The sequence below is a fragment of the Ptychodera flava genome, chromosome 22 (genome assembly GCF_041260155.1).
Source record: "Ptychodera flava strain L36383 chromosome 22, AS_Pfla_20210202, whole genome shotgun sequence".
NCBI lineage: Eukaryota > Metazoa > Hemichordata > Enteropneusta > Ptychoderidae > Ptychodera > Ptychodera flava.
In genome coordinates this window covers 18984737-19231306 of record NC_091949.1, presented here as the reverse complement: position 1 = coordinate 19231306, position 246570 = coordinate 18984737, and the positions used below count along the sequence as shown (strand labels likewise).

At 37.1% G+C, this 246570-nt stretch overlaps 5 protein-coding genes across 10 annotated transcripts in view; 4 read left to right on the top strand and 1 right to left on the bottom strand.

Moving 5' to 3' along the window:
* LOC139122889 (chymotrypsinogen A-like) overlaps window positions 1-9436 on the top strand; it is an 11773-nt gene extending 2337 nt beyond the window's left edge. Inside the window, exons 4-9 of the mRNA XM_070688732.1 lie at window positions 2278-2403; window positions 4129-4247; window positions 4813-4901; window positions 6185-6459; window positions 7129-7268; window positions 9111-9436. Of these exons, the coding sequence (XP_070544833.1) occupies window positions 2278-2403; window positions 4129-4247; window positions 4813-4901; window positions 6185-6459; window positions 7129-7268; window positions 9111-9299 (938 nt within the window). The 3' untranslated portion in view covers window positions 9300-9436. The remainder of the gene's footprint in view (window positions 1-2277; window positions 2404-4128; window positions 4248-4812; window positions 4902-6184; window positions 6460-7128; window positions 7269-9110) is intronic.
* Window positions 9437-11824: 2388 nt separating this feature from the next.
* On the bottom strand, window positions 11825-132139 carry LOC139122888 (extracellular matrix organizing protein FRAS1-like). Its single transcript, XM_070688730.1, has 67 exons — window positions 131263-132139; window positions 129404-129435; window positions 67295-67402; window positions 64725-64814; window positions 64246-64402; window positions 63531-63664; window positions 62646-62729; window positions 57700-57804; window positions 57339-57396; window positions 56618-56751; window positions 55681-55770; window positions 54923-55070; window positions 54176-54316; window positions 53437-53577; window positions 52619-52762; window positions 52120-52260; window positions 51733-51873; window positions 51246-51419; window positions 50625-50765; window positions 50161-50304; window positions 49768-49920; window positions 49222-49365; window positions 48595-48738; window positions 47962-48102; window positions 47231-47371; window positions 46317-46457; window positions 45416-46092; window positions 44992-45151; window positions 44462-44640; window positions 43777-43899; window positions 42718-42976; window positions 41846-42109; window positions 41107-41506; window positions 40607-40769; window positions 39962-40094; window positions 39321-39511; window positions 38124-38360; window positions 37244-37424; window positions 36098-36286; window positions 35489-35608; window positions 34573-34748; window positions 33890-34018; window positions 32714-32854; window positions 32025-32273; window positions 31264-31356; window positions 30343-30493; window positions 28872-29098; window positions 28310-28408; window positions 27367-27532; window positions 27048-27128; window positions 26325-26494; window positions 25858-25981; window positions 24951-25162; window positions 24384-24531; window positions 23743-23948; window positions 23437-23593; window positions 22655-22855; window positions 22226-22413; window positions 21663-21746; window positions 20439-21355; window positions 19899-20026; window positions 19288-19448; window positions 18417-18529; window positions 17565-17731; window positions 16768-16973; window positions 15840-15986; window positions 11825-15059 (listed from the first exon to the last, which is right to left on the bottom strand). The coding sequence occupies exons 1-67, from the start codon at window positions 131327-131329 to the stop codon at window positions 14478-14480; spliced, it is 11937 nt and encodes a 3978-aa protein (XP_070544831.1). The 5' UTR covers window positions 131330-132139; the 3' UTR covers window positions 11825-14477.
* A 4443-nt stretch (window positions 132140-136582) lies between these two features.
* Window positions 136583-142212, top strand: LOC139122887 (ankyrin repeat and SOCS box protein 4-like). Its single transcript, XM_070688729.1, has 2 exons — window positions 136583-136715; window positions 139969-142212. The coding sequence occupies exon 2, from the start codon at window positions 139983-139985 to the stop codon at window positions 141111-141113; it is 1131 nt and encodes a 376-aa protein (XP_070544830.1). The 5' UTR covers window positions 136583-136715; window positions 139969-139982; the 3' UTR covers window positions 141114-142212.
* A 15289-nt stretch (window positions 142213-157501) lies between these two features.
* On the top strand, window positions 157502-205500 carry LOC139122886 (protein phosphatase 3 catalytic subunit alpha-like). Of its 6 annotated transcripts, none has more exons than XM_070688723.1 (14): window positions 157502-157707; window positions 174598-174798; window positions 176421-176545; window positions 182336-182447; window positions 185627-185772; window positions 191149-191288; window positions 192115-192192; window positions 193442-193536; window positions 194493-194618; window positions 195328-195405; window positions 199541-199570; window positions 201664-201748; window positions 203627-203724; window positions 204205-205500. In XM_070688723.1, exons 1-14 carry the CDS (start codon window positions 157659-157661, stop codon window positions 204333-204335), a joined length of 1494 nt encoding a protein of 497 aa, XP_070544824.1. In that variant the 5' UTR covers window positions 157502-157658; the 3' UTR covers window positions 204336-205500. The 6 variants fall into 6 exon arrangements, with proteins under 6 accessions (XP_070544824.1, XP_070544829.1, XP_070544828.1 ...); XM_070688724.1 differs by having other exon boundaries at window positions 157519-157707; window positions 201676-201748; XM_070688726.1 differs by lacking the exon at window positions 199541-199570 and adding an exon at window positions 199937-199948 and having other exon boundaries at window positions 157519-157707; window positions 201676-201748; window positions 204205-204910.
* A 10074-nt stretch (window positions 205501-215574) lies between these two features.
* Window positions 215575-225784, top strand: LOC139122884 (cytochrome c oxidase assembly protein COX18, mitochondrial-like). The gene is made up of 5 exons (XM_070688721.1): window positions 215575-215724; window positions 219058-219462; window positions 222157-222307; window positions 224055-224287; window positions 225113-225784. The coding sequence occupies exons 1-5, from the start codon at window positions 215683-215685 to the stop codon at window positions 225293-225295; spliced, it is 1014 nt and encodes a 337-aa protein (XP_070544822.1). The 5' UTR covers window positions 215575-215682; the 3' UTR covers window positions 225296-225784.
* Window positions 225785-246570: the final 20786 nt, after the last annotated feature.

The window sequence follows — 246570 nt, the reverse complement described above, 5'->3', positions numbered from 1 at the left end:
CAGGATACTTCCATAAATGCCTGACTGGAATCCTTTGTGATGTTCAGAATCTACGCCATATGAGCGCAGATGTAGTATACATTGGAATTGTAGTATGCCAAACCGATGTGCGGCCATAGTATTCCCCTCGCTATACCCAATTAGATTTTGTCCACAGACGGCGAAGACGGCACCGTGCTGTTGTACACATTGTGTACAATGCACAGCTGCACAGATTTTGAGCATCGTTTAGGGGTTCTGTCGCTAAGTAACCGAGCTCAAATTGTACTTCTTGGTCGTTACTGTCTCGCAATTGCTTCGCGAACGCTTCGGTAATTACGCGACTACACTAGTATCAACTTTACAAGAGTCCTACGATTTTTGACAAGTTAAAAGGTATACAGTCACCTGTAATCTAAATATGCCCATATATGGTCAAATGGACGTTCCTTTGTATTCAAAATGTTCATGTGAGGGTGTTGTTTTTTAAAGCGGCCACCCGCTTAAAATCTGTGATTGGTTAGATTTTCTCTTTCAATTGTAACTGTGGCAAAATTGGAACAGGTGACAGTGTACCTTTAAATTGCCCACCTACTTCTGGCGCAATGACTCTGAAGAAATCTTTATGGAAAAATCGAACATTTTTTTTCTACTTTTGACCAAAACTTCCTAGAAATTAACACACTGCTATATACTTTCACCATACTAAAATATTCAGCAGGGGTGCTCTGCCATATATCAGCTCTGTTGCCAGGTAAAAGTTGACGTTGGCGGAGCTCCCATACACGACTAAATCTCTCATTCCATATGGTTTTAGTAACCTGACTTAAGGTAGAACGCGCCTCGGGGACAGAAATTCGGACTTTCAAACTTTTATAAGTCTTTTCTGGTCGATACCGCTTGTGGGGGGTTCACTTTAAAGCTCAAAGCTCTTGGTGTAAGGAAGATTTTGACCTTCTTAGTTTTTTGAAAATCGAAAATTTTATTTCCTCATAGAATTAACACAGGGATGGCGGCCATTTTGAATTTCAAATATCGGTAAATCTTGGGTCATTTGTTTCTCTAGTTCCAAACTTTGCACGGTGACCCCCGATTCTTATTGTTAATTTGGTAAGAGTTTGAAAGATTCATTGAGGGGAAAGTTTGAGCAAAGGTTTATGTCTTTCACATTCGAGGCACAAACTACCTTAAATGACCAAGACGATTATATTTTGACATGAATCAGAAAAAGTTCACATTATTGTTGTTACATAATGCGTAATCTGAGGTACACAAATATACAACGTTGATGATGACTTATTACGATCAGAATTGTATAATTACTTTAAAATGGAAACTGATACATTTTGCATCAACGAATGCTGTTGTGTTTTTTTTAATTGGGAAAAATTAATTTTTCGATTTTCGAAAAACTAAGACGGTGAAAGTTTTTTTTCTCCAAGACTTTTAAAATGAGTCCCCACAAGTGGTAGATCAGAAAAGAATTACAGAAATTTTAGAGTCCGAATATCTGTCCCCGAGGCGTATTCTTGAGTGGTCTGACAGTACAGCTTCAAATTACAAGTTATTATTGTTGGTAGTATCTGAATCCATTTGAAACAATGTGTTTCTCCATACCAAGTTCGTACTCTCGATAGAAATTTCCTTCGTCTGACTTGTAAATGATGTTTAGTATTCATCTTAATTGCATAGAGAAAATCATTTTGCTATGACTGGAGCACTAGCGACTACTCAAAGCTTGATCTCACAAGAAGATTACGAGATTCTCTTTGGAGAAATTATAAAGCACGTCTTAGAAGGTTTCAGAGAATTTACACGAGTGGAATTAATGGCCTTACCTTTCACAATTGCTATTATATTAGTGATTAGTTTTATATGACACGTGTGTGGGGAAAAAACGAAGCGCCGACAAGGTAGTATGCGCCTCGAAAGTGAAAGACTTAAACTTTTGCTCAAACTTTCCTTACGGAATCTTTCAATCATTCTCTTTCAAAATGAAGAATAAAAAATCTCGGGTCACTGTGGTACTAGAGAAACAAAAAAACAAGATTTACAGATATTTAAAATTCAAAAAGGCCACCACCCCTGTCTTAACTCTATGGAGAAAAATAAAAATTTTCGAATTTTGAAAAACCTAAGCTGGTAAAACGTTTTCTTACACGAAGAGCTTTAAAATGAACCCCCGCAAGTGCTAGATCAAAATAAGAATTGTGAAAGTTGGGGAGTCCGAATATCTGTCCCCGAGGCGCATTCTACCTTAAATGTATAATGATTATTTTTCAATGTTCATCGTTCTAGTGGACTGTGAATCTGGTGTGACCTTCAGGTGCGGTGATGACGTGGATGGTTACTGCATTCCGTTTGAGAAACGGTGTGACGGAGTGACGGACTGTCCCGATGGAGCAGATGAGCATGGCTGTCCGCGTAAGTTCTCTGTCCTTCGATCCGTGTCAACGATCGACTTGTCACTGTAATTGTGAGAGCGGCACGTTCATAGGTGCTAGATGTATGTTATTCAGGGGAGCTCACCCTACATAATATGAATGGCTTCGACCTAGGAAAGTACAGATCAGAGGTCTGATTACTCTAAATATGTCGACAGAAATGTCATAAATTTGTCAAATATCCAACAAACGATACACAACGAAATATTTAAGAAATATAGGCATACAAACAAATAAACAATTGTGAATTGGCGATTGTAGAGTTTTTTGGATAGAAAAATAATCCCACTACGGTTACAGCGATATCTCAAATACCTGGACTCATCTATTTTTGGTTTCGCTCATTTAGTTTTTGATGCGTCGGATGTCGTAAAAATGCGATTTAAAAAGAAAACTGATGCGAAATAACGTTGCCATGGTATCTGCAGTTTAGTCAACGGCGGACGTAGCCGTACAGCAGTTTTTTTATCTATTCAAATTTTGACGTAATGACTCAGCAAAAACTAAATGCGCGAAACCCAAAGTAGATGAGCAGATGTTTCAATTCGTTTAATCCTTTGAGTGCTGTAATTTGTCCCACTAAATTTATAGTGCAATATTTTTCAATTTTTTATAAATTTTTCTGTAATTTTTTGGTAATTTTGGACTAAATGGACACCATGTTTCATTGGCTACGATGTTTTAGCAAAATTCTAGCAAAAATCTGAAAAAAATTGACTTGGGTATATTTTGTGAAGGTGACAAAAATTGACTTCGGCGCTCAAAGGGTTAATATTTTTGAGTATCGCGAAATTGAAAATCTTGCTGTAACTTTGATGAATTTTTTTCCTCTTTTTTCGATTTAAAAAAATGCAGTTTCTTATCCTAAATCGTAACGAAATGGCTTGTTTTCAACTTGTCAATAGCAACCTGTATGTGTGCAAAGGCCAATTCTCTGACAAGCCAACAACTATAGACACCAACTGCAACGATGATTTGGCCAATCACAGAGCTCGAGGTGTATGCGCGCGCGTCCCATTGCTGTTATAACCTAGAGATGCTAAGAGTATGGACGATGAAATGCCGTTGAAGTGGACGAACTCCCATAAAATAGTACCGCAGTTCAAATAACCATTTTAGGCTGTGTTTTGCCGCACATTACATATCAATCGTCCCAGGACAATCAATAACGACAACATTTACAAACGTTTCATTCAATTTTCTTAACTACAAAATGCAGTTATTTGTGTTCGTTTTCGAGAGCGTGATTGAGTAACCTCTGGCGCGCGGAATCATAGAAAACGAAAGCATTTGAATTCTCTCTTTTGAGTCTACGCGCAGTTTTTCGGGTGTTTTCGGGGAAGAAAACTAGCACACATTTCTTGCAAAAATCTCCTCTCTTTGCGAGGTGCTATCGCACAAGTACAAAAATACAGAAAGAAATCTAAAGTGCTGACGTAAAAGATTTGCAGATGTGACTGTGAGAGGTTCGACAGTGCGAAAAATCTTTTTTGGAAATGTGGTGTAAAAATGAGTGCGGAGACCTCTGTACATGTCTGAGTACATAAACCCATATTGAAACAATGGTCCCATAAATTATGATAAATCGTAAGGTTTTCCTACGACGAATTAATTTCATTCTTGGGATTTCACAATAAAGCTTCAACTAACTCGCACAGTACTTGCAAGATTTGTTTCAATTAAAATTTCTGTCTCTTCCGACCAGAAAACTCTGACCATTGTGGGCGACAAGCCATTCCTCCGATCCTGGAGCCGGGTAACGGTACAGCTGGTGTTAATGTCATCGGTGGGTACGAAGCGGTCCCTGGCAGTTGGCCGTGGCAAGTACGTGAGAATAACTGCCATTTTTACCACAGCCGTACGACACTAGCAAACGGCTATATTAGCTTCCAAAGGACGCCCTCTTCATTTTGCGCTCAATATAGAATACGATACGTTAAGGATTATAGAGGACGTACTTTATTACATATAAAAGCTTTTGAAAAATTATAATTGTTACAAAAGAAAGTTCCTTCTTTAAAAAGGTAGTCTTCTATATCATTTATGAATCCAAAACTTCGTGTTGTTCTTTAGTTTTTGTTTTATTGATCACTTGAGCATAAAATCCACATTTTATTCCACCAGTGTGAATACACTGTTTCCAAACATTTCAATATCAACTGTTTTAAACGACACGATGCATGATAGTAATCAGTAACCTCCATTAAAGGTAATTTTTCATTCCCTTTAGTAATAGTATATCTCTTTCAACAATTTTTTTCTCCTACAAGGATGACTTATTTTTCACTCGATGACAACGAGAAGTGTAGGAAAATAAAGAAAAGTGTCGGGTAGCACCAGTAAGTTTCTACGTAAAACTAATGTTAATTTTGTACACTTTCTTTATCAGGCCACTATTCAGCAGTCTTATAATCACCAATGTGGAGCAACAATCCTCAACAACCGCTGGGTCATAACAGCTGCAAGTTGCGTCTACCTGTGAGTACAACCATGTTAATCTTACTCGGGTACCGTAGATCTATAGAGGACGCTGTTTCGCGAGAATAATCGACCGGATACGTGCAATTTTACAACAATTTTTTACAGTTTTACAACGCATACACTGCCGGCATTTTTACCACAGGGTCCTCGCCAAAATTACGACTTCTTTAAGATTATGCAGTATCTTCTCATTTCGTTGATTTGAAACGAGCCAAAAGATCACCAAAGAAAATTGAAAGACATCAGAGACATGCTCGAGTGTCATTGTATGCCAACGAGCTTTACACGCAATACTAGCTTATACCCCAGGAGATAAAATATGATAAAGTATCGTCTAGTCTGCAAGACTTGGCCAGGTCAGCGTATCCCTATTCCTGAACAAACTGTCCCCGCTAGAGAAGATGGTACGATATTTTTCATTGAAATGTGGAAACCGAATGTGATTAACGTCGGATCTGGCGATATTTCCGTCTGTGCTTGTGCTGTTTCACGGTGCAGTTCTCGTTAGCTGACAGGCCAGTACCTGGTACGAGAACTGCAAAGAATGAGCGAAGTTGGAAACATCTCCATATCTACATTTGATTTTAATCAGACTGATGGAAACAGTACTGTGATATCTATTCCCTGACACTGTATGTCGGCCAAACAGTCGGGCCGTTCGAACCAGACGGTGTTGAGAAAGGTTTGCTTTGGTTCATTAATCTGGTCCTTCTCTCGGAAAGATTGAGAAGATACCACTTCGTGGTAAACTGTCAATCGTATACAGGCGCCTGTATATGTGTCTCTGTGTACACAGACGTCTGTATATGATTGACAGTTTACAACGAAGTGACATCTTCTCAGATAGTAAAAACGTAAAGCGTGGACAGTTAGTTGACAACACTGTACTGACAAAGTGTGTGAAGAACATACAATTTTAGATGATAAAAACCAAACGATTTAACTGAAATCTAAAATCGTAATGGAGCTGGGAAGAGTATCGATGACAACACCACCTCCCCCCAAAAAATCATTTCAGTGCCTTTAATCTGTAAATCATGTTCTCCGATTCGCCTCTCCTAAATCAATATTCTGTCATGCGTCTATCTCAACCGTGAATGCATTCAGTCAAGTTCAAAATTAAGATGACTTAGAAATCGTTCGCGTGTTTGCAAGTATGTATATGCATGCATGCATGTATGTATGTATGTATGTATGTATGTATGTATGTATGTATGTATGTATGTATGTATGTATTATTTATCCATTTATAGCTACAAAGGTATTTTTGTTCGTTCTAGATTTAGAAACAACCCACAGGTTTTCGATATCGTCACCGGCAAGCACATTTACATACAGCCAGATCCTTATGAGACTGTGCATGATGTTGAGTTAATCTTTGTACATCCCTCATATGGATATTTTAAGGAAGATTTCAATTTTGCTCTTCTGAAAACGAGACACAACATATCCTTCGATAACGACTGGACCTCGGACATATGTCTACCTTCGGCAGATGATCAGTTTGGAAGCGGCACCAAAACATACATCACCGGATGGGGAGACACAACATCTGGTAAATATATAGACCTATTTTTTGACTCTTTTCCTGTCGCCGTGCTGCTGGGAGATGACTAGGAAAAAGTATGTTTAATGGAAAAGAATGAAATATTTGAATTAATCGATTTTTATTTTAAGAGAGATGGACTGTCCTATCCACTTTTTCAAACTGCTTCAAAAATTTGAGTTTAGAAGAACCCTGAATTTTAAAAGACGCATAATTAACAAAATGGTAAGGCTGGAGAACGCATCGCCTATGCTAGGCTACTGTACATCTCAACATTATCCCAGCTACGTTGTAGATTTAATCATCAACTCTAGCACCTTTAGAGAAGTAACAAGATTGTAACTAATTCGGGATGATTGGATCTTCATATTTTTCAAATTTCTCAAGTGTTGGGTGCCGTTTAGCTGAATGTTGCAATATTACAAATTACTCATAAAAACAAATGTATCGCGTCGAAAGACAAGCAGATGAGATTACATTTGCAGATGAAACCGACATTACTTCGCCATCCAATTATCCCAAATAAGTTCCAATCGTGTTAAGTGCTAGTTGATACCGTAAGTCGATACCTGGTGCTCTTACTAAATAAACACTTAATAAAGCTTGTGTAACATTACATATCAAGAAGATCAACTTCGTCGCTTCACGGTTTATGAGAAACTGAATCTCTCATTTCAGTAAATTTTGGCTCTGTGGTACTCCTGCAAGCTAGTGTGGACATCCATGACAGGGCATACTGCAATGACCCAAGCAGATGGGGCGGCGACGTCACAGAAAGCTTGATTTGCGCCGGTGACGAGACAGTGGATGCTTGTAAGGTACGTATTAGATTCACTTTGGCAATATGCAAATAAATTACACGGCGATGTAGACGTTAAAGGTATACGGTCACCTGTAATCTAAATATGCCCATATATGGTTAAAGGGGCGTTCCTTGGTATCAAAATGCCCGTTTGAGGGTGCTGTTTTTTAAAAGCGGCCACCCGCTTAAAATCAGTGATTGGTTAGATTTTCTGTTTCCATGGTAACTGTGGCAAAATTGGAACAGGTGACAGTATACCTTTAAAACAGATAAACGCAAAGAATGCTACCTAAGATGACGTCATTATACCGGACCAATCCGTTGGCGCTCTAGGGGAATCCAACCGGGTTAAAAGAGTAGTGATATTTTCAACCTTTATTACACCCATGTTGTTCCCAGGTGTGGATAAGCCGAGGTTCAAAGTCGTGTTCTTGCCTACAGCATCATGTGTACATATTGTGAAAGATTAGTAATATTATCTTTATTTCGGGTTATCGGTCCATAACAAGTAATTAAAGGATACTGAAATGTAACCTTGAAGGAAGCAAATAGGTTATTTAAATTGAAAAAAAAACACAAAAAACAAACAAAAAACAATGAAGTACCAATCTACGTTGCTTACAAAAGTTGGAGTGGAAATAGTAATCTTAATGTATAGGCTATATGCCTTTGATGTTTAATAATATTTACATGTTTCCTACAAAACACGACACAGCTTAGGATTCAGGCAAGTCTTGCCCACTAGTAATTAATAATTATAAGTAAAAAAAACGATAACAGTTTATGTATTTGCATACAAGTAGACATTAGAAATGGGTATGGTAGTCATTTTCCCCGATCACTGTGACGTCAGCAGATTTTACTCAGTTGTTGGCCCTGCATTAAGTTCTTTTAACCTGCCACCCGCCGACAAATGTTTCTTAAGGTAGTATGCACCTCGAAGGTGAAAGACTTAAACTCTTGCCCTAACTTTCCTAAAGGAATCTTTCAATCATTCTCTTTCAAAATCAAGAATAAAAATAGAGGGTCATCGCGCAAATTTTGGTATTAGAGAAACAAATATAGGCCTACCCAAGATTTACCGATATTAGAAATTCAGAATGGCCGCCATCCCTGCGTTAACTCTATGGCGAAAAATAAAAATTTTCGAATTTCAAAAAACTAAGCCGCTGAAAAGTTTTCTTTCACCAAGAGCTTTAAAATGAACCCCCACATGTGGTATATCAGAACAGAATTGTAAAAGTTTGAGTCCGAATGTCTGTCCCCGAGGTGCGTCCTCCACGTAATCAACAAGAAAATCAGTATGCACTCTTTTTGCAATGACATGCATGCCAATGTCAAGTCGTTGAGGACTTCGACATGACGGTAATTGGAAATAAAATCGCACCTCGGGGATATGTGTTCTGACTCATTTTAACAATACGTGTTTGGTCTTCCCTAGCGGGGGGGGGGGGCTCATTTTAAATCTACTGCGCATTTAACACAATTGGAACTAATTTGGAAGCATTCGATCTTTATATTTTTCAAATTTCTCAAAAGTGTTGGGTACCCTTTAACTTAATGTTGCAATATTAGAAAGTACTCAAAAAACAAGTGCATTGCTTAAAGAGAAAAAGTAGATGAGCTTACATTTGCAGATTATTCCGACATTTTAGTTATCCAATTTTTCCAAATTAGTTCCAATCTTGTTAATCAAAGTTTTTTCACGGTTTTATTTATGTGAAAATCGGAAATTTAACTTTTCCCAATTGAGTCAACATTGGGTTAGCGGCCGCCACTTGGAATTTTAATTCTATGAATTTCAATTCTATAAAAGTTGACAATTGCGTATTGTAACTTGAGTTTTCCTTCCTGCCAGGGCGATGACGGCGGACCAATGATCTGGCACCGGCCACCTGGTCCAAGTCCCTCTGATGACAGATGGTATCTTGTGGGCGTCATTGCCGACAGAAACAACTATGAGTGTGCCATGCCAAATAAACCCGGCTTGTACGGATACGTGCCACATGTCATCGATTGGATTGAAGAGACTATGATCGGAAACTGAATACGGAAAAACATGCCAGTACAAATGGAAAGACAGTGTCACAAACCCGAGTACAAATGGACTGACAGTGTCACAAACACGTCTATAACCTTGCCTCTCAATATGGTTACATTAAATACATTGTAATTGGAACATTACTCTTATGCCTCATTGCATTTTGTTGAATTTGAAAATAAACGTCATTCCACATACAATGCACAAGCTGATCCAGACTCTAAGATTAGCATATATTCGACAAACATACAAAACATTTACAGAAAACGTTTTTATTTGAATTTACTATTACTAATAATGATTTGGATAAGCTATCCACCCATAGTTTTCTCCCTCCGCAATGGTTATTAAATGGAGACCAGGAGACATAGTTGCTAAATTTTATTGTCCGCTTTCTCCTTTTTCCAGTGCTAAAAACTACAGTCAAGACCGCTATTAAATGCCAGAGACTTGAAGTTTGATTTTGATAATATAATAGTGGAACACCCCCCTCCAGCAGGTTGATACCATCTTTTTACGAACAGTTCACGGGTGGTGCTATAATATTATAGAAATAACGGACGACGCGCTGACCATTAACGTTTATTTATGGGCAAGGGCAACAAACCAAAGAAAACAGTCAAAATTTGCGAAAATTTTCGGAGCGAACGACAACTGGGCCCCAGAACTGAGCAATACGCGACGCACTATCACGCGCGCTGTAAAATATTGGCAAATCTGGAAATATTTTCAGGAAAAAGTATCTCAACCTGGCCTACAAGTGATCCATTTTATTTTGTGATTGATTATGATTTACGTTTGAGCTGTAAAGTTACGATACTTTGAGTTGTTAATCTTATTATTCACATTCACGGGCATATAAATATACCATTTTGTGTATTTGTGATCAGTCACTCGGTTCAGCTCGACCAATCAAAATGCCAGAGGCGGGCATGGTAATATATATATTATCGCCCTAACAAGGGACTATGATGAGTCTTTGTTGCTGAGGGAATGTGATCATTTGCACAATGTCTGCATCGTCGCAAACCACAGGCCTCTTTACAACTACAGTTATTTCATTACCGTGATTTTTGCAGACTCGTGGTGTGGGAATTAGCTTCGGCTCATGAGAAAAGATGTCTATGGGCAAATGGTCTCCTGCCTCGAGGGTACATAGTCTCTTGTTGGGGGTGTAATATTTTTATTACATGTCTCGCTTATGTAATTTCCATACACAAATTTTGATTTGATTTGTTGATGATAATCGCGTTTTGATTCCAATGATGGACAAAAATCTGCAAAAAGCTGAAACAATTTTTTGGCGTATCAATATATTTAAATTACTGTCATGTGGTTCGAAAAAAGTTCCAGGTCATGTTCAGTCAAATGATAACTATGGCTGATTGTCATTGCCAAGTTACCATTGAATCCTATGGGGCATGTGAAAGTTTGATACATCGGGCTTGCAATAAATTGCACGCTGTATCAAAATCTCATGTGTACCTGCCTGCAGTTGGGGTCATTGTTTAAGGTAGTATACACCTTGAAAGTGAAAGACTTTCGCTCAACCTTTTCTTTATGAAACTGTCAACCATTCTCTTACAAAATCACAAATTAAAATAGGGGCAAAGTTTGGTACTACAGCAACAAATTACTAATATTTACTGATATTTGAAATTCAAAATTATACTTATCTGTGTTGAATCTATGGGGAAAAATAAAATTTTCGATAATCAAAAAACTGGTACAATAAACATTTTTCTTACTCCAAGAGCTTTAAAATGAGCCCCATCAGTGTTGGACCAAAATGTACTGTAAAGAAATAAATTTGAAAAAGAATACAGAAAATTTATTTTACAGAAAAACTCTAATTTGTAAGACAACTATATTATTATTTACTCTGGTAGCTTTTGTTTTAGTCAGACCATGGCTTCTCATTTAGACTTTCCTATGTTGTGGCCTTACTTGAGAACGGTTTTTTGTTATGCAAATATTTGAATGTTTCTCTTCACACTCCATTTGATGTATTTGTTTATTGTTAACTGCAGCTGTCAAATTCTTCTATGTTATTAAACTAGTTTTCTGATTGGCTAGACTAGATTAGTTCGTTTTGGACTATTTTCTAGCCTTTCACCTAGTTATGAAAACACTGTTTGATTGAATACAATCAAAACACACATTTGTTTGATTTGTAATCATACCTTTTCTAGGTGAAATAAAATCATATCAAATCATATCAAATCAAATCATATCTGCTCTGAAGGCACATTCTTCTTAAACCCTTCGTGTGCTGTAATTTTTCCAGCCAAAATTTTTGTGCAACAATTTACCAATTTTTATGAATTTTTCTGCAATTATCTTGATAATTTTGGACCAAAGGGTCATAACTTTTCATTGGCTACAGTTTTTGATCAAAATCTGAAAAAGAAATTGGAACTGAAAAAAAATTCTCGGTGTTATTTAAAAGGCTACAAAAAATTGACTTTGGCAGTCAAAGGGTTAAACCAGAAATCATCAATGTAACAATGAAGTCTAAGTCTGACCAAGAGTAGTGTATATCATTTTGAAATTTTATTTCACTATCTGAAATCAAAAAAAAACCTGAAAATGTTCAGCTATTTTCTGTGTTACCAATTGACACTGTTGAACTGTCTTCTGTCCCATCACAAATATAAAACCCTTCCCTCCATTCAAATACTTCTCGAAATGAAACTGCCATAGTTTCTGTCGATGCACCATTTACCGAGGCTTTGTTTTTGACCCCAATAGCACTAAAATGTTGAAGAATTACGTTGGGTCACATTGATAATGAATAAAATACAGTGGATATTATACAGGAAGATTAAATAAAACAGCAACGAAGCAAAAATATCAAAACTAAAATGGCTGACGGGTAATCTTACAGCAGGACTGAACATACTGTACAGCAGTGTTCTCAAATATGCAACATTGCTACACTCCAAGATAAAACCAGTGTTGTAAATAGCCAAAGTTTTCATGTGTTTTTTTCAGAAGGCTGTGACAATAAAAGGACTTCACACTGTCTTGGGCTGCCTTAAGGGAGGAGGTAGGTCTTATAATATTTTGAAAAGATCTCTCATGATCAAAAGTTGTACGGAAGATCTTTACAGCTGAAGGAAAATGTCATACAAGATTGTTGCAAGGGTTTCTGTGACCTGCACATGTGATAAAACAACGACTTCAGTAGCAGTTATGGGGGTTCCCCTCCCCCTCTCCATTTTTCTGTTGAAATGGATCGTGCAACTTCTTGCAGAAATAAACAGATGATTTTATTTTCCCTCTTGAACATGTAATTAGGGACAAAAACCTCAGGGTAGCTACCAGCAGCTAAAAAAGCACACAGCAATAAATTATGTCACAAAATCTACAATTTGCTAAATATTTGCCCGAAGCAATTCTACTTGATTACCATAGCTTTGCTGAAAATACTTCTAATATACAAGCTTAAAATTTGCATGCAGTGTTAAAATGACCTTGCGGTCGCAATATCTTGTGGTGACTTCTTGTCTACATGTAACACTGTCATTGAAGTAAAAATATTGTAACCCAACAAACACGTACTGTTTTGACAGAAATTAAAAAGCTGAATTTCTCTGTTAAGTTCAGCTGGTGAATTCCACCAACTTTGCAGATTTAATTAATAGCTATGCACTGAGCTCCAACTATGAGCACATGATTGTGAGATCAATATTTTTTATGAAATAGTAATATATAAGTAGCACCATATTTCCGTGCAAGTTGGCTGAAAATTCAGTCACTGGCACGTTAAGGAACTGACCTCTACATGAATGTACATGGCATTCTAATATGACCAATGAGGACTTAACATCACACAAACACAAGTCTGAAGGTGAACAGAGAATAACAGTTTTTGTCTTTGAGGTAGCTTACGCCTCACATGTAACCATAGTTTGGAAACGTGCTTCCAAAATTATGTGAATTGTTACTTTCTTTATCATATATTTGAAAAAATCATCAATAATAAATGGCTTATCCATCGACTTTTGTATGCCATTGCGAATTTCAATACTTGGAAATTTGACATTCATTTGAAAACTTGCAACCAAATTCGAATCATGACCCCCTTGATCTATGTCAAAAATTTCTCAGAATGGTTTAAAGCTTTCTTGGGCAAGAGAAAGAAGAGCTGAAGATTTTATGACTATTGAGATGCCCTTTGACCTTAAAAATTCAAAATATTCTTGGGTATATTCATTGCTGACAGAGAAGCACTGAAATTTTTGAAAAAAGGCTACACTGTCAGAATAATCAGGTGAGTGATGGACTATGTAAAATACTGTTGGTTAATTAATAAAAATTAGGTTGGAGAGCAAAAAGTGATCAAGTTGTGAAAACGGCTCACCACTCTCTTATTAAAATGCAGCATATACACTTCGTCGAATTTTCAAAACACTTGTATTAATAACTGACGATTGGCTACATACAAGATAACATGTAGGCATTTACAAACACTATAAAAAATACACAGTAGTATTGACAAAAGTCACAAAGCATGCAATATTGCAAACAGGCTTCGTACAAAAGAAGGTAACCACTTTCCATCCATTTTTTCATAACGGAAATCCTTCGACAGTAAATTTTCCAGGCAGACTGAAAAACAACGGGCCCATGCTTCATTATGAAAACAATCAGGTTTCCTAGGAGGGCCTCTTTAGCTTCATGAAGCAACTTGACCCCCTGGAATTGTGGTGATTTGTAAACTTATTTACAGTGGGCCCATTGTTTGTCAGTCTCGCCATTTTCTCACACTTTTTTGCGACAAAATTTTGACTAGAATGACAAAACAATTCTAAGTACTGTGAAACATTGTAAAAAAAATCATAAAATTTTGACAATAGTAATGGCAAATTTTGAATAAATTTGTGTTCAGGTCAGCTTAACATACCATGTATGAAGCGCACCCCATTTCTAAAATCTGCAAGTACTATGGACTCAAACATGTAAATAAATAAAATATACATGAGAAAGTGTTCCAACTTAGTTTTAACAAATGTTGGTTAACAATGCACGACTAAATCTTTATAACTTTAAACTCTTTAAAAATATTTTATATGTTTAAAAATATTTCAGTTGCATAAAAAAGGATAAATGTTGACATAACTTAGGGTTTTTAAATTTTTAGTTTTTTCTTTTTTTTTCTTTTTTCACCTATGTTAACAGTTATACTTCCGTTCCACCATCACCTTTGAGATTATTCCGTACGTTTACATCTACGTTAACTTTTTTCACTCTACTGCTGTGTAAATTATCAAACTTTTGAATATTGATATTGCTAACTGCTACCGTCTTTTTCAGATCTCTCTCGAAACTGTCCTCACACTTTTTGGCAAGTCTTGCGTTCTCCGACTGCCGAGCAACGTCTCGGTTGCTGGGTTTCTGCTCGTTGGTGATGACCTTTTTGTCCCGCGCCCGCCGCCTCATCACCACGATTACAATCACCGCGACGATAACCATGCACACGATACTCCCTACAGTTGCGCTGCTTATGGTAACAACCTGTACCATATTATCAGAGTCTGTTTCCGTTTGGTTGAGTTTCAGACTCCTCATGTTCGTTCCATTGTGTTTGTCGCTGTTGTCCCCGAACACAATAGTCCTGTCTATCAGATTCCCGTTGGAGTCGACGATATTCCTCTTTTTAATGGCAGTATTCATCATGGCAGAGCGGCGGTAGCGAGGCAATGCGTCGGCTGGACCAATCACATAGAGTACTTGTAAATACCACTGATGTCCAGAGTCAATCTAGAAGACAAAAGATAAGTTCCAATCAGAATAGATGTTACATACAGGTACATCACATGGCAAACTTACATTTTTTGTTAGAGTATCACCTGATAATTAGGATGAAGATGATCAAAAACAACATTAGCGATTATTTTATAAGTAATGATTATCATCAATTACTATATTAAGTACATAACCATCATCATCACCATCATCATTATCATCATCATCATTGTTCTACTCATAGCTTTACGATCACCAGGGCTCCCTCTAGTGGTCTAGTAATGTTGTCTGTGATTGGTCCGCTGCAAGACATTACTTTTTTCCACCCCTAATCACTTCATGTCTCCTGACAAGGAGTGCATTAAAACCTGGATAAAACTTTAAAGTTTGATTTCAAGATTTGAAGATGTAGGGAAATAAGCTCTGACTTGTACCATGGCACAACCAATTCAACTGTAGTGTAGAGGTCTAGTTTTACCACCGACAACAACAGTATTGGACAAATCATGGCTGCGAATAGGGTTAAAACCCCATCTGGTTTTCAATCTTTCATCAAATTTCAAGCTGTCAAGCTGTGGGGATGAAAACTAACGATGGGCTGAACCATGGTGGATATAGGGTTAAATCGGCATGTGTAAGAACAAAAAGCTGAACAAATACTTACCAAATGTGACCTTCAATGACGATAATTTTATCATTTAAATACAGTTTTTTTGATATACAATCGTACAGCAACATTCATGTACTGTACGTGATAGTGCAAAATGAACACATCGTGTCTATGACAGCACCTACCTTATATAGTGCATCCACATTCATTGTGAAGCCGTCAACACCAGGCATGTCAGTAAATGCAGCATATTTAGGATTGTCATAAGCAAAATGAGCTTCGAAGGGCACTTCATTGAAAGATCTCTGGACCACTTCCGGTGCACCACGATCCTGTGAATCGGTACAAAAACAAGTACATTGAGTAAACAGAACAATTGAGAGAACATCACTGTTTGTGGTTACAGGTTTGTCATTAAATATGGCTGCATGTGCAACATCAGCCACTGCTCCTTGCAATGTGGACAAATTTTGTCCCAGTCGCATGCATGACTGTTGTTGCAGCTTGCAGTCTGAACCTGTATCTTTTCAGTGTTCAGTGTTACACCAGCAGTTGCCTATTGCATGTAAGTGGTACTTTCTTTATTCTCACATGTAATTTCAAAAGTATAATATACTAATGCTGACAAATATTCATTTTTGCTCATTAACGACAGAATAATCATTGTGTACAGCCCCATTAAACCCGAATATACTTTTATCCTGTTTGGATATCTTCTAATTTCTCAGTCCATTTTTATTAGAGTGCACGAGACAAGAATTTCTCTCAAAAGTTATGATGAAAGCAGCTGATTAACTAGGATTTGTTCGCCTCTGGAAGTTTCACACAAATATTTCTCATAACTTTGCATATGGCATGTGAGTAGTTACAAAAAACAGGAAGTTGTTGATTCCATCTGAAAATTGAAGAGTAATCTATTGTATTGCACACATTGACATTAAAATACATTTGCTCTTCATAGCTAACTTTAATGTCGGACAAAATTTTCTTTCTTTTTCAATAAAATATTTAAGTTGAAATGACAGATAACAGGTAGAACAATATTGTACAGCATCTCATCTGAGAAAGTCACCAAAAGTGACTGAAAAAAGTAAAATTAGAAGACACACTCACCAGGATCAAAAATCTATGTTTCAAAAATTTATTTGGTTGAATGCAGCCATATTGTGGGCCTTCATCGTAGATGGACCCCGTGGGGTCATAGGTCGGTACGTATCCATCAGTACCAGTACAAAGGTACAGCTTCTCTATTTGCAGTCTGTATGCTGTTTCTAAATCCTGATCTGGATTCCACAGAACCCTGCCGAATAAAGTTTGCCCTGACACACAGAAAAACAAGTTTTATACTTTGTAAGTTTTTCCCTTGTGAATTTGGAGTGCAGCAAATATATATTATTTGTATTTGTCTACACCCAGATATTACATAACTTCATGTATGATATATTCTGAAAAGATGAGTTCTGTGTCTGAAGTCTGGGCGTACCAGAGACTGATGAATTCACAAGCCTAGACTGGGGCATACTAATTCACATGTGTAATGTAGAATGTGTATTCACAACCAGAAAACTAGACTGCAGGTCTGCTGGAAGTCTGTTTATACTTGGATCCAGGGACTGCCAACCAGAAGGATATTTGGAATGAATCCATTTGCCATCCTTTTTTGCTATGTCATAGCCTTTTTGTTGAGAAAAAGGAAATTATTTATACTGCAGTATAAGCGTGAAATACCACGACTGGTCGGTTTTGAATGTCTTTTTGGATCCTTATTTCCAGTGCATCTCCAAGATTCAACCAAAAATGAGTGAATAATGTTTATGCTGTTTGTGACAGTTTGTTCACATTTCTTCAAACACATCCTATCATAGTATTAAACTGAAGAGAGTTGCCGCTCTGCGCTGACACAACCTTACCTTTACTGAAAGCCCCGTTGTAATCCATTTCGGACAACTCCATGGAATCCGTGTTGGGATTCAAGAGGAAAACCTTCTCATTGTTCATGAGATGGAACTGGGTGTTGAGGGAATAGACCACAGGTACTGGTCGGTTGGTTTGTTGGAATGCGATGGGCACCACAAACCTGTCAAAAAAAAACGACAGAAAACCCATTGAAGCTTTAGCTCATCATTGACAAAACATGATTAGTATAGAGGTATAGGGGTATCACATCACACAGTAAATTAATCTCGATCAGAGTCAAAACCCTTCAGAGCTAAATCCCCACCCTTAATAAAGAGTAATTCAAGTCAATAACTGTTCTATAAAGGTGTTATAATTTTCTGACCGTGACCTCTCCACACGCCGTAGAGTTCATGAAGCACTTGCACATACATACTTGCAAATGTACATTACACACAAGTTTAATCAAAGCCATGAAGTCATCGTTCATTTGGGCTTCAGATCTTTCTATGAATAATACGTAGTTGGGTGTAAAATACCAGTAATTTGCAAGTGCCTTCAAAAATTAAACTTGGCTCTTGTCTGACAGCAACTTCCCAATATGTGTACCTTAAACATAATACATGTAGCTACGTTGCATAAATATTAATTCTCAAGTTCCATCAGTCAAAGGTTTACAATGTACGGGGTGTATACCATAGTGATTAGGTAAATGAGGTACGCAGTATACTTATGTCAGTTTCATCAGATCTATGACCTTTGACATGGTCTTCAACTCTACCATAGCGATGAGATATATGAGATACACAGTTCACTTATGTCTGTTTCATCAGCTCTATGACCTTTGACTTAGTTTTCAACTCTACCTGTGTGGCCTATGTGCTGTACAGACAATCGGCATGTCTGGCATCACTTGGTAGGACTGTGTGGATGTCACGGTACACGGTATCAATTCTATCGTGTAATCACCGGAATAGTCCTGTGAAAATAGATATTATTCAACACTTGTTAATCACTATTCTTTTGTTTGTTACAGAAATAATCCTAAACACATGCTACACACTCAGGCAATTATCATTATGTGTTCCATAATTATGTGCATTTTATTGCATGAGGTTATCATGGTTTTTTTACATAATTTCTGTCCTGCCAAATGTTTCTTACATTGTAAAGCATTACTGTTGTGTCTTTTTAACATGTCATCTTTCAACTCTGAGCAAAGCAAATGGTAAATTGTATATTCATAATGAATTGTGACATTGTGTATGATGATTCATGGGATTGTATGGGTTTGTTTTCTATTTGTTTTGTAGTCTATATAATGACTTTGTCTCAGGGTAGATAAAATGACACATTTTACAGATTTTCAAACATTTACATGAAAAGGTGACATTGTTACTAAATATGTGAAATGTTGGTCAACTCTTTCACCACCATGGTTTGGCCCAATCCCACTGTAATCAATGGCGATTGTGGACCTGTTTACAGGTGAACAGGTGAAATCCAGATGTACTTACGGTGAACATAAGACTATCAAATATGCAAACACAAATTACCGTAAGTTAGGAATGTTTACCTTGACTCGCAGCGTGTTTGCAAGGTTATATCTGATTGGTCGATTGTCACTATTCACAGCCACTTAGGGAGTCTATTTGTATTGTTTTCATACATTGGTAAGATTCAGCCATCCAATTGGATAACAGCTTCGAAATCGCTGCGAGTCGGCCCGAATTTTACCTTGAGATTGTAGTTACTCGTCGCCCGCCACAGCTGGTGTGGACCATCAAATGTCTGTTCACTCCACAGCAAGTCTATGTCAAAGTTCACGCCGAGACTTCCCGGGGGAACCACTCTGGACTCGAATCCAGGCAGTGTGTGGTGTTTCTCGACAAACAAACCTGGAGTAAAAACACAAATTACAGCATTGAAACATCCATTGGTCTTCTGGGAGCATGACCTTTCAAAGGCACCTCGACCTTCAAAGTGAAACGTGAATGAACTGACTAGCATTAAAGGAGTTATTTTCAATTGACAGCCATACGAGCTACTTTGCAACAACAAGTATAACTATCTAGTATCTTGACAATATATTTTGTATCAAATTCATCCACATAGTATTCCATCCCCCTGGATAATGACTGGCATATTTACTGAAAAACGTTTTTTTCTGATCATGTGTTAAATTTTGAAACTCTTTTCACCCCGTCTATCTTCAGAACAACCCAATGGTCTTCAATGGTAAGGCTTGATTCATGTCCTTCGATATAGAGGTGAAAGAATTAGTTTGTCAGAATCACTGAAAGCGCCCTCAGATTTAGAATGCTCTGTCGGACATGAATTGTTCTCACCTCTGAACTTGGCCTCTGTCTTCATGTCGATGACCAGTCTACCATCGTCATTGATTCTAATGTGAAGAACTTGTAACTTTCCATTTAGTTCACCTTCAGTTTCAAGGCCTGTCCTCCATAATACAGTACTGTCAAGGTCAAAGAATACAAGCCATCATGGTCATGTCACTGTAATGTCATATTTCTTATAGTTTTACTGCAGAGAAACTTGAACTTGAAGCATTTCAGATATTTTCAAGAACGGCATTTCAGATTTTTTCAAGAATGGCATTTATCCAAGTGCCAGATTCCAGAAAACAATGTTTGATTTTGAATTTTTGAACTCTGGGTTAAGTAAAAATTGCATGTGATCTTGTATATTCAAATCAGCATATTTTAAACTTCAACCTTTTCGAAACAAAATACCAAGATCAAAGTTGCTGCCTTCCATATAAAGTCAGACCCATGTATAATGAAATCAGGGTCACTGAAACAGGTCACAGATTGTTGCTTGTAGATCCAGCACACTGGTGTGAAAATGATACCTGAAAGACAACCTACCTGTAGAAGAATGAAAATTCCATCTGAGTCCGGTGATCCAGGGATGCCCATCCGGTGGGAGTTGTGGAATAAATATATGCAGCATAAAGAGGCACTGTGACTGTTAAATAGCTGTCTCCATGTTTGACTTGAAAGTCTGATGCTACCGTACCACCGCACAAGTCAATCAAGTCTGTCATGTGGTACCACGCGTCAAAAGTCCAGGTACATGTTTTCAAGTCAAGATGTTGGTAAAAAAGAAGAGTCTTTTCCTCCCGGATGTTTGGATTGAACTGGTAAGGGAAGTCATATCCAGGTCGCATGATCATCGTGTCGTGGTTCATACCATCCAGAAACCCAATGCGGTCAAATTTATCACCCTCTCTTTGGGTGACAATGTTTGAGCAGACGTGCTGCTGCCGATAAACTGGCTCGGTTAGGAGGAATCTCGTGTTGTGGAGTGGCAGTGTTGAAATCAGAGGTAGCATACCGTCCTGATGCGGTATCTGTACAGACACATGTATTGTGTTGGGATTTTCCTTTGCTTTGCTGTCTACATAGTCAAGCGTCGCGATAAATGACTGGGCTTGAAAATCGCGGGACACTCCCGCTACAATCGGCGTATGGCAGATGCCGTTGTCCGTTCCTATGGTGACAATGTTACTCCGCAATGCTATGCCGAGATTTCCATTGTTGTCCACTGGCTGTGCCACACATCGCACATGGCACCTTCTACTGAAGTAAATACTATCCAAGACTTTGTGGTTGACTGAGGTGAATAGCGTGTTATCGTTTACTGTCGTAAACGGCGGCCGCGATCCATCCAAGTCGGTGGGAGCTGCAAGTTCCCAGCTGTAGTGGATGGTGGATGCATTGATTCCAGATTCTTCACATAAGTCACCTGTCATAGAATACGATGGGTAGTGTGGATCGCATGGCTGCATTGAAGAAAGCAGACAAAAAACATTGGTTACTTCGTAGCAAAAGGTACAAAATAAACATGAAAATTGTACCAAAAAATATTAAAAATTTACCATTACAAAAGTTTCCGGCATTTGACGAAGGGGAAGGTTCATGATTCATGGTTCAAGGTTCATGACAGCAGTAAGTAGATGATTGCTGCTGTACAAACGGTCAAGCATGATTCTCCTGTGAACATATGTCTTGGTAATAACTGGGTACACCTGTCCCATTGAGTGCTTGCTAACTGTTTTGGTTACATGCAACATGTCTGCGATCCCTTACCGTGACACAAATCAGCGGATAGCCTGGCGAAGGATCTTCCTTGCAACCGGCTTCAACATCATCGTAATCCATCAGAGAAACAACCTGAAACAAAACAAAACAAAACAATACAATAAATGCTTTGTTCATGAAATGATAATACTGTTTCATTCAGAACAGATCTCTGTTATCCTGAAGCAAATCTTCTGAATTTCCATTAATCGGTGAACATTCACAAACGTATAGATTGTGTTACAGGTTTGGCCTACATTACTTACCAGTACATACATTCAGTGCATGAAGACATTGGTAGAGCTAGTGATGCTCACTAAATGGGTTTCGATATTAGTGAAACTTATCCAAGAAGTACTTGCTACTTTGGTAACAAACTGCTGTACTAGTAAAACTTATCTTAAATCTTACTTTGGGAAACTACAAGACCTAAATATTGTACCACTTTCACTTGTTGGCACCACTACTCTCACCAAAATAGACACTCTAAACTTTGTGTGTTGAAAGAATGAAAAGAGTCAGAAATTAACTAATGAGGGCGCTGGTCAAATTAAAATGTGAGACAGACTCACCAGTGGGGGCGCTGGTAAAACTAAGCTACCAGCAGCTTCTTGGTCCAAGATAGTAATAGTTGCCATGGAAGTGGGGCCGAAGACTGCATTGATAGGTTCATCTGGTCCAAGTACAACACTGAATGTTTCGTACCATTCCACAGCTTCATTGAACAGGACTTCAACTTGGAACTCTAACTTCTTGACCCCTATTTGCGTAAAACAGTAGCCAATCAGTGTTTATTACACTAGGTTTCAGAAAAAAAAGCCGATTTGGTGACACAGAGGAAAGAAAAATCACAGCAAAAGTAAGATGTTCCCATGTCATGAAAACTGAATTTAGTGATTGACAATCATTTATTCAACAATCATTTTCCATTTCATCAATCAATTAAGACACTTGTCTTCTCATTTACCTTGTAACAGCCAAGGGAGGAAACTTTTTCTCACCTGGTTGAAACTTCATCACCTTTGATTTGGGTTCATAATCCATACCAGACTTTGCCGAGCCATCCCTCGTACTACATCTCACTTTTGATGTTCTGTTCTGGTCACCCGTTCTGATGATCCCAATGGTGACAAAGGACATCGCATCTTCACTGGGTGGCTCACGCACTGTGTAGGCCATTCTCTCAATCTGAACAGTTGGCGCTGGGAGGAGATGTGACAAAATAAATTCAATTCTGGCGCATAAAGTAGTTCAATTTTTGTTCAGTTTTGTTGACCTTTAACCTGTCTTATTTGAACCCCTATTGAACTCTGGGTAATTACTATGATAAGATGCGAAGCCTGGTTGTATGCTCTAAGTGCTGTAACATTCATTGACTTTTCACTAATAACTTTTCTGCACTACAGAGGACAAGTTTACCATTTCAAACAACCACTTCTCACAGAATTTGGACATATCTCACCAAGACATAATCTTTCCTGAAAACATAAAACCAGGAAATTCAATCAAATTGGCAAACATACACCACGTGTAAATATTATTCTACAATATTTATAGACATGGAAAATATGCACTTTGATGGCAAATGTGATAAACCAAAAGGTTTCCAGTGAAACTAGTGACACAAGATGTCACTATGACAGTTTGTTGTATAAACAGTTTGTGCGACTACAAGTGGAAGAGTGCATGAAAATTATTGTACATCGGTGAGTTTTGTGAATTTGTGAAACAAGGTTTTCAAAACCTGTAATCACATTTATTCAACCGTGTGCTCAACACGTACCATCTTCATGATTTGTGATGGTAATCTTGGCTTCATCAGGGGTGCCAATTTTAGCATCACAGTGTTCATTTCCCTGTGGACTCCCTAGTCTCACCAAAAACTGCTCATCGCCCTCATAGACGTCATCCTCCCACACTGTCACTGTGCAATTCTTCACCTGAGGGAAGAAAAAAATCATCCGATACAAAAAATCAGTAAATCTGCCAAAGTCTAAAAAGTTACGTATCAGCATTTTACATTTTTTCCCTCGAAACATAAGAAATCTACAAAATGATAAACATTATGGAATTTCCTTGGAAAACTCACCTTTTCTCCTGGAGCAAACACCACACGGAAGTCATCTGTGTTTCTCCTCTCATCAAAGTCCATCATGACCTGAGCTGACCTTTGCCTCGTGTAGCACCTGACCGATGACTCATAAGATACATCACCGGTTCGAATAATTGGGACGTGTACAACTCCTTCGGACTCCTTAACCAAGACTTCTTCAACTGAGAACTGCATTGATGGCACTGCAAAGTAACAATTGTGGTGCTAAAGATTCAAGAGCTGACAGATTTAGCTACGATAAAATTTGCACAAAGAATCATGTCTGTGATGTGCTTTTAGTGGCCATGATAAAGCAGTGAATGCTGGGAAGGCTTGGCCAGAAAGTGTCACTATGTCTTTTAACTTCTAAGTAAATAATTAAATGAACATTAAAAGAGACAAAAATGACAAGCTTGACATCATATACATTTGACAATTTTAAATCTCAGACAAGGTTCAACTTAATCATTTTCAAGGGAGTTGTCAATCATCAAAATACAGTTAATGATCTGAATTTCATGAATATGCATCATTAATGACTAATCATCACATTTGCATACTGAGACAATACTCATTAACAAGCTCTGCATATTTGGATACTGCTAGCTAGTGCATTGTGAATGCATTTAGGTTCGTACCATCATCATGGGTGTCATTAATGACCACTGTGGCTTCATGGGGCTCCGCCAAAGAGCATTCCATGGCTGAACTCAGGTACACAACGAACGTCTCATTCCCTTCCAGGTGGGGATTAGCGATGTCATCAACGATAGTAAAACTGCACATCTGTGGGAAAAATTTATCAGAGATAATGCCATTATTACCTAAAACATGACACTCATTGGAGGAAAGAATGATTCTTGGTACATTTTTTTTTGGTGATACTAGTACCAGAAATGTGCTCTCAATTAAATTCACTGTATAAATTGATAATACAATATGCACTTCTAAATAAGTCTAATTTCCATCTGGAGTTGAAAACCTAAATAAACAAATAACAAAGAAACAAATACGTAAATAAATAAGACCAGTTATAATCAGATGGAGTTACTGTCACTGCTAAGTCTATACAAGAAGTCGGAGGTTTAGCACAATAGTTGATATATAAATCCTTCAACTTCTACTATTTCCAGTAAGTCAGTAATGAAAGCATTTAAAATCATGATCTAGTGACACCAGTGTATTTCTTTGTGAAATGTTCTCACCTCCACAGTTTGGTGTGGTCCAAAGGTAATCTGGCTTGCCCCAGGGATGAAATCCTCTCCCGGTCTGGCGGAGGGAGGATGGCTCATTCTTGTACCACACCACACCATGGAACTATGGGATAGATCGCTACCATGGCGATGGACTGGCACTTCCACCGTGTGTTCATTCTCCCCGAAGTAGTACTTTGGACTTGACAGGAATACATAGGATTCTGAAATATGAATAAATTATGATGTCAAATCTTTCCTGTATTATAATATTGTTTTGCTGTATTCATCATTTTACTTTTTTGCAAATATTTAAAAGTAGAAGCAAGGATGATAAATTGAATATCTTGGTAACATTTGATAGTTTGCATGACATTAAAAGCAGTGATCCCATAAATTAGGTGTTATTTCAATAAATTAATTATTGAGTAGAGACCGTAATGTATGGAAGTGGTATCAGGGCTCGAAATTAACTTTTTTCCCTAGGAGTCCACTTGGGCTACCATTTTCTGAAGTGTGTAGCCCAGTGACAATGGCTAGTAGTTCATGCATTTTTTAATTACGGGATATTTTTCCCGCTAACAAGGGAAGAAAAGATCTTTTTTCAAGATTCTGTCATAATCTGGCCTTTCTGTGTCCACACGTAGCTAGCTATCTGGGTTTGACTGCATTCAGTTCGTCCCAAAGTGACAGACCTCGCATGCCAAGTTCTAGTAATGAATTTCATGTCCCAGGCTTTGGTAGTCCGTGTGGGCTACCATTTCATGGATTTTGGTAGCCCCAGGGAAAAGTTGGTAGTCTGTGGAAGCGGAACTACCGCTAATTTCGAGCCCTGGGTATCTTGTATCTCAATCTTGATCAAGCGATAGTTTTTGTAACAAAGTCATAATTTTCTTGTATCTGTCTTGATTTCACCTACCATCATTAGGGCCCTCTATCTTCACCATTGCTTTATTGATACCACCTAGTTTAGTCATCATTGAAGGGTCTGCCAAGGCGATTTCAAACTCTTCCTCTTCTTCAAACATAGCATCATCTAGAAGCTGTCAGAAATATTTAAGTATAATTCAGTAAAAAAAATTCTATGCTTTGAATGGCGCACAACTCTCTTTTGGCAGATGCAGGTAAATCATTGAGTTAAAATTTCATACATGAAACACAAACTTGGATGTAAATGAATCTTGTGATCCTTTTTAGGGTTAAACATATGTACTTATTGGATGAACACATCTTTGTATAAGAATGGATGAGTACACATATGTTTGAAATTTAAATGGTTTTTTGTTCATCTATTTCTAAACCTGGTGAACATGACAGAAATGTCACAACCTGGTTAAAATAATCAAATTTCCTTCAGCAGAAATGTTTTGTTTTTTTAAATCATACCTTGATATCACACGTGGCTTTGTTAATATTTGGAGGAAACACAACTCTGTATTCATCTGTCATTCCTCTGGTCTTGAAATCCGAGCCGGACTCGATTCCTTCCAGACTGCTTCCGGTGGCTGTCCTGGGAATGGTGTAACAGACAGCAGACACGGAAGTACTGCTATCACCTGAAATTGAAACAAACATCACCAAATGTACAATCTGTAACTTTTACAGAGGTACAATTTTTTCCATTTAAGTTGTGCTAAAGCACTAATTAAATGGTAATTTACTTGATTTTTGGCAACTATTTTTAATAACACTGTATCTTCACAGTGTACAAGTAGTTACTCTTTGATTGATCAAAATAGCTGAATAGATTAAACACCGTGTACACTGATACTTGGACGTCCTGATGATGAAATTATCACTTTGTATTCAAATTCGTACTCTGTATGCATTTTTTTTTCAAACGCACTATAATTAATGGAGATTGACCAACCTATATTTAATTGTTGTTCTTGCCAGAGCTGTCATGCAATTTGATGAACATTTTCACAAGTATAGAGGTGGTTAAAGTGCAAATAAAATAACCTACATCGACAGCAATTTCATGATTTTTGAAAATTTGATTTTTCACCAATTATAAAAGTTGCACATTCAGAATACAATGAGTTTTTGCCATTCTCCTCAGTAAATCTACCATTTGGAATCACCATGACAACAATTATGGATTCTTACCTTTCCTAATCATTGGAGCAAAGAGATAACCAGCGCTCTCATTAGCCTGGAAGATTTCCGTCTCGAATTCGATACTCGGTTCTACAATAAAAACAAGCAATTCAAGAGTGTTAGCCATCATAACAAACTAAATAGTACTGAAAAAATTATGTAAAGTCACAACTTTTGAAAATTAAAGCAAAAATACCGTCTTCTTGACCTAAATTTTTTAGAAAAGTCATGGTGATGAAATTTTGTTCCTACATGTACAATATGTCACAGGAAATATTGCAAGTCCCAAAGAGGGGAGATTTTGAGGTCATCACTTTAAAAATCTTACCATCTTCATTATCCATGATTGTGACTGTAGCTTCACTCGGTTCTCCAAGCAGGGCGTATGCCGGCATGCTAAGTTCAACCTTGAACATTTCCGGACCTTCAAAGATGGTGTCATCATTGATGATCACGTTGCAGAACTTCCTATCTTCTCTCTCCTCAAACTGGACCTGTGGGACATTCCAAGATGATTTTGATGTGTCAGAGTTTGGAACACAGTTTCTATGGTTTCAATCAGACCAGTCCTATTGATCATCCTACATTGGTCAATTCCAATTGATGTTCATCATTTGAAATTTAAGTAAGTATAAATAAACTTGCTACAGGCCCTTATGCTCATTGTTGATGCACTATTAAGGTAGAGTGCGCCCTCAGGGATAGATATTCAATATTCTTTTGGCCTACCATTTGTGGTGGCTCATTTTGAAGCTTATGGAGTAAAAATTTTCACGGGCTGTAAAGTTTTGTGAAAATCGGGAATTTTATCTTTTGCCACAGAGATACCACTGAAATGGTGGCCATTTTGAATTGCAATATCATTAATTATTGGATAATTTGTTTCTACAGTAGCAGAATTTGTATGGTGATCCCCAATTTTCATTCTTGATCTTGAAAGAGAATGGTGTTTTAGTTTACTTGACAATAATTTGAGCATAAGTACTTATAATTTTCAAGGCAGAAACTACTTAAATCTATAGGCAGGGGCCAAGTGATGCGTATATACATACATTCAAGAAAGGTAACCTAGGGTAAATAAAGAAAGTAATCACATAATTCATTTTAATCTTTAAAACAAAAATTACACAGCAAAGTATAAACAAAATGCACAGACTGAACACTTGTATGACATTATAGTTGTTGTGTTTTTCTTTTGAGGGCATATTTTCTGTCTTTTGCCACGCAGATAAAGGTCATTCTTCATATCTCGTTTGAAAATCCTAGCTTACCTGGCCTGCTTGTTCAACGTAGTCATGTTTGCCTGGTTTAGAACCAACGTCACCAGACTTAGCTGATCCTTCTTCCGTTCGGCACAGAACGATTCCATACTATTCAACAAAATATGGCAGTGATATTGATATTACTTCACACAGTCAAATGTTTCAACACTTTGAAAAATGTTAACATTTGAAAAATTTTTATGTAAAAACAGATAAATTAATATTTAGATAGAGGCATTAAAGACAGCAATACTATAAATACTTGTTCTTGTCAGAAGACTAATTTTATAAGATGTAAGAAGATCAAAGATGTTTTTTGACCAATAACTACTTTCTGCTGGATACTTTTGTATTCTTTTACAATGTTCAAAACATTACATTGTATTTCCTGCTTAAAATCAGCTCAAAGTGTATCAACTGAGTATCTATGTTAATTGTTGTCTAAAATAACAATGAATACTGGTGAAAAAATATTAAAATTTGTGAACTTTTTGACTGAAAATTATCTCTGACTTTTGGCGGGAAAACTTCACTGTGATATGAATGAAGCTACACAAAAAACCAGTCTCACCTGATTTAGATTTCCAGTTCTCTTGACAGTAATGCTGACGACGCCATCTTTCTCACTGACGTTGTAATTTTTGAATTCAAAGCTGACCCTGGCCCACCTAATTCTGAACACATTCTTCGACACGATATTGGGTTTGCTGTCGGCTACGTCGAACACAAAGCTATCGTCAGTTTCTTTTGTGACGTCATCATACATGACATACTGCACAAGGCCGTTGTTAATGTCCTCTGTTGTCATGGTGAAAAGATGGTGAAAACAAGATATAGAGTTAAACTGGAGATTTCAGTGAGTTACAACAATGTTTTCATTGTAATATTTTAGTGTTGTTTTCATGAAATATATTGAAAATGAGATCACAGTGTTCGGTGTTACAAGATTGTCACATATGAAAGAAGTGGGCTAATTTTACAAGTATATCTATGTAATTTTTTTGCAATATACACTACCAGTTATCAGTAACTATTGAGATAAATAATTGCTCTGTTTGTGAATGCTGTCTTAGTTTGAATTTTGCCAAGATTTCCCAAAATATAGAAGAACATTTGAAAAAGTAGTGAATATCCAAACTGCAAAAATGTCAGAAAGAATCATCCTCTATTATTATCACTTGTCAGAAGTATTTCAGGGTCTATGCACTCAGTCGCTTAAAATTCAATAACTATTAAGGACTTTTACGGGAAAGCTCCATTAACTTAGGAATACCCGACTTCCCTATAGGATCAATTTCACAGACCTGCCTTTCCTACAATGGCACTACAATGGCATTAGCTGGATTAGATAAACATAACAATGGAACATTCACACCTTGGGGATTAAAAGTCTTCTGTTTGTCACCCGGTTGGTCAGGCAAGAACTCGGGTTTGAGGTACCATGTAAGTTAATGCAGCCTTCCCCTAATGTTTTTCAGCAATTTTCCAGGACTCTTTGAAGTACGAAATACATTTTTCCCAGTATAACTTTTACAATTTATCATTTTTATATATGATTTTACATGTCATTTTTATGTTGTTTCAATTGGTCACTTTTAAAAATTGTCGGTGAATTATCAATTTTTCAGGACTCAATTAAAGTTCATTTTTCAGGTCTTTTCCAGGATTTTCAAGGAAGTTTTGAAATTCAAGGACTTTCCAAGAATGTAAAAGCTCTGGTATTTGAACATTCTCTGTTTCTTTCAAGCAAGCCATGCTTAACCCTTTGAGTGCTGTGATGCTCCCACCAAAATTTTAGCGCAACAGTTTTACCAATTTTTATGAATTTTTCTGTAATTTTTTGATAATTTAGGACAAAATGGACATCAAATTTCATTTGCTACAGTTTGTTATCAAAATTTTGACAAAAATCTGAATAAAATTGACTGTATTTTAAAATTGAGTGTATTTTCTAAAGGTGACAAAAATTGACTTAGGCTCAAAAGGTTAACCTACTACTCTGTAACAAAGTCAAACAGGAAATATGGTAGATTCTACTTTACCTTGTGTAAAGGTTGTCAGTGGCACTGAGGGAGTACTTGTTGACTCCAAGAATCCAAACTGTGGAGGTGTTGTCAGAGTGTACAGTAACAGGTTATCTTCCGTGTCCATGTCTATCGTGCGCAGGTGACGTTTCGTTATAGCTCCCATGGCCTACCAAAGAAGAAAATTTCCAGAGTTAACAAACTCCCACGAAGTGAACCCCTTTTCACTGCTATCATCATAAAATATTTGGCGCACAGCAATCATTTGTTATGGTAAGGAAGGTTCTATACACAAAGAAATAGGAAAAGAAGGGCCAACCCCTATAGTCAGTTTTCACACTGTCCTATTGCTATCAGTATACATAATGAGATCTCCATTAGGGAAATGAATTAATTCTTGTAACACAAGATAATGTTATCTCTACAACATGCTATCTCTGCATTCATGTTGGTATGAAGATGTTGGTATATTACTTCTGCTAAATGTTCAAATTCATGGTAAACAGATTTCAGAAAATCAACAACATTTCATCTACAGGTCTGGGAAATTAATTCTCTACTCAAGGGATGAGTGACACGACTGTTCTCTTTAGACTTCAACCTTTGGCCATTCTATTACTGTTACAACATCAAGTCAAAATTTATAGCCCGGTAAAAGTTGCAACTTCTTGTGCAAAATCCCTACTTGTAAGCATGACATATGACTTAAAAAACAATTTCAGAAAGGAATTTTCTTCCTGATTACAAACCAGATTGCTTTAACACATGTTCAAGACATAGAGACTACATATACTATCAGCAGTGAGTTTGAACTTGAAGTGGCATATACTGGTAGTATTCGTAATTTCACCTGCAAAATATTTCACGGGCACAAAATAAATCTCTCAGATCTTTCAAAAGTTTGTGAATGTCAGAGAGACACGACTGATAAACACTCACTCTTCCATCTATGTACTCAAGATACTGCAGTCCAAGATTTGTAACCAATCTTGGAGTACCATCATCCACTGGCAGAACCTTGACCATGAATATCTAGAAAAAAAACCAAACACATCAGAAATTTCTTACTATAATGGTGAAAGCTAGTGCAGAGCATTGATTTGTCAAGACGTCAAATTTTCATATTTTCCAAGTACATTTAACAACTGAGCAATTGCTGTTGACTCTTAGGATGTAAATTTTATTTTTGGATGTAACATAAGTATTCTCTGGGTACGTCTGAACGATGGCTTTCAGGTCACAAGATTTATAAGTTATTTACCATGTCAAAGAACATGTTTACAGGTTTTTACTTCATGAACTTTGTGCATTTTCTTAAATCAAAGTTTTATGACATAGGTCTGCTCTTCATTAACATGTGAATCTAGATTGAGATTGTCTTTTGCGGTTGAGATTTACATAACTGGTATCTCAAATACTTAAGAAGTCAACATATCTTTTATCGACCTATCCACACAAGTCAATATATCAATGGTTGACCTATGAGGTAAGATCTTGACCTAATGTCACACTCTACTGTTATTAAAAGATGATATCAGCACAATGAAGTAAGATTATTGATACCATACGACATATACCAGAAGTCAACATATTTGTTGTTGACTTGTTTATGCAGGTCAAAATATCTATTGCTGACCTATGAGATTAGTTGTTGACCTTACATCACAGGTCATGGTCATTCAAAGATTTCAGTACTTTACCTGGGGTTCTTCGGTTGTGATCACATGGTCCCCTTCTTTGACCATAAAAAGTGGATTCACGCCGTCGGTCACACTGAATGTGAAACTGTCCTGCAGTGTGTTACTGCCATCATGGATGTAACTGATGCGGTTTTCATAGATATCCTCCATGGTGAAGGTGTTAACTGTGCTGTGATGCAAGCTATTGAGAGTGTATTGAATCTGCCCGTGCAACGGAGGCTGGACTATTGTAAAGGTTACCAAGTTTTCCTGCACAAAAATATGGAAAATGTATGTTAGAAAACAATTGCAATCCATAGAAAAGAAATTAATCATATCATATTTGTGTTATATTGGTTATATTTTCTTATTTTCAAAAACAATGAGCAAAATATACCATAGGGCCTGCACATTCATGCGGTATTTTTCTTGTGTTTGGATAATTATGTATTAATGCACTGAGTTATGCAGTCTACTTTGTTTGTCTTGTAAACAACCAGATTTGCAAATTGTATTTGACAACTTTCTATCTTCAATATTTCAATTATTGAAGTTCAACTCATGTTCTCTTTGGGTGTAACATGTCAAAATAGTTGAGTGAAACATTTCGGTCCAGTATTGTCTAGAAAATTATTGGGAGGTTCAAATCTTCAGCGTAAAAATGTAAATGAAATAACTGTCAAACATAAGATAGAATGCATTTCATTTACCTTGGTGTCTGCATCAGTGGCTTTCAGTTCAAATTCCGTGATTGTTTTCCTGACTCCCTCCTGCACAGTCATGCCGACATTAGTCAACTGAGGCACGGAGTCATCCACTGGAACAATGGTTATGTAGAAGGTTTGTGTTATCTGGCAATGGAGAGGAAACATAACACTTTTAGAGAAGCAGCTACTACAAAAAAGATAATTTATAAAAGTTTGATAGGAAGATGAAAAAGTTAAAAAAAAAATCTTTTAAAATCAGAGCAGATCTGGGATTTATTCTCTCAGATAACGGGATAAATGACAGCTATACTTATGAGTGAGCTGGGGAGCATTGTTAACAATTTCATCATGCAGGACCGCATTTTCTACGTTTCAAAAAGTCTGGAACCGCCTAATGTTTGATTTCCTGATTTAATGTATTCATTTATGCAAAGTATATAAATGAGAGCTGCATTGCTATGCAAATCAGCTGATGAGTCATTTTCAACAGATACAATTGGCCTGTAATCTTGTACTATCTACACTAATTTGGCAAAAGAGAACACTTTGCTTCAGCATTAATGTGACCAATAGGCATTGTTCGAGGAGTCAGGTCTATTTGGCATAATCTATACATCACCGAGTAGAGTAGACAACAAAACATGTCTTCTGCCCTCCTTACAGAAACAACACATCAAGAAGCCATGATTCATTTTAGGCCAAAAAATAAATAAATTGTGCTGTTCCGATAATATGGTTTTCAAAAACAGGGTAGGTAGGTTGGCAGGATTTTTTCCAAAATATTTTTATTTTTAAATGCATTTTTCAGGGGTTCAGGGCGGTCAAACACTGGCCACAACATTTCCAGAAAAATGTATCATACATATAAAAGGAAAAAAAACATAAAAGACATCCTCGTTCAAGCAAAAATCAATTGCCAAGTAACAAACATGCAATTTTACGGGTTTTTCTTTCATTTTTTTACTTCCTTGTTTACATAGCTCTAAAAAGTTTAGGGTCGGCAGGTAAAAAATAGGGTAGGTCAGGTTATTGGAACAGCACAATTCTTTTGTTCTGCCTTATGGCAACTAATGGATATTGAAATCCACATAGAATCATTACACGGAACACATACTCATATTGAATCAATACTGCCTGGAAAATGAGAGATGAAAGAATGGGACGACAAGCATGCCTTACCTGGTTAGATCCATCATCAACACTGAATGTAAACGTATCCATGTAGACCTCCTCATCGCTTGTGTGTACGTACTGAATTGTCTTTGCGGCAAGATCCGACTGTGTAAAGTGGATTATTGGAACACCAGGCTGTAGACGGAAAACAAGGACAAAGATATCTGTTGATCAACTTTGTGTCGTTTTACAATATCATGGCACAAAAAAATACATGTCAAGAATATTTTGATAATCACAATTCTAATCACTGAAAACATTGTTGATCTGTGTTTAATGTTGACCTTTATAATTCATTTGACTATTCTGTGTCTAAACTTGAACTTTTGATCTACACACACTTGTTTTTGTTACTGAAAGTTTCAGTTGCAATACCACAACCTTCGTTAGCAGATTGAAGAATTTGATAGGGGTCAAAATACCGAAAGTCTACGATCTGATCTTGAGGTCATGCATATGAAAGAATGGCCACAAGAATGATGAATGCTGAAGTGTTGTGACTGAAAATTTTAGGGAAAAAAACGAGTGTTGTGAGATCCAAAAGTTCATTCAAGGTTAGACATTACTTTTTCAAACACAGATGAATTTCCATATTGTATTCTGAAAGATTACATATACATATCCAATAGCCAGGCTGTGGTATTGATGGATACAAAATTTGAAAAAGGCAACAACGATGTACACTGTACCTGTGTAATATCTTCCAAGTATCCTAATTTTGGCAGTGCACTGATGAAATATTTGAGATCGGCGGGATTACTGTCGGCATCCGTAGCAGATAACAGCTGTGTTGTTATACGTTTATTACTACCTTCATTCAAGACTAGACCATTATTTGATAAAATACGGGGAGGTATATGGTCCTCTGAAAAACAAAACATGATAAGATGTTTTGTAGCAAATATTAGCTATGTCTGAGAACTTCTAATCTGACAAAATCTGAAACTGAATTTGAGTACAGTAACACTGACCAGACTATCAAAGTTTGATGACATTGAACCTCTAAGCCATTAGTGATCTGGAGGTAGTCTAAATCTGCCTCTTAAATTTCTGTAAAACCACACATTACCCAGTCTTGGCCTTATTTCATTATAGCTACTGTTTACTTGCATGTACAAGCTCTAAACCACTCTCATTCCTATTATCTCACCAGTATTATTCTTTCCAATAATCATCTCCTTGCATCAAACAAATGGTATAGACTTCAAGTATCTTTCTAATCTTTTCTAACCTACCTGATCATCTAGCATTTAACCCTTTGAGTGCTGTAATTTTCTCCGCCAAAATTTTAGTGCAACATTTTAACACTTTTTATGAATTTTTCTGTAATTTTTTGATAATTTTGGACCAACTGGACATCACATTTCATTGGCTACAATTTTTTCTCAAATTTTGCAAAATCTGAGAAAAATTGACGGGGGTTTATTTTTATAAAGGGGACAAAAATAGACTTTGGTGCTCAAAGGGTTAAAGAATGTCTACCTGTATATTTACTGTAACTGGCTGGCTTGTATAATATATGTAGTGACCCTACAGTTTACGTACACTGAGTTTCTAAGATTCTTCAACCAGACTGATCACATTGACACTTCATAAGTCACTTACCCAATATGGTTATAATAAATGATTGATCAATCAGCTGATTGCCTTCAGGATCTGTAATTGTAAACTTCAGCAACACGGTCCCTGCTGGGTCAGATTCCTCATGTACATAACGTATGCGTCCTGTAACCAAGGAAACCATCTTACTCAATACATTTTGTGACTTGAAGTTTGAAATGAAAAGGTTTTGAGTGAAAAATACTGTACAGCAGCAAAATCATGTAAATGTTTGGCGTAAACTTCACAAATGTAAAAGTACTGTCTTTGTGGAACGCGTGATGATATTGGTCCCGAGTATAAATTATTCATATTGAGAATGCATAATTAGAGTTCAAAGTTCAAAATGAAGTTAGCTTGACACTGTCAGAAGTGTGTACCTGTACTGTACAGAGCACTACAAGCTTTTGGCACTCAATGTCAGCATTAATTCTGCTTGACAGAAGTGAATAGCTGTACTGCGAAGAGTACTACAAGCATGTAGCACTCAGTGTCGCTACAAAGTTGTCACGCTATAAAGGCTGTCAAGTGAAACACAAATACATGAAACATAAAATGTGCAGTTGTTCCTCTACACATTACTTTGAATGAGAATAGATATAGTATTTCCTGTACCATTATTGATGTCGTTCTGTGTCCAGCTATTTGCTGGTCCACCCACAGTCACAGGAATGTACCCAGGTTTTTCCAGCAGCTCAATCTGTCCGATGTCCGGTGCCTTGGTCATGGTGAAGGTCAACTGGCCATTGTCAGAGTCCACATCTGTGGCCCTGAGTATTTCTTCTGTGATGTCAGTTGTTGAACCTGGAATTCAAATTGACGTGAAAATTGATTTAATAAATGAGGGAATTATGATGCTATTGCTGTGTATCTCATCACTTATTAGAAATGATATGATAAATCCACTCTGACTAGAAGCCCTTCAATTGAAGGCAAGGAGCCCTCTATTGATGCTTAGTAATCCCATGTAACCAATGACAAGTGATCCAAAACACTAAATCACAGTGGATCAATGACACATGGTCACTTGCCCACTCTCATTGATAATCAGTCTAGGGCTCTCCCTGCTGATCCAATAATGACAACATGAAATCACTGTATATGATGAAACAAGCACCTGAATACCTAGTCATATCTGAAGTTCTCAAAATATGGCGAGGCCATATGATATATCACTGAGCACACCACTTGGAACACTAAATCAGTGTATGTCAATGAAAGTACCACTTACCGACTCTGATCTGAAGCCCTCTCTTGATGGTCCATCTCAGTGTTTCATCATTGAATAAACCAATTGGAACACTAAATCAGTGTGTATCAATGAAACAATCACTAACCTACTCTGATCTGAAGCCCTCTATTGATGGTCGATCTAGGTGTTTCATCACTGACCAAACCAATTGGAACACTAAATCAGTGTATATCAATCAAACAATCACTTACCCACTCTGATCTGAAGCCCTCTATTGATGGTCAATCTAGGTGTTTCATCACTGACCAAACCAATTGGAACACTAAATCAGTGTATATCAATCAAACAATCACTTACCCACTCTGATCTGAAGCCCTCTATTGATGGTCGATCTAGGTGTTTCATCACTGACCAAACCAATTGGAACACTAAATCAGTGTATATCAATCAAACAATCACTTACCCACTCTGATCTGAAGCCCTCTATTGATGGTCAATCTAGGTGTTTCATCACTGACCAAACCAATTGGAACACTAAATCAGTGTATATCAATCAAACAATCACTTACCCACTCTGATCTGAAGCCCTCTATTGATGGTCAATCTAGGTGTTTCATCACTGACCAAACCAATGATGACATTGATGGTATCGCCGGTCACATGAGTACCATCTGACAAGGTCACAGCAAATGAATCTGATTGCCTGTCACTGTCGTCATGGACATAACCTATCAATTCATCCAAAATATCCTGATGGAATGAAAAAAAAGTGGATTAGTTTTACGCTACAGATCAGTTTGAATGCAATATAGACTTCCATGACTTGAGAGTGAAAATTTGCTCATATTGCAGTTGGGGAAAATATTTGAAAATGTTTGGCGTCATATTTACCTGTTCACCCTAAATTCTCTGTGAACAGGACCGCGCACTCACCATCGATAACAAGGGGTTTGGGCCAAACCCATGGTGCATTGTAACACTCAAAGTTACTTAAAATCAAAGGACTTTCAAAGATGTTTTCAGCAATATTCAAGGACTCTTTTCCAAAGATAATTTTACAAAATATATTGTTTTCATATATCCTTTTACATATCATTTTTAACAATCATGACTGATCATCAAGTTATTTTTGAAAATTATAGGTGGATTATTAATTTTCCAGGACATTCCAGGAATCAGTTTCATTTTTAAGGACTTTTCCAGGAGGCTTTAAAGTTCAAGGACTTTCAAGGACTGTCCAGGACAATGCAAACCATGTTGATGGAAAGGAAAAACATTGAATCACCAAAGAAAGTATAAGGAACTAGACCTGTAAAATGGAACACAAACAAAATTATTGGGGATATAAGTGTTTGCTATATAAATGTCTGCACTTAATCTCTCATAACCATGTTCTGATGTTCAACATTTTCATGAGACGTTATTGATGAAATCACAAATCATAATCACCTGATATGTGAAAGATGAGCCTGGTCCAAGAAGCCGTCCGTTGAACAACGAATCCTCAATGAAGTCTCGTCGGCGAATCTGACCGTGATTGGGAGCGGCACTCAATGTGAATAACAGATCTTCCTCACTCGTATCCAAGTCAGTTACGTACAGTGTTACATTTGTGACAACAGCAGCCCCTCCCTCATCACAGTATAACTGTTCTTTGATGATCAATGGTGGTTCATCATTTACAAGCTATCAAAAAAAAGAACAATACTTGTGCTTGAAAGGTACATGTAAGTTGGATAACCAGAAAAATCTGATCGACCGGTATATTGTTCAAGACATTTCAGAGAGAGTTATAAGGATGACAAGGAAAAATTCTACAACTTGAAGAATTTACTATTCAAGTTCAATGTTCTTTGGTCTGACGCATAGAAAAGTAATGGTAAAATGGTACTCGTAACAGGGATAAAACAAAACTAATGAGTCAGAATGTCATTCGATCTCAATTTTCCTGACATCAATATTAAACCTTAAGGCTGCTAAGAAATTTACCTTGGACAAAGATAAGCTATTTTTCTGGGGAAAAATCAACTGAATCTAAATGATGCCAATACTGTAACATCCGTCAAGCTGACTTGTTGCATCCCTAATGGAACCCATTGAACGTGATCAGCTGCAAGTTAGTTGTTTCCAAAAATTATTTGGACATTTCTATGGAATATATGGGTATTACACTCTTGTGTTTTTATTATTCAGGTTATATCTTTGTAGCGACAATGACTTTGGTGGCTGTGCTCTGACCCGGTTGTAGTAAAACCGCGTCCACAGCATGTGATTCTGAAGTTAAGGCAGTCGGGTCTAGGCACATGAATATGAACATCAACATTGGAGACACAACTAAACACAAGGACTCAAACTTTACAGAGTGGGTGTATTTTGTGAGATTTTAATTTTTTTAACTGACTGTTAACAAAGTATCACAGACAAAAATTTTGATCACAGGAGGCATAACAGCCACCATGTTGTTTGTTTATATTGACAAGCATATTGAGGATTGACACAAAAAAGTTCTGACACACCAAAATTGAATGACATGAATGTTGGATGTTGTGATATGAAATGGCCAGAGGACAATTTCCGGTATTTTTTGTCGAAAGAGGACAATTTTGTCATGAGCATGTGATAAAAATAATTATACAACAAACCCACCTGGATACTGATGTTCATTCTGTAAGTTGGTGATTGGTTGGTTCCATCGGAGACGTGAAACAGAAAGCCATCCTGTACGGGCTCAATGTTTTGATGTTGATTCTGGACGTACTGCACCACGTTATCAATGATGTCTTGAACGCTGAACACGTGCTGCGGAACTCCACTGGCGACATACTCTGAGCCATACACTGAAATGAAATCAACAGGATCATAAATTTATTAAAATGAGACTGCATGATGCATGATATCAAAACTAATATGTAACACAATGTCGCAGATTTACGTACACTGAATTAAAATTCAAGTATAAACTTGAAATTGTAGAAAAATTCTAGCATACAGCATCACTGACTAAAATATAAAAGGGGCTATTTTAAGAATATTTCTATATTTAACATCCAAATATTACATGGAAAATCATATCTTTCCTGCCATTGAAAGTGGGTACGGAACAGGGTTCACTAATGTCAACAATAACAATGCAGTTTACACATGTACAGTCAGAGTGGAGAGTTGAACAAGAAAGAGTCGTTGATATTTAAAACAAAAATAGCATAAATATCAATAAAGGTTACAGCCACTGGATCTTTAAACTGAAAACAATATTTAAAGTAGCTATGCCAGTCTTCTTAACTTACATTTCTTTACACTCTCCACATATCCAAAACTTGGCGGACTTTCCATGACAACAACGAGTTCGTTCAGCGGCGTGTCAATGTCCGTCGCAATGAGATCTTGGATGGTAAGAGGGACAGCACCACCTTCATTGACCTGTGCAGTAAAGAAGGATAAAAACAGTGTTTCACCAACTCATGCTTTGAGGCCAATTTCAATTTCCTACCCCCAATTGTTTAGGGACAAAATAATGTGACAATCTAAATTGCTGCTCAACACCTGAGCACATAACATTTCAGAACACAATTTGATTCACACATGTCCTCTTATTGTTGTCAATGTAAAACTGAATTCTTGTATCAGTGAAAATTAGTAATGTAGAAATTCAATAAAACCAGCAATCTTTATGAATGATATAAAAATCAGATTTAGTTTTTGAAAACTTTGAATTGTAGCCAAAATTTTTTCATAATCATATGCCAACAGTACCATTTACATATCAGCGTCATGTGTTCTTTATTCTCCATGGCAACCCGTCTGTCTCCTCTCTAATGGGCTATATGAAATTTTTAGAATACAGTTTGTTAATTTTTGAGGAAGGTAAGGATGCATTACATCTGAACTGAATGAGTCTTAGAAAAAGTCTGACACAGCATGACAAAACTCACAAGTAATCCATGTCCAACAGTGACAACAGGAGGCTGATTGTTCACGGGTGTAATGGTCACACTCAAGACTTGATTGGGTAAAATGTTACCATTTCCATCGGTGACGTTGAAGGTGATGCGATCAGTGATTGGTTGATAACCAATCTCACTTTCGCTGCCATATCTATGACAAACAATAAACAAATACTTTAAATTAACATATTTTTTCGACTCCTGTTGTATGAATAAAGCTACCACCACTGTACTTCCGATCTACTTGCAATGCAACAATTACTGAATGACGTATCATTACTGAAATCTGAATGTGCAAGGGTTTATTGCCTACGAAATTATATAAGTAAATCTGCCATATTCATTTGTATCCCTGTTCACTGATTGGTTCAATCTCGATATGTAAATGTGATAAAGTCGAAATTCGGACCAATGAGGGAAGAGGATACAGATACGGAAAATAATGTACATATCTACAAGATGGAATGTATTCAGCCATTCTTACTCACCTGATGGTATAGTGATCGATATCTTGTTGTGTGATTGTTGAACCAGTTTGAAGCTCATCTCGTGTGCTTGGACCAGTCCTTCGCTGTAATTTGCCATGTCTTGGTGATGACAACAATGTCAAAAAAATGTTTTCTGGCGCACTTTCATCATCGCTGAATGACAGATGTTCCTTAGTGACTGTCGCCACTGATTTTTCCGGTACCAGCAGAGAAAGTAGGGAGTTTCTATCCAGGACCGGAGCACTCTTATCAACCGGCAGGACAACCATGGTGATGGTAGCAGTGTCAATACTGTTTCCATCGCTCACAGTGATTTCAAAGGTGTCTTCTGGATTCCTCGTTCCACCGTGGACGTAGAAGAAAGTATTCCTGGCAATCTCAACATGGGTGAAGGAATCACCTGCAAGAATAATGTGAAGAAAACGTCTTGTCAAGTATGACAAAATCAAAACAAATCTGCCTGACCAGAACATCAGCACTGAACTCACACCTGACACACAAATGGTACTTAAGTCAATAAGTCTGTCTACCTTTTCAATTGACTAAAATTTAGTTATTGGGTAGAGTATGCCTCAAGTACAGGTACTAGGACTCACAAACTTAAAATTATTATTATTTTAAATGTTCTATGACCTCTTGTAACTGGGGAAATAATACCTTCTGATGTTCATTGTACAAACCATGATAAATCTAGCATTGCTGAAAGGTACTTTTTGAAGAAAATTTTGAACTTTCTTACCAGTTCTGAGAATAACTCTGGTGGTTCCTTCACTTTTGATGAAATCTCCCCTGATAGGAGCAGAGGACAGGGTGTAAATCAGATCTCCACTTTTGGTGTCGGCGTCTGTCACCGTCAGCTGCTCGTCACTGATAGGCACCGTACCCCCCTGACTGACTGTGATCACGGGAGTCTTGTTGATGAAGGACGGAGGCGCTGTATTCGTTGGTAGTAGCCGTATCGTGAATGGCTGAGAGGGTATCTCGTTACCAGCGCCATCGGACACTAGTAGAAAGAAGGCAGAAGAAATTTGTCAGGAAAATCTCAAGAAAGAAATGCATTAAGCTGACAATTTACATTTACACCAAACATTGGTTTACATACACAGCACAGAATACTTTGAGTACTTCTTACATTGAACTTTACTTTTGCTTCTTCTAAAAGGACCAATATAGGGTTTTTTTTGACCAAAACTCAAAGAAAAGTTCATCTGAATATGTGTGCAATGGAAGAAATCTAAAAAATTTTGTGCATTTAGAGTGACTTGTGTTTGTGCCTCACTTGCTTGCATAACCCTCCTATAAGTTAGATCATAGACAAAATCAAGTTGGCTGATTGAATTTTACATGCCCCTACACAGCTATAGTGACACCACAATTGGTTTCCCTGCGTTTCAGTAATGATGTCAAAGCTCACCATTCAAAGGACAGGATCACAGCATTTTGTTTGGGTAGCTGCACATCCGACATCAAACCCTATCACACATTCTATAATTGATATCATTTCAACTCTAAAATCCCCATTTTGCTGTAAAAAGACCCACCTTTGAACAAAAGAAAACAATAGAGCTGAACCAAAATTTTACGAAAGACAGGTAAATTCGCAATACTTACCTGAGAAATAGAATGTGAAGTCATCACTTTCTAGGTCACCGCCATTAAATGGCGGTGGTCTGTAGACAATCCTCTGTGCATTCACATCAGCTTGGGTGAAATATTTGACAGGGGTGAACGGCCTGTCAATATGTTCTATTGTTCCTTGGTTGATCTTCAAAGGCTGCGTGATGTTGTACGTTAAATCAGAATCCGGACTGTCCGGATCGTAGAATGCCAGGTGATTGTGTCCCAATGGAATAACTTCACCCTCAAATACCTGTGATCCGGACAGATTGATTGATCAGGTAAATTGATTGATCAATTGATAATCAAGCTTTGGTTTAATCTTCAGTTCAGATAAAAAGTTTCCACTCTCCTTTCTACGGAACTTGAAATTTTAAAACTGCCAACGTTATGGAATAGAATATACTTACATATACTAACAGAATTGTGTTATGCAATATATATTCCGCTTTCAATTTCATATAATATAGATTGACGGTTCCTTGCGAATAGCCAAACTTCCCATTAGTTATAGATCTGCAGATGTACTACCCTCATATACAAATATTTCATTTCCGGGACTTTAAATTTGAGTGATAGAAAGTGTACATGAGATATACGCTAATATTAGAAAGCAGTTGCATTTACAGTTCATAAACGACCCATCTCTGCATTATTACAGCAAAGGACAGTATAGATAACCACCTGTTGTACTGAGTATAACACATGATTGCAGACGAAGGGTTGAACCCGAAACCTCCATGTTTTTATTCTCTGCGATTTTGTAAGTGTTTTATCTCCCGCTGGTCGGTCAGTATTTTACTGTATCAATTTCCACTTGTTGCAGTTTTTACCCTCTGCCTTTTCAAAAGTGTTTTATCTCCCGCTGGTCAGTCATTTTTTTACTATAACAAATGACTACTTTGGATTTTAACTCAAACATGTGCAACTTGCAAATACACACAGCAGCTATGGAATATACTGTAAGGCAACAAAGCATTACATAAACTCAAGATTGTTTTCATCTATGTAAAGTGCTGATTTTTGAAAAAAAAGAAACACTAGATGACTTACAGTGGCTCCTAGTGGTAACGGCACCCCAGCAGCCAGTTGTGGAGGCTCATCGTCCGTTGACAAAACTGCAATATTGAATGCTTGATCACTCAGAATATTCGGTGGCTGTGCAGTGTCTGAAACCTGCAGAATGAAAACAGTTACAACATTTTCTCATATTATTAATATTAAAATGGTGACATGTACACATCTGACAAAATCTTGTGTTAAGAGCAATATCATGAATGACTAGAATATGAATAATGTGAATACTGAATAGCACTGAACAATGATTTAATTGCATTCTCAGTTGCTGAAGAGCTGCAGATTTTTCATTTCATCTATGGCATTAATGTATAAACGATAAACAGAAGTTTGATCTAGTTCTGTATCAAATCAAATTTAAATAAATTTGTAATGAGAGACACTGCATGTTCAGTGACACAACACAAAGTATGGTAAAAACCAAAAGTATTGTAATTTGAAATGGCCAAAAGTAATTCATCTCTTTCCTGATTGTTTGTTTGAATCAACTGAGTTGATTTGATCGGCTATTACTATGGTCAACTGCTAAAAATGTATGTTCATACACTTTCTTTGAAGCACAAGAACATTGTTTGAGGTTTTGAGGTCCTAATGATTTGGTTAAAGCTATCCACAGAAACAAGATGTAATTTATCAAACAATGCAGAATTTGTAACTATACCTCAAACATGAAATAGTCGTTTTCTTCTTCATCACTATGATGTTGATACCATATACGGCCCTCATCCAAGTCCAGTTGCCGAAACTGTGATACGGTACTTTCCATTAATCCATTCCCCTTGTCACGCCAACCATCATAAATACCGGATGAAGGAACAGGCAACACCATCATAAGAGAACCTGGAAAGAGATACAGTGTTTAGACTGTACAATCAAATGAATTGTGATTACAACAGTCCATGTGATTAAAGCCCAGCATCTCAATCCATGGGGCATGGGAGTAATTATGCATATTCAAAACATACCACCTGGTCTCCAGAGATGCTCAGCATATATTACTAGAAAATACACTCAATATCACCGATACATTTTGCCAAAACTCAATATTTCAGTGAATTCCATGGTGATACTTGTTCCCTTTTGGCAGGAAGGTGTCTTTACAAGTCCAACTTAAAACAAAACTGAACAGGAATGTAATTAATTAGCATAATGACGGAAAGCTAAGTGTTAGATAAAAAGGGCAAATCTTACCATGTTTTGGGTTGTCATTAGGGGGCGTCAGTTTGTAAGACAGTTCCTCATCTGGTGTATCAAGATCAGTGGCTGATAGTAGATTGCTTGTAACCTGTGCCATCCCACCTTCTTCAACTCTGGCCTGGACGTTGTTGACCAAAATAGGGCCTTGGTTGTCCTGTAGCAAACATGTATGGAATTTACTTGGTAAAATTTGAATATAACTCGTGTATTTCACCAACTGACGAAGACTGTGCTATATTTTCCTACTAAGTAAAAATTTGTTCCTGTAACAATTTATATTTATCAGAAAAGGAGACAATTTTACTTATATTCAAAATCATTTGTGACCCACGCATATTGACAGCTTAATGTTCAAAGCCTCTCTGTGATCTTTAACCATATATGACCTGTGACCCTTGACATCATGACCTATACTGACCTGGGGTAAGACTCTGACATCAAACATGATATTGAGGATGTTGTGACCATCAGAAGCTTGCATTAAAATCACATCATGTTCAGTTTCACTTCCATCGTGAGTGTAACGGAGATTCCCTTTCCGTAGATCATCCATAGTGAAGGAATAGACAGGTGTTCCCTGCGGCATAATCACCATATTTCCATGCATGGGTCCACCAATCACAGAGAGGATCAGGGATTCCGGATTGTCGGCATCAAAAATTGCCAAATTGAAGGTGTTGATTTCACCTGATCCTCCCTCTGTTACAACAAGTGGCACGTTGTGCAGCAGTTGGGGCGCGGAATCAGAGATAGCGATGATATCAACAAACTGAGTGGAGGAATCGTATTGCCTGTCGTTGACTTTCAGGCTGACTGTTCCTTTCAGAGGTAAAAGGTCATCGTGAACAAATCTGATGTTGCCATGGATCAGCTCATCGTACTTGAAGGTATCACCTTTGTTGAGTTTAGAGTCCTTCCCCATAGAATTTTTCATCAGATCACCGTTGGTCGGTGGTTCAACGATGTAAAATATAAGATCCAAATAGGCAGTATCGGGGTCATATGCCGTCAGGAAAGACGCATCAAGTACTTTGGATGTACCAATGGGAACAGTTATTGTCCCGTTGATTGACAGGCCTGGTGGATAAATGTTTGCTGAAATGAAAGAGACCAATCAAAAGTGATTATACATACCATGTGATCTGGATTAACCAATAAGATTCAAGCAGATATCAAATAAATGAGATCTATGCTTTGCCAATACTTTTGTGCACATTTACATTCCTAATATCTCTTCTACGATATCAAATGATATTGGATCTTACAGATTTCTCTTGAATGCACTTATCTCAGAAATTCTATATGCAGGGAATTTTTACCTTCACAAGTTCCGATTTCTGTATTTCCATAAAATCCTCGCCCACACTCTGTTACACAAATGCCATTCTTCAGGAAAGTGTTGGCATAACACTTGACACACATCAGAGGACTAGTGCACTCAATACAGAGATCTGGGCAAGCTGTAGGGGAAGAAAAAGTTAATGTCTATGACACAGTGCTCCCATTTGACCAACTTTGACATTAATGCACATATGACACAGATACATGTACATATATGTAAATAAATATACTTGCAACAAAATTAGAAATCAGGCTCCAAGAATTTGAAAATAAAAAACTTTCACTATATCATTTTTATAACAGAATTAAATGAGGCCATCCCTGAGACAACATAAACCTAACTGATTCAAATACTCCAAATTGTAAAATTCTACATATTACGAATTGCACATTATGAATTGCAAATGGGGGCTGAGAGAGAAATATATCACATATGGAGGAGAACCTTCCTTGAGTTGGAAATTGCAATATGAATGGTGATTGGTTGTACAACAGGTGATACCAAAAACCTGACTAAAATAAAGAATGTCTAGCTGAGGTGATAATGTTAAAGGTATTCGGTCACCTGTTTTTTAATAGCCAATCACAGATTTTAAGCGGGTGGCCGCTTTTTAAAAAGGGCGCCCCAAACGACCAGCCATTGCATACTTAGCAGCGTCGTCCGCACATCCTTTGATGTATCAAATACGGAGGACCGACAGCTACAGGTTTTATGGGGTAGTACGCTAAGCCTCGCCCCTTTATCATATATGGAATATGCAAATTTACGGTGACCGTGTACCTTTAACAAACAGTCAAACAATCTATAAGAGAGGTATTTCTCAAATCTGGATTTGAACCTGATCAGCAGGCCTTTATGGTAAATCCCCAACACATATCATTCTCCACTTACAAATGCACTTCCTGTTTTCATTGTCCTTGACCATCTGGGGAATGCAGTCTTCAACACACTGGTTGCCAACCAGCAGGAGAGGCGGGTAGCACTCCGTGCAGCTCATCGGACCGTCACAGGCTTTGCACTTGCTGTCACAGGCTGTGTGATAATGCAGAGCACGAAATGTGGTTATAAGTTACTCTGTGACCCCTGTGAGTAAATATTTATCGTGGCAGTCTGAGGTTCCAATGGGCTTTTGCAATTGTGTGTGTTGTGATCTTCCTATGTAATCAAATATGATTCACTTGATGTACAAAAAATACCGAGTAAATGTGACTGGGTATAACTGCTGTATCTCTTGGATAAATTTTTGCTTAGACATTTGGAAAAACCTGACAATACTTCATAATATGCTGCTACTTTGTGAACAATAAAATTAATGTAATCATTTTATTGATATGTGCATAATTTATTTCCTCAGGCTGATATTTGACCTTGCACTTTACCATGCCAATAATATATGTATTGCCTTCATGTCATCATTCTGACATGAAATACGTATACTGTTACCCTTTGACCTGGAGGAGAAACAGTATCATCTGTCACTTAATAATATTGAGATTCTCTCTGACCTTTGACCTGAAAACAACAAATTACACACTCCAGATATACATGACTGTGTCAATCTGTGACAATTATAGTTTTCTCTCTCAGTTTCAAAACAGACTTAGAGAAATAGGATCATTTACCTCTGCATTGCTGGTCTTTCTGGTAGTACCCAGGAGTACATTCAGCGACACAGGTTCCATTCTGTAATATCATGCCATCCATACACTGAATGCAATCAAAGGATGTCGGACCAACGCAGGAGTTGCAGACCCAGTCACATTCTGAATTCAAAACACAACAAGCATATAGTGAGGGCACTGTTCAATGTAGTTGACCATGGTCAGTGACAATATTGCAGCTTATCAGTATTATGTGAGGAATAAAAACTTAGAATCTGACAAATTCATATTCAAACTGGTATCTATGCTTATGTCCAGCTCTAAGTCTCATGTGACTTTGTCACCCTATCAATTGAAATTAACTACATACATACTTGACTGCAGTTTGTGACTTTTGAACCCAAAAAGAAGAGTAGCAAATAGAGACATTTTTCAAATAGAGAGGAATGAGTATGGTATCATTAAACTGTGTCTACAAATCTGAATCATAACAACTTAATTTTTTTTATACGTAATGAAAAAATAAATTGTAATAAACAAAAAAAACTTCATTTCATTGTTTGAGTTTGTATTATTTAACAGATACATGATCAAACACATGACATTAAAAGCATGCCTTGGAAGGAAACATAATCCAAAAAGTTGTTTAGCTACCTCGACAAATCTTGGTCATAGGGTCTGAGTAGAATTGGTCAGCACACTGGCTCACACATTCACCGAACTGAATGGCATCGGTTGGGTTTCTACATTGGTTGCAGTAATAGGAACTGGTACACACCATACAGTTATCAGCACATGCTGTAAAGAACAAAAAGATCAAATTATCACGGTAAATGTACTTTCATCGTTATCAATTAGATCTATGGATATCAACTTTATCTGAGATTGACTTCCAGACCATAAATTTATGGACAAAAGTCAAAATTAATTACACAAATCATAACATCATATTACACGAATCCTTTATGTTTCATCAAATCAGATCATCATTTCATCATAGAGTTTGGACATATTGAAGTTGGTCACTGACAAAACTGTCTGACAAACAATGGTGTCTGTTAATTGGTGCTTTGCCTTATGATCAAGGGATACTCTGTGTACGACTGGTTCAGCCACTTGTTGAACATGATCATACTCTTGACTGAAAAGAAACACATTTCTGCCACAAAGCTAGGTCAGACATTAGGTCATTTGCAGAGTAATTTGACAGCCCCTATAGACAAATTTGACATATCACTTCTGTAAGTTTTGCAGTAAACTTGATTGATTTTCACTTCTCACCTCTGCAAACACCATTCTCATTATAGAAACCATCATGACAGGTGGAACTGCACACGCCAGTGTGAGCCAGGACTTGATTTCTGGGACAAGATGAACAACCCATGGAGCCGCCACTGGTACAAGTCGCACAGGACTGGTGACATGCTGTGATAAAGAACAGAATCACAAGTCACGGAAATGCATTACTTTGAACCTTACAGCATGCATACATTTTGTATATTCAAAGAAAATGACAAATTATAAACAGTATTCTGTGGAGTCTGATGGCAAGAGTAAAGATGTTTTGAAATAAATGGTTCAGAAACAACCCTGTGGAAAGGCTCTGAGCTAATAATTACACAAGACAACAAAATAAGCATTAATATCATACTGGTAGGTATCAACAACAAAATAGTACATCCACCATTTTTTGTTGCTACAAAAGAAAGCAATTATTGTAAATATTCTCATCAAATAGACTATTTTGAACCACACATTGTATCAATCGGGCAAACAGTGCCAGCAAGTTGGCCAAATTTTCCTTTTTTTTTGCAAATTTTTACTTACCATGACACATTCCATCACTACGGTAATAGCCTCTACCACAGTGCTCCACGCATACATCAACCAGAACGACATGGTTGGGATTGTTGCATGAGGTGCAGATATTGCCTGATCCAGAAGTTGAAGCAACACAGGATGCACAGCTGGAATGACATGCTGAAGACAGAGAAGGAAACATACTGGGATTACTTCGGAAGTAATCTTGACTTACTGCATCAATATCTGTAAATCACTTGTACAAACACACACACAAACACTCCCTTTCTCTTCCCCCCCCCCCCCCAACTCTCTCTCATTTACTCACTCACTTACACGCCCTGGAAAAGTTTACACATTTATAGACAGTGAGCAGAGGAACTTTGTACATCAAAAACTGCAAAGTGACATTAATATTACCTTGGCAATAGCCTGCTGAAGTTGGATACTCCGACACCCGGCAACCAGTCAAACATTCACCATACTGTAGTCTGGCTGGATCATTGCATGATGAACAGTCTGTCGATTGTGGTCCAAAACAACTTGCACAGCTGCTGTGGCAGTCTGACAAAAAAAAGCGAAATTTGTGGTCAGATATTGGACTAATGGACTAAACTTTCTCAAAATTTAGCCAAAAATCTGTCCAGTATTTGATACGTTGTGCCTGTATGTTGAATTGCTGTCTAATAAACAGAATATACATGACACACAAACATATAATGTGTTTATGGCATTGAACTTTGACCCCTGATGACCTATGACATCATGCAGGGATTTACTCCAAAGCAGGATTCAAAGGGTTGAGGTACACCTTCCTTGATATCAATTCAAATTCAAAATATGAATAGATGAATAAATTACAAAAGATGCCCCTTTGCACTTACCATAGCAGACACCCCTGTCTTCATATTGGTTTTGTCCACACTGTCGGATACAGTGTCCATCATTGAGCACCAGAGGTGATGAGCAAGACACACATCCACTGTTTGTAGTGTCGATGCATCTTTTACAGGTAGCATGACAGGCTGGAATGTATGACAGCAAACAATAACTTGTTATACTTCTGTAATTTCTTTTGTGTCAAAGCATGGAGGTGGGAAGGGAAGGAGTCACAAGTTATGCTAATTAGCATCAATTACCTTTGTTGTCTGGCGTCATACCAGGCAAAGCCAAGTATATTATGAAGTGCAAAGTTTGCTTGAGTCCATAATGGGCAGGGAGGTGTACACTTTGGTTATTATTTTATAGTCTTGGCAATGCAAGTGAATTTGTAGACGTATAAAACATCTGGAACCACAATGCTGGATAATCAGAACATTATCAATAATCATGGAAGATGACATCAGAAAAGTCACTGGTATTGACAAAGCTACGATGCAACAATAGTTGAATAAAGTCATTGTCTTTTGGGTAATGTTGATTTGCAAAATGGCTTGCCATAAAGCCAGCATCCTTCAATCTCACTGTTCGACACTACATTTAACCAAATATGTTGAAAGACTCACCAAGGCAAAGTCCATGCTCATTTGAAAAATGTCCTTGTTGACACTGTGCTACACACTGCCCATGGGACGTACTGGAATAATGAGATCTTGACTGTACAACATGGGTGCCATCACGACAGGACAGACAGTCATCGTCGTTTCGACTAATGCAGGTACGACAGGACTGATGACAAGCTGTAACATAGAGAAAAACGTTACATGTCCTGAAGTAAAATTGAAAAGCTGGAAACATACTAAATTGATTTTTAAGCTTAACAGTTCTCCAGTTGTTTGCCATTCAATGAATTACAGTGCTAAATATTAATTGATATGAATTTTATTGGTCATACTGCTTCTGACATGGGATAAGAAAATTATGGGTGAAAAGGTTGTTGTTTTGACAATTGAGAAGTTTCACTGCACATCTGAAGGTGAGCACGTCCAATATTTGAAAAAAAATTTGTGTGAAAGAAAATACTCTCATTGGGATATTTTAATGACATCTTACCAACACAAACACCAGAATCGCTATAGAAACCATCACTGCAGTCAGAGAGGCACATTCCATTCAGTAAGAAATGGCCACTTTTGCAGGATGTACACTCAATTTTCCCTGGACCACTGCATTCTGCACAGGAGGGGTGGCAAGCTGAAAACAAATTTGACAGAACTTACAATTAATCCAAAATGAAAATAGAGAAAATATCATCAAAAGGTACATATACAACTACTGGCCCCTTAATTACCATATCTCTGTTTAGATCAAGAAAATCTTTGTTTGTATGAATTTGAAGCTAATTGCAGTTTTCTTTTGAAAATTTAAACTTCAGTTTTTGTGAAATCTTGCAATGACATGATATTGTTTGAAGACAACAGAAAACACATAATTCAATACCTTCACAATAGCTGTCGTCAAGCTGAAAATATCCTGACTGACAGCGAGACACACAGACACCATTTTGAAGGAGTTCACCATCCAGGCAGCTGACACAGCGTGGACTGTCATACTCACAAGCTGCACAAGATGAATCGCATTCTGTTGAGAATGGAAAGGTTTGAAATTTATCAATAAAAAGACATTACTGATAATTTATTGGGTAAGAAATGTCACAGACAATCAACGCAGTAACTGCTATCTCAAATAAATACAGATGTAAAAGACATCTGAAAAGTGCATAATTTAGATCTTTTCTATTACACACTTCTGCCCCATTTTGAAAACTCGACTAGATGAATTAAATTCACAGATAAGGTATTAAGGAATGGAACACCATGAGTACACATATTGTTCACATTTTTATCAGTGTCGTCATGTGACCAAATTTTCGACATGTAAATATTTGTATATTGACGATAAGACATGCTTTCAAGTAGCATAATTTTCCGGTACTGACCAAGACAGAAACCATCCTTGCTGTAAAAACCCACTCCACAGCTGTCCACACACTTCTGCCTCCTGATGAGGTTGGTCGTATTGGTGCAGGTGAGGCACTGCGATTTCTTGGGTCCCACACATTCAAGACACGACTCATGACACGCTGTGATAAGATTTGAATTATGAATATTAACAGGGTATTCAAAAATTGTTCTATTGTGATTATTACAGAGCTTGGAGAGGGCAAAAATTTACAAAGTTGATTCCCCTTTGTAGATGAAAGAATTTTGGTTAAAAACAGATTGTGTGAATAGCTTGTCAACCTCAACAGTGGCTAGCTTAAAGTTCACCCTTAGTATTCATGTTTGATTATTAGTTTTTCATAAAGCCTAAAATAATCGGTACATACATAGTGTTACATTAAAGTATATCTTAGAAATTAATTTTCGTTTCCATACTTCTGACAAATAAATATCAAATTATCGTTTGAATGGATCATGATTATTAAAATCACAACAGAGTGAAACCATCCCGTTATTTTCTCTGTGATTTTCATCAAAAATTCTTGTCACCCTGGTGAAGTACAGAAAGCTGTCATTTCTCTGTAAGTGATACACAGCTCTCATTGCAAAGCCACTGCTATGACTAATCATGGTCAACATTACAATAAACCCGGTAAATCAGATAAACTGTGTAAGTTGAGGAATTACTGATCACCTCAAATTTCTCATGGTATTGAACAGAAGGGGTTCATACTTCACTTTTGATCACTAACACATTTTTCAAAGCTAAGGTAAATTTTAACATTCTCCACAGATACACATATGTCCAACTCACCTAAACATTGTGTGTCTGTTTGATAGAAACCAGGCCCACAGTCTAGGACACACTGGCCATATTTCAACATGGCGCCGTTGGGACACACTGTGCAGTGATACTCCGTTCCTTCGCTACACTCCGAGCAAGTCCGATGACAAGCTGTGAATTAATACAGTTAATATAAAAAAAAATCAGCCAAAACGTGGCAGAGCGCTGAATTATGGGGATACGGAACATCAAGAAAGTGCATACAACATATGATGATTTGAATATTTACCCATCAATACAACCTAACATTACACTTTGTATTGAATTTACATAATTTTGTGCAATTCACACCCAAAATGCTGCATACGGAAAGCTTCCTTCCCATCTAACTTTGTCTTTAAGTGGTTTATATACCATAAATCTGTGAAAATTATTGATCACCTATCCTGAATTCAGCACAAGGTACAGAGTACAGGGTTTTAACTTTTATCACTCAGATGGACCTAAGCCAACACTGAGACTCCCAGTAATAACAAACTAAAAACACGGGTAGATAAATAAGTGCTAACATTTATCAGTAAGTTAAGTCAAATGCTCATACAACTAAAATGGAGCTTTGTATCAAAACCAGAAGTGTTTTCCAGTCAGATACTCCCGGCAGTGACCATACTCTGTTTTCCCACCCCATGTGTTCTGAACACTGCCCTCAGACAGCCACTTCATGTCAGATGAACACTGCCCTCACACAGCATCCTCTTCAGACACTCACATTGGCATATCTTTTCATCAGCTTGATAGAATCCCGTCCTACACCTGTCTACACATCTTCCATCTTCTAACAGTTTACTGCCATCTCTGCATTGTAGACAACCCTTACTGTCACATCCTACACAATCATTACTACACGTCCCTGTGAAAAGAGTCACAAAAACCATTATCGCTGCATGGAATGTTTCCATTATCTATCCATTGAAACAAACAAATAGAAACTCAAAAAGGCAAATACTTCACTTTATTTGAAGTAAATTGGCAAAAGTGAAGATTGGTAGCCAAATATCACACTTTGTATTAATCATTAGGAACCTAGGGAGTCATTGGGTTATAAAAGAAGAGAGTACACAGCTTGAGACCCCTTGAGAAACCCTTGATGTTCAAATCCAAATGTTCATGCCCACCAATCTTCACATGTAGGTACTTCACTACTGATCATAAAACTAAAGTCCCCTAGCCTCCTCAATATATTCGGCAGTCTGAACAAATCAAAAGAAAGGTAAAACTGATCTTTTCATCAGTTACACTAGGCAATGGGCTGGTGGCCTACAGTGCACAAAATAAATGAGAAAATTATCAATATCATTGCCAAACAACACAAATGTATCATAAATCAACTTGCTATATTCAATTGCTGAAATTACTGGGATGTGACGTTAGGTGATGGTAATAACATTTATGCCTATCTGATCAATCCTCTCATAACCATGAACTTGACATCTAGGAGGAAAGGATTCAAGTTTACCTGGTTTACAAATTGGACAACACTCCCCCTTGACAGTCTGTTCATACGTTCCTGGCTGACACGGCAAACATGTTCTGTGGAAACAATTAACTGCTCCAGACCTACAATGGCAGATTCTGCAGGCGTCAGGTGACCAGTCATCTCCATTCTACAGAAAATGAACAGTAAGAAAACATGATTATTCAGCAAAATTGAGTGTGTTTTAGTTGTATGAGTATACATCTTAGATTTCTATGTTGCTGATATGACCAACAGAAATACTCACAGAGTCAAAGAAATTCAACATCTGAAAACAATAAAGATGAGTTAAAATTTTGAATTGAAAGATCATGAATTAAGTTTTGTTCAAATTTTGCGTGCATGAAAACTTTAAACTGGCTTCATTCTCTGATGATAGGATTCTATAAAAAAATAATTTTATCAAACATCTTAAGAAAATTAGCCATGACCTTCTGAATGTATAAAGTAACACATGTGAAGGAATTTCTTTAGTATTTGGTTGTTCCTGGACCAGCCTCAATGTATAGTCAAGATGTCCTACAGTCTAATTTTTAGATCTCTAATCTAGTTGCTAGTCATACAGTCTGGTTTGCTAGTCCTGTAGTCTTGTCCTGCATACATTATTTATCATACAAGTTCATTTGTATTTACTGGTCTGAGTCTGTTACTGGTTTGTCAGACTAGTAAAATGGCAAAACTACTCAGTGGCCATGCACTAGTGGTCACTGGATTTGCACTCACCAGATATAAACACTTACCCTGTATGTTTTCCTACCATATACACAATAACCTGATGGCGTATGACACTGGGCACAGCACTGGCCTTCTCTTTTTTCTAAAACTTCTCCCTAATGAGCAAAAAAAATTGTCATCAGTATTTTATTATCAATAGAGATCATCATGTTCGATCCTTCAAACATAATGCATTCAGACTTTCATGACATACTTTATGAATTTATTAAGTATGCTAACAGCGAAGGTTCAAAAGGTCAAAGGGTGTATGACCATGAATCTTTACTTGTGCCAAATATATGAAAAATTGAACTACAAACAATATTTTTTGTTGATTGTAGTAGTGCATTTATAATATCACTGTAACAGGAATTTTAGACCTGAAATGTTTAACGATAAATGAAAGGGTTTTAGTTTTTGCAATTTTACAAAAGTTTTCATTTCAACAGATGATATCTAGAAGTAACTTCTACTGTGTAAGCAGCTGCTGTCACCATGGCAATGGGGCATGTCATTGACCTCTGGAAAGTTTGAACCACAGAAGTTAACGCTGGACGGTTACACTTGCTGTTCTGAATGACCTCATCTACCGAGCATTAACCAGACTGTGAAGGTGTGGCTATGTCGTTGCTATTAATGTACAATATCGGAGGAAGGAAACAGGTCTGCTTGGCATCTGTACAAAAAGGAAGCTACAACTAAAAATAAACCAGTATTCTTCAAAATCATTTCTGTTTGTCTGAAATTTTGATAAAAAAGAATATATTTGTCTCAGGTAGCATTATCTCAGTTGCACTTTTCACTCGCCTCTGGCTGGTGAAATTTAACCGAAACCAGCCAGAAGGTAGTTTATTGTTTTCTTACCCTCACAGGAAATCCAGTTTCTAATAAAAAATATGTATTTTTGGAGTTTGTTGAGCCCAAGATAAAGAAAATCAACTGACTGACTGTAAAACTACTTACCTCTCTGCATTCAATCTTGGAACATTCAGCTACGTCACAAGTTATTCTACCAGAGTCACAAAGACAGAACTCACACGCTGAGATATTCCACACGTCGCCATGGTACCAGGTCCTGCCATCGTATTCACAGGATGCTGTGAGAAATGGACAAGGATGAGGACAATGTGAATGTAATCCCAGAAGGGGGCATTAAACTATAAAGTCAAGAATACAATGGCATGTAGAGAAAGGCAGAAAAAAAAAACAGAGAAAGGCACAACATATACTTTATTGCTTGTCGAAAGCATAAAGCTTATTATGACCATACTTTGAAATCTATAGTGTACCTGTTTTCATGGTTTTAAAGAATGTTCTCATGAAAACATAGTCACTGAAGCTAAGCAATTATCTCAATAACAGTACTATGCAAAGACCTTTGAAAAGAAATTGTAAGATTTCTCACCGATGATTTTACAATATTAACTTGACACAATGGTTAAATACAATCATACATGTACATATGTACCTTTACCACAATAAATGCATTTTGATTCACTAAGCCATAAACCTACAGGAAAGTCCATGCCTGTGTGTCACACTTTTTTCCAATTTTATGTATCAAATATTATTCATCAATGTTCATATCTATTTGTGCAAAGTTCCAGTAAATCTTAATCATATACATGTACTTTAAAGTAAGAAGACATTTCCATCAAAACAAATCTGGGTACTGATAGTTTACCTTTTGTGGATACACATTCTGAACAGCACTGGCCTTCTCTCTTCACTTTTCTCTCATCCTGAATAAAGTAACATTCCTCAAATAAGTGTTGCATGATGTAATTATTTTGTGGTGAAATGTCCAAGCGTCTGATGTTATTTTCATTTTGCGGTCCAAAAATACAGAAGTCAAAGTTCATGTGCACTTAATTTTGAGACAACTGTTTCTGATATTTTCAGTTTTTTTATTTGTAATATTTATAAATTCCATACATTTACACAATGACACATTTTATCTTTTTTTGGAAATTTTCTGTTCAAATACTTGAAATCTCTGCATCGTTCTTTTCTGAGTACACTTTCAAGTAACGGCTCACACTTACTGGCTGACACGCAGCAGTGTCATCACATTGTATTGATCTGCAGAAAGTAACACCAGCCTGACATTTGCAGTACGTGCATCCATCCCGTTGCCATTGCCTACCATCCTGAAAGAAAGTAATGTGGTCAGAATGTGAACAATTACTTTCAACAAAAAATCAGTTTTGGGGCTGCTATTCATGTCGTTGTTTATTTTAAGGGTGGAGCGGTTCAAGATATGCAAAGATGATATTTTGATAGTACACAATACGGTGAATTTCAATCCCATCAGACACCAGGATTTGCATATGATCATTCCTTTAACTCAGTGGCATGTACAGAAAGGCAGAGCATATACTCTATTGTTAGTCCAAAGCTATTTACACTGAGTTTTGACCAATATCATCATAAATTGAGGTGTGAGTCAGAACTCGAATGACTGTGTCAAAAAGATATGACTTTGTCATCAAAGGAAATGTCTATTAATTTTTTTTTTACTATTGAACTACTAGCAACCATGTATAGCTTGTGGCATCTGTAAGGCAAATACCACTATAAAACTTTAACCTTCTTACAACCAGAATGAGACACACCCCTGTTGTTTTGAATAGACACAGAAATGGGGTGGAAAGAGATTATCCCTTTCACCAGCATGGATTGGCCCAAACCTATTATTGTCAATGGTAGTTGTGAACCTGTTTACTGGGAATTGGGGTAGACAGGTTACGAGAGCCTAAGTCTCACATGCAAGTGAAAATTACAACAAACCAACAGTTTCAAAGATGTACACAAAAGGACACATTCATCTGAACACAGATCATATGTTACTCTGTTGAAAAACTGCAGATTTTGAAACATTTATATTAATATTTCTGCAAATGCTAATGTAAAGTTGAGTTTTTTTTATCTAAAATACTACAAAATATAGTTTTCTCAAAAAATAAGGTGGTATTCATGCTATGAAATGGACACATTATTTCCCTAAAGTGAAAATAATAAACATGGTCTTCTCTGTTTCTGCAATGCAAATAAACACACAGGAGAGAATAACTGACTATTTTGAAAAGTTCTCTATCTTGAAAGGCGACGTTATCTGCACTGGAACAGAATATTTTCAAAAAGAAATAACATTTCTGCCGTTGGGACTTGACTGCTGCCTGGTGCCTGTGAAATCTCATGAATTGACTCGACTTTCAGCACAGTTTGAAATTCACGCAGTGACAGTAACTATCATATCAAATTGGTGAACAGCACTGTTGTTATGTTTGGAATATACACAAGCAGGACAGACCAAAAACTTTAGATGTGTTGAAACATGATTTCAGCAAACGTTGTATAAATCTTATTTATTTGCTGGGGAGGCAAGTACAATAAGTATGTTCAATTTCATCTTTCATTGTGTTCTTGAGATATACAAACTTGCTGAAGAAAACAATGTGGTTTGGTCACAGTTGCAATACCAAGGTTCAACTTTAACTTTTTATTGCCAAATTTTGGTAAAGCCCTGTTGTTTCCTAGGCACAGTTGGACCATAACAGAAGTAAAGAAGGGGTGTGTGGGGGGGGGGGGGGATGAGATGATTATCACTCATAAAACGATGTAATTGTTGTGTAAATACTGAGATGCCACAAAACCATTAAACACAAATACTGACAGTGAAGCGGGATGCCAACCACTTTTCTCACAGCAGGACATGAACCGAGTTTGTTTTTGTTTTTTTAACAGACAGATAACTTGATGTGTAAACTGTTTAGAGTTCCATGATGTGAAGTGCCATCATTTTCTGTTATTGCTCAAGGAGCAAGGATTGTTTTTACAGTCTGTCAAAAGCCACACAATAATTGACATCTTTTGGATTCAAATTTGTTCTAATTAGCAGCTGAGCTACTGAGGTCTTCTAGGCCATTGGTACAACAAACAAGATGGTATGTATGTTTATTGGTACACTGCCAATGTACATTTAGTTTCTTTATCTAATCAGATGAAGTGGAAAGTTTCTGTTCAAAGTCACACTGAACAGAAATATTACGTTTCAGTCTTCTAGAGTCTGAACAGAGATTTTGCGTACAATTGATGTTTTACAGACAATGATGTCTTTGATGAGAAAGAAATACACGCATCTCAAGTTTCTACATTTTAAATGATTGATGAGTAATTAATCTGAGGTAATATCAATTAATTTGAGTAATTAACTAATTTGAAATTATCGCCAGTATAAATTATCTGAATTATGAAGGTAGAAGTTTATTACAGAGTCAAAGCTCAGTCTGAACATGGCTTCAAAACAAAGGTCAAACAAATTGAAATAACATAGGGCCAAAGTCCCTGAAGCTACTATAGACATGGATACAAAATTAAGTATTTACTGACTGTATGAAATTATCTCACTAAGGTCATCCTAGGGACCTGTAAACCAAATATTAAAGCTGTCTGACCAGCGGTTTTGAAAATCAAGTGACCCAACAGTTGGCAGAGCTCTGCTGTGTTATGTAGAGAATAACTTTTTGTGACACATGATGAAGAAGGTGGATATCTTTGATAGCTCATTAAAGGATGGCCTGAACAAAAATGGCAAATTAGCTGCAAACATACAAAATTGATGATTTCATCATCATTTCAATATATTACATTAAGATAAAGTCTAGGAACCTGTATACCAAATATCAAAGCTATCAGATGAGTAACTTTTGAGAAACACATATTTTGACCAAAAATGGCAAAAATTTACCCAAAAATACAAAAGTTGAAGATTTCATCAAATTTCAATATATCACACTAAGACAACCCCTAGGAACCTGTATACCAAATATCAAAGGCATCAGACAAGCACTTTTTGAGAAACACATTTTTTGACCAAAAATGGCAAAAATTGCACCAAAATACAAAATTGCAGATTTCGTCATATATTCAATATATCACATTTAGTTTATCTGTAGGAACCTGTATACCAAATATCAAAGCTGTCATACAAGCGGTTTTGATGAAATAAAGTTTTGACCAAAAATGACAAAAAAATTCCTTAAAAATACAGATTTGCATATTTCATCACAATTTGAAGAAATCTAAGTTGGGTTATCCCTAGGGACTTGTATACCAAATAACAAAGCTGTCTGACCAGCGGTTATGAAGAAGAAGAATTTTTACCAAAAACGCCTATTTTTGCACTAATTTGCATATTTTCAACAGTATCACAAAATTAAGAAAAATCCGTTTGTCAAAAGCATATTTTTCATCTACACAACAAATATCAAATCAGTAAGTACTACGGTTCTCAAGATATTTGAGTGGACGGACGCCTCACAAACGGACATACATACATACATACATACATACATACAGACTGACGCCGGACGCCGGACGGATACCCATCCCAAAAGCTTCTATAGACTATAGTCTATAGTAGCTAAATCAGTGTGCATATTACACTTTACCTTCGGGAAGAGAGCTTTGACACTTTTTGACAGTTTTGCTCCAGATGTGAGAATCTAATTTGTGAAATTCCATGAATCAAATCAGGGGATTTCCTGATTGCTCCCCTAAGAACCTTGAATTCCATGTCAGTTTGAAGCATAGACATAAATTACCTGATTCTTCCCTTGAGAATCCTTTGAAATCCTCACATACCGGTACACAGACTTGAAAAACTGATCCAAAAGAAAACATGCCCAAAAAAGACTATCTGGGAATCACATCTGTACGTCGGCCACTATCAAGTTCATGGTGTTTATTTTGTCTACAATTTTGTGGTAAACGGCAGCAAAGTAACTACATATTGACCACAGGGCAAATGTTAACATTGCTTTGCTCACTTTTCCATGAATCAACAGAAACTATCAAACTTAGATTGGACAGCATAATGGATATAACTGAAAATATAATCTTCTTCATGGGATGCATTCTAGTGTGGGAAAAAAGTCTCTCTGAAATAATTACATTTACGAAGTCTAAGGTATTTCTTCATCGACTGATATTGCACGCAGAGACCACTTTGGTGTTTCTTGTAAGATTGCTACAATGAAATGTTCACTGTCCCTCAGTCCTATGACCTTGCAGAATTTATTTTAGGGGTGTGTGAAAGTTTCCTTTAAGGTATCAAGATGATGGTTAACCGTTTGTTGTGTTATCAGACACTGTGGCGCGTGCTTGACGCCAGCTTCAAAAATTCAACCGGAACTGTCCGCTCAGCAGCTGTGTACAGTAGATCCCCTGACTATAATTATTTCAATCATTTTGCTTTTTAATTCCAATTGCAACGACAGTAGCTACAAATGGCTGCTGCTGTCCATTTAAATATGTGTAACAATTTGCCATAATGTTAAACACGAGTTTAGTGTAAACTGGCAAATATATAAATACCATGTTAAACTGAAATGAACATAAATTGATTTTAAACTTTTTACACCAGCCTGGACATAGACAAGGATTAGTACATGTAATTCAGTAACTTTACACAGATTTTGAACATAATGCAGCTTTAAATAAAAGCAGGATACCACTCTGTAGTTGCTCATATTCCTGACAAACCTAAAAAGGTACATAGTGCACGAACTGAGGTACATAAACGTGTACCATTGACATAGGCCATTATCATTAGATTGGCATAGTTGAATAAGATGCTTTGCATAAATGAATACTATATATGTGAAACCCTATGCATCTGATGAAGACTTTCATTCAATGGTAGCCGATGAACTTAATTTTCTTGCAAAGGTTTTCACAGACAGACATTGTAGTATCCAGTTTACCTTTAAAGCAAGCATGGTGACATGTCTGTACACATTTATAAATAAGGGTTCTCTTACCAAATTTTTAGCAAAAGTTGCAAGAAACTGACAACATCAGATCGGTATTTTCTTTGATTTCTACATACAAGTTATTGGAACAAGCTGACGCTATGCTTCCCATAGACTAAGTCTACTATGTTAAAGATGAACCAATTGTTTTTTACATTCTCATTGACAAGGCTTACCTCATAAGTTTTGCCATCTTCTGTACATGAATCACCCACACACTCAGGACAACACTTGCCATTTTTGACAACCCGATGCTCATACTATGAAGGCAAATAAATGAAGATTTATGAACTGAAAGGAAATGACTCAGTACATTGGTCAAGGAGCTAGCTGTTTAAAATGATATTTCACTCATATATTAAAATTCGTGTACTGAAAGTTAATGGAAGGAAGTTTTCTCTCCATCCTGTGTTTAGAAACAAACACTACTTAAGACTGCCAGTTATGGTTCTAGGTTTGTGCCCAAATAAAATACTGTATGCCTGACATTGTCTGCTACACACAGAAAGTTGCAAGGAAATTCTGTCTATTGTATATCTTCAGTATAGCTTAGCTCCTGCAGCTTGGGGTCAGAGCTTTGGATGTGTGATATTTAGCATCACAAAATTACACAATTCACATCATAGAATTGGATGCTCACAAAATACTGGCTAAGTCAACTTTGGGTGCAACATTTCCTAAGGTCTTGTCAATTTTTTTAGAAATATTTGTGTGTGCATATTAATGGTACAAATGTGAAACAAATTTAAATTTTTCAATACCTTTATTTAAAGATGTGACAAATATAAGCAGGGTATTGTAAGTTTGTGATTGTAAAGAATCATGAAATATAATCTTCATCATGATAACATGCAAAACTGATGCAGCACAAAATTTGGAGAGACCAGAGTGTACGGAGAATGAATGAATGTTTTACAATTAAGACACGCTAGATAGTACAAGACCAACTGATATAAATGAACAAAGAATGCAATAGCTGGACGATATCTTGAACTTTGGTACTCATCTGTGTGATTGTTTTACATCATAAAATTTCTGGAAAATTGTAAGATGCACTGTACCTGACCACATGGTATAGGTGGGCAGTCAGCCACCGAACACTGTACACTACCATCTACGCATTTACATTCTGTACATGGAACAGGACTCCACTGACTACCGTCTTCATAACTAACACTACCATAGGTGCAAGATCCTGGTTTCACAAAGGAGAAGAAACAATATTTATTACGATTGTGAAGTGTTCAGCATTAAAACAGACAACATCTACAAGGCTGGCTTTGACTAAAAATTGCTATTTCATGCTCTGCTCATTGGGTCAGTTTCAGTAATGTTTGAAGCAACACTTTTATTTCTATACTGGTTGCTTTTTATGATCTATAATCTTCTCTGAATGACTTCTTGGAAGAAATGGTTTTTCAGAAATGTCTATAACAACATAGTACTTTCCTCTTCATATCAAATGTGTAGCAAAAGACCCAGACAACATAACCCTTTGAACAGTTCCCCGAGACAATGTGCCGAAGATGAAGCAGAGGGATAGGTTTTATAATAGTCGAATCACAGTGAGCAGGCCATATTACATTTAAACATCATCCTAGGTGGTATGTTGTTATTCATTTCTCCAGAAATTTGCTTTCTCTGAGTGGTTTTCCTATATAGGTTAAAATAATATGGACTATTTTGGCCAAATATTCTGTACATGTATGAAAATTACTATAATGTGAATGTAAATTAATAAAGAATTCATATAATACTTAAGACAAAGATACTCACTACCAGCAGAAATACATTTGGGACAACAATCTCCCTGAGTTTGGTGGAGAACTTGGCCATTTTCACACCGTTGCCTAAAACAACTTTTATCAGTACATTCTACAACACCATTAAAACAGGTACACGTTTCACAATTCGACTCCCATACTGTATTATGCTGGAATAAAATAAATGAAAAATACACTTATGATGAAATGGAGGGTTCAAGTAAAGTTATTGGTCACATCAAGATACTAGCTGCCACCTTTTCATTCATAAATCTATAGCTCTGAATCGGAATATATTTCCAACTTTGCAGGAAGGAACTGCCTTTGTACATGATCTATCTCTGATCTAATGACGAATCTGGATCTGAATCAGATTCTATTGCTAAGTATACCGTATATGCGCCTTCTAAACAATTTTTATGATGTGTTCTAGCCAAAAATGTTCTCTGTAAGTGTCTTTTTGTCAAAGGGATAAAACTCCGGCACACTTACCCCAAAAATATCATCTTTATATTCACAGGAACCTTGATTATTCACACATTCAGGACAACACTGATTGGGTAAAATTTGAAAGCCTCTACCCTGAAAAAGCAAATGAAAACACAAATAAAAATCATTTCACTTGTTCTGGCCATATTTTAAAGTTCAATTCCTTTTCATAGTGTCACACATCTACACTTCAAAGCTGACATGCACTCACTAATAATCAAGATGGCCGTTCCACTCAATGCAATCCTACATATGTATGATGCCTCATTCACAGCTCACTCTCCAAGAACTGACTGTGTTAAATCTTTAATTCACATTGACAAATTGCCATCATTAGGGTTGTGAATTACACACAGGCTGTTATTGCTATCAATTCCTAAAAATATCCTTCATAAATATTTCTTAAGCTCTTTTACACAAGACATTCAATAAAAGGCAAAATAAATATGATGGCACTGACTCTCCTTTTGTTTCCGTACATACATTTCACAGTACTCAAAAATATTCCAGGCTTCGACCTTACATCATCATTTACGTAAATAAAGTGAAGAACCGTGAACTCTCATAACTGAGCTGATATACCCTGACATGTGTATCTCCCATTCACAAATGGAACTTGTCATCATTTTTAGTTGCTTCTTTTTTTTTTCAATTCACTAAAGAAGTCTTGGCGAGCTGTTGTGCCTTTTCTCCAACTGCTACTCTCGTAACCTTTGCCAGCTGTCAAATTTGTTAGGTTCAACAAGAGTTTACACCATATGTCTGGCTGGTATCATTGTTGGACAGACACGTTTTTATGGTTATGTGTGTGATAGCATAGCAGGCCCCCCCCCCCCCCCCCCCCCCCCCCCCCACACTTAGAAAACCTATGTGGAAAACAGACCTCTTTAAGCTTTTATGGTGAACTAAAATGCTCAAATACCACTTTAAAACAATGTTGCACACATATCAAACGATCATTTTTTACACCTGAATATAGAAAGTTATCAAAAACATGTAGCATACATGTACATGTGAGTTTCTCTGTTATTTTTGTATAAAGTTTGATACAGCTGAGGTAGCTTTTGTTTACATCACTCTAAATGATAACACCGTATGCAAGAGGGGCTGTTGCCATGGTTTGACCAAGTCTTGTCTTTGGTGATAAACTTAGGCCAATCCACTATGACATAGGGTGAGATGCTGACAGTACAGAGTTACTTGGGCAAACCTACTGTCAACGTTTGAGAAGTCCATTGCAGTATTGGTTATAATCTTGGATCACACTGAAAACATGGTCAACATAAAAAAATACATTCAATATTGCTCACAGACAGGACAGTTATACAGAAAGCAAATTGGCATAACTTTCTGTAAGTACTTGAAATACACCCAGTATGCTAATGACATGCTAGCTACCGGAAGAACCTGCAACTCTCAGCATAAAATTCAGCAAGGTTTCATTTATAAATGCACAAGTAGGAACAGCATGGCTTGATTTCATGACATATTTTGGGAAGGTCTTTGTCGACAGAGCAAAAGAGAAATAAAAGCTCTCTTTGGTAGATATACATATATACCAAATATGTGATAAAACAACACTTTGTCATGTGTATTCCTTCATAAATATGCACGGTAACTTTTGAATAACAACAAAATGTCAATCTGTGTAATGTCAGATATTACAGAACAGGAAAAGCGGCAGACATCATAAAGTATGTATTCCATTAGCTTTAATCATTGATGTATTTCCACGTCTCTTTGTTCTGTTTGTGGAATACAATGTATTGTTCTACTCCCCTAATCAAGTTGAAATGCGTAGTGCTCAACTCGTCAAAACAGTGTATGGGTTTAATGTGCATCCAATGTTACTGTTGATGGCTGCATTTCAGACTAATTTCACATATTCACATCTCGCATACTGCACGATGCATAGTCGTTGCAAGACCAGTATTTTTATAGTTCCACATGATACTTTTGGGAGAAAACTAATGAAAGTAATATTTGGCCGTAGGAACAAAAATTATGAAAATATTTTCATATTAAAGCACATGAGCTGCAACTTTTGGCATTATTTTCATTATTTCATATCAACTATAATTAGTTCATAGAAATGTTCTTACTCAGAGATGTTCACTTAAGTATAATTATCCACTGAGTGGGACTGCATTGGGAGGTTTCAGTAAGACAAATAATAAACAGGTGCCGCACCCAAATATGGCTGCCTCCATACAACTACATGATAAACAGCGTAAATGGTGCATGTACACATTTGAATCATTATAAATACAACATGGTGCAACCCACTGAAAGCACGGGAAAGGGATTCACTCCACTATGACAAAAAATCTCTGTTTTACACATAACATGGCAAGATTTTGAAAGTGGCGGGGAATTTAAAACGAACAAAAATCTGTTCAATTTCTTGCCTGTAATGCCACAAGCAAGGCACAGTTCATGACTATATCGTTCAATTTGCAGATTGCAATGAATATCTGAGGAAATTGGAGGTACCTTCAGGGTGGACAAATTTCTCAGAGTTGCAGCTCATGGGCCTTTAAAGCTTTCATCCCTGTACAATCTGATGAGCTTACCTTGTCAAATTGGCAAGAGGGAACTTGGCACTGTATTCTTTCACAAATGGCTACATCGTTTTGACAGCTGCATATGCTACAGGGATCGGTTTGCCAAATTGTACTATTCTGAAATTTCAAAAAAAAGGAAAAGAAGGTCATCAACAAAAGAAATATTTAGAATGTTTGCAAATTTTGAACAACTCACAAGCCACTTAATATAGTTTGTCGCTCATGAAAGTTTGTTAAAATCCTATAATTTGTTGCTCAATAATGTATAGTTATATCCACAATAGAAACTTTTTAACCCTTTGAGTGCCAAAGTCAATTTTTGTCACCTTCATAAAATATAGCTGCAAGCAAAGTAAATTTTTTCAGAGTTTTTACAAAATTTTGATAAAAAACTTTAGCCAATAAAATATGATGTCCTTTTTGTCCAAAATATTCATAAAAATCATAGAATAATTCATAAAATTGGTAAAATGTTGCACTTAAATTTTGGTGAGAAAAATTACAGCACTCAAGGGTTAATTAAAATCAATATTGTGTGATTTCTGCATAGCATCATCATTATGATAACATTTGTATGTAAATGCATAAGTGAGAGTGAGTGACTGAGTGTATGAGTGAGTGTATAATGTGTGTGTGTGTGATTTTGTGTGTATCGATAGATGGATCTATTCATCGATGAATGTATGTTTCTATGGATATATATATTGATGTAAATATGTTTGTATACTACAAGCACATTCATAATCATATACTATTGTATCAATGTTCTCATATGTACATTAATTTGCCAGCAGAGAGGCAACTGATACTTTTCAAACGGTTAAGCATAACTAACTCTCCTTTATGAATTCACTAATTAATGCTGGTAACTTTCAAGAACATTCTTTCAAACGGCACTCACTGCCATGATGTACGTGTTTACACTCAGTTTCAACAGACCCCTCCCGGCTTGGTATAATTTGAAACTGTTTATTTGGGTTTCTCAGCAAAGATCAGCCAAAAATCTGCCTCTTGCACCCGGGAGACTACTGACCAGCAATCCATGACTTAACCTACGGGGCATTTGGTGAAATTTTACCGCTCTGCCTGTGGCACCTACCAGAACAGCATTGTTGCTATTCTGTTCAACAAGAGTATGACTGATGTTTTAGCATGAAGGAAGGAACCCGGAAGCCACTTTTTTCTTTTACAATATTGTGATGGAATAAGGATTTTACTTTAGACCATGGACTAAATGTGTACCTGGAAAACTTTTGCAGCGAAAACATCAATAACTAAACAAACTCATATTTCACAAAATATTCTCAACTTTCAAAAATATTAGGAAATCAAGCGACTCCATTTTCATGGGTGACTGTCTGCGGCTACAGTCTTCTCAAAAATATCAAACAATCTTCACTCACGCATGTCTGGAGACATCACCTGCTGCCAAAAAAAATTGATGTGTCCGAAAGAAAGCGCCTCCTATAATTTATGAAAAAGACCAAATGGCAAATTCTTGGTTTTGACACCTTTGACCATGTAGCAAAATGGACGTTTATTTCAATGTTTACTTGCTGAGGAAACCTGCCCATAAAAACCTTCAAAGTACGCCGTGAAAGATCTAGACAAACTTTGTTTATAGTTCAGGCCAGCTTGCTCAACCAAATGTGCTATACAGATTCAGCTGAGCTTGGAAATGAGAAAATCAGACTCTCCCTTCATGGCTTTATAAACAGTGCATTCTCTGTTACAGATTTGCTGATTTTAATTTGAGGAAGGCCAGTTCTCCTGAATTTTCAATCAAATACCTGATGAAATCAAGGACAGCGCTATACAAAACAGGGTTAATTGCTTTCATGTGAACAAGGAACCTGGTATAAAAATCTTGATGTAGTAAACAGATAGCTGTATAAAAGGCGTTTCTCTGAAACTGTAACCCGCATACGGACCCAGCATGTGGCTTTTTACAGAGTGATCTATCTTTTTACTGGTTCAACAATTTAACCAACAGACTAAATACACCAGTGCACTGAATAAACATCCTCAGATATCCTTTATTCAAGAAAAGGGAGCTGCCAATTTCAACTATTTCTAAAATTCTGCAGTAGACGTGCGGTTCTGGAGCAGAATGTCACACAAGATGCGGCGCTTTATCAAGTTGCCGAACCACCACCAAGTTCTTCGCTCACACAGGATATTGTTCAGTGTAAATCTCACGTCTGCATATTGCAAATACTGATTGACTTGAAAACAGCCAAGCGATACTATTCCAGAGTTCTGTGTATTTGCTATTCCCTGCTGATTGGTATTCAAATATCACTGTTTTCAAAAACAGTTTTCCTGTTGTGGAAACATTCATTTTCAGATACGTAATAAGTCAAATAAATATTCACATGAAACAATGAGTTCTCTAATGACTTTGACCACGTCAATTATATCTATACATTCACTATGACTGGTATTTTCAGTTGGAATGCATATACAATACAAACAATGACCTAGTATTTTTTCGCATCTTTTGATGTTCTTTTCAAATGTGTACTGATACATAAAATATCAATTAAGCACATTAAGGTAATGGGTGTTATCTGATATACTGTTGTCTGACATTGGGCATGAAACAAGGATGTCACACCTACATGTCGATGGCAGCATTATCTGTATTGATTTGAAAAGGAAAGCGTACTTGAAATCTTTCTACTTTTCTCTATTTATAGAGCAGGCAGCATAATAAATTTGGCATATCTGGTTTTGAAATATATTACTATTATCTAAGGCCATACACATTGAGACTATAGACGGCTGGAACTTATCACAGCCTAGTGATTGTCATGTCACTACAGGGATGTAGAAAATAGCCGGCAGCCGGCAAAATCAACCGGCTGATAGCTAAAATTTGCTGGCTGTGAAAATTTAGTTTCAGTAAAAATCAAGACATTTTGCATAAACTTTGTGCAATCACACACCACTTGTAACCGCCTATACTTTTATCTTTGCCATGTGTAACAAAAAATTTTCAACATCCCTACACTATATCTGTTCCATAAAACAAATTTTCTCCATACTTTTCTCCCTGTAGAGTAAGCCAAAAACTAGTAACTATGCCAACACAGTGCATGTTATTCTTTTCAAATGAATTCTAGTTCAGATTAGTTTTCAGTTTTCAACAATAACATTGGGCATTAAACACATTAATTAATGCTGTACTGGCAAGTTGACTGGGGAGAATATTGACATGGATTTTGTATGTAGAACAACAGAAGAAAAAGAATACCGGAAAATGTTCCAAAAGTTAAATTTTTTGAAGGTTGAAACTGTATACTCATATTATGTACAAGAACCATATTTATTTTCTCGCTATTTTTACTCCTTGTGAACTTTGTCACAGTTATTGTCTTCCGTGGCAATTCAAAGTACGCTGTATCTCTGTGGTATGAACTGTTTATACCAACCCACTCTGTCACAGATGGGATTATTAAATATATCAATTTCGTCACGTACTGTATCACACTCCTTTTATAAATATATAGAGGCTAAATCTGACTCAATAACAAGACAGAAAGGAACTTTTATATCAACAGTATTATTAGCTGTGGGGGTGACTGCTACATGATGAGCTTCAAGATGAACTGATGGAGCACCATTCATAATCACTCCTGCTGGAACACAGCGCCCTCTAGAGGAGGACCAATGAAATGTATGACCCTCCTCTTCCACTGTTACACTATGTATGATGTTAAAAGTCAACTCAATGTGTGCAAATACATGTCTTGCAAAATTTGCTTCACTGGTGGGTCATCGCAGTGTGATGTTGAAATAGCTGCAGGCATTTGCTGGTCGGTTGACACTCATTACCGATGTGGTCAGATTGCAACCCAGCTATGAATTTCACAGACTGTTTGTAGACCAAACTAGCTCTGTACAAAACAGAAATCACTCCTTTACAGAGAAGTTACTGAAGTCACTTTGCATTCATTGCCTTTGGGCAAAGACGACACATGTACTCACACGTGGAAGAAGGAAAAGTCAACGGCCTAAAAATTCCTTCAATGCAAGAACGGTTCTCAAAGACCTTGTTTTGACATACTGCCCCCAAACAAAAAAAAATCTAAATAATTAAATTTGTACTGTCTGAATAGCCACTTTGTTTTATTGTAGTAATTTCTTTTTTTGACACAACAGTTTATTTTGAACGAAAAAAAAAGTTCAATGGACAGGAAAAGCGAATTCTCTATTTTTTGACAGCAAAGAACATTTTCAAGTCTGATCTTTGAAAGCAGAGACTAAAATAATTAAGGTTGTCCGACCATGAAGCTGTGCATGCATGCTGAGGGACATTCTGGCTTGGTGAACATTTTTAACATGACAAACACTCATGGTAATTGGCCTCACATCCTACATGCGACAAGCCAACCTTCGATGTTTCAAATATTTGCATCGAATACTTGAACCACACTAACATTTCAAGAGCAAATTCACGGGGGCCCACTCTTCTGCGTCTTTGGTTCCGGATTCCATGACTGACCTTAGAGGAAAATCCTAAAAGATTTATTTCTGATGCACTCCATGTCAAATTTCACTTAATCCAATGAGCCAAACTACCATGGTGATAATTTCTCACGTCTCAACCACCAATTTAAAGATTATGTTGAAATACACACTGCCATGTTGTACAGCATTTTGAGAAAGTGACTTGCAAAGTTTCACTCACCATGTGACAATATCAATATCACACAACCATGGGATACACAGGCAAGTTACTTGCATGTCCTCAGAGCAGGTGATGTTGCCATAAGACAGGAAGTTTATTTACAGTTGTCCTCATAAGGCTACTGTTTTCAAATTTCCTCGATATCATACATCATTAAAAGGAACTCAAGCTGATGGTACGCCTATAAAAAATACTCGGGACTGCTTCATAAATAAATTCACAGAGACAAAACTTCACTGTTGTTAGAATATTTCCAGACACAGGAGAGGCGGAAAATATACCTTTGCATGTGGCAAAATTGATTTGTACAATTACAAGTAATTTTCTTATCAATGCCTCTATCCTTCACTGGTATCTCATGAATTAACAAGCTTCAACCACTAGGGTTTAGTTGATTGCCCTAAAAAGAAAAGCTTGAATCATTTCTTGAGAATTGATGGTCTGTGCTTTGTGTTGATGTTCACTCCTTTGATACAAAACACAGATCTGTGATTCAACAACCTCCAGTCCAACACTGAACAGACACACAGATTAAATTCCCGCACAGTAATCAAAGTTTGTGCCATGGTAAAAGTTCAAATGATTTCTTGAAGCTGGCCATCGGAGACGTCACTCATTTTTCATTTTGCAAAGTTTCACAATATGGCAAAACGGGCAAGGAGCATAAGGTTAATGAAAAGATCTGTATTTGCTTCAGAAGTGCCGAGCTGATGGCCATGGTCCGATGATCAGGTACATGTTAGAATTGCTGATCCGAGAGAACTTTCCCTGAAGGCAGCGGCAATTAGAGCATTCCTCAAAGATGTACATTATGCATGGAGATTTCATAGGCCGTGGTCTCTGAGATGTTTGAAATTAAACAGACCGCGTTAAAATTATCTGCAAAGAGTGCAAAAACTGCCACAGTGGGTAAACAAGGGACGTATGCAACATTGGCATAGACAAATAGGCCAAGTTACGACAGAGTACTATCAGGAATCGTCGTACAGTAAAGCAAAAAAAGTTGTAGACTAGATTCCCATTCTTGCTCGGTCACAAAACTAATGCAGAAAGGTGATTTAGTTAATATTTAAATAATGCAGCTAGATATTTCATATCACAAGACGAGGATCATATCACATTGCAAATTGGGAAGGGATTTTAACAGCTAGAAAAAGTTTTCACCACCACTATCAGTCCCACACACGCATGATTGCCTTGTTTTTTTAAGATGACACCTTGTCTACAGCAGTGACTCTGCAAAAACAATAAATCACCACAAAACTTCACGCAACAATGTCTTCACAGAATGCAGGCCACCAGGCATGAAAACCTGACCAACCATACCATGACATCAAAGTAATCGTATTTCTGAAGTAAACGGGCAGGGCCAAAGTCATGACACTCGTTTAGAGTTTCAAGCCCAAGAATTAAGAGGGTGGGATAGAGTTTTAGAAAAAACACACTTTTTAAAATTTGAGACATGAGCTTGTTCATCCATGACTTCACAAGCAATACTTGGTAAGTAAACCCTCTACTGCTTCCAGAAGACAAGAACAATATGGAAAGGAAGATTGTTTATTACATGTATTAGCTTGCTACAAGTGAATTGAGCTCATACAAATGCGGGTAAAGTTGTAAAAGTTTGAATCTCTTGGCTTATGTCTTGGAGATATTGGTGCCTCCCAACAATGAAAGGCAAAATGACCACCACTCAAAACAAAATTACCACATTCCCTGGAGTTTTCCCACAATGCAAAACAGCCATGCAAGACTCCCATGATTCAACAGTACTACATGATAATCATCAGCTTGCATTACACTGAACACCACTATGTTTACATTGAACCCCTGAGGCCCTGTGTACCATAAATCATCTACAGCTGAAATAATATTACGATTGAATTTATTCTGACCTATGGTAGGTATTGTCTCATACACTAGCTGATCTTGCCTTGTAGGCTCAACATACACATCACTAGTGGTCATGAGATATAGCTATGTTTCAATGATAATGAATCTGTAACAGGTAACTAAAGACACCCTACAAAAGATAGACTGAATGTCACTGTACTTGAACTCTATCCTGACCCTTCCAAAATCAAGCTTTTGGTTGAATCTTATTGTTCTCCATGGCAAGGATGAAACCATGTTTACAAACTGGGGGTGAGAAGGTTATCTCATCTTGCCTGTTTGAGAACTGACAAGTGAAGAAAGTTCTTTGCATGTCTCTTGAAGTGATGATCAAAACATTATTTGGTTTATTTCTATCTCTCTAGAAAATTCTTTAATTTGAAAGCTCCTTGAGAAACATCAAAGCTGTGCTTCAGCAGTTTAGAAAATATTTATCTGCTTTTCTAAACTTCTGGAACACTCTGCCCTCCAAAGTCAATGTCACATCTGACAGCCATTAATGTAACATTGCTTCACATTTGCAGAGTAACCAATACTTGACTATAGCTTTGGTTTCGGTTAGTGCCTGCCGTCATTGGCCAAAAACTCTATGGAAGAGTTAATATGCCTATGGGACGATATCGCCACACATCCTGCACGGCCGTGTGAAACTACATGTGAAACCATGAACAGGAGTAAACTGTTGATGCATGAGGGACACCCTTACACCTATCTGTTTATTTTCATGATCACCGGTGGATATTCATCAGCTTCACTGCTAGAAAAGTATCTCTCCCACCGGGTATGTTGGCCATGTGCTTCATGATTTAATTTCACAGAACAGGCAGGCCTAGTGTATTAAGTTTGAAGCGATATTGTTAAAAAATACAGCAACTCTTTCATTTATCTCTGTTAAGGGAATTTAGGAAAAAACAGGGCTTTACTGGTTTGAAGGCTGTAATATTAGCACTCTGAGATAACTTTGATTGTTCCTAATCCCTGGGTTGCACACTTGGACTGTTGGCAGCCACTTTTGCCATTGTGACCATTGACAGTGAACATTTTGCTGAGCACAACAAGCCTTGTGCTGACAGCACTCACCCTCAAGCCTTCAGCTCTCAGTATTGGGGCAAAAAAGCATATTCCATGGTGACCTAAATTTGGTGTTCATGAAAAGAAGGCATGGGAGACTGCCAACAGACTATCGTACACTATGACAACATCTTGTGGTACTGGGCTCTTATCTTGCTGGTTAAGAGGAAACTATCAATAGACTAGACTTCCTACCGGAAATTGGGTCTGCCAAAACTTGGTGATACATTTACAACATGAACACGTACACCTTTTCAACTGACTTTTTAAGCAAACACAAGTCTTTGCATTGACGCTAAATTTATATTATATAGACCATGAGCTTTTGAGAAAACTCTCTACACTCCGCATCGACATGAAAATTCACTGGTCTTCATCAGAAACTATGCTGGAAAAAATCTCTGTTGGAAAACGAGGGGTCACTTTCATTGATTAGTGTTTTAAACCATGCTGCAGGCGTGGTCCAAACACCACACTATGCCTACAGTAAAGCATACAGATACACACAAGAAAGTGACATCATAGTTTCTGATGTCTTCCAGAAGTACACGCTATCAAGTCAGCTGCTGAAACCTGGTATGTAGAGAGTTTGCACCGGGCATAATTGAGTCTTTGCTGATTTTATTCAAAACAGTTCTTTTCCCTTGAAATAAAACACTAAAAATCTACGCAAATTTGTGCTTTTATGCTGGAATGCCTAACACATTTATCCACATATCAGTTGGAGAGGACACAGAACATGTCTAATTTTTTTATGTCACACAGAGTGATGTATGTATTCCACCTGACTTTTGTTTGCCTTTACTAAATAACAAGGCTTATAAAGTATGAATGAGTAGTGGACAAAGGTCCTATGATGGTGGGGATTTTGAAATTTGCCGGGCAACATCAGAGATGCTATAGAAAATGCCATATGTCACACCTCTAGACCACTACTGGGAACAATTTTATAATACTCTCTTGCTGTCAAGAATGTGACCAGGCAAACACAACTTGCTCTAAACAACAGTGACATATAATCTAGGACTGCAATGTACTCAGGTGAATAAATTGTCATCAGACAGCCATTTGCAGACTATTATCGCAAATTAGCAATTCCCCTGCCTAAAACAAATAATTATTTTGCCAATCTGTATGTCCTTAGCTGTGGGGTCAAATGAGATAATTACCTTAAACAAACAAGCACACAAAAAAGGGGTCATGTGACTCTTTTATCTTATCGCCTTCCTGCCAACATGGCTTCCTGGCACCCACTGCCATGACAACACCTAAGAATGGTCAGTAGAGCTGCCATGTTCATGTTATCTTCATCAACTTTTGACCTTTCTTTGGGTTTCCACACTGCACTTCATGGTTTCAGCTTTTAATAGACCTTAGTACACAACTAGATATGTGACCAGTGTTGAATGCCACGAGAGCCTCTGTATCATCCGACAGTTCATTTTCTGTAAGTTTTGCATTAGTGCCATTGTATAAGCCATCCTATCTGAAATCATTTGAAAAACCTACAGTTTTCTTTGTTAATGGCTGCCTGTATGCATGTCGTTCAATTTTATTGTTGACAACTGAATTTTATTCCGGACTAGAACTCAGTTTATCAACAAGAACATCCTAGTAGGGCTCCTTATATGCCATAACAAAAATTTAATTGCTACTATACAGTTAATTTGGCAATCAAACAGGTTGAACAAAGGCATTATCATTATCTTCAAGATCACAACTGATAGCAGTACTGTATCTTTGTTTATTTTATGTACCTGAGACAAGACAGTCTGCATTCCATTATACACAGAATGTTTCTGTATTCCCCTCATTCAAACAACAATGTCAGAAGTTCAAGAAACGAAGCTTCATGCAATGTGTATTTGGGTTACTTTTTCCTAAACAGGGGGGCACATATGCCTCTGGGATAGATATTTGGACTCTCAAATTTTTATAGATCTTTCTGATCTATCACTTGTTGGGGCTCATGTTAAAGCTCTTGAAGCAAGAAAAATGTTCATCATCTTAGTTTTTTGAAAATCAAAAATCTTTACTTTTTCCCATAGAGTTAACACAGGGATGGCGGCCATTTTGAATTTCACACATTTTTTTCTTGATTTGGTAAGAGACTAGTTGAAAAGTTTAAGCAAAAGTTAAGTCTTCAACTTTCAAGGCGCATACTACGTTACCAGTAAGACAATCATATTACCATTCAAATGCAATCTCCAAAATCTCACATCATTCCTAGTTGCTTGCAGAAATAAATACTCGATAGTGAGGTCAGCCTTGAGACCAAAACAAATTCTCACAATTTGACTAAAAGGCTTTAATCAAGCTTATTTTGTAGTTGAAATGTACTCTTTATACACAATCTTGTAACTGAAAATTTATACTCCACCTCAAGGCTTGTAACTTAGTAGAAAACACGCTGATGCCTCAAGCTATGTCTTGTGTATTACTTTCTTTTGTTGATGCCAATTTCTTCATTTTACAGACAAGCCATTTGATGATAGATGGAAATGCTTTACAAAGAGCCAATTATAAGAAGTAGTTTCTGCCATTGAAAAACAAATGTACAACCCTTTGAAAAAACTTTTTACATAGGCACACCCCATCCTTTACAGTTATATAAACTTTGCATGTTTTCCTTCCACTTGCAAAATATCAAATGGTCATCTGAAGGACCACATGCCACAACTACAAGCTTCAAAAAATTAGTTTTTCAAGATATCAATATATATGCAGAAAATATAGTGATAGCATAGTAGTGTTTTTTAGGATGAAATGTCTTACAAAATTTTGATTGGAAAGTGAAAAGGTTGAGCTGAAAATGCGGCTATGAAAATGCCTGTTTATCAAAAATGAATTAAACAATGCTACAACTATACAGCATATATGATTGGTTGATGCAAACTACTGGTATAGAAATTGGCAGGGTTTGAAATTGTTGTTTAACCTGAAAGCGCTACTCTTCTACAAAATTATTCCATTGGCTGCAGGCTCTGCACAGGTCAGCCAATCAGAAGACAGACTGAAGAAAACCAGAAATGACAAGAGCAGCACACTTGACCTCATTTGGCAATCTTAATTCAACTTGTCGGACAATTATGTTGATATTGCACCTTAAAATTATTAGAAGATCAACACCAAGGGTCAAAGGTCATTGTCAGATTACTAAGTCATGGTGTTGCTGCATCAGAACTAGGTGACTGTGGTTGACCTTGAGCAAAGGTCAATCACTGGTAAGGATCTGCAGAGGCACAATTAAGATAGTTACATCGGGACTGATATATGGATTTGAGGATGGTACAGTTTACATAGCATGTTTTCACAAAAGCTACTAGAACTGTGCAAACTTGAACTTGGCATTACTGTAAACACAACAATAAGTGATCAAGAAACAGTGGCATTCAAATAAATCAAATGACCCATTCTTAATTGTGAATTGCTTCCCTACATGCTAAATTAGTCCATTGTTTCTGATTACAATTCAGCAATTACAGTGGGATTATCACAAAAGTTCACCTTTACAAGCAAGATTACATTGAAAGAGCCTTTCATATGAATGAGAGGCCAACAGGAGTCTCACAACTTCACATCGAGGTAAAACAAAGTAAATGCCAGTCATTTGACATTTCAGATGGGTTATTTTTACAGAAGTGCGTCCGCGACAAAAAAATACCTAGTTGTGATCATTAATTTGCTCATTTCATTTTGATGGTGTTACAGGCAGTTCACAGGTTGATTGCATCAAGATCAACAAAGGTTTAAACTTTGATTTTTTTGAAGGGGAGTGCCAAATTAACCCTCTAAACACGGAAGTTTAAGGTCCATCCCCACTGTTTCCAGTATGTTCAATGAACATCTACAAAGACAAGTAGGGTGACAGGGGCTAACTTCAAGATCTTGGATATCTTCAAACCAGAGAATGGCTGCACGCCAGACTCATAAAATGCCAAATTCTGCCCACTTGATAGGAATCCAGCCCTCTGTGACGTAAGAAACAGCAGTGAAGCCACAGAAGCAAACGAGAAAAGGATGGGGGTTTGTCAGACGGAAGACAGATTCTTTTCATTGTGACAATACACCATTGCACACACAGACACATTAATGGTCATCCCGTCACAGTGTAGTGCACACTCTATCTCACATCAGTGTGTTCACTGAAAGTTGACGCAGCAATTTTGTTCTCAAATCTGATGTTGTCCAGCTTTAACTATCCTCAAACAACAACCACAAAGAAAAAAATGTTTCACATACTGCAAAGATACTGTATACACCATATAAAAAATAGCGCCAATGGCACTTGATCACAACTGGCACATTGTGAAACTACTCTATCTCTGGGTACACCTGTACATGAAATACTGAATGGGTAGGTGCTGCGGGTTTGGAGTTTGTCAGTAAATGCACACAGAAAACAAAGTCCCGAAGTAGCGAATTCCAGCCATTTTCAAACCACACTGTTTGTCAGTGGGGTAAGCAATATTCGCAAAAATCACATTTCCAGGCTAATAGACTATGTTTTACGAAATCACACGTCCTTATTACAAAATAAAACGATCTTTGTCTTTAAATCAATGCGCCAGTTAAAAAAACAGGTCCAGCAGCTAGTTATGTCATCAAGTCTGTAATGTTAAGGGTCATAACAAATGTGAGAAATCTAAAACATTAAATATGTTGTTTTTTATCAATTTTATTACCAAAAGCGCATGAAAATCTCTGATACTTTGAATCAGCCATCCTGCATATTTGTAACATTCATCAAAACCTCATTTCTGTTCCACAACTCATTAAATAGTCCACAATGCAGGATTGGTGTACATTCCAAAACTACATAATATATGAAAGACCCCTAAAATCAATTAGTTAAAAGGGGTTAGAAATTTCCCAAAACTATCTAACGGCTGCTCTGTTTGGCTCCATTTTTCGGAATCGGAACCTTGGAATTAGTCTGAATATCTCTACCAAATATCAATGCAGTCTGTTCAGCAGTAATGACCTATGGTCATTATGTTAAAAAATACCGCCAATGGCGCTTGGACATAATGACCGCCTAGTATTATCGGCATTTATCAACAACCACACTCACTGTGAATTAGACAGACCACGAAGTCAATGAGCAACATATAGCTGACAGACTATTTTCACATTGCGATTTTAAGCTCTTTTCATGAGAAAAGAGACATGTATATGTACATGGAGAAAAAGCAGAAGACATATTTGTAAATTGTTTGTTAAGTGACAATCATATATGCATCTCTTGAAATTTTGTGGTTATAAGGTATAACAGTAGTGTAAGAATAATGAGGTATGAATAAGTTAGTCAAGCTAAGTTGACAGTAATTAAGATTACAAAATTATACACTAAGCTGGGGAAATCTGATTGAAATAAATGTTGAAAAGTAGCAAAGTCATGGTCATCTTTTGTCTAATACCTTGTGTAAGTTCATGAACTTTACATAAATCTTGCTATAGATTTGTTGCTAATGGGCAATAACTGTGTTTCAGATCATTTGAGAGCAATCTATCCATGACAAGTTTAAATTGTAATATACTTCTATTTAAAGGAGAGAAACTTCTCAAATAATTTTTTTCCCTGTAATTTGCTGTGAGAACACATGGACAGATACTCAGGACTCTATGCTGGTGCTACCTTGATAACTAACCTACAACTTGTAACGTCATTGTCTAACCTGTTCACCCCAATTTCCTGTAGACAGGTCCACACTCTCCATTGATAACGACGGGTTTGGGCCATACCATTGTAGTGAAAGACTGTAACATGTGAGGTTGTGGATAATTAATCTCTGGAATGTCAAAGTCTGTATATTGACTCAAGGATGTTTACTTAACAAATGCCTAGGGTCATCTCAAAAGTGAAAATCTAAACTATGAAATATGTTTTTTTAATGCTTTTGATGCCCAAAAGACCATAGAAATCTCTTATACTTCGAATCAGCCATCCTGCATATTTCTAACATTCATCAAAACCTCATTTCTGTTCAACAACTCATAAAACAGTCCACAATGCAGGATTGGTGTACATTCCAAAACTACATATATGAAAGACCCCTAAAATCAATTAGATAAAAAGGGGGGTTAGAAATTTCCCAAAACTATCTAACCGGCGCTCCGTTTGGCTCCATTTTTCAGAATTGGAACCTTGGAACCAGTCTATGTATAGGTATCAAATATCAACGCAGTCCGTTCAGCAGTTTTTGACTTATTGTCGTTTACGGAAATGGACGACATCAAACACCGGTTGAAACCACCTCTATATCACAACTTCCAGTTGTGATAAAAATGAAGCAAATCATGGACATCCTACGTCTTATGAATGTGTATAAATCACTAAAAAGTACTGTTTGATGCAATTTATTTTCAGCATGGGTTAGTGACCTGTGGAGACCGCAATGATCCCTCATACAATTCTGCCACCTCCAGATCCCCAGTCTAACACAATGGCCCTCTTTATTTTCCACTTCCAGGCAAACCTGACAAATTTGCTGGCCAGGAAGCGGAATTTCATGAAGCCTAAGATTAGTGGAATGTAACATTTTCATGTGCTTTTGAGCTATCGTGTACAAAAACTCTAAATCATCATTTTTTGTAACATGTCAACGTATTAAGCTGTAACTTCAGAGAAGTTTTCCAGTATCTTTGTTCTGTTTGTGAAATGCACTTTCTGACTCTGCTCCCAAAGTACCTTAAAATGTCAAGCTTTGAACTTGTCTGTATGGCCTGCATGTGACCAAAAATCCAACATTATTGTTAACATCTCAGAAATATGCGCTAGGATTAGTAGGAGACGCGTCCCTCCATACACCGGTGTGTGGAGGGGCTGTGGTCTGGATGTACACAATGGTCTGTGTTAGCAAGGGTAACAGTTTGTATTTCAACATCATTCACTCAACTGAAGAAGAAAATGAACTTGTCTGAAACAAAAGTAATGAAGACATTATCAGACATTGAAAGCTATTGTAGCTCTGAATTCTAAAACATGGAGGCATGTGTCTGTGGTAAAACTTATTTTTGATATTTGGTTATCCGTGACGGTATAAACACAGGCTTTTCATTTTTTTATTATCTTTGTTTCTAGGCTTGTACCATCTTTATGGCTATAACACAGAAAGAGAAATCTATCCCTAAATGAAGACATCACAACAAGTAAAACAGTGTATATTTGATCACTGTCACCTTGTTTTAGGGAAAAATATGGTAAGTTGAGGATTGAAATCAAAAACATTCTTGCATATTTTGACTTTTATCAATCTCACCAAAACCCTACAAAAATGTCCACTAGTTGACACAAACTGATAACATTATCAAAACATTTTTTTTTGAACACACTTCTTTCATAAGTTCTTGCTAATTGACTTTTGTTTCTGAAATATACCATACAATACCGGTAGCTTAAAATGTTGCAATGCCATGGCCTAGGGGAAGAGGACATGAAAAATATCGGACAATCCTATCAGCGCCTTTCGGACGTTACAGTGTACCCAATCAGATGCAGCGGCCACACGCCTTGAAGGTGTAGTGTGTCAAGTTCTCACAAAGTATTCACACGGTTGTCTCTGTTTCCTATCACTACATCTGCTGTGTGTTTCCATTAGACCATTTACACAAAGTCAAAAGCTATTTGTTTTCGTTTGGACGCACTTGAGGCATTGTCCACCAAACATCACGTTTCATGCTCTTAAAGTCCATTGTGAGATAGTCTCATAGTTTGGTTGCAAAATAATCTGATCCGTGCATAAACTGTGATGGAAGAAAGTCATAATATTATATCAGCAAGCAGCTGCAGCCCTTGTTATGAAATGACAGACTACAAACCTGTGATACATCTGACAGTCTATCTTCCTCTTTGCACAAGTATTTTGTGAAACAAAATGGCCGACATATCCAACTGGGATAGCAACAATTGCTTGAGATGCAGAATTATGACTTTTGCACAACATGACCTGACACACATATCAGAAAACAAAGTTAATATCATAAATTTATCTTCAGAATTTACCGCTTTACCATGTTTATATCCTTTTATTACGATCTATTAACTCTTTTTACCCACTTCCCACGATACAGGGCCCACTTCATCAAAGGAAATAATCCGCTTGTACAAAAAAATCTGGTTCTGAAAGGAATAATATGCTCCCTTACATTTTAAGGAGGAGATTCATTGTTCAGAGACAGAAACCTTGCAAGAAAGTCACTCTATGGTCACTATGCAGTTTTTGGATGCTTCTTTTCACACTTTTCAGACACAATTACCATCAAACACGCCCTTTATCAGTGGGAATAACTCTTATGAATGCGTCCTGCACAGACAGTATTCAGACTGAAACATCCTGTCAAATACACAGTGCACCAAAGCATTCGTTGTGAAGGAAAAAAAGGCAGTGGTTACAATGTACTTGCCGGGGTCTAGAACTGTACCTGGACTTATGGATGCCTGTTCCATTTCACTGTCAGTGCTGTTTACAAATCCTTCTTTTTCATTTCATCCTGATGAACACTGCTTAGACTACAAAATCCCCCTGATTTCTGGAGGTGGAACCATGCTACATATTAGTAATGCCTCTAAACTTGGATAGCGGTTCTCATTGAGCAACTGCCATGGGCACTTGATAGGGATCAAACTTTTATGAAGTTGTAAGAGCAAGGATTAACACAGAGACATGAGCCTTCTAAGATGTAAAGTCTCTGGGCTATTTGGGTGCAACCAACTTTCTTAGCATCGACCATTCACAACATTCAGCGTATCAATCCAGTGGTCAGAAGTCAGGGCCCACCAAGTCTTTTCTGCCAGGCCCTGTAAATTTGACATTCTGCTTGTCCCCAGGACCAGTGATTGCATTTGTAAAATCAAGGCTGTATGCAGGACAAGCAAAATACACTGGACTGCAGGACTAGCAAACTAGACTACAGGACTGTCAAACTAGACAGCAGGACTAGCAAACTGCAGTGAGACTGGCAAACCAGAAAATACCATTGGCAAACGAGACTGTAGGACTGGCTAACTAGAAAATACCATTGGCAAACGAGACTACAGGACTAGCAAACGAGACTGTAGGACTGGCAAACTTGACTGCAGGACAAGCAAACTGGACTGCAAGGCTGGAAAACAGATGGTACCACTGTCAAACTAGGCTGTAAGACTGGCACATAAGACTGTAGGACTGGCAAACTTGACTGCAGGACTGGCAAACTAGACTGCGGGACTAGCAAATTAGACAGCTAGGCTTGAAAACAGATGGTACCACTGTCAAACTAGGCTGTAAGACTGGCAAATGAGACTGTAGGACTGGCAAACTTGACTGCAGGACTGGCAAAATAGACTGCGGGACTAGCAAATTAGACAGCAGGACAGGTAAAGTAGACTGCAAGACCACCAAACCACACTTCAGGACTGGCAAATTAAACTTCACAACTGGGCAAACTTGACTGTACTGCACTGTGCAGAACCAGCAAACTAAATTGATGGATTTACACTGATGTCAGTCAATGACTACAAAGTACTAAATGAAATAGCTCACATATTCAACAGTATTTTCTTAAAAGAACTTGCTCGTCAATGGCTACAATTTACATTAATACAAGTCATCGTTGATGACACAGTCCCCACTTGTTAATGGGTACTTTGATTACATGTCCTCAGAGAGGATAGCGTCCTCTTCTTTAGGTCTGTGATAAAAATACTTTTGAATAAATTCGCTTGATACATGTCTGAGTTGTAGTTCAGGACATGAAAAAATCGTAATAAAATGGCCACATGTCGGCCATATTGGATCGTATCACAAAACAAATCGATGTGCATATGTATGACATAGGTCAATGTCCTTGTACCAAGTTTGAATAAAATCCGTTGAGATATGCCTGAGTTATGGCTCTGTACATGAAAAAATCGTAACAAAATGGCCGCACGGCAGCCATATTGGATCGTATCACATGAAAAATTGACGTGCATATCTATGACATTGGTCAATGTCCTTGTACCAACTTTGAATAAAATCAGTTGAAACATGCCTGAGTAATGGCTCTGTACATGAAAAAATCGTAATAAAATGGCCGCCTGGCGGCCATATTGAATCGTATCACAAAATAAATCGACGTGAATATGTATGACATAGGTCAATGTCCTTGTACAAAGTTTGAATAAAATCGTTGAGATATGCCTGAATTATGGCTCTGTACATGAAAAAATCGTAACAAAATGGCCGCCTGGCGGCCATATTGGATCGTATCACAAAACAAATTGATGTGCATATCTATGACATTGGTCAATGTCCTTGTACCAGCTTTGAATAAAATCAGTTGAAACATGTCTGAGTTATGGCTCTGTACATGAAAAAATCATAATAAAATGGCCGCCTGGCAGCCATATTGGATCGTATCAAAAAACAAATTGACGTGCATCTGTATGACATATGAAGTAATCCTTGTACCAAGTTTGAATGAAATCGCTCCAGGCATCTCTGAGATATCTGCGTGAACGGACGGACGCACGCACGGACGGACGCACGCACGCACGCACACACGCACGGACATGACCAAACCTATAAGTCCCCCCGGACGGTGTCCGTGGGGACTAATAATTGCATGTACCTCAGGCTTCAGTAAATGGAAGATGAAATGACATTTCATGCGATGAAATTTTGTATAGCTCCTGGAAACGTTTTGAAATACAGATGGGGCTGCTAGATGAATGGCACTCCCTGTGTACAATGATCCATACAGGTCCACATATGGCCTCCAAATGAATGCTGGTTCACATTGTAACATCACCATAGTTGATTGATGCTGGGTGCATGTCACGTATGTGTTAGGTTTGCAACTAATTGACCACCATGCTGGCACTGCTTCCGAGCAAATACTTTACAAGAATAAAAATTTCAGATGTTTAATCTCAGCAATGCATCTGTACATGAAATATATCTGAAGACGAAAAATAGCCACGCAAGTTCAAGCCCACTGACAGCTTTACAAAAATCAATTCTACAGATATTCTAGACATATATTTCTATTACAATTTTTTTTAAGGTAGAACATGCCTAAGGGACAGATATTCAGACTCTCAAACTTTTTAAATTCTTTTCTGATCTACCCCTTGTGAGCGCTTATTTTAAAGTGCTTGATGTAAGAAAAATTTTCAATGAAATTTAATGACGGTCTAACATTTTTTGAAATTGAAAATTTTGTTTTTCCATATATAGTTGCGGTAACAAAGGGATGGCGGCCACTTTGAATTTTAAGGATCGGGAAATTGTTTGTCTCTTTAGTACCAAAGTTTGCACAGTGACCCCTGATTTTTATTCTTGATTTGGTATGAGAATGGTTGAAAGTTTTATTGAGAAAACAGTTTTTAGTATTTCACTTTTGAGGTGCCAATTAAATACTGCTATGTTTTCACAGTGTCAGTCATTTTTCTGAAGCTTTAAGTCAGAACCACACTTACACCATAAACATCACAATGGTAAGACTTCACACTACAAGCCATACCATTACTGCTTTTCCCATACCACATTTTGTCCAGAAATTGATGAAAGTTTTGTTTCGTTTCTGTAACTGTATATGACGCAAAATATTGATACGTTGTTATCATGACACGTTTCAAAGCTCGAAATTCTTCGATGTAAAATTATCAGAGACAGAGGTGAGAAAGTTATTTATGCTTTGATGACTTTTCTCACCAATGAACATGCTACCACCCGATTGGAATTTGTTTTAACTTGTCACCGGTAATTAAGTTAACGTGCCATGAAATTTAATGACAAACTGGTCCATGAATTACAAGCAGACAACAGATGTTCCAGAACCCAGGTGTTGTTTTGACCTGCCGAGGTCAATTGGGAAGCCACTGATAGTTGTCAAGTTTACAAAGTGCAATGGTACCAATGTTCCTACCAAAGATATGGACAAGACATATATATATATATATATATATATATATATATATATATATATATATATGGTATGCTCCAATCTTCAGTTTTTGTTGTATGCCTTGTTTTCTAATTTAAACTTAACTAAAATACTGCAAAGTACACACAAGAAGTTCAAGAACATTTATGTAGCATATTGCAAAATGCATGGCAATGTGCTGTGCCAATGTCTATGTGCACAACTTTTAAGTATTTTTGTAGTACCTTTTTTTACTACATATGTGACTAGACTGACTGCCGAATATGGATCTCAATTTAGGGCACATTTCTGACAACCTGAGCAAATACATGTGCAGAGAGTGAGATGTATGTATCCTGGCAATCGTCCAAGGGGTCCCTTGAAACAGTCCAAAAGTGAGCAAGTTGTGGCAACTACAAAGGGTACCTCACTTGAGAAACAGTCAATGTTTCCATGCAGCATATTTCAGCGCACATAAAGTTTATTGTTGATAATAAACGTATAGTAATAGCACTTATTGCAGGTGATTCAATACTAACAGTAACATAAGCAGATCAGACACACGCCAAGTGAGCACATAACTGCTGACACTTATCATGTCGTCTGGGATTTTTCACACTTTGAAAAATTACCACTATCGGTCTATGACCGCCTCTGAGATAATTTGAAAATACCATCATCATAAAAGCAAATACTCAAGATATGAGCTGCAAATGTGAAGGTATGCCTAGTGGTGTCATCTGTCACCTTCTGTAAGGGGCTGTAGATAATTCAAATAGGCAGATGATAAGGGGAGAACCATCTGATTTCTGGGGAGGGGCGGGTGAATTTTTGGGAAAAAAACATTGTCGGCATGTGAAGAAGGAAAAAGAATTGATCCAGTAACATCTTAATGTCAAGTAATGATAGAAAATTGAAAAAAAATTGCTGCCACAGAAGCAGGGGAAAAAAATTGCTGCTATAACCATTTCCTCCACCCCCCCCCCCGAAATACAATGGTTCTCCCCTAAAGAAAACAAACTGCATTTAGGGAGGGTTAGCTCTAACGATTCTCATGCACAAATTTGCTATATGCCACGGTTACGCCATGACAACAATGTTTATCTGTGACACCTAATCACTGTTCAAAAGATTTTGTTTAGAAATGTTTGTCATCAAAATGCCTGTCCAAAAACTTATTTCAATAGTTTTAAAAAAGTCCACATCTTTGAAGTTTTGTTCTCCAATTTTTACACCTCAAAAGGTTTCATTTATGGGAGGCGTTTACCATCAAACGTTTTGAGTTACCTGTGCAATGAGCTTGCTTTTAATTATCCATGGTCTTGTGTGTGGCACAGAAGTAAACGACCAACAAATAATAAGCAAGTCTTTTCTGATACAGGAAGTGAAATACAAGTTGGTTGGCAATTAAAATTCTGTCACACATGGAAATTGTGACAAAAATAATTTACTATTTTTAACAAAAATAATTCAGTGAGAAGGTAAATTATTAAAAGACAAAAGTTCATCCACAAACTAAGTATAACATCAGAAGTTTTGTCACAAGCATTTAAAAACTTTGAATTCTTTCCATTGAGATTAAAACTATGGAATGCCAATGCCATCTTACAGCGGTTGATCAACTGAATAGGATTAATACAGGCAGATTAACAAACCTGCAGAAAGGGATCATCTTACGCATGTCTATTCAAAATGACTCAAAAGATGACAACCAGTTGTTTCAACAATTTTCTGTCAGAAATATTCCGTTCGGAAGAGACACCAGATCAGGTTAACAAAGAGTCAATTGGAAGACATCCAGATTAACTCAATGATGCTCCAGATGTATCCGGGCAACTGTGAACACATCGGACCGCTCATTAAGTCTAGATACTGGCCTAGTAATGGTGGAGTTACAGGTCACTTTATTTCTAATTATTCTCAAGACTGCTCCTTCAATCAAAGAGTTGGTTGTGAAATAAATATGTGTGTCTGTGGCGACCGCTGCATTAAACAAACAGACTGTTTCCTCTTCACTATAGCTATTTGATCCTAGACCCAGTAGTGTGTCCACTCCACATCAATGTACCAGAAGCGTAACATGTCAAAACGCATTACAAATATAGCTGCCTAAGTATTGTTCAGCAAGTAAAATGATGTTTGGATTATATACATTTGCATCTCAAATGTTCTATGTGAGGGAAAGTACAAAGAATGTTTCCACAAGTTTCAAGTGTACGGGGACAGATATTCAGCCATTCAACCTTTTCCACTACATTTATGGTCTGCTGCTTGATGGGGCTAATTTGAAAGCTCTTGGAGTATAGAACACTTTTTATAGTCTTAGTTTTTTGAATATCAAAAATTTATTTTTCTCCATAGAGTTAACAAAAGGATGGCGGCCATTTTGAATTTCAAATAAGAGCTATGTCTATGTCTTTTTCTCTTTTCAACTTTTGGTCTGGAAAAATACTGCTAAACAAATTCAAAGACTAGTATGCCCTGTTTTGCAAATCAAAATGTTCTCTCATCACTCACCTTCCAAGCATCATTGAATCTTATATCAAACATATGGGGCTTTAAATAGATTTTCATAGTAACAATACTCATGACTTGAAGTTTACAGATAAATATGGCTCAAAGCAGCTGGTAGAATCCCTAAAATTCTGGTACATTTCCACTGACTGTTCAATATGGAGGAAATTTTTTTCAATCCATCTTTAAACATTTATGTCACAAAGAGTTCTGGTTTCATTTATAGTACACTTGAAGTGAGTGATTGACCAGTTGAGTGACACGGAAGGATATGATGAACATAACTTCCAAGTTCCAATCAGCTTCTTCAAATATCTTTTACTGGTTCAGTCTCTGCTATCTCAGTTATTGAAAGCTTTTTAACTACAATACCGTGTACTAGGCCTGTTTATTTGCATCAGCCATAAACTGCTGTTGTGATTACAGACTTGCGAGACAATCTCATGCCACCACAAAATTCAAATAAAATGATTGCATTTTGCAAATATGGGGAACAATGTAGAAACTTTCCTTTGATATGATGACAGTGAATGTCTGGTATCAGCTTCACAGAAATATATTTTACTGCTGTCTACACTAGATACAGCTAAAGACAAAACAAACAGTGCAGTTCCTTTATCAATTGTAAACATATTTCAGTAAATATTGGCTATCTTTTACCAGGTATACTTTATTGATCAACATTTGCAACCCTTATGTCATGTTTTTATTCTTACTATATGCAGTCCCATACATACTTGACTTATACATTTATGCAATCCTACCAAACTAGCCTGTTCAAGACTAATATAATATTTATATACTAGCAGATGAAACTGCAAAGTCATTCTACACTGTAGATTATGATTCAAGAAATATTATTTTTAAGAATTTTTTTTCCATATATGATAGCAGAAGAGAATTGTAAAAGTTTGAGAGTCTGAATATCTGTCTTACAGGTGCATTCTACCTTAAGAACAATCACGGTACAAAATTCTCATCGACAGAATAGCTGCCACTGAAATTTTCAACTCACACAAGACAGCATTTACGTACCGAAAAATCCTAAGACACAATTTGAAACTTTCCTTGTGATTATGTGTTCAATATGCATACTCTGTTCTGCAAAGGAACCGCAAATACAATCAAACACTGTTTACTTTGGTGTCTACTAGTCACATGGCTTCTTCTGGAAAAGTTGGTTTCTGAAAGTCACCAATTACGAGAGAGAAATGGCTTTCTGGTGGAAACACGATAGGTATAAGTATCTGTCCAGAAGATTAGTCTGAACAAAAGATACATTTAACATCACACGATAACATTCTCTCTCCTCAAAAGTTTTGTTTGTCTTGGCTATCATCTTGGTTATCGTCTAGGCGAGGTCTTTACATGCAACAAGTCCGTGCCATTTCCTGTCCATATTAAAACTCTGCTCCAGGGAATAACACAGACATACCTATAACGATACATTAACCACAAGCAAGGAGAGATTGTAGCTTTAATCTGTTGCACTTAGGCAAAACCCACAAACTAGGCCAATTTTCGATTGGTGGTTTAGAGAGGGACTGTACAACTCACATGGCAACACTGTAAAGAGAAATACTAATTGGCTGATTTCCTATTTGGATTTGGAGATGTGGGATGGTCTGACACCTTTATACTATTACAGAAATCACATATCACAATGGCCGAAGTTGAAGAAAATTTACAGTCATTGTTCTTACTTTGTCTATACAGTAACAATTTATATTCATCTGAAGGCAGGATTAGCAATGAAATCAATCAAAAGACATTCATAGCAATTTTCATTGTTGCTTCATAATTCAAAATATACATTCACTACACATGTAATATACATTGAATATACATATTACATATTATGCCAGCTTAACGAAGGTTATGAATATAAATTTGTTCGTATTTTAGACAATTTAAGAATTTTTTCCTTTGACACAAACAGAACTGCGGCATAATCTTCCTAATCATTCTATGGTATAATTAGAAACCCCTTTCAGATGGAATTAGGGATTACTCAGATGTTCTATGCATGGTGATTTGTTGAACAAAGCTATATTCAATGTTTGATTTCAAATCCCCAAGCCTGAACATATCTTTTTTCGGTGTGATTCTTTCAAAGGTGGTTTCACCACCGATGTAAAAATTTTTACATCAATCCCAACAGAAATGTGGGAGCTTGCATATATACTTTGATTGGGTATTCAAAAATTTACCAGCCTGTTGAGTTTACCAACATATATATAACAATTTGAAGAATTCTTGAGTTCTTAGATTACTCTGTAAAACCGATCTGTGTGTTGAAAAATGTAACATATACCCAGGGTCTCCTTACTTGTAGTTTGCACAACTTTTCATTGCGATGTTCAAAGATACATATGTTCACTTTACTGAACAAAATGCCAATGAGTCTCAAAGAAGTTGCTACCTATGGCAATCTCTGGAAATCATTCCTGTGAATTTCTTTGCTTTTTTACTCTTGCTTGAACTTGCTGTTTTTATCACCTGCAAGTGACAACTGAGGGTAAAAAGTTTCAAATAATTGCTCCATACACACAAATTATTACCTTTGACAGTGCGTTCTTGACAGTTACACTGTCAATGCATAGCAGCTCATCGTATCCAGGCTTACATCAACAGTGAGCTATTACATACATCATATCAGACATGTGTTCTTTTATTTTTGAATCCTTGTACAATAACTGCTCTGGACATTCATTGACTTTGTTTGCATGCTGATGAATAACAACAAATACAACAAATAGTTTTGATTGTTTTTATCAAGAGCCCTGGATTCCAATAAATTTTTAAATTTCTTTTTCCAACTTTTCTATAGACCATTTAATTTGAACTGAATTACATATTATGTAATCAAAAGTGTCCTGTCCCACAAGGACAAAATAGCTATGGTTATTGTGGTTGATTAGTCGTAATTAGCAGCTAATGAACTCAGGTATAATGCATTGTTTGTTTGTTTGTTCATTTGTTTGTTTGCTTTAAGGACAGTACAACAGTTAAAAATGTTTCTCTTGATGCAATACAAATTAACATGGTCCAGACAACAGCTTTGCATAAAGTTAACTTTAATAAAGGGCACAATATCACTACATCTCTGTGAATGGTTTCTGGGGGAATGAATTACAGTGGCACAGTACATTGATACGTCTGATTCTGACTCCTAGAGCTGAAAAAACTCCTGGGGCCAGTACCAATCAAGACAACACAGCTCTCTAATTGATCTTTTTTTTTCTGAACTTACTTTCTTATCATTACACATGTCTGTTTCATGTCTACAAGACGACAAGATTATCCAAAGTTGTTCAGAGATAACCTGGTGTTCTCCTGGGTATCAGCAGCTTTGATACAATAGCAATGTCATCGGGAAAAGCCCCCAGTTTCTTTATCGCTTTTCTTGCGTAACCTTTTTATGTAACTACAGAATGTCAATACAACTGTACTGCAATTCTCATTCTATTGTCTTAATGCAACAAGTCATAGCTCATTGTGTAGCTCCCTCTACAATGCAGCTTTTCCAGGTCAGCTTCCCATCTGAAGGTCGTTCAAAAATAAAAATGCCGGTCAACTGAGAGAAAAGTGCTCAGATGGAAAGTGCTTGAACAAAAAATATACAATGCGGTCATCATAAAGTGGATATACAACCCTTGAAACAAACTAAAACATCTGATCGGCAAAATGCGTTGACTACAATTTTTGTATTCATTGTTTGTGTTTTCAATCCATGATCGATCCCGTTGACCTGGTGGCCGCCTAACAAAAAGAGATCTCAGTCATTACAAAGGAAAGACAAATGCATAAACCTTTAAAGACAACACATTCAACACTGACCTGCTCTGTACAATGCAATCCAGTGTGATGAATACGCACACAATGTGTTTAAACACAGCCCCTTTCTCCCCTATCTCCTATATAAAGGTCCAACTTTGCAGGAGAGAAACTATGAGACCATACCAAAGAATGGTGAATGACAGGTGTCACAGGTTGTATTAGTCATAATACTTTTTGGCCATTTGCAAGACACCATACTTTCAAGCTATGGGTGTATTGCCCCTGAGAAAACAGAGGTGTCAACTACCCTGAACTGCCATTGTAAAAATTCAGCAAGTACTTCTTTTAAGAAGCAAAGACTTTGAAGGCCACAGAGCATGGAATCTCTTCACATATATGTACACATGTATACACCTTGAAAACTGTACAGAACAAAATGGTAGGGTCAAAGTTGACAGAGCTGTTCCTTTACCTAGTCCTGTCTCGCCTCCCTGAACCCCAAAACTTTCAATGTCAACAAAAAGTGCTTTATATCTTCCACACTCGTTCTGGCTGGCTGGTTCCAAAATGGAACAAAATAACCAAGCACACAAAGCGGAAAGAAAAACTCTGAACAGTTGATTTAAAACCAATTTCTAGTCTTATTTTCTTGATTTTATGATCACATAGGACCACTGAAGTTTCCAACAGATAGTCCAGCCTGACGCCGAAAATCAACTATTTGACATATTCAGGTTAAAACCAGACACTGGAGGAAACCATCCCTTGATAATACTAAGATTCCACACCTAAATACAGTTCAAAGGTCATAGCTCCGTAATCAGCTTCAGTCAAAAGAACCTGTCACACTGTTATCTTCATCAGCAATCCCGGAGGAATCCCTTTGGGTACTTCAAAAGTGAATTTCTTTTCCAGTGTCTTTCGTTTACCAGACTGTGTTTCAGTCCATGATTTTCAAACCTTCTATGAATGGAAACTCACACAAAGGTCCTTGAGGCTGGGCTGGTTGTAGTTTGACTTTTACACTGTTCCTTTCAGCATCGTCTTGAATGATCATACCCACATTAATGTCTACATACATCTTCCAGCAAACAACAACGCCGCTCAATACCTAAAACTAAAGTTCTCACGTCTCATTTTATGTTGGCATGGTCTGAATACGGCAATGTTCTGACAGATATCTGCAAGCCACATTAATTTATGCAAATTCTTTGTCGTCTAGTTTCTACAACTTTCACATGCAGATACTAACGTGGGCAGGGATTGATCAAACTTGACACAAGAAAGTTATAATTCTCAGTGAAGTTTACTGACAATCTGTCTGTTAGCTATGCTGCAGAGTTCAGTCATCAACAAACTGTGGTATTTGCATCTGTGCATGTCTACCTTCATAAAATACCTTGGTAGAAAAACTTTAATCTCAATCTAGCAGATGTATCTTTTATTATGTAGTAATACATATATACATAATGGTCTGGGGACCTGCTGTATGCAGTTTCTTTTACAGTTCCTACATATGTGCAAACATCAAATAATCCACATCAAAATCAGGTCTTGTTAACGTGAAATGTTATTCTTCTCATCTTCTTGTCAAAGTAAAATATCATTCCTTGGGTCTGGTGACTTCAAGTGGTAACCTCACCAAAAGATTTCACGAGTGTGCACAGAAAATCACCACAGATGTGTTGTATGTAAGGCTGTGCTGAGCAAGTTGTAAGGCTGTGCTTTTTCAAGTGATTATCAAAGTTGATGAATTTGGAGGAAAACTGGATGACCGCACAGTTCCACAGGACATCCTCTGTGATACTGGAATATGTATACTCTGACTGAGATGGAATAAAGCTCTGCATGTACCATAGGCAACTGTCAATTGTACCATTGAATGACTTTGTGCAAAACAAATTGGTTTTCCCTGGCGAAAACTTGGACAGTTTTAAATTTCTTTCAATGCCAAGGTTTCCTGTTCGAAATGACACAATCTTTGTCATGCTATGGCCTTCACATGGATAGCTTACCTGTTGTATCATAGCATAACATTCCTGTGGTTTTGTTGTTTCCGATTCAATCACAACGAAAGGAACCTGCAAAGCATTGCTTTGTATGTCCACTTTACTTTATTGGAAACTCAAGCGGGACCCCTTTACCCATATTACAGTACATACAAACATAAATACATGTACACTTGTAGCTTCAAAATTTGATTGTATTTGACTTTGACTTTCCCATGGCCTACTTAACTTCTACTGCTGGGATAGATTGCGCATTAACATTCCTCTTGAGACTATGTGACACTGAACTTGACAAACAACATTGAATGAGAACTGTTCCACATACCAGGACCTGACACGCTTTGGTGAATGCAGACACAGGTGCATTGTGGGTAACTTGACCCTCTGGTCATCTGCCAGGGTTATTTCCCTAATAAGCTGATTGTAGCAGGGTTTTGTACCGGCTTTTCATTGAATTAAGCTTCAAACACAGCAAACAAAATCATTCTGCCTGAGTAAATAGCGCATCCTTTTGTGGTGAATGCAAAACTCAACCTTTATACAGTCCCGGTATGTAAACCTGCCAACGGGTCAAACCCACCTACAGCGCCGAAAACAAATTTTTTCACAAAATATTGCTTTGGACATCTAGAAAGTGACGCAAGGGTGTGTGGTCATATCGAATTGTAATTGAGATATAATAATTGCCTATTTTACTAAATCTGTACTTTGAAAATCTGACCACCAGGTAAATCACACAAACCTGAAAACTTAATTCTCTAAGTGAAATGCAGATTTTTGACCAACAAGTGACTGTACACGAAATTATCTTCAGCTTTGTCAACTGGAGGTCAACAAGTCTTTTAACTACGGGCAATAATTCAATAATTCAACTGAAGAAAAATTCATTCATGTATAAACTCTGAAGTAAGGTCACATTATAATTACTTCATAGCGAGAACCTGACTTCAATACATTGTATGAAATCAATCTATCAATAAAACCTGACAAAATTGTTTTTACATGTGTTACACAGAGATGTCCATTGTGCGATACTCTAAAGATTTGAGTGTGGCATCCCTTGCTACAACAACCTATTTGTCACTGTCCTCGGCAACCAACATCTCACATAGAATTGCTCTCAATCCTACAAATAAATATGAACCAAACAAACTTGTGACAAACCAGTGCTTTCTGATAAGACTGGGGTGAATATAAGAATGTTTTAGTTTGTACTTAATGTGAGATTTGTGAAGGAAGATGCCATCCTTGACACTGATTACTATGTGTTCACCCAAGTTCATTATCTCCACTGTATTCATGGTAATGTGAGTTAGCCTTCATGCATACACTGGGTACATTGTACTTTCATAATCCTCCTTAGCAAAGCCATGGTCAGCTTGACAAACAACTTTCACTGCAGATTTCTTTTGAATTTAACACCATGACCTTGTGATCAATTGGGTGGTTGTACACCGGTGATAAACCCTAGTCCATGCTATGCATGCACTGAATGGTTGAACTTGAAGGTTTGCACCAGCTTTGAGGAAAGAAATGTAAAGAATGGTTTGTTCAAGGATTCATATGTGAGAGAGACTGGTGTTAGCGTAGGTGTGTACCATAAAGTGCTAGCTGCTCTTGAATGCCACAGATGTGAACAAAAAAATTTCAAAAAAAGAAAAAGTGGAAGTGAGACACTCCCGCTACCAGAAAACGAAGAGGGATTGATGTGGAAAATTAAACCACAATGACAATGCAGCCACGCTCCTGTTTATCTTGCAGCATCAAAACTTTTAATATGAAATCAAAGTTCTTGCACATTACCAGCCTGTGACCATAACATATTCCCTTTTGGAATACAGTGACATCACTGAGTATTTGAGACCCCAGTGTAAAAAAGCCAAATATGACCGAAACAGATAGTTAAAAATAGTGACAATGTCACTGGTCGCTCCCATATAGTTATCAAAACAAGCTAAAATCAAGCTAAAAGATTTTTTTATCACAATTAGAAACAATTCCCCCAATAAAATAAAATTATGCAAATTTCACCAGAATTTGATCAAATCTTACTGACGTCACCCGTAAAAACCTCTACACTAAGTTTCAACTCAATCGGACGTGTGGTTTGACCAAAAACGGCAAAAACTGACCCAAAAATACAAAAATTGAAGATTTCATCAAATTTCACTATATCACACTAAGAGAACCCCCAGGAACCTGTATACCAAATATCAAAGGCATCAGACAAGTAGTTTTTGAGAAACACATTTTTTGACCAAAAATGGCAAAAATTGCACAAAAAATACAAAATTGCAGATTTCATCATATATTCCGTATATCATATTCAGTTTATCTGTAGGAACCTGTATACCAAATATCAAAGCTGTCAGACGAGCGGTTTTGAATGAAATAAATTTTTGACCAAAAATGACAAAAAAATTCCTTAAAAATACAGATTTGCTTATTTCATCACAATTTGAACAAATCCAAGTTGGGCTATCCCTAGGGACCTGTATACCAAATATCAAAGCTGTCAGACAAGCGCTTTTGATGAAATAAATTTTTGACCAAAAATGACAAAAAAATTCCTTAAAAATACAGATTTGCTTATTTCATCACAATTTGAACAAATCCAAGTTGGGTTATCCCTAGGGACCTGTATACCAAATATCAAAGCTGTCAGACAAGCGCTTTTGATGAAATAAATTTTTGACCAAAAATGACAAAAAAATTCCTTAAAAATACAGATTTGCTTATTTCATCACAATTTGAACAAATCCAAGTTGGGTTATCCCTAGGGACCTGTATACCAAATATCAAAGCTGTCAGACAAGCGCTTTTGATGAAATAAATTTTTGACCAAAAATGACAAAAAAATTCCTTAAAAATACAGATTTGCATATTTCATCACAATTTGAAGAAATCCAAGTTGGGTTATCCCTAGAGACCTGTATACCAAATATCAAAGCTGTCTGACCAGCGGTTGAGATTTTTTACCAAAAACGCCTTTTTTGGCACTAATTTGCATATTTTTGGCAATGACAACTTCATTTGAACAAAATCTCATCTACAGCCCATCATCCATGTACACACCAAATATCAAGATGAAATATGCAGCGGTTTTGGAGTTTTGATGTTGACGGACAGACATACAGACATACAGACATACAGACATACAGACATACAGACGTACAGACATACAGACATACAGACATACATACATACAGACATTTCCCTAGCCTATAAGAATAGCTTCCATTGCCATATATACATATGGCTATGGGAGCTAAAAACTACTGTATTAGCTGACCTATAGCTTCAGTAACTGCAGCTTGTCTTGACCTTTGACCTTCTCCTACTGGTATCCCCATTGAACAGCCACACTAATGCGGTGTCATCAAGCAACTTTTGACCTCTGCATAGCGATTTATGGTAATTATCATCCCAGCAGTTGACGCATTTAGAATAATTGTATGAAAGAATGTTGTGCCTAACATTCCAATATTAGTCTCTACTGATCTTGAATGATCATAAAGCATAGTTCATCGCTCCAATCATGCGAACTTGGTACGATCCTTATTGGCTTCCGTGGTGGAGATGATCCTTTAGTCATGATCGGAGGGATGATGCTAAGTCTAGATTAATTTACAGTAATGTGTAGAAGTTTGGAGAATGATTCAAATAATGGAAAAACTGACAGAAATTATTTGTCTATGAAATTAACTTTGATTGGTGATCACTTTTATTTCCGACATGATCCTTTGATTAATCCTTTAAATCATTTCAGGAAAACCGTTCGCATTTACACTGCAAAGTCACTTTTTCAAACAAAGAATTTGAGCTGACAAAAGGGCTGGGCAATCAGAATTGCCATCAACTCTGGTAATACTCAAATTAACAAGAGAGTCGGTTCTTTCATTGATTTGCGACACTAGGAGAAGAAATCAAATTATTATGAGCATCAAAAAAAACTAAAACAAAGGAATAATGCCACATGATACCAGCCATTCTGCCAATAATTTACACATAAAACTTTGAATTTCATGAAAAAGCTACTCAAATCAGAAAGAATCATTCCATGCAAACTAAATGTGAGCCTGCGATTTTACTCCACAGATCTAGCAGAACCTTACGTTTGAGAACATTGTGCCAAAAGAAAAGCCCTCTTCTTGAATTTCTGAATTCAGAGAAATATCCAACAAAAGAAGCTTTACCAGGAAGGGTAGAAAAAGATTTATCAAAAGCACAGTTCAGGTACGTTGAATAGATTTCCCAACAAATTAACTGAACAGACAGTATACAGTAGTTTTCTAAACTTTAAACTCTTCTGAGCGTTTCTTTCCAGTATTACATGAACACAAACCGCACTGCTTTGTTGAATTTTTTCATGTATAGTCACAACGTAATAGACACAGAGGTTTGCATGGAGGTCTATTTATAAGTGAAGTCTGGTCTGGTCTTTTCATTTCCGGTGAGAAGGACAAAAGGCCCCTTCTTCTGCAGGTACTTTGAAAAAGACCATAACTAGCAAGATAGCTTAGATACTGATGATCATGGGAACCCTGCTTGAAGAACAACGTGAAAGAGCTGCTTTAATGGTGTTACTGGTCTTTGAGCCAATACAAGTGGCACTCATCACAACACATTTTCCCACTTTGATGAGATTTTCCCAGCCTAAAGCCCCCCTCTCTCTCTCACATCTGTGTTGATTTTCTGTGCACGCTCATGAAATCTTGTAGTGAGGTTACAAGTTCAACACACATTCAAGTCTGAACATTAACACACCATAAAATTGCCGAGCCATTCTACTATGGGCCATGCAAGAATTTCTTAACTTCACAAACAAGGTTTTCTCAGCTACATGCTAATGGCCATTGTTTTATGCTAGTGTATTTGCTAGTGTATTTTGAGGTTGACGTTTCATTTTATGTTACCTTGACACACAAGTTTGTTTTCATTCACTGACAAAGCTTTGGTGATTTCTTGAATTGATGTAATTTGTAAATCCAATAATGGGGCTAGTTTTGTCTATGCTGGTGTTATAAAATGATGAGCATAAATAAACTTCTGCACAACCTTATGTACTGCACCTGAATTTTATTGTAGCAATATATTGATGGCGAATATACAGCTATCTGATCGGTTGTAAAGTGGATGTAGCAGTGCTATATCCCCGATATAGCAAAGTTGGTATGCATTCAAGCTCTAGGTATAAAGAAAAATCCATTTTATGGTGAGGTTTCACAACAGGATTCCAATATACTGTTATAATACAAGAGCAGTACACCGCCTTAGCAACGCATATACTACTCAGTTTTGACCAGTTCACTAATTGTATGCACTAACTATCATCGCTTATGCATACATGTGTGATGAAATTTCAGAATCTACCTATAGTGTGATATACCCATCGATGGAGGGGGGGGGGGGGGTATTGCTCAATTATTCAACTGTAATGTACATGGACAGACATCAAATGGCAAGACACCCATTTGAGTGTGAAAGAGCATCTTGAAAGTCTTGCTACAATTTAGCAAGTCCTGCTGGTGCCTTGCAAGGCAAGACTTGCAAATCCTATCTCTGTAAAACATATCTATTTCACAGACCATAAACCAATAAATCTCAATTTCCCATGTTTATCTTTCACTCATGAAATTTTCTCAAAAAATACAAATGGAAGTAATTAAGTCTCACCTTAATTATACTCGCTGAAAAAAGTTGAACAGTAATGACCCAGATACGAGTTCATCAGGGAAAACACTTACTTAATGTGTCAAAGGTCACAATGACAACAAAACAGAGTACTCGGTCGATCAATCTTCAGTACCCAGCCAGTACGAGTATACAGACTTCAGAGTTACTTTAAACATTCCCTTTAGTTGTTGCACAATGAGCTTTCGGCTGCCGATAAAAGAACACTTCCCTGTACAATATGGGGTGTAGTGTTACAGGACAACAAGTTGATTTAGCCTGGCGATTCATCGAAGAAAGGAAATAAGAGATTTGTCTGTTGTAATACAGAAAGGGATAATACGCGGCATGTTAAAATCATAGGTTCATCTCGCTGTACTACAATCTTTTACCTCGGCGGTGCAAATTCCCCATAAAGCACTCTTTTGGTATCACTTTCTTGGGAAAATACACAGCTGGCTATTAACAAGGCTTGCAGTAACTTCCAGAAGTGTCTGAAACCCTTCCCTTGATTTCAGGGATCCACCGGGCCTGGATTTTGAGCTTTACAATTTACAGAAGCTGAGAATCTGAGTATACACATAGTTTCCTAACTAAAACCACAACAAGTCTAAAAATACCGTCAATGACGCTGTACCTTCTCTAATGTGTGGCCAGGTCAGGTAATTGGTTGTTGGCATGGAGTTGTTGGTAAATAGTTGATGATGTAGGGGCATGAGGTGGGATATGGACCCAAAGAACCCAAAAGATGATTAAATACATCAACCAAAAAAATTCTAAGGTACAGTATAAAACTGCCTAAAGATAGTTCAATGTGGAAAAAAGTTAAACAATTCAGAAATAAGAATTAACAGTCAAAATAGTAATGACGCACTTCCTTACTGACCTGAGTGCATGTGAAATACACAACCTGGCATCTGTAAATTAAATGTATACCAAGTGATCATTTCCAGTCACTTTTAACTGTTTTTAATGGATTTTCCAAAGAGTCCTGTGGAAATGATGAAAAACGCCTATCTGGTCTTGTATTTGTATAACCTCATGGCTGATAATTGTCATAGTATTGAAAAAAAATTGAAAGTGAAGAAATTACTGTTTTTAATAGGCATATTTTCCTTGAAATACATGACCGTGTAAAGAATATATGCTAAAAGTGTTTAAGAGTAAATTTCTTTTCAAAAAATAATTTAATTTGTGACCAAAGGATTTTTATTCTTTGAGTTTACAAATTCAAACATTGCAATTTGTTCAATCATCTTGTGCAGTGCAAAATTTATAAAATGACTGAAAAACAAAAAAAAAATGGCAGAATTACAGTCTTTGTGATGTAAAATTATGGGTTGACATCACGATAACTGTTAATCTGTTTGAAGTACTAATATACTATAATTTAAAAAAGAAAAATTCATGCAGAGAAACGGTAAAATATATTGTCAGCAATGTAGTGTTAATTTGACTTTACATCAAAATATGCCTTTGCTGGATACCAAATATATAGGGCGAAATATCAGCCATGTTCAGCAAAATCCACACAACAGCATTGATCCTTTTCTAATTTGATTTGATTTGCTTATGTTATCCTTGTATGACAGTCAGTACAATATGGAACTTTAACACAACACAGTGAATAAGTATGCTGTAAATGAAATGGTGTGGCTGTATCCACATGCAGCAATAGGAGTGCCTTTGTCTCTCACCCCTCATTTCCAACCTGTCCCATCCCTGAAAAAATAGTTTGGTCTTATATTTATAATGTTAATAATTTCTGTATTTGTTAAATGTGCGCATCTCAAAAACTTTTGATCATAAACATTTTCATTGTTTTTTATAGCTGACCAATCAGTTAACCTGTTTATTTTGAATATTTGCGCATTTTTCTCAGTATTTGACATTTTCTGAATACCTTCTTATTCAGTTTGTCATTTTCTAAAAGTTTAAATGCTCCATTGTGTGGTCAAGCTTTCCACAAGCATCAAATGTGGTACTTCATATAGGAGGGTCTGCCTCTAGAGGGCGGGCATCATGAACACTCCTGTTTGTTGGTTATCCTCCACGTAAACTTCTGATTGTACTGTAAACATTGAACATGGCCTACGTCCGATTTTCCTGTCTAAAACTTTCACTCATTTTCGTTCATATGACTCTGAAACTCCAGGAAACGATTGGGAAGAAAGGGTTATCTTGAAATATTGAGGTACTCGCCGATATTTTGCAAAATTAAATGAGAAAAAATGCAAGGAAAATGCCGACAGGCTTACACAATGACAGTTTTCAGACTCGGAGGCATATGATCATCTCTGCAGATTATGCAACAGGCCCAGATCACGTGAGGCCATGAGGGGATATCCACGCAACTCAGTACCAAACACTAGCGCTCACAGAGTGAGCAAACACAAAGTGAGTACCCTAACGTCAGCTCAGTAGTCTGTAATAGATTGTAGTCAACTAAGAAACCTTGGAGAAAGGCTTAACACTGTGGCTATGCCGCTAAGTCCCTTTTGATTTTTGTCATAGCTCAAAATCGTTCTCCCACACCTCAACCTGAGCCATGAACACCCCCACCAGTTTATGATATGACCCATCACAATGGCATGACATCAACGGATCTTGACAGACGGAAGTCTTGACAGACGGAAGTTCTTGACAGCAGCATATTGGTTTTCAACTCTAATACCTTCTCTGTCTATAAATAGACACGAGAAGGTAAAAATTTGAATTTTTGAATGACAATTATATCTATTCTATACGGCCGCCATTACTGATATAGTATTCCAGATCCCTTCTTTCAGGGGCTTCAATTCCGTGGAGCCATATTGATGGCCATATCATAAAATCTGGAATGAAATACCATAATGGAATTATTCCAAACTGGGAATTTCTAATTTCAGTTTTTTAATCTACAACCATATAAGACAGAATTTCAAATTTGAAACAGGTCAGCCTGGAAATATATTCTATTCTTGATTTTATCATATGCTATATATATAGAAACAAGTGATTGTTTGGATGCAAATATGAGTAAACTACTTGCAGAATTATTTTTTGCAATTTTGAGAAATTTCGAGTGTGATTTTACGAAAGACCATGACACTCATTGCATGTACCATTCAGTTTCAACTACCCTGTGACTGATATTGTCACTCCTTGGAGACATTTAACTGAGCTTTTTGGCAAGAACATCGGGTTCAGAGAAAGCCAATAAAACGAATACCTCACAAAGACATTTTCATGATATTTACACAGGAGGGTGAACAGGAAATATAAGTTATCACTCATACAGTAACTCCTCCTGGTATGTGCCTCTGTTCCTTTGTGTTTTTGGTCACTTTTAACCCTGGGTTGGGGTGGTTTGTTCACTGCATTTACTGTGAAAAAAATTATCAAACTTTCCTAAGCTAAACAAAAGTTGGAGCGAGGGAAGGTATCGATTTGTAAAAGCTACAGAGTCGAGAGCGTTTCCAGACAAATGACAGAAATCCGCGGGCAGATGAGTAAACTTTGACCCGACGGCAATTTATTTCTTTCAGAATGGCAATACAGAGGTATGCATCCAGCTGTCTGTGTTATGATTGAGAAGAATTTGACCACAGCATTTACGGCCGAGTTCCCAGCTGAATATAAATTGAGTAGATCTCAGTGAAGGCCGATGATTGCTGATTGATCTTTATCCTTTTGTCCTTGAACTTGCAAATCCCTGAGTATCACAACAGAAATATTGGTATTGACCTAAATACTTAGCAGCAAAATTGCCTATTGGAGGGGTTTATGGACTGCACAGGGCATTGTAAATATTTACAAACCGATGAGGTAGGACAGTGGTGCAGGGTTCTACCAAAGTGAATAAGGTCAATGGTTTGTGGAGGATATAGGTGTCACCATCAGGGTTGTCTAGAGTGGTTCCTGGGCAAAAAAAAATACTGTTTAAAATTAGTCCAAACTACCACTTCCCACTGCTTTTTTTCACTTTCCGTCTGGCTGAGAATTTTACAGCAATATATTGTTCCGTCACCTTCAAATCAATACCAAAGATATTTTTACCCTCAACGAAGGACTTTGGTAGTTCTCATCGCATGAAGCAAATTTCTGGACAAGAACAGGGATCAAATAAATGAAATCACAACGAAGTTTGCTCATGCAGATATTTTTCCCATTTTCTTTTAACTTGTGATCGGTGAGGCATGCCTGATTTGGTCATTCATTTCACCCTTTGCGCTTCCTTATGGTGACAAAGACCACCAATTAAACTAGAAAAGTTCCCCCAAATTTAATGAAAAAATAATACTTTCAACAAGTGACCATTGATAGCTTGCTTCTGTTATTATACATGCTAGATTTAGAAATATAATAAGGATTTAAAAATATGATAAGGCTGAAGACTTAAATATAATTTGTAGACTTTTATTTAACTTTCAGATATTTTTCTTTGAAATTTACTGAGAGTAATCTCATTGGAACACAGAAAATTTTTTACTAAAGATGAATACCCAAGATGATTTCCTGCTTTTTATAAATGCCTCTGACAAAGAACTTGAACACCAAGGAGGAGGGGTCAACATTTATATTCTCTCAAGAACTAGACACGCTAGTGAAATTCAGAGATTCCAGCAAACTCATGTACATGTATATCTGCCCTACATGTTTAGAGTGCTTATCTTGATTTCACCATATATCACCCCACTGCCCTATGTAAAGGTCCGCTTGCCCCCTTGAAGACAATGGGAACGTACCATTGGTTTGTCACTGAAAGGATAATTACACGATTGGTAGCTTCCCTTTCTATTCACAAGGCAGAGAACACAAAAGTAGTTAATCCTCTTAGTGTCTCGTCACATCAGGTTTCAAGTATGAAAATCACCAATCAAGTGATAAGTTTTGGCTCTCTGAGCAAACTTGTGAAAAATGTCCCATTCACACTTGTTAATGGCCTGTTTTCATGTACAGATATGAAAAGCGTCAACGATTTTGATAAGGATTTAATCTTTGACAGTTAGTGATAAATTTTCTTGTCAGAACAGCTGGAGAGATAAGATGCAAAGGACATAATTGCTCTATTATTCCAAGAGGCTTTCCTGTGTAAACAGTCTTAGCTAATTATGAGGGCCAATAGTCAAAATGAAAGTGGGTCCATAATTGGTGGATGGCAGCAATCAGCAACCAATGGGAGAATTTGTACCTGAAGTTTATGAGTATATGACCATACCTGAAACCCATGGTGATAAAACAATCACCATTACATAAGATAGCTGGCATAATATTTGCAGCAAAACAAACTTATTGGGTTGATAGAACAGTGTGAGAGTTACAAGAGTTATAATGGGACAAAAGTTTACCAATCTTAGAGGTACAATATGATATTATATCCACTATCTTGTCTTTCAGTGCAAATCAAATTTGCAATCAAACAGCTGTATCCCCCTGCTTTGCTTGAGAATTTTCTCACTATCTCATTTTTGATCTGACATATACTATCAGCAGGGGCAAAAATAACTTGCGGTGACCTCTGCAGGCACCGTGAAGAGAACAGCATTTTGGTACATCTACATGTGAATACCACATGCATTTGTACATGAATCTGAATACCAAAATAGTAATGCAGGACAAGTCAATTCAAGCACAATGAATCCAGAACACCCAATTATCTACGCTGATTATACTGATTGTACTCTTGACAGTTACTGAAAACAATGCCCATAGTTGCCATACTTGGGTTGCACACTCTGGTCCGGTTATATATTTACAATACACAGGGATTCTTATACAGCTGGGATGACTTGACCTGTCACCCCTACTTCCCTATAAATGGTCTAGCTCAACCTACTAGAAACTATCAGGATGTACCAAAGCCTGGCAGGTGAAGGGATTCAGCCTATTTCACTTTGATAAAACTTGGCTTGACCCCTTCACCACAATGGTTTAGCCCAAACCATATGTTATCCATGGTGATTGTGGACCTGTTTACAGGGAATTGGGGGTGATTAACAAGTAACAATAATTATGCATGCACTGACAAAAATCTTACATCGATTCTGATCCGGTGAAAATGGGTCATCTTAGTTCCAGCCAGACAAAGTCAAGACTTTGGACACCGAGTAGGCACCCGTCTGTCTGTCAGTTGGCATATCCAAAGCCATTTCTCAGACATGCCTGGTTTGATATCTGGGCTACGATTTAAATGTCTATGACAATTTTAAAGTTGACTTGCTTTGAAACTTTTTAACCTTCATCAACAGCTTTTACTTCTGTTTGAGTGATGGATTTTTTATGAATGCCCGCACAAGTTGTACATGACATTTGCCAAATAGTTGGGACAGGTCATGGAGGAAACGATCCTGCAAAGACTGACACAAATATGACATGAAGAGGCATGCATAACCCTAGCACCTCACAAAGATTCATGGAAGACAAAGTTAAGATCCAAAGTCTGATGTTAGGAATTCCGTAACTTTGACTGCAGTACTACAACACATGTTTTATCAAGAACTTTGTCTGTTTGTGCAATACTCATTATCGCCAGTGCCAAAATGCCACTCATCACATAGCCATCCTCTTCTCCGAAAACACAACATTGAACAATCCCTCTTTTAGGTGTAATTTTTGAAGTATTTTTCCTCTATTTCTCTGTGGTTTGGAAACTGCAGGTTTTTGCACACCAAGAATCATGTCAAAATTTCTAGCGCTCATCCTGAGAATACAGCCGGTGTTGTAATATCCAAAGTTATTGTTGAATTGAAAATAGAAGTTCTGACCAGAAGTCATTCCACAACAATAATGTTCCGTACTGCGAACACAGTGTTACGATGACAAAAAGTTAATCTTTGCAATACACAGGAAGAAGGAGAAGAAAGTCGGCCTGTTTTCTGGAACAGAAAAATAATGAAAATACCATCAAAAGTTCAACTTATTGTTTTATCTTCCTACAGAAATTTCTCACAACTAACAAATCCAGACACCAAACCTGGACAAAAATGCTGCCTTGGCCTGTCCTGTAAATTGTTGACGTAACATATTGTTTTGGGTGACATGTATGTTTAAGCATTTGCAAACCTTGGAATTAATTGGAGAAAAAATTTTGGCTGGATCAGACTCTGAAATGTCTCGAGTGGTTTACTCATTACTGTTTATTGCAATCGCAGTGTGACCATTTAACTCCTGTATTTCTTTTTAATATCTGCCGTTCCTTTCACAGAAAGAATTGTTGTACAGTGAGTAAATATCTGTGTGAGGTAAGGTAAGTGGATATTCTGTACACATGGTAATCTCATCATCCGTCTCACTCCGTCTTTTGTCCGGTTAAAAATATCAGCAAATGCCCCAGTCGATTGAGTCAAACAATATTTCACAGGGAAGAAACATTTGGACTGCAATTAACTTCATTTGCCAAGCTGAATACAGGCAATTTTACGCTAAATAGAGTGCAGAGTGGCATCCCACGATGCACCACTCCTAAAGGACTGTAAATTCTCGTGGAACCTGAAGAGTTTACGGCCAAAACACGCAAGTAATGTGTCAGACGTTTTGGGGACAGCTTCTCTTGACAGACGTGGGAAAGACTCCCGAGTGTCTGGGAGACTGAACCCTTGGACAAGCTTGGTAGAGACATTAGAAGAGACAGCCTTGCTTGACAAAAAGGCTGATGACACCAAATGGAGATAGAACAAGACCTGAAGCAGAAACAGTACACCCGTATGGAAAAAAGCTTTACTTACAAAGGGAGACATATACCCGATAAGCATAATAAAGCAGTATATCAATTGTTACGGGCACGCTATACCATTCTCATTAATTTCTCTTGTTTTAATGTGCGAGACACTTTTTTGCCTGAGGACTTCACATTCAATCCTGTCTGTGATTACGACACCGCAAATTCTACGTAGTTAATTATTATCTTTTACTTTGACATTTCTACTGATAAAAATAATTCTGAAAGACTTAAGGGAGATGCAACTATGACATCCCTAAAGCAGCAATTTCTATGCAGGGCTTCATAAATTATTTCCATACATGTGGTAGGAGTTGTGAAAATGCCGCTTTGTAAAAGTGTGTGGTGTTATCAATGCCTGCTACAATAGCCTCACGTTACAGCCTTCTCCATGGTCAACCACTCAGGTGCTATTTGTCACCTGCAGAGAGACGGCTGTCACATGAAACTCTTGTTTGGGTCACAAAGAATGTTTTTTCATCAAGCCGCGCTATGCCAAAATCCTTCATGCACTTCAATATCACAAACCGTATCATTGAAAAAAATACAAAACTGGAGCACAAAACTACCATGACAGCTGGAGATTTTCTCTTAACTCTGGGTCAGATATTGGATTCGATTAATTACAATTTTATTTGGTCTACCACTTGTGGGGGCTCATTTTGTAGCTCATGGAGTAAATATAGCTTTCATTGGAATAGTTTTGAAAATCCGAAATTTTTCCCATGGAGTTAACAGGGGATGGCAGCCATTTTGAATTTCACTTTTGTCAGGAAATATTGAGTAATTTGTTTCTCTAGTACCAACTTTTGCGTGGTGACCCTGAGTTTTATTTATCATTTCAAAAGGGAATGCTTTAAAGTTTACTTGAGGAAAGTCTGGACAAAAGGTTAAGTCTTTAAATTTTGAGACACGTACACTACATCAAAAAAGTCTACAATTGCTGACTGATCATTGAGAATTCAGTAAAAAATCCATCCAATTTTGCACTGTACTGACAAAAGTATGAGAAATTTCAGTGTTGTTCCAAAAATTCGTACAGGATCAACACTTCTGCATGTAGGACAACATTTAAGGTTTCGGTCGTGTTGTGCAACAAATGCAAACAGTTTTATACAACAAGGGGATTTCGACAGAATAGGCTTTTGTCATGTAAACGTAAAATTGTTACGTAAAAATGGGGTCCAACTGCCTCCTATTTGGAATAGAAAAGAAATACATTCAACTACATATCCTTTCATCAGGGTATCAGGTTAACCAGAGTTTGATTCAGGAGTTGTTCTCAACAATGTTTATTGTACGACAATTAAACATTTATTCCAGGTGACTTCTTTCATTGCCCAATCACAGGTCCAGAGAAAACACGCCTTGCAAAGAAACAGTTCGATTGAATCTCTGTGGAATGAAATTCTGCTTCTTCTGATTGGAACAGTTTTACAAAACCTACAGGAATGCTGGGGATGACTATTCAATCTAAACCCTTGAATGCCAAAGTCAATTTTTGTCTCCTTTTTAAAATATGAGCCACCAAATATTTTTCAGATCCAGACAATTTTTTTCAGATTTTCCCCTAAATTTTGAAAAAAAGGTAGCCCACGAAAAATGATGTCAATGTGGTCCAAAATTGTCATAGAAATTCAAAAAACATTCATAAAAATTGGTAAAATATTGCACTAAAATTTTGATGGGAAAATTACAGCACTCAAAGCATGAAGCAGAATGGATTTGAACACAGATGACCTGAACTATAAACTTTCATGACAAAATTTCAAAAATCTTCAGATAACTGTTCAAATTTCTACAGAAAGGATGGGTTGGTGGGTGGATGGGTGGTTGGGTGGGTAGGTAGGTAAGTAGGTAGGTAGGTAGGTAGGTCAAGTCTCTAAGTAAGTCCATGGATTAATTCAGGGGTGCATAGTTAACATTTCTTCCTTCAGCTGCAAACACTCAATTTTGATTGGATATGCTTCCACACCACAGTAAATATTGCTATTCACAACAGCACATCTCTTGTAGATTATTTTCCCCCTCTCCTTCAGAAACCATTGAAGCAACTCACATAGGCTATAGACTTGACAAATAGCTTTAAAACACTGTCACAGAAATCCACAATTGCCTTCACACTCGCAGTCTTTCAGAAAAAAAAGAAAGTACAGACTTCAGCAACAGAACACAGTTAATTCAGATTTCTGAAAGGCAACCTGCTTGATTCCCACGGATAAACAAAATCAACATAACGGCAGAAACTTCGGCAGCTCACTTATCTGCCGCACGTACGACAAACATGGCCGCCTCCCGCTGAAAAGAAATGCAAAGTTAACGTCCCATCACTGTTTTCCCTCAAAGTGGAACAATCATCAGTTTGTTTGGACTGAAAGAAAAAGGACAAGAAAAGTCATGGTTGGGGGTTGGTCCAGGTGGCTGAAGTGATATTTACAATTACGGAACAGGGGGATCAAAACCTCTTTGCTGTGTTTGGCAAGTAAACTTTAAACCCGCAAAAGCATACAAGTAAGTATTTCAACACAAAAGCTTTGTTGTATTTGCTGAAAGTGATGTAATTACGACAGTTACCTGTTAAACTTGCAATTAAACTAAAATTACTTCAAATTAAATGCGCTCAAGAAACGTTTGATACCAAAACAATGTTATTCGATCCAAAGTTTGAATGAAACAGCTTCCTACTACATTCAAATCACCAGCCAACATGAGCCACCGACTTATTGGCCAGGCAAAATTTGTGATGAGTGTTGTGTCATTGTTCTTTTGGTAAAATATTTCCCATAACTGATAATACATTCTTGTATAGAAATTAAAAAACTGGACAAGATCATGTAATCTTTATCTTCCTTATTGGAAAACAAGAAGATACCCATCTTGTTGGTTCCACATGCTCCTCAAAGAAAACGTTACAGTTGTAAGGCTTCCTGGGGAGGAAATTAATTTAATCATAGACCCTCAGTTTTTAGGGTCTATGCTTTAATCAAGAGATATGGAAGAAGCCCTGCGCTGACGTATCTGTAGACTTGTCTATGCTTTTACTTCTGATTCATCTCTTTACAGGAAGGGATCATTTTAAGAATCTTTATAAGTACGCTGTTCCATCGTGCTGTCCGCAAAATAGCAGCTCACTTTCTGTTGGAAACATGAAAAGTGTGGTTACTTAAAATAATGTTACTTTCCTCAGCAGCCACACTCAGATTACAAAACCACTAAATACCTCAGAGTCTACAAACTGAACAGTTTTCTACTATTGATAAAAGTGATTAACTATAAATGAGTACTGAATCATGGGTACTTTTATCATCAGGTTAAAGGTCACCATCAGACCTGTCCTGGAAGTAAAACCAGCATTTGTAAGATGTAAGCAGCTATTTTTCCATCTTTAATACACTACTATCAAAACTTAACAGAAGCCAAACTTTATCCGATTACAAAAAATCTGCTACATAAGAATTTGTGTACCCTACTGGAATTGTATGAACAAGCCTGTTGGAGTTCGGCAACATGATACTTGCCGTGAGTAAGGATACAGTGAGTAAGGATACACTGCGCACAGGAAATGAACCGTTTAATCAGATTTGGAAAATGATACAGCTCAGAATCCTGTTCTTGTTCCTCCTGAGCCTCACGGAACAACTTTACATCTTTCATCATGAAACTTGGAATAACCTTGTTGGCTTCTATGGCAAAGCTGGACCTAAATACTTGGAGATGGGGGTGAAAGGATTAGGCAAATGTGCAAGAATCTATGGCACACATGATGAACAGTTTCCCCATATTCATCATGAAAGCAATTGACCCATCTTAGGGGGCTCTATCTAGTGGTTTTACTCAGAAACTGAAACCCTAACACTCTGTTCACATTGGCAACCCAACTGAAATTGGGCCGACGCAGAATATTGTCCTTTTGGGATAAATTTGGTCCGTGTCCACACCTACCGGTACCAGAATTAGGGCCGACGTAACTTTACCTTCCTTTGTGACCTCTGACCTGTCAAAGTTCAAAATGGCGCATTTGAATATGGCACGCTGTTTCTACTGTTCATGATTTTCCTGTGTTTTTACGCACAAGAAGGGCAAATATGACTACCACTCACCCTTTTAATCATCGGAGAGATATTCACCATTTATTGGATGAGCATATGGTATATATAAGACCGCGGTGGAGAAATAACCAGTGCGCGGCATTTTGACATGCCTCTCTAGTCTATTACGTGCACTGTGGAATCGAATGACATGGTCTCGTTTGCGGAACAAAGGTTGGTGGGAAGTTCAGCGTACATGGGATGATATTAAAATGTAAAGACTGGATTGAAAACTTTCGATAGGTGTAAACTTAAGTTTCAAACGTCGTTTGTTTTGTGCGAATAGGGTGACTAGTTCAACTTCGATCCATAGCGGAGGCCTGGTCAACTGGGACCAGGGCCGACGTAACGTGTCCACACTGGCGATTTGCGTCGGACCAAATTTTGCGTCGGCCCTGAGTCGGCCCTGAACCCCCCCTTCTAACCGGGACCAAACTGAGTCAGCCCAGGGCCGACTCAGCGTGTCCACATTGGTTTTTTACGTCGGCCCGGCCCTGGTCGGGACCTGGGCCGACGCAAAGTCGTCAATCTGAACGTACCATAAGACTCTGTTGATTTGTAAATGTGCTCAGAGCGGGCCCAGTGGTCTCCAATCTTGTCAAATCTTTTCTATTTTCTCTCACTGACTATGCTGTGTATTCACTTTGCACCCCTGCATTGTACACTGGGAAGAGGCAACAATGGTGGTATGAACCCGGGTATGAACTAGGGGCCTGATTTTGCGTTGACCTCATACTTGCTAGAAGTGTACTGTACAGTATTTGTTTTTAACCTGAGGAATGAGTGACCCTTCACATTCTTGTGTGACACTAAAATTCTGCGCCTCAGGGTGGGTTGCCGGCAGAAATCTTGAAGGCACTTCATCACAACCTAAAAGATAAGCCAAGTCCTAATAAACAAAACAAATTTGCATATTGTCATCCTAACAAACCCCCTTTACAATTCCATCGTCAATCCCTAAAATGTGTTCTGGATTATTGATTCTCTGTTTACACACAGTGAGTACCATGTGTCAGAAAAGGTGAGACTTACTTAAATTACAGATGTAAGCAATTGGTACACAGGGGAAAACATTCCTATCAACCAAAAACTCCAGTTACGTACATAGCATTGGTAATTATTATGCAAATTACACAAATTAGCGGTTGTTACTCAGGGGAGCACCCTGTTACCACAACTTTGTTTCGTCTGACAGAACCAAAGGAAGACAGGACTGAAAAGCTCCTCAGTATGACATCATGCCATTGAAGTTTCACAAAAGGCTCGGGATTTGGATCAGACAAGTTTTGTGAGAAAGGAAAGGTTTCTCCATTAACATCCGACATCCTGCATACAATTGTCCCTACTTTGATGAACATCATACGTACATTGTTTAATTTCTGACAGTTAAATAGGGTACTCGATGGTATAACCAGGGATGGTGTTAATTCTTCAATTGTTTCAAATCAGGACAAGATAATACCTTTCACTGTTGCTCTTTTTTTTATCTAGTTTACAAATCTCCATCTGTCACATAAAAGTGAAAGCTATCATTTGCATGTGATGTAACATACAGCCAAGTGTCTGTTTTTTTTAAATCAGCTAATTAAGGTAGTATACACCTCAAAATTAAGTGACTAAAACTTAGGCTAAAACCTTCTTTAAGGACATTTGAAAATACTCTCTTTTGAAATCAGAATATTAATCAGGGGTCACCGTGCAAAGTTGGTATAAAGAAACAAATTATCCAAAATTTACCAACACTTAAAATTCAAAATGGCCACCAAGTTTGTGCTAACTCCATTCTTTTTTCACAAAAGTAAGTCACAAAAAACTTTAATTAATCCTGGGCTTCAAAATGAGTAGCCAGAAATGGTAGGCAAAAAAAAGTATTGTGAAAGTTTGAGAATCTGAGTATGTGACCCCTAGGTGCATCCTGCTTGGAGCAACTGCCACCATTTCAACAAGAAAGAATTACAAGTCACACCTGTTGCAAGCTGTCCTTAACAATCACACAGTTATAAAAAAGCTGATCATTAATCTTCATTTATGGCAACATGAACATGATCAAAAACAAACCAACAAATTTACAATTTTTGTCTTCTTTTCATTGTCTATTTTGACAATTCTGTTCCCGTGATTAAATGGCCGGTCATGACAGATGACATCAAATATACAAACTGACAGAAAAATTATTAATTTTACAATACATCTCCTATTTCACGCTCAACTTCTGTGAGGTTCAAGCTCTGAAATATTGAGACATTTGTTGTCACTTGTCAAGAGCCACAAAGGTACTGACTGCGGCGTCAGTAGAGCTGGTTGGGCAACCAGTTCATACATGAACTTACATTTTTCAAATTACAAGAATACCTTCTCTTTTCCCCGACTTTGATGCAATGTCCTCCTTGCATACTACAGAATTGCTTTACAGTAATTCCAAAGAGCTCGAACATTATAAAAGTCAGTAAACCGGACAACTGTCTCTTCAACTTCAGAGAAATATACCGGTGACTGATTATATGTAAAATTTTCATTATGATTGGATGAATTTGCTTCACTATTTTCAATTGTAGAAATCACTGATCATTTCCATATTTAATCTGTAAGTTATGAGAGATTCTAAAAAGAATATAATTGATAAGAATTCATAAAATTTATGAAATTTGCAACATGATTATCAAAAGCCTCCTTACTTATCTGATTATAAGAACCAAAGAAATTTACAAACTTTCAGTGATTTTCCAAGAGTGTGATAAGATCAGTGCTGCGTGCTCACTGAACGGGCGGAGCCCAGTGTATCGAAATCTTGTGGAGCTCTCTGATTCTCAACAAACACTCATCAGAACACAACAAACACCCATTGACAAATATAGAGTTCACTCTGACAAACAAAACCTAATGTCTGCCATTTGCGAACTTGATGTTTGAGCTGAAAAGCAAATTGCAATAATGGGGCATTTACAAGAAAATGCTTTCAACGTTTCCAGGTGAAGCCGTATCAAGGTTGTCCGTCTGGCACATAAATGCTCCAACAGGTGAGAAATTACATGGTAACAAAAGCTGTGAAGAGTCTTCTTGTAAATCTGATTTTTATGGCTTGCCCCTTTTTAAAAGGATAACAGCAGGGAGCCCAAACACTGGTAAAACATCAAAAGGTTTGTACCAAGGTTCAAGTAGATGACAGAAAACTCTTCAGAATTTGACAGACATGGCCACAGCATCACTTGGAGAATATCTACAAAAGTATATTTTGTGTCAATAAATATGAAAGATTTTATTCACCACCGGTGGCTGAGATAAAAATAATCTGTACTGTGTACAGATGATCTATCAAATGAATCATAAATTTCAAATGTGTGGTCAGAGCTGATAGAATTATTTCCGGCAACTGTTATCACAGACCCTATATCACCACTCCATCATATGAAACTTCATGAACCATAACCTTGGCCACAAAACTTCAGCAGGCTGATTTAACAAAATTAAAGTAAACTTCATCCTTTGACAATTTTGCACAAAAATATTTTCCAAATGAAATTTAAGAATGACCTTTTTTTTCTTCAGGATGCACACGACCTGAACCATGCAAATTTTAACTATTTCTGTGCACTGACTTAGGGAGTCAATAAACTAAATGTCATAGCAACGGCCAATCATAGGGCTCACAATAATTTGAGTGAGGGGAAACTTTGTTGAAGTGCAGTACAGTTAACAATCCCGAGGTAAAGCTCCTCCTATACTTGTGTACTGTGAATATTTTTGTATATTTCTTGCTCACTCTCCATCAGCACTCTTTTATGGGTCATTTTAATTTCTGATATCATAATGCACAAAAGTGGACCCATAAATGACCATTTACCAGACAAAACACAACTACCAACACATCTCCTTCAAAAACAAACAGTTAAGTATGTAATTTACTGTTGGCTCACACTGAGCTCCAAATATAAATGATCGAAGTACCAAAGGCTACGACCTTTACCCAGGCGCAAGTTGTCAAAGACATTTATTTACAATATATTCTAAATTTACTTTTGGTGGACAATAGATGAGGGAAATTATTTTTGCTTGACGTGCACCCTCATTGAAAAGAAGCATCTGTGGCTTGTAAAACAACTTCTTCAACAAAGTCTTGTATGCTTGGTTCATAACCTAGTGGTTTTGCTTCAACTGGTAGTCAAACTTGCTTCAACAAGCTTTTAACTTTCCTTTCTTTGCCGATGGGGTTTTGCTGTTTTATGTAGGACACTGACAATCATTAGCTGCCTAAGCAGATAGCAAACTTTATCCCTGATTAGTGCGATTCTGTCACAGGGAATGTTACATGTTACACTAAATACTAAATAATCGCTCAGAAGTTGGACCGCCGTCATACCAGCGGGTTTTTGTTGGGTAGCCATGAAGCAGAACTCTGTACACGGACACTCAACACCCTCCTCTGCGCTCCAGCACACTTCTTTCACAGGAATGCCCACCAAGGTAAAATAAATATATCGCATGGGAAGTAAGCTGGACGTACTGACAAAGATATTGAGTGAAGCAGACAGGAAACACAACAACCATGATACAAAAAAAATACCAGTCAGTGAATAAACGCAAATAACACTTGAAGTATATTGCTGTAGCTGCACATATTTGTGTCTCTCTCTCCCTCCTCAACTATATTGACTGATTCAAAACAAACCTGCAGTTGCACAAACTAACATATTTACACACTCTTGATTTTCAAACACAGAAAGTCAGCACCAGTATCCCTCCTAAAAAAAAAGAACGCTATCAAGATGCAGACAAAGCAATGCATAAGTGTGGCTAAATTAACCTTGATGACTCAGGCCCCACCGGCGAAATGCAATCACCATTGTCAGATTCAAAAGTGGAGCAGTTATGTACACCTAACCCATCAGATCTATTGTACACTTGACAGAGCTTCACTCAGTATTCCATTGCCATTAACAACCTGAAAACAACGTCTTTGTATCTGTAAAACACAATCCTAACACCAAAAGGGCCACTTTTGTTGATAAATCATGGCTTACAAGGTTGACATGAACTGCTAAGTTATAGGTGAGCATGTACTCCAGGATTTTATTTATTTACTGGGCAGTCCGGCTATCTTCTGGGTCAAGGAAAAAGCAATAAATTAAACCTCTATACAGGTGGCTGATACAGCCTTCAAGTTAAGCCATGCTTGTTGACTTTGGCCTACATGTCCTGCTCATTTAGACGGTGAATTTTAAAGTCCGAGTCAGGTCTTCAAACTCTGTTCATGTAAACACTGGGCATTTACTGTGCCTATCAAAAGTCTTTGTATTACGCTATTTATTGAATTTTACATAAATCTGGTCAATTATGATAATAAATCTGATGTAATACAATGTAATGAGGACATTGAACCCTTGGCATTTCACTGTCTGACAGTATCAGACTGAACTCCTATCTGTTTATCAGTGCTGCTCATGAGACTTACAAATATGCACTTTTCAAAAGTGTCAGAGTGTTGCGTACCAACGTTGGGATATGAGTGTTATGGCATCAAATACTGAGTCTCTGCATGTCTAAATACCCAGTTGCTGCCCTAAGTTTGTCAGGCTAGATATGAGGGTTAAGGCAGCCAATACTGAAACAAGGCCTGCCTGAATAGCCAGTTGCTGCCCTGCCTTACTTCCAAATCCAAAATTATCTGTACATAATTACTGTTTTTTTTTTTTTTGCTTTGTTTCTTTGTCATTTCACAAGATTCCCTGCGAACCAGTTCTGTCAACACATTAACAAACAAAAAACATTTCATTTTGATATCCCATATGGGGAAGGTTGTCAGTACTTTTTTGGAAAACTATAATGACTCCGTTCAGATCTTTCCAGATGATCTAGAATATGGTACCCCTCCATGTCACACCTCATGTCTACACATCTGTCTATCCTCCTGTAATCTATAGTTTATCAGTCATTATCTCAAAGCTGTCTACTGCCTTCATCCTTATTACTCTGCGTACGTCAGTATATGTACACTCTTGTCACAGTTATGTGGGTGTGTATATCTGTAATACTGAGCCTACGTCGACTGTTTGCCTGCCTATTTCTGTATCTATAAAGCTCTAATACCTGGCGATGGAGAATTTCAAATGAAACACTAGCATTTCAAAAACAAACTTAAAATTGCCTTTGGCAATGTATTGGACTTTCTTGCACCAGTGATAACATACCTAGACAAAAATAATAACAACAGTCTACAGATAGCATTTAATTCAAAATTGGACACTCTGAATGCCTAAGGGATTATGTTGGCTGGGCAAATCCAGGAAGTCGGATTGCCAATCTTGAAACCTTCTGGTATGCCTTGTTTATTTATGTTTGGAGACAACAAACTCTCAGGGACAAATCTGAGGACAAACAAGCGTTTTATCAGTGACAGACATGCCGAGAAATCTAGACTTCCCATTTCTTAATCACTTTCACACTTCTTTGTGAGTTTTTTAAAAGGTGATAATTGCTGAAACAACATCAACACAGTAATTTTCAACCACTTCAAATCAGGGCTAGGCCATTACCAAAGCATCTCTTAATTGGACCCCGCCTTTCACACTGACTAGACATTTGAGAGATGTTGTTTTATCCCTAGAGGAAATGCTTCTGTAGCTTATTCAAACGTCATGACTCTGGTATGATAAGCAGTCTGTAAAAGCATTAATTATTCACTGGGATTTAATTTCACTATTTTCACTAAAACAAATTCAAGTGAAAATGTTAAATAACAATAAAATCTATTGTTTTACTGGCAAAAACATTAAAATATCTCAAACATCAAAACAGTGAAATCCCTGCGAAAATTTATTATTTTACGGTAACTGAAATTAGAATTTAGATTTTGAAAACTTCGCATATTCACTTCTTAGTTCAGATAAAATTTTAATCCGTACACCCCCCAAAGTCCTGTGAATAGGTCCACACTCATCATTGATAACAAGAGATTTGGGCCAAACCATGGTGGTGAAAGGGTTAAAAGACTGAAGAACAGCAGGTTTACACCAGAGGGACAAACGAGATGTCAAATAAAGCTAATGTCATCAGCATTCATTTGGCGACCATCATTCAGTCTGTATAGCTTCGCTATAGGTCAGTGGAGTTAGTCTTTGAAACTAACATATATGTTCTTCACTTTCATCCGCGGCATTTTACCAAAAGCATCCCAATCGTGTGGACCAATCAGGAGTGGCAATACAAGAGGAACTGTCCTGATGGGTTTGGCAACTCACAGGCTTGCCACTTCCAGTTCTTTAACAAAGGCATCACTGCAAGTCCTCTATTAAATGGTAGTATAGTACCAGTATACCACAAGAACTCTAGACCGCAGTGTCCTTCCGGGAATTTAAAAATTCTGTCAATATACAGCAGTGCAGATGACTGACAAAAGAGGAGTTAATTTGACTTTCTAGAGTTCAGGCTTCCATTATATTCATCTTTTTAAAGACACTGAAGATGAAAAATCTTATTTGTGATATGAATCAAACTGCTGAAAATCAATCTCACATGATATATGGTACATGTCTTCCTGAGCTCCAGTCACCAAGCTGTCCACACTGTAAAAGCAATGGCTGTGGTACGACAACTTTACTTGTCAGAACACCCACTGGATGAAAATATGCACAGAACACTGATGAAGCTGTTCACCCGGAATGCCCTGTCACGCATTCCAGCTGACTCCCTAGAAATGCTAGCCAAATACACCAGACTAAGCTGAAATAACTGGGTATATATACCATACGGATACTAGACTGTTTCCATGATGGGATTAGAGTGACTATTACAAATGAGACATAGCTAAAGCTGGAAGGATTTTGCTGGAAGGGATTAGATTTATGACACTATCATATAAACTGCGGGACTTCGCTCTGCGTGTTCTGGTGTTGCCTTTAAGGGTTTTATTCCGTCTGAAGGTAAACTGATTTTTCTTGTACTTCTGTATTGAGTCTTGCTCTTTCATATTACTGCAGGTAGTTGGCATTCAAATTAAGCAGAAATTAAAGAGGGTTTGTTGTTCTATTTATAGAATAATGGCATCTATTTAACTCTAAACTTGTGCGAATGCCAAATAGATCTGACTTTTCAAGGCCAGGTCTTGTGAAAATATCTCCAAGGCAGTCTGGTTATTCTTTGAGCCGTGACTCTGCAGGTATGCTATGACGAAACATACCGCTCCACTCCGTACTTTGTGTTCACTTCGCCCAGGATCGTCTATCAGTGGGAAATTTCCATAATAATGCTATTTAATTTCCATGTGAAGAGCGAATCCCTTTGGAGGCAGGCAGAACCCTAGACAGGGTAGAGTCGCAAGAAAGGGAAACAGGAAATCTCTTCTGCTTAAACTTAAAAAGCACAATGCTCTGAATAAACCTATTGGTGGCATTCAAGAAGCCCACAGAGTGATATTTCAGAAACAGTGGTCTTTGGACTGTACGGCGGAAATCAATGAACAACACTGAGCCGAGGGATTGAGTGAAGTGGACCGGGCAATACACACAGTTGACCCTAGAGTCAAGCCAGTCTTACGTGATCACAACCATGAAGAAATCATCGCAAGTGACCCCTGACCTGTTGCATGGCTTTTATCACCAAACCCAGTCTTTTTTACTTTAAGGGTGTTAGTTGGTGGTACATTGGAAATCTGGCATACATGGCACTTTGTCTACAACAGAAATACCAATTTTACATGAGAACCTCTAGAGATCTGACCTGCATTTAAATGATGCAAATGAAAACTGAGTAAACTTTGTGATAGTTTCATCAATCTCGGTTTGAAGACTTAGTGAACATTATAAAGTTTGCAGTCAATCATCATCAATAGTTTCCATTGCTTAATCAATCGACCCATCTTACAAAAATTAATATTTTATCTGCTCTCCATTAGTCCACCATTTGTAACACTTTCTTTTATTTTCTCATTTCAGTTTTTCTCTTCACTTGTTCTAATTTGCAAGTGAAGTCAATTCCACTACTTTCATGGTACCAAACCAATAGATATATGGATGTTTCATCCAACTTGATAAAATTTCATTCTTCAATTGAATATACCCATCTATATGACTTTTACATTCTACAACTTTTATCTTTTCAATATTGTTATGAAATTTTCATTTGTTGAAGAGTCAAAATGTACAGTGTTTCCAAAATAGGTAATGTTAATCTTGCAACAACATCATTCTCATGACCTAAAAATAATCAAAACATGACCTGACAACTAAATACACTGAATATTACCCTATAAGAAGTGGCCAATAAAACAATCAAGAATGTAATTATATGCATTATAAATGGCCAATCAAATACAGCAAAAGTTGGTTGGTTGTCATGGTAACCAATGAGTGAGAAATCATAACATTGTGGGAGCTGTGCTCTCAGCAAAACACATGTTCAATCTATAAAATGATATGTGACTTCCATTTCTGCTCTTACTTGCACTTGTAAGAGGTAATATAAGCCTCAAAACAAATTTTGGGCCGACTCGCAGCGATTTCGAAGCTGTTATCCAATTGGTTGGCAGAATCGTACCGTTATAATGAAATAATACAAATAAACTCCCTAAGTTGCTGTGAATAGTGACAATCGACCAATCAGATATAACCTTGCAAACACGCTGCGAGTCAGCCGCAAATTTTACACTCTTACAAAAACATCCCTCCAGACAAAATAACCTGCTAACCCTACAGAGGTAAAGAGGTCTACAATCACCACTGTTAACAGTGGGTTTGGGCCAAACCATTGTGGTGAAATGGGTAAACCATTCTCTGATATAATCAAGAATAAAATCAGGCAAAGTTTGAGATGATTGAAACAAACTACCTCAAATTTACCAAACTATGAAATTCAAAATGGCTGCTTTATCGTGTGTTTTGATTTTACAAAAACAAGATGACGAAAACGAAACTGAATCAATAGGCTTCAACATGAGTCTGAATCAATAGGCTTCAACATGAGTCTGCAAAAGCAGAAAAGGAGCAAAAAATCATAAAAATTTGAGAGTCAAAATAAACTTTGTCCTCAGGATAAATGCTTCACCTTAACACTGAAGGTTTATACACTGATAATGTTAGTAAGGGCAAAATAAATCTGTACAGAGCTCACTTTCCAGACTTCAACGCTATCTTGAACACATAAGACTCGATATCACAACTCTCTTCAACAGCCCTTTTTAAGTCCATCAACTGTTTGTCAGTCTCGAAGACAGACTGTTGAATGTTTTTATGGGCATTAACATGTACATGTTACACTATAGTTTTTACTCCATAGACATGCAAAGTTTGCATTTGTTGACAGGTTTCATGTAAGGGGTCCAGTAGCTACATGGTGCATCATAAAATTTCCATTTTACAGTCGAATGTGAGAAACACTTGGATAGTCTGACCAACGATGACCACTCCCATGGGAAATGTTAAACTTTCACTCTATTTGAACGAACATTATCATATCTTCAGATACAAAACAGTTTTCACAACTGACAGGTTGTCTGTTTCGCATTTCATCTTGTTATCTTTACATACTATATAGATAGGATACGTCATCATATTATGTATGCATACAGAAACACTGTTCATAGTACTGCATCTTAGACATCGAAAATCTGTCTTCCAATCAACAGCCACTTTACAAACATGTATAATGTCAAATGTTGGTTTTTGCATACTCTTCACTGCAATATGTACATTATGCTATGTTTTTAATCACCGTTGTTACAAGCCACTTCTGACTTGCTTCTGGTGGAAACAGTTTGGCTGGTTTGATAACAAAAGATGCATCTGGCAAATTTGTTTTTTTTTCTCACCTGCCAGTAAAATTTTCATCAAGTTCAAATGTGCCCACATCACACCACCCAGTTTTGAAACAACAGAGCTAGTCATAAACAAATGTGCAGTTGGACAAATGGTATTAAAGTTATGTACTTGTCCACAACACACAAGGGCCAGTTGTGTGTTATCTCTGTGCCAAAAACTGCTTTTAAGGTAGATCACGCCTCAGGGACAGATATTCGGACTCTCAAACTTTTACAATTCTTTTCTGATCTATCACTTGTTGGGGCTCATTTTGAAGCTCTTGGAGAAAGAAAACTTTCACAGTTTCACCGCCTTAGTTTTTCGAAAATCGATTTTATTTTTCCTCCATAGAGTTAACACAGGGATACGGCCATTTTGAATTCCAAATATCAGTAAATCTTGGGTACCTAATTTGTTTCTCTAGTATTAAAATTTTCACGGTGACCCAGATTTTTATTCTCGGCTTTGAAAGAGAATGGTTGAAAGACTCCTTTTAGGAAAGTTTGAGCAAAAGTTTAAGTCTTTCACTTTCGAGGCGCATACTACCTTAAAACCTGACACACGCCATATGAGGTTCCGTCAGACTGATGTAATCTTGCCATAAGCATGTTTTGAACCTTCAGGCGACATAGTACTGAAAAAAATTCTAGATTACTGCCGATAATTTAACAGCACAACACAAAATAAGCAATCTACAATGCATTTAAAAACACACAGAGCAAACAGCAATTAATTTAACATTCTCAAAATGCTACAAATTTTCCTCTCAATGTTTTCCCTCATTTCCACTCTGTCATACACCCTCCCCTCCAGCAGTAACTCTGTTAATCCGTTACTCAGCATCTCTTAATTGACTGTCTACAATTTACAGCCAGAATGCTACTTTAAATCCTTTTTTCCCCTGTGGCAGAATTCAATGTCCAGTCGATGTAAAGTCACAATTGTTTTTTATGAGGTAATTTCAAACACCTGAACAAAGCAATTAACTTTATTAGTAAAACTAGACTCCTTTCTTGGGTTCGTGAAATAACTTTGCTTGATTTCCACACAAAAGCAAAACACATGGATGTTGTCTGACTTTTGCATTACTTCTGTGGAGAGGATCTACCAATATTTAAATTTTATGCTAATGAGAAGGCAGGAGGACCAATAGCAAAGTTACAATCAAATAGCCAGGCTTCTCTCTTTTCCCTTCACTGTATAAATAGTTTTATATATATCCTGAAAATTGCTATACTTGTGTACACGTCATACACTGTACCATCTTTCTCGAAAAAATCCACATTTATGACACAAACTTCGACTGAAGCTGAGAATATCGATACATCAGCAATAACACCCCCACCCCCTCAAACCCCATTTCTCCCCAGTGGCACAGAATCTCAAGTGCCCCTGATGCTGAGCTGACTGATTTGAACTTACAGAGTGTCACTCAGACAATATTCTATCCAAGTACAATCCACATCAATAAATACACATTAGCTTCGCATGAACAGGTCTCTATTTGAATGACAATGGGATTAGATTTTTTTCCCCTTTTTCAACCACTGTCAAATGGCTCCCCTTGTGCAGTCATTGTGTCATGTCCAGAACCAGTTCAACTGAGAGGAATGCAACACTTATCTGATGATGTTGGCCCTTTAACTGAGAAATTCTGCCGGAATTGAAGCGGCTATACGGCAGTAAACTCAATCATTGGAGGAGCCGAATTGCCAAGATAAAAGACAAGACAGTCAGTGTGGCATCACAATCAAGTCCAGAGGCCACACAGTCTGACCATGAAAGTTAAGTTTCCACTGTGATAACATTTGATGTTTCCTGTTTTTGGGGTCAAGTTCACAAAGATGTCTATATCGCATCCATATAAGGGCATCATTATATCTCTTGTGATTGGACAACTGCACCATTATGATGTGAAATTGTCACTTTTAAATCATGGAATTATACAGAAGATTGTCAATACAGGGTAGGAATGCTAACATTTGAGGAAGAGGAGGTAATTCTTGTGTGATGTTCAGGAAATGGTGATATGCAGAAGGGAAGTACTCACAATCTGCTGGCACAAGTTGATTACCCTCATTTGACCTACCATAGGATATGACCTTGGCAATTTTTTCCTGTTTTTTCTCTCAACACATGTCTGCAAATAATCCGACGGCTTTAAAATGCCAATTAGCTAACTTGAGTTTGTCATTGGTATGATTTTTATACCCCTTCCATCACCGTGGTTTGCCCTACATCCATTGTTATCAATGGTGATTGTGGCTCTATTCACAAGGCATTGAGGGTGAATGGGTTAAATTCACCAATGTGTCTTATTCTCCCTCTAATTAGAAGCAGTGTTTCAGTCTATTTCTTAACACAATTTCACATATGCAATGTAAAAATATGCCGACAGTCATTCTAGGTACATGCATTAAAAGTCTAAAAGAGGAACAATACTATTGAGCAGGACATCCTAGACTGTATTACTTTTCAAAAGATTAAATTTTTATTTCAATGTCTTTGTGGAGAAAAATCCATACTATCCTACATAGTTACACCTGAAACATCTATGATGAGGCAATTGTGTAACTAAATCTGCTAGCTTTAGTATTGGCCTTCATTTTTTTCTCAAACTTTGAAGATTTCTTTTTAATTGTGGCAAAACTTTGGTTATTTCAGTTATAACTTGTTGCACATGATGAAATTTTCGTTCTTTACCAAATCTATTACTACTGGTCAATGCTTATTCTTCCCAAAAGTAGTGTTATGATGACATCTATGTATCTGCTGGTATGTATCAAAGATCAGGACTAACGAAGAGAATAAGTCCCAATATAAACATTTGCAAAAAGCACGATACCATTTTCCCAATTTCACATGATATGACACATACTTCAAACAGAGGTCATGGGAATTTATCAAACATCTGTAAAACAAGGTAAAGAACTTTGATACACTGCGATGACTGCCATGAATAATCTAACGACCGGTCAAAAATTTGCATGGTTACGCCATTTCTGGAAAGTGACAGGAGAAGAAAGTTCTTCTCTGATCTTGACCTTGGCATTGGTCGCAACTGGGACTAGCCAACTGTTTGGGTCACTTATAACCCCCTTGTTAAAACAGCAAACCCTTCACATCAACTACGGCGTGAAAAATCAATGAATAGAGACAAAAGACTGAGAAGGACCAATGATAACAAGAAAGACATATCCCATTAGTTTGCTCTGATAGTTTTGTTTTGGCAAAGACAATAAGAGATTCTTCATTAGGGAAAGAAAAGGGGGAAAAATTTCAATAGATTGGCATACTTCTCTTTAAGATCTCATTCTGACGAGAACAATACTCTCGCTGTTTCACACTGTAGTTTCAATTTCAATGGGAACAATTTTAGCTTAGTTCTTTGTGGTTCTGTCAAGGCCAGGGGCAAATGAACTTGAAACTAGGCAAATTTTGACAAACTTGACAGAATAACACAACTGGTAACCCCTCTTCACTGTCTACCCCCAAATCAACCATTATTTAAGAGAAGTCATACAGTTTTACTATATCTACTGGTATTATAGGCAGAGTACATAAAGGAGAAATTGACAGCTGCCAGCCGCATGCTTTTCAAACACTAACAGTATATGAAAATTAACATCAGAATTCCAGAATTATCAATGTATTCGTCCCCACTGAAAATATTTGAATACAGTTATACCGACCATGGTCCCCCTCCGCAGAAAATGCTGCGTAGTCCTCAGTGGCAAACAATTCATAGACTGTAACATAACGGTATCAAATCAATATAAAATTTGTCAGACATAGCTTTGTAACAGAAGCAGCAACTTAATACCAATACTCATTACTGAATGCCATGAAATATCAGCTGGTTTTCATGCCGTGCCAATACTACTTGTGAGGGAGATATGACCAGAAAAGCCAACGAACCACAAGTATATGCTTTCCTATTCCTTCTTCAAATTATTGCCCATCAGATTCAATCCCACCACAGTCCACCATCTGTATTTGGCAAGCAACAAGTATATACAATGCACGAAAACAGAATTTACAAGTCTCTGATATATGAGACTGGGAGCCTCAATAATGGACTTTGTTTTTGAAGGCTATGGGTCAATCAGATGTCAGGCTATTCTTTGAGGTACCAGCATAACATTTTTGTGTTTCAAGATTTCTTAATCTTCATCAGTTTCATCAATAGATGGTATATCTCTCATGAAACCTCTGATGGGAGCGGTTTTTCCTGGTACAAGTAGCTACCATTTACGTCTGTACTTTTACTTTCAAATCAGTTCAACTCTTGAACACTCGGCATCTACAAATCTCCCTTGTCACGTCATACCGAGACCTTGTTTATATTTCCACAATGACCTCAAGAGTTTTTTCCCAATGGGCGCCCGTGTTCCCAGATTTATGGCCTGAAATGCCTCATCATCAATGACATCCCAACAAAAATCCTCAGCATCCACACGCACACACACAGTAAGTTTGTAGTCATAAAGAATAATGACTTGTTGAGCAAACTGGCTTCTTAACCTTGTGGACGCCCATATTTGGACAGACTAGCTCCCCTATGGCAACTAATCCCATGATGCAATTTCACTTAAGTTAACCACTGAGGACAACCCTGTTCTGCAGTCATGGCTACTTCTGAATCAAATCAGCAGCTTACAAATGTTTGACGGCTTTTACATCTGAGCAGTATAGTTTTATGAGGGCGATATAGAAAATACTTAAATTATTAAGTCGTTGGGTTTCAAGTCTTCACGTTGTCAAAACTAATCTTTTTCAACATCAAAGAGGAATTCACCCAAGTCAAAGATTTTTCACTTTATCAGAAAGATTTGCCACCAACAATTGCTGAGAATTTTTTTACTCTGTGTGTGTGTATATATATATATATATATATATATATATATATATATATATATATATATATATATATATATATATATGCACACACACACACATACACACACGTGTGTCTGCAGTGTCTATGTCTGTGTATATGTGTCTCTGTGTTTCTTTGATATGTGGTTGTGGTGTAATCACAAATACCACAAGCAAAATGCATTTACTCCTGATACAATATTTCATAAAATTCTTCAAACTTGGTTTTAACAGTTCTATTGATAAACCTGACGGTAATATAATTGGCGGACATTTCTGAAGGATACTCCCGTCACAGTAACCTGCCCACAGAGTAGAAAGTAGCGACGGTGACCTGGTAAATGGAAATAGTCTTTCTCATTCAAAACTACCCTTACATCTGATATTACAAGGAAAACAATCTCTTCACCGGCCTCAAGACGTATTGGATGTGTTCCCAATTTTATCACTAACAGATTACACGAATGGATGGGGTCGTTGTGTAAGTGCAGCTCAACAATGCTGCCCTGAAATTTACCCATAACCCTCAGAATTCCTGTGTACTAGGGTGGCCCCTGTCATATTTGACAGCCTCCGAAGTCATGGCTCTCAGTAGGGGCACACTTCTTAATTTACACCCGGGCACCACCATGCTGGGCTTGTTCAGACTTTCACCTCACAAGGTTGTACATACACCGGAATAACCTTCGCAGTTCTTATACTTAAGCTTCGCACATGGCTTCAGTATCCTGAAACCCATATCACGGTGGACAGTTTCATCCCTTTTCACAACAAAATTGGGGCCAAATAGATAACCATCAGTCGAGGGCGCAACAAACAGTAAGGCGGAATTTCAGCCAGTTGATAGACAGAAAAAGTCAAGTATGCTTAGATAACTCCATGCTGTTGAGTTTAAGTTGATTGGTGTGCTGAGAATGTAGAACTAATTACAATTAAACTTTGCAGCAACTTCCAAACCATTTTTTTTTCAACACAGACACTCAGTTTGCCATCCTGAAGTCCTTTAGATATTTTCAGCTTCATAGGAATCAACATTATGAGTGTCAAATTTCCACTGACGACATTCTTACATCAGTGTCTAGACTCGGTGTCGAAAAAAAATGGCTCCAAAATAATGAATGCTGAACTTCTCTCCTTGACTTACCAGGTGCGGCAAACCTTCATGGACACATAATCCTGTCAAACAAAAAATGAAAAATTTTGTCAGCAAATTCAACCAGTCAAAAACTTTGGCTCTACAGGTCAAATAAAGCATGACGGAATGCTTGGAAAAGTACCCCCATTCAAGAAGGCAATGAAAGCGTTTGCATACACTGTGGCCCTGTACAAACATGCAAAGGCTGTAAATCTGTAACATTACATTATTTCTGCTTACTTTTCTTTTTATGTTATTCAGATTCTTCAAACCATGTTGGAAAAATGGCCTCCCTCACCTTTCTATTGATGTTTTGAAGCCCTAAAGTTGTACAATGCTTTGTCGCAGAAAACACAACTTAAAAATGAGTTCTGAGGAAATGAGCGCTTCTCAAATGATAAAAAAAGTTTTCATGGTCTTGAAGTGTTAGGTTTCCTGAATGTCATTCCCTACCACACCATCGACTTCAACATAACTGCCACAGATCGATCAGATTGTGAATTGGGGAGCTGGGTCTCATCGTTTGGGATTCTACAACAAACCTATCAAGGTGGAGTACTGTACTTTTGCACCTACCGTAAAACATCCTGGCTATAAGAAATCAGTTTTGTGTGCAAATAAAGGTAGAATGCGCCTCGGGGACAGATATTCAGACTCTCAAACTTTAATAATATTGTTTTGTTCTACCACTTGTGGGGGCTCATTTTGAAGTTCATGGAGTAAAGAAAGTTTGCAATAGCATATTTTTGTAAAAATCGAAAATTCTATTTTTTTTTCTCAATAGAGTTTTACACAGGGAATTGGCAGCCATTTTGAATTTCAAGTGTTGGGAAATGTTTAGCCTAGATTCTAGTTCGTCCGCTTGCCTCCGTACGTCGGAGGTACGGAGGCAAGCGGACGAACTAGAGAATCTAGGCTAGGAAATGTTGGGTAATTATTTCTCCAGTACCAAATTTTGAAGTGACCTCTAATTCAATTCTTATCGCTTAATTTCTATAGGAAATGATTTAAAGTTTTCTTACAAATAGTTCAAGAAAAAAAGTTTTGTCTTCAATTTTGAGGTACATACTACCTTTAATGAAGTTGACCTAACTCTTAGGCTTGAAGTCTCAAGACCATATTGCCTTTAACTTTTTAAAGAAATATTTAGTTGCACTGAACTTAATGGACAAAGATAGACCATGCTATACATCCCCATTCAAAATTTTTCGTCCAATTTCAAAATAACTGCATCACTTATTTTCAAGAATATCAAAAAGTCATTTGTCGGTAGCCCATGTTATCAGTGCAATCACAATTAAAATTCTTTTGCAGCATATCAAGCCTGCAAGGCTCTGCAATCAAGGCACGTTAAAATTGGCAGTTTATTAAATGTATTGTCATGTGATAAAAGATAATTAAACATATCCTCCTCTGTAGATAAAGTTCAACTTGCAAATATTTTGTACAATGCTTTGCAAAGGAAAGTCGACAAGAAAATTGCCAGTAAAGCATCAAATTCTGACTAAATGCAACTTGTGCTTAAAATTGACCTTATTTTCATCCAATGGTCATAGTATTTGGAAGTTTTCACATTTCAAATGTTTTCTCGTGCAATAAAAATATATCAGTATTTAAAATGAACGTACAAGTCAATCTGTGTCGTGGTAACGAAATAGCACAAAGCGTTTTCTACAACAGCTGGGAAAAATTTTAGAATCCCATCTTAAGCACCCTGAGCTATTATTTTGACATGATCAGAATGGCGGGTTTGTCGAAGCCTGCTTGGTACGCCCGCTGACAGTTCGTTACGTTGTGCTAAAAGGATCCGACGGGCACAAACCTTGAGCTTTGACAAACGAACTGTAACAGTCTGTCAAAGAACCTACCTTTAACTAACTGCAACGAGGGAGAAATACACAACGCCGTTAGAATGTATAAACTCCATACAGCCATTATTCCAAGTTAACAAAACTGACGCTCCCAGCTATACAACTTCGACGGCTGTCCGCGGCCTTCGCGGGGTTCCGGTCACGTCAGCGAGTATGAACTCCGAGCTCCGTGATCTGTCTGTGGCTTGAGAAAGGCTACTTCAAACTCTAAATCACGAAGTACAGAAAATTACAGTGACTATAGTTCCCCAAAGTGTTCAATGTTCCGTACCCTCGGTCGGTGACCGGCCAGGCAGCTTGCGATAGATCGACGTTGTCCTCCGCATGTCGGTAGCTATCAGGCAGCCCGGTCGAGAGCGATGACTTCCAGGCCAAGGCGTTGCAAAAGCACCACGGTCCGAAAAGCCCAAAGCTCTCTGGCAGTAGACGGTCCGGAGGTCGCGACAGCTGAACCGGCCTGTTCAGGAAACTCTACTGAACACAAACTGAGAGATCAAAGCTGCGGGAAAGAAGAAACTCGGCAGGCATTCACTGCCGAGGGATAGAGTCTGCCGGCACAGTGGTGCTGGTAAACTTTCAAGCAGTGAAACCAACCCGGACGAGCTGGCCAAGTTGCTTTCCAACGCGATGATTGGTCCACTGAAAACACTACCGATCTGTATTCCAAGAGACACTACACTGCCAGACTTGAATATCACGAAACTAGGCCAAAGTAGACCCCTCGAATTGAATTACAGAGTGCGGTCTCCAAATACAGTGGCGATCCGTCTAGGATAAACATACCCCTGCTATGATCGAGGGCGAGAAGTTAGCACCTGATCTGATCGATTTTCCGCTAAACTTCAAGTCCTCAACATGAACTTTCTATCAGTCACACACGCAGGTCATGGGTCACGGGCGCCAAATGCATACTAATTGATTCACATTGATAACGTGAGTAAATATATACAGACTGGCCCATTTTTATAACTGCATCGTTGGGATGGAGTATACTTGTGCTTGCTTTTGATGAAAATGACAAATTAAAAAAATGCGCAAAGAAAAGTAAACATATTGGAATCACAACAGGTGCAAATGACATGATGCCAGTTTAATACTCAGCCCTGTCTACATCTTTACTGATTTTATTCCTATGGCAAAATAAGGTTAATCGATAACATCAACCCTATAATTCTTTAAATTAAAGGTCTGAAGGAAAAGCGTATGTTGGATATTTCCAAAAAATCAAGGGGTTCTTTGTGTCCGCAGGTCAGCAAAGTTTTGTGTGGTCTTCTGACCAAAACACGTTTTGCAGAAGTTTGTCACAAGAGGGCGCTATCTACAAACCACTTCGGCTGCGCAGCCAATATATTGCCTGTGGTCTGGAAGACTTTGTCCTTAATTGTCCTTAAAAAATATTCATAGTTTCATCATAGACTACCATGTACAGTGAATCAACATTTCGGTGAAATTCCAAAATCCAATTTCTTGCACACACATCCATTTGTAACCACCCTAGTATATGACATAAACTGGTCCAATAATCATTTCCATTCAGGGTAATACATTAGCAGGTCCATGGGACATATGTGATTTACAAATTTAAATAGGACCATCCTGAATAATCAAGAACATTAATATGAACAATCAAGCATACATAAATACACAGATTTCCCTATTTTTATATTGGAAAATATTATTCATAGTTTCGTCATTGACGTATATAATACAATAGTTATAAACAAAATGCAGCATAGAACAGAGAGTAAATTACCGGTATACACAAAAAAGTCAAATTAATGAAAGAAAAGATATATGGACCTCTGGCCAAAAGACCAACATCCATTTATAACCATCCCAGTATAATGAATAATTAAGCATATATAAATACACAGATTTACCTATTTTTGTATTGGAAAAAAAATTGTACTGTGGCGGTGACCCTTTATCCAATAGACGCCACTAGCACCACTGTGATACCTGGCTGCGATATCACAGCTACAGTCAATATATGGACGAAAGGTATGAGTGAAAACTACTAATATTTACAAACACGAGCCCTACATTTTTTCTTTAACTTTGCAGGGGATGCAAAAATATATATTTCTGGTCATAACTTTTTATCTAATATATATTTTCTACCGAATGGTGGCTAAAGGGTACTGTCTTGAGCTCGCATAATACAAACTTATCTGCAGAAGGGGTCACAAAGCAGGTCAACGTTCCAAATCGTACAAGATTTCCTTGGTGGAGGTACTTTTGCTTTGTTCAGGGCAACTTTGTATCCTTTTTAGTTCACGTGTGTAAACACGTGGGCTAATGTCATAGCGATGTCTGTCTGTCTGTCGTGTGTGTGTGTGTGTGTGTGTGTGTGATGTTAGTGTGTGTGTGTGTCTGTCTGTCTGTCTGTTTACACGATAACTCAAAAACGCCTAAACGGATTCAAGTCAGATTTGGTACACAGGTACCATATGCTACTTGCAAGAACTGATTAGATTTTGGATAGTGTAGCTTGCGTATTAATGAAGTTATGCAATATTGTTTTTTTTCCGTACAATGGTTTCCCTATGGAGACGGTAATGACAGTGTAGACATATATCAAGAAATACTGCACCAAATTTCATGAAACTTTTCACAGATGACAGTCTCAGAACATTATGATGATACTGTGATGTATCATGTAAATTATCTTCTCATTTGCATATTTCATGAACTTTTGTTATTAGTGAGATAACTCTGAAATTCCTGCACGAAACTTGATGATAATTGCAACAAATATTGATCTGATATATATCTAATTATACTTAGAAGCATTTGGCAGTGTCAAGTTAAAAATAGCTCATTTGCATATTTTATGAAGTTTTGTAATTAGTCATATAACTCCGATATAACTTCACCAAATGTGATGAAATCTGCTGCAGATACTGATCTGACTGATATCTAACTGTAGTGTAAAGCATTTAGTAATGTGAAATTAATTAAGGGTTCATTTGCATATTTAATGAACTTTGTAATTAGTGATATTACTCCAAAATTACAGCTTTAAATTTGATGAAACTTGCTACAGATGTTGATCTGATAAATATCCAATTGTACTGAGAAGCATTGAGCAGTGTCAAGTTAATAATTAGCTCATTTGCATATTTCATGAAGTTTTATAATTAGTCATATAACTCCGAAATAACTGCATCAAACGTCATGAAAACTGCTGCATATACTGATCTGACAGATATCTAACTGTGTTGTAAAGCATTTAGTAGTGTAAAGTTAATTAAGGGTTCATTTGCATATTTAATAAACTTTGTAATTAGGTATATAACTCTGAAATTACGGCACCAAATTTTGTGAAACGTGCTACGGAAATGATTTGATAAATACTTAATTGTGCTATGAATCATTGAACAGTGTCAAGTTAATTTAGGGTTTATTTGCATATTTAATGAACTTTGTAATTAGTGACATTACTCTAAAATTACAGCACTAAATTAAATAAAACGTGCTACAAATGTTGATCTGATGGATATCTAGTTGTCCCATGAAGCATTGAGCAGTGTCAAGTTAATTAACAGCTCATTTGCATATTAAATAAAGTTTTGTAATTAGTGATTAAACTCTGAGAGTACTGTGCGAAGTTGAAAAAAACCTGCTACATATAGTGATAACATATATCTTATTGTTCTGTGAAGGGTACTACTATTAATGAACCTGTTGTTAAAAACACGTGAGCATATTCAGTTCATATCTGTTTGTTACCTAAAATATCTCAAAATCAGACGGCGATCGAAAAACAAGAGCAACAATACATAATGAAAGGAATTAATGTCTGTATTATATTGAATATCAAGTCTGTGGCGAAGCGAGCGTAAAAATCGCTCTCAGAAAGGGTGTACATGAAAAGTGGCTGTATCACGAAGCGACTGCCAAACGACAAGAGAACGTGTGACATCATCAGAATATGATAAGAGTGCAAAGACGGTGATGACGTATCCGTTCATATCTAGACGTATTGAATTACTCATATCATATTTATCCTTATCATATCAGTGTGCGAAACTCATGCAAAATCTCTACTTGCAAAGCGGGCCAACAACTTTTAAAAAGTCATTGGCCCTAAAGGAAATAAACTGGTCCGATCCTCTGGTCAAATCCAAATATAATTCAGATTTTTTTACCTGCGCTCAGTATAGGAGCTTAGAACATTTGATTTAAAAAAATAATAAGACACCACTTCAACATCCTAGCATTAAACTGTTTTTTGTACCTTTTAATTCTTGTGTTTAGGGACCGAGCACAATTAACGGCAGGGGGGCAGAAGAGGGGGGGGGGGCACGAAAAAAAATGAGTGTTCTTGGGGTGGGCCATGCAAATTCCAGGGAAGGTAAGGGGTGGGCCACCAAATTTTTTTACACCATGACAGACAGAGAATATTTTTCATAATTTTTGTTCCTTGTTGAAGCTGGAGTTCCTTGTTAAACTTCTTGTAGCATGATGAAATACCAAGTCTTAAACCTCACAATGCAGTTGTTATGTGTAAAATGAGCAATATTATTATTGAAAATTGACTTGAGCTTGTTAGACTAACTTGGAGATGTGCAGTGAACACTGTCATCATTAAAAATAATTCATGTCTAAATCAATGCTTCAACTATAACAACTATAACAGCACTGAATGAACTTGTAGATTGTTTATAAGGTATTTGGTAATTTCATCATTCTTTGAGATTAAAATAGCACAACACAATACTGAAAAGTAGCTGTACGTGTAACAAGTAGTAAGGCTTGAACATATGTTATTTTGTTTGTTTATTATTCATATATTTATTTGTTTATTATTTATTTCAAGAATGCAAGAATGTTGTTTTCACTAAAGCATATATTAAAAGTTATAAGGATTATGTACAACTGTTTGGGGGGGGGGGGCCACAAAACTTTGTTGCCGGTGATTGGGGGCCACTAAAATGTTTGCTGGTGTTAGGGGTCCTGTAAAAAATATATGCACCACTTTTTTTCTCTTCCAGCCCCAACAACAACAACATCACGACTAATAAATATAAACAACAATACAAACATCAAACAACATCAACAACCAGATCTCTGGGTTCCCTCCACCGGCGTTCTGTTGACTAGGTAGTTTGTAAAAGTGTTGTTTATGCTACGTTCCGACGTTCTGTTCCGTGATAAGGCTACGGAACAGAACGTTGGAACGTAGCAAAACTACACTTTTACAACCCAGTCAACAGAACGCCTGGGCTGTGGTCCCGGGCTGTGGTTCCCTCAGAGTCTGAGTACAGCAGCACAGCAGCCAGGCAGCTGCAGCAGTACAAAGTGCGCCCCCAAGAGAAATAATACAGAAATATCTGCTCGAGACAACTTCCGGCCAGCAAAATAATGGCGCTTGCCTACAATCTGTGAGCCGCAGCCGAAGAAATAGAGAATATTTAGCGGTATAATCCATCACGTGAACCATTTCGGTAAGGAGTGTGTTTCCTTTTCAAAACTGACGAATCTTTTCTATGCTAACTGGCAATCAGACTACCGCAGAAAAAAAGTTTAGGGTTCTCAGACTTTGTTGACAATACCGATGATCAATGTACCTGACTTTTTACTCGTTTGCAACTGCATGTTTGAAGGTCAAGCATAGACCGCGTCTTGCTTGACGCTGCCGCAGTTCGATTTTGGTCACTTTATCTTGAGAAGTTCAACATGAGTATTTCTTGGATAGTTCGTTACCCCTAATCCAATAAGTTGCTTCTATAGTTACCGTCGGAGGGAAACTATCGTTGTGCAGAGAGCGTACACTACCATGCCAGTAGTGTAGGTGTAGTACAGTAGCTCGAGGTTTTGCCGTCCGACCCAAATACCCAGGCAAAACCTCGAGCTACTGTACTGCAGCTACCAGTAGTGTAGCTGCAATAATTGTAGCCCACCGGCTTTTATTTGCCGAATTGGCAGTTCAGCCCCAGCCCAAAAATACTTAAACTCTACAAGTACTATGATAATTAGCCCTGCATACAGGTCTGTGTGTTCCCGGCGTTATTTTTTACACGGCCTCCACCACAGCCCTGCAACGGTCCATAGAAATGACTTGGGACTCTGCAGTGAGATTCAAAATGGCGATCTCCATGGGTAAACAACTTATCGAGTACATTGTGTTTCAGAAAACGAGCGGTTTTGGACATTAGGAGAAGTTAATCGCATCTTTTCTAGGGTCGGTTAGGAGGTAAAGGTAGGAAGGGAAAGGATTTTGCCCCGATATATTAGAAAGTTGGCCAAAAAGACCGTTTTTTCGTTGCGGTCCGGATCCGGACTGCAGAGTCCCCAGATATCTCCATGGACCGTTGCAGGGCTGTGGTGGAGGCCGTATAACGCCGGGAACACACAGACCAGTAGGGCTATATGATAATGGGTGACCACGCATATATATACAACCCCAGTTTCAGACACAATAAACGAAACCATTGCGAAAATGAATTACCGGCAATGGTCATGACCATTAATTCCTTTTCACGTAATTGCATTATGAAGTTTCTATTTGTTAAGTTGAGATGTCCCTAAACAACGTGTTTTTTAGGCATCTTAATTCAACCTGTTAATGCTAGAGATACGTAGTTGCTCGAGAATCACAACACCACACGTTCAGAAAAAAATGCACTTAAAACATCATGCTGGCCTGCTGAAGGAGACTATAAGTGGCAGGTGTAGCCTTTAAGCCTATAGTATAGGCACTACAAATTGTATGTGAAATAAACTAGATGATGAACTACACTTTTTCGATGAGTGAAATAGGTTAAAGCGGATCACATTGCTTGCACTGATTATAGGGTTTGATTGATTGGGGGTCCAATTAGTTAGAGGTCAAACAGACTAGAAATCCTACTAATTACTGCCCATGGACTACCCATACATCAGGACGTTACCTTCCAATTACTGTTTTCAGATGATATCTCAATACCAAAGAGCACTACTGTACAAAATAAGAGCCTGTTTTACTTGCCAATACCTGACTCTTGTCTCAGAGCTTGTCATTGATATATAATTGGAGAGCTAATTTCCCGCTGGGCAGTGTTTGGACATCAAATACGGTCATACAATCTCTTGCTACTTGTTTGAAAATCAGCATTTTTGGGCCTGGGACAATTATTTTGTAGGTTTTTGTAAATAATAGTGGCTTTTGGCATTGAGATATTGACTGATTACAGTAATTGGAAGGTTAATTTCCAGACGGGCAGTCGATTGGCAGTAACAGGCAGTACTTAGTAGGACCCCATTTCCAGTTCAGTTGTATCCAAATACTGTACGAGAATTAAAAGTTGCACAAAAGGTCTACAAAGGCAATGTTTAAGATTTCTAGGATATTTTCAAGGAATAGGTAAATTGTTATGTTCATGATCGCACATATCCTCTATTCATATCAAGTCATGCTTTATAGAAATACACTGACTTATTGGAATCCTTAAAATAAATAGTTATGTTCACACAGTCACGTTATATGGTACAAACTGATGCATGTACGGAAATGGGGGCCACATAAATTCAACGAAATATGCATTCGTTTTTCCCCCACAACAATATTTTGAAAGTAAAGTTGCTGACAAATAGTGTGGCATAGAGACGGTATGCGTTAGGGTAGCCATGGCAAGTTTACTTCAATTGTTTCATCAAATATGGGGGAGTGTTGGCCATGTATTTTGTGTTGTTTCAATAAACGCTGCCGGAATGTTTTGAAAATTTTTATACAGAAGACACAATGATACTATTCATTCATTTTTCATTGTATTTATTGTTTTTATCAGCAATTTTGATATTACCGATTTTTAGTTCATAAGTAGCTATGTTAATTTTTTTTGAAAAACTTAAATTTCAGAACTCTTCTGTACCTTTCTCCTCTTGCCAATCCTGTTGTAAATATTAGGACTTAAAAACAGGTATCCGATGGGATGTGCTGTTACTAATAAGCATATTTTTTGGTAATTGAAAACTTCCAGTTTGTGTTTTCAGAGATCAAAGGTCATAATGGTTGTATATTCAGCTTCTGAAACGTGCTCTTGGTTCGGTTTTCTGTTACAGTAAATATTTATCATTGTGCAATCACTGACAGGGTACTCCACAAGGGGATTTTTAGGGGTGGGCCACCCCTCTGTTTTTGGAGCAATCTATTCATATGTTAATAACTGCACAAAAGAATACATTTTCACAACAAAAGAATATGCAATTATGCATTGTTATGTGAATTGGTCACCTCTCTTGTTTTTAAGCTGTGGAGAACACTGATTCAGCCCTTTTGCTTCTAACTTTCTGAAGAATTAGTCGAACCAAAGTATTGGTAACGATACAATCAAACAAGTAATAAAGGGAACTTGCACTAAAGTATGTGATAACTCTTTACAGGATTCAATCAAGAAATTCACTGACATGGAAGTGAGAAAGAGAAAGCTGACTAAAAAAATAGCAATGCTACAAAGATAAGCTTATTATATTGTTTCATGACACAATCCAATATGACTGCAAGTCAACCAATTTGTCAGTTGCTTTCTTGGAAAAAAATGGTAGATGCGACTTTCACTGTTACATGTAAGGACCAGCGCGTCACCTTTCCTTTTTTTATGGCACAGGCCCTCCATGTAGGGACTGTGTTTACAGTGACCTTTTTGCTTCTAATGCCAGTCTCAATGAGACCAGTCCTGTTATGCAACAATTTAATCTTTTTTCTTGTTTTCTATTTAGAAATTTTGTCAAGAATGAAGGGGAAGGGAATGTTTTATGATGAATTTTATGATTGCCTTTTGAATGGAGATGGCAATGGACTCTCTCAAGCCATTGCAAGTGGTCAGCCAACAAACATTATCATGGAACACCCAAGTGTATCACCACAGGTGGACTATGAATGTGCCTGTGGAAAGACAACTCCTGTTTTGGTAGCAGCCTTCTGTGGATATGTGGAATGTCTGCGAGTTCTCACACAGAACGGTGCCTCAGTGAACTTGTTACCATGTCAGAATCACAATAGCGCCCTCCACATCGCTTGCCGGAGTCCATCGAACAGTGTGATGTGCGTTGAGCTTTTGTTGTCGAACGGTGCCATTGTAAATCTCCCGGACTCGGAAGGGTACGTGCCGCTGCACATTGCAGTGCAGTACAGCAAACCAGATGTTGTCAAGCTTCTGCTGCAGTCGGGAGCAGACGTGAACAGAACAGCTCATGAGAATGAATCGCCGTTACTTCTCGCGACGTCCTACCCTCTGGATTTTCCCATGGTGCAGCTGCTACTGAAGAATGGGGCTGATGCTTGTTTGCCCGATAAATTTCGCAACACAGCGTTGCAGCTAGCGACGAAGCAAGTCCACGTACAAGCTGTAAAACTGCTACTCAGGCACAGCGCCAACCCAAATACTCTTGACATATATCATCAGTCGCCGTTATTTTCTGTCGCCAAGGTGATGCGGCCCATGGACAACAGTACAAGCAACCCGCCTTTATGTCTTCAAGCGCTGCTAAATCATGGAGCAAACATCAAACAAATCTGCTTGCGTCAGAACATCTTTCAAGTTGTAATGGCCATATGTCCCGATAACGTCAATAACTTCACAGTTTTAATCAGTGCCTATGACTACATAGACGCTGTTCTCCGTCCGTTACTGCCAATCATTCATATCATACCTGCCGAAGTCCAGCTAAGAAATTCATCATTCTATGCAAATCTTACATATCTGGCGCGGAACCCTAGGACACTTCAACATCTGTGTCGGTGTATAGTGAGGAAGTGTCTTCAAAAGAACTGCGGAAAGTTGGCAAATAGTTTACCGTTACCAGACAGACTCAAAGAGTATATTCTATTGAAACCTAGCCTCTGTGGGCAATTCTACCTATGACACTTGGCTCAGTTGGCCTTACTGCAAACAGGGTATGTACATGAGACTGTACATTTAATGAAGGACAGCTCAAGCTGTGAAAACTCAAATCAGCTTGATGCCTGTGTCTTGGTTTAGTGGCAATTTTGCCACACAGGGTACCAGAAATTTCCTTGCTATAGGTGTCACCTGTGTAGACATTCTGTATTTCGATGGATGCTAGTAGCTACAGGGAACCAGCGTTGAGTGTTACACTGTGGAAAATTTTGTCCAGATTTGCTGGATTGTGGGTATTATATTTATTATAAAGGAGTAAAACCACACAAAATAGGTTGTGAGACTCCTGAATTCATAGTCAGACAATCCACAGTATGTAATTTTCATTGAGCTCACCAAGTGCATATTAGGGTTCTCCACAAGGGGACCTTTGAGGGGTGGGTCACCCTTCTGTTTTTTCAAGCAATTCATTCGTGTATCAACAACAATACAAAAGAATATATTTCACAACAAATTATATGCTGTTATGTAAATTCCCAACCCTGTGTTTTTCGAAGATGATGAGAAAACTGCACATGCAAAGGCTGAACAAATCATTTTCAAGCTCACATACTTGTGTATAGACCCTAGAAAAAGGGTCTATGCCAGAACAGATCACTAGCCCAGCCTCCACCATTATGCTCACACTGTAGATACTAGTTAAATAACTCAATGGTGTGATAGGCTAGCAGAAGCAAAATAATATTGTCCATGAGCTTGGGATTGTGAATTTGCCCACGCCAGAATATTTCACCATTAGAGTGAAGATTGAATCTTTTCACTGAACATAGGTCTAATTTAGCCTTAACCCTTTCACCACCATGGTTTGGTCCAAACCCATTGTTATAAATGGTGATTGTGGACCTGTTTACAGAGAATTGTGGGTGAACAGGTTAAATTAGATAAATTATAGAAAGTACTTTGATAGAAACAAGTCTGAAACAGGCATGAGTATTTGACATTGTATTATCATATTTTGAGTTCTGTCAACCAGTTTCATTCTGTTTCAGTATTTTAGACTCATGAGAGTTAATATTTGAAATAAATTTAATAAAAGGAAATTGAGCAATAGATCTTTTATCCATTTCTATGTCATGTGGTTTTTTGTGTCAGAAATTACCTTTTACATCGTGGATTGAACTTTTGAAGTACCCGATAACACCCAGAAAAGTAGTTCTGAATTTAAACTCATACCAGTAGTGTGTGTTAGGGACCTTTAGTCTTTTTTGTATCCAAAAATTTAGAATGATGGGTCAACCTACAAATGTTTGATGAGAGCAACAAATAATTTTCAATTTAATAATCTTTCGAATTCCAAATGCACCCATCTTCTATGCTTGTTGTGTCAAGAAGAGATAATCTGTCATTTTCACAAAAAAAGACAAAAAGTCAGTTTTCTCCACAGGGTAGATATGGGTCCCCACAAAATTTCATTGTTTTTGCTTCATGTTCCAGAAGATAAGTAAATGATTTAGCACTTCACTATCATTTCTGTCATCATCTAGTATGGTGATATTTATATACAAACAGGAACCATGGTAAAATTTACCTGAAGTACGGGACTGTGCAAAGACCCTGAATGTAGACTAAAACAATATTATATCACAGCATTTGCCAAATTGTAAAATTGTGTGGGGTATTCTGTAGTAGGACACAAAGTTGCATTCACAACAAACCAATAAAATGAGGGAATCTGTAAGAAGAATGTGAGTTCGAGACTGCAGCACAGTGTTGTGCCCCTGAGCAAGGCACTTAGATCCTCATTGCATTTGATAGTGGGTTGTGGGTATCTCATCATCCTGTAATTGGGTTCGCCTATTGGATGAGTAATAAAATAAAAAATCAATTTCTGTATTAACACCACTTTCTTAATTTGATACATTATGTTAAATCTTCCAAGAGGAAAATGGCTGATCAATATTTGGGAGGAGGGGGAATTGAGGTGAAAAAAAAATAAAACGGCTAATATAACTGTAAGAACCATTCCCAAGAAATTAGACTTTGGCTCGTTGTGGCCTTTGGGAAAGTGATAGAGAACATGTTTAAGTTCATAACAAAGAACAAAGGTCTTTGAAATGATGTGCAGAAGAGTACACATTGACTGGACTGTGTAAAGAGTGATTGAGGGCTGTTTCAAATGAAGACACTGTCAAAATGCAGCATTCATTTCCACTAAGAAGAAGATCAGCTGATATCAGAGATACATGTAAGATAACGGTAGGAACAGAACTGTGTTGGGCCAGTCTACACAGCCAAGATTCAATACTCGCTTGAACCTCTGCATGGTCATGAGGAGGCCCTCTATTGACAAAAGTACTTTGTCCCCTAGTAGTCAAGTAACCTTTTATTTTGACTTGCACCTCACTTTAGTTACACAGCTCAATGGATTTCAGTATCATCACCCTACTATGACTCATGCAAATTCAAAAGAGGAACAATAAGAATAATGAAACAATCCAAAAATGAACTCCGGTAGCAATATATTAAATTAGATATACAAAAGTACTCACTGTATTGTGTAAATTTTCTTACAGGGCTCCCTTTTAATATAAAGCAGATACAGATTGGGTTTATTGTTTGTTTTTCCCACAAAGTTTCCAGAATGGGACCTAGATGTTGTAATTGTAGAGTATGATAATGTAGTGAAAAGAGAACTTTCCCAAAATGAAGCTTGTAAGCAGAAAAATAAAACTCAGTGGGAGGTGGATTAAGCTTCCCACTGATTGAAACAGCGCCCTCATAAGGTTGTTGCAAGCTATGATAACACCTGTGAATGTGTACAATAGGTAGGTTTGATCACATCATTTTGGCATGTGCCCAAATATTGTCTGTCAGTTTGACCCAACCTTAACGATCGACTGTCAAAATTCAGATCCACATTATTTTTCATACATGTTTAATAAATGGAAAAATATGCATGCCAAAATATTTCATAACAAAAATGTGATGTGCAATATAAACAAGGCAAATCTATAGTCATGATGTCAGATACAAGTACCGGCAAAGTTTCAACAATTATGCACCCATCCTTTGAAGATAATCCAATATGAAAACTACATGGTAACATACAACTAAAACAATAAAAACTTGCTATTGCTTTTGGAAATTTCAAAATTTCAAAACAAATCATTTCCAACACATGAAACAAGTAAGCCACTGTTTAAATTTGCATAAGACAACCAAACTATCACCATTGCAAAAAGATTTGTTTATAAGAATGGTAATCAATAAACCTCCGTGTGATAATTTTATAGGGAAGTATAAATGTCTGATTTTCAAAAAACGGGCAAAAAAAAAAAATTTTGCTATTGCTTTTAAGTTTCAACAAATCCCTTCCAAATAGTGAAACAAATGAATTACATTTACAACCAACTACCAAGAGTTTTAAGTTTTATGTATAAGAATGGCACTCAACGTACTTCTATTGTAATAATTCTACAGGGAAGAAAACATGGTTGATTTTCACAAAAATAGGCAGTGATTTTTTTTTCTTTTGAAATATCCGCAGTTATTTTTCTGGCTTTTATATTAACACCTCTGAAGAAATTGCTACATTTTGAGTCTCAATTTTCTGAAGAACCATCTTCGAGTCATTTCTCCACATTAAGGTGCCTCAAAAATGAAATACCGGTACTTATAAACTTTTGCTCAACATTTCCTCTATGAAACTTTCAACCATACTATTACCAAATACCATACTATTACAAGAATAAAAATTAGGGATCAAAGTTTGGTACAAGAAAAAAAAAACCCCATATTTGAAATTCAAAATGGCTGCCACTCCTGAGTTACCTCTATGGGGAAAAATAAAATTTTTGATTAGCAAAAAACTTAGATGATGAACATTTACTCCAAGAGCTTTTACATGAACCCCCACAAGTGGTAGATCAGAAAAGAATTGTAAAAATTTGAGAGTCTGAATATTTGTCCCCAAGGCACATTCTACCTTAAAGGAAACTGATCATTTTAAATTTGTGAATGTACCACTGATTCCTGTTATCTGCTTTGAAGAATTTATGGATTGAAAACATGGAAAGCATGATGATTTATCAATAAAACTCCTGACAAACATTTCTATAGAGTTTCAAGAAATACCTTCACCGTCTAGACTGGGTTGACTGTGTCACGGACCTGTTCAATATTTTAAAAAGATGGAGAGAGCTTTACACCCAAGGGAATTCCTTTATCACAGGTTCATGAAATGGTACAATTTTGAGTGTTATCAAATCAACAGAGCTTGGCCAAGCTTCCTGATCTACAGTTTAATCAGTCTGCTGTAATAATTACAGCAGCTTATTCTGATTCACAACTTCATCTATTTGCTCATCTGAAGACCAACGTCTTGAAAGAGGTGAAATTAAAAGATATTTTCAAATGCATATGATATTGTTTACAGAATGCAAAAAATCAAGCATTATAAACATTCAATTTAAAATCAAGGAGACTTTATCTTTTTTAAACTAGTTTGCATCACCATGGAAACAAGAGTTCATCATTCAAATAGCAGAGACCGTACAGAATGATAAAGAAATGCATGTACTATGTTGTATCTGTACACTGATTGTTTTTGCTTTGTTTATAGCTTAAGACGTTTCCATAAAATATGCTTATTGACAATATTATCATAAATCATACTTTGTTATTGTAGTTGTCTCTTTACAGTTCTATATATCAATAAAAAGCATGGCTATCATATTCAGGGCTTTTTTAATAGTGAGTGATGAGATTGTAAACATTAGCAGAAGTCTCCCCTAGCCTCTGATGCCCCCTTGGTTCACTTGAATAAATTCACACTTAAGGAAAGTCTTGGTGGGAGTCACGAGAGGGGTTTATTCCAAAACAGTTCAGTCCTTTTGTTCCATAATCTAGGCAGAAATATTAATATTAGTGATAATTCACTGGAAAAAACATATACCCTAAAAAAGGGAGGGTCTATGGAGAAACACAGCGAGTAGATTTTATCCTAAGGTGAAAGGAATTATCATCATAATTATTGCAAAGTTTGTGGTGTTGATGTTATTTCAGACGGCAAGACAGCTCACGTTGGAGGAAACACCAATTCAGGTATTAACAGGTTTGAAATATTACTGTTTGTGTCAGGCCAGACAAAATCTACCAGCTATACCAAGAACTTACATTTAAAAGCAAAAACAGTATTAATGCATAAATGCTCTGAGACAAACTTTTAACACCAGGTAGATTTTTTACTCTGAGGAAATTCTCCTCAATGCATGGTAAACATTAGGATCCATCCCCTGCGTATGAAGCAGCATTCTTGTCACTTAGCAACCACTCTGAGGGCATTGAATCCTGAGCCGGACTGAGAGCACAATCAATTAGTACAAGGTGGATGTTTCAGATAGGTTTACTTTTGCAGCACAGAGCTAGCATTCATGGTCTCCTGTACAAACATGTCCTCTTTCATAGCTCAGACATCGGCACGGTTCCATTGGCTGTGACATGCCCCGTATTTACATAGTAAACTAATATCGGCTGATGTTTATGATAATTTGTTTAAATTTGTTTTACTTGTCTCCTGCGTTAGACAAACATTTCAAAGTGGCTGCTGTTGTTTTACTTGGTAGAGCACATCAGATTCCAGTCAGTGTACAATTTCTGTAAAGAAGAGCTTTTCCAAAGATAACATTTTAGATTTCATTAATAGTTAGAGCAGGCCTTGAAGGATAAATGTATCTCTCTTTTTCATTAAGTGGTCTTGAATTTCTTACTCTCTTCGAAAATCTTACCAGTATAATTATTCGCATTACCTTTTATTAGTAACCCTTACACCAAAATGGTTTGATCCAATACCATTGTCTAAAATGGACTTCTATACAGGGCTTTGATGGTCAGTAGATTTCGTCAGAAAATTATTGAATATTCCATCCCCTCAGATGTCAGCAAATAATAAACAGCAAAATTATGACAAAAGAAGCAATATGGTGCATGGTTGTGGTAAAGACAACATCATTGAAGGCCAATCTAAATGTTAAATCAGTGTTAGCTACGTGCATATATTTACATATATTAACAATAGTATTTTGTATTGCAATTTTAGTCCATACATACATACAGACAAGTTCACTTTTTTAAACAGACAAGCAGTCTGTTTTACATTTTAATCAACTTTGAAAATGACTGAGCAGAGAAAGTTTTATTCAAAGGACAGTGTGACATACTAGTTCAAGTTTAATGGGTGGGCTTTAAAGGAAAAGTTGAGAAAAAAATAATTTTGAAATCTCCCATAAAGGAAGCTATAGGCCAAGATGTGAAGCAGTGACGAGCTTGATTTCTTGTCAGCTTGTAAAACTATAATACTCATGTCAATTTCGTAATTGCAAACATACGTAGAAAAAAAAATGAATTCTGAGAAAGCGGCCCAGATTACGGTGAAATACAACATCCAAGACGCCAAGGTGCTTTTCGGAATGGATAGGTCAGGAAAAGCTTGTATCTGACAATTATCAATCAGTGCTTACTGTAATAGCCCCGGTGACAGGCCAATTTGGGCAAACTTTGCAATGCCGTGGATGGTCTACTTCGAGCTGTCACTCAGCTGGTAATCAGATGATTTAAGTAAGAGCTCTTGACTGGGACTCATTAACAAGCCCTAGCTGCTCTCAAGACCCTGTGAGCCAACACTTGAAAGTTATTACTCAGCCTGCCCTGAGAAGACTTCAAATATTGTTTTCTTGACACTGTGGTGTCATGTGTTATTTACTGAAGAAGAGATGTCTTAAAGTGAGTTTAGATTGGGATAAAATTTGCAACTCTGAATACAAACTTTAGTAAAAACTGGCTCACAAATTTAAATCTATACCCCTATGCAAAATTCAACTTTTTAAAAATAAATTTACTTCTGTTTGTTTGATATTTCATCCACTGTTCAAAAAAATCATAAATCACTAGATTTTTTTCAGTACAAATGTTAAATACAACTGAAATCATTATACACGTAATTACAATTAATCATGATTGTGTGCATATAATTGCAGTTTAAAAAACATAATTAGAGAATTATTTAATATTTTGCCATCATCTAATACTCAATTTCCAAAATAAACAATTTGTTTACTCAAAGTATTGTAATTGGCATTGTGAGAGTATGAACACCTGTGATTCTAACCAATTGATAATTAGTCTGGATCAATGGCCACCATTCATTTGCCTAAATCATGTACTATCTATATAAAGGTTATTAAACCTAACCACAAACAGTGAGTCAAATTATCTGTATTGAAACATCTTAAGTTAATTTAGACCTGTCTCTTTTCATTCTTGTTCAAAAATTAGGGTTTAAAGTACATTGCAATGCATCTTGGGTAAAATATCAAGCCTTTATTTCATTGGTTGACTATGCTGTCATCCAGGTCGTTTTTGAATATCAGTGAACTCTCCTTACACGTTTCCTGTAGCTGAATCATTTTCTCACATCCAATTCTCCCCGAGTGGAAAAAAATTGAAACCAGCTCTTCAGCACTGTTCAGATCAATTGAATGAATTGTTATGTCTTCCATCATGAAAATATGGATGATTGCATGAAATTTTTATAGCCGCACCTTGGAGGGAAACAGAAAACCCTACTTCAGGTTGTGTCATTGTTGTTGGAGTGTATACGCAGAGAGAGTCGAGACCTGAGTTCTACTAAGGGGCTGATGAAGTTGGCAAAGTTCCAAATATTTTTCTATTGTTATGCATAGCCTGATACAGTTTGTTGATGTACCGCTCTGAAGCATAAATCTATTCCAGCTCAGCGAGCACTCAATAGTAATTAAAAAATATCCAAATTACTTTTTCCTTCCTGATAAAGTATCACAAAGGGTATATCGTGATAGTCTTGTTTTTAATGATCTTCAATAATAATAATTCATAGCGAGAAAGCTTCTCAGCACAAACCCATTGTGATAATTATAAATTGCATTTAAGGCTAAGTTCAAATGGTATATCACAATTTTATCATTAGCATGCAAAATAAAATATTCATCTGAAATTTGAAGAAGACCTGAGAAAATTGTGAGAAAAAGGATATCATATGGTTCTCTGATAAGGGATGGTAAATAAATGCCTTTGATAAAAGCCATGGAAATGACATATCAAAGGCTGCAAAACAACAATGTGGCATTATATATATAGATAAAAAAAAAACAATTGAACAAAAATTTTGTCAGCAGCCGCGCCCTTATTGTACATGCGTGTACTGGCTTTTAATAACAAGGTGAAAATCACCAGCTGCCTTTCTGTGGTTGCGTGTGTAGAGTGGAATACATTCATTGAAATATCATTCTGTGGGTGGCAAATTTCAGTATGAGTGTTGGTAGAATACATGTGTTGGGAAACAGATTGTCGGAGCAAAAATGGAGGTCCTCAAAATCTTTTCCAAGTTTTATTGCGTGCAAGCGTTTTTAGATTTATTCTTTGAGTAAACAGATTTTGAAAAGTACATTGGATGAAAGTGAAAAATTCATTTTTCTTAATCATTAAGATAACAGAAATTGCTTTTCATGTTTATTTTTCAAATATTGGTAAACTCAGGAGATATTCGATAAGGTAATGAAAGTATTTATACAGTGAACCCAGACTTTCTATTCTCAACTTGATTATGAAATAGAATACTTTTAATGTTTATGTGTACAACTTTAGGCAATGGATGAAAAATGTTCAAACATTTGATTTTAGAGGTGCATGCTAAATTAATGAGAGCTAAACATGACCAATAATTTCCACTATATTTCTCTTAACGATTTTTGCCTGATGAAAATTGATTACAGGTCGATTCAAAATAAAACATTACTCGCATATTGTGGAACTACTAAAATTAGCTGATACGGAAGTGGAAAGAATTTATGTCCCATTCAAGCATAAGTGGTATTTAAAGTCCTACTTAGCGCAACAGGTTATTCTATGCTGCAATGATTTCATGAACTTTGGCCTCTAAGAACCTTGACTTCAATATTCCACTATGTGAAGTACATATCTTTCCCCCCTTCTTTTATCAAAACTTTATTCCATGACCTCAAATTATATCAAAAAAGAAACAAAAGGCATTACATTACTTAATCATCAAGCTTTAATTCTTCTTAACTTAAGTTCATCGCATAAAATCCGTACAATACTTTATTTCTTCGACGTAATACATCTGAATTTTTGTGAATAGTTCATTTGGCAATCAGGTTAATTAAATTTATGTAATCATTCACAGTTGCATTGATATTCTAATGCAATACATTTGAAAGATAAAGCTACTTGTCTTCACAACACCTTCGATGAATTTCCAAACTTTCTTTGCTTCTTCACATTCAAAGTAAGGAATTTCAAGTTGATTGCTCGAAACTAATATTTTCATCTGTAAGTTTACATGCCAAGAGCCAAAACCTTCACAGTTCAATGAACTACCCACAATTCAGTTTGATTTGTACACACAATGTTAGAATTTTTATAACTTTTCAGTTCTGCCTGAAAGCAATAATATAAAACCTCTAGATAATTAATTAATTATATCTATTAAAAGTATGTTTAGATATTTCAGTATAGATATTAAAGAAACCATTAAATAACCAAACAAGTCAATTCTGCAGGTACTACAAATGTCACACATTTGGAAAGCATGTTATGACAATCAGAAAAGTCAGCATTGAAATTTCTTTTGTATTTCTGTTTGGATAAAGCAATATCCTTTTGTTTTGTAAAATAGGTGCAACTAGTCTCCCTACTTTCCATCAGATTATTCTGTACAGCTGAAGACACAATCAGTGGGAAATTTTACAGAAATGATATCTTCTCTCTCAATCAAGCATACTTTTGTAAATCGTTTAAAATGAGAAATAAGATGAATGCATGGTGTCCTTCAGAATTAAAAAACCTAGTCTGTGAATTTTTGTTTACACATAGGAGGTGCCATAGACTTCACTGAGGAGTCTCTTAGTGTACAAATCATAATGAATTATGGGAAATCTCCAGTCCTGTGACCTTGTCAAGTTTACCTCTTGTGCGAACTCTTTATTCCAGCTGGACGTGATACGCCCTTTGCCAAGAACTTGTAAATTTGTTTTGTTAGTAGATTCTTAAGTTTTACAACTAATATCACATAATATAACCACCAGTACATAGAAAAACTCCAACATGATGGTTTCAAACAAACTATGAAAAAGACTCAGGTTTATTCCCCTATCATACCAAACTGTGTGTGAATGGAAGTTACACTATTTTTTAAACAGCTATTTAATCCTATATTTCATATTTTGTCTGCTGTAAAAAACTATTATTATGCTTTTGTGCAAATTTTCTGTTTTTAAAAGTTTTGAAGTTTTATGATGGATGTTAGAAAAGCCGACAATTCAAAGGAACATTTATTGCTTTTTATGTAAATTAATAATTTATGTAAATTAATAATGTAAATTAAAAAATTGATAATAAGTCATGTGACTCAGTTTTGACAATGGATTCGCTGAGATCAAACTTATCTATTTCATTCTCATATGTACACATATAACGCTGTAATGGTCTTTCATGATGCCATTGATCGAAACAAAAATTAAAATTCCTGAACAGCAACTTTCCCATTTATTAACAGTTTGAATTGCACTAATATCTTGCATGTTTCATCACACAAACCGCCCACTGACCATCACACTGGCAGACACGTTGTGGCTCAGACACTTCTTTGATCTACATCACCAAGATGCCAACAGGCAGTTCAATGCTGTCCATCAGCTGTTCCATGTACATAATTCATGCAGTCATCACTGGCAAAGTCTATCACTGATAGTACGCCCAGATGAAATGTTTATTTGAGACAGATAAGTACGGCTAATAGACTGTTGAATCACTCAAGAGACCCATCACTTACAACAGTGTCAAAGATCTCCCAATGGTCATTGCCTAATTAAAAAGTGTGACATGAGGGAGGCCTCCTGCGCTCTTCAATACATCTCTCTCTGTAATTAATGTCTGGATTTTCCTATTAATGTTTGCAAGGAAAAACACAAATGAGTATGATAACATTAAGAAGAGATAAGTCTCTCTCGATCTCTCTAAAAATCTATCTGTCTCTGTCACATATCTCTTACAATCTCTCTCTCTCTCTCTCTCTCTCTCTCTCTCTCTCTCTCTCTATATATATATATATATATATATATATGGGGGTGCATGTATATGTGTGTGTATCTATCTATCAATCTATCTATCTATCTATCTGTCTATATATATATATATATATATAATATATATATATATATATATATATATATATATATATATATATATATATATATATATATATATATATATATATATATATAACACTTTAGATGACTAGATGGATGGTGGATGGATTGAGTTTGATAGAGCGATGGATTGATATATCTCATAATATATTTTTTTTCTCTTCTCTGTATCATTTAATACAAGCACACAATAACTTTAATATGCAGTCACTGGGTATTACTTGACTTCAACTGTTCTTTCATTATTTGCTGAACTCCATTCCGGTATGCTTAGCAGAACTAATGAAGACCAATGAAAAATAAGTGACAATCTGTTTGAGATACTTATTTCATGATAACTTGCCAACATAGACAAGAATTGAGTTTTATTTCTCATCTATGTACCTTTGAATTTTGTTTTTACAGAAATTTATAAGTTTTCACACTTCATAATGAATACTTTCTATTTCCTTTTTTTCTCAGTATACAAGCAAAATAGTACAAAAGAGAAAACTGATGAAAACAAAGACCTTTACTTGTAACTTTTTTTATTTCACATTTTGGTTTTGCTTTTTCTGCACATGCGGGGAGAAATTTATTTACACTTAATGAGCAGAATGAATTATGCTCACTTACTCAGCATAAAACTTCTATTTCTATGGATGAAGCAAGGTATAACACCTCAAATGAATACAATATATTTGGAAAAAGATTTAAATTTGCTGAATGAACCTTAAGACAAAGAGTTTGAGACTATACTCCTTTGCTATGCATTTTGGTGACTAAATTGATCACATATACCAGAAAGTTATCTATGTTCATGAATAATTTACATTTAATGATTTTTAAACCCTGAGTAAAAGAGAACAATTTTCAATTCTGATTTTTCCGTATTTTAGTCTGCACAATTACAGATAGATAACTTCTCACAGGTTGATACGTGTTAGTGCTGAAATAGGACTTCGTCAATTTGAAAATATATTCAGAATAGAAAAAAAAGCATACCGCAATTGTTAAAATAGTCTTCTGAGGTAAAAAAATGCAAAAACATTTATTTTCAATATCGTCACTTTTTGTTTAACAATATTACTTGGTTTCATACCTCTAAAATGTAATATCTGAAAACATGTAACCTGTTCACCCCCAGTTCACTGTAAGCAGATCCATAATCACAATGATAACAAAGGGTTTGGACCAAGCCATTGTGGGGAAAGGGATGGAAGATGTATTGTGTATCTATATTTGAACAGTAGATTACATAAATTTGTTGGTCTGTTTAGGCATACATATTATATGTACAGGAAAAATAAACCGTTCATTTATAATGACTCTTTTGATTAATAACAACGTATACAGAGCCCTCTGGCAAGACCCTAGATGTGATGATTTATCTGAGCTTAGGGAAATCTAGAGGAGCAAAAACACTTTCTGAATGATGTTGATAATTCAGACCTGTATATGATGAAAGAGGGTTTTCTGATTGTTTGTTAGAAAAGTGTATTCATGTATACAACATTAATGACAAACTGGCATAGAGATATATACATCCCAACATATCTCTGCGTCCCTGCAGTATTTGTTCAGGAAATGTTTCCAGAATGCCTCTTTCAGTTATATCTTGAATGTTAAAATTGACATTTTCTCAAAATAAAACTTTCAACAACAATGACAAAAACCCCACTTTTTTGTGATGAGAACCATTAATCATTGGATCATTCTCTACCTGAAAAATTTAAGAATTCATCAAAATAAACGTTATCAGTTCGTTATCTTCTCATTTACAATTAAACAAAAAAGACCAGATAACAGTACATTAAACTCTTTGAAAAAATCCAGGCCATATACCTGAACCCTTTTATTATTGTATTTATGTCCATTCAACTAAGGTGTCAGCTGGCTGTGTAATTTATGATGTTATGACAGGACTTTCAAAATAATGTTCCTGAAGTGAACAACATATTTTAATATACTCATCGTTGACCTTTTGTAAAATACAATTGAAACCTGCAATTCACTTGTGTTGAGTTTCATTTTTTTCTAAATGTTGGCTGTATTATTAGATGTACACTTGCAGACAATTTTTTTTCAAATTTGAAAAATATGTTTTTGAAAGTTTAAGAATACTTTTACATGTGGTAATCCTACGTTTATTAGACACAAGCACAAGAAATGTCTGATATTTTTATGGGATATGTTATCTCTCATTCAATGTGAAATATGATGTAATTCCAATTGCAAGTTGCCCCTAGATACCAAATCATCATGCAATTACCATGTGCGCAATGTACATCATGAATGAAATCAATTACATCCCTACATGTATTTCTTGTCGTTTGACCTGAGTTGCAGGGCACACAAGCAGTGCGACAGACAATAGGCCTCTCATCATGCTGTATGTGAGATGGTGAGGTCCCTGTTTTGATGATTAATAACAATCAGCAGTATTGGATACATTGTTTGCGATATGCTAATTACTTTTTCATGAAAAGTGCATTTTGATATGTTAATAAATTTCTTTAGAGCTGTTGTATTAGAAAAAGCACATCAATTACTTTATTACACCTTGGGTACAAAAGTGGTTTTTTACTTGAAAAATATGCTATATGTCTAAATGGCGCATCATCCTTCAACACAACAATGAGATGATCACAACTTTGCATTACAATAAACCCATGCAATTAATTTTAGGGTCAGTGCATGCGTTTTATTTCATGGCCATGATATTGCAATTTTAATGCTCTATCAATCATTCATCTGTTTACCAGATACTCGAACCCTCATAATAAGACTATCTTAACCCTCTCACCGCCATGGTTTGCCCTAAATCCATTGTTATCGGTGGTGATTGTGGGCCTTTCTACAGAGAATTTGGGGGTGAACAGGGTAAAGATCTATCACCTGCAATATTTCATGCATCTTCCGTTCACTTGTTCTGAACAATGTCCAATGTAATTGATGACAACTAAATTTAAGTTCAAATTAGAATTCATTTTTAAAAAAAACATAATTTCCATTGTGATTGATGAGTTGTTTTTACGAAGATTAATACTTTATAATTCAACATTTTAAAGGGGAGAAATGGAAGAAATTTAAATTGTTTTCAAATCAAAAAATAACGAAAAAATGTTACAGTGTTCCTAAAATCTCTGTTAGGTCATAAAATATAAATTGTGCTGTTCCAATAACATGGTTTTCAAAAATAGGGTAGGTAGATCGGCAGGAATTTTTTTTCCAAAATATTTTTATTTTTAACTATGCATTTTTCAGGGGTTCAGGGCGGTCAAACACTGGCCACAACATTTCGAGAAAAATGTATCATATATATATAAAAGGAAAAAAAAACATAAAAGACATTCTCGTTCAAGCAAAAATCAAATGCCAAGTAATGAACATTAACATGTAATTTTACGGGTTTTTTCTTTCTCTTTTTACTTCTATGTTTACGTAGCTCTAAAAAGTTAAGGGTCGGCAAGTAAAAAGTAGGGTAGGTTGGGTTATCAGAACTGCACAATTTTTCTGTTCGGCCTTACTTATGTAATATGTGTAAATTCACTGGTATAGATATTGCATTACAACTCCTGGTCAACAGGGTTCCTATCCTTTCTGACTTTTAAAGTGTGGACCTGTTTACAGCTAATTGGGGGTGAACAGCTTAAAAGGCCAGTTATGCTAACTTTTGATGATTTTTTCAGTATTTTTGTTCTTAAAGTCAGCCATAATGTCTCGTTTTACTCCCCGAAAAATGTTGATACATCATTCAGCTTGTCATATTGTCTGTATTTGTGTAAACTGTGCTGTTATTGTTGACAAGTGTATTTTGGTCTGGACTAGAATTCAAATGTAAGCAACAATAACTGCATTTTACACATATATAAAGATAATCGTATTGACAACCTAAATGAAAGTGTTTCAACATTCTTTTAGGTGTGGAATAGGAACTTGCGATTATTGATATTCAAAACAGAAATAATGGAAACATCATCAAAAGTTAGCATTACTGATCCTTTAGTTGTATTCAAAAGCCCCTGAACAGATATTCTAATAATCTGTCAAACAGAATGGTAAGACTTAAGAATGCTGACCCATTGCAAACTGTAATACAATTTCATATTATCCTAGGGGTGTGTTTTTTATTCTCCACTGGAAACACCTTCAGATGAACAGACTTCTACCATATTTGAGCCTGGCTGCATGGTTTTTTCATCAAGTGTGCAAAATAAATGCAATTATAATTAATGTAACACATAATTAAGATATATATATATATATATATATATATATATATATATATATGTGTATGTATGTATGTATGTATGTATGTGTATATATGTGTGTCTATATATATATATATATATATATATATATATATATATAATGAATTGAACTGAACTGATTATCATGACATGCAGTTTCTTGTTCTACTTCCCAAAGCCAAAAACATACAAAACATCTTGAAATCACAACTATTTAGCTTGGATCAGAATTCACTTGTAAACAATAATAATGCAGTCTTACATGTGCAGGCTGAGTTGACGAGCTGAATACTTGGAGAAGGAAAGACTGTGGTTGACATTAAAAACAAAAACATATAGACAAAAACAATTGAAAGTTACTGGTACTGGTTATCTGGAAGCAGAAGCAACAATTTAAGACATAACTTAAATCACTGAAGTGATGCTACATAAACAAATAAACTTAACAGAGAAACTACAACTTATCATCAGTGTGATAATGAGTGAAATTATTAACACTGTCAAACAAAGAAAGGTACAGTGTTTCACTTTGCACAAAATTTCAATCTTAGAATTCTCAATTGAATCACTGAGGAAAAACACAAATTCGTTTCTTTTACTCAAATTCTAAGTGCAAATTTCATACCCTATATTATCTGTCAATCACAGCCCCTCTATCAAGATGGAGGGACAGTGGTCAATACAGGCTCACAGTGAATGAGTTTCAGAAAAAATTTAAAAGCTGACAAGTTTACTGTACAATAACGGATTTATTTCATACACACATATATATTGATATATGGTAATATTGAGAAACACAAGAAATGAATTTTCATCGGAAGCGAATAAGTGAAATAATTTCCAGCACTTGTCATTTTGTGAAACTTTCCAAGCTCAAGCCTTCTTCATCCAACTGATCATGCGCGTTTTATCAGTATGCAAATGAGATGTTTTTGACGCCATCTTGCGAACGGAATCCTGACAGGTTATGCAGCCCATAGAATATTAGTATAGAGACAAGAATCCAACCTGATCACAACGATTGCATCGCCATCGGACAATTAATTCTCTCTCTTTAATTCTACAAGCCATCAGCCATGGCGCAGACCGATGGCAAAATCCCAACATCGGAACGGGTGGTAAGAAGTGAGTATCCGAATAAGCTATCCTTTCTCATTACGGATTCAAACAGTCCGCCATCTTGAATGGCAACCCCAGTAATTCCTGTCAATAATTGTACTGTTAATACGTTGTCATTATAATTTCTCGCAAATTTTCTTACCGTGACCGTTTTTCTGCCGTTTAATTTTGAATAACAGTCTGCTCTTTTTGTCGAAGAGAACCAAGCAGAGACATTTTCTGGTGATCAGCTAGTGTCATCCTCGAGAAGATGACATTTGACAACTCGTACATTTTCCCATTATCTGACACTGACAACGAATAGTGTTTTGTTTGGATTTCCTAAACGCCCAAGCATTTAATGTCATTAAAAATTTCTGCCGTCGCCCAGGCAATTATAATGCAACAAGAAGTTTTGCCTGTCTCTCTATATGACAGTACAGTCCGGCGTGCGAAATAAAAGCGTAGTCTGCAAATTGTCTTGTATTGGACAATGAAGGGTTGTCCGTTCGGAGCTACACTTACCATTACAATGCTGTCAGGCAAAATTAATAATACCCTACTTATTATTTGGTGTCATTGCAAGCCCAAACAAGTTGTAACCGTTTATTTTATTTTGTTCGTTTACCTAAGAGCAACTGTACAAGTGTATCCTGATGTGCAAACGGTTTTCGTCTCATTACGAGACCCATGGAAGTGTTCATTACCGGTGATCTAGCCAGCTTTCATTTAACCAGCTGTTCATTCGCAAAAAAATCAGTGAGTTATAGGGAGCCTAACTGTTGGTAATTGGCCTATTTTCAAATACCACTTTGTTTATGTCTTCACACATCAAACCAGTCATTTCAAGTTTATCGCCCATCATTTGCACCGTCCGACATGTACCGGTAACACTTCGGTCTGAGTGGTACAGTCATTGATGAAAAAATCAATAATGTAATATTACTTGTTTTTCTTACATTTTGTTTTATTGACTGTCATCTGTAAGTAAGAATAAAAATATCAGAGTGTTTCATGTACAGTGATAGTTTCAAGTTGGGTGAGGTGCAGTGGGGTATTGTTATTGTTTCTTTTTTCAACAAATTGAACTTTGGCACGGCCTTTAAAACTGATGTCAACACGTAGCTACTGTTTACACAGTGGTAGTGTAGTATGACAGTGTGTGGTCAGTTCAATTCCCGCATTCCTGACATCCTCCTTGCACCAACCGGTTCTCCATGTCAGCCTAGTGCTGGGTATTTTTGCTAACTTTGGAACAAAAGAGCCTCTTGAGTAAGCATAGTGACCACTATTACTTTGCAACGCAGTCCTTTTCTCAAACAGTCAGGAGGGACCCTGCCAACAACAATCAAATGGACCCACTTGTAAAAAGGTCATTGCAATTTTGCAAAGGCAATATTGATTTTTATGGCCATACTTTAGATTGATTTGCTAATACACAGATATAGGCAGAGCTGCCTGCTGCAAAATGTGTAGATATTGAAAACATTGAAAATAAGTGCTTGGGATCGGAGTTGAGTGTAACATCAATCATAAGGAACCCATTTAGCATTAGTGTGATTGCAGTCTCTTGAGAATAACAGGTAGAATTGCCATCAGGGTTTCCAATTTGTTAATTGATCATATTTAGTCAGCTACAGCTCTGGCCACATTGTACTCCATGAATAAACCAACAAAATTAGAGCTGTTGGAGGTAGCGTATATAGAAATACCTGTCAATTCGAAAGTACCTGACATAAGATATTATCAGTCAATATGTCAGACTATTTTCCTCCAGGAGAGCGTTCTTTGATTATTTTGAGTTTTTCTGTCACATGACAGGGGCAGCAATGGGCTGCTTTGAAGCCATGCTTCAGTGAAAAGCTTTCAAAGACGGGGAAAAAATGTGTGAAGTTGAACAAAATGGAAATATGGTTTTGGATATCAGCCTCTAGTTATTAAACTGATGTGTGAATGTGTTTTCACTTCTCATAAAAAGTGAGCTTGACCTAGAAATTCCCTTATAGGCCCCATTGGATTCACTTTTCACTGTGCTCATCCTCAATGCAATTATACTCAAAGTAAATATGGTGCTGTATACCAAATTAATATGACCAACAGTCTTATTACACATGGTAATTTGCATGTGTCTTTTCACCATGGCCTTTTTTAGCCCCTCTTCTTTGTAACTACAAAGACGTAATTGGTTTACATTTTGGGAAGAGAAAGGCTTGGTTGTAGGGGAAAAGGAACAATAAGCCTTGATGGATTCATGGTGCCATTACACGAAATAGTGCTGTCGGGCACTTTTTTCTCCTGTGACCCCAGCCTTTTGTAGTGTGTGAGGATGCAATCAAATAATTGTCAGTTAATTGTTCAAGGATTCCTGACGTACAGCCTGGGAGGATGCAGGATAGCATTCCACCCGACAGCAAGAGGGTACAGGTGGTGTTAAGGTAGTATGCACCTCGAAAGTGAAAGACTTAAACTTTTGCTCTAATTTTCCTCAAGGATTCTTTCAATCATTCTCTTTCAAAATCAAGAATAAAAAACAGGGGGTCACCATGCAAATTTTGGTAGTAACTAGAGAAACAAATTACCCAAGATTTACCGATATTAGAAATACAAAATGGCCACCATCCCTGTGTTAACTCTATGGAGAAAAATAAAAATTTTCGAATTCGAAAAACTAAGCCGGTGAAAAGTTTTCTTTCACCAAGAGCTTTAAAATGAACCCCCACATGTGGTATATCAGAAGAGAATTGTAAAAGTGAGAGTCCGAATGTCTGTCCCCGAGGTGCATTCTACCTTAACCCTTTTCCTGCCAGACAGTATCACTTCCCCATCAGCCAAGTCAGTAAAAAGTGGTATTGAGCCAAAACATGACGTATTTTCACCCACTTGGCTTGGTATGTTATAGCATCTTTAGTCCAAAAAAATCAAGTTTACAGTATTTATGTTTTCAACAGCCTTCAAATGTACAGTATTATGTTAAAATACACCATATTGAATATGTTGTGTTTCATTAATTTTAACCATCTTGACCTGGTGGTGAAATATGGACTTGGCAGGAAAAGGGTTAATGTAGGAGCTTAAAAAGTTGGCAGTGATACCGGTGTGATGGGTTAGAGGCAGAATGCTGGACATACTGAACCACTATCTTGTTTCACGTCTCCCATTTGAGTGTTCTTTTAACCTCAAAAATTTGCTGGCCTTTTCAATTTCATTGTCAAAAACAATTATTGTATAAATACCCTTCACCCTAAAAAATTTGCTGGCCTTTTCAATTTCATCGTCAAAACAGTTATTAATAATATTCTCAATATATTTACTGAGATATATTTATGAAGTAATTATTTATCCTGGTATTTATAAGTTGAACAAAGAAGAGAAACAGTTGATATGTACGAAAGCCAGGTCACATTTGCATATGAAATTAATGACCAGTATAAAAGAAATATTGCTTGCACAGTTATCCTATAGTGCATAAAAAGTTTACATGGTGAAATGTACAACAGGTATTATCAATATTTTTTTCATGCACACCTGTAAATTATTTTTGTGTGTATTGGTATTTTTCCTCATGTGCAAACACCATAAGTAATATTTAAAGAAAGGAAACCAGTGATGATTTGTATATTTATAATTTGATTATTATAAATCATATCTTAATACTCGGAAAAAGGACCATAAAACTTTGTAGTTAAGGGGTCATCGATTATAAAAAGTGATGTGTGGGAAATGTAATTCTTTTCTTAAGCCAAGGGGTTCACATCTCAATCCATTTTCGTAATGTCAAAATAACAATAGTAAAACTACAATGTGAAACGAAACAGTATTGCAATCATAAGTTTTGTGTGGATTTAGGGGGAGGATGGCTTGCACCAAAAACAAAGGAATTATATTTTATATCAGTTGTATCGATTAACCCTTTACACTTTGTCGGTGCGCTTTAAAAGTTGTGTATGGATGAAAAATTGGTCATTGTCACTGTTTTTGCATCACAGTCTTTACATGTAATTTTTGACTAACTGAAAGAAAGGTTATGTCATGTCAGTCATTGTTTTACAAAAATTTTTGGAGTTCCACAGTTAAAAGCATGACAACGTTTATCAGAAGCGACAAGATCAATCCCTAGAGACTGGTAATGAAATATCCTTTGAAAAACAGCGTGTTAGGGGAACTAACTGTAACTGCCACCTGTAACCAATGACATCAAATGGTCTGTATCTCATCAAAATTCAGCCTTATGCTTTTTCCAGGCAGGCCTACAACAAGCCATCCTGATAAGTCAATAAAAAGTAATATCGAGTTCCACCAATTTTCACCCACTTGGCATCTCTTGTATACAAAAATATAACATACTTGTGCTCAGCTTGGTGGTACAAGCCCTATAAAAATCCACATAAACATTGTGTGTGCCATTGGACTTGGCCTGCTCTTACATCTGGACATAATACTAAATTTCACCAACTTTGTAGGAAAATTGGCCGTTAACACCAGATATCAGTGCAATTTCTACCCACTGAATGGAAAGAAGAAAAAAAAAAAAATATATATATATATATATATATACATATATACATACACACACATACACCACACATACATACATAAGCACACATGTACATATTGGTGTTGCATTAATTTATACTTTAATGAGTCAATTTCCAACCAAAAACACATGAGATTGTTGTGATTGAAGTACAGACTTAGAATTGGGCGTGATTTACAGAATGGGATCTGAGGAAGTAAAAAATCCTTCCCCCTGCATGGCCATAAAATTGTCGCACTTGGTAAATTATGAGAAGTTGTGGACAGTACATTTCACCAGATTTAACAGCAGTGACAGTTTCTTACTCGCCGTAGTGCAATCGATCATCACTCCGGCACTTAAGATAAAAATAACTATCAACAGCCAAACTTTAAGGTTGCATTCATATAGGTCAAAATTCGAACCTTTTTATATGAGCAGACTATTTTCTTAAAAGATGATTCGTAAAAACTAAACTTGTTTCTAATACTAACAGCAAGGAAAGCTCAAGGAAATTCGGTACATTTAGTGTAAGGACAGTCTAGAAATAATTCCGATTCTAGGTCTTCCGTTTAAAAATTGTAGTGTTGAGTGGTTATAAAGTCCAAGTTATTGTTTGCTAGAAGTTTATAGAATTAAAAAATGTTTTTTGAAAGAATGGCAGTTGTATTCAATTAGAAGGAGATTTTCGGTAGGCAAAATTATGCAATTTTGTTGTTTGCTTTTGAGAATTTCTTTTCATAGTTTGAATTAAAGCAAAAATATAAACAAATCTGTGGTTTAGCAGTGCCCCTTTTCTGTGGGAAACCAAGTCAGTGTTAGTGAAACCAGTTGTCATCTGATGTAAATTCTTCCCTAGATTCCTCCACATCAGCCTTGAATATCCAGATAACAGTCTAAACAACATTTAATTAGACAGTAGTCTTCTCTGACACAACCTCAACCACACTTTTCTGATCCTTTGAAAAGGCCCATTTAGTTTTCTGATGCCTTATTGTTGGATATTGAGTGTAAATTTTGGTCAGGCTGAACAAATTCATACCCAAAATTTCATACATTCAAACATTACCCTCTAAGCAATTGTCCACCTACCAAGAATATTGTTTCATGATAAGCTTTATATCTTCAGGGGCTTTTTAAAGTGAACAACCATAACACAATCTCTGCCCATTTTGACGATTTAAAACATGTGATATCTGTAGTTCATGGACATAAGTATTCAAGACTGACGTGAAAAAGTTGTGTCTGAAATCACCTTGATTTTTTCCCCCTCTGCTCTCCCCCCAAGAAGTGATTGATTTGTTTGAAGCTCTGAATACGGCATGTGTTACAAGTCTCCTGGGAAAGGCAAACGTGCTACTGGAATTAATCATTGAGATGATATTATTACATAATGCCGAATTGGCCATCACAGGGTATAGGCAAATATTGGGATTCAACACAGCAGGTGATCTGTGGTATTTTGTTCCTTGGCAGCTTCATGTACACCTTGGATCCTGTGCTATGTGGTAAAAGATAGCTTCAATCTGTTTTACTACCCATCTTCTGTACATCTCCATTGTTTTCGGCGGTGCGGTTGGTTCACCATCGTACGCAATAAATGGGGAGGCACAAAAGGGTGAGATACTCTCAATAAAGGTTACTGTTGTGAAGTAATCCGTTAGTAACAAAACAATGGCGATGGTCACGATTACTTTGTTGACAGGAATTTAGTGTTTTTTGTGATTGTACATAATATCCTGCTAGGCAGGCCCCTTGGATGATATACCCTACTTCTGTTTTTTCAATGCTCCAGGGCACTTTACGGAACCAAGGACAGTTAATCCCTTGCCAACAGTGTTATATAGATATCAATATAATATTTAGTTGTCAGCCAGAGTTCATCCATGTGATGGGAAAAAGCTCTGCCTCCCTCAGCTGTATGTTTATGAGATAAATTCAAATCGGGGCATTTAGATCATTAACCCTTTCACCCCCAGTTCCCTGTATACAGGTCCAATTTTACCATAGAAAACAATGGATTTTGGACAAACCATGGTGGTGAAAGGGTTAATGATCATCTGAAGGTCATCTTTGCCAACTGTCTTGTCTGTTAATGGTTTCTCCTTGTTTGGTTGTCCTGCTCAAACACCTAGTGCTGTGGCAGTGCTTGTACTTTTATGTGACAAGTGATCTTAAAGGGCTGGTGAAGAGTAAAACTGAAAATTTTATTGCTTGTTCATTTTGACGACTTAAATGGTCAAAAAAACATCAGCATTGGAATTTTTCAAAACTGCCCTCCCAATTCCGAATAAAGGCCCTAGCGACGCCCTTGGATACGAAGATACAAATCTTCGGTAATCTTCGGCAAATGTCGGGTATGACGTCATCCGAGGACATCGATAGCTGACGCTAGCTATTCACGCCAGTGCTTTTATTTGCACGCATTCTCCAAATCCATCGTGAAAAGTTGTAAGGCGGGCTAGGGACAGAGAACTGCTAAGCGTTGTGTCTCTATGCATCGTTCTCATTCAGAATCAAAATTGTTTCAATGGCCGAAGGATGAAAATCTGGCCAGAAAACGGACCAAGTTTGTGGAAGCAAAGCGGATTAATTTTACCCCTGTAGCCTCGAGCGTACTTTATTACAAACACTTGCCGATTGTTTTGCCAATCACACGGAATGCGATCACGGATTTTCCAGAAGGCAAGCCCTAATTTATAAGATTATTAAGAAAACTAGTGATTGGCTAGGTTATTTTGGTGGTGTAGTTCTACCTCACGAGTTCTCGGTAACCAAAGACAACGACGACTACTGTGCTTGCTTTCCAAGCATTTCTATGTGGCCAAACCATGTGTTGTGCAACATCGTATATTTACTGCACAGCAAACGATCTCATACGCCCGGGATCATGCCATTCACACTCGATGACGAAATCAGTGTACAAGTTACAACTACAACACACCTAAGCTCAAATTATCGAAGAAATTCATCTGTGAAAAATATCAGAAATTCATATTTAAAAACGTGAGCGGTAGAATGTTTGACTGTGCGTGGCAGGGCGTGACCTTGGACACAGTACAGTCGGTCAATCTACATTTACAGATTGCTGGGAATATAAATGTACAGTGAAATACTGAGACAGGATTATGGAGAACAATTTTCCAAGTTTTTATATACGGGCATAAATTTGAGGGTTTTGAATCTCATGTCAAAGCTATGTCAATGATTTAAAGTTTTCGGCTGTATACATGATTGGATTCGGAAAACACCACACTACAACACTAGCAACAGATCATACACATTTTCCACCGGTTTCTCGATCTTTCGGCACGTAGTAGGTTTCGGCCGGAAATTTTCACAACCCCGATTTATTTGGCCCTGACAGCCTAGCCGTTTCAACCTTTATCAGCGTAGCCTATAGTCTATATCGTCTTGTCAGGACTGACATGAGACGACAGTACGATAATACGGGCAGTGCGAGCGAGCGTTCTCTCTGAAGCCAGTGAAGCCGAAGGACTACCATAAACAGTACCATAGAGCGTGATACGGACAGTACGACTACGAGCGAGCGTATTATCAGTACGACTGACACAATTTGCTAGAGACTTACAGCTACCGCGTACAGTCCAAAATCTAGCTAACATTTGTTCGTCCTGAGAGGACGAATAGACACTGTTTTGGTCGTGGTAATCGACTACTCTAGTCGCCATCGTATTACACATGTTACACGCAACCACAGATCATGCAGATACGCTGTCCCCCTCTATTGACGTCACACATCCGGGTTTGATTTTTCGCGCCAAAATGTGACTTAGCTTCGGAAAATGCACTTTTTTCCACTAAAATAAGCTCTTAAAACCATTTTCCTACTGGAAATTTTTGCTTTTGCCTTTCCAAGCATTATTTAACGAGTGAAAACTACCTTTTCAGCGATTTTATTTTTACTCTTCACCAGCCCTTTAAGGGCTGGCTAATTGTCCAGACTGCTGGTCTTTCTTGTGATAGACTCCTGCGTGGGTTTTCTTATGTTAATAAGGCTACATACAAGTTTTCTCGTGTATTCAGCCAGGAACACACTGCTTTATTTTGGTATTTGTCAAAGGCCTGTCAAAAGACATGTATTTGCTTAATTGGTTGTCTGCAGCGGTACAGTTTTTGCAGTCGTTGCTAACAGGTTCAGAGGTAGTCTCTTACATGTGTGATTCATTTTAAAGGTACAATAACATAAAATGCATGCAGTCTATCATAGACTGTAATTTATAGCACTAGGTAGAAATCTGTGTTTGGATATATTAGGTGTACAGTTGGTTGACATGTGTGTTTGTGTATAGGATTATTCTGTTGACAGCTAAGTGTTGCTGTTAATAGTATGAAAAGACTTCTGTCTCCTGAGGCCCTTGTTTTCAAACCTTCTATTTTTAGTTTCATACCATTGTAGTGTGAAGTGATCCTGGTGTTTGTGTGATCAAGGGAGAGTTGAATGCTGAGACAGAGTGGATGTTTGTGTTTTGTTTATGTTGTGTTCTGTTATCATCTCCAAGGAAATGGACAACTTGATTGTCTCTCCAGTTATGTTTCTCTCAACCATGATCAACGCATAATCAAAATGTTTCCAGCCTTATCAATTTTTTCTATAGTTCACCATATTCAAGGATACTTTTGCAATAATGGTGATAATTACGGAGAAAAAGACAGTATTAAATGTGTTGGGAAGCTGAGTTGTGAAACAAAACTCGCCAGGTTCCTTTTGTCTACAGGGTCTTTGACATGGAAATAAAAAAACAGCATTAGTTCATTGACAGAAGACTATCCAGGAAGTCTTTGTGTTCCTGGTGCTCTACACTGTTAAATAAATGTGCATCAGTACTCCACCGAATGATGAATCACCTCAACATTTGTAGCTTTTCCCTGATCCATCCCACTGAGTTTAACATTCATTTGACCCCCAAAAATCATCATCAGTAGAATTGATGTAATCTACGGGTCATAACAGGTTACAGTTGCTTTTCCAGAGTAATCAGGAACAGGGTATTACGGGGACAAGGCAATGACATGGTATTTTTTATTGTCAGTTCAGTTTGCCAGTATGTGATATTTTGAGATGGATTCACCTTGAGAAGTCAAACAGACAGTTTAATAAATAGAATTTTTCTTTACACTTTTAGGAAGTTGTCTAATAGTTAAGTTATTATATTATATAAATTGTGTGAGTCTGTGAAAAAATTATACTTATCAAAATATTTGTCATTTTCCAAATTTCCACTGTTGGTCTCTTTTCTGAATTTTCAGTTGTGTAATTTCCACAACCTTCATGGAATTAATACCTATTGTACAGTGGTGAATAATGATTTAGGTCAACACCTAAATGTGATTTGCTGTGCTAAGGAATATTGTATAATTTGACCTTTGTCAGCTGCTTTTAACTCTTGGCCACTTGGTACACTTGAGGCAAAGTGATTTATTCCATTGGAAGATAGAACAGCACTCATGATGATAATGACGATGGTGTTGATAACGACAACAACAAAAATTGTAAACAATAATAATAATACTAGTAATGATACATCCACTACTACTACAACGACGACGATGATGACACTACTACTACTGCTACTACATCACTACTACTACTTCTACTACTACTACTAAATTGCTACATGTACTAAACTACTTCTACTACACCACCGCCACAACTGCAACTACTACTACACCACCGCCACCATTACTACTACTACTTGCATGTTTCAAATACTACTACTACTACTACTACTACTACTACTACATCATGCACTATACTACACCACCACCACCACTGTACTACTATACTACTACATGCACTACACTACTACACTACTGTTGTATATAATGTTATTCACTAGCAATCCTTACAATATATCGCTAATATTTGTACTTCATGACCAGAGGCCAGTAGTACTAAAATAAAGAATCTATCACTACACTACTACTACTACACCACCACCACTACTACTACTACTACTACTACTATTACACCACCACCACTGACTACTACTACTACTACATGTACTTCACTACTACTACTACTACTGTACTGCCACTTCTAATGCTATGATAATGATAACGTAATAATAAAAGTTACAGGTTCGTAGATATATTAAAATGACTGTGACAGCTCTAATCTGGGTCACTAGACCAGCCACTGGGCAAGTAGCAGCTTGCTTATAGTGTATCTTCCTCAAAATATATAGCATAGAAATTTAATTTTTAGCCTCCCATTTTAATTTTATGCTCTGAACCCCTTCACCTCCAATGGCGTGAACATCATCTCAACTGCATCGTTTAAAATGAGTGTGTTGCTTCATGGCTCGGTGGTTAAAAGGTTAAATAGTTGTGATGTGCATAAATTTTATGATTTATGATCAGATATGGCTCACTGTGTATTCCAAACAAGTCATGTATCATTTCTGTTTGAAGTAAATTTTTGTGAAATTTTATTTTCTCGGTCCAGCTCCCGTTGCCAGAACAAAATGCGCAACAGGAATTCTATCGAAAAAAGCCTCGGCCAACAAAAACAAGCCTGTATGCCATGTGAACCAAGATTGAATTGAATTTGAACGCCCTGTTTGTTCGTAAGGAGCAGTTTATCGGTGTTTGAAAGAATACCTTGGAAACCCTAGCCCACAGTCGTGAAGCGAGAGATTTCTTTTACATAACCCCAGCCAGCTCATTTGCAAGAAATGAGGACATTGACATATTCATGTGAGTTGTACAATATGTACTCTGTAACCATACCCAAGAAAAATAAGCAGAATACACAGGGCATAACCCTAGCTCTGCACAAATAGGGCACCAGTTTAGTTTCCCCAGCTTTGTTGGAATATGTAAAGCATTCCTTGTTCCCTTGTCAACATGGCTTCTTTCGCTGTGTTTGGTTTTTTCTTCAGCAGTTTTTGCTTGAGGTAGAGTTGTAGGCAGTGTTTTAGAAAAAAGTCAGTTTAGTTTCTATTGGATTTTATAGAAAAAGTTTACTATATGACAGCTTTATAAGAGGAAGTAGGAAAACAAATGGCAGTATTGAAAGATCATTGTAGACAAAATTGTTGCAGATTGGCTCTGGAAAAAATTAGTGGAATAAAGAAATGAATGTATTGGAAGCACAAGGATGATGCTTATTTCAAATTCCACTTTTGTATTTGCATTTCAACAAAACAGTGTGCCCAAAGTTAAATGATGTAACAATCTATGATGTAGAATTTTATGTCAGTCAAGTAGTTTGTTAAAAGTGTGGTATGTTGTGTTAGCGCGGGTTTGGAAAGCTGTTAGCCACTGTGGCGAATAGTTTCAAATTTTATTAGCCACAGACAAATTTTATTAGCCACACACTTACGAAAACAAAGCTTTCTATAATGCTATAATCTCCAATGTCGGTTGCATGCACAAGAATAAACTATCAACACATCAACCTTGTATCCAATTGTCTTCATTTTAACAGTGGAAATTGCTTGATTCTGGACCCCGATGTAGCCCTGCGTACGATGCTGTGTGTTCCGCTACAGCTAATCGCCCCGCTCAGAGCGGGGCTATTAGCTGTAGCGGAACACACAGCATCGTAAGCAGGGCTAGACCCCGATGCAAATCGACAGCAGCACGCAACGTTGAGACCACGATTAAAATGAACTGCAACACGGAAGGTTGGGACCGCGATGCAAATCAACAGCATGACAGCAACACTGAACGTTCGGACTGCGATTAAAATAGAAGTTTGGTTACACGTAATTACGTTCCATCAGTAGGCCTACACGTAGCGTCTTTGTCACGTCATACAAGACGTCGCGTAAATGTGGCACAGACGTTCGGAACGTCATCAAACGACACTTCCACATGTAGTCTTAATTACGTGTAGTATTATTTTAGATTTTCTTGGTGATTTGCGGGAATTTAGACAGGAAATCTCGTTAAGTACTAGTATGAGTATCATTGTAAATTAGCAAACATCTTTGATATCAGAAAATTCCGTAGAGTTCACCTGCACAAAGACGTACGTGCTATGATTTCCTGACATAAATGAAATGTTGTCCAATTCAACTTTTTACCTGAAGCTGTCACAAAAATTTCCGTAAACCTCATAAATAACTGTATTACAGAAAATCGGTAAATTTAATGCGAGGATACAACGAGCTTGAATAGTCCTCGCGTAGAGAAATTAATTGTTTCTTAAAACTTAGACGAATTTCGTATGTTTCTGAAAAAAACAATACGGCAAAATCAACCAAAAAAATCACAACTGAGCATGGATACGCGTACGCCACTGTGTGCCTTCAGACGTACACGTAATTAGATTATAACCTCTCTAATGAACAACAACACGGAACGTCGAGACCGCGATGCAAATCGACAACAACACGGAATGCGTCGCTGGGATAGCGATTTTAATGAACATCAATAGGGGACCATGAGGACCGCGATACAAATCGACCACCATTAAAATAAGACCTCGATTAAAATGCGCAACAAGGAACGTCTAGACCACGATGCAAATAAATTTCAACACCGAACTTTGTGACCACGATTAAAATGCGTGTGTCTGCTGTAGCAAAAGTTTCAATTCTCGCGAGTGTTCGCTTTGCTTGCTGTACACTAGACAAAATGACGTCAAATTTATCGCGAGACTAGGGCTCGATTGCGTCTGCCTGCATTTTCAATTCTCGCGATAGTCATTTATGTGCATGCTGTACACTATACAAATTGACGTCAAATCTCTCGCGAGACTTGGCTCGATTGCAATTGCGTACGTCGGAGAGAACAATACGGAAATAGATATAGTTTTTTCGCGAATCGCCGAAAGAGAAGCGCAGATCAACAAAAGACTAAAAAAACCCACGTTTTTGCTTATTTTGCGGAATTTTTTCAACAAAAATCACTTTCGCCACTGTGGCGAATTAGGATCGATTTTTCTTCGCCACTGCTGATTTCAATTCGCATTTGCGAACGTGGCGAATGGGCAGCGCGAACACAGGGTATGTTTAATGTTTATTGGTATTGTAAGATTGAAAATTATGACTGTTCTATGGCACAGATCATCACCGGGAAATATGCTGGTACCCATGGTAATATCAACAGAGCAAAGTATTCTATTTGCCCACCCGGTGTTGGTTTAATCCTTTGAAATAATTACACAGCCCGAGTCATTTTCTGTTGGTAACAAAGACATGACAGTTACAGTCACTAAGTAAACAATCCAGCCTAGTGACCTGAGAAGTGGCTTGCTTATCTGTGTACTCCTTGCTGGAGTTTCATTTACATTACCTCACATGAACCACGCTGAATGGTATTGATTCCACCTCCTCAACCCACTCTGCATGCGCCGGCAATAATGAGCCTCTGGAGGTCAGCAAAATATTGAATTTGTACCATTGTGACTGCCTGTGAATAGCACTATAGGCAAATGTGTTGGTCTCAATAAATTACGGCTTAATGACAGGTTAGGGCGTCTCTGTCAGTTTTAAAGCCAGTTGACCGGTATTTTTTATTCTAGAAAAATGCAGCATTCATACAGTTTACCTGAACAAAGATCACCAGACTGGCCATCCCATTTTTAATGAGCCTTCAGAGGTCAAAACTAGATTGACAATGTTCAAGACAGACTATTGTATTGATGTGTTGAAGGGTTTTGAAGGGAATAACCTGTAGAATATTTTGACATTCAGCTTGCCACGTCTGCAGTGAGAAATTGACTCCGTAAGCCTGTTCAGAGTCTTCACAGGTTGCTGTCTCTCTGCTGATGGTCTCTCACTGTCTGCTTTGTATCAGTTGACAAAGGAAGACACTTGAGATGTCTTGCAGTTACAGCTATCACAAATCAATTTATCCTGGATATCAAATTCCCAGTGACCTCATCCAAGGCATGCCAAGCATGGCCTGCCCTCCTATCATCTTGAAGTAATCCCATTGTTCACCACTGCCGGGGTAGTGCATTCTCTCTACATAAGTGTCTAAAAGGGGTGGCAATGTTAATCTGGATGTGCATATATTCAACCACTTACCCGATTACCCTCTAAAAAGGACTAACTTACCCATTGAAAGTATCAAGGTTTTAGAAACAGTTACTTTGTATGTTATATATTTTTTTGACGTTTTCTGTATGTTTTGTGGCATTCCTGAGTACAAGAATCACCTCATATGAATTCCAGAGAGCCGTCTTCCATAGACAAAGATTTGCCACTGTAATCTACTCTGTACAAGTTTCCATACCTCATTACGCATGAGACAGAAAAAATAAGAATGGGCATGAGAGAAGCCAGTAGGCCGTATTTAGGTTTTTGCAAGAAATTTTCATAAAATAGCCATCATATAAACATACCAACCTCTTCAAAAATAATTGCATGAAAATATCATTTGTTTTCATTTAGGAAGTAGTGGGAACACTTATGAATATTGCAGCATCCGTTTGCACATTAATTCATCACTTTCTCAGACATGCATGTGTTATTTCCTCTGAAACTTGGCACACAGACAACTCAATTTGCATCGTAATTAATTTACAATACAATTCAATAAGGCTGCCCAAGGGCCATGTTTTTTTGTAGTGTAACCTGTTATTTATTTCAAATGTGAACAACGCAATGCACCATGAATGCACCACATACATGATCCAATATGACCACCATGTGAAGTAGCTTTGGTTATTTTTCATTTTACTACAACCTGAATCATCAGCCTACTACATCAAGAAGTATTTTTCACCACATCAAAGGGAAAGTTATTCTTTGCTCATACTTTATTCTAGGAAACTTTATGACATTGGATCTCTGTACATTCAAATTACCTAACATATAGTAATGTTTATCTCATACAAAAGCAATGACCATTCATCGTATTCAACTCTGAGGGAAAAACTTCTTCGGTCTCACCATTAATTTCTGGAGAAATTTTAGATGGGGCAAAAACCCTTGCGTTTGGCAAACTTATCTATCGTCAACCTGTTCATCCCCAAGTACCTGTGAACAGGTCCTCAATCAGCACCATTGATAACAATGGGGTTGGGCCAAACCATGGTAGTGAAAGGGTTACACCCGCCAAGCCAAAACTTGTCCTTTCACAAATGTCAACATTTGTGATATTAGTGAAAAGATTGAAAATCATACATACTTTCATTGGAATGCAATATGGCTACCGTCATATTTTCCAGCATACTCTTGGTATTGTGAGAAAGCTGTCACTTTTCAATGGATTATGCGCATAACAATTTAGCCAAGGTTCTAAGAAGATGTATTCTATGGCTTGTGTCCCTTCAATGGAATGTCAGATTTATTTTCTATCAAGGAAGCAAACTGTCTTATGGCATATGTACCTGGCATGTATTTCACAGAGGCATTTTACAGGGAGCATATTTGTTACCCCAAGGTGCCTTTGCAATCACCATACGCTTTCTCCATATATGTGTACATGTATGGATGTATGTGCACAGATGTGTATGTATGCCCGAGACTGTATACTAGAAATTTGTGCAATATGTAATGCAGAGAGTGAAGAGGTTCAGTACCAAATTTCGTGCTTGTTTGTGTCGTAGTTTACATATGATAACTAAATACACAAGTTGCATTCTATTGGAGAATTTCTAATTCCTGATGGTTAACAGACAGCACCCAAGTCATCAGTAGTTTGAATACAACACTAAAACAGTAAAAATCACAGGTACCCAAACACAACACTGTACAACAGCATGATACAAATGTATTAGAGCGCAGGGGTACTATATAAGTTGTACAGTGACTTTATTTTCCTCGGCCAAACCGCAAAGTTTTATAGATTTCACCCAGGCATCCCCCCCCCCTTCCCAATACAATCAATGTAAGCAATGAATGCCAAAATGTGACAACTTCATCCCCAGTGTGATTTATAACACAGGGAGAGCATAATCGTTTGATATTATCTCAGATTTGTTGTACGTTTCTCATATAATGGTACAGCTATCATAGAACAATCATTATTATGTCAAAGCATTGTCCGTTTCAAAATTTACCACACTGGTAAAGGCATGTAGAAGTTTGATGCAATCGCAAACAGATCGTGTATTCTTTGTATACTGATATTGCTATCAGAGTTCAATCCATCATGGTGTCAAAACACGGCAACTTTGCCTTCTGCAAAATGCATCACACACAGATAGGGGATGTCAGTGTTATTGTAGTATTCAGTATAATCGTTGACAGAAAACTTTTCATTTTCAGATCCTGTAGATGCCAAACCTACTCCATGCCATGACCAGCATATATAAGTTGAATTCATTGCTTCAGTCTGAATTAGAATATTTGGATCATGAAATTTTATGATACAGAATCAGTAGGAATCTAATCAGGGAGAAATCTTCCTGACTATCTTATTCAGTTAATGTAGAGAGTTCGAACTACTGACACTCTTTTTGTTTTCTGCATGCACTCCAGGTGTCCCGTTTCCACCCTCAAGTCGATTGACAATGAAAGAAGTATTTGACAGCCACGGCAAACCCAAACCGGATGTCTTAAAGCAACATTTTGTCGTGGAAGGACGTGTTGAAGAAGCGGTAGCACTTAAAATCATCAATGAGGGAGCAGCTTTACTAAGACAAGAAAAAACTATGATAGATATTGAAGCACCTGTTACAGGTATTGTGTGGAAGTTCTTTTATAACATCTATTTTTATCGATATTCAGTGCAAATGTGGAAGTAAATACTTTTACTGATAAGTGCATCATAAGGAAAAATGCACAGTAACCATATACACCCATTATACAAACACATGCATAGACACATTTAGACTACTGTACTTCATCAACTAGGAAAACTTGTAAATTCTGCTTTGCATAGGACTGGGATCAAAATTTATCAGGGTAGGCACAAACATTTCTGTTGTTAATTTGCCCAAGCATACTTCCTGAAAGTTTTACAGCTCACACTGCTTCATGAGGAGAACTGGAGAAAAGAAGTCACAGTCACCCAACAGTCATCACTAGATGATAAACCTGTAAATTATTTCACCCATTGGGTGTGTTTTCTATAACTGGTGTCAGAGTTGTACAACCATGAGAAATTTTGATACAAAAAACAGTGACTTGAAATCTGAGAACACAAGTCCTGAAAAGAGGTGGAACCTAGTTTTTCGTGACACACTTTGGTAGTCCTGACGTTTGCAGTTTCAAAAAGTGCAGAGGGCCATGACAGCCATCGATGAGTTTCTAAAGTCCAACAATGATTTATTCATGGCATGTATATATGTGTTATATGCCTTCAACAGATGAAATCTTTTAACTTGCCTTGATGTGTAGATGACCCACTCACTGCCACAGCCCTTTTAACAGGTGAAAGTCACCACGCAGCACAGGTTAAGTGACCTACAACCTTCTGTGAAAAACCTTTCAGGCAGATTTTACAGCTGTGTGTAACCTAAAATAGCACTTTGTTAATTCTTTCTTGATGTAAAGGATATTACAAGCCTTTGTGCTATCAATAGCTGGAAATTGGTCTTTTTATAGACTTAGGGCTCTAGAAAAATCACAATTATGGACAAAATTGAATTTTGCAGATTTTTTGCTTCAACCCACATAGTCAAAAGATCTCACTTAAATATGTTGGTGTTTTGTAATAGTATATGTAAATTATTTCTCTTGGACCCCCTCCCAGCCAGAATATAGGTCATTCCTATTGTTGTCAATGGAATGGTTTGATCTGCACTGAGAGAAATAGGGGAAAGCATTAACACTGATTTTTTCTCAGTAAAATGGTAAAGAATCTGCCACAGGTTTTCTAGCTCTGAATTATCAATTACTGCACAAAAGAGAAAAAGCATATGGCTAGATTATAGGCAAGCCTTTTCCAAGGCATTGTTCTGATTACACCAGTAATAATGTTGAAAGGCCATGATATGATAAAAAAAAATCTGGAATGGAAAGATTTCACCAAGCATCAAACAATTTCTTATGGCGATATACATCTTTGTGAAAAATTTAAAAAAATTCAGGGCATTTTCACAGCAGGATGGCAATAATAGTTCAATATCCGCACATCTTACTGCTGTATCTATTGGTAATGAGCTCCAGCCATGGACCGAATTGATCACCTAACCATCAAAATGTTACTAAATTTACTTAAATGCCCATCAGAGACATAGGGAGGATATTTTTACACACAATGCTGGCTTGATTAACTTCTCACATGAGAAAACAGAGCCACATCACATTTTTTTCCAGTGTGAGATTGCTCATGTTTTTTTCACTTCTCTCTATTACAGTGTGTGGTGATATTCATGGCCAATTTTACGATTTAATGAAATTATTTGAAGTTGGTGGTAATCCGGCAAATACCCGCTACCTTTTCCTAGGTGATTATGTTGATAGAGGTTATTTCAGTATTGAGGTAAGGGCAACCTGAACATTAAAATCCCTGAAACATTCCATTTCTTGATCATTTCCTTGCAAATATGGATGTGTGTGTGTCTTTGTGTGTCTGTGTCTGTGTCTGTGTTTCTGTGTGTGTGTATTCATGTGATCAATTTGTGACGTGTACATGACTTACTGAAAATCATTGACACTTTGGTGTTATTCGGAATGTCTGTCTCCTCTCTATTCTCACCTCTTTATCACTTTCATGTGTGTCTCAGACCATTTTCTCGGCCATTCTGTCCTTGTTTTCAGCTGTCACCATCTCGCCTTCTGTTTCTCATTCCTGCATCTTCACCCATCTGTGTGTCACTCAAGTACATTGTCCCGCTTTCCAACAGTCCTCCAAGTCTTGTTTCAAAATGATGCCAAGTCCCATACACACACACACATATATATTCACACATATATACACACATATCCATATATATATATATATATATATATATATATATATATATATATATATAATATATATATATATATATATAATATATATATATATATATATATATATATATATATATATATATATATATATATATATATATATATATATATATATATATATATATATAGACCATTTGGATCATGTGACATCACATGACAGGACAGCCGAGTAATGAAATGGACAGGGCCTACTGAAGCAGCCCAGCAAAGACTGGGTGAAACGTCTTGGCCAAGAACATCTTCCGATTCACTACCATAGACAAAAACCTGCCATATATATATATATATATATATATATATATATATATATATATATAAATATATATATATATATATATATATATATATATATATATATATATATATATATATATATATATATATATATATATATATATATATATATATATATATATATATATATATATAACCGTACTCTCTGTGCCCAAGTTCAGAGGTTGCCATAAAGCCGTTGTGGTGATAACCGGGAGGGCACATTGTATACATTTTGTGTGTGTGTGTGTGTGTGGTGTGTGTGTGTGTGTGTGTGTGTGTGTGTGTGTGTGTGTGTGTGTGTATATATATATTATATATATATATTATATATATATATATATATATATATATATATATATATATATATATATATATATATATATATATATATATATATATATATATATATATATATATATATATATATATATATATATTTAAATAATAACACATGAGAGCGAGGGCAATATCACGATTTATTGCCTGCCCAAGGGATGGTGGTCGCGAGGGCAGGCAAAAAATCGTGATATTGCCCTAGCTCTCATGTGTTATTATTTTTATTACACCGAACAAGCAAACATGCAAAGACACAAAAACACAAAGACTTCTTCGAGTACAGTTCGCCTTTCTGAGTCCGGACCTCAGCGTAACTTGTCAGTGCCGAGTCCAGGGTTGCCGCTGAAAGTTTGCCGATCTCCACGGTGGCGTATCCACATTTGTTGCTTGCATAGCTGAACACAGAAATTGCATTTCTTGTTGCTATTTTTGTTCTTTTGCTGTTTACTTGCATCAAAATATCTTCTAACTGTGCCGGTGACAGTTCTGCATGACGTTTCGCAGCGATAGTAGCAAGTACAAGCGAACGACAATTTGTTTTGCGCAGAAAGGATGCGCAGTAAGTAAAATGACGTCATCCATGTAATATCAAATGCAGAGGGCATCATCAAGTTCGCAGAGGGCATCATCACGTTCTTTTACATGTCACGTGAGTCGTGTTTAACCAATGGTAGTGCACGCTGAATGAGTGAGGTGTAATAAATATATATATATATATATATATATATATATATATATATATATATATATATATATATATATATATATATATATATATATATATACAAACATACATTCATATATACATATACACACACACACACACATACACATTTTCTAATATTTAACACAATTCTTAATTTTCTTATTCCCTTTATTTGTTCACTTCGTGCATGAAAAAGTAAAAACAACACTACAATATTAAATGTAACAAGTTGAACTTAATCAGCTACACCCAGACAGTACTGCATCCACAAGAAATTGATTTTCATCAACTTTCTGATGATAGTACAATTTTAATTGATGATCTAGTCATAAAAGCATATTGTAATTAACGCTGACCTCGTTAGAATTAATTGCTTTGCTTGAGTCACAAACAATGCTGAGCAAATGGCAACGAATCAGCTAGATGGTATTGATAATTGCCTAGATGGGAATGAACGCCATTCTGGGGAGAATTATCGGATCATCTAAACAGGCAGTAATGCAGAAATTTAATTCTGGTCTTGTTTGACAATGCCGCAACACTTGGCGTATTTGCACTGTTTCCTTGCTGTGCCATGGATACCATGGCAACAAGATGTAACACAATGCCTCAAGGAAATGTACATTTAAGCACTTGCAAGGAATGAAGGCATTTGCCAGCTTTTTCCCAAGCTGTCCAGTACGGCAAAGGTTTCACTGTGTACTAAGATAATTTACCTTTCCGCGGATAGGATAGAATTCCACCTACTTAGATACATTACAAACAATGAAATGGGCGCTCTCTCTGACTTTTTTAAACTCGGCAAATTTTAAGATCAGGGGACAAGTGTGTTTGTACTTTAAAGAAATCCGAAGAGTGATTCCTATTTAGAGTGTATACAACTTGCATTCTTTGATGATATACATAGATTTGCTCTGTGGCAAGAAAGATTTTGAAGAGTTGACTAGTAGAAAGAATTTCTGCAAAATGAGATCATGAAATTCTGTGATTTAAAATATATAAAAATTGTTATAATGTGTGTCTAAATTCGGTAAGCTTTTAATAATTTGTTGGGTTCAACAAATGTTGTCAATATCAAGTTTAGCGAAGACACATTTGTAACCTCTCTTTGCAGTATATGTGTTGCCTTATTCATACTGTATTTCCCACAAAGTCTACCTGGTGAATTCATGAACTTACCAAAGGAAATTGTGAAATACTCAGACTATATCTGAATTTTCCACGAAACAGAAATGATTTATCAGTGACCAGGTACAACAACTATAGATATCGTCAGGACTTAAAAACTGCTTTTATGTGTCTTCAGTGTGGTGTTTTATGATTCATCACTGTGCCTCATTCTGTCCTGATGGTCTCAATCCGTCTCTCTGTCTTGTCACTCTGGAACAATCCATCGGCTTTCCCCATACATGAAGAAGATACCAATTCTTTATACATGTAGATGAACTAAAAAAAAACGGTGGAAATTACTTCTGTTGATAATTAAACTCGCATTCATTGTCAGCCTTCCATAATATTGTACATTTTGTATATTTGCAATGTTACCTGTATCTCTTACAATGTGACACATTTGTGGTATACATCTCTTTGTAATATTTCTGTCACAATGCAGTGACATAACAGTAAATTAACACATTAGTAAACATGAAATTAGTGCAGCTGCAGTATTAGTAGCCACAAGACAGTTTCACATTTATCACCGGTAGCCTAGGGAGTCATCATGGTTCAGGACAGAGAACATCGCATGAGAGAGGCATCTCAGGAAAACACCTTTACTTTTGTATCTAGCGATGTGTATCCACTAGGTCTTCACTCATGCCAACTTGTCTTTAGAGAAATTTGTGATAAATAGAAGCATTAAACATTATTTGTATCTTTTGACTTTTTTTTTCATTTTTTCGATGACTGAAATCCCCGGTCAAATCAATGGGAGACCTAAATTGTGACTATGGACGGCTTCAAGGATATGTAAAACCACCTTCTTGCTCTTTACGGCAAGGTTCAATGTTGGTAAGGGCGTCCGCGCGATTTGAACAAACCGCCATGTTGAACCCCTGCACATGACCAATATTACTACGCACACGTCAACCATCAAAGTACAGCTAGCTGGAACGCGAAAGGCCTGTGACCTACACACTAACTTCAGCACAACGGATATCGAGGAGCACACGGCGCATAAACAAATGCACGTATCACAAACTACTGTCAAATAGTGAAACTAAGCAGGGCATTTGCTTGTAAGTTTGATTTTAGTATCGATGACACGGACTGTGAAACAAATAAAACCATAGACGCAATTGGGTCAATGGTAAAACTATCACGATGTCAGATTGCTGTGGTGATAGTGAAACAGGTACAGAGTAATGCATTTCCTGTGCATTTGATCGTTAGCAAATCTTCATCAACTTTTAAGATTTTTAGGGCATTTTTTGCCATTACGTTGGTTCGTTTTACAAACACGACATGATCACTTGTTGAACCTGGAAACATCGCACTCGGACTGAACACTGCACGGTGTGTAGCATCGGTGACATTGTGACACCGCGCCGGGCGAGTACTGTCATTGATACAGCTCGCGACTGGAGTCACCTCTCGACACACAAGATCTGTTTGAATGTTGTTATTCTCTGTGCATCATGTAATTATTTGTATCAGTTGAATCGCATTTCGAACCAAAAGTGAGTACATCGCAATGACAGTTGCCTAGACCCGTTCGCTTACGGCCTCTGTGCCTCCGACCCACTCCCAAAAGTGGGCTTTACCGTAAGAAGCGCAGCTGAGCACATCGTGTACCTAAAGCCCTGCGTACGGCCTCCACGCCGTATAACGCCGGTAACACACAGACCTGTACGCAGGGCTAATCGTGTACCCAGGCGAGGTGGGTGTTCTTGAAAGCGAAACTCAATGCAAGTTTGGGATTAAAAATGGGTTGTTTTTGGTGGAGAAACTGCACGCCGCAACCGAGGTGCTGCCAGCGGTTTGGCACAGCCCTGCCACGCAGAGTTAGCTTTCACCCAACAATGTACCGTACATAATGTACGTGTCAGTCGCCAAAGTACATTGCTCAATTTCGCGATCACCTCGACAATAACGTGACTGTCTACTGAAGTTAAATATCTCTTTATTTTACTCTGTTTTCACATTTCTATGCCCAAAGGCTTTGGGCAAGTCTACATATGCATATGGATGAACAAACGAGATGAAAAACATCCGCAATTATAGGCCTTGTCGTCGTCAGCTGGTACTGGTAGGCACAGGCTCTAGAGTCAATGCAGGCGAACCGCTAGCCGTCACTGATACACTAAAAATCAAATGACGGCTAGCGGTTCGCCTGCATTGACTCTAGCGCCTGTGCTGGTAGGCATTTGAAATGCCCATTCTAAAGTGTGCTTTGTAGCAGCAAAGAATGGTGAATCTAAGAGCAGAATTGGCCGTCAAGATCTCCATGAAAAACTGAACGTCAAAATGTAACTGCAAACAGGATCGGTAATAGGGAATCCCGAAACTGCAATACTGTGCTTTCGACACTTCGTGTGGTTTATTTTTTTTATACGCGGATGCTTACAGCGGCCTAGATAGCAGTTAGCAGTGTGGTCTGATCGCAGGTCAACCTGCCTCTGAGGTTAACAGTACCCTCCATAGACCTCAGACCCAAGGTTTTTCTATACGGTGTAACGCGAACGGGATGGAAGTTGTCTATGGTCGACCGTTTTTTAGACATCTTTCAGTAAGTCAAATAACATTATCAACTGCTTGTTTGCAACAATATGAGGTCAAAAGATACAAATAATGTCCCATTAAACTTTTTTTTGATCTCACACAGTCAAAAACTAAGTTCAGAAAACATCCTGAATGCCCTCCCCACCACTATTACCTGGGTAAACTCTCTGCCTGTGTTACAACATCAAGCAAGTTTTTATACACAGTTATGTCACACATAGTGTGGTGGATATTAGACTAACTCCTACCCTCAACGTATCAAATTTTATTCTCTTTCAGTGTGTACTGTATCTATGGGCATTGAAAATTCTTTATCCTAGCTCATTCTACATGCTTCGAGGTAACCATGAATGTCGGCATCTAACAGAGTACTTCACTTTTAAACAAGAATGTAAGTACACATTATGCTGTAGTTATTCTGAAATTTGAGATATTTTGTAACAGACTGTGCACTGAAGGAAAATGCCTTATGTGAGGGAAAATTTTGGAAAGCTTTGTTTGACCCAAGTCCTGTGATTACAAGTAAAGTGATGTAATATAAATATTACCTAAGATTTCAGTGCATAATTCACTTGTGTGGACACTGAACCAAACACCAATTGTCTATGAGTGCAGTCATTCTCCTTGCACTCCTCTGTAAAGCAAAATTGAGAAGGTGAAATATTTTTTTTCAAATGTTCACAAAAAGAGCTTTTCTCTGAAATTTGGTCATGTGACATATCCCCACGAATTAGCACAACTGCTTCATGATGGTAGTCAAACAAAACGTCCTGCTAATAATCCTCCCAGACAAGTACGGTTCTGTAAAATCCATGCCTTCCCCTTTTCCAAATCAGAATTGTAATTATAACACCAATTGTAATTATCAAGAGTTGACGCAGTTGAATGTGCAATTTCCTGTAAGATGGAGGGGGCTTTACACATTTACAACTTCACAGTAAATTGGAGGTGAACTTCCGTCATCGTCATCTCGTACTCCATTCAAATTGGCAACTTCCTGCTGTTCGTGAGGATCACGATCTTTCATTCAAGAAAAGTACATTTACTTTGACCGGGGGAAAAGATATCTGCCACTGTGCCATGTTCCAATGTGGTGTGGATGATTTTCAGTGAGATTGTTCCAGTACAATTACAGCATTGATTTCAAGTTTGTGTGTTGTTTTTTTGCTCGTGTAAAATGTCGTTCAATATCCATGTAAAAAACGTTTTGTTAGAATAAGAGTAATCTGTAAAGTTTCATTGGTTTTCATCAAATTTCACCATTTCAAAATTGTGCCGTTTATTTATTCACTGTAGTATCTGAATTAGAAATTTGAATGATTGCAAATATTTCAAGTCATTTCTTCCAATCTTTCAAAACCCTTGCACCACCATGGTTTGACCCAGATCAGTTGTTATCAATTGTGAATGTGGATCTGTTTACAGGGAATCAGGGATTAATGGGTTAATAAGTATATTTTTTATTATCAATTTGATTGATTGATTGTGTACAGCTGCTGCAAAGCTTCAATATGCAAATTTGAAAAGGTGATTTTAAACATTTAAATACAGTATTAACAAAGAAACTTTTGTTATACAACTGCACATCTTGTTCTAAAAACCTCCCCTGATCACAGGTTTCTTTCGGTTGAAGAGCCCTCTGTCGAATTGTAAAGAAAGACAAATTTTCTTTTTTTTCTTTCAATATTTCTGATGATGCACAGTTCAGCTCTGATAATAAGCCATGCTTTGATCTGTGTTTGCTTGATGCCGTCTGTTTCCCCGATCTGACTCCAAAATTCATTTTTCATTTTCTTTGACATTTCAAGGGAAACAAATGGCCTGATGTAAATGTCACAAAGATAGCATTGTTGATAAAGATGCTTGCCATGAACAGCTTCCCTGTACAGTGTATTAGCATCTACTTTCCCATTACTGATTGAAAAGGCCCAACCTCAGCGCTAGAAACACTACAATTTTCTCAAAATGTTTTTCCTTGATGAAGATTAAAAAAAATTAAGGCTTTCAAAGGGTTTACATTTTATAGCCTTAAAGCGTTGGCTCACCAAAAGCCTTAAAAATGTGATGGAGAACCATTATTTTGAATCATGCAGATGGCATTTTATAAAGCAGTGATATTGCCAATTTCAATTATGAGGGTCAAAGGTTTCCATAATCTCAGTGTGTAGCACTCAGTACAGTTTCCATTTTATGAAAAATAAACAAATTTACATTCTACCATTAATAATTCACGATAATGGATTGCATTTTTATCTGCCGGTGGTGGCACTTTCTTCACAGAACTTTTCACTGGTTTCTCCGCCGCAAAACATTTCAAGTTCTAATGCATTCCCTGCTCATAATAGCCAATACCCATTTGGGGATTATCTAGCAAGTATATAAAAAAATTGCAGAGTGCTAAAGAGAGCACTTTAAGTCATCAAATAGGATTTTATTTTAGAAAATGTGTACTGCATATTTTAAGAGATGTTAAGAAACTGTGTTTGAATGAAACTGGGTATGATCATGGTTGAACAACCTTGTGCTCCATACATTGCGTCTTGCATTGCTACAGTATTAAGTAAGCGGAATCCCAGAATAACAACGTATTGACATGCAAGCTTAGCATGACACTCCCGTGCATCATGCAAAATATGATAGTACTATGCTGTATACCAGTATAGTCATCACAGTGAAGCTGTGTATATTTCTGAAATATATGGGTCTCACGTTATATGTTTGGATTATACTTTTCATTTCTACTGCGAAGGTCTTTATTAGATATCATTTTCATATTTCTCTTGTGGAGGTCATTCACCTCTGAATCAGCCTCATTGGACACGGTGCATCTAATTGCATTGAACACAGAACATCAGGTTGCACCTTGCTGTATTCAGTTACCACAGATCTCATTGCTGTTTTACATAAATCTTGGTACCTTAAATATGATTTTGCCACATAAGTGAGTCATAAAAATTAAATTTGGTCGACCATATTTTCCAATATAGGGATTTCTGCAAGTAAAACATGTATGACTACAGAAGCCAAAGTAAATTTAGGTTGTACAGGAATTTTATACCAGAAATGCCCAAAAGTTGAAAGATGCAGTTTTATAGCTAATTTCACAAACAAACAGATCTGTTTGCCATGACAGCAAATCATTCTAGTGTTAGAAGAATTATTTATTAGATCACTGAGTCTTACTCTTGCTGTGGAGAGAAGTTGAATTTTACCCACAATGCATTGAAACATGTAATTTGCCCCTTTAGCACAAGAGGAAGCTATATAAGGTAGCAAGAATTTTGTCTCATTGAATTTAGTCATGGGCGCTACATTTGATCTCATGATTATCTTTTCAAAGGAAATGCCAGTGTCATTATCTAAGTTGAAAATCCTTCACAACAGAACTTGAAGTTTGTGAAACTTGTCATGAAAACCAGTACTGTACTTAATTTTGATAGTCTCTTGTGGTCATATTTCTGTTTCTTTGAAAATACTTTATTTTCATTCATGTGGCAAATTAAAGAGAAACCAGCTTTCCTGTAAAAAAGTTGCGAAAATTTGATTTATCCGTCTACTTTTATTCCACAGGTAAAATCAAGTATACGGAAAGAGTTTACGATGCTTGCATGGAAGCATTTGACTGTTTGCCCCTAGCAGCACTTATGAATCAACAATTTCTTTGTGTCCACGGTGGATTGTCGCCAGAAATCCACACGCTTGACGATATTAAAAAGGTAAGTCTCTGAAAGAGCGTAAAGTAAAGACGGGCAGACCTCAACAAAGGTTTTCCATCAAGCATACTGGGTTACTCTAAAGTCTGATGGTGAAATCATAAGGGGTCAGAATTATGAATTTATGTATTGGAGCAGACATTACTAGTAATCGTATGTTACTTGTACACTGAACAATTCATTGATGTTTAGTGATCACAGAACAAAGGTACTTTCGGAAAGTCAACATGTTTCTACATATAGGTAATGAGCGTTAAAAAGGGGGAAAAACTCGAAAACAGCATTTGACCTATGACCATCAAAATGAATACACATGAACAGCGAACTTGAAAAGTATTGTAAAAATATGAGTATCTGAAAAACAATCCTCCAGGCCCATTCTACTCTAAGATACCATCATGAGTTTTTCCCATACCCTGATCAAACAATTGCATTGGAATTTGAATCAAAACCATCCATCGGTATCTATATCTGGTTGAAATTTCTGGTTTTCAATTACCGTAATTGATTTTTGTTCTCATAGAAATGTTTGGTGTATGAGGACTCATCGCGTGAGCATGAGTGCAAAAGACTCCGCCAGCAGGGTTCCCAATAGAGCCCAATCTTATGGCTTTCTTTAACTCTCTGAGCGCCAAAGTCAATTTTGGTCAGCTTTAAAAACATATCCTCGTCAAATTTTTTCAAGTTTTTGCCAAATTTTTGATGAAAAACTCCAGCCAGTGAAATGTGATGTTCAGTTTGTCCAAAATTATCAAAAAATTTCCTAAAAGTTCATAAATATTGGCAAAATGTTGCAATTAAATTTCGGTGGGAAAAATTACAGCATTCAAAGGGTTAATTTGAAGAAATTCACTGGAGTGAACTTAGTCTGTGTGCAGCTGATTGTGGTAAAGTATCTTAACATTTTATTTTGATCCTTTGGAAATATTACAACAAACACTATATTTAGATAGTCAATATAAAGACTTGATCTTCCAGGCAATGAGATCAGCAATGGTCTGTACAGGACAGATCCATTTCTGAGCCCGAGGGAACACTTGCGTAAGGAGCAGGTGTGTTCTGTTGATAACACCAAGATTCAATTCACCAGTTTGCCATCAGTTTGTGTATGGAAGTCATCAGTTAAGATTACTGCTTCAAATTATCTGATTAAAAGCTGATAGCGTAGGTAGACAGCACACTTACGCAGCCATTGTTTAAATTTCATTGGGGCTTGTGCAATATTTACATTCTTCCTAAATTTATCGAAAATGTTGCAGTTCTTCGTCGTTAGTTTCCATTTTGGCCATCAAATCAAGCCATGCAGTTAAATCCAAGTTTGGCTGTTGCAATACATACGTACATACATACACTGTTTCTAATTCTATATCTATCAGCCTTTGGTATGAGACTTTCAAAATAGTTTACCACAATTTTCAATCACTTGCTTCCTCATTTTTCATCCGACGTGCACTTTCACTATAAAATTTCACAGATGTGGTTGTTCGTATGTTTTTGGCAGCTCAACTAAAGGTGTAGGGATAGTTGTTGACGCCGATATATTAATTATACAGCTCATGTAATGCAACATTACATGTGTAGAAAGGTCTATTGGGTGTGTGTAGAGAGCTGTCTATGAGATACTCGGATGCTATCAACTCAAATCTGGTCTTTGCTGTCAATACAGAAGTTTCAGTGACCGTCGAAGGTTGTCTCAGAAATATCACCTCTGTTTGACTAACTTTATGCAGCACAGAGCAAGAAATAAAGGGACAGTTACAGGACTTCAGTGAATCTGCATATCACATTATCAGCACAGTTTCTGTATCCTGTTTTCCTCTGCAAAGAGGGACACACAACTTCATAGAAAACCATACAGTAAAACAATAACCTGGTAGCAAAGGGTATAAGACATGATGTTGAACAGAATGGTATTAGGGAAGTAATAGTTGATTGGCTGATACTCAAAGAAGACCTGAAATGACTTTCCCGGTCAAAAAAAATCTTGTGACCTCTGACCCTGAGCTGCTAAGTGAAGCATCCATGACCAAGAAGTGAGAAAACAGAGATGACCTATTTACACTGCACAGTACATTACCCATGAAATTTATAATCTGCATTCAGATGCTAGCCACAGCTCAACTCATATTTCATCAGGTTGGAAAAGAAAAGGCATGCACATGTATGTGAATTCATTTATTAGTTATCTTTATGGGCCATTGAACATGAATTAGTTGTTATCATTCATTTTGTGTCCCAGTCGAAAGACTAACCAGGTCCCAGCTTCAGAATGCATCAATTATTTAGCTGTTGTTTAGCTGTTGTTTCGACAGGCGGTTACTGTGAAAAGTTTCCCATTTTGGCTTTGATACATACATGCCTCTCAAAGCGCTCTGTCAAGTTTTGTCATCAATATCTGTGCTATGTAATTTGCCAGGCAGTGACTTAGGATGAATCATTTGTGTGTTTTCACAAGACATTGTTTGTTGGTCTTTAGAAAATCAAAGTAGCAAGCATAAAAGAAGATGAGTGCCACAGTTGTTGTTTGCTCTCTTCAAACAAATACTGCCTTGTAGGGTAGTGTATGCCTCGATAGTGAAAGACCTGAACTTTGCTCAAGTTTTTCTCAATGAAACTTTCAACCATACCAAATTAAGAACGAAGATCATGGGTGACCATGCAAATTTAAGTACAAGAGAAACACATTACCTGACATTTACCAATAATAATGTTTCAAAATGGCTGCCATCCCTTGTATTAACGCTATGGGGAAAAGTGACATTTTTGATTTTCGAAAAACTAAGACAGTGAATTTTTTCTTTCTCCAAGAGCCTTAAAATGAGCCCCAACAAGTGGTAGATCAGAAAAGAATTGTAAAAGTTTGAGAATCCGAATATCTGTCCCCAGGTGTATTCCACCTGAAACCCGTCAGGACCTCTGTGTTCAGATGATGAGTTTGTCAACATTTGGTATGTGGGTTGCTATTGCAACAAATGTTTTTGAAGCTCTTCATATTGAAGTGGCTGGCGCCATATTCTCTATGGACTGTTCAGTAGGTGGCAGGCTTCTTTTGCACACAACTTTGTTTGACAGCCCAGTTTTGAACAAGAACCAAGTAAATAATATGTTTCTTATCTTCCTGTTTGCACTAGATTTTTTTACAGTAATCACTCTCAAAAGAAATCTTTCCAGTTTTTGTCTGCGTAATGAATTTAACAAAATACTGTTCACAGTTTAAATCATCTCTGTATGGTGGTAACAGCTGTCGCCATCAACAGCCTGTCATACCAAGAATTTCCCAGGCATCTGATGCCTACAACAGATGTTTTCAAGATGAACTATTTGCAAGCCCCAGTTCCGCAATTCATCGAAACAAACAGTAAAATACATCCTTGGTGAATTAAATTTCCTTTATCGTGATGAAAATTCAGACTTGTTTACTACAGAAACTCAGAGTTTATGTCAGTTTCAATTTCAAATCCGCTTTAGCAACAGAAGTACAGGAACAGATTTATTCCAGTAATTGTATGTTACTGTCACAGATCGGTCCTGTTGATATTTTTAGCATTTTTGAAACAGTTACAAATCTATTCTGCCGATACTTTATAGCATTTTTGCAACAGGTACAAAGGAAACCACATAAAAGGTTTTGGAAATCCAGTATACTTCTAATTATTCCATAATCCACCCCAATATTTTCTCATCAATTGAATCTATGGACGTGAATAAAGATCCTGTTATTGGCTCACTGCCCTGTGTAAAATACCATGCGTCCTGGAAGGCACACGGATATGCTGATGTATCATTTACAATGTCATTAGTAGATTCTAGATGGAGATTGCGACACAAGTAGATTCTGGAGTGTTCAGAGTTTGGTGATAAAGAAGTTTACATCAACCTGACCTTGTTAGTTGTAATAACAAACATAAAATTTCTGTCATTGTAATGTCTCCTTAATTAAAAACATTACAGGCTCAAGGTTGTTTGATAGGCTGCTGAAGCAGGTCTTTTGGGATCATCCTTGATTACAGCAAAATTGAATCAGTGGTAACTAACTGAAAATTGTCATCGATTCCTGTGTACATGTGACTCTTATCAAATGCCAGTGTAATTTGGTATTTATAAAATCAGATATGTTTACACAGTGAAAACATCTCAATTGAAAATGAATGTCATTCCAAGGACAAAATAATTTAAAGTTAAGAGAAATCTTTTGAATACATTGTCACAAAATGTAAGGTTCCATTATCCCAAAGCTGTGAATTTCATTTCCTGCTTCCAAAAGATGGATTTCTGTGGAACATATTCCACATCGGTATTACCATCAACCGCTGACTTTCCTATTACCGGTAATCACGTATGCTATAGATACAGTATATTCCATTATGGGTGCAACATTCTACACAAGAGTGTATCTAATGCTTGAAGAGTGACAGATGAATATTCGTTTCTGCAAAGTGTGTTTGTCAGTTTTCTTTCAGAATGTGTATCTAGAAATGATCAATGGAGAATGTATATGCGCTGTCTACCCAAGAAGTATATTCCCTAAATATGATTATCACATCACTAGCTTTAAATGCTTTTATATCCCATCTTCATAGCAAAACCCTCATTATACGAAATGTAGTGTGTTTTTGGACTGGCATTCTCAATTACTCAAAGCGTGATTGTGAGTAGATGCATTTTGCAAGTACCCTTAACTTCAGCAGCCTTTGGAAAGATGCCAAAATTGTATGTAAATATTTAGCAAAGGAGAAGCCTGTTAGTCATTCTGGTGGACCCCCACTTAACATTGAAAGAGTAATTGCCTTCAGAAGGAAAGATATAATTTCTGCATCTCAAATGTCACCATCATTTATTGCCATTAAAATATCAGTTCTTACTGGCTACAGATAAGAACTGCTGAAGTATTAGTGTAGAGTGAAATGTAAAATGAAGTAGCGTGGAAGTTGTATTCATGCTAGAGAAAAATGGATATTGTATTCATATATAAAAGCTAGAAAGACTTCTGGTTCTACTTTGCATCTTCCAAGAGTATACATGTACTGGTATTTCCATAAATAAACAATGCATTGATTGAAGCGCCGCTGGCAGAAATACCGATACATTTGGAACCCCCGTCTCAGTGAGATTTCTTGAATAGTCTGTCAGGTTCCGGGGTCAAAGGTTAGTGACCTTTGCAGGCAGGACAGAATGGTTGACCAAGTGTCAAGTTCAGCTAGGGTGATAATGTTGTCATTTGTGGAAAAAGATAGAGTAGATTGTAATTTGTGAAATCAAAATGGCACCTTGCATGGCTGTTACAAATTTTGAACAGTTTCCCATAATTTTGTCTCTTTGTTTTGACAAACTTGACAAGTAATATTATACATGCATATTGTCTCTATTCTGTAATTGCAGTTGGATAGATTCAAAGAGCCTCCTGCTTTTGGGCCGATGTGTGACTTGTTGTGGTCAGACCCGCTGGAAGACTTTGGAAACGAAAAGAACACTGAACATTTCAGTCACAACAGTGTCAGAGGGTGTTCGTACTTTTATAGGTGAGTCATGTTAATCTGAGATATTCATTCGGTAGAGTACTGATGCAAAATGAATACCAAACCAGTGAAGACAAATATATTCAGAATTATTACCACACAGATCAAGTGAGCTTTAATTTAAATCTCTTAAATTAATTTGAATCTCCAAATTGCGTACAAAGGCCATATTTACCATCTCAGGTTTCCACTTTTCAGTATGGTGTTTACACATGAACGTCAGTGAAGTTTGACATTCTGTGAATGTTACATTAGTGAAGACCATACCAGGGAAACCAATGGAATATGTACTTAGTAAACTAGATAGTAGATATAGGATACATGGTAATATATAACAACCTTTACATTCAGAAAGGATGAAAATTTGTTTGATTTCATAATCTGGTCAATATTCTTTATTAAACTTTGTTTGGCACCCACTAATAGTTCTGAAATGTAGGTGGATAAGAAGTTGAAAAATTACAGAAAAAAAATTTATCACAAAATTTTACCTGTTTTTGACAATTTCCTCATACAACATACACATCACTGTTATGACATACTTCAAGAGACACTGCTTTCCGCCACCACGCAGTTCAGTGTTTTTAATATAACTGTGTATGAAGTATATTGTTGTAATGCAAAAGTCGTGAATTGAAATTGTGACTGAATACCACCAACCAAGGAAAATTATACTAGATAAGTTCATGTTTTTCCAAAAAACTTTGAAACCCTAAACAAGCACAAATCCAAACCAAGGAATTTACTTTGACCAAAGATCATTGGTCATGGGGCGGTTAAAACATGTTACATCTAGCACCTTAGTGATTGGGTGTTTTTTGTTTTTCAGTTATGCTGCATGCTGTGAATTTTTGCAACAAAACAATCTCCTTTCAATAATACGAGCACATGAAGCTCAAGATGCAGGGTAAGTGTGTCTTAAGGAATTTCAAAAACCAATATGAAGACGTTATTTACCTATGACATGGTTTTCCGAAAAGTGAAGAAGCTAAGCAAATGAAAGCACATGGCATTTTTTCCCCTTGTCATTATTCTATTTATGAAGTTGTCTTTATGGTGTCATATATCTTCATATAAAGGTATAAAAAAATTCACATCCGTAATTTTAAAAATAAGCAAGACCTGTGTGGGTCAGATGTCAAATACATTTGCACTATTTATTGGCAGTGACAGCTCAACTGGGAAATGTAGTTTTTCAAACCATAAAGTTCAGCTATGTTTCAACTTAAGGCTGTTATCACACACAGCAGTCACACATCACCTAACTGATGTTCTGCCCCAAGTGTATGATTCATATGTAATAAATATTGATATCAAAGCTCGGGCACAAGACACAGACATTTCTTATTCCTTTGACGTTTACAGTCATTCCCTGTGTGCCTTTTGCTTGCATTCAATTATCATATGAGTCGCAGTGTGGGCGGATGTCTAGATATGTATATAAAAATAGTCCTTCGAGATAAATGTTACATTATATTAATCTAAAAGTACGCCTGTGCTTCCAACTCCTTAAGGAGTTCTGTTTACAACAATTCTGAAAGTGTATAACAACTGATAACTACATGCTGTGTTTAATCTATGACTTTTAAGGGGTTGGATCGATAATGGTGGCATAAATACGATATTATTTTACCAAATAAAGCAGCACAGGGCAGATTAACGTTTCACGACCCGAAGGTTGAAAAAATAGCATTGCAGCTTGACACTGATAACATGCAGACTGAGGGATAGTGTTGCATGAATATGACCAATTGTTATCTGTAATGAGTAGTAGGATATGCAAAGAAGCTGATGTACATCTTGGTTAAGGAAATTTGATATCTCAACTGGGAATGTGTAATACTATGAAATTATTATCGTAACTTCGCACAAGCGAAACCCTGTCATAGTTTGAAATCACTAATATTGCTAATAGCGCTTACTTTCCTTTCTACAACATAGTCCAAGATATAGAGTTGGATATTCTCCTACTTGATCAGTAAAAGCAAGCAAGTTTTGTCAAAAAAGTAAAAGGGAATTATAACAGTTTGTGAAATATTGGTTTAAAAAGGCCAAGGTCATGAATAAATCCAATACGCTTCTGGTTTTCTCTGTGCATACAGTATCGTTTGCCTACAATCTAACGTTGACCTTCGATTTATTTTGTCTCGTTGCAGTTACCGTATGTATCGAAAAAGTCAGACAACAGGGTTTCCTGTGTTAATAACCTTATTCTCAGCACCAAACTATTTGGATGTGTACAATAATAAAGGTATGGATGATGGGACAATATTCAGAGGGATTGAAAGCGTCACCGACGGGAGGGCGCTCTAAATTTTGATTGTTGGAAACTGTCAGCTAAAAGACAGGTGTTTCATATCACAGTACTCAGACATCATGCCATAACCTATTGCCTTACTGTGCAATGGGAAAACGTTGGGTAATTGCCACCAGAAGCCTTTGTTCATTGCAAACTCCAAAACTCAGTGATTTAAAACAAATGATATGATGCTAGATGTGTAAGTAACACTCCCAACATCTTGTACATGAGGATCAGTGTACCAGTTTTATAGATAGAAATCATGTTAAACCAGAAACCATACTGTGCTTTTAAAATAGAAAACATACTGTGTTATGCTACAGGTTAATTCAACAGGTGTTTTCTGACACAGCTGGTCGCTGTCAATGCTATTTTAACTGAGTGTCTAGATTCATAATATTACAGGAGACCGATGAAAATATCCCTCTTATAATGCAATTTCAATTCTAATAGAATTTAATCTTTTTTCTGTTTCTTTCCTTTCTCGTAAAATTCTCTGTCTTTCTCATATCATGTCTTCAACTGTCTACTCTCTCTTCATGTGTTGCTTCATCTGTATATATATTTGTAATGTTGTCTCTCTTTCCTTCACCCTCTTTCCCTGAATTTTCATACACAAAAACCCCCTCTTTTCCTTCAATACATTCCTGTCAACGTACACTCCTGTCAACGTACACTCCTGTCAACGTACACCCATGTATGTCAACACACACATGTACATTTTTCCACTCCACATCTGTACATAATCAAACTTCACCCCCACATTCATGTTTTGATATGCCTACACACACGTGTAAACCACCTGTTGTTCTTGTTCCAATCTCTTCTCCTCTGTCGTTTTCCTCTCGCTTGTCTGGTCCTGTTTGCTCTTTTACTCTGTCCCTCCCCAATATCATTCTATTTCACAGCTGCTATTTTGAAATACGAGAATAATGTAATGAATATTCGGCAGTTCAACTGTTCACCTCATCCATACTGGTTACCCAACTTCATGGATGTCTTCACATGGTCATTACCGTTTGTTGGAGAAAAGGGTAAGGCCAGTCTCTCTTTTGGTTTACACGATAAAAATATCAAGACTTGCCAAATTACCAATACATGATAACACACACCTTATGCTGTAGGTGTGCTGACAAAGTAAGTACAGAAGAAACGGTGGTAAAAGAATTATGCGAGATATGAAGTTGCTGATATTTTGCAAAAAACCTGCCCTCTAAAATAATATGTACCTTAGGGTCAGCGTTTCAAATGTGCAATTGTCGTGCCTGTTTTGACTCTTTTGGAAGCTTGTGGAGTAATGACTTTACTTACTTTTTGGGAAAACCAAAAGTTAATTTTTCCTCATACTATAATATAGTTTATAGCGGCCATTTTGAATTTCAAATATCAGATTTATTTAGGAATTGTGTTTCTCTAATCCTAGACTTTGTATGGTTGCCAGATTTTTTATCCCTGATTATGAAAGAACTTATGAGAGAAAATTGTTGAAGGTATTTCCTCAGCAAAGTGTGAACAAAACTTTCAAACTTCCAGTTTCTATATGCATACTACCCTGAAGTTCCTGAAGCCATCCAGATGACAAAATGTTGCACAACGTTTCCTTGCCAGTGAACAAAGAAATACAACATGCACAAAAGGCATGTGAAATTCTGTGATAAAGAATATTCAATTTTCTTTTATTGGAGGGACAAATGTACCATGGATTTTCATTTGATCTTATTTGCCGCTGTTTTCCGTTTACAGTTACAGAAATGTTAGTCAATGTATTGAATATCTGTTCAGATGACGAGCTAATGACAGAAGGCGATGACTCATTTGAGGGTGAGTATCTCATCTGCATATGCGCATTAATAATTAAGAAATCACTGGTGTCAACAGACTTGAGATCCACATCCTGTGTGTGTTCAGTGTACTGAGATTACGTTCAAATTTCCGTGGGAGATAAAATTATGCATTTAAATTCATAGAATTATTTTTTTTGATAATGTGTTTGAAAATTACTTTTGTCCCCTTTCTAGAAATAATGAAAAATTATAACAGCCAATATTGCTTGAATTCCCAATTTACAACCCTGTGAGTATTATCAAAATATCAATATTGAAATTAATCCCAGCTTTCTAAATTTATTTGTCATTTGACTGTTAGAATGTATTGCTTTGATATTTAATTTATAGAAGTGTCAGGTGAAATAATCACAGCTGTCAGTTGTGGAATGGTTTTAATTTATATTCACAATGAGATAAGACTTGTCACTTCCGCTCTCCTGACGTTGGCTTTTCAACTGTGATAGTGATGAAGTGCTTTGGGATATGTGGGATCCATCCTGATATTTCACCCAGCAGTAGTGATGTGGCGGTTGTGTTGGCGTCTGTAGTATTCTCCAACAAGTCGTAATGAGGGCATTACTAAAGAGAGCGTGAAATGCTCAGTCACATTGGTAGAGTTCTTTTATTTTCACTGTAGTTGTAGATTTTCAAGACATAGAGACTGGAACTTCTTGGTGGCAGAAATGTTAAATTCTAAAAACTCACATGAGTAAATGTAAGAGTTTCCCCTCTGCCAATGAATGCATACGAGCCAGAGTGCATGCACCAGTAAGATATAATCTTGTGTGTATTGTCTGCGTGTTAGTTTGTTTGTATGTGAAAGAGAGGGGGCAAGGCTGCCCATCTTATTCTTACAGGAAGAATTTCATTCTCTGTAATCATGAACGTACACAGGATGGATCTCAAGTCTGTATGTGTCACAAGTGACCATTGAACTGATTTTTTTTCACGTACGGGGCTACACAAACTAACAGAAGCCAACTTTTTATATTCTCACTCATGAGCACGTAGGTATTTTCATCAAACAAACAAACCAGTTCAAACATGGCCAGTATCAGACCTCACTACTGGTATTGGGGGAGTAGAGAGATCAAATACTAATCTGGCAAATGAACACTTACAGCTCTTTGTAACAGTAAATTTACAGATACCTCAAAGAGGCAGAATCAGGTATGGTGAATAGACAGTGCACCCAGCAAGAACAATGACTTATTTGACCGAAATATCTGTGTGATTGAGTGAGACATTGAAACTTGGCTCTTCATCAGGGATGCTACACTAATCTTTTAACCAACAGGATGATTATTATTGATTATCATGTCTTAACCAACCCAACTGACCTGTTTGAACTGACACCACATCATTTTGTCCATCCTTGAAGAGCTACAGAACCTGTGTGAGCTTGGCTCTGCCTGATCTCTCATTCTACGTAAACAGTGTCCCTTCTAGTGATTAGGAAAATAGATTATTTCTAATCTATGATAGTACTTGCGCTATATTCTGTACAATCTCCTAATACTAAGTGACCATTGGTGATATAGAGTGTAGGAAGAATGAAATATTTCAGATAAACTAAAGAGATCGTTTCTAGTAAATTGTGAAGATTGTAAACAAGTTCTAAGTTGAAGAAACTATATTTTACGTCTGTTTGTTTACACTTATTAAATAGAATAAATGGAACCCTGCCTTGCAAACAAAAGTCAGAAAGTGTTAGGCTGATGATTCAGCTGTGGCCATTTAAATTAGAAAGTGTGCGTGTCAAAGGTTACAGTTCATTTCAGGATATGTCAGGTGCATGTTATCATTGTGTCTTTGTGAAGTCACCTCACTACACTGCATGCGTTGTGTCCATTTCATGCTTCACTTCAGCAGGGTCATCAATTTCGAAATATTCCATAAACCCTCCTGCCGCTGTCAGATAAGGGTCCATCAACCTCAAAAAGATTGGTTTCAGATATTTCACATTTGATCAGAAAGGAATGTTATTGCACTAAGTTAATCATATCTGACATAAGCAAAGATTTCCGTACAAACCAATAGTGTCCGATGAAAGATTCAGTCTCTTCATAGATTGTTACAAGTTGAGTCCTCCAGTCAAGGACTATATCTCAAATTAAACGTCAGTTACGTCTAAGAAACCCACCGAGACAGATTTCTACCTAACGAAAATGATCGTATATTTTTTTGTGCACCTCAAACCAGAGAGCTTGAAAACTTTTTGCTGTTTATGATACTCCACTTTTATAACCAAACTGTAACAAAATTTTGTGCTCATCTTTGCAGAGATAAATGTTACCTAACACCAAACTAATATAATATGTACAAAATCAACATTTTGATGAATATGTGTGTGTTGGTTTTAAGAATAGACATCACGGAAATGAAAATGAATAGTGTTTGTTTATCCGAGAAACTTTGGTACCAACTTTTGTAAGGCAACCTGTGAGATTTTTGTACATGATATCAATATCAATGTCAATACCACCCATATCAATATTTAACTGCAGTTGGTTTTCATTCGTACTAACCAGTCCATATTATTTGAATCGTCAGCTGTAGTTTTCACATCCATACCAGTCAACTTGTTACGTCCAAGTCTCTGTAACCCCTCAATATCAATAATGAATAGGTAAAATACCAGCATGCTGAACAAAGGAAAATGTAATCTCTGTCGGTCCATGAACCAAAAAGATGTGACAAAGCCTGCGCATTGCTTTTACCAATATAACCCTGCATTTCCTCTGTGTATCTCTTACAATTGCTTCTTTTTTTTGAACACCATGGTTTTCACGATTGGCATGAATACTGCTTGCTTATTTTTCCTTCCTTTACTTTCCTGTACTTCATCGGTTGTATGTATATGCTCTCAAAATAGTTGTCACCCAGCCTCTTCTGCTCCTCCAAGATCCTCTAAACTGTTTTGAGTGTCAATTGTAGCAGGACAATATATTAGGGAAAATATACTCTGCTGAATTTTTGCAGTGTGTATACTTGTATATCAAAAACAGCATGATGTTATCAATGAAATTTGTCCGCACACTGAATAAGTCTGTGATCCTCTTCTGACTATGTTGTATATGTATGCAAATCAGTTCCACCATTTGCCCATAAATGGACATATGATGTAACTATTTGCATAATATTATGTACAGATACATTTGTCTGATTGGATCATGAACATGGTTGGGTGGCTTTTGGTCAACAACAGTTTTGAACTAGACTGAATTGAGCTGCAAGTGTTGTTGACATGTTAGAAAAAAGGGTATATTGTCAGCATGTGGTATGTCTGTGTGGGAAAACATCTGCATGGGCTTTGTGGCTTCTCTGTAAACTCACTGCCTTAGCATGTGGTGGAGTGGTTTGTGTTTGTGTAATCTCATTTGCTAGCTCAGTCTATAGAGATCATGGCCTGCTTCATGTGTGAAACCTGAAAGTCGTCGTAGCCTAGATTGTAACATAACAGTGCCAAATTGTAGACTTGACAATATTGCTAGTTAAGAAAGTTGGTAGTCCCGATCCCATACAGTTGTTGTGCTCCGCGTAGTTTAGCTGCTGTACCCATCTTCACGCAAGCCCCAAGGTCTGTCGCTAGATGATAAAGCCAAGCTTGACAAATTGAATGATGTAGGTGTATTGAGTCATGCTGAAACAAAACCTTGATTGGCCAATTCCAATTTCCTTTCCTCTTTAGGTCTTGTGTTTTTTTCCTTTTTTGTGTGTGTTCTCATAGTTCTTTCTTTTAATCAGTGGCCGTGGATTTTTGTTTCCCAACGTTAGAACAAGTAGAAAGAGAGAAGGGAACGGCATAGCCAAAGGAACTTCTCTGTGAGGTAGTGATAAAAGTTCTAAATAACCAAGGATGGGTGAATGCTAATACAGGGGCTTATATATGGATAAATGCGTTATCGCTTTTGACCAACAACATTGCATGGCTTAGAGCAATGTGTGTGTTGTGGTGTTTGTGTGTGGGCTTAAGACTACAATGTTGAGCCTTTTAGGCAAGGACACCTAAAGGCCAAACTCAGCATTTTGAAGTTCCAAAAGAGACTCAAAACTGATATTTTTTCCCATTTCTTTTTATTTGCCTATAATTTTTTTTTCTTTTCATCTACTTGTTGTCCCGACGCCAGAATTGATAGGCGACAGTTTAAAAAGTAAAAGTAAGTGGCGTGCGTTTTCTGTTGTGCGTGCCTGTAGCCTCTACTGACTTCCTCAAACAGAGATTGTTCTGTGTGTGCGAGTGAGCTGTCTATACAGGCTAGGCCCCCATGACACGAGTGTTCATGATGTGAAAACGATTTTCAAAAATCGTGCAGTGGTGGTCTGATGAACCACTGACTATTCCTGTCTTCTCTTCTGCTCTCGGCTTTGTCCATCAGACCACCATTGTCCTACTGACCATCTTGCTTGCCTAATGTAGAGCTGTACTGTTGTTGAACTAACACCCACTTGTATTTTATTTTTTTTACTTTGTGTTTCTGCTTTTTTTTCCTTTTTTTATCTTCCTTTTTTTTTCCTACGCGCAGCCCTTCACAACGGTAAGTTGAAGTTCCTAATCCAAGTACGAGGGGAAAAAAATGTACAGTGTTCCTATGTAATCAGTTCTGTGTCTATAAACTTCAAACTTGTCAATGGCGTTTGTGATTGCATTTTACTTTGTGTAATGCATGCTGTCGTTCTTGTTTTTCTGGCCTGTGTTCTCCTGTAAGTGTTAAGGGTTGTTTTCTTGTTCATGTAGACACATTACAAAGTGTCTATAATACTCACAAGTCCATAACATTCCATCTTACGTCATTTGGGTTTAAGGTGTCTATTTTAAAGTAGTGACGTGAAGAAAATCCCTAATTTGTGAATATAGTTTGACCTAGTTAAACAATATTTGTAGGGTATCTTTTCTTTTCTGTTATTCCATATATGGTCTTCAAGTTGTTGGTATATCCATGTATGGTTTGACTGTTAGTAAATAGTTTAGTTTTATCTGTTAGTTTACCGTATAAGGTATGCTTTACTTTTCCAAGTCCATATATGGTCTTTCACTTGTTAGCATGTCCATATATGGCATGTAAACTTTTGAGTTTTCCTTATTTGGTGTTTACAATCGTCATCCACCCTGTAGGTTATAATCAATCTGTTCGTTTGTCAGATAAAGCAGCAAAACAGTTCAGTGTTATACTTTTAAGATATTAATATACTGAATAATGATGTGGTCAGGGCAATGCAGGCAGTATAGTCATTTTAGGGACCAGAACTTAATATATTAAAGGTTCTTCCATTACACAAAGGATATTCAGAAGATTTGGCAACAATTCTTAGGAAAGATAGAGAGCCAACAGGAAAAGTTGGTATTGAGAACCATGTACCCAAATGAAGTAGCTACCAGATTCGATTTATATAGATGCATGGTTTAATTTCTTTCTGTCGTGAATTCAAGAAGAAAGCTGAGGAAGGCCCATGACCAAACATATAGACAGGAGATATTGTATTATATTTGATAATCAGAGTTATTTCATGAAGCAAATAACACAAGACAAACAGTTGCAAAGGCAGAATGATAATTATGTCAAACAATGGAATGAAATATTTTCACAATGAAACTTTGCAAAATTTCATAAAGATTGTGTCCACTTTCCCAGTTGTTGTTCTGCATTCATTTGTGTCTATGCATCCCTGCCGTGCCTGCTCAAGGGTACTGATTTCACCTCTGGAGACATGAGACATAGCACAGGGACTGTTGGCATATTGATACTCTACAATGATATGTAATGCTCTTTTGATTCATAATATATTATTATAGTTTTTCCAGAGCTAATAGGTGTTACTACCCACTCTCTGTGCACCAAATTCCTTATTCTAAACAGACTTTAAGCAAAACTGAACATATTTTAAGCAGTTTGTCTCATGGCCTTAACCATAGTTTAAGAAACTCAATATTCCTTATTATATAGGTGGTTTATAGAAAGCATTGCTTTAGTGTACTTGTGTAAAGATAATTTGTGATGTTTCTAACGAATTCAGTATCTCCAATTTTGGCCAACTTAAATCTTGCAAAACTTTTAATCAGGCATTGTAGAGCAATTTTGTAACCCAATCTTTTCTTCAATATAGACATTTGAAATAAACCCAATGACGTCTTATCCCTTTCCAAAGCGCTTCTATCCCCCTCTCCCTGAATAAAACACACACTTTGCATGGTGTGCATGTTGCGCCTGTGCAGTGTTTATGCAGACAGATCCAGTTCACTTTCTATTGCCAGGTGGCTCTGCAGCTGCTCGCAAAGAGATCATAAGGAACAAAATCCGGGCCATCGGGAAGATGGCAAGAGTCTTCTCTGTCCTCAGGTGAGTACAACAGGTGCTGTATAACTCTCTATTGGGGAAGGGTACTCCACGTTTCCATAGCAGAGACCAAGATATGCTGTCAGCATTCTCAGGATGACATGGAAGTTTCACCAACAAATCAGATTTAGAGTTTGATTTGATGATTAACAGCATCCCATGTACATGTATAGTAAATGCTCTGGCATAGCAAAGTACCATCTAATGAGAAAAGGGGAGTTGGTGTTATTACTAGTATCTCATCAGCGTCAGTCTGTCTGTTTGTGTGTGTCTGTGTGTCTGTGTCTGTGTAGATGGCCATATCATACTGGTACTTTTTATCAGTATCAGCAAGATACAGTGATACCAACAGGCAATCTCCGGACAGAGATTGTAGCGCCGTGGAAAATTATAACCTAGCTGGGGAGTCTCAGCAGTAGCCACACTAATCTCTGCCACAGGCGACGGTTTTCACCAACTTTTTGGGTGTTGCGCGTTTTCCATGATATACATTTTCTGCCTTTTTTATATATAATACTTCGAACCAAAAAAAAATTAGATAAATGAATAGTACACTAGTTTCAATATCGATCCTCGATTCTGTGAAACTTGCAAAACATTGACCTTGCTCTTGGTTACAGGGATGTAAATTGATGATTCAAAATGTATGCCCCAACGGCTGTCAGCTTTGCAGACGCGATTGCCAAAGTTTTAGCAGATTATCTATTATTTTTATTTGTGTATTAATGTATTATTTTTACCAGTGTGCCGAAAGTGCAATCTCTAGCTGGATTGCTCCTATCCGTTTACTATTTCCGCCACGTTTATTTAGCCAGTTGGGCGCGCGCAGGACTGAAAGAAGTCCGAGTTTGGAATATTTAAATCTGCCTGCAGCAGAGATTGGTGGGGGCGCGCGGTCAACGACTCGGAGACCCTCTAGCTTGGTTTGAATTATCCATGCTGCGCTGCTGCCCCACTGCGCTTCAGCGCTGCTACAGCGCTAACCCAACAGGGTTAGCGCTGTAGAATATATGACTGACAATACAAACATGAATGAATTACTGTAACCATTGCTTGTAACACTGAGTTGAGTAAGAGTGAAGATTGGACACTGATAACATTTTTCATTTATCACCAGTAACCTAGGGGGTCATTAGGTTTAGGGTTACAGTAAGAACAAGGGGCTCCTCCAAAAAAATCTTGTTTGCTCGTATCTTAAGGCTTGGCTCCATAGTCCTGCACCCAGGCCCTGATTTGTTGAATTGTCCAGCAGTATCAAAACTCGAAAGGATGAGATACTTGATCAAAATATAGTATATGATCATTGTATTTTGCATCAAAGAAAGGAATTTTATCTAGATGTGTAACCCTGTTAAGGGGTTCTTTTTGATGTCGGCTGGCAGGCTTATTAATCTAGAACTTTAATTAACGAATTCACACACTGCAAACTTCTGTTTTCCATCAAAAATTTGGTTTATTATCCTTTCTGTGTAATCTCAACAGGTGTGTTTTCCCTTTCAATGACAAAAATAAAGTGTGTATGTGTATCCTATGAATTTATCAATCTTTGTAGCAGTGTTTCAAGTTTGTTGTTCAGACATGGCAACACAAAACTCTTCCCAGGCTTCTCCCTATACCATCCGATGTGAAAGAAAGGAGTTATAAGAAAGGTTGACCATGTTTAATGCTTTCACCTCCATTTCACTGTGTAGCGGTCCAACTTTGCCACAGAGAATAATGGGGCTGTACCAACAATTCAGTGGTGAAGGGGTTAACTTTGGTCCTGCAAAATTCAAGAAGGCCAGCAAAGTGTGTCCTTTAGTAGGAAATTCTGTTTATATGTCCAAGCATTTATCACCCTGTGTAAAGAGATTCTTTTCTGTTGGATTCATCTATTTGCAGAGAGGAGAGTGAAAGTGTACTGCAGCTCAAGGGACTGACACCTACTGGAACACTTCCATTGGGTGCGTTATCGGGAGGAAAGGCTACTCTCACAAGTGGTATGTAACTCTCTCTACTTCTGTTCAGGGACATTTTTTATGAAATGTGGTACACCTGATAATCAGTCAGTGTCGTAATAGAATGCAAATATGTTCAGCAACATCCTGTCGTTTGAGTACTAATTGGCTTATTTAATGACATTTTTGGAGGCACCCCACATTGGTTTTACGTTCCCACCACCACGGAACTCATTCTTAATCACAGACCCAATTAATGAACAGGACTCTATCCTCTCCAAGAACTTGTAATCAAGTACCCATTAACAAGTGGGAACTGTGTCATCAACGATGACTTGTTATAGATCATAATGAATCTTTTTCTTTCTTTCGTTTGTTTCTCTTTGACCTACTTTGTACTGGAGTAGGTGGATTTTGAAAGGGTGTTAAAGTCGCATCATTTGTGATCTATGCCCGCCTCTGGTCGTGTAACACACAGATGACCACTTACAAGGTGTGTTTTCCCAACTTTATCCTTCACAGCAATCAGCGGTTTCTCACCTAGCCACAAGATTTCTAGCTTCGAGGAGGCAAAGGGACTTGACAAAGTGAACGAGAGAATGCCGCCTCGTCGTGGATCGGTCGGGGAAGACAGCAAGCCTGGAGCGTCCTAACAGTCAGGACCCGGTGCTCTTCAAACGTACTGCGACTAACCACAGCACTTCATGCAAATCCATCGCCTTGTCTGTTTTAAATGGTCAGTTTTTTGGGACAGGGACATTGAATAGAAAAAAAAACACTAGTGCGTTCATCTCTGTGTTGTGAGGGATGCAGGGTGGGGTCTTGAGGGGAGGATATGCACTTTGTCATGGGGGAGGTTCGGGGTGGGTTATTGATGTTTTCCGTATTAATTTATCTCGTCAGCTTTATAAAAATCGTTTCAAATAATCAAGACTTTTTGTGATTTGTGCATATCACTTCATTTTTTTTTTCATGAAATCTTTTGTGTATTCATTACTTAATGGGCAGGGATATTTCTACTTGTACTTTTTATGTTTCTGTGTGAGTTTTAAATGGAACGGGGTGTGCATGAAGCCTTGTGGGGAGTTTCAGTGGGTTTATCACACTTACAGCCAAAACTGCTGAGAGGTTGATCGATACCACGCCTGCAATCCACTTTTCTTGGCCTTTGTCAACAAAAAAAGCAAAAACCAACCAAAAAAATAAATACTACATAGTGTATCATTGACCTTTTCCCGTTTTAACTATTACACTTTGAGTCTTGTGAAGAAGATTTAAAAAATTTAAAAAATTCCATAATTCAATCTTACAAAAGAGACAAAAAAAACTTCAAAAAACTAGATTTTAAAAAGTCCTACTAGCTACTGAAGCCAAGTTTGTTTTTCTAACTTGTGGTTCGTGTCCATGTGGATTGGCATTTCTCATAACAAAACACTGACTCCATAGTCTCCAGCAATTATTTTTCCCTCGGCTGTGTTTTGCCTCTCCAACAATTTTAGCCAGTCAGAGGTGTCGCTTTGAACGAAGGTGGGAAGCCTTATTTTGGCGGTATTTTACACAGATTGCCAAAGATCAAAAAAATATATAAAAATCTCAAGATAGGAGTGTACGTGTGCACATTTTCCCTCCGCATCACCTTGACGATACGGCTGTCATTTCCATCAGAACTGAAACAGTTACTTTCAGCATGCCAGCAGATGAAGTCAGATGTATAAGTAGAAAAACAAAAAGGAGGAACCAAGAAGTGCAAGAATAAGATAAAGTGAATATTACTGGAGGTAACTCAAATAGATATTCAAATAAAGGGACAATATAAGAGAGTGTGAGAAGTGAGTATTTCCTGCCCACATTACGGACTCTATAAATTCTGACAACGATATTTTTTATGCAATCACCCGATTCAAAATCTATTGCAAATAACTTACTCAGTTTTTTTCGGTCAACACGATTTGTTGTTTCCTATGTGATGTAAGCAAAGTAGTCCAGTGTATTTATTTCAAATTGAATAGAAGTCTGTTTTCTTGGAGTTGCAATGAAAATGCACTGTATGTTTGGTCCAGTGGGAGACTCTATGTTTGCTTAGGTCTAAAAATCTTTTCGTCAGTGGTTGTTGAACATCCAGTCTGCACCCTTCGTCCCCTGGTTTCCTCATCAAGAGGTCTGATCACTCCATATTGTAGTAGCTCAGCCTTTTGTTGTGGGTGAAGAACTGCCAACAATTGAGCTTGGAAGTTACATACTACAAGAATGTGTTGTTACAACTAGTGTCTGATATCTAAAAAAGTCACTGAAACATTGATAAGCATGTCTTTGCAGTCCTGTGCTGTGTAATGTCATGAACCTTCCCCATTGAAAATGAGAAAACGTCAGACTTGTATTTACAATGAAACATCTCAATGCTGATAGAATATGCCCAGCACATTGAGTTTATACATACAAAATACTGAAAGTTGCCAAATTTCTAGAAAACTGAAATTCACAGAAGGTTTACAGTGAAATGTTCTGGTTCCTAAATTCCCCTTGGATCTGTGGTGTAAAGTTACAGTCTCAAACTTGGGGTAGTAGCAAGTTATCACCCGACTGCAAAGGGAGTGATTCGCTTTCCTTTTCACCAAAGAATGGAAATCCACAACAGCTGTGGCAACTGTAGGTACTGGCAGGCTTGCAGCGTATAGCAAGTCCTGTCTCTCTCTTGTTTTACCTGTTCACCCCTATTTCCCTATAAACAGGTCTGCACTAACCATTGATAACAATGGGGTTGGGACAAACCATTGTGATGAATGGGTGAAGACTGGCAACGTTATCAGTGTGTGGGTGTATTAATACAGGAGTAATGTAGATGATTTTGATTGACACAGTCATACCTGTCACTGAAATGAGGATAGTGTACTGGCTTTTACAGGGATGATGGAGTGCATTAAGAGAACTTCATTTTTGCCAGTGACTGGACTTGACCCCCTCCCCCTCCCTCCCCTTTGTGCACGTTTTGAACACATTTGAAAAAACAGTTACACAGGGTGTTACAATTACTTTGAATGTATGCCAAAGTTATATGTATATAAGAGGTTTGTGTGTACTTTGTTTCCCACAAGCGTTTTGATAGCCAATATTTCGCCAGCTCCAGGGATTGTTCTTTTGAAGTGAAATTGTGAAACTTGCATGAGATGTTTGTGAATCAAATGCTCCTACCTTATGCTTCTGGCTTGCTGCAAAGAACAGAGGTATCTTTCAAAATGGTCCCACCTCAAGTACCATGTGCAGTTCGCAAAACCACTTTATTCTTAGTTTAGTGCACCCTAGCCCACCCTATCATAACAGCTGGTAGATATGGGATAGCTGTGAGTAATATCAAAACTAAAGATAACATACCTAAAAAAATATATAACTCCAGGTAGTGTTTTATTCCAATAACAAAACTGATTTGATCATTTGTGTATTTTCTCATCACAGAAATCACCTCAGTTTCATCGGTTATCAACACTTCCTTTCAGTAAGACAGCCTTTCCCAATATCCCCCACCCACAGCAAAAGTTCACACAGTGGATAAAAAGCATCAAGGCAGACTTTTAATCAATATGAAACAGGGATGCATTGAAAAAATTCAAGTAGACATTTTCAGTGTCAGTGTATAGCTCTTTACTGTATAACAGGTTTTTTTTGTCTCATATTTATTATTACTTTGCTTGTTGTAAGAAAAACAAGTACGCAGCCAAGTTTTAGAGAAACTGCTTGAATTCATCGTGTCACAGGTATGTTGGTTAAGCACGACTCATTATTATGCAGTGCATAACACTGACTCATACACACAAACTTCACTCGGCTTAACACAAGAAATTCCCAGAGAAAATTAACTCTCAGGCAATCCACATGGCACAGAAAAATAGCAATGAAAAAAAAAGAAAATTCAGTAGGGTTTTTAAAAAACGTGGAGGTGTTTCTTTTTTATTCTTACTAGGGTAAACAATTTTTCCTACTCGGTATTTGCAATTTTGTAGATGTGATTGGCAAGTCATTGATGATGTGTACAATGGCGATAGCATAGCGACAATGCTCTCTGCTTTCTCATCTTTCTCTGTTACCATGGCAACATGGTCTTAGTTGACCAACCCTGTTGGTACCCGTCTCCTCAAATATCAGAGAATAAATGTTTGTATGTGAATTCAGTTGTCTAGTGGTCTTAGAACTCAAATTTTCAACTTAAAAAACCAAATGTCGCAACCTCATCACCTGTTTCTCTTCAGGTTCATGTTCAGTTGTTGAGAAATCCCACTCTGTTCCCGTGTACTTACTCACCTAAAAATGTAGATTATTTACAATGCCTAGTCATGTTCAAAGTCACAATTATTGCAGTAAAAAAGTTTTCAATTGTACAATCCTTTACTAGCGGATATTCTGATTTGCTTGTCAGTTTTGATGTATAAACCACCAGTTTGGCAAACTAAAATGCTCAACACACAAAGCGAGGATGAAAAGTGTTTGTGTTGGGTGTCAAACATTCTCAGACGGGGAGTCGATTGATATAAAGTATGATTTCATCAATGTTGATAGAATCCTTTGAAATTTGGGCAGTGTATTGAAAGGTATACAGTCACCTGTAATCTAAATGTGCCCATATATGGTCAAGGGGGCGTTCCTCGGTATTCAAAATGCCCATGTGAGGGCGCTGTTTTTAAAAAGCGGCCACCTGCTTAAAATCTGTGATTGGTTAGATTTTCTCTTTCCATGGTAACTGTGGCAAAATTGGAACAGGTGACAGTGTACCTTTAACAACAAGTGATGTCATCTCTGGAGTTTGAGGCAAAAGATCAAATCAGAGAGAACAAAGGAAAGAGAATCCGTAGAGTTGGTGATGAAGCAGAGAGTGTTTGTGCTATAAGGAATTTGATTAGAATCTAACACGTTCACCTTTCTACCCACTCTTACACCTAACTTAAAAATTGGCTTTCAAAATATCTTGGTGTTCCGGGCAATCTATAGTCTGTTCTTGAAACCAGTCTTAGCTCTCTATATCTTGGTGGTTGACCTGTGGAATGTTAAAGAGTATCTGCTTTTCATGTACATTTTTCCTCAACTAGCCAGTTCTTTTTTCCCTCATCTCTTACCTGTCCACCCCTGCTCTCTGCAAAATGGACCAGCCCAAGCCCTGAGACGAATGGGCCACCGGGGGTTTCACCATAGCAGGAGGTAGGGGTGGACAGGTAACCTGTAAATATATAAAATTTGCTTGCCTGATCGGGCAAGGGTCTTGCATTGTAACAATCAAACGAGGGTTGGGATTAAATTAATTAAAGGAGACAGAAAGTGGGATATTTGAAGTGAACAGGGGAAAAACGTAATCAAGGATAGAACGTAATAATGTAATCTGTACGAAGAGCTTAAAATAAAGTGTGTACATTTTATACTTGTGTCGGGGTCAAAGGAGTACTCTTATTCCCCAGGGAAAAAAATGTTTGGGGAAGCCATTTACCATTTGAAAACAATTCCTATTGCTATTGTAAACTTTTCAGTGTTCCAAAATATAAACTTCTCTTTAAATAACTTGACTGTTGTGTCACTTTTTCCAAACCCCCCATCCCTGCTTTGCCAACCACATAGTGCCATCTTTAATTTAAAATGAATATTTCTGTTCCATGCTGTCCTAACTTACTGAATCAGCTATGTGAAAAGGCTGCCCTGGCAGGTATTTATAGGTAGTGCATTGATTACTGTAGCAAAATAATTTCCAAGCGCTATGATTGGTTTTCGAGATCTTGGTTGAACAATTATTTTCAAAGAGTTCATGTTACTCTCATTACTGTAGGATGAGAAGCGCACAGTGTTTCTTGTCAGAAAGTTTTCACCAAGAGCACCGAGACTGATTCTTGGAAAGCTGCCAACTTCAAGACGAAAGTGCACCAGCATTTTTATCGTTGACCTCAATTTCACACTGATCCTATGAGCTGTTGGACAGTGAAATCCATAGATGATGCAAAGCATGCTGACGTTTGTGTGCATTTGATTTGATAGAATATTGCTAGATTTCTGTTGATCTGAGTATCTGTACTGCCAAGTTCTTATGAGAAAAGACATTAAGGATGAACGAGCGTTACGCGCACGTGGAATTTGTCACTTACCATCGGATTACATGGAGAATTGCTGGAAAAGCAACTTCTGCTATTGTCATTTTCATGAAAATTTGCACAAAGCTCAGTCAAAAGAATTAAATGATAATGATCAAATAAAATTCTATGGTCACTGTGCTAAATTTTGAGATAAACGGTATTGAATTATTTCGCCCATAGAAAATGTATTGGTGTAAAAAGGCTAACTCAGCATTTTTTTCTCATGTTAAAATTCATGGTCTTGTATCTCACAAACGAGCCCCAAAACCCCCATATTTTATTACGCATTTTGATTATACTTACAAAGAAGAATCCAAAAGTTTTCTATCTAGAGAAATGACATTACTTTCAATTTTACCGCTCGTACATCCTTAAGTGGTTCAACTGAGTACAACTACCCATTCTGTGACTGCTTTTGCAAACAGGCATTTAATACTAGATCTTGTTGTTCAATGAATAGAAGTCACAGAGTTTGTGAAATTGATAAGGACCTCTCAACCTGTTTGTCAGTGGTTTGCAATAACATAGAACATTTCATAAGATTTCAAGTTGCATAATATTGGATCATTAAAAATTGCTACGAATGTTTTCACACATTTAAGATGACACACAACAAAGGTCATGAGGCCTTAATAAATTTTTCCTTTTATGACAAAATCGCAAAACTTGGAAGATCTATTTGGCTCACACAAAAACAAAGATTTTGGAAGGTCAGTCTTACCCTGCTGGTGGGTGATATATAGCAGAATACATGAGGGTTAATGAATTTTTATCATGACAATCACAATTATCTTGAAACTCCCTGAGCAGTGTGCACTTGTATATGCCATTGTAAAGTGTGAGAAATCTACCCAGATAACATTTTACAATGAGCAGTTAATGCATCAACATCAAAGCTGGAACATTTTAATCCATTCATAATGAACAATTTAGGCATCCAATCAATCTGTCACAATGAGATGTGTGTTGAGAGGGTAGTAAGACCTGGGTCAGTGCCCAGAAGGAATTGTGTCAGAGAAGTTGAGAGTTTGCGATGGGTTGCCCCTATACTGGTCAGTGTACTTCCAGATAATTTTCAAAGTCGGAGTCAAATTTGAATACAGATCGGGAATGATACATCGAGCTCCTATTGTCGTAACTGACAAAGTACCTCATCAGCCCATGAGAGTCCTAATTTTTGTCCCCAGGTGCTTCAGCCACTTCAGAGAACCTGAATGCCAATATAGTATGCCGTATGTATGTCTTTTTGTATGTGTGTATGTGTGAATGAGAAATTGACTTCAAACAATGTACTTGTACCAAAACGTATTGCAGTGTACAGTTAACTTTGAGTAACTGAGTTAATTTGATGATTATCAAGTGTTTATTTGTATTTAATTTTCGCTCAATTTGCCCTCAGTCTTAAAAGTTATAGAACAGCGCCCTCAGTGGCATTATCACGCAAGTGATACTAAAATCGAAATTCCCTGTAATAATTAGCATTTCTAATGTTTTAGCACAGGCCACAAGTGGCATATGAACTTTTACATTGCTTGCCAATCTTTACTCTGTCAAGTATTTCACGAGAGAATCCATTAATTAGCACTAGGTCTAAGTTATTTATTTATTCAAATTTTGCTACAACTTTACAAAAAGGATTAAATGCCCACAGCAGAGATATGTACATTTGACCCCAATAAACATTTGAGATGAACATTAGAAAATAATTATAGCATTAGTGCAAGAAGTTTACAATTATATTAAAACTATTGGAAAAACTACTTGATGATCGTAGAGAGCACATCTATACGGAATATGTTCTTAAACCTTTGTATACAACAACCACGAGCAACAACCTTTTTGAAGAGGGGAGTGCGTAGATTCTCCAGCACGTCCCATCAGTATTAATATATATTCTATTGGTTGGTACAGTGTGTCTTTTCTGTGACCGACCCTTGGTAAAAAATTCTGGAAGTAAAATAACTATTGCCAAACACGATTTATAATTGATGTGTTTGCCCTACAAATGGTCGCCCAAAATTATTGAAGGCTTGTTCGCTGTACTTTCATGTATTTTGTGGTATTTTCGTTCAGGTCTTGTTCTACTCCCCAAATCATTTCCGATATTCCCAGTTTTCAATTTGTCAAGACAGACTGTATGTGTGCAGCGTCCAATGAATTATCAACAAACTGCATTTTGATCTGAAATTAAACGACACAGATTTGCCAACGATAACATTGGCATAGTGTACACTATTAATTGCGGTGGCAACTTGAAGATGAATACGGTTTTGTATTTCAATATTTTTAGGGGAGAAGAATACAACAAGTATGTTTCATTGAACAAAATCATAAAAAATATTTTCGAATTAAGGCTGATCTCCCTTTAAATATCCATGATATATTTTCCATAATATTGGGGATAACAATTTTGATTATACATTTCTCACAAAGTTCATTCCGTACAAAAACTAAAATTCAAATTTTTGCCGAATACCTATACTACTACTATGTCACGAGAAACCAGAGAGTCCTGACCTTTTTTCCAATTAATCGAACCTCGATAATCCTGTATCGTTTATTTTTGGAAGACAAGGATAACGAGCTCGTTAAACAATTTGTAGAAACTCTCCATCGTACCTTCGACGTTTTTGCCTTTACGAATCGATGACATTATTAATACGATATCCAAGCTTCAGCGATAAAAAATTCAGCGCTTTGCACCGATTGTTAGAATTCATAGAAAATCAGTGGTGAGAAGTCTCCTCCAGACTGTGCATAAAAGTCGACATGCATATCTGTAATTTATGATGAAAAAGGCACACTGAAGAAAAATGAGTCATGAACAACAGTGCTGCAAGAGAAAATACTAGAATCATGTCGTTTCCATGGAGACTTCCGCATGACCCACCTACTTAGAGCCGGGATTGAACAGGTACCTGACTCCACCGTTGTCTGCAAATGCCAGCAAAATGTCAGTGTTCGTTTGTGCTATTTTGATATGTTTTCTTGTCGATTAAAAGACGCTAATATGAATGTTGAACAATGACAGCGGACGTGATACACGTTGTCATTTCAAAGTCTCGTTACCTGACGAACAGCGGTCGTTACATTTTGCAAGGATCTTTCGCTGTGGTTAAGTAATTTCTTTACTTATTCTCGGTAGGTTATTTCCTCATGCTTGGAAAATAAACATTTTTCTGTGCTTTATGCTCATGCTCAGAAGAACAGAATTTCAACTGAAGTTATGCCTCCCTCAGCTGATGAGGATGTTCTACAAACGCAACCACTTGGCGGATTATGACTCCAAAAGACTATAGACTATACAGTGCCTCAAAGGCGTGTGGACAAATGTAATAATGAAAACAGTGCTAGTATTTGGAGGACATTTGCGAGAACAACAACATAAGAATGAACTTTCTGTGTACACGGCGTAGAACGGCTTCGAACTCCTTGTAAATCAGAAACCCTTTGTCCTTCCTTTTGATTCTCGGGGAATCTGGCTGTCGGTAAGGTATAGCTGTGAGCGTATGGAAAAGACTGATGATCTGAACATTGTAAGCGTTAACCTTCGAAAATACAATTACGTCATTCTGCACAGAAACGAGCATCATTATGGCTTTTCACATCTTGTAGATCAAACTTCGACCCCATCATTATAACCCAAAAACTTTAACCCCATTATCTTGATAAGGTTTAGAGAAATCATTGTATTAAAACCATGTTATTTTCAAAGGGTTGGACTACTTTCTTCGTCAATCGCAATTGTCTTCTTCAAAACGAATTGGCGTCTCGATCACCTTTATCGGCAATTGCTCAGTGCTCTTCAGAAAGATGTAAAATGGATCGGGTTGACAAAATAATAAACGCGTTGGAGGATCTCCATTTGTACCTTGGGTTCATGTCGAAATCACGTTCTCGCACTTCTTAATCCCGCTCTCGCGCTATCCCTCAACCCCAACCAACATACGTATCCACCAAGTCGAGCAAGATGGGCATGTTTAAAAACTTTGAAGGTCACCTTGATTCTAAGTAAATGTAGTGCATGTTTTTTACCGACGGGTATTAACTAATTCTACATTCTGTCCACGAAGGTAAAGATGACTAAAGATGCATTCAATTTTCGGGGGCATTTTTCCGAACCATTACACTTTGTCAGAGCAAAAATGAACCACTATTATATGGGAGCCTTTTTTACAACCAAATCAGAAATTGTGATCTGATTACACGCCTGGTGTAATTTGGCGATGCATCACCATGACAAACAGTTTAATTAGATAGATATCGCAAACTGATACGTGAGTAATCAAACCGCAAATTTGCATATTATCTGAACATCTGAGACAAGTAAAAATATCAGACAGGTAAAATTGTCGATTTAATCTTAAGGCAAAGAAAAATAATCACGAACCCACGGCCAATTTCACATGACAACAGAACGAATATCATTATCATTATTTTCAAATATACAGTCACATTTGAAATAAATCACAGCGGTAACTTAATTCAGAAGATAATTGTGTTTTTTCATATCCCAGACGGTAATTTATATTCATATATGACAGCCATCATTTTGCGAAACAGAAAGATAATAGCCGTTGGCAAAAATGAATAGGAGAAAAAAATGTCCCTTCTTTTTGTCATGTTTTCTTCGTCGACTAATTCACCATAAATATTAAAACCTGAACATCAAAATCTGAATAGAAAGATTAATCACAAAATAATACTGTTTATGGAAAAATCAAAACATTCGATTTTTTGAAACGTATTAACCTCTGACTGTGTACGATATTGTCTCCAATGTAGTCCCGTCACTTTTACTGACTATATCTGAGTACATTTATTGGGAATTCATACCTAACTACTATTTGTTTAAGATTAATATCTAAACTATTATAAAAAGGCAAAATTGTTCTGAAGATTTTGACATCTAGACTGCCTTATAACTCATGACACGCGATGATATTCAACATTTACGTTTTCATAAATATTTTTAGTCAAACAGCTGTAAAAATATGAATTACAAATGGTCTGGTATCACTTCAAGTTAGTATTTTGACTGGTAGTCGAAAGAGAGTAGGACAGAATTGTGAGATTTTTTAATCTGAAATTTTCCAGACTAGTAGGGCCTAAATTTTCAAGGGCATTTCACATGTGCTTTTTTTACTGTGATCAAAGATATGTTCTTAAAGACCGGCCAAACTGCTAATGTACGATTAAAATGACCGTGAAGTGAAATAACAAACGAGGTGTAGGCCTACATGCCACTACATGGGTACTCGACTCAGGCATCGCATCAGCATTCATCCCTCACGACGATCACACAGTAGAGTTACACGAAATAAATATAATATACCGTGTAACTGTAAGAACGACAGTAGTTCGAGGAGCACTGTCGTGTGACAATCGCTGGTTTTCGATTTATCATCAGTCAAACGTTGGGCGTAAGATTAGACAGAACTCGTCTGACACGATATGCAATGTTTTTTAATGAACAACTTATTTACTTTTGAAATGGGCTACCATAATGTGTTCATATTTACATTGATACTACACTTGTGTACGGACATTTGTGTATTCTTTACTTTTTAAGCAAAACAACCTCATACTTCTTTCTTTACAGATTTTGGTCAGAAAATGCCATCTTCAATGTAAGCAGAATAAATTACTATTGTTGTAGGCGTTACATTGTGTTCGGTAGATGGAACAATCTGGTTAATAAATGTGTTGCAAATTTTAATGTTGGTATTGCCGGCCGTGTCAGGTTTTAATACCAGTGGTGTACGCCCCCAGCCGACACAGTTCCCGTTTGGTAATTTTCAGTAGCTTAGAGGTGCTAATTTCAATATGGCCGCCCCCATGAAATGAGAACCGTACAACGTGACTTTCTGTAAATTCTGATGTAGCCGACCGGAAAAATATGTTTTCAAGACTAATCATTACGACTTCTCGATCATCACGCGTGAGTAGAAAGTTTTTCTCATACAGAGCACGTTAAGAATGTTCGAAAGAAACGGCGACCAAAGGTTAATGACTGCCTCAGAGTATTTCATCCCCTCCCCCTGAGGATTTAAGGGTTGCGCTTGTTAAACTGGGGTTGCCATGAGAAGCTGTCTCCGTATGATTCAGAATCAGAACCTATCCTTGGTCACGGAGTGATCGTGGGTAATGTCAAATATAAAAAAATAGGATACTTCGACCCAGCCGCAATGCTGGAACGGATTTCCTTGAAGAATTTGTGTGGGAGGGTTGAAACCCCGGGTTGAAACTACTTTTCACACAAATTTGCAGGGGTATGTAGCTGCAAAATTGTAGCTCTACGGTGAGGTGGTCGGTGAGTTTTGGATTTTGCGACATCGCTCACCAGTAGAGCTACAATGCCGCAGGCCCTGTAGCCACAGGCGCTCCTTAGCTGGGTAGTCTGCTAAGTAGATCGATTTACGGATCGATCTATTGATCCCTAAATACTCACAAGATGTGCAACACAATCACTCAAAAAACACACCACCCGATTTGTCAACTGGAATTGAGCTCGCACAAAACATTCAGAACTACACTCCCGTATACCTAGTTGGATCACAAATTTAACCATCTCCTCGAAAATCATGCCAATGAACGTGTTACTCGCATCATCTTGAAGAAATCGACCGTGTATTGAGACCAATTTTTCCACTGCTGATTGGTTCAACTGTACTTAACCAGTGAGGTCTTGCCATGACCTTTGTTTAGTCCGTTGATTAGCCAATCAGTAGTGGAATAAATTACATCATATGGTAGAATCGTTCTGCAGGCCACATTTCACTGCGGTTGGTCTCAATACACGGCCGATTTCTTCAAGATGATGCGAGTAACACGTTCATTGGCATGATTTTCGAGGAGATGGTTAATTTGTGATCCAACTAGGTATATGGAAGTGTAGTTCTGAATGTTTTGTGTGAGTGCACGGCCAGTTGACAAATCGGGTGGTGTGTTTTTTGAGTGATTGTGTTGCACACCTTGTGAGTATTTAGGTTGCAGTGGCGGGCATATCGACTACGGGATCAATAGATCGATCCAAAAATCGATCTACTTAGCAGACTACCCAGCTAAGGAGCGCCTGTGCCTGTAGCATACAAAATAAGCGCGCCACACATGGCGCGGCATTTTCATGTAAAATCCCACATATTTACTGCATTTGGTCATACCGATTTATCACTAATGAAGACTAAACACTATACTACACTAACCTTGTCGTTTGTGGGGTTTGGTATTAGCACAGACACGTCAATCGCGTTCCATAAACATTGAGTGTGTTTCTGGGAGCCACCATTACCAGAAGTTGGTAATGGCGGCTCCAAGAAATGTTTTTGGAACGCGATCGACGTATTTGAACAAATACCAAACCCCATACACGACAAGGTTAGTGTAGTATAGTGTTTAATCTTCAGTAGTGATAAATCAGTATGACCAAATGCAGTAAATATATGGGATTTTACATCAAACTGCCGTGCCATGTGCAGCGTGCTTATTTTGTATGCTTCAGGGCCTTCGGCATTGTAGCTCTACTGATGAGCGAGGTCGCAAAAACCAAAACTCACCGACCGCCTCACCGTAGCGCTACAATTTTGCAGCAACAGGGGTATGCTGCCTGCCCGTATCTTCAAGGTATTCTACACCAGATTTGCTTACCTTTGCTGAAAGACTGTTCAATGTTACAAGAAGATATCAATTACTTGTCCACATGGTCTGAGAAATGGAAAATGCACCTTAATTATGACAAATGTGTAGTACTTCGTCTTTCATTGAAAAGATTGCCAATTGAGAGGGATTATAATATTGATGCTCACAACTTGAAGACTGTTTATAGTTACAGTGACCTAGGCGTGACACTAGACACAAAGTTAACTTTTTCAACTCACGTTGTTTCAATTGTCACTGATGCTCGAAGACTACTTGGCATGCTAAAAGGTTTGGCAAACGGTTGTCAGTGGATGCATTGCTCGTGGTTTACAAAACATTCATTAGAACTAAACTCGAGTATGCATCAGTTGTTTGGAATAGTATTGACAAAGTGTACTCAGACAAACTGGAAGCTGTACAGCGTAACTTTGTTAAATATTTGTGTTATCTTGTAAATGTAAGTTTGATGATTATTCATATGATGATATGTGTGTTATGTTTAATTTACCAATGCTGTCTAAACGGCGCACTTATTTTGACCTTGTTTTTCTTCACAAATCAATTAATGCCCTTCTTGATTGCCAACCAATTTTTAATTTACACATTCCTGGGCGATCAACTAGACAGAAACGGACATTTCATGAACCTGGTGGTAGAGTTAAATTTACTAGCAATTCACTTTTTAATCGCATTCCAAAGCTATATAATAGTTTTTATCAATGTCTACCAATTTTTAACATTCCTGTTTCGAGTTTTAAAAGAAAAGCTAAAAGCATTTGCTTTTGAATTTTTACTTTGTCCTTGTTGTGCATGTCATTTGTTTTAACTTGCTTTCTTGTCCTGTAACATCATGTTATTTGTATTTTTTACTAAAATCCTCCTGTAAGTGCGGATGTATATGGTTTTTAACTGTATCATATCTGTGTTGGAGTTCGAAATAAATAAATAAAATAAGATGGCTTTACTAGCGCCAAAGATATTTTGCTAGCTTCGCTCCATTACTACTCAAAAATCATTTTAGTGAGTTAAATCGTGATAATACAAGCACACTTTGAAATCCATGTAATTCACACCACGGTCATACATCCTCAGAGAGATTATGAGGATATTTACCGTCTTTTGAGAGAGAGAGAGAGAGAGAGAGAGATGGTGATAAACTGCCATTGTTCTCTAATGTACACAAAAGAGACAGCACCATTTTACAAGTGGTATAGCCAAAAACTGATGGCGTCAAATCGCCGTACACAAAACACAGAGGCCTCGTAATTATGGCACTGTGTATTGTGTACGGCGATTTGACGTTATCAGTTTGTGGCTACACCACTCAAAAAATGATGCCAAAAGACAAATGCAGCTCAAATATCATGTTCAACACAAACACATCTACATACATACATACATACATACATACATACATATATATATATATATATATATATATATATATATATATATATATATATATATATATATATATATATATATTATATATATATATATATATATATATATATATATATATATATATATATATATATATATATATATATATATATATATATATATAAGAATAGAAATTGATCATCATACATATTTCTACACAATGTTGTCTCTAATCATATGTAGCCATTTGTAGGTTGTGTTCTGCAGCAAGCCATGGAGCACTGTCACAGTCACGCAGCCTGGAGGGTTTCTGCATGTTCCGCACTGCCAGAATTCTACGGAGGCATCAAAGCAAAGTCTTTACGAAACGCTCTTTAACAAGGACTCACCTCCAATAGCATTTGCACAACAAGTGCTGGAAACAGGACATGACATCACACATCTGCCGTGGTGGGCGAACATCGTCGCCACAACCGTCGCTCTGAGGGGGACGATAACGCTCCCGTTTGCGGTGTACCAGCAGTACATCATGGCAAAACTTGAACTGTTGCAGCCGGAAATGAAAGCGTACGCCATGAGACTCAAGAAGTATGTTGTTGATAAACAAAAAACTCAAAACTGGACTGAGAGGAGATCCAAAATTTTTTTCAAAATTCAGGTAAATTTCACCAGAGTAATCAAGTTCTGTTTACAGATAAGCTGAAATCTCCATACAAAATGTAGTGATTGTCATCACAAGCAATAGACCATATCATGATTGAAGGTGTGTGTTCTGTTTAATGAAAACCAATCATTTTCCATGGCATTGTGTTTGTGTTACTCACATTATGTGATACTGCTATCACCAAGTCAAATTAGCATACATATGCTTTAATTAAAGAAATAAAAAAAATATGCTTAATAGCACCTCGGGGACATATTAGGTCTCTCAAACGTTTACAATTCTTTCATGATCTACTACTTTTGGGGGGCTCATTTTAAAGAAAAATTTTACCGTCTTAGTTTTTTTAAAACAAAAATTTTATTTTTCCCAGTAGAGTTAACACAGGTAGATTTGATTCTACTTTGTAACTATACATGTACAATTAATTAAGTTTAACCTGTTCACCCCTAGTTCCCTGTGAAAAGGTCCACACTTGCTATTGATAACAATGGGTTTGGACTAAACCATGGTGGTGAAAGCTGGGTTAAACTACTCACACTGAGGAAGACCATTTTCTGTCCTGCATGAAACATTTCAAAAACATTCATGGTTTTCTTTCAGTGGGACATTGTAACGCAACACAGCACAATAACACTTCATCCCCAGTGTTGAGGACTGCCCTGGAGTCACAGATTTCATGGCTTGAAATAAACTTTTGCACGGAGTAATCCATATGAACTACCATTCCTGGAAGTCCAGCCATATGGTTAACCACTGTCCCTCCACAAGACGGCCACCTTGTTTGTCATGGGACATTGGGTTAACCTTTAAAAGCGACAACGTGATCGATATTATTGATTTGTGGAATATCAACGTGTCTGTAAGTGGCAGCCATTAGGTGCTGTTGACAAGAATAAAATAAAATAACTTATAGTTCAAGTTTTATCCAATTGTCAAGTCAGCAAAATGGAAATGCATAACATTGAGAAAGCCAAAGGCATTTTCAAGTAGCAATCTAATGATACACTACCATCAATAATCAATTCTCACAGTTATAAAAGCCAATCACATAACACAAACCAAATCAACACTCGCCAGACAAGTGCACCGTTGCACTGTCTACCACCTCTCTCTCTGAGGCATTCTGATTAGCCAGAAATGATATAGCATAAACTAAAAGCTGAAGATCTGTTTAGAGTTCAACACGGTTATTTCACCCAGTTTACTATAGATATATCTGGTGACTATTGTGAACACTGTGACATACATTTGTGTCATACAAGATGTGCATCACTAGGGGCTCTGCTTCATGAAACAAGAATGAGAAATACTCTCATTGAATGACCGTTGCCAGAAACTGGTAGCCTCAGGGCAATCTCTTTGCTGTATTGGGATAAGGGCCTACTGCTTATTTCCAGCCTCTGTAGAACAGACATACCAAACCTTGCCTTATTCTTCAGGCAAGGCTTGGTTGTCTAGGGAGCAGTGTTGACTATTGTCAAGTTTGATCCTTGATTTTAGTTAAATTATTGAGATGCCATACTTTTAAACAAAACGTTTCTTTTTCTCATGATACATGATATCTCACGATGAATAACAAAAAGTCAATGCTATTCATTATATTAGGATAGGGATAACAGGATGATGTTACACTGTCAAGTTCTTTAACCCTTTGAACCCGGCTTGGAAAAAATGTCCATATGATGTCATAGGTCACCAGGGGGTCAGGGTGCAAAGGGTTAACAAATTGATCATGTGATCCTTAACAGGTTATCTTTCAATATCAATTATTAATAACAATACTTGATGATGACAAACGCTAACACGTAAAAAGGGATGCTAAAGGCTCAGTGAACAGATCTTCTTTACACCATTCAAGTCTGAGATGTACTCAAGAAATTTGGCTATCCATGTGGAAAAGGTTTACTGATTTACACTCATGCATACATATACACGATGCAATCATTCACCTCTTGTCATTTTCGCCATTCACATATGGAGGGAAGCTTAAAAGTGCAGTACTTTGCTCACAGACTCAACAACACTAATGTTTTCCCAGAACAAGAGCTTACATGTACCTGTAGAGTCCTGTAATAGTGCACGTAGCGCTGAACCACAGGCATTCATGAACTGAAGTGGGTACTCATACATCCGTGTATCAGGCCATACCGGGAGCAATTCCGGGGAAAAGGACTGCCCCAATTAGTGAAAGTAGCAATGCCGTAATTGGCTTTTTATGGAGTGGAAGTGCTCCTAGAGATATTAAAATGTTTAAACTACATGTCAAATTTAAATGCAAGATAGTACATATTTATCCTTTTATGGAACAACTTTCAATATTTTTGTTAGCGTCAATGGAGTTTTGAAATGAGTTGTGTGCATGAATGGCTGTGAACTTGTTTCGTAACTTGTTATTGTGATATTAGAGATTGAGTAGTACGACATAATTCAGTTCACAAATGACTGCGTGTTACAGATTCTTGACGACAACGCCTGCGGGGAATTCAGAAAACACCTGAAAATCCATCAATAACTCATCTCTTATCGTCCTGTGAACAATGTTGTGTATCGCTGAGCACTTAAATTATTCATGTCACAAAACTCAGAATAGCTTTATCTCAGTTCGCTGGAAGGCAAAAAAATTTAAAAGGCTGAAAACTAAAATCTGAAATATCTACACTTTTTTCTGTTCCATTAACATTGTTTTAGATGAAACGAGCCATTACCAATCTGTATATACGTGACAACTGTCATCCTTTCAAGCGAGACCTCCTCATCTGGGTGCAACTTCCCATGTGGATATGCCTGTCGTTTGCCCTGCGGAACATGTCCGGCGCTTTTCCTGGAAAACAAGGGCAAGGTAGGTCCAATATGGAAATACACAGCAAATATACAGCAAATGTTACACTGACCAACATTTTCTGTGACTACTGTATTTACACTACTGCTTTACTCATTTAACCATTGGCAATAGTCCCGGAAAATTATTGTCGTTTAGTCCTGCTGTTTTCGTAAAGTTTGGTATTTCTTGCTGTTGAGGACGAGTGTTTTGATAAATTCACTGTGCTTTCATGGAGCTGTCAAGATGTCTATTGAGCAGTTGTATCACCCGTCACACTTCTCATCATGTCATTTCGATTAAGTGACAATATATGAGTCTTTTGATCGAGACACAGTCAGTTTCATCCTTTCCAAATTGCAATCATGTTTTCCATCTCGCTCTATTCATGAAGTGATAATTTCTCCTGTTGTGTGAGACATTTGGTGCATTCAAACTCTTTCACTGTCAAAACACTCATTGAATGGAATATTGGATCCATGAAATATGATGTCAATATGATGCTTTGTGATGTTAATGAGTAAGATGTTAATAATCACTCCTGACAGAAAGATACAACTTGAATGATATTTCAGAAATTGGTTTTCAGAAAATTATACTTAGAGTGACAGGAGACGATGTAGAATTCCAGGCATTGCATGATTAATGTACACTTCACTAGGGTGACCCCTCTTTCAACAATCAACAACAACACTCGAAGTTAAATTAATTCTTCTTCAGTCCAGTGCTTTTGAGCCATTCATTCTAACTCCTTTCAACATTATTAATCACTTAATGCAATATTTATGTCAGAGAAAAGATTTCCTCAATTGGGCTTTTAATAATATATAACTTGTAATGTCACTCGATAATTATATTCTTTCTCATAAGTTGAAGTGGGTTGAATGACCTTCCAAAACCAGCAATAGTTGCATAGGCCGCCATTTGCTTTCTCTACCTTCATGGATATGACAGTATGTCATTTTAACCCCCCTCCGCCACCATGGTTTGGCCCAACCGCATTTTAATCAGTTGTAAGGCTGGACCAGTTTACAGGGAATTGGGAATGAAGGGGTTAAGCTTTGCGAGTGGTCAATGGGACATTTTGAGGAGAATTTGATTCTGTGCTCATAGTTGGCTGTATCGTTGTTTTGTCCAGTTTCTGTTTCAACAGGAAGCTGGTTCTGATACCGTTAACCCTCTGACTGTTACTCATTGGACACTCACCCAATCTCTGACCCTAATCATAGTCCCAACTCTGTCTAGGTGGATCCAGGGGTAACATCCTCATACTATACAGGGAATTGGGGATAGCTAATGGTGTGATAGGACAGTACCAAGTGGAAATGTACTCCTTGAACATTTCCCCAAACCGTATCCCCAACCAGAGGGACATGTTTCACCTATTCCCAGGGTAACTATCTTCATACTGTACTGGGGCAAGGGGATTAATGTTGTACTAGGAGACAGTCACCCCCCAAAAATTTACCCATTGAATGCTCACCCAAACCCTATCCCAAACCACAGGGACATGTTCTACCTGTCCCGGGGGTAACTGTCTTCTTACTGTACTTTGGCATGGAGATTAGTGCTGTTCTAGGACAGACACCCCCTGACATTCACACCCCCCCCCCCCCCCCCCCCCCCCTCCACATACTTACCGTAAACCTATCATGAACTAGTTGGTGAGAAATATCTGGATATTAAGTGTTCAGAAGTAGTCCACCGTATATCAATGTGCCTGATATATAAAACTTATCCTTTTGTGGTTTATTGCATATGGTCACAGAAATGGGTGTGTTAGTACCAGCCATGCAGACGGAAGGAACTCTATGGTTTCCTGACCTGACGCAAGCGGACCCTTACTGGATTCTGCCACTTTTGCTGGGTATCAGCAATTTGCTGGTGATAGAGTTCCATGCCCTTCGACCTGTAGAACCAACAAAGTTTCAAAGAAGAGTAACGATGTTCTTTCGTTGTTTATCTGTTGCTATGGTGCCCCTAGCTGCCTCCTTGCCAACAGTGAGTACAGAGATCTATTTAGTACTGTTCTTGATCCTTTTAAAGTGCTGTTCTGTCTGTCTGTCTGTCTGTCTGTCTGTCTATATCTCTTCTCTCTCTCTCTCTTCTCTCTCTTTCTCTCATTCAATCTGTCAGTTCTATTTTTCACATCCGTATTTTTCCTTTACTTTCTGTCTCATTTTTCCCATTTCTGCACTCTCTCATATATAAAACTCTTGGTAATCTGCTCTTTCCATTCATCTGTAATGTACATGCACAGAACATGTGCGAACTGAATGTACCGCTGAGTCTCCTTGTCGTTCAAGTGTTAAAGGGATAAAGTCGGCCATTTTTTCATGAATTTTGTTTGATACGAGATACTATGTATATTGTGTGATATGTTGAAAGATACTGAATGGATGGGTGACTATGCGTGTATTTGACCCCGATTTTAGACACGATAAATGAAACCATCTTGAAAATGAATTAATGGTCATGACCATTTATATTTATTAAATATGCAAATAAGCCATGGTATTCGTTCAAGCGATATCTGAAATGAGATCATACAGTGTCCGTTTGATGTTCTTCTGTTAGTGACGCAGACAATGGGTTAGGGTAGAAAGCAGGGTGTTATGCTTATTCCGTTGAATCAGGGTTTCCCTAGCAACAAAAAAATGAGTTCTTTTCAGTCATAATTGTCTTTACTGTGGAATTACAAACAGCGTACATCCCATGGTGTCAGCTGTCCCATTCTCTTATGCATTCTAAAAACTGGTTCCTTTTGAATTTAAAATACTAATGAAACACACTCTCTCTCTCTCTCTCTCTCTCTCTCTCTCTCAGGCCATGTCACTATATTGGACAACATCAAGTATATTTGGACTAACTCAGAATATTTTACTGAAATTCCCTAAAGTTAGAAGGGTATGCGGGATTCCAAAAACATCGCATGAAAGCCGGACACCATATAAGGACATGTATCAGATTGCAAAACAAAAGTTTCAGAAAAAGACTCGGAAAGAATGAAATTATATTTTTGTTCCTCGTTATTTATTCAGTGAAATAAGCCGGATGCAATAATTGAATAAGCAATTATAACAATTAGCCTCATTCTCCACCAGTTTACCGTTTCCCAAATACCGGTATATCATGTTCAATAATGTATGGGTGAGTTGTCTGTAGGTTATTCTACAGTTTGAATACATATGACAAATAATATGCAAAGTTCAACATTTTGTTGATGAGAAAATTGCAAACAGTGGCTTACAAATTCCCGACAGTGGCAATGCAGTTCAGAATTCAGTGGATATTGTTGTCTGCTACAGACTTTTAAACCAGAATGGTGGACTTGTATTTCATACTGACAATAATACCTGGATGAGGCCATGAAGGGGAAATAAAGTGATCTATCAGAAAACTTGACAGTACAACCACCACAGCACAGAGCAACTCTGACTTCGATGAATCTGAATATATGTAAATAGATAAAGACAATAAAGAAATGTTACAACAACACTACAGTTGCACTGCATATTCATGAGGTCATAGGTCATAAAATTGGTTACCATCCTGCCACTCTGAGGCTAGGCAAGTGATAACCTAGCAATCATGCCAAGTAAGTAATTTGAGAATGTCAAATGTTGCTCATTGTAGATTGAAGTAATTGAACTGATGTTACATGGTAACTGTCAAGCTCAAGGTCATCTTCACCTTGGCAACAAGTCCATTTCCAGTGATGGGCGGAAGTACCTTCAAGAAACTGATAGATTGGACACAAAAACAAAACAGTGAGGAGGAGAATCTGTTTCCCTTGCTGTGATATCATATGGCCAAGACAATTACGGCTTCATTGCTCTCATTTGGCAATTAATATGAATCTGAAAATAGTAGTGAAGAGAAAAGACTGGTGATCATTCATTACACAAAAATTGCATTTGTATGATGATGGAGAGAGTGAGAACAAACCAGTCCCACACTGGTGTTATTATTAGCTCCCATAGCCATATGTATATATGGCAATGGAAGCTATTCTTATAGGCTAGGGAACTGTCTGTATGTCTGTATGTCTGTCCATCAACATCAAAAACTCCAAAACCGCTGCACATTTCATCTTGATATTTGGTGTGTACATGGATGATGGACCGTAGATGAGATTTTGTTCAAATGAAGTTGCCATTGCCAAAAATATGCAATTAAGTGAAAAAATGTAAAAACAGTTAAAATTGAAAAACTCAATAACCACTGAGCAGATTACATGAAAAATTAGCATGTAAGTACTTTGGGCTGACCTGAAATGATTGTGCACATCTTGGGTCAGTATCTTGGACTTGCTATTTTTCATGAATATTTTTGTAATTTTCTCCCATTTTTGGTCAAAAAATCTTCTCTGAAACCACAAGTCCGATTGATTTGAAACTTGGTATGGAAGTGCATAGGAGTGACCTTTCCCAAATTTGGGCAAATCGTGGTGAAATTTGCATATTTTTAGTTTACACGTCCATAGACTCCCATGTATAAGGCTGATCTCCATAGACTCCCATGTATAAGGCCACGAAAAATAAAAATTTAGTTTCTCATCGTATTCATATTGCAAAAAGGATGCAGTGACACAATTTTAGTCCCCACGGATGAAGTCCAGTGGGCTTATAGATTGGGTCATGTTCGTCCATCCGTGAGTCCATCCGTTCACGCAGATATCTCGGATATTTTGACAAAATGTTATGTGACCTCGATGACCTTTGACCTCAAATATACATATTTGTCCATAACTCAGTAACCACAAGTGTTACCATCCTTCATATATGGTATGATGGGACATCTTATGACGCAACATATTGTACCTCATTAATTATGCGCATATCTAATTTTGAGCAAGCCAATAGAGCTAGAGGTCTGATTTTTGGTATATAGGGATAACTTAGCAATACAATTTTTTTTGACAAAATGTCACGTGACCTCGGTGACCTTTGACCTCAAATATACATATTTGTCCATAACTCAGTAACCATAAGTGCTACACCCTTCATATTTCGTATGATTGGACACCTTATGACACCACATACTGTACCTCATTAATTATGCACATATCTCATTCTGAGCAAGCCAATAGAGCTGGATGTCTGATTTTTGGTATAAAGGGATAACTATAGGAGAGAAATTTTTTGACCAAATGTCATGTGACCTCGATGACCTTTTACCTAAAATATATGTTTATGTCAATAAATAAGTAACCACAAGTGCTATGTCCTTTGTATTTAGTAGGATGGAAGACCTTATGACAACACCACGCTTTACATCATTATTATGCACACATCTAATTCTGGGCAAGCGAATAGAGCTAGAGGTCTGATTTTTTGGCATATAGGGATTAATTAGCAATATAATTTTTTTTCAAAATGTCATGTGACCTCGATGACCTTTGACCTTGATTATACATATATATGCATATCTCAGTAACCACAAGTTCTATACCCTCCAATTTTGATAGGATATTAGACCGTAAGATGTCACATCTTGTACCTCATTTATTATGCGCATATGTATTTCTTGGCTGGCCAATACTGCTAGAGGTCTGATCTTTTTTCCCGATTTAGAACCATAACTTAGACATGCCTCATGTGTTTCAAATTGGGAACAACGACATAGACCTATGTGCCCATAGATCTCAACATATACACTCCAGTGATACTTCTTAATGACCACATTTCCCTGCCCAATCAAGACTAATACTCCTATTACAAGTGGGGACTATGTCATTGTAATGACTTGTTGAGTAATAGTTGTATCACAGTATTCGATATATCTAATTCTGTATTTTTTCCATTTTATATTCTGAATAAATACATTATACATATTTCACTGTCTCCAGTACATTACATTTAAGTATTTTCACTTCATGCACTTTATCCCTTTCACACATGTTCAAATATCTGACCAGAGAACAAACACTAAATAGTCCAGGATGGGAGCTACAGTGTCATTGACGCTATTTTTATACTTCCAGCATACTACAAACTCCAGAATTATTTATATAGGCATTACAGAGATGCTGTGCTATATGTTTTCAAGGCAAACTTTGTCACTGAAACGAAATTTAGTTGAACTTGAATCAGAACATGCAGTATTTTTTCCCTTATTTGAGAACTGAATTGTCATAAAGTGGCTCTTTTAAATGAAAATAGCCCAATACTCTTCAAAGGAAAAAATATACACACTTTGTGGCTAATTTTAAAATTTCCTCTACTTAAACCATCTGTTACAGACTCTCAAATCTCATTTCTATGTTAACTCTGTCCCTGGGCACCGAGAACAGGGAACCGAGCATCTTGAAAACACTCTCACAGATGAAATCATCAAAGAGTTGTAGGTCAAGAGGTATATCAGAGCCTTTAATGGGATGAATATGCAGAGTTGTATGGTTTTTATATAGTTTGTGTTCTGCCTGTTAGTATTTACAAAGATAATGGAGTCATGAATACAGTGACAATGCTCTCACTGGCCAAATAATGGGCTTATGCAGTCAGTTGGAAAATGATATTAATATTATCATTAGAAAATATGATATTATTAATATAATGTCTTAGTGTGTAGTCAGGGTTGAGCTATCCTTCCGCTCTGCAATACTTGAAAAATCTCTGAACGGGTACGAATCACACTTGTCATGACCAATGTAGTAAAATATCTACAATTTCAAGTTAGGTGTATCTAGTCTGCAGAAAATTATATTAATATCACAGTTATACAATTTGAATGACTAATAAAATCGTTTGAGTATCGTCAAACATATATCAGTGCACAGATATATTTAGTTTTGTTTGGGGACAACATTGTTCATAGTTTGCAGTTTGCACCATAGACTACCTCATACAATGAAGTGTTACTTTTAGGTGAAATTCGCTGATCAAATTCTTGTACACAAATAAGCTTTAAATGGCCGTACTCTTGTACTGAGATTTACATTTCAAATAAGATGTATAAGTGCATTCCATATGTGTACGTCTAGATTTGTAAGCTTCCGTTTTGTGTCTTTGTGATACATCCATACATGCATCCATACATACTTATATACATATCTTTATCTAGATATCTGTGTTGCATTGCATATTAAAGAGGTCAGAGGTCATAAAATTGGTCAACAGCTTGCCACTTCTAAGTTTAGGCAGGTAAGAACCTAGCAGACATGACAAGTAAGTAATTTGAGAATGTGACATATGTTGCTGACTGTAGATTGAAATTATATGCATTAAGCTGTAATTGAACTGATGTTACATGGTAAGTATCAAGCTCAAGGTCATCTTCACCTTGGCAACAAGTCTATTTCCAGTGATGGGCAGAGGAACCTTCAAGAAACTGATAGATTGGACACAAAAACAAAACAGTAAGGAGGAGAATCTGTTTCCCTTGCTGTGATATCATATGGCCAAGACAATTACGGCTTCATTGCTCTCATTTGGCAATTAATATGAATCTGAAAATAGTAGTGAAGAGAAAAGACTGGTGATCATTCATTATATGAAAAATTTCATTTGTATGATGATGATGCAGAGAGTGAGAACAAACCAATCCCACACTGGTGTTATCATACTTCCAGCATACTACAAACTCCAGATTATTTTTTAGAAGCATCACAGAGATGCTGTGCTATATGTTTTCAAGGCAAACTTTGTCACTGAAACGAAATTTAGTTGAACTTGAGTCAGAACATGCAGTATTTTCCCCATATTTGAGAATTGAATTGTCTTAAAGTGCTTCCTGGAAATAAAAATAACTCAAATACTCTTCAAAGAAAAATACATATACACAACACTTGGTGGCTAATCTTAAAATTTCCTCTCATTAAACCATCTGTTACAGACTATCAAATCTCATTTCTATGTCAACCTCTGTCCTTGGGCGCCGAGAACAGGGGAACTTAGCTTCTTGAAAGCACTCTCACAGATGAAATCATCAAGGAGTAGTAGGTCAAGAGATGTGTCAGAGCCTTATGGGATCAATATGCAGAGTTGTATGGTTTTTATATAGTTTGTGTTCTGCCTGTTAGTATTTACAAAGATAATGGAGTCATGAATACAGTGACAATGTTCTCACTGTCCAAATAATGGGCTTGTGCAGTCAGTTGGAAAATGATATTAATATTATCATTAGAAAATATGATATTATTAATATAATGTCTTAGTGTGTAGTCAGGGTTGAGCTATCCTTCCGCTCTGCAATACTTGAAAAATCTCTGAACGGGTACGAATCACGCTTGACACGACCAATGTAGTAAAATATCTACAATTTCAAGTTAGGTGTATCTAGTCTGTAGAAAATTATATTAATATCACAGTTATACAATTTGAATGACTAATAAAAACGTTTGAGTATTGTCAAACATATATCAGTGCACAGATATATTAAGTTTTGTTTGGGGACATTGTTCATAGTTTGCAGTTTGCACCATAGACTACCTCATACAATGAAGTGTTACTTTTAGGTGAAATTCGGTGATCAAATTTCTTGTACACAAATGAGCTTTAAATGGCCGTACTCTTGTACTGAGATTTACATTTCAAATAAGATGTATAAGTGCTAATTCCATATGTGTACGTCTAGATTTGTAAGCTTCCGTTTTGTGTCTTGTGATACATCCATACATGCATCCATACATACTTATATACTTATCTTTATCTAGATATCTGTGTTGCATTGCATATTAAGAGGTCAGAGGTCATGAAATTGGTCACCAGCTTGCCGCTTCTAAGTTTAGGCAGGTAAGAACCTAGCAAACATGACAAGTAAGTAATTTGAGAATGTGACATATGTTGCTGATTGTAGATTGAAATTATATGCATCAAGCTGTAATTGAACTGATGTTACATGGTAACTGTCAAGCTCAAGGTCATCTTCACCTTGGCAACAAGTCCATTTCCAGTGATGGGCGGAAGTACCTTCAAGAAACTGATAGATTGGACACAAAAACAAAACAGTGAGGAGGAGAATCTGTTTCCCTTGCTGTGATATCATATGGCCAAGACAATTACGGCTTCATTGCTCTCATTTGGCAATTAATATGAATCTGAAAATAGTAGTGAAGAGAAAAGACTGGTGATCATTCATTATATGAAAAATTTCATTTGTATGATGATGATGCAGAGAGTGAGAACAAACCAATCCCACACTGGTGTTATCATACTTCCAGCATACTACAAACTCCAGAATTATTTATAAGCATCACAGAGATGCTGTGCTATATGTTTTCAAGGCAAACTTTGTCACTGAAACGAAATTTAGTTGAACTTGAGTCAGAACATGCAGTACATGCAATGTTTACGAATGGGTACGAATCACACTGGACATGACCAATGTAGTAATGTACATATAGAGAATAAGGTGGGCGTATGTAGTCTGTTGAAAATGATACTAATATCGTATTTATGAATTATGGATGATACTAATAAAATTGTTCGGGGTTGCCATCAGGTTTGAGCTTCCTTTCAACTCTGCAGGGAAGTAAGGACAAACAAACAAGTAAACAGGCAAATAGGTAAATATAAGGGAAAACAATAGAATAAGAATTGAAATAATTGAACAAAACATGCAACATATTCAAGATGTGGCGTCAGTATCACTACTCACAAATGAGTAGTGACAGGCTGTTCATTTTGTTTTCTTTTGTATTTATTTATTTATCTAAATGTTTGTTTGTTTGTTTATCTATTCTGGCTTCCCTGTGACTTAACAACATAAACTGCAGCTTGACAACCCGGTGCACCAATTACCTCAGAACTGAATTTCACTATTGTAGTTAAAACCCGGTCTGCAGTAAATTGATCGAAGTCTGTCACTGGAATTTGTTGACAGTGCCTGTGCTGGACACACCATCACCAAAGCTTACATTGATGTGGGACTGAAAATCATCGTCTCGTATTCCAGGTGTTCGTACTTGATTCCTGTGCCTTCAAGAAATAACCGCCACTTTCACAACTTGCTCGCATCTTTTACGTGAATGAGTGTTCAGTCTTGTCAAGTCTATCGGCGGCTTCTTGACATTTTTGAAGGAGAAGATTTTCGTCCCTGACATTTAAAACACTTTTATGAAAATGCAATGCCGTCCGTTCTAAACGAATTATTTTTGGTGTCGAAATTTCAGGTCCAGAAAACATCTGGTTCCTGTATTTGGCTAATTTCACCTGACACCTTCCCCTGATATTCCGGATATTCCATTCATCAATTTTTTTAGCCAACGCCACAATAATATTAAGCAATCGCAAATGGTGTATCTGTCAGCTTCTAAGATCTGAAAGGCGTGAATACATTTAGGGAGCGTTCAGTTTTTACGGCCTGGGGGGGCCCGGCAAAATCTTGTCGCCGGTGTTCAAAAAAATATAGACCCCCCCTGCATTTTTTGTGAAAAAAAGATGACCCCCCCTTTGTCAGACGAAAAAAATTGATGACCCCCCCCCCCCTGAAAAATAACCAAAACCCATATGTCAAATTTACCCGCATGGTTTGGATTTGAACTCCGGTACGCGGCGCACTTTATTCGATGCCAGTGCACAAACTTCTCAGCCACATCCATTGAAACGTCTGTTAATTAGGACGACTGTAAGGCAATTTTTAACTTCATTTCCATAGACAACTCATGTCCATGGACATTGTATAAAGTAAACTTTATTGGAGTGGTTCGCCAAAGGCAGCCCTCCGGTTAAGAGGGTCATGGGCCATTACGTAAAGTCAACTTTATTCTAGTGGGTCACCAAAGGTGGCACGCCGGTAAAGAGGGTCGATCATGGCTATTGCATAAAGTAGACTTTACTTGACAGGGCCGCTGAAGGCGCGCAGCCATTACCATTATTCAGTGCGTGATCCCAGGGGTCCCTCAAAAATGTTTCTAATACAAGCCGCGGCTTCAATTGGGAATTTTACGGTAAGATTGCCGTGGGGTATTACATAAAGTCAATTTATTGTAGTGGGCCGCCACAGGCGGCCCGCCGGTAAAGAGGGTCAATCATGGCCATTGCATGAAGTAAACCTAATTGGAGTGGGCCGCCAAAGGCGTCTGCCCGTTAAGAGGGTCATGGGTAATACATAATGTATATTTATTGTAGTGGGCCGCCGAAGGCGGCCCGCCGGTAAAGAGGGTCGATCATGGCCATGGCATAAAGTGAACTTTATTGTTGGTATTATGTTTTTGAAAATGTGGTGACCCCCCCTTTCCTACCAGTGAAAAAGCGATGACCCCCCCTTTGCGGATTCCAAAATTATGATGACCCCCCCTGGATTTTGCCGGCCCCCCCCCGGCCGTAAAAACTGAACGGTACCTTATTGTCTGCCAGGGATGAATTCTCAGATTTATGCGGCGAGTCCCAAACCCGGACCGAGACGAGTCGAGACGAGACCAAAAGACCTCCTATCTTACTCATAGAAAGTTACGGTTTTTTGCACATGGGCAGCATCTGTATCAATGCCAGGAGAAAAAGGACGTTGTTCCACTTCTGTCTTAGTTAGTCAAAGAAGTGATATCCCACCCCTACCATCGACTTATGCTTGTTTATTTTCGTACATTCTATATTTTTTACATCCATGATTCTAGTCAGTGGTTACTTAGCCCTCCGAATCTGAATCTAATCTGAGGCTGCCTCAAATTCCACACACATAACATCCCGGCATAACATACATGAGTGTACTATCGTTAAGGTAGAAAAATGGTGCAGAGCCACTGTAATAAAATTAAACATATGAGCTCTCAGTTTACTTTCCTATAATGTGTTTATAAATGGTGAATCTAATTTCTAAAAAATGATTACTTAAATCTCCTGTATGTATGTTTCTAATACAAGGTTACCTATTTTGAATTCACAGTAGATATCATAGTAGAATCTGAATCTGGCACTTATCGCTTAGGCCAAAATGCCGACGCAGTTCGCATGTTTCGAGCTCGCCTTGAACTCGAGTTGAAAAACCTAAACAAATCTTTTTTCAGTTGTTCCAATCGTTGATTGTGCTATATCTTGCTTTGTGCATCAATCTTTGACACTCTCAATAAACTGCAAGCTTTCTGTAGTGTTGTACATAGGCATATAATGTATTTACAACGCCTGGCCTGAGGGGTCATTATGGTCTCGTCTCGACTCGTCTCGGTCCGGTTTTGGGACTCGCAGATTTATGCCGCCATTTTGAATTGCGACGAAATAACACAAAATAGTGGAGCTCTAATATGCCGCAACATACCCTGTTACAAACTTGCTGACCCCATACCATTATACTCATGCCACACCTTCAAAATTGGCCGAGTTGTTTCACCGTATGTTGTGCCGTTTTTGTGTGGTACATATGAAAGAAAAAAGTCGAAGGGGCCGAACTATCTATTTCCCTGAGGATGTTAGAGAAACACGTATTTTTATTTGGCCTAAGAAGGTGGCATTCTCAAACGATTTTGATGACGCGTCACGCGATTCCATCGGTCAAATAAAAGCAATTAATAGGAAAGCAATTTTAAAATTGCCTGAAAATTTCCCATAAATGCGCTCATCAGCGCCTCAAAACGCGGGCGTTTACCACAATGCTTGTTCAATGATTTCTTAAACACGTGCACACCATAATTGCCCGCAAATTTAAACTCAAGAGCGGCGCTCCATTTAATGCAATTCACACCGACGTACGATAGATTGGCTTTCTTTGCAAATTGCTAATTTCCAGCCACTTTTCATGGAAAAATATCGTTTGAAATGTCTCAAAAGCTTCCTTGAGCTAGTTTACGAACACCTGTTGCTTAATGAAAGTCGCCGAAATGCAAGTATCGTCTCTTACGATAAAGTCAAATTGGGAAATATTTCTATGAACCACAAATCCGCAGACGCCTACTCATCGTTTCAGGTAGCATGAGCATACGCTTTGGAGACAGATATTCGGACTCTCAAACTTTAGTTATTCGAACTCTCAAACTTCACAATACTATTTTAATCAGCCACTTGTTGGTCCCACTTTGCAACTCACATAGCAAGTAAAGTTTTCACCGTCTTGTTATTTTGAAATTTGATTTTCCCAATAGAGGTTAACTTATTAAAGCTGGCGGCCATTTTAAATATAATTGTCAGTAAATAATCAGTACTATGTTTCTTTAGTTCTAAGTTTTGTATGGTGACCCCTGATTTTTATTCTTAATTTCGGAAGGGGATGGTGTTTAGAGTTTTCTTGAGTGAACCTTCAGTAAAAGTGTATGTCTTTCGATTTCGACGCACGTATATCTTAAAGTTCCTTAAGTGGTACTTTCAATTTAGGGTTTAACCTAGGACTAATTGCAACAGAAATTATTTCTTCACCATGACCTTTGGTAAGGTCTCTCTAATAACATATTAAAAGTATAGAAAAATATAAGGGGTGCAAATTGGTTAAATTTGCATATATTCAAATTAGCTATATATCGCCTTTAAAATGACTGCTATACTCACATTTTGGGCATGTAAACTGAATTCAAGTGACTTTTTTCATTGCAACACAATTTAGTAAGGTTCAATAAGTTATTTTCTAAATGTCTTGAACAATAAAGAATATGCAAATTAAGTAATTTGCATATATTCACAGTTTTTCCACTATTTCAGACAAAATGAATGTTTAAGCTCATATTTAAACAATTTTTTTTCTCTATGAAATTGTTAAGGTTTTGCAAGAATTACCTAAAACAAAAGAGGTTGACCTAATTTGCATGCATAATTTGCATATTTTAATACAAAATGCATAATTGACACAAACGGTCTTCTGTATACAATAAGACTACAATAGCTTCCATTGACATTTTCTGGTTATTCAGAAATGCAAAGAATAAAGAGAAGATTTTCAGAGCATTACTGTTTAAATAAAAGGAATCAGAATTCTTTCTTTGGATATTCTTCTTTCTTTTACGACGATAAGGTTATTCATAAAAAATCATTGGACGTGCTCAAGTTTTTGACATCAATTCATTTTCTCCTACAACATGTTCGATTGCAGTAAAATTTTTGAAGGAATATTTTATGCTTTTGGTCATTATCTCCAATGACGATGAAAATATTCAGTTACTAATAAATGGTTCACGTCACACTTAAGTTGTACCTGTGAATCATCCTTCTCATTATTAAACTATCATTAGTATAAATACGAACATCATTTGAATCACCATGATGGTAGTGGTGATGACAATTATTATGATGGTCATTATCATATCAAAATTTCTTCCTCTTCCTCTCTGTTTACATCTTCCTCTAGGTGGTTCATTTGTTTACTGCCAGAATCCTTTCGTTGACAACAGAAAGTCTAGATTTTGCTTTCTGTCGGGGTTATTCATGCTGCTGCAGTTCATTGTAGAACCCATAAGTATGGGGAAGGATAACTCAATGAAAAGATGTGAAGCATAGGATGATATAATTGTACTGCGTATCATATCAGATCTTAGATGTGCAAGTATCACTCATGGGGCTGTTATGTAATGGACTTCCCATTTGAAGATTATTAGACTTTTGTATTATTACCAATAAGATCGATCACTCAAGGAATTGAGAGTCTGGCCAATCTGAGGTGAGACTTCCATAAGGTTCAAAATACAGGATAACCAATTTATGATAATTTGATGTCAAAATTTGATATCCTAATTGATAAACTTGTTAACGGCAGCTTCTGTGATGCAAATCCCTTCATATTTTGGTTTTCTTGTTTCACGGTCATAAAAATTAGAAAAAGCAGCTAGACCATGTAACATAATGAAAAGTATCTATATTTGCTTTTACCAGTGATTTAGATTATCATGATTCAGTCAACAGATTTTTTTCAGTTTTTCCTCAAATGCTATGGCTGTGTACGGTAAGATTTAACAGGAAATCTCTCTCTTCAGTCCACTATATGACTTTATATTAATTTTCAATTGTTGTCTTCAAGAAATTTCAAAATTTTGAGAAATGCAGTGTCCTTTGATTATTGTAATGTCTTTCAGCTGATAAAGGAACAGCTTTCCTAATCCATATTTCATGATAATTGGCAGTATAGTATAACAATTGTACCTCTATATCATCATGATCATTATAATTTATTTATCATTATTATCATAAATTTCTGTATGTGGCATGAACAGGCAAGTTGCACACAGTCAAAAGTATATCTGATTTACCAGTGACCACACAACCTGGTCTTTAATTACATTTTATCCACACTTAATCTATATTAGTAATACGGGTAAGGGTGAAAATAAAAGAAAATAGAGCTGAAACACAAATTTTCTTCAGCCTCCCTTAGTACAAAGTGTTGGTTATTTGGCAAGCATTTTGGTATGCATTAAGAAAATCCAAATCTTCCAGTAAGTTCCCAATGTTATTGACATTATGCAAATTCTCTAGATACCTGAAATGAACTATACGAATCAATCATTGTTTATTTTTACAGGGCTTTTCATTCTGTAGGCCCTATTACTATATAATCATTACAATGAGTTAAAATACACAGAAAATAATCATGTCAATTTCTTTGCACTGAGCAAAATGTTCATTCAAGTTATAAAATGGACATCTTTCGATAGGAAGAATTTTAAGTATTAAATAACTTAAACAAGTAGTGTCTCTTAATGTAACTTCTCATTTTACTGATAACATAATTAATTAAACTAAGTTGACCTCAATTTGAAAAATTAAGAAAATTATTTTCATGATCATCATATATGATTTATGCACATGAGGAATCGCTCAAAATTAGGTAAAATATATTTAGCAATGTTAGTAAAAACTTCCAATCTCTCTTTACGATATTGTAAAACATTTCAAGTTTCAATTATTACATTTAGAACAGTGTAGGCATTTCCTATAAAATCTTTAAAATTAGTCCTTTGCACAATGTAGATTGTATTAGGCTTTGAATATACCATTCTTGGACCTTTTAAGTATTTAAGGTGAAGAAATAATTCATGTTCCAATTAGAAAAAGGAAGTGGCATGGTTGACTTATTGGACAAATGCAAATAAGAATTTTTTTATCGCTGTAAGATATATTGAAAACATTCCCTGAAATAAAAACAAGAAAATGATGTTACATAGTCATTACAATGTCAGCTTATCTCTTAAATCACTTTCGTAAATAGATTATCAGCACCAGGTTTGTATAGCATCTATGACCCATTTAGCATTTGGGTAAATTAGCTGTCTTATGCACAACTTAAATGCACTTTTCGCGATCCTGGGATCGCCTTTGTTCTAGTCTGTAAGAGAATGATTGAGGTGTAAGAGCCTTTTGTTTTCCATTGAAATTGTAATCTGGTGGGTAAATTTTCTGATGAGAAAATCTGGTGCCAACACAGGCCTTTAAACTTGCGATATGTAACTTCCATGACCCTACTAAAATTTAGTTCTAATGATCTCCGTTGTTTTTTAACATTATATATAGTCATTTATACTATAGGTCAAAAAAGGGAAAAGTAAAGTGGTAGGAGGGGCACATTGCAGTTATGTAAAATGAGGAATCTTAAATGATTTTATGCATTGCCTAGAAACACAAAAAGTACATTAAATAATGAAATTGCTTGAATTAGATATCGATTTGCTGAATATTTTTAAGAAATCTATTAACAGCAACGATTTTGTTCCCTTTTCTAAGTTTTATATTTATTCAAATTATGCACTGTCTCCCCTCTTAACAGTCATTTTGTTTGTCATTCTATACATTCAATACAGAGTGGAAACAAAAACTACTTGTCGTGTAGATTAAATACAATTTTTAAGTGAAATGCAGTGGCAGTAGGCAAATAAGGAATATTTCTCGGGCGATAAAATGTATTCAAAATATTGCCTGGACAAAAATTAAGATAAATGCATACATTACTTGAACATAATGTCGCATTTTTCTCAATCCAATATGCATATTTCTTTTATCAGTGAATGTATTGCTCCCATTATCCGTTTATATCTATACAAATAAGGTAATGTTATAAATCTTAGATTGTATTGGACTTTCAGTATGCCATTCTAAGACCTCCTAAAATACACAAAAATTTAATTCTATTGCAGTCAGAAGTAGCTTATATAGTTATTAATTAGGGACATACAAAGAAAAACGAAGTGTTGTGGCGGCCATATTGGATTTATGCGAATGAGGAATACTTCTATGACGACAAAATATTTTAATCAACCTTGCCTGAACCAAAAACAAGGCAAATAAGCCCAAAATCCGCATATATCATGTTTAGCCAAACATTTTTAGTAGCAACATTCTATCAGCACCTAGTTTGTAACCATAATCTTTTACATATATGCAAATTAGGCACTGTTTACATTTCTAGATTTTACGAGACTTTTAATGTCATTGTAGGGCTTCTCTGAAATACACAGTGGATAAATAATTCTATTGCTGTCAGAAGTAGCATAAAATAGTTATTAATTGGGAAAAATACAAAGAAAAGTGAAGGTTGTGGCGGCCATATTGGATTTATGCAAATTAGGAATATTTCTATGAAGACTAGATATTTCCATCAACATTACCTAAACCAAAAACAAGGCAAATAAGCCAAAAACCTGCATAACATATCATGTTTAGCCAATTATTTTTAGCAGAAACATTCTATCAGCACTTAGTTTGTACCCATAATCTTTTTACATCTATGCAAATTAGGCACTGTTTACAATTCTAGATTGTACTAGGCTTTTAGTATGTTATTCTAGGACTTGTCTAAAATACAATGTGAAAAAATTATTCTATTGCTGTCAGTAGTAGCTTAAAAATAGTTATTAATTCGAGAAAAACTAAGAAAAGTGAAGTGTTGTGGCGGCCATATTGGATTTATGCAAATGAGGAATATTTGTATGACAACATTGCCTAGACCAAAAAGGAGGCAAATAAGCCAAAAAACCCTGATCAAAAGCATGTTTAGCCACATATTTTAAGTAGAAACCGTCTATCAGCGACAATTTTATACCCATGAGCCCCCTTTACATTTATGCAAATTAGGCACTGTTGCACCCCTTAGATTTTATTATACTTTTAGTATGTTATTTCTATGACCTTTCCAAAATGCATGGTGAAGAAATAATTTTTGTTGCAAATAGTCCTAGGTTTACCCCTTTTTTAGCTTAGATTTACTGGACTATAAGTGGTACTTTTTTGATATTTTTCCAGGATTTTGCTGTGTTGGTGAAATCAGTTTCTTATTCTACTCCGAAAACCATGTCGAAAAGCCTCGGGCTCAAATCAGCAAAACATCCTGTATGAATGTAATATCTAATAATATTGTTAAGAATTGTTTTTGTAATAACAGTCCGGGATGGAATGACGTTGCATTGTTTAAAAAATGCGTTAAGTCTGCACAGCCAATACTGTACTTTGTATTTCAATGTACTTTACGGAGAAGAAAAAGGAACTGTATTTTATGAATTGTATCTTTTCTTATAGATCAAAAATAATAAAAATATAAAAATATCAGCTGTTGTCCCATGAGGGGTGATGATCTTAAACAACCCCGTTTCCTCTGACAACTTCTTCGTCAGTCATGACGAGATACAATCTTTATCCTTACATTTCTGAAAATGCGTGGATAATGAGTTGTAATGATGTGTCGGTTTCCTCGGTTACTTTGATCCACTGTTTGAAGAGGATGAAAAAATCACGCTGTGTTAAAAGTGGTCGCCGTATGCAGGTCGGGACATGTCGACAGTACTGAACCATTCCACTCGAGGTAGGTGATACACAGTCCCTCGTCACCCTCTTTCTGTGCATTAAGGTTACGATTCATTCAAGAACAGTGAGTCGGTAGGCGTTTCCTGTGTTCCTTGTGGCGTGCCAGATGTAAAATAATTAGCTCCCACATTTAAATAGATTGTACGGATGTACAGTCAAATTTACAGGAGTCAGATGTGTGTACATTATACTTTTACAGCAACATAGTTACATGGTTTTACATATATGGAAGTAGCCAAATATTCAAAGGTATACACGTTAAACTGCAACAGGCACACACATTCATGCACACGGACATATGTACATGCACACACATACATACATACATACATACATACATACATACATACATACATACATACATACATACATACATACATACATACGTACATATACATACATAGGTACATAGTTACGTACATGTATGCATGCATGCATACATACATACATACATACATACATACATACATACATACATACATACATACATACATACATACATACATACATACACATACAAATCTCAATCGAAAGCATTTAAAGTAACTTTCGATATATTCTCATATCACAATGATAAGGTTCTTATTCTTATTCAATTTATTGGTTTGTTGTCCCGGTTGTTGTGAATGTGTTGTTCATTCAATTATTTCAATTCTTATTCAATTGATTTTTTTTCTTTATATTTATCTATTTGTCAGATTGTTTACTTGTATGTTTGTTTGTTTGTCCTGGCTTCCCTGCAGCTAGGGTACAATCATCTTATGGAGATTTCACGGCATGTGTTTGGGGACAGCTATATCGCTAGCAAAGTTTCAAATTCATGCTCCCATGCTCACCGATTTAAAGGCGCCTTTCTTAATCCCCTAGTTCTTGCATTAGTGGATGTGTCACATTGTTTGTTAACTCCTTGACAATCTTTTATTCTCCATTGACATTTTCATCTAGTGAATAAATTTCCTGTTAGATAAAAAAAAGTACAAAGTGGGGTCTTGAAGCGATGAATCGTGCCTCTTCTGTGATCAGTTTGGCTTTAAACTCACATACATAATTTACGAGTGGTTTTTAGCACTCACTGTTAACGCAGAAATTCCAAATAGAGCCATTCTCAGGACATAATGTTGAAATACATTATTCATTCTATTACGTCTTGTTTGGAAATCTTAAAATCTTCATTTGTCTCGAGTAAAGACAGGTACGGTCCACCGTGCGCTAGTTTTAAATTAGGGTACGTTGAATTGCCAGAAACCTGTGTTTTCTTCGGCCTCGCGAAGTTTAAACCAGCGATCTCTTCACGTGTGGATGTCTGTGGGAAAGTTTCGCTCCAATAGAAAGCTCGAGGGATCGAGTGTTTTTACCATGTTCATCATTTCTCAATTCTTGTCAATTATGGCCTTAAGCACAGCGAATTAATCATCAACATTCCCATATTCTCCAACCTTACCGTTTCTGACAAAAATCAAATCGTCGCAGGAATGTCCTTCGGCTAAGAAAGCAGTAAATTAAGAGCATAGCGTCTTTGGATTGGCTTTTTTCACTGAACATTCTCTTTCCACGAGTTTGCATATATATAAATCAACAAACTGAATAATTTGTCACTTTACTGTGCAAGCATTCATGTTTATAAATTTGCAAAGCTCGTTGCATTTCCCCATATCCTCAAGACAACATTGTAAAATTGCAAGTAAGCGCACGTCCTTTCGCAAAATTGGCAGTATTCCCTACAGCGGGGCGTGCCGGCAACACTGCACTATGTATAAGCGTAACTTTTCCATGTACGATTTTTCCAACCGGCGGGAATGCCAGTCGATGTAATTGAGTTCTTTAGCAGATGTGAAAGATTTTCAGGGGACTATTTCGCGAAATGATGTCTCAGCATTTCGACCCCAAATCCTGTCTGAGAACATGCCTGGTGTTTTTCTGCATTTTAAACCGTCTTACATCATGTCTTGTAAAACCACATTTGTGACATGGCATCGGTACTGATAAGAACGTACACAAGAACCCATAAGCTATACGATATTTTTTTACACCGGTGTATATGGAGCTAACTCTTGCCGAGGTTTACTGTTAATTTTACTTGAGTTTCAGGGCAAAAACAACTATATAAGGGGCAACAAATAATGTTTCCGAAGTTCATTTGTAATTTACAGGCCTGGAAGCAGTAACTTTTTATAATTTTTTAAACCACTTTTGTTCTGTGTTTCCGCTGTTCTACATCCTAAAGGATGTCAAACACCAACTGCTAGTATTTAGCTTGTCAACACAGCGCCTATAGATGAAAATACAAAGTCAATATCTGAATTTTATATTCTTGGCCGGACCAGAATTCACTTGTCAACATGAATACAGTCTACATATGTACAGCCTGAGTTGACAAGCTGAATACTGTATATCTGAACATGCTTTTGGGGTAGAGCAAGAAACGTAGTTGACACTGAAATAAAAAATATCTGGAAAAAATCTCCAAAAGTTTACAGCTACTGACCCTATTAAACTACACTCCAAAGCCTCAAAGAATGTATACTAAAGCAGGACAAAGTTAGATGACACCACAGGGAACAGCGAACAGGTCTAGCTAATCAGATTATAAAAGCACTGTAGCTGACGTCATCACAGGACAAATGCATGACACGATAAAGAGAAAAAATAAATCTTTACAAACCGGTGCTGAGACCAAGACATCCAAGGTTTGTGGTATCTTTATTTGGAATTTCTGAGTCAAAATTAATAAAATAGCAAGAAACCTGTGCTGAGACCAAGACACCCCACCTCTGCCCCCTCCCCCGGGGACGGACCGGTTCGCTGTTTCCTGTGATAACACGATGCCTTTAACGATTGCTCACATTTAGATCTGAAACTTCACAAATTATGGTACTAGCAAAGAAATAAAAATACTTTTGGTGGAAAATCTATTCGGTGCCAACTTTCAGCGAGGTAGGGTGAAGCGTGCACACAAGAAACGACGCAGAACAAACGATGACGATTATACACGTTTATTCATTATCAAAAAATTGTACACGTCACTGAGACCAGTAACCGAATAGTATAAGCCAACGTGGCTGAAAGTTGATATGTACACTAATGACTGCATATGCACGTTCTTATTTCTACTTTCTAAGTCGCCTACGCCTTAATTCGATGAAGAAATTGGAAAGTGGATACAAGGCGAACATTTATATCGAAAACTAGAAGGTTTTGGAATAAATATTCATGAAGATAGGGTGAAGAATGTGTAATATGCAAGCCATTTGGCAAATTTTTTGACGATTTCGTCATAAATGCTTCGAAATAGGAATTTCTTTGTGCATTTGGACACATAGAACTATCTTTGGCAAAGATCCACACATAAATTAGATGAAATAAGAGCTCAGGGGAGGCTGTGCATCAAACAGAGTGAACATTGCAAAGTGTGTCTAGAGGGATAGGCCAGGTAGCTCGGGACTGCTTGGACCCAAGGAGATCGACTCAATGATCTCCCGATATGTAAATATCTCAAAACGAGAAAGACGCTTCTCTAGCTGTATTTTAGTGGCAAACTAGCGACTAAAGGCTCTTATTACGCAACTTCGACATAAGCTGTAACTTGTGGCAAGGTTTTCAGTATTCTGCTTCTGTATATCAACTACCGTGTCTGACCCTAATCCGTTTGTCATGCTGAAATTTCGAATATTCTTTTTGTCAACACAGCTTGTATGTGTGTAGTGATCATAGCTTATTGTTTACAAATGAATTCTAGTCAGGACTTGAATATAATTTTCAACAATAACAATGTAGATTATACTCATATAGGTTGTGTTGATATGCTAAATACTTGGCATTAAATTACAGTTTAGGGATTCAATGCAGAAAGTGTAGGGAAACCACAAAACAAAAGTTCTGAAAAATAGCCAAAGATACATTTTCTACCACGAGTACGACGGAAGAAAATTAACACATGTACTATGTTTCGAACTACAAAAAGTGCACATTTGTGTTTTTCCTGGATTTTAAAAAAATCTATCATGATTCATCTTGATCGAGGGCGTATAGTAAAACTTTATGACATTCTTATTATAAAATGAGAAAAATAAGGGCAAAACCGATCAGGAAATTTGAACGATGAGTACATATGATGATATGGGCCGTAAAGAGTATATGGCAAGCAAATATTATTAGCAAAACAATTGTTTCCAGCAACGCAATCATATGATTATTCATCGGTTTAAGCGTTTACGACGTACGGAGTAGCATTAAATTTTACTGTGTGAATGTGGCAAGCTGAGTGTCTTACAGAAGTGATGGGTGAAAGATATTAAAATGACGTCACAAGCGAGCTTGAATTCTGGAGCAACGCAATTACTGGCGAGTGAAATAATAGACAGCTATAAAATGAAAGTAAATTCAATATCATGAGGAATATTATTGTTTCAATTAGTGAGTTGACCTATTTCTATGGTGGTTTGGGATTTCATTATTGGATTTCTGTGCCTACCTGGTCTTTTAATCACAAAGACGTTTTCCCGAGTCCTTCAGGCAACCAATCACAATCACCCAAACGATAAACCTGCAGATGGATGTATGTCTCCACGGAAAGCTCCCTTATTTCCGAAATACCTCATTACTTTTTTAAATGACGACCGAATTTTGTGGGGTTATTCAGGCATCCAGTCATAATCGTGGAAAATATTGCAATAAAATAGGCGACTCGGATGTTGACAAGTGAACGCGCCAATACGACAAACAACCGAAGTCGTTTTTATATTCGTACAATTGCTCGATCGAGTGACTCCGGCGAATGTTGATTGAACAAATGGGACACCGATAGGAGTGAATATTCTGATTACATGTTAAAGTGTTGTCATTCAAGAAACAAAATGAGGAGATTAGAATTGTAACATTTTAACGTTAAAAGAAATGAAACGACACATAGGGTTTTTGTCTGCATTAACGAACTTTCAACGAATGGCCACAGAATCCTCTCCACTTTGCGCAATCGCTGTGCGCATGCTCGATAGAATGCCTTTTGAAATGACGGTCAGTGCTTTCTCATCGGTGCTGTAAATATACACTCTCGAAATCCCAGACTCTTACAAATCGATGGTTTTCACTGTTTCTGCATGGAAATAAAACTTTACGACAACTCATGAAGCTTGAGGTTGAGTGGAGGCGTGCTATTACCAGATTCGCCAGGGTATGCAATAACCAAGAGATACGCGATACGAAAATGTTGACGAGGAAGAAGGATGTGAACTTTCAAACCAAGAAAAAAGTATATATGCAAGTCAAGAGTGAAAATTATAGACGCTGTCAGCTGTTCGCATTAATCAATAATAACGTAGGGAATTGTGACGGGATTGGGTTAGGAATGCAGTTCATTGTAAGAGACCTCAGGAAAACCCCTTGGGTTGGTATCCAAATGTTTGTACGCACGAAACTTCCATGGTGCCCGTCAAAGCATACCCCTGTGGAAGGTTTAAATCTCGCCCAACGACCTGACACGTTAAAACGCAGATAATACAAAACCAGTGATACAGCTAGCGCCTAACTGTACGAACACAATGCATTTTGGCAAAAGGGAAGCATTTATCTGCGAACTTTTTTTCGTGTATTACTATAAATGGCGCTTTGTGACATCATCAACGCAATATTCATGTCGCC

Coding starts and splice junctions, on each gene's coding strand:
- LOC139122886 (XM_070688723.1), top strand. CDS start 157,659: ATGGCGCAGACCGATGGCAAAATCCCAACATCGGAACGGGTGGTAAGA. Junction 182,448..185,626: donor CTTCACTTTTAAACAAGAAT/GTAAGTACACAT, acceptor TTTATTCCACAG/GTAAAATCAAGTATACGGAA. Junction 201,749..203,626: donor AGAGTCTTCTCTGTCCTCAG/GTGAGTACAACA, acceptor ATCTATTTGCAG/AGAGGAGAGTGAAAGTGTAC.
- LOC139122884 (XM_070688721.1), top strand. CDS start 215,683: ATGTTTTCAAGACTAATCATTACGACTTCTCGATCATCACGC. Junction 219,463..222,156: donor AAATTTTTTTCAAAATTCAG/GTAAATTTCACC, acceptor ACATTGTTTTAG/ATGAAACGAGCCATTACCAA. Junction 224,288..225,112: donor TAGCTGCCTCCTTGCCAACA/GTGAGTACAGAG, acceptor TCTCTCTCTCAG/GCCATGTCACTATATTGGAC.
- LOC139122887 (XM_070688729.1), top strand. CDS start 139,983: ATGAAGGGGAAGGGAATGTTTTATGATGAATTTTATGATTGCCTTTTG.
- LOC139122888 (XM_070688730.1), bottom strand. CDS start 131,329: ATGGCTGTATGGAGTTTATACATTCTAACGGCGTTGTGTATTTCTCCC. Junction 32,274..32,713: donor CCACTGATGCAGACACCAAG/GTAAATGAAATG, acceptor ATTTTTGTGCAG/GAAAACTTGGTAACCTTTAC. Junction 21,747..22,225: donor TTTTACCAGCGCCCCCACTG/GTGAGTCTGTCT, acceptor GTTTTGTTTCAG/GTTGTTTCTCTGATGGATTA.